Source organism: Saimiri boliviensis, chromosome 14 (genome assembly GCF_048565385.1).
Source record: "Saimiri boliviensis isolate mSaiBol1 chromosome 14, mSaiBol1.pri, whole genome shotgun sequence".
NCBI lineage: Eukaryota > Metazoa > Chordata > Mammalia > Primates > Cebidae > Saimiri > Saimiri boliviensis.
The window spans coordinates 17,124,009-17,399,822 of NC_133462.1; the positions used below are offsets into that span (position 1 = coordinate 17,124,009).

The window sequence follows — 275,814 nt, forward strand, 5'->3', positions numbered from 1 at the left end:
TACAGCCAAGGGCAAGAGTAGGGGACCTGCCGTCCCACTTCCAAAGGGGTCCCCAGCCCTTCTCACCTGCAGGTCCCTGGAGCTGCAGGGCCAGCTGTAGGGCAGGGCTATATAGTGGCATTTCTGGGCCCCTCTGGCCACACCTTGGGCCACGTGCCAGGCAGGTGATGCCAACTTCCTGGAGGCCAGATGACACAGGGAACTGTGAAGGCCTGGGAAGAGGGTGAGTCTGGATGCCTGGGCTCCAACAAGGGAGTGAGGACGGCTGGTGGCCACTCCCTGGAAGCTTTCTGGGAAGTTTGGTCCTAGAAGGGTGGGGTCCCTGAGGGAGACAGCTGGGGAGCAGGGAGCTGAGTACCTGAGTCCCTGGGCAGAGGTGGGGTTGGGTGGGGTGGGGGTGTGGACGGCGAGGGCAGGAAGTGGCATATGGCCGTATTTGCTGGCTTAGCAGCTATATTCCTTCCTTTGTCTCCCGCCAGAAATAACAGTGAGAGACCCATATCCGGGTCCTGGTTCCTCCTCAGTCCCCACAACCTGAGGAGTCCCTGGCCACCCACATCCTGCTTCCAGACACCAGTGGGAGCAGGTGTCTGGGGTGGGCAGAGTCTGAGGGTATGGAGCGGGACACAAGACCGCCACCGCAGGCCAGCGCGGCCTCTGGGGTTCTCATCTACAAAATGGGAACCCCAAAACCAGCCTCTCTGGGCATCTTTACATCCCAGAGACATAAAGAAGTTCTCGAGGACTGTAGAGCTGGGAGGCAGCCTCTTCTGGTGCAGACCCAGGCAGGGATGCAGGAGGCCATCGGGCTGAAGGGACAATGGCTTCTGCTTCCCAGCCCCACACAGACACCTGGATTCTACTTCTGACTCCAGACACCTGCCCCTCAATGGTGCTGGAAACAGGATACGGGTGTCCAAGGACTCCCCAGCCTGGGGGGCTGACGAAGAGCCAGGACCTATTGGTTTTGGAGAAACTGAGGTTTTTTGTTTTGGGTTTTTTTGTTTGTTTTTGTTTTTCTGTAGGCAGGGTTTGCTCTTAGCAGGGGCTAGCTGAGCAGCGTTAGGGAACTCTGTGCCTCGCCATCACTCCAGAATTTGTCTGAGATGGGAGGTGGAGGTCTAGGTTGCACACAGGAGTAGAATGAGCCAAAAGCTGGGCTTTCTCAGATGGAGTCAGTTCCTCCGAGGGGCTGGCCTGATCCATGCCCAGCTTGCCTTCTCCCTGACCTGGGATTTCATTGTTTGCTGGGGAGTCACCCCTGGGGCCAGCAGCTGCAAAGCCTGGGTGTTGGACCAACACCCTAGCAGCTGCTGGCCCTGGGGCTCCTCCTCTCTTATCACAGGGGCCTGCGCCTCTGGGTGGCCAGAGTGGGTGGCTGGGTGGAGGCATCTCTCTCCCTGGGGCTCTGATCCATCCCCACACCCACCCAAGGCATAAGATAAAGGCTCAGAGTTGACTGGAACATAAAGTCAACCAGGAAAATGGAGTGAATATAAATAGGAGGCTGGCTAAAAGCCAGAGATAACGAGCAACAAGCAGGCCGTGGGGGACCCACAGGAAGTGGAAGCTTTGGGAAAAGGGTGCGTGGGTCCCTGGGGGGATCTAAAGGTTGATGGAAGGGGCTGCTGGGTCCCTGAGAGAGATAAGGACTTGGAAGAGGAGATACCAGGATTCCCAGGAGGAAACAGCAATTGCAAAGCAAGCTGTGAAGATTCTCTGTGTGAGGCCAGGCACAGTGGCTCAGTTTAAAATTCCAGCACTTGGCTGGGCGCAGTGGCTCAAGCTTGTAATCCCAGCACTTTGGGAGGCCAAGGCGGGTGGATCATGAAGTCGAGAGATCGAGACCATCCTGGTCAACATGGTGAAACCCCGTCTCTACTAAAAATACAAAAAATTAGCTGGGCATGGTGGTGCGTGCCTGTAATCCCAGCTACTCAGGAGGCTGAGGCAGGAGAATTGCCTGAACCCAGGAGGCGGAGGTTGCGGTGAGCCGAGATCGCGCCATTGCACTCCAGCCTCGGTAACAAGAGCGAAACTCCGTCTCAAAAAAATAAATAAATAAATAAAAAATTCCAGCACTTTGGGAGGCTGAGGCAGGAGGATTACTTAAGGCCAGCAGTTTGAGACCAGACTGGTTGAAGACCAACATATTGAGACCCTGTCTCTACAAAAAATACAAAAATTAGCCAGGCACGGTGGTATACACTTGTAGTCCCAGCTACTTGGGAGGCTGAGGCAGAAGGATCACTTGAGGCCACGAGGTCAAGACCAGCCCGGGAAACATAGTGAGACCTTTTCTCTACAAAAAATACAAAAATAAACTGAGTGTGGGGGCGTGCACCTGTAGTCTCAGCCATTCAGGAGGCTAAGGTGGGAGGATTGCTTGCTCTGTCAACAGGCTACAGTGCAGTGGCATGATCTCGGCTCACTGCAACCTCCACCTCCTGAGCTCAAGTGATTCTCCTGCCTCAGCCTCCCGAGTAGCTCAGATTACAGGATTGCGCCACCATGCCCAGCTATTCTTTTTTTTGGTTTTTTGTATTTTCAGTAGAGATGGGGTTTAACCATCTTGGCCAGGATGGTCTCGAAATCCTGACTTCATGATCCACCAACCTCAGTCTCCCAAAATGCTGGGATTATAGGCGTCAGCCACCACGCCCAGCCATCCCTCTTGCAGTTTGAGACACTCAGAGACAAATGAGAAGTGAAGGGGAAAAAGGGGAAGGTGAGCTGCATGGGTGTTTCTGGCCCTCAAGTCTCTGCAAGCCTTGGGGTTTCCCCTGGTTGACCACAGAGAGAAGCTTCTTGCCTTCAAAATTCACCATCACTCTCCACAGCCAGAGTCCCCAGAAATGGGGTGGTTGCGGTGGGAGATCTCACAAATTAATACTCTATATTTGACAATCCCCTGAGATCTTCTTTCTCACTCCTTTTAGGGCCCAAGGGGTGCTTGTGTGTTTATGTTAGGACACACCCCTGTGCCTTACCCCATATTATATCAATTATCAGGAACCCCGCTGGTGACCCAGGAAATAAACTCTGCGGACACTTCCTTATGGTCCGAGAAACTGCATCCATCCCTCTATTGGCAGTCTTGCTCTGAACCCATTTGTGTGTCTGAGCCTTTCGGCCTCTCCCCACTTATCTGCCTCTACCTCCCTAAAGTATTTGCGCCCGCCATGCCACCCCAGAGCCCTGAGCCCCTCTGACTTGTATCAGCTTTATAGACTGGAGCACAATGGGAGAGAATTTGCTCTCTCCACCTACATTCAGGCTTGTGAGCAACTTCTAACTTTATTCCTTTACGCTCTGGATCCCACAGTCTGACTTCCATACGCACTGAAAGTTCCTGCTCAACTCTCCAATTACCGATTATTTGCCACTTGACTCTAGTTCCTTTCCTGTAACATTTGACATTCACACTTCCTTTCCAAAGTTGTCTAATGCCGATCCAACACCTATGACACCTATTCAACAAGATAGACCATATTTTGGATAATAAAGCAAACCAGAGGCCAGCACAGTGGCTCACACCTGCAATCCTAGCACTTTGAGAGACCAAGGCGGGCGGATCACCTGAGGTTGGAAGTTCGAGACCAGCCTGACCAACATGGAGAAATCCCATCTCTATTAAAAGTACAAAATTAGCTAGGCGTGGTGGCACATGCCTGTAATCCCAGCTACTTGGGAGGCTGAGGCAGGAGAATCACTCGAACCCGGGAGGTGGAGGTTGCGGTGAGCCAAGATCATGCCATTGCACTCCAACCTGGGCAACAAGAGCAAAACTCCATCTCAAAATAAAATAATAAAATAAAATAAAGCAAACCAGAATAAAATCAAAATAATTGAAATTCTATGGGAGATGTTCTCTGAGCATAATGGAATAAGCTTGAAATCAATAACTAAAAAACAGGAAAATCTCCACTCACAAGTGAGAGAATAAAACCTTTTGGGTCAATTTGGAACTTTTTGGAAACTCTAGCATGGAAAAAGGTCGATACAGGTACTTCAGCCACATCGGGAGGCTGTGTTCAAAGTATCCGTTACCTGTTCAACCACATTCCAATATTGCTGGCAAGATCGATAGAAACTAGGAAGCCACCACCAGAAAGAGAAAATTCCATGACTCATTGCCACAGGACTAGGGGAAAACTCCTTGGCAACTCAAAAGGAAAAATGAAGTGACTCGTGGTCACAAGCCCTCTCCCCACACAGGACTAGGGGGCGAACACTCAGCAACTCAAAATTACTTGGGGATAGAAGCCCAGGCAGCCCTAATCAACAGCGGCAGCCCTCTCCGGTCCCCTTCCACCCTTCCATGCTGTGGAAGCTTTTACTTTCGCTTGCTCAATAAACTGCATTGCTGCTCACGCACTCTCGGTCCGCAAACGCTTGTTTAAAGCTCGGACACTCACTGTGGGGGTAAGGCTCTCTGCTCAATTCTTCGAGCAAGGAAAGCCAAAAACCTAAGCCCGAAGCCCACGCTGGGCACGGGAGAGGCCCTCCTCAAAGCCACCTGTAAACCCTACAACAACAAATCTGGTTATACAAGGATATGAAGCAACTCCCTTCTGAATAATCCATGGGCCAAAGAGAAGGTCTCAAAAATACAGAGGATCAAATGAAAATGAAAAGAACACGTTTCAAAATACGTGGGATATAGCTAAAGGGAAATTTGTCGCATTAAATATTTACATCAGGAAAGAGGAAAATTCTCACACCGATAATCTAAGCTCTTACACAAGAAAGTACTAAAAGACCAAAACAAACACAAAGCAGAAAGAAGGAAATGATAGACAGCAGAAATCAAGAAAACGGAACGTGAGGAAATCAATGAACCAAAAACGACTTTGCTGCTGTTGTTGTTGTTAACAGAGTGAGGCTTTGAATTTCCCAGCTGTATCTGTGGATCTGTCTGTCTGGATCTAAACTGCCTCCCGTCACTGGGTGAGAAATTGAGAGATGCCAGGCCACTGAGATGTTTCTCGAGTTCTAAGGCCCCTTGTCAGTTTGCCTTCTATCTTTCAGAGTCCTCTTAAGAATGTCTGTTACATTATTCCAGGATTTTTAGCAGAGGAGAGCCAGGAAAAATAAGGAGATGGGCAGGGCTGAATGAGTCTGTTCTGTATAAATTTTTCCAGAAGGGGCCATATCCCTTGTAGAGTTTCTGGCCTGAAATGGTATTTCGGCTTGCATGGGTAGGGAATGCCTGGCTGAAGCTTTATTTTGATAGTCTCATCATTGATTACCTGTCCCGGAATGTTGGTATCCCATACAGACTTCTCCACTCAAATCAACATCTTTTCTAGGACTAGGGGTAGCTTCTGATCTTAGGGAGCCGAAAGGACCAGTAAGTGGATTCCTTTCTCGGGGGGCACTGAGACTCGTATGGCATTCCCCTGGAGGGAACCTGAGGCTCCCAACTTAGGTAATAAGTCATGAACCATTAAAGGAAGGGGACACTCTGGGACATATACGAAGGAATGAGCGATAGCCTTAGATCCAATTTTACAAGTCAAAGGAAAGGTAAACTGTCTTACCTTGGGTTGACATCTGTTCCTGTCACTGTACAACTGGCACTAAACAGACATCCAACAGGGTGGGTCAGGACAGAGTAGGGAGCTCTGGTAGCCACAAGGAATTCCGTCTTCCTACCTGCCATACTGAGGTGGCCCAAGGCTCCACAGTGGTGATGGTGATGGAACTCTTCAGGTCTGGAGGCAGATGAGCATGTGGGAACCGCCCAGTCAGAGGCAGCAGCCTTTTTATTTGAGAGGAGTGGGCTGGGGAGGTCCACTCCATCCTGGCTTCCCAGAAAGGAAGGGACAGTCCTTTCTCCAGTAAGCACACTGGCTGCACCCCATTTCCACTGACACTGAGTGAGGTTTCATTGATGCCCCTATCCAGGGTTCTCTGTTGCCTGGGGTCCCCTTAAGGTGGGCCTGTGATCACGGCAGCCAAAATGTGTGCCTTCCTTTTTATTCTCTCACTTTTCTCTGCCTTCTCTGCCTGGTCCCAATTGTTAAAAACGTTGAAGACCTCTGCTACCAATGTTGCTTGAGGGGGTCTAAGGGTCAGCTTCCAGCTTTTGAAGCTTTTTCCAAATGTCTGGCACAGTGTGGGTACATTTCCAAACGCATGGCCAGAAATGTTAGACCTTCGTCAGTCTTTGGGCCTATGTTACTATACGTTCTGAAAGCCTGGGAGAGCCTATTAAGGTACACAGCTGGATTTTCATCCACCTCCTGAGCAATTCTTTTACTTTATTATACTTTACTGGTTTTGTCTAACACCTCCTTATTTCCTCTGATATGCAATTAAGGAAGTGATTGATCCTTAACCAGTCCTTGTCATCCATATCCAGGCGTCCCCAGACTACGGGCCCGCAGGCTGCATGCAGCCCCCTGAGGCCATTTATCCGGCCCCCCACCGCACTTCAGGAAGGGGCACCTCTTTCATTGGCGGTCAGTGAGAGGAGCACAGTATGTGGCGGCCCTCCAACGGTCTGAGGGACAGTGAACTGGCCCCCTTTGTAAAAAGTCTGGGGACGCCTGGTATAAACCCACTGGAGGTTCTGCTCTGGGACTGCCTCACCAGATGCCCAGTAAATGACATGGCCAGGATTATATCTTTGAGCCTTTTCACCAGGAGTACAACAATGAGTTAGGACTACTAGAACATCTTGTTAAGGAAAGGTTAGACTAAACGTAGTGAATTCATCACTAAACCCTATCTGGATTGTTCAAGAACTGGCCAAACCAATCCTTGCCTTATGTCTGACATTGGTAAGTGTCTATGTACCTGAGCTGCCCCCCTAGTTCCATCCATTACCTCCCAGGGGGAATGCAGCCCTGGTGTGGTGGGGAAGTGAAGGAGGGTGCTAACTTGGAGCCTAGTTGGAGCCACACTGGGGACAGCACCGAGGGTTGCTGAGGAGGAGAAGGGGAAAGCTAGATGGGGGCAGTGGCTCATGCTTGTAATCCCAGTACTTCGGGAGGCCGAGATGGGCAGATCATCTGAGGTCAGGAGTTCGAGACCAGCCTGACTCACATGGAGAAACCCCATCTCTTCCAAAAATACAAAAAAATTAGCTGAGACTTGGGGTGTGTGCCTGTAATCTCAGCTGCTCAAGAGGTGAAGAAGGAGAATTGCTTGAACCAGGTAGAAGGAGGTTGCAGTGAGCTGAGAGTGCACCATTGTACTCCAGCCTAGGCAACAAGGCAAGGCTGTTTCACAAAAAGAAGAAGAAAGAAAGAAAGAAGGAAGAAAGAAAGAAAGAAAGAAAGAAAGAGAAAGAAAGGAGGAGGAGAAGGAGGAAGGAGGAGGACGAGGAGGACGAGGAGGACGAGGAGGAGGAGGAGGAGGAGGAGGAGGAGACGACCTCCCTGACCCAGCCTGGTATGGAGGCGGCTCCAGAGAGAAGGGGAAAGAATCCACAGTAGCAGAGGGGCCTGCTTCCCATGCTGCCCTTGGAAAGGCAGTGAGAGAGCTGAGCCCTAGGGGTTAAAACCTGAGACAGGACTTGGCTCGTCCCTCAGCTGTTAGTTGAGAGATGCCATGTAGACCTGAAGGAGTCCTGGAGTTTGGGATCCTGATACAATTTCTCAAAGGCCTCCATGTATGGAATCTCAAGCTATTCATTAGAATTTTTTATGGTATATATTCAATTGGAAAATGGTGTTGTAACTGAAAGACCCAATTTTCAGGCCATTTCTCTTGGTACCCCAGGGGATACTGAGGCCAAGCAACATCACGGAGGAACACAAGCTTCTTTTTCTTTAGATTATCTCTTTTTTTTTTTTTTTTTTGAGATGGAGTCTCGCTCTGCAGCCCATGCTGGAGTGCAGTGGCATGATTTCAGCTCACTGCAACCTCTGCCTCCCGGGTCCTGGTTCAAGCAATTCTCCTGCCTCAGCCTCCCAAGGAGCTGGGATTACAGGAATGCGCCACCATGCCCAGCTAATTTTTGTATTTTTAGTAGAGATGAGGTCTCACAAAAAAAAAAAAAAAGAAAGAAAGAAAGAAAGAAAGAAAGAGATGAGGTTTCACCATGTTGGCCAGGCTGGTCTTGAACTCCTGACCTTGTGATCTGCCTGCCTTGGCCTCCCAAAGTGCTGGGATTACAGGCGTGAGCCACCACACCCGGCCTAGATTATCTCATTTTAACTAATGCCAATTACTGAGGATGCATCCAAGGGTGGAATCTTTGGGGACATCTGTAGTGTTTCCCTTGGTAGAGCTGGTGTCCTGGCTCTGACAATCTTTACAATTCTAGCACACATCCTGGTCTGACTCAGCCCAGATCCTCAAACCCCTGGCAAGAACTAAGCAAGCCAAGGAGGACACAGGGAGGGGAGAAGAACGAGGGGGACTGAGAGTCTTTAGCTCTTGGATTTCCCAGCTTCAACCCACAAAGTCTAGCAAGTAGCAGAGTTTACAACAGCTCCAAGTAGAACTTACTCTACACCCACATTTATTAACATGAACTGTAACAAGAAACAAGATGGTGTACTAGACAAACAGGAAGAGTTTTGTCTGGCCTAATGAGTAAGCCTTCCTTCCAAGAATCCTGGAGGGTGGCTTCATACATGCAACAGGGACCAGAAACAAGAACACATTTCCATTGGACAATGGACAAAACAGGTTATAAACGTCCAGGCTACACAAAGAAGAACACGTTCAAGGAAAACATCGAGTGGTTTCTGTATTTGAAACAAAAGAGAATTCCAGATTTCTGACTGGTACCTAGCCCACACATGTCTAGGGCAATCCCCTAGTCCAGTATCAGAAGAGCCAGCCAGAATCACTCCAACTGCCCACATAAGTTTCCCAGAAGCGCTAACTAGAATCACCCAGACTTCCCACCCCAGTTTCCAAAAATGAGAGAGAGAAGGAGAGACAAAATAAATAAAGAGGACCTTATAAATGTCAGACATAAGTCAAGGCAAGGATTGGTTTGGCCGGTTCTTGGAACAATCCAGATGGATTTAGTGATTAATTTATTAAGTTGCCGGGCGCGGTGGCTCAAGCCTGTAATCCCAGCACTTTGGGAGGCCAAGGCGGGTGGATCACGAGGTCAAGAAATTGAGACCATCCTGGTCAACATGGTGAAACCCCATCTCTACTAAAAATACAAAAATTAGCTGGGCATGGTGGCGCACACCTGTAATCCCAGCTACTCAGGAGGCTGAGGCAGGAGAATTGCCTGAACCCAGGAGGTGGAGGTTACGGTGAGCCGAGATCGAGCCATTGCACTCCAGCCTGGGTAACAAGAGCGAAACTCCGTCTCAAAAAAAAAGAAATTTATTAAGTTTGGTCTAACCTTTCCTTTGACTTGACAAGCTGTTCTAGTAGTCCTAACTCACTGTTGTACTCCTGGTAGAAAGGTTTGAATCTTGGAAAGGCTAAGAAATATGCAGGAGAGATGGCCAGATATAACCCTGGCCATGTTATTTACCAGGCACTTGGTAAGAGAGAGAAGGAAGACCAGACTCGCCTAAGGGTCCACACTTGACTCGCCAAAGCACCAACACCAAAGCAACGGTCCAGAGTGGCTGCCTTCGTTACCACCTGGTCAGCTGCCTCCAGGAAGTCTTGCTCACTCCTGTGGGGACCTAAAGTGAGGGTTCCATTTGGGGTGCCAGGAGATGTTACAGTCATTCTTGGGTCTTGTAATCTCCCAGGATGGAAATCAAGTGAGATGGCTGGGCGTGGTGGCTCACCCCTATAATCCTAGCACTTTGAGAAGCCAAGGCAAGTGGATTGCGTTAGCTTAGGAGCTCAAGACCAACTAGGGCAACGTGGTGAAAACCCGTCTCTACTAAAAATTTTTCTAAAAAAAAAAAACAAAACAAAAAACCAGACAGCCAGGTGTGATGGTAGGTATGTGTAATCCCAGCTACTTGGGAGGCCTGAGGCAGGAGAACTGCTTGAACCCGGGAGGCGGAGGTCGCAGTGAGCAGAGAACTCGCCACTGCACTCCAGCCTGGACGACAGAATGAGACTCAGTCTTAAAAAAAAAAAAAAAAAAAAAAAAAACAGGAGGCTGAGGCAGGAGAATTGCCTGAACCCAGGAGGCGGAGGTTGCGGTGAGCCGAGATTGCGCCATTGCACTCCAGCCTGGGTAACCAGAGCGAAACTCCGTCTCAAAAAAAAAAAAAAAAAAAAAAAAAGAAATAGAACAAGTTTATTTTAGCTTGTGCCCAAGAGAGGTCAGCACTAAAAAAAGAAGGAGGGGTGAGATGCACCCCAAAGGGAGCAGGCTGATTTGTCTTACAGGGGCCTAGCTGCTGTGACCTGCCTGTCATCGAATGTTTAGGAGGGATTTCTTTGGTAACTACACAGCGGTTCAACATGCTTTTTCACACATTGCATGTAACATTAGCATTTTAAATCTCCACCTCTGGCCATGACTTTTAGCATTAAAATAAGGAAAAGTTGAAACAAGCCTAGCTGTACCTGTGGGTCCTGAAGTCCCTGCCCGCCTAATAGAGGAACTTGTGGTTAATGGCTTCTTGGGCGTCTGATGCTGATTGGCTGGAGATGAGGTAAGCCACAGCTTGAGTAAAGGGCTTTTGTTCCTTTTCTCTGGACCACATCAAAACAGGAAGTCAGCCAGCTTGCCTGTCACAAAACCAGGAGCCAATAAATAAGATTATTTATTATTTTAATAATGTATTTGTAGGTTCTTTTGGGTTCTCTACACACACAATCGTGTTGCTTATGAATGAGTTTCATTCCTTCCATTCTCATCTTTATAACTCTTCTTTAGGCTTTCCAATAGACCACTGAATAGAAGATACGATGGGGGCGTCCTAGTCTTGCTTCTGATCACAAAGAAAATACTTTCAATTGGTTGTTGCTGCTTGAGAGGGAGTCTCGCTCTGTTACCCAGGCTGGAGTTCAGTGGCACAATCTCAGCTCACTGCAGCCTTTGCCTCCTGGGCTCAAGTGATCCTTTCACCTTCGCCTCCTGAGTAGCAGGGACTACAGGCACATGCCACCATGCCTAGCTGATTTTTTTATTTGTTGTAAAGATGGGGTTTCACCATTTTACCCAGGCTGGTCTCAAACTCCTGGCCCCAAGTGATCCACCTGCCTCATCCTCCCAAAGTGCTGGGATTGCAGGCATCAGCCACCACACCTGGCCTGTTTTCAGTATTTTAAGTATGATGATTACAGTAGCATTTTTGAAAGTATGTATTATTGTACTGAAGAAGTTTCCTTCTATTTTTAATTGTTTAATCATAGATGTTTAGCTTTATTAAATGATTTTTCTGCGTATGTCCCATGCCATTTATTGGCTAAATCTGGAAACCTGCCTAGTTCCATTATTTCCCTAGGGGTTTGCAAAATGTGGATTTTTAGTGTATCATTTTCTCTTCATTTATTAACTACAGTGCAATTATACAAAGAAGCATCCCCTCATTAATTCTCTGGTTACTCTAAATTGTAGCTGATACAGAAAAAGCAACTTAAATGCTTTAGTTTTCAGTTTTAGTACGTTCTAAAGGTAACCAAAACGTGTATGTGCGTGCGTGTGTGCGTGCGTGCGTGTGTGTGTGTGTGTATGCAATATCCTTATGAATGCATGGATTTTTAACATTTGAAGTGGTCAAACCTTAGACCAGTGGGAGCTGTCTTGATCTATGGTATATTTTGTAGGAAGTAAAAACTTCTTCTTCGAAGTTTCCCTTCTTGTTAAATAAACAATAAATGCTAGAAAAAAACAGTTTCTTTTAAAAACTAACTTCCTTCAAAGCCTTTTTTTTTTTTTTTTTTTTTTACTAAGATTCTTTGTTAAGCCCTATCCTATGTAACTGTTAGATATATAATAACGAGTACATTTTATGTCCTTGTACTTTAACCAAGATACTTGTTGTGGAAATACTCAAGTCATGTCCCAGCATGCAGCCGATGCCCCTTCCTTATTTAGGAATGTTATTACTTTTCTAAGTCCTTTAGCAAGCAACTTCCTCTTTTTCTTTATTCTCCATTGCTTTTACCTATTTAAGAATGTTTTACGCTGTTAGTCAATCAAGTTTAGCTTAGACTGTGAAGTCCAGCTCCAATCAACAGAGATAAGACACAGCAGTAAAGACCCAATGCATAATGAATAAACATTCCTGGCTTTCCTTTGTTCAGTGTGCTCCCATGGCAACATCGCTGACAAGCAGCACCCTTTCTGCAGAAAGTAAAACTGGCTTGCTAAGAAAACTTTTTGTCTGAATGCTAATTTTTTTGCAGCACCTAAGAATAAGCATTTTGTCTCTGACAATTTCCTACCTAGATCCAGAATCAGCCATTTCTAAAAAAAAAAGCCACTATGATTAACAAATTCTATTTATTTATTTGTTTTGAGACAAAGTCTTGCTCTGTTGTCCAGTCTGGAGTGCAGTGGCATGAGCATGGCTCACTACAGCCCTGACCTCTTGGGCTCAAGCAATCCTCCTGCCTCTGTCTCCCAAGCAGCTGGGACCACAGACGTGCATCACTGCACACAGCTAATTTTTAAATTTTTTTCTAGAGACAATGTCTCCCTGTGTTACCCAAGCTGCTCTCAAACTCCTGAACTCAAGTGATCCTCCTGCCTTGGCATCTCAAAGTGCTGGGATTATAGGTGTGAGCCATGTGCCTGGCCCCAAATTGAATTTAGAGACCATAATTTGAGCACTAGAGAAGGAACTGCCTTTGTTCAATATTTTTAATTTTGTAAAACATTTGCACAGTTCCAGAGCCCACACTTTACAACAAGTTATCTTCACAGATAACTTGCCATCCCTGTCCTCTCCAACATGTTTCTTCCCTTCTACTGTGAGTAACCATTTTTACAGGGTTTTCATTCATTTTTCCATTATTTCTTTTTGAAAATATATGCAAAAACATACATATATAAGTGCATATCTATGTGCATTTCCCTTTCCTTCTTTTGTAAAAGGTAGCATATTATAGCATATTATACACTGTGTTTTCTGGGGCGGGGGGGTGGTGTGTGTTTGTTGATTTGTTTTGAGATGGAGTTGCACTCGGTCACCCAGGCTGGAGCGCAGTGGCACGATCTCAGCTCACTGTAACCTCCATCTCCCAGGTTCAAGTGATTCTCCCGACTCAGCCACTCAAGTATCTGAGATTACAGGTGTGTGCCACCACGCCTGGCTAATTTTTGTATTTTTTAGTAGAGACAGGTTTCACCATGTTGGCCAGGCTGGTCTTAAACTCCTGATCTCAGATGATCCTCCCACCTCAGCCTCCCAAAGTACTAAGATTACAGGTGTGGGTCACTGTTCCTGGCCCACACCACTGTCCTTTATTTTACTATTTTGACTTGACATTTTTTTTTTTTTTTTTTTTTTTTGAGACTGAGTTTCACTGTTTTTGAACAGGCTGGAGCGCAATGGCATGATCTCAGCTCACCACAACCTCCACTTCCTGAGTTCAAGCGATTCTCCTCCCTCAGCCTCCTGAGTAGTTGGGATAACAGGCATGTGCCACCACGCCCAGCTAATTGTGTATTTTTTGTAGAGATGCGGTTTCCCTACTTGGTCAGGCTGGTCTGGAACTCCCAACCTCAGGTGATCTACCCACCTCCGCCTCCCAAAGTGCTGGAATTACAGGCACAGGACTGACTTGAAATTTTTTTTTTTTAATTTTTTTAAGAGACAGGGTCTCGCTATGTTGCCCAGGCCAGAGTGCAGTGGCTATTCACAGGCGCGATCCCACTACTGATCAGCACGGGAGTTTTGACCTGCTCCATTTCCGACCTGGGCTGGTTCACCCTTCCTTAGGCAACCTGGTGGTCCCCCGCTTCCGGGATGTCACCATATTGATGCCAAACTTAGTGCAGACACCCGATCAGCATAGTGCACTACAGCCCAGAACTCCTGGACTCATGAGTTGCCATTTTATCATAGACTCAGAACATCGCAATAGAGAGCTCCATCCCATTTGAGAGCTGCATAATCAGTCTATTACTGATGGATATTTGGGTTTAGTATTTTTCTGTTACAAAAAGTGCTATTGTAAATAGCCTTGCACATACATTGTTTGGTATTTTGGCCAGCATATCTTTGTGATAAAATCTTAGAAGTAGGGCCTGGCACGGTGGCTCACGCCTGTAATCCCAGCACTTTGGGAGGTTGAGGAGGGTGGATCATCTGAGGTCGGGAGTTTAAGACCAGCCTGAGCAACATGGTAAAACCCTGTCTCTACTAAAAATACAAAATTAGCCAGGCTTGGTGGCGCATGCCTGTAATCCCAGCTACTCGGGAGGCTGAGGCAGGACAACTGCATGAACCCGGGAGGCGGAGGTTGCGGTGAGCCGAGACTGCGGTGAGCCTGGACTTCCTCTTGCTCCAGTCTGGGCGACAAGAGCAAAACTCCACCTCCCAAAAAAAAAATCTAGTCAGGTCAGTGGTGCCTCCCTACTGTGATCTTTTTCAGAATTTTCTTAGCTATTCTTGTTTGTTTTTTTAAAAATTCTTCTATATAAGTTTTATAATAATTTCTCTAATTCTAGATGAAAACCTGATGGTATTTTTGGAGAGACTGCATTACTTCTCTCATTTATTTATTTATTTGATGGAATTTCTTTGCTCTTATTGCTCAGGCTGGAGTGTAATGGCGCAACCTTGGCTCACTGCAACCTCTGCCTCCTGGGTTCAAGCAATTCTCCTGCCTCAGCCTCTCAAGTAGCTGAGATTACAGGCATGTGCCACCACGCGTGGCTACGTTTTTGTATTTAGTACAGACGGGGATTTCACCATGTTGGTCAGGCTGGTCTCGAACACCCGAGCTGAGGTGATCCACCTGCCTCAGCCTTCCAAAGTGCTGAGAACACAGGCCTGAGCCTCCATGCCCAGCCTGCATTACATTTTTAAATTAACTTTTTGAGATAATTTATATTTTTACTATGTTAGTCTTCTATCCAAAACCATTGCCCTTCTATGTATATATATGTTCATGTTTACCTTTGTGAATAGCAGAAAAGCAGATGCTATTCACATATTTATCTTAAAAAAAAAAAATGGCCGGGCGCAGTGGCTCAAGCCTGTAATCCCAGCACTTTGGGAGGCTGAGGTGGGTGGATCACGAGGTCAAGAGATCGAGACCATCCTGATCAACATGGTGAAACCCCGTCTCTACTAAAAATACAAAAAATTAGCTGGGCATTGTGGCTCGTGCCTGTAATCCCAGCTACTCGGGAGGCTGAGGCAGGAGAATTGCCTGAACCCAGGAGGCGGAGGTTGCGGTGAGCCGAGATCACGCCATTGCACTCTAGCCTGGGTAACAAGAGCGAAACTCTGTCTCAAATAAAAAAAATAAAAAAAATAAAAAAAAAATAAAAAAAAGCTAAATAGGCCAGGTGTGGTGGCTCATGCCTGTAATCCCAGCATTTTGGGAGGCCAAGGCAGGAGAATTACTTGTCCAGGAATTTAAGACCAGCCTAGGCAACATGGTGAAACCCCATCTCTACAAAAATCAGCTAGGCATGATGGTGTGTGCCTGTAGTTCCAGCTACTCAGGAGGCTGAGGTGGGAGAATCACTTCAGCCTGGGAGGTAGCAGTTGCAGTGAGCTGAGATTGTGCCACTGCACTCCATCCCGGGCAACAGAGTGATACTCTGTCTCAAAAAAAAAAAAAAAATACAACAAAATTGATATGTATAGATTTGTGTAACCACCTCCACAATCAAGATACAGTTTCATCACCCAAAACTTCTCTCTTGCTATCACTTTGTAGTATCCCTCTTCCCCTAACCCCTGGAACCCACTAACCTCTTCTCTGTTCCTTTAATCTTGCCTTTTCAAGAATGCCATACAGACCAGGCACAGTGGTTCACACCTGTAATCCCAGCACTTTGGGAGGCCAAGGCGGGAGGATTGCCTGAAGTCAGGAGTTTGAGACCAGCCTGGCCAAGACGGTGAAACTCCCCTCTCTACTAAAAATACAAAACGCTAGCCAGGCATGGTGGCTCATGCCTGTAACCCCAGCTACTGGGGCTGAGGGGAGAAGCAAGAAGCACTTGAACCCAAGAGGCAGAGGTTGAAGCCGAGATCACGCCATTGGCACTCCAGCCTGGGCCACAGAGGGAGACTCCATCACAAAAAAAAAGAAAAAGGAAAAAAAAAAAAAAAAGCAGACAGCAGACATTAAGATTCAGTTGTTTTCCATCAAGTTGAACACTAAAGAGATGTGCAAAAATGCAAAACAATGCTACTGTTCTCTGACCATAATAGAATTAAAGAAGGAATCAGTAACAGAAAGATGTCTAGGAGATCCCCAAGTATTTGGAAATTAATCACTCGCTTCTAAATAAACCATGAGTCAAAGAAGAAGTCTTAAGAGGAAATAGAAAATATTTTTCACTTAATGAAAGTAAAATATAACAAAATGTATGTTAAGCAATTAAGGCAGTTTTTAGGGGTAAATTTATATCAGCAAACACATATGTCATGAAAGATTATCTGAAATCTAACCCTCCACATTAACATTGTAGAAAAAGAAAAGTAAGTGAAATCCAAAGCACTGAAGGAAAACAAAAAATAACGGGCAGAAATCATTGTAATTAAAAACAGAAAAAAAATCAATGAAACCAAAAATTGTCTTTATGAAGGGCCAACACAACCGATAAACCTCTAACCAGACTAACCAAGAAAAAAGTAGAAAAGAGAAAAATTACCTATATTAGGAATGATAGAAGAGCTATCACTACAGAATCTATATAAATTTTACAACTTATATGTAATGGACCAGTTCCTTGAAAGATACAAACTACCACAACTCTCCAAAGATAAACAAGATAAAGAGGTCTTACAACCATTGAAGAAATTAAATTTATAGTTACATATCTTCCCCCAAAAGTCTCCAGGCCCAGACGGTTTTATTGGAGAATGTCATCAAATATTTTTGAAAGAAATAACATGAATTTTAAAAAATTCTCTTTCAGAACTCATAAGAGGAGAAATATTTTTCAATTTGTTTTATGATGCCAGCATTACCTTGACACCAGAAGCCAAAGACATTACTGGAAAGAATGCTATAAATCAGTATCCCTCATATTAGAAAATGGATTCTAGTAATATAAAAAGGACAATTCATCATGGCCAAGTAGGGCTTATCCTGAGAATACAAAGTCTGTTCAAAATTTTCTTGACAAAAGCAAACATCTGGCCAGGCGCTGTGGCTCACGGCTGTTATCCCAGCACTTTGGGAGCCTGAGGCAGGCAGATCACCCAAGGTCAGGAGTTCGAGACCAGCCTGACTAACATGGTGAAACCCTGTCTCTACTAAAAACATAAAATTAGCTGGGCATGGTGGCAGGCGCCTGTAATCCCAGCTATTCAGGAGGCTGAGGCAGGAGAATAGCTTGAAGCTGGGAGGTGGAGTTTGCAGTGAGCTGAGATTGTACCACTCAACTCCATCCTAGGCCTCAGAGCAAGACCACATTTCAAAATAAATAAATAAATAAACATCCATTCAGGGGGAAATAAAACAAAAACAAAACAAAAAACCAACACAGCAAACTAGGAATAGAAGGAAACTTCCTTAACCTGCTAAAAGGTATTTAATGTTAGAAGTCTAAATGCTTTCCGCCAAAGACCGAGAACAAAAAAAGAATGTTTGCATTCACCGCCCCTAGTCAATATTGTTCTGAAAGTTCCGGCCAATCTAATAGGTAGGCAAAGAAAACATAAATCATGTTGATAGAAAAGGAAGAAAAAGAAAACTGTCTTTATTCACTAATGACATGATTGTAAAAAAGAAAAGCCCAAGAAATCTACAAAAACTCCTAAAACTAATAAATGATTTTTACGAGGTCACAGAACAATGTGCAAAAGTCAATCATATTTTTAAATACAAGGAACTGAAAATTAGAAATGTAAAAATTTAATAACATTTATAATATCATAAAATATGAAATACATAGGGATAATCTGACAAAAGACGTACACGACCTTTACACTGAAAACTAAACAACATTGCTGGTAGAAGTTAAGGAATGACTAAGTAAATTGAGAGATATTTCAGGTTCATGGATTAGAATATGTAATGCTGTTAGGGTGTCAATTTCCCCAAATTAATCTATAGATCTAATGTATCCCTAAATATAATCCTGTGGGGGTTTTTTTTGTTTGTTTTTGTAAACATTGTAAAGCTGATTCCAAAATTCTTTTTTTTTTTTTTTGAGACGGAGTTTCACTCTTGCTACCCAGGCTGGAGTGCAATGGCGCGATCTCGGCTCACCGCAACCTCCGCCTCCTGGGTTCAAGCAATTCTCCTGCCTCAGCCTCCTGAGTAGCTGGGATTACAGGCACGTGCCACCATGCCCAGCTAATTTTTTGTATCTTTAGTAGAGACGGGGTTTCACCATGTTGACCAGGATGGTCTCGATCTCTCGACCTCGTGATCCACCCGCCTCGGCCTCCCAAAGTGCTGGGATTACAGGCTTGAGCCACCGCGCCCGGCCTGATTCCAAAATTCTTATGGAGACGTTAAGTACCTAGAATAGTCAAAATAACTTTGAAAAAGAGTAATAAGCATGGGCATGGTGGCTCATGCCTGCAATCCCAGAACTTTAGGAGGCCAAGGTGGGCAGATCACCTGAGGTCAGCAGATCACCTTGAACCAGGCTGGTTCAAGACCAGCCTGGCCAGCACGGTGAAACCCCATCTCTACTAAAAATACAAAATTTATCTGGGCATGGTGACAGGTACCTGTAATCCCAGCTACTCAGGAGGCTGAGGCAGAGGGATCCCTTGAGCCCAGGAGGCTGAGGCTGCCATGAGCTATAATCGCACCACTGTACTCTAGACTGGGTGACGGAACAAGAGCAAGACTGTCTCTTAAAACAAAAAGCAGAGCCTGGTGACCTTGATGTGTGCCATGAACAAGCAAGAAATCTGTGATTGTGTAAGTCAGTAAGATTTGAGGGACATTTGTTATTGCAGCAAAACCCAACTGTCTTAGTTGACTCAGACTGCCATTTTTAAAATGCCATAAACTGGCTTTAACATGTATTTCTCATAGTTCTGGAAGCTGGAAGTCTACAATCACAGTGCCAACAGGTTAGGTTCTGGGGCGGGACCTCTTGCAAGTTGCAGATTGCCAACTTCTTGCATACCCATGTGGCAGCAAGGGAACCAGGTAGCTCTCTGCTTCTTTGCGGTTTTTTTGTTTGTTTGTTTGTTTCATTTTTGAGACATAGTCTTACTGTCACCCAGGCTGGAGTGCAATGGCACAATCTCAGCTCACTGCAACCTCCGCCTCCTGGGTTCAAGTGATTTTCCTGCCTCGGCCTCCTGAGTAGCTGTGATTACAGGCACCACCATCATGCCTGGCTAATTTTTGTATTTTTGTAGAGATAGGGTTTCACCATGCTGCCCGGGTTGGTCTTAAACTCCTAACCTCAGGTGATCAGCCCTCCTCGGACTCCCAAAGTGCTGGAATTATAGGCGTGAGCCACCGTCCCCGGCCTTCTTTTTTTTATATTTTGAGACAGAGCCTCGCTCTGTCACCCATGCTGGAACACACTGGCATGATCTCAACTCACTTCAACCTCTTCCTCCTGGGTTCAAGCAATTTTTGTACCTCCACCACCCAAGTAGCTGGGATTACATGTGAGTGCCACCACATGTGGCTAACTTTCATATGTTTTTGTAGAGACAGGGTTGGTTTCTCCATGTTGGCCAGGCTGGTCTCAAACTCCTGGCCTCCAGGGATCCACCCACCTCAGCCTCCCAAAGTGTTGAGATTACAGGCATGAGCCACTGCGTCCACCTCTTGCTTCTTGCACAGGTATTGATTTGGTGTGAATATTGTGTCCCTTCCAAATCTCGTGCTGAAATTACTGCCAATATTGGAGGAGGGCCTGGCAGGAGGTGTTTGAAGAAAATCCCTCATGAATGGTTCGGTCCCCTCCCCACAGTCATGAATGAGTTCTCGCTCTGTAGGTTCCCTCCAGAGCTAGTTGTTTAAAAGAGCCTAAGCCCAGTGGCTCACTCCTGTAATCCCAGAATTTTGGAAGACTAAGGCAGATCTCAGGTGATCTGCCTGTCTCAGCCTCCCAAAGTGCTGGAATTACAGGCATGAGCCACCAGGCCCAGTCTAGAGATGGGGGTTTCACCATGTTAGCCAGGATGGTCTCCCTCTCCTGACCTCATGATCCGCGCACCTCAGCCTCCCAAAGTGCTTCGATTACAGACATGAGCCATCGAGCCCAGCTGAATACTTTTTTTCTTTTTTTTAAGAGACAGGATCTTGCTCTATTTAGCCCAGGCTTTAGTGCAGTGGTTTGATCATAACTCACTGCAGCCTCAAACTCCTGAGGTCAGGCAATCCTCCTGGCCTTAGTCTCCCAGGTAAGTGGAACTACAGGTGCACCACCACGCCTGGCCAATCTTTGTTTAATTTTTCGTATAGATAGGGTCTCACTGTGTTGTCAAGCTGGTCTCCAACTCCCACCCTCAATTGATCCTCCCGCCTCAGCCACTGATCTCATTCAGTGGCTCAGTGGGACTACAGGCATGAGCCACTGCACCAAGCCATGAATTCTTTTATATTTAAAGCAGTTTGAGTGTTTCTGACCCCTGTATAAAAAGTCCTGTCTACTATACTCCTCTGGAGACAAAATCTCTTCCCCTCAGCCCCAGTAGCACATACAAAGCATTCAGCCTCGTGAGTCAAAACTGATCAAAATAACAGCCTTTATAGATGTTTCTGGAGAGATGGGGTGAGAAAAAATAGGATATAAATAACCATTATTTACAACTTGCAGCAGTAAAGTTCTCCCAGACACCCCTTCGAGATTGAACTCCACAACCTCTGGGGCGGACACTGGGCACCGCCAAGCAAATACAAAAACATCCACGCTCTGACTCCAGGTGCGGATGGAGGAGACCGGTCAGGCCTAGAAACAAAATGAGCAGGAAGCATTAGAGAGGCTGCCCCTCTGCCTCCCCTGCCTCCCAGCAGAGTAGAATCAGTGGAGAAGCTCTGGCAGAGTCCCCATCGTGACCTCTTCAAGCCCACAGCTTTCCAGAGAGAAGACGGCGGACAGCTCGAAACGAGAGAGATGCAAAATCAAATGAAACTAAGTTAGAACTGAAAAGCGGGCTTCCAACCTTCCAGAGAGACTCTACCCAATTCATGTCACAGACAGAATCGAGGCAGGGTAGGGGAAAAGCGGGCGCTGCCTCTGCCCAGCGCGCCCAGTGTGTGTAGCGGGGAAATAAGGGGCATCGATACCTCCCGAGCGTAGATAGAAGGAGCAGATAGGACGTAAATCCCTCGAGAGTCTCCATCTTCAGGACGATTCCAATCTATGGACGAGCTGTGGGAGGAAAGAAAAATCCGGACCCTTTAAATTCTCAGATCTTGTTTTCCAAAGCCTGCTAGGGGTAAGCGAGACCGACCAGGGAGACGCGTTAGTGAACTGGGACAACTGCACCACGGAGATCGGCGCAAGCAACGGACAGCGCGAGGCGTTCGTCGGCTGCGCAGCCCCTCACCTCCGGCCATCCCCGGGACCCTCCTGCGTCCTTAGGTTGTTGAGTGCATCCGGAAGTGCGTGGACTGACGGCTCCGGGGACCCCGCCAGCAAGCGAGACCCAGCATCCTGGGCTTGACCACGGCGGCGCACGTGGACCAGCAAGAGCGCGGCGCCGGCCACGCCCGCGGCCACCAGCAGTCCCAGAGCCGGAGGCAAAAGGAAGCGCTGCGGGTCCCCGGACCGCAGGCCCGGCGGCGCCGCGGGCAACGCGCCTGCGCCGTCGGGGCGCACGGGGAACTCGCACCGCGTGCCCATGTAGCCCGGCGCGCAGGCGCAGACGAGGCCGGAGAAGTGAGCGTAGCAGCGGCCGCCGTGGGCGCAGGGGCGCGCCGCGCACGGGTCTGCGCGCTCGCGGCAATCGCGGCCGCCGAAGCCCAGCGCGCAGGAGCAGCGGTGCGCGCCGCCGCCTTCCACGCACGTGCCGCCGTTGGCGCAGGCGCGGCCCGCGCAGTCGTCGAGGTCGTGCTCGCAGCGCGGACCCGCGAAGCCCGCGCGGCAGCGGCAGCGCAGGGCGTGGCCCAGGTCCAGGCAGAGTCCGCCTGCGGGGAAGGGGACATCAGAGGGCGCAGCCCGGGAGCCCCCTGTTTCCAGCCCTGTCATCGCCGCATGGGGTCCCCTTTTTCTCTCTGTCTCTTAAATCAAGGACCGGCGCCTTGGAGTGTGCCAGGAAAGCCAGCTCTCTTCCTTTCTACCTGATGAAGTTTTGGAATAATTAATTTAGCGCCACCTCTTTGGCTCTCTGTGCCCTTGTCTCTTTCTCCCTCGGCTTCGATCATACTTCAGTAGTAAACAGCTCCCAGAACTATGTGTTTGAACCCTCTGGCTTTTTTCTGCCTAGAATGCCCCTCCTCTCTTCCCTTCCTCCTTTTCTCCCATTTTCCCCCACCTTTCCTCTTCGCTAGCCCACCCCTCAGGTCTCCACTCCGATGCTCCTTCCTCCATCCCTGCCCTGATCGCTGCCCTGTGCTCCCAGATCACAGCACTGACCACACACCCTGTCTGAGGGTGTCTGTCTTCCCCTCTGGGATGGTACCCCCAGGAGGGTGTGGCCCAGAGATGTCCTGGTCCCTGCCGTGTCCCTAGTACCACACACCCCAGAGTGAACCCTCAGTGTCTGGGAAAATTATTGCATTCACTCCCAAGAAGAGACACAGCCAGCCCTTTACATTCATATCTTATTTAATCTTTTTTTTAATTCACTCTCTCACACTCTGTCGCCCAGGCTGGAGTGCAGTGGTGCGATCCCGGCTCACTGCAACCTATGCCTCCCGAGTTCAACAGATTCTCCTGCCTCAGCCTCTCGAGTAGCTGGGACTACAGGCTTGCGCCACCGCGCCCAGCCGCATTTAATCTTTTAGCACCGATCCCAGGTCTCTTCCCTGCTCAGAACCTTCCTGTGGCTCCATCTCAGGGGAAAAGTGAAGTCCCCCTTATTGTGACCCAGGGGGTCCCACGAGATTCGCCTCAGTCTTGTCTCAGTCCCTACCTCATCTCGTCTGTGACCACACTGGCTCCCCTGCTCACCCCCAGCACAGCAGGCAGCTTCCTGCCACCTCAGCCCTACCAGGGCAGGATTTTGTCTGTTTCATTCCCTACTGCATCCTCCGTGCCTAGAATCAGGCCTGGCACAGAGTGAATTCTCAGTAAATAATTGTAAGATAGGGAATGTCTCCTTGCCCATTTTACAGAACAAACAGGGTTGGGGGTGGAAGGTCAGGTCCCCAGGCCCTAGGGTTAGAAGAAGCAAAGCCTAGATCCCGGCCCAGGATTGTCTGAGCCATGCAGGCCCCCGCCCCCATCCCGGGCCGTTCTGGCCTCCAGGCCTCACCATTGCGGCATGGCTGCAGGCTGCACCGGTCCACCCTCTTCTCACAGTTGGAGCCTTGGAAACCAGGTGGGCAGTGGCAGACGTAAGCAGAGTCAGGGTCTGCGCCCCCGACACACAAGCCGCCGTTGAAGCAGGGTCCATCCGCGCATGTCACCCCGCTCACCTGACACAGCCGCCCGTAGAACCCACGTGGGCAGGTGCATTCAAAGGACCCGGGTGTCTCCTGAGCAGGGACAAGAGCACTTCGGAAGGGAGTTTCCTTGGAGAAAAATCCCATCCTCCTCCTCAGTCCTAACCAATGGGGGTTGCTCCTTGTCCAGTCCCAAGTCCCACTGTGCGGGGGCCACTCTGGGAGGTCCTCCCAACATCCCCTCAATCCACTCCATGTTTTTGTGTCTGCCCATGTGACCCCACAGGGAGGAGGCTCTGGGGGCCCAGAGTGACCCCATTCCCACCACTACACCTCTGCCTACCAAAGCCGGCCTGCCTGGTCATCCCTCCCTGCTTCTGTCCACACTGACGAGTCCTACTAGGAGGTCCTAGATCTCGGCCCACCTCCTCCAGGAAGCCTTCTCTGGATCTCTCCTTCCCCGGCCCTCCCCCTAAGTATTTGAACCCTGAGTGTATCCATGTCCAGGTGGCCCACACTGGGTCCTACTCTATCCCAGCACTCCACGACAGGCTCACTCACTGCCACCTCTGCACCCTTGCTCCCTGCGGGCCCCTCACCTGGACACCCTTCTCTAATCACCTCCCAGAAGCCCCCACCCTGGGCCATCGCCAGGAAGCCTTCTCCGATGTTTTCACCCCCTGTCCCCCAGATCCCAAATCTCCAACCTATTTGTCCCTACCACCCACTACCTTGGGCCCTAAATCATTCTCAATCCCACAGTGGGGGCAGCTGCAGCTGCCACTCATTTCCACTCCCACAACTTTCGGGGCCACCCACTGAGGCTGCTCTCCCCAGTCCCATCCCCATCACCTAATCCTACTTCAAGGCCCCAGATGCAGGCTGGATGCCGCCAGGAAGCCCTCCCTGATAGTTATTCCCAGACCTCCTCCCCAGGCTAGTGTCTCATGGAGCCCCAGAGAGCTGTGGCTTCCCGCGTAAAGTACTAAGCAGGACAGGGTGGGAAGGGGTGATACTGACACTACAGCTGCCCCCGTTGGCACACGGGTTCCCATCACAGGGCCCAGGCCCAGGGACAAGGCATCTGGTGGTGGCAGAGGACGGCCCCCTGGGACTGAGGCAGCTGCTGGTGGACACAGGGACCGTGCAGAGGGGCCCAGTCCAGCCCTCCAGGCATCGGCATTCACCAGGCCGCTCACAGAAGCCGTGCTCCGGGCTGCAGCCTGCTTGGCACTCTGCTAGGGGGGACGGAGAGGCAGAGAGAAAGGGATCACCAATGTCGGGGAGGCCAAGGGCAAGATGGAAAGCAGGGAGGTTTCTGAGCACATTCCCTGCCCCACCTTGCTTCATCCTTGTGACAGATAATCATCGGGACTAGATGGTTTTGTGGTCCTCCCCTCAGTTTACAGACAGGGAAACTGAGGCCCACAGAGGCGAGGTGACCAGCCCACCTAGGAAATGAAGGAATGAGGACGGGAACCCCGGCCACTGTGCTGGAGACTGTGCTCTTTGAAGGAGGATGGGCCAGGGCACCCTGGTCAGAACGTGCGGACAGGAGAAAGCGAGGGAACTTGGGATTGGTGGGGGGACACCTGGCCGTTCAGGGAAGATGGGAGTCTTGAATTAGGGTGGCTCTGGGAAGATCTGGATTAGCCTGGGAGTCCTAGGGGTCTTGATAGGGCTCTGAAATTAGGGGAGGGGTCTGAAGAATCCCAAGCTTTAAGAAGGCATGGGTTCTGGTCTGCAACCCCGGGGACAGAGGACGGAGGATTCCTTGGCGGGAGTGGACTGGGAGGAGTTTCCAAAGCTTCTGGGTGGGAGTCGGGAGGGCCGCAGAATTAGAAGAGCTTTGGGGTCCTAGCATCGGGACATGGTGTGAGTGTGGGTTAGCGGAGGGTGCCAGCATGGGAAATGGGTGTGGGCTTCCTAGTTGAGATGACAAGAGGGCTGGCAGAGGGAAGCGGGCTGGAGTAGCAAGGCAGAGCTGAAGAGAAGTCTAGGGTCCTGTTTCCCCGAAGGTAGCAGCTGGATGGTTAGTGGGGTTTAGGGTACATCCGCAGCAGTCAGCACGTTCCCCAGCTCCCTGGAGAGGGGTGCCTGTGGTACGTGGTGGGGGCTCTAGAGTACCCTGAAGAGGGTGACTGGGTTGTGAGAAGGGACTGGGGGCCGCGAGTGACGCTCAGGAGGGGCCGGGGTCCCGGGCTGGGACGGGGTGGGGTCGAACGCAGGACTCACTTGGCGCCTCACACTCCTCCTCCAGCTGCGCGCAAGGGCGCAGTCCCGGGCCGCACCGCGAGGGGGCGCTGCGTGGGCGGCAGAGGCGCGTGCACGCGGCCCCGACGGCGGGCGGTTCGCAGCGCGCGCGGTACGAGAAGCGCAGCTCCCAGGCGCCTGCGCGCTGAACGTCCCGGGCCCACGGGCCCCCAGCTGCCAGGCGCCGCCTGCCGGCCATGCGCGCAAGCAAGCTCCAGGCCGGCCCTGCGGGGACAGGCAAAGGAGGGGCGCTGGGGTGGGCCCGGCCGGATGCGGATGCACACCGAGCGCCCAGGCGGCACTCGTCCTGCTCCTCCCAGCGAAGCCAAAACACCCCCATGGAGCCCTGCGGTCCTTGGACCTCGCGAGGAGAATGGCAGTCACCCTCGTTACGTAGCAAGGCTGCGAACTCCCCAGTGCACCCCGGGACCTGCAATGTCGGGGTCCCCTCTATACCCTAGGTAACAGTTCTCTCGGCCAGGCGTGGTGGCTCAAACCTGTAATCCCAGCAGTTTGGGAGGCCGAGACAGGTGGATTAACTGAGGTCAGAAATTCAAGACCAGCCTGGCCAACATGGTGAAACTGTTTCTACTAAAAATAAAAAAATAAATTAGCCAGGCATGGTGGCACGCCTGTAATCCCAGCTACTCAGGACATTCATCTAAGAGGTGGAGGTTGCAGCGAGCTGAGATGGCACCATCACACTCCAGCCTGGGTGACACAGCGAGACTCCATCTCAAAAAAAAAAAAAAACAAGCCGGGCGCGGTGCCTCAAGCCTGTAATCCCAGCACTTTGGGAGGCCGAGGCGGGTGGATCACAAGGTCAAGAGATCGAGACCATCCTGGTCAACAAGGTGAAACCCCGTCTCTACTAAAAATACAAAAAATTAGCTGGGCATGGTGGCGCGTGCCTGTAATCCCAGCTACTCAGTAGGCTGAGACAGGAGAAATGCCTGAACCCAGGAGGCGGAGGTTGCGGTGAGCCGAGATCGCGCCATTGCACTCCAGCCTGGGTAACAAGAGCGAAACTGTCTTAAAAACAAAAAACAAAAAACAAAAAACAATTCTCTTATGGAGAGCGAGAACTGGCCAACATAGTGAAACCCGTCTCTACTAAAAATACAAACAAAAGTAGCTGGGCATGGGGGTGGGCACCTGTAATCCCAGCTACTCGGGAGGCCGAGGTAGGAGAATTGCTTGAACCTGGGAGGCAGAGGTTTCAGTGAGCCAAGATCACGCCACTGTACTCTAGCCTAGGTGACAAAGTGATACTCCATCGGGGGTGGGGGGGGGAGGTGGGGGGAAGCTTCACTTAGAAGAACCAGAAGTAACTCATCTTGCACCCTGAGCTCTCAACATCAGATGGTAATGAAGTAGGGCTGTGAAATGCAAAGCCCTGCTCTGGTGCCTTCGGTAGTAAGAGCATTTCCCCAACTTCATCTGATACCAGGACCACAGACTGCTACATCCAGTACCAGGACATGTCTGTGCCTGAGATACCAAGAGCCCTGGAGCAGCCAACACCACACCCCAGGAGCTGTGATGACATCATAAGACCTACAGACAACACCATCAACCCTGAGTCTCACGTGGGCCCCAGCTCCCCACCAGTCCCAAGGCAGAAGACACTCACCTCCAATCTGATCTCCTAACTCCTGTCTCCAGGTTTCAATGATGAGAGAGAAGGTGCCCTAGTTGGGTAAAGGAAGGGGGAATGAAAGACAGTGGTTAGGGTAAGTATTCAATGAAGGCCAGAGTTCAGGAGGGAAGGGTGATGGCCAGTGCCAGGAACCGAGCAAGCAAGGGACAGTCCTCAGAGGGGCCAGCCCAGCCCAAGGAGGGAATGACTTCTGTGGCTTTTTTTTTTTTTTTTTTTTTTGAGACAGTCTTGCTCTGTTGCCCAGGCTGGAGTACAGTGGCACAATCTCAGCTCACTGCAACCTCCGCCTCCCAGGTTCAAGTGATTCTCCTGTCTCAGCCTCCTGAGTAGCTGGGACTATAGGTGTGCACCACCACGCCTGGCTAATTTTTATATTTTTAGTAGAGATGGGGTTTCACAATGTTGGCCAGGCTGGTCTCGAACTCCTGACCTCGTGATTCGCCTTGGCCTCCCAAAGTGCTGGGATTACAGGCATGAACTACTGCACCTGGCTTCTTTTTTTTGAGACAGGGTCTCACTCTGTCAACCAGGCTGGAGTGCAGTGGAGCGAACTTGGCTCACTGCAACAACCTCTGGAGCTCAAGCAATCCTCCCACCTCAGCCTCCCAAGTAGCTGGGACTACACGCACATGTCACCCTGCTCCACTAATTTTATTTTATTTATCTAGTAGAGACAAGGTCTCATAGGCCAGCACTTTGGGAGGCCAAGGCAGGTGGATCACCTGAGGTCGGGAGTTCAAGACCAGCCTGACCAACATGGAGAAACCCCGTCTCTACTAAAAATACAAAATTAGCCAGGCGTGGTGGCACATGCCTGTCATCCCAGCTACTCGGGAGGCTGAGGCAGGAGAATCGTTTAAACCTGGGAGGCGGAGGTTTCGATGAGCCAAGATCCTGCCATTGCATTCCAACCTGGGCAACCAAAGGGAAACTCCGTCTCACAAAAAAAAAAAAAGAGAGAGAGAGAGAGAAGGTCTCACTATGTTACTGAGACTGGTCTCAAACTGCTGGGCTAAAGCTATACTCCTGCTTAGGCCTCCCAAAGTGCTGGAATTACAGGGTGAGCTCCTGAACATGGCTGCTTTATTGAGCACATACTATGTGGTAAGCACTTTATTCAAGAGATGTGGTTGAATTGCTCAAAAGAGACCCTTGTGAGGTACCAGGATGATCCCATTTTATAGCTTAGCAAACAGGCTGGAAACCAGGCAGTTAACTTTTCCAAAAAGACAAAGATCTAGAATTCTAATACAGGTCTGTTCATCTTTGTGCCTTTGGGGCCAGGCGCAGTGGCTCATGCCTGTAATCGCAGCACTTTGGGAGGCTGAGGTGGGTGGATCATCTGAGGTCGGGAGTTCCAGAGCAGCATGGAGAAATCCCATCTCTACTAAAAATACAAAAAAATTAGCCAGGTGTGATGGTGCATGCCTGTAATCCCAGCTACTCAGGAGGCTGAGGCAGGAGAATCACTTGAACCCAGGAGGCGGAGGTTGCAGTAAGCCAAGATCACACCATTGCACTCCAGCATGGGCAACAAGAGCAAAACTCTGCCTCAAAACAACAACAACAAAATCTTTGTGCCTTAGGGCTGTGGGGATGGGAGACGGCATTTTGGAGGTGAAAGAGTAATACAGGACCCAACTGAAAGAACTGAGGACAGAAAAAAAAGAGAAGATATTAGTGGTCCTCAAGACAAGGTGAGAGGTTTGGGGATAAAGATGAGGACCCCAGTTTTTAGGGATCCCCAAGGAGCAGAGATAGAGTTCCTTGAGTTTAGAATTTCAGAGGTTGGGTGTGAGATTCTGGGAATTTGGGGTCCCAGCATGCAGGGCTGGGGAATCAGAACATTTAGAATACCCAGTGTGCAGGGTTTAGGAGTCTGGAAATGTGAGGATCGTAGAGTTACTGGTCTGGGAATTTGGTCCACCCCCTGGGAGGCAGGGAGGCAGGATTAGGGTCTTGGAAGCTGGAGGGGAGAGGAGGTGGGGGTTTCGGTGGCAGGATTAGGCCTCCAGCAGCGGGAGTACCCCGGGGGCAGCACTCACCGGCCAGGCGTCCCGGAAGGGCACCCGCAAGAGGCCGTCGGGCAGCGGCAGATCAGGCGCGGGTGCTCCGGCCTGCTCGGTGTAGGCAGGTCCGCGCGCACTCAGCGCCGCGCCCGGGGCGCACGGGGACTCGGTGGCCTCCTCCGAGAGTCCGGGCTTCAGGCAGACTCTGAAGAAGAGGCGGCAGGGGCCCCGGGCGCTGCAGGGGGACCACGGGGCCCCCGGGCCTGGACCCGGCCCGAAAGAATGGATCTGCAGCTCGAAGACGCCAGCGGGCCGTGCCTGGGATGGAGGCGGGCGCAGAGTGAGACAGCCGGGGGACCCAGACGTCCCGTCTGCCCCGCGCCCCCTCCTGAGGACCTTCAGGTCGCACCCCCACCCCACCCCCGCATTCATCCCTTTCCACGCCATCTCCCGCCTGGCTCTGACCTGGGGGAGAAAAAAGATCGCTAGGATCACGGTCTGGGACAGAAGCTGGGACATCCGTGGGAAGACCATGGCCTTCTGGGGGGGTCTCGGGAGTCGCAGCTGCTGGCTTCCCGGCCTTATATCTGAGGGAATGGCCCCGCCCCTCAGGCAGCTACCCGGCCCCAGGGGACCAAGGGAGGGTGGTTGGTCACTGGGGAAGGGGAGCGTGCAGGAGCAACAGAGAGGTTTCGTCTGTGGTCGTGGGCACGGGCCAGGTCGTGAGTGGGTGATTCCGCGACTTTGTGTTTGGCTCGCGTGGGGCGGGGTTCGGGGCTAAGCCTGTGTGTGAGGTTGCACATGATTTTAAGATTTGGTGTGTGTGGTACGGACCAGCGCTGCTGGAGGGTGCACACGACTTTGTGACTGCGCGTCCACGTGGGACTGCGCGGCTCAGCATATGCCTGGAGTTGTCTGTGACTGACACAGTTAGGAGGTTGTAAACAATTCTGCTTCTGCACGCACCCCCGAGTGGGCAACTAGATGTGTACACGGCCTCGTGACTGTGTGGCGCTTCGAGATTCTGTGGCTGTGTGGATGCTTCTCCGTGCGTGTTTACGGGAGATCCCCTGTCGGCGCACAAACCTGTGACTTTGTGCTCTGTGCGGGTGTGGTAGAGGCTGTGCAAGGCGGGGAACGGCTGAGGACGCCTGGGTGTGAATGAGACTGGGTTTGGGAGGTCCACGGATGTAGCCACGTGTGGATACGATGAAGATACAGAGTTCTTTGTGAACCCCTGTGTGCGTTCGTTTGTGTGAATGAGACTGGGTTTGAGAGGTCCACCGGTGTAGCTGTGTGTGGATATGATGAAAATCTGAGGCTCTTTGTGGACCCCTGTGTGCGGGCGTGTGTGTGTTCCCCTTCCCCAAGACAAAGCCACCCTCCCAAACCCCGCATCGCGGACGCACCAGACGCCAGGGCGAGAAGCCCGGCCTCAGAGGGGGCTCCCAGCTGTATGTAAATGCCGCCATCTGCCGGGCGGCCGCGCCCCTCCCCCTTCGGGCCGCAGCTGGGCTGCCCGTTTGGCCTCCGGAAGGTGTGAGGAGCAAATGGGCAGGAAATTCCGTCTGCACATACAGGAACCCGCTCCCCCACCCCAGAAGAATGGGGGTAGGGGACACCAAGGCCCTTCAGAAATCCTTTAGTATTCCAGGACCTCAGCAGGAAAAGCTAATTAGGAGCAGATGTCCCAGCCCCTCTGGTCATAATTGCTCCCTGCCAGGAATGGGGCAAAGCCCTTGAGCTGGGCTTTTTTTCCCCCAAAGTAAAAGAATTTAGTGTTTAGAGATTTGTATAGGGAAAAATACAGTTTCAATTTATGTTTTCCTCCAGAGAAGTATGGCATAGCCCAGCAGAGCCAGGCATACAGTAGGTGCTCAGTTTTTGTTTTGGGTTTTGGGGTTTTGTTTTTTGTTTTTTGTTTCTTAGAAGTTTTGCTCTTGTTGCCCAGGCTGGAGTGCAATGCAAGATCTTGGCTCACTGTAACCTCCACCTCCTGGATTCAAGCGATTCTCCTGCCTCAGCCTCCAAACTGGCTAGGATTACAGGAACCTGCCACCACGCTCTGCTAATTTTTTATATTTTTAAATAGAAACAGGGTTTCACCATGTTGACCAGGCTGGTCTCGAACTCCTGACCTTCAGGGGACCCACCCACCTCGGCCTTCCAAAGTGCTGGGATTACAGGTGTGAGCCACCACGCCCGGCCCAGTTAATTTTTTAATGAATGAAAGACCAGGCTGGGCACTCATGCCTATAATCCCAGCACTTTCAGAGGCTGAGGCAGGGGACTGCTTGAGGCCAGGAGTTTGAGACCACCCTGGGCAACACAGCAAGCACCCTTCTCTACAAAAAAAAAAAAAAAAAAAAAAAAAAAAACGCCTAAAGATTCTTCTCTTAATTCTGACAACACTGGCGTTTGAGCAAGGCAGGGCCAGTGGTCAGACTGGGCAGAACATCCCAGGCTCCTTTCCACGGTTTTTGTCTTTTCCACTTTTTTAATTTTTGACAGAGTTTCACTTTTTCGCCCAGGCTGGAGTGCAGTGGCGCCATCTCTACTCACTGCAACCTGCGCCTTCCAGTTTCAAGCGATTCTCCTGCCTCAGCCTCCCGAGTACTGGGATTACAGGTGCCCACCACCACACCTGGCTAATTTTTTTTAGTAGACATGGGGTTTCACCATGTTGGCCAGGCTGCTCTCAAACTCCTGACCTCATGATCTGCCCACCTTGGCCTCCCAAAGTGCTGGGATTACAGGTGTGAGCCACTGCACCCAGCTCCACTCCCTTCTTTAAATTCCTTTTCCACCATTCAGACTTCACCTCCTCTAGACAGCACTCCCTAAACACTCCCCAGGGGCATCAAGCGCCTCCTCTGAGCTCCCACATCCCCCTGTGATTCTTTTATTCCACCTGACTTCTCTGCCTGTGCCTCCCTCAGCCATGACCACTCTGGCCCTTGAGGTCTTTAATTTTTTGAGATGGGGTCTCAGTCTGTTGCCCCAATTGGGGTGCAGTAGCACTATCCTAACTCACTGCAACCTCGACTTCCTGGGCTTAAATGATCCTCCCACCTCAGCCTCCCAAGTAGTTAGGATTACAGGCATGAGCCACCACGCCTGGCTAATTTATTGTTTTTGGTAGAGATGGGGTGTCCCTATGTTGCGCAGGCTGAACTCCTGGGCAAAACCGGTCCTCCCAACCTTGGCCTTCCAAAGTGCTCAGATTATAGGCATGAGCCACCATGCCTGGCCCTGTGGGGTTTATCTAAGCACAAATCAGACCATGTCCTTCACCTGCATTAGACTCTTCTATAGCTCCCCAGTGCCTTCTAAATATTTAAGCTTCTAAGGCCCCATCCCCCCTCCTCAGACAGGTTATGTGGCCCCAAGGAGTAAAGCCAGACCTTGTAAACCAAAGTAACCTGGAGGCAAATTAGGTCTCATGTTGGGTTTGGTGAGAGAATAAGCTTCCTGCTGGGCGCGGTGGCTCAAGCCTGTAATCCCAGCACTTTGGGAGGCCGAGGTGGGTGGATCACGAGGTCAAGAGATCGAGACCATCCTGGTCAACATGGTGAAACCCTGTCTCTACTAAAAATACAAAAAAATTAGCTGGGCATGGTGGCGTGTGCCTGTAATCCCAGCTACTCAGGAGGCTGAGGCAGGAGAATTGCCTGAACCCAGGAGGCGGAGGTTGCGGTGAGCCGAGATCGCGCCATTGCACTCCAGCCTGGGTAACAAGAGTGAAACTCCGCCTCAAAAAAAAAAAAAAAAAAAAAAAAGAGAATAAGCTTCCCATCATAGAAGACATTTTAGCAGAATTTGGACAGCCAGCTGTGGGAGGAAGCAAATACCTGCCCTGGATGATCATGGGGGGGGAACACATTCCAGGTCTCAGATAACTCATTTTCTCTTTTTTTTGAGGTAGAGTCTTGCTCTGTCACTCAGGCTGCAGAGCAGTGGCTTGATCTTGGCTCACTGCAACCTCCGCCTCCGGGGCAGAAGTCAGGAGTTCGAGACCAGCCTGGCCAACATGGTGAAACCCCGTATCTACTAAAAATACAAAAATTAGCCAGGTGTGGTGCCACATGCCTGTAGTCCTAGCTACTTGGGAGGCTGAGGCAGGAGAATCACTCAAACTCAGAAGGCAGAGGTTGCAGTGAGCCAAGATTGCACACACTGGTACTTCAGCCTGGGTGACAGAGTGAGGCTCCATCTCAAAAAAAAAAAAAAAAGGTACAGACCCCTTCCATCACTCCTGCAGACTTCCTCAAGCTGGGGAGGGCCGAGGATTTCAGGAAACATTCCACTGGCTTGCAGACAGTGCACCCCAGGGCAAGGGGTCATGGTATAAATTTTAATTCTTTGGAGAGGCCCGAGAGGCTTCAAAAAAAAAAAAAAAAAAAAAACGTGGAGTGCAGAGGTTCAGTCTGAATGCCTTTTACAGAGTTCTGAATGCCTTTTAATAATCATCACACACACCAGGAAAGGTCGGGTTGTCTTAGAATATTTAACCAGCATTAGCGCTAGGCGCAGGCTAGAGTAGAACCGGGACAGTGGGGGGCAAAGGGGGCAGGGCAAGGGAGATAAAGTCAAAGTGGTTAAGATGCTTCTTTTTTTTGAGACTGAATTTGGTTCTTGTTGCCCGGGCTGGAGTGCAATGGTGCAGTCTCAGCTCACTGTAACTTCTGCTTCCTGGGTTCAAGTGATTCTCCTGCCTCAGCTTCCTGAGTAGCTGGGATTACAGGCATGAGCCACCATGCCCGACTGTTTTTCATATTTTTTTTTAGTAGAGATGGGTTTCACCATGCTGGCCAGGCTGGTCTCCAAATCCTGACCTCAGGTGATCCACCCGCCTGGGCCTCTGAAAGTGCTGGGATTATAGGTGTGAGTCACCACACCCAATCAAGATATTTCAATCTGTGAGTAACCCATATGGCCTGGTAACAGCAAACCCTTGGGAATATATATATGTAACCCTCATACAGACCGCCCCGTTCACTCCTCACAACCACTATGCTAACATACTACCATCACTTAGCCTTAGCCTTGCCTAAGGTTCACACAGTTACCATTTGAATGCCTACATGGGAGTGCCTCATTTAGTTCCCAAAGCTAGCCTATGAAACAAGAACCTTTGCAATTCTCCTGCCTCAGCCTCCTGAGTAGCTGGGATTACAGGCACACACCACCATGCCCAGCTAATTTTTTGTATTTTTTAGTAGAGACAGGGTTTCACCATGTTGACCAGGATGGTCTCGATCTCTTGACCTTGTGATCCACCTGCCTCGGCCTCCCAAAGTGCTGGGATTACAGACTTGAGCCACTGTGCCCGGCCCCTTTTTTCTTTCTTTTTTTTTTTTTTTTTGAGACAGAGTCTGGCTCTTACCCAGGCTGGAGTGCAATGGCATGATCTCAGTTCACTGCAACCTCCACCTCCTGTGTTTGAGCAATTCTCCCCTCTCAGCCTTCCGAGTAGTTGGGATTACAGGTATATGCCACCACGCCCAGCTGATTTTTTGTATTTTTAGTAGAGACGGGGTTTCACCATGTTGACCAGGATGGTCTCGATCTCTTGACCTCGTGATCCACCTGCCTCGGCCTCCCAAAGTGCTGGGATTACAGGCTTGAGCCCCCGCGCCCGGCCCCCAATTTCTTGCTTCTTTTGAATGACTCGCACATCAAGCAACTCCAGGCCCCCTTTTTCCCAGGGCCACACACAGCAGTCTGGCAGTTATGTCTTTAAAGCCAAGTGCCATCCTCTCTTCCCTTCTCCACACATGGGGAATCTGTGGTCAGAGAGGGAGATGTATTTTTTACAGATCACACAGCACACAGAAAGACACAGCTGAGGGTTTTCAGATTCTCAGACCAGGGTTAACAATCAGCTCTGATCCAACAAAGCAACCCTCTGTGCTTGACAGCCGATCAGCCATGGTGGGACGGTGACCCGAGTCCCGGACCACACCCCGATGCCCCCATCTGGAGACTGGCCAGACACAGCAGGTGTGGCGTCTGGGATGCACTTTATTGGACAAGTGGTAGCCCAAGTCTTGGTCTGGAAGCTCTGGCGCCCTGGACCCAGGCACTGAGTTTGAGGAGGCCCAGAGGTCAGGGCTGTTTGGAGCGAGGCCACAAGCGGCTGGTGAGGGAGCTGAAGAAGAGGTTCTGCTTGTTGGACTTGGAGAGCTCGGCCAGGCGCTGCTGCTCCTCCTGGAGAGATGGAGGAGAGGGTGAGCCCAGGGTGGACAGAGCCTCCTCTCAGATACCCAGGTCCCCAGGCCTCAGCACAGGGGCCACCTTCCCTTTTGACTTCTGCCAAGACCAGACCCCTTTCCCCAAACCCTGGGGTCCCAAGCACCCAGTGCAGACACCGGGAAGAGTCAGCCCTGAGCTGCAGCTGCAGTGCAGGCTTCAACGTTTGGAGGATACCAGACTCAAAAACCAGGCCCTTGAGGTATTCAGGCCTGAACTTCAGTAGCTTCTCAGGCCCCAGATTCTCACAATCCCCTTCCCCAGATCCCAGGGTCCCCTCCCTGAATCTGAGATCCTGTCCCAGACCCTGTTACCCAAGGTGAATGTTGTTGAGATCCCAGGTCCAAACCACATGGCCCTCCTCACAAGACTGCATCGTCCTGCCCCTGGGCCCCATGACCCCTGTCTGGATTGGGGGGGTCCCCAGGCCCAAATCTCTAGGGGCTTCTCTGGGCACTCAGGGGCTCCCAACTCTAGGAACCTAACTTAGAATCTGGTGAACCTCAGCCTAGACCCCCGGAAATATTACCCAAATACAATCCATACTCTTAGTCCAACTTCCAAATTACCAGGGTCCCACCAAGACCATCAGAACTCTCCCCATAGCCTTGGGCCACGTGCCCAGGATCCTCTTTGCAGAACTGATCAAAATCCACAGTCCACCTCCACAAGGTGCCCCCAGACCTACTCAAGACAATCAAGGGCAGGCCCTCTCTGACCAATCTCAAATGCTCTCCTGTCTCCTGTTCTCAGAGCAGCCAGGAGAATCAATGCATTCCCTCATTCCGGCAGCCCTACAGGACAGGCTGTGTTACACTCCCTGGTTACAGAGACTGAGGCAGAGAGGAGGTATCTGCTCATGGCCACACAGCCAAGCCAGGAGTGTGGAGACGGACTGCCCCAGGCTCCTCCTTCAGGAGCCTCAGAGCCAATCCTCCACTCTGGGCATCTGAGCACCAACCTGCTCTAGCCGGCTCTGCCGCTGTTTGAAAGCCGCCAGCGGGTCATCCTCCAGGGCGTAGTGCTCCAGCACAGTCCGCACGTCCTCCACACCGTTCAGTGCAATGGCTGTGGGACAACAGGAGGTGGTCAGCCAGGCTTCTGAAGGTCGGAGGGAGGCAGGGCCCACGAGGCGAAGGTCCCACCCTGGGGCGGCGGGGAGGTCAGTGCCACCTGGAATGCTTCTATACGCCCTGACAGGGCTCCCCTGAACACTCCCAAGTATCCCCTGAACATTCCATGAACATCCTAAGAAGCTCCTAAAGACTCCAAGGTGCTCAGGCACCTCCTGCCCCTCAGTCGCCCAAGCCAAGAATCAGGCATTTATCCTTCCTCTTCAGAGTCAGGGGGTCTGGGGTCAGCCTTACTCTTGAGAAAGGCTGACAGGTCCAATAAGACCCGGTCATCAGAGTTGCCATCCCAGGGCCGCAGGGCGACGCCGTTATAGGGCTGCAGGCGGAAGGCTTCCTTCTTACAGTCCACAACTACTACTCGAGCTGGGTCCCGATTCAAACACGAAATGTCCTGGAAGTGAGTAAGGTCAGGTCAACATCTGTGCCCCACTCTCCCCACATCGAGATGACACAAAACATGGCCGGGCGCGGTGGCTCAAGCCTGTAATCCCAGCACTTTGGGAGGCCGAGGCGGGTGGATCACGAGGTCAAGAGATCGAGACCATCTTGGTCAACATGGTGAAACCCCATCTCTACTAAAAACACAAAAAAATTAGCTGGGCGTGGTGGCACATGCCTGTAATCCCAGCTACTGAGGAGGCTGAGGCAGGAGAATTGCCTGAACCCAGGAGGCGGAGGTTGCGGTGAGCCGAGATCGCGCCATTGCACTCCAGCCTGGGTAACAAGAGCGAAACTCCGTCTCAAAAAAAAAAAAAAAAAAAAAACATACACACACAGCATCACACACACTGGGATAACCACAGCAGGGGCTCTCAAAGACCAGGCTTGGATGACGGCATCTACCGCCACAGAGGACAGGCATAGTGGCTTATGCCTGTAATCCCAGCACTTTGGGAGTCCTAGGCAGGAGAATCACTTGAACCCAGGAGTCCTAGCCCAGCCTAGGCCACAATGAGAACTCGTCTCTACAAAAAATTTAAAAATTAGGCAGGCACAGGCCAGGTGCGGTGGCTCACGACTGTAATCCCAATGCTTTGGGAGGCCGAGGCAGGCGAATCACCTGAGGTCAGGAGTTCAAGACCAGCCAGCCAACATGGTGAAACTCCATCTCTACTAAAAATACAAAAAACTAGCTGGGCATGGTGGCAGGCACCTGTAATCCCAGCTACTCGGGAGGTTGCAGTGAGCCGAGATCGTGCCATTGGACTTCAGCCTAGGCAACTAGAATGAAACTCTATCTCAAAAAAAAAAAAAAATTAGCCAGGCATAGTGGTGCATGCCGATAGGCCCAGCCACTCAGGAGGTGGGAAGATCACTTGAGCCCAGAAGGTTGAGACTGCAGTGAGCTGTGTTCACACCACTGCACTCCAGCATGGGTGACACAGCAAAACCCTGAAGCCAGAACAAAAAATAAAACAACCCCCAGGAAGTTGGGGCGCTAATCACATAGATTCCTAGACCCAGGGCCTAGCAGACACAGAGGTGATTAGGAAGTTCCTCGCAGCCACACCCAGAGAACCACACGAAGACAGGCACCCAGACACAGACCATTCAAGACCCTCAATCACAGCCCGTATGTTTCTGAATTCCCAAGAACACCACAGACTCCCCCAAGACACAAACCAAAATGCAACAGACACATGGACACTTGGAGCCAGATCCACAAGACGCCCACTCATAGATCCAGACCCCTGAATACATCACTGGTCACAGTAACAGACCCCAGGGCAAACAAACCGCGACCAGTCTCACGTGCAATTGTAAGCAAACCACCCCTGAAACACCGAGTTACAGTCACAGTGAGACAGAACCAGCTTCTAAATGCTCCGTCCTCACCACTCACCCCCAACTACCTTCTTTAGAGAGATCTCATCTCTCCCCCACTCCCACACCCAGATGCCAGGGAACAAAGAAGGGTGCAGATGGCTGGCCAAGGCTAGACGCAGTCGCACATGCTGCCAGCAGGAATTGAATCTAGGGTCAGAGCTGGGCCCTCCTTCCCTCATGCAGTGCCAACCCCGCCAAATCCCAGAGGCCAACCCGTGAACCCATAGCACCTTAACATGGTGCCCATCCATGTATCTTGTGGCGTCCCGGAATAGGCGGTAGGAGATGAAGCCGTGGGGGTCCACGCTGTCAATGAGTGGAAACGCAGTCTGAGGTGGGAAGGAGGGAGAAAAGGTCAGGCTGAGCCCTGGCCCTCCAGATCTCCACGCCTCCTGCCACACTGACCGTCCTTCCCCTGCCCCAGGGCCTCACCATGCCAGTCTCCGACGTAAAGATGACAATTTCATATAAAGGGGCAAGCTGCTGGAACAGGGTCTCGATGCCTGGGCGCTTCTTAAACCTCCAGCCAGTGGCCAGCTGGGGAGACAGTGAGGACAGTGAAACACCAAGACCCAGAGGCCCTCAGAGTCCCCAAGAGGACAAAGACCCAGCCTGGGGGATTCCCAGGGTGGAGTTCTCTCCCTCTGTCTCTGTGGCTCTTGAAGGTGAAGGAGTACATGGGCTGTAACTGAGGGTCTGGGTCCCAGGACAAGAGCAGGCTCCTCTGTGGTACTCCAGCGTGCCTGGGCACACCTGTACCACCCTACAGAGTGGGGTTAGCATGACTGCCTTCTCCCAGCTGAAGAAAGTGAGGCAACGAGAGGTGACATCTCCTCCCCAAGATCATATAGCATGCCAAGGGCCAAACGTCCACCTCATCACAACCCCACTGCCCAGGTCTGTCCCCAACCCGCTGCCTTCCCCGGGACACACCGACCACTCCGGATGCAGGAGGACGCCAGTGAGCTCCAAAACGAGTGTATAGGGCGGCTGGTAGTACGGCTCCTGCAGAGGGTCTGGGAGAAGGCAGGGGCTGGTGGGCTCGATGATCATCTGTGGGAGAGCGACAGGATGGGGGCACTCAGACAAGGAGGCCAAGGCTGGACACACAGGGACTGAGCCCAGGGCTTCTGCTCACCTGTCTGTAATCTTTGAAATATTTGTATGTCCGGCGCAACTGCTGTACCAGAATTGGATCTAGGAGAACACCAGGCACAAAGAGAATCCACAATAAGCCGCTGCTCAACCTCCCAGACAAACCGGGAGTTTCTCATCTACCAGATACAAACAGTTCTGCATACCCACCTGGTTTGAACCAACTCACTTCTAGGTCCAAAGGTAGGACGCAATGACATACCGCCAGATAGGAACAGAGATTTATTTACCTGTCCCGTTTTAAGCTGATACTTATATCTACACACTACCCCAGGTATGAAACAGAATGCTTACACACTGGCCCACTTCAAACCCACATACATATAAATCTGCTGACATTACACCAGTGCATACATACATTTTTTATATAGACAGGGTCTTGCTCTGTTGACCAGGCTGGGCTTGAATTCCTGGGCTCAAGCAGTCTTCCCACCTTGGCCTCCAAAAGTGCTAGGATTACAGGCGTGAGCCACCACACTTGATTTATGCCAGTGTATTCTGCCAACTTTGAATCAATAGGCTTCCAGATCTGCCCACATTAAGCCAGTATGCCAAATCTAAACCACAATGAATATGTAAACATATCTGTATACCGCAAACCAGTGGTTCAGAACTAGGAACGATTTTGTCTTTCTACCTACCCCTGGGAAATTTGGCAATGCCTAGAGATATATTTGATTGCCGCAATGCTGGCATCTGGTAGGCACATGCCCAGGATGCTGCGAAAATCCTTCCATGTACAGGGCAGTCCTCCACAAGAATTATCTGGTCCAAAGTGTCAATGGGGCCAAGGGTGAAAAACCCTGGTTTAGGTGAATATATATATATATATATATATTTTTTTTTTTTTTTTTTTTTTTTTGAGACGGAGTTTCGCTCTTGTTACCCAGGCTGGAGTGCAATGGCACGATCTCGGCTCACCGCAGCCTCCGCCTCCTGGGTTCAGGCAATTCTCCTGCCTCAGCCTCCTGAGTAGCTGGGATTACAGGCACGCACCACCATGCCCAGCTAATTTTTTGTATTTTTAGTAGAGACGGGGTTTCACCATGTTGACCAGGATGGTCTCGATCTCTTGACCTCGTGATCCACCCGCCTCGGCCTCCCAAAGTGCTGGGATTACAGGCTTGAGCCACCGCGCCCGGCCTTAGGTGAATATATTGACTCGTTTACTTTCTCTCTCTTTTTTTTTTTTTTGAGATGGAGTCTCCCTCTATTGCCCAGGCAGAATGCAGTGGCATGATCTCAGCTCACTGCAACCTCCACCTCCTGGTTTCAAACAATTCTCCTGCCTCAGCCTCCGAGTAGGTGGGACTACAGGCACACGCCACCACGCCTGGCTAGTTTTTTTCTATTTTTAGTAGAGATGGGGTTTCACCATATTGGCCAGGCTGTTCTTGAACTCCTGACCTTGTGATCAACCCACTTCGGCCTCCCAAAGTTCTGGGATTACAGGCGTGAGCCACTGCACCCAGCTACTTTCTCATTTTAGTTTATTTTTTTAGAGGTGGAGACTCATTCTGTCGCCCAGGCTAGAGTGCAGTGGTGAGATGACAGCTCACTGCAGCCTGTAACTCCTGGGCTCAAGTGATCCCACCTCGGCCTCCTGAGTAGCTGGGACCACAGGCTGAAAGCCACCACTCCCAGCTAATGAATCCAGTATAAAACATTAAACATGGCCGGGCGCGGTGGCTCAACCCTGTAATCCCAGCTACTCAGGAGGCTGAGGCAGGAGAATTGCCTGAACCCAGGAGGCGGAGGTTGCGGTGAGCCGAGATCGCGCCATTGCACTCCAGCCTGGGTGACAAGAGCGAAACTCCGTCTCAAAAAAAAAAAAAAAAAAAAACAGTAAACATACACAGCTGCCTACTTCAATACAGTATTTTTTTTTTTTTTTTTTGAGACGGAGTTTCGCTCTTGTCACCCAGGCTGGAGTGCAATGGCGCGATCTCGGCTCACCGCAACCTCCGCCTCCTGGGTTCAGGCAATTCTCCTGCCTCAGCCTCCTGAGTAGCTGGGATTACAGGCACGTGCCACCATGCCCAGCTAATTTTTTTTTTGTATTTTTAGTAGAGACGGGGTTTCACCATGTTGACCAGGATGGTCTCGGTCTCTTGACCTCGTGATCCACCCGCCTCGGCCTCCCAAAGTGCTGGGATTACAGGCTTGAGCCACCGCGCCCAGCCTTCAATACAGTATTTTTAATGCAATACATGGGCCCACCTCTTAAAAAAAAAAAAAAACACAATATATTGAGCCAGGAGTAGTGGGTCATACCTGTAATCTCAGCACTTTGGGAGGCTGAGGTGGACAGATCATGAGGTCAGATCAAGACCATCCTGGCTAAGAGAGTGGAACCCTGTCTCGACTAAAAATACAAAAAATTAGCTGGGCATGGTGGCAGGCACCTGTAGTCCCAGCTACTCGGGAGGCTGAGGCAGGAGAATCGCTTAAAACCAGGAGGCAGATGTTGCAGTGAGCCGAGATCACGCCACTGCACTTCAGTCCGGGCGACAGAGCAAGACTCTGCCTCAAAAAAAAAAAAAAAATTAGCTGGACATGGTGGTATGGACCTGTAGTCCCTGCTACTCAGGAGGCTGAGGCACGAAAAACGCTTGAACCTGGGAGGTGGAGGTTGCGGTGAGCCAAAATTGCGCCACTGCACTCCAGCCTGGGTGTCAGAGCAAGACTGTCAAAAAACAAAAACAAAAACAATAAAACCCCACAAAAAGCAGTTAGACGAGTAAACACATACACTTGAAACCTGCAGGTTTTCCTGCCCAATTTAAATCAGCATATTGATTTGTCGAAGCTAGCATGATTTTACATCTGCCCAGTTAAAACACTCACCTGCCCAGTTTGAAAGAGTATATTAACAGGACTGTTTGCAAACGTCCCCCACATAAACAGGTGGCTTTCTGGATCCACTAATTTCATTTTTCTCCTGGGAAGGGCCAGGTGTGACAAGACTGACAACTACTCTACTATCCAATTTGTCAGAAAGTTCAGCACCAAAAGCTGGTTAACCAGATGGGGAGGGAGGAAGGAGGCATTGTTTTGAAAATGAGACTCATGGAGTAGGGGCTTGGGGGGTTTGGGTAAAGAGTTGGGAGCTGCAGATGCTCAGTCTAAGGCACAGGAACCAATGTGTCTGGAGATAGGCCACCCTGTGTCCCCAAGCCCTCCCACCCAAGGCTCCCCTCCCCCATCTGTCCCTGACCATCTGCTCAGGGCTGAGGGGCCAGGGAAGTGGGCTTGCGCTTTGTAATGTCCCTCCCCACAAAGCTATCCAGCTGCTGGCTCCCCAACCTCCCCAATGGAAGGAGGAGGGGCCAGAGACACCAGATGGGGAAAGAGACATCCTTACAAATGACAGAGCTGAGAGGGTCAGGGACTCCAGAATCGGTGCTTGTTTACTTACCATTGTCGAATTCATCAGGAATCTGGGAGGTAGAGAGAAGAATGGAAGGTTTAGGATGTCAGAGGCAGAACCTCATCACACCCAGAAAAGGAATCTCCAGGACCCCAAGAGGAATAAGCAAAGGTCCTTAGGAAAGAAAGGCTCACTCCAGACAAGCAATGAGCCTGAACAAACCAAAGGGGACCCCTCTCACCCACAGGCTAGGACTCCTGGCAAGGCCTCAGTCTCTTTCCCCCTCACCTTGGCACCTTTTTCGTCCACAGAGTTGTTTCCTGCAAGGGAGACCAGGATGAATATGAGGAATTGGGGCCCAGTCTCCTAGGTCCTGAGGGAGGAGTGGGATAGGGGGCCTGTGGATCTGAGAGAAGAGAGTTAGAGGCACAGCCTTCTGGATTCAAGCCAGGAGGGAGCTGGGAGCCAAGATTCCTGGGTCTTTGAGAGAAAGGGGGCTGGGGCTGCATCGCTTGAGTCTGAGGGATAAAGGAACTACTGGGAAGGCTGGATTTTTGGGTGCTGAGGAAAGACAAAGTTTAGAAGCTGATCTACGCCTATCCTTCCCCATCTTCTCCTCTTTCCTGTATCCTGGTACAGGAACCAACTGGAAAGACTAGAACAGGCGTCCCCAAACTACGGCCCATGAGCCGCATGCGGCCCCCTGAGGCCATTTATCCGTCCCCCTCCCCCGGCCCCGCCGCACTTCAGGAAGGGGCACCTCTTTCATTGGTGGTCAGTGAGAGGAGCACAGATGTGGCGGCCCTCCAACGGTCTGAGGGACAGTGAACTGCCCCTGTGTAAAAAGTTTGGGGACGCCTGGACTAGAACCTTAAGAGGTAGAAGGGTGAAGAAAGACCCCTGGTTTTCAAAGGCAGGTGCCCTATTTGGCTGCCCTATTGAGGAAAGAGCCAGGGAATTGAGATGAGAGACGTTTGTAGCGGGTATGAGAGGTTCCACAGTGGGCTAGGGAGGCCAAGGAATAAAACTGGGGGCAGGGATAAGTCCCTCACCAAAGATATAGACGACGCTCACGGTCCCACCAGCTCCAAGCAGCCCAGCAAGCCAGAGAGCAACTTTTTTGGCATAGCTGGGACCCTCCGAGCCCGGCTGCTGCTGTGGCCCCTGTGCCTGAGTGCCCCCGCGGCTCCCGATCTCGGCGACCTGCGGTTGAGAAAGGGGAGGTCAACCAAGAGAGAAGAGCTGATCGTTCCAACATTCGAGTCCAAGAAGAATCAAGTTCAGGAGCCAAGAGGCAGACACCCACGGAGCCCTGGACGTTTGTGTCCCTGGAAGGGCAGTCAGGAAGTGGGGCTGCTCAGAGGGTCAAAACCAGACTGTCCGGCGCCAGGATGCCAAGAGTTTTAAGCGCCAACAGGCCAGGTGCACAGGATCCTGCAGACAACACGATTGGAGGGTCTGAAGCCCGGAAAAGCAGATCAAGGAGAATAAGGGATAGGAGGGCCTAAACACTGGGATGCGAAGGAACGGAGAGCACAAGGGGGAGGGGTCGGAGGGCGGGAAGGGGCAGACAGGACCGGGAGATACGACATTTGGCTATTTGGGGCCAAAAGGTAGCAGAGTACAGTGTAAGGGATGGGAGTCGGGGCGGCGAGAGACAATCACTTGTCTGGGGCTTGGGGAACTAGGGCACAGAAGTGATAGACTTGGAGGTCAGAATGGCTGGGTCTCTTGTCAACATGGAGGCAAGTCGAATTGGAAATTCAAACGTCTATCTCACCACCACCACCACAGTAAAAATAACTCCCAAGGCAAGACTGGGACTCCAGCATCCCACTCCCCTCCTGCTCAAGTAATCACCTGAGTGGTCACTGAGATGGGAAACAGGTAACCCCCTCCTCCTCCGGCGCCCACGTGGGTGGGAGATGAGATCTGAAGGACACACCTGGGCCCCCAGCCTCTAGGCCAGGGGAACAAGTGCTGTTCACCTAGGAGGCTGGGAAGGGGCCCAAAACGCAAGCGACGTTTTGTTCAGCACCCAGAGGTGCGGCGTCCCAGTACCTCCAAGCGGCAGCGATATGTCCGTAACTCCACGGAGGGGATCCCACATTCAGAGCGCCACCCTCGTTCCGCTCACCTGATCTGGAGCCCGTGGGGGCGGCGTCGCCAACCTCGTGCACAGTCCCCGCGAGCCTAGCCGGAGCCCGCTCCGCAAGCGCGAGAACAGCCCTGCCGAGGCCGCCATCTTGCGCTGACGCCACGCGGCCCCGCCCACTTGCTCCCTTTATTCCCGCCCTGGGCCGGAGCTACAGCCAATGGGAACGCAGAGGAGGGGGCTGGCAGACGGAAGCCCGAGAGAGACCAAAGACTTCGGGCGGATTGCCGCTGGCACGTTTGCCCCAACCATTCTGCGGGCTGCCCCTGGGGGCGCCAACTGGGATCCAAAGCTGGACCACGCCCAACTTGGGCCGTGCGGAGCGCCACCGCCCAGGCAAAGGATGCAGCAAGGGAAGTGATCACACTGATTGCTCAGAGGCAAAGCAGAGGCCATAATGAAGGGAATCAGTGGCTGCCTGATTTGTCCATAAAAAAAGTCAGGTCGCACTCCAGCCTGGGCAACAGAAGGAGGCTCTCTCAAAATAACAATAAATAAAAATTAAAATTAAGGCTGGCCCGGGGGCTCACGCCTGTAATCTCAACACTTTGGGAGGCCGAGGTGGGTGGATCACCTGAGGTAAGGAGTTCCAGACCAGCCTGGCTAACATGGTGAAACCCCATCTCTACTAAAAACACAAAAATTAACCGGGGCATAGTGGCTCACACCTGTAATCCCAGCTACTGGGGAGGCTGAAGCAGAATTGCCTGAACCTGGGAGGTGGAAGTCACAGTGAGCTGAGATCGCATCATTGCACTCCAGCCAATAGATATTATGAACCTCCCCTAAAGTGACTGGAAGAAAATCATTAGATTCTGTTTACGTAAACCTTCAAACCCAATAATACCAAGGTAGAAAAATTACAGTGCTGCTGAAGTGGGTCCTATCTAGTATATACGGTTTCCTGATCTTGGTGGTGGGGACATGAGTGTTCTTGGTATACATTCTTGAACATCTGAGATGTTTTTTGGTTTTGCTTTTTTTTTTTTTTTTTTGAGATGCAGTCTTGCTCTGTTGCCCAGGCTAGAGTGCAGTGATGCGATCTCAGCTCACTGTGATCTCCAACTCCCAGATTCAAGCGATTCTCCTGCCTTGGCCTCCCAAGTAGCTGGGACTACAGGCGCCCGCCACCACACCCGGCTAATTTTTTTGTATTTTCAGTAGAGACAGGGTTTCACCCTGTTGGTCAGTATAGTCTCAAATTCACCTCAAATAATCTGCCTCACCTCGGCCTCTCAAAGTGCTGAGTTTACAGGCATGAGCCATTGCGCCCAGCCTGAAATGTTTTGTAATGCATTTACATTTGTAAAAAGACAGGAATATCTAATGAGGAAGGCAACCAGTTCTGGGTACTAAGCTCCAGTCTCAAGACTGCACCCGCTCCTGCCCCACGTCATTGGAAAAGTGACAGCAATCCTGTTGTCACTGCTGTCAGGGTTCAAGAAAAGGAACCACTGGGCACTGTGGCTCACACGTGTAATTGCAGCACTTTGAGAGGCCAAGGCAGGAGGATCACTTGAAGCCAGGAGTTCAAGACCAGCCTAAGCAATACAATGATACACCTTTATAAAAAAATATAAAAATAAAAAAGTTATCCAGGCGTGATGGTGCATACCTGCAGTCCCAGCTACTTGGGAGGCTGAGGCAAGAGGATTGCTTGAGCCCAGGAGGTTCAGGCTGCAGTGAGCAATGACTGCACCACATAACACCAGCCTGGGCAACAGAGGGAGACCCCATCTCAAACAGAAAAGAAGGACCATCAGCTGGATGCAGTGGCTCACGCCTGTGATCCCAGAACTTTGGAAGGCTGAGGCGGGCAGATCACAAGGTCAAGAGATTGAGACCATCCTGACCAACACGGTGAAGCCCTGTCTCTATCAAAAATACAAAAAAATTAGCTGGGCGTGGTGGCATGTGCCAATTCCAGCCACTCAGAAGGCCGAGGCAGGAGAATTGCTTGAACCCGGGAGGCAGAGGTTGCAGTGAGCCAAGATTGTCCCACCACACTCAAGCCTGGTGACACAGCAAAAGACTCTGTCTCAGCTTTGCACAGTAGCAGTATTGTAGCCAAAGAGGTTTATCCGAGGCACGATTATTGCTAATTGAAAACTTTTCCCAATACTTCACCATGATGACTTAAAATATAGTCAGCATTGGCAGTTTTTGGCAGTCTCTACTGGGATTGAATTTAAAAAAGGAAAACAGACTCCATCTCAAAAAAAAAAAAGAAGAAAGAAAAAGGACCATCAAGCACTATATCCTGCACCACAGGAGGAATTTAGGTTTCCTGGAAGACACTGTGATTTTCACTTAACATAATTCATGTCTGAATAAGATATAATGTCAGCAATCACATGACAAGCTCTGCTCTGATCTCCTTCGGATGTCTTCTCACACACATTCCCAAGAGCCCTCTGGGGCGGGCACTATCACTATTATCTAGATCGGAAAACAGATTTAGGTAAGGCCCAGTTATTTGCCCAACCACAAAGTAAGGAAGTGGAGTGTGCAAATGACCCCACTTAAAAAGAAGACACCCCATTCCCACAGCACGCACACACACACACAAACACACTCCCCCCAAGACTTTTAGACCAAACAGCTTCTTTTTTATTGAAAGACAGTACAACAAAAGCAAGCTGTGGGGTGGAGGTACAAGAAGGTGGGGATCCTCCCCCAGACTCTAATCAGATTCCCATGAGCACCAGGGAGGGAGAAGATGGAAAACTAGAAAGAGAAATAAAAAGAAATCCAGAATGATCGGCCTAGCCCTGAGGCAGGACCTGGTGTCACAGCCAAGGGCCAGGGAAGGAAGGAGGATCACTCTTCATCTGCCGAAGTCCACCTGCCCTGCCTGCTTCAGGCTTCCAGGAGCTTCCCCAGGAAGCGGAGGTTGAGGATCTTGAGCTGCTCATCAAGGTCCATACGGACAATGCCATCCTCACCATCGATGCTCAGCAGGACGCCTGTGGCTTCCCGATCCTCGCCCAGGATCACTTTCACCTGGGGGTGGGGGTAATGTGGTCAGGGTCCATGGCGGTGCCCAACACCCCTCATTTCATCTCCTTGCCCCCTGCCCTTACCTTGTTGTTCTTGGTGGGGGTGATGGGCTCCAGGTGCTCACTGGAAATGCTGACGACCTTCTCACTGTCCTTCAGGTACACAGAGCACATGCCCCCCTGGAGGATGGGGACAGCCTGGTCAGCCTGTCCTGCTCCCAAGACAGGACTGAGGCCCACACTCCAGGGGACACAGGCTCAGGGCTTATTATGAAAACTCAAGGTGAAATGCGGCAGGAAAGGCCACAGCTGGGCCTGGTCCCAAGGCCTGGGGCCTGTGGTACATGTCAGCGTCGGGAGACAGGGGGGACCCAATCAGCAAGAGAAGCATCAGAATGAAGCTAACAGGCAAAAAAAAGATTGCTTCTTGACTCTTCATGTCCCAAACTGGCCTCAGCATTCTTCCCCGCACCTGTTCCTCTTCCTGGACCTCGTCTTGGGGCCCACCCCATGGTCTGCAGGCCCCACCAGAGCACTGGACTTCATCTTGGTCACCTCCCTCACCGACATGTCCCGGGCTTCGAGGCCTGGCCATTCAGCCTGTGAGGATCTCTCCTACCTGCCTCCTGCCTCTTCCCCACAGCCCTGCCCTAGTACAGCCCAACCTGCTCCTGGGCTCCTGGCCCAGTCTCCCAACCCCAATGGATCACTGATATATGGCAACATAGAGAATTCATTCCACGCCACAGATCTGCTCCCACCACTCTCCTACTTAGATTCCTCCATGGCTCTCCGGCGCCCTCTGGACAAGCCAGGTCCTTCAGGCTGGCACAGACAGCTCTCTGGCCTCATTCACCTTCCCTTCAGCTTTTTTTCTTTCTTTTTTTTTTGAGACGGAGTTTTGCTCTTGTTACCCAGGCTGGAGCGCAATGGCGCAGTCTCGGCTCACCGCAACCTCCGCCTCCTGGGTTCAAGCAATTCTCCTGCCTCAGCCTCCTGAGTAGCTGGGATTACAGGTACGTGCCACCATGCCCAGCTAATTTTTTGTATTTTTAGTAGAGACAGGGTTTCACCATGTTGACCAGGATGGTCTCGATCTCTCGACCTCGTGATCCACCCGCCTCAGCCTCCCAAAGTGCTGGGATTACAGGCTTGCGCCACCGCGCCCGGCTCTTTTTTTTGTATTTTTAGTAGAGACAGGTTCTCACCATTTTGACCAGGCTGGTCTCAGGTGATCTGCCCGCCTCAGCCTCCCAGAGTGCTGAGATTACAGGCATGAGCTACCGCCCAGCTCCCTTCGGCTCTTTATGTCACAGCCACAACAAACACTTCAGCTCCCGGAACGTGCCCGGGTCCCCTCACCTCCAGCCCTCTGCACATGTGGTTCTCTCCATTTGGAACATTCTCAACCCAGTCATTTTTCTTAGCTTACTCCTAATTCATTCTTTAGATCTTGGCTCAAATGTCTCCTTCCCCAAGCAGCCCTCCCCAGTTCCCCACTAAATGGTGTAAGGTGCCTCCTCCGGGTTCACACAGCTCCCTTTGCCCTCTGGGCTTCCTCCATCCCAGCTCTGCCCACTCTGGGCTGTCACCGTCTGGGGACACGTCTGTCTCCCATAGTGGAATGTGAGGTCTTTGAGGACAGGGCCTGGAGCTGCACTGGTCTCTGGTGTTTAATTTGATTAATATTTATAGAGAGCCAACAAGGTGCCAGTCCTTCACCTAGGAAGTGGGGCTTCTGAGGAAACAAATACAGGCTTTGTCATCAAAGAACTGCACCAGGGCAAGCTTTAAGCTTTCAGGCAGGCCGGGCGCAGTGGCTCACGCCTGTAATCCCAGCACTTTGGGAGGCCGAGGCGGGTGGATCACGAGGTCAAGAGATCAAGACCATCCTGGTCAACACAGTGAAACCCCATCTCTACTAAAAATACAAAAAATTAGTTGGGCATGGTGGCGCGTGCCTGTAATCCCAGCTACTCAGGAGGCTGAGGCAGGAGAATTGCCTGAACCCAGGAGGCGGAGGTTGCAGTGAGCCAAGATCGCACCATTGCACTCCAGCCTGGGTAACAAGCGAAACTCCATCTTAAACAAACAAACAAAAAAGTTTTCAGGCAACAGGGAGGTTAACATGAAGAATTACACAGGCCTGCCAGAGACAGACCCAAGATAGCCCAGGTACTTCCCTCAAGGGACTCTGTCTCTAGACAAACAATGGGACCAGACACAGTGGCTCACACCTGTAATCCCAGCACTTTGGGAGGCTGAGACAGATGGATCACGAGGTCAGGAGTTCGAGACCAGCCTGGCCAATATGGTGAAACCCCATCTCTACTAAAATACAGAAGGAAAATCAGTCGGGCATGGTGGCATGCACCTGTGGTCCCAGCTACTTGGGAGGCCGAAGTGGAGGGATCACTTGAGCCTGGGAGATGGAGGCTGCAATGAGCTGTGATCACACCACTGCACTACAGCCTGGGTAATAAAGTGAGACTCTGTCTCAGAACAAAACAAACAAAACAAGTCCCTGCCCTTGTGGAGTTATTAAATACATTCCAATCTTTTCTACATCTGTTTTTTTCAGCTATAAATGGAGACTTGCTCAAGTCTGTAATGCCAGTACTTTGGAAGGCCGATGAGGGTGGATCACCTGAGGTCAGGAGTTTGAGACCAGCCTGACCAACATGGTGAAATCCCGTCTCTACTAAAAATACAAAACTCAGCCAGGCGTGGTGGCAGGCGCCTGTAATCCTAGCTACCCAGTAGACTGAGGCAGGAGAACTGCTTGAACCTGGAAGGCAGAGGTTGCAGTAAGCCAACATCACACCACTGCGCTCCACCTGGGCAACAGAAAGCAAGTCCATTTCAAAAAAAAAAGAGAGACTTGAACATGCAGTTAGACACTTAAAAAAGAAAGTAATCACAGTTTAGGGGGCACCAAGGCGAGGATGCCTGCCCACCCAGCACCCTGGGCCCCACGTACCGTGACACTGCGGATGACACCCGTCTGTCCCACCACCTGTGTGTCCAGGTAGGTGTCCCGCACCTTCACCTGAATGTCAGTGGTTACCCAGTCGCTGGAGTTCTGCTCGATGCCTGAGCCTGGTGTGTGAGGGTTGTAGCCACCAGGGGAGGGAGCTCCAGGTGTCATAGGACTGTAGCCAACAGGGCTCGGGCTGGGGCTAGCCTGCAGGGAAAAGAGGAGTATTGTTGGGAATGGTCACTTGGCCTGGCCGACCCTACAGGGCTGAGGCCACCCCAGCCCACCACCCTCAAGGGCAGGCAGGCAGACCATTACCTGATAGGCCATGGGTGAGGGTGTAGGGTGGTAGCTGGCCGGGGAGTGGGTGTTCTGGTAGCCTGCTGGGCTTGGTGCCACCTGGTGGTAGCTCTGGGGGCTGGGGCTGGGCTGGTAGGAGCCTTGTGGGGAGGGGGCAGCATAGGGAGAGAACTGGTCTGTGTTATACCTGCAGAGACAGGAGAGAAGGGGACATTTGTTGGAGCAGGGAGGGAAAAGGAGGCAGTGGGAGGGTTTGGGCAGGGGTAGATGAGGGCAGGCCCCAGCGGACTCACATGGCCGGCGTCCCTGGCGTCTGTGGGTTGTATTGTGGGTTGACCTGTGGGGATGAGGGGTCGGGGTAGCCAGGTGTTTGGGGATTGGGAGTTCCCCCATAGGCCTGCGGGGATGGGGTAGGCTCATCATCGAAGGCATACTCATATTCTTCTTCAGCCCTGTTGAGAGAAAGGTCTGTTGAGAGCAACTGTGGTGATAATGTGGTGGATGCTTCCAGAATAGCCGCCTACACCAGACCCTGAACGGAGACAATTTCATTCTTATGAGAGCCCATCCAGAGGAGCTCCTGATGTTATTTCCCTTCCACAGCTGAAACTGTGGTACAGAGAGATGAGGGTACCCACCCAAGGGCACTCCACCCAGGATTTTTCCCCAAGCCCAGGAGTACCCACAATCACTACTGAGGCTGGGGCTGGAGAGAAGGCCGCTTTGCCCCCACCCTGCCATGCTATGCCTCCTCCTTTAAAGGCACCAGCCTGGGGCTGGGAGCAGAGAATGCTGCATGGGCCCCAGAAACCCCTCCATCCCCCAGACACCCAGTGTGACTCTTCACACACACCAACACACACCAGAACCTGGAGAACCCTGGACTCACCGTGATGGCGTGTTGGGGTTGTTGGGGTCCCAGGCCCCACTCTGCGCAGGAGTGCGGCTACCATCATGCAGGGGCGTCTGCGAGCCATAGTGTGGGGTGCGACTGCCTGGAATGTGGGAAATGAGTGTGTTTATCAGTCCTGTCCCTTCTCTAGGCACCCCGGCCCCTCCTCCCTGTCCCCTGCAGGCACTCACCATCCTGGAGGGGTGTCTGTGAACCATACATGGGCGTTCGGGAGCCAGAGCCATACATGGGCGTCTGAGAGCCATACATGGGCGTCCGCCCATAGGTCGAGGTCATGCCACCCGGGCGCCGTGAGCCCCTGTAGACACAGAGAACAAACGCGGTGAGCACGACCCTCTCACTGCCCAACAAGCCCCATCCTTGCCTTCCCTAGGCCCCGCCCGTACACCGTGGTGAGCCGCTGACGGTCCACAGAGATGGTCTGGCAGGTGGAGTGCAGCTCCACGCGGGCTGTGGACTCTGTGGCATCCTTCACCACACCAATGTAGCCTGGTAGGGGGCAGGAGGTCAGGCCGGGGAGGCTCTCCTTCACCACGCCCCTCCCCAGGCCTCCACAGGCCTCGCAGGTCACCTTTGTAGGGCCCCTGGGAGATGCGCACAGTCTGGCCAATGAGCTCGTTGTCCCTCCGGCCCCGGCCCCTGCTCATGCCGCCACTGCTGCCACCTGGGCTACCAAAGCCACCACGCTGACCTGGGGATGGGGGAGAATGTCACTGGTTCCCCATGGCTGGGCCCACAGCCAGGACACCATCCGAATGACCCCTTCACTTGCTTGACTCCTCCCTACCTGCGTTAGGAGCCTCCCTAGCCCACCCGCTATCCCTCGCCTTTTCTACGGAAGCCCTCACCATTCTGGGCCGTCACTGCGGGGTCTACCCTCCTGAGGGTGGTGAATCCCCTAATAGCAGGGCCCAGCCCAGTGAAGGCACTCACTGTGGGCTGAACAACCAAGTTCCTCCCAGCTCTCTCTACCCCGCACATTCCCGTACCCTGAAGCCCTCTCACCTCCAGCACTGGGGTGCATGGGGCTGCTGATCCGGGGACTCATAGGCGCAAAGCCACCCACGGTGAAGTTGGTCACATCACGTGGCTAGCAGAGAAGCAAGGAGTGAACTGCTGTGCAGGGGATGGGGGTGGGAGAGCCTGGGTGACAGCCCCCAGTCCCCAGACCACACTGAATGCCTCCACGTGGGAACAGCTCCTGCAAAGATCTGCCTTGTCACCACCCCTGCCTCCTTCTGGTGACAATGCCTCAAAAATTTGCTTTGGGGAAACTGCCACTCCTCTGCCATTGTAAGCCCGTCAATCAAGACGCCTGGGCTTCCACTGGCCAAGGAGCAAGACTAAAACGTGGCTAATTAGGAATTTAAGCCCTTAGCGACACAAAAACCACAAACCAAAGGAACTCAGCATCCCATCTGCAGGACCCTGAGGAGACCACCCAGCCACCCACACCCCAGGCCTGAGTTCCTCTGTGACACCTGGTCCTGCACAACTTTCCTATGAGCCCACCTCAGGGCCTTTGCACTTGCTATTCTGCCAAAATGCTCACTCTCCATCCCTTCATTCAGGTCTCTGCTCCAATGTCGCCTCCCAAAGAGGCCTTTCTTTACCCTCCTCTAAGCAGCAGCCCTGATCGCTTCCTGCCTCCTGAGCCCGTTCTGTTTTCTTCACAGGGCTTGCCATCACCTCACACTGGACAGTTTATCTGTCCGTCCATCTCTAGAGTACCAGCTCTGGGACAGCAGAGATTTTTCTTTTCTTTTTCTTTTTTTTTTCTTCTTTTTTTTTTAAGACTCCAGCTCTGTTGCTCAAGATGGAGTGCAGTGGTGTCATCTCAGCTCAATGCAAGCTCTGCTTCCTGGGTTCAAGCGATTCTCCTGCCTCAGCCTCCCGAGTAGATGGCATTATAGGTGCACGCCACCATGCCCAGATAATTTTTGTATTTTTAGTAGAGACAGGGTCTCACTATGTTGGCCAGACTGGTGTTGAACTCCTGACCTTGTGATCCGCCCATCGTGGCCTCCCAAAGTGCTGGGATTATAGGCATGAACCACCACACCCAGCCTAGCAGAGTTGTTTTTTGTCTTGTTCACCCACTGGTTCTCCAGTGTCTGGTACCTTACAGGTGCTCAGTAAAATGAAATGAATAACTTGGTGAACAGCTCAGAATCCCAAATAAACCTTCTCACTCTTTGCCAAGGACCTGATAATGACACTTGCTCTCCTAATCCCTCACAAGCCCAATCTCATTACTTCTGAGGCCAGTGGAGGCTGGAGAGCCGAGCCAGGTACCCGATGCCCAGGATCCCACCATGCCCACCTCACCTTTGAGCCCCCAGCCAGCACCAGGTGGCGGGTCTTGCAGACAAACATGCCCCCGTTCTCCACCAGTTTCTTGCAATGTAGGAAGGCAAAGCTGCGGAAGAGATGGCGAATCTCCCCCTCTCGGCCCTAGCCGGGGAGAGAAGGGTCACTCTTTTGACCACGTCCCTCTCACCCTCGACCAACCGAATTCTTTCAGATACAGTTCAAAGGCAGGAACTTGTACTCACTGAGTGGGGGCCGTCAATGACCTTGACGATGTCTTTCACGTGGATGTTGTTCTGCTCTGAGTCCAAGGCCACAGCAAAGCGGTTGTCCTTCTTACGGGTCACAGCCTGATGCCTGACTGTTACCACCTTCCCGTACATGTTCAACACCTATGGAGGGAGAGCAGGGAGACTGTGGGGTGAGAATGGGAAGGGGAGACACGGGACAGGGGTTCCCTAAAGTGGGATGATCCGTCCTTGTGGGAGACGATCCCAAGCTCCACAGGGCATCTCAACTCCCTGGCTGCAGGAAGGGCAGGCAGGCAGGCAGGGTGCCACCCTTTAGGTACTAGGTCAACCAAAAATGTTCCCAGTCATTCTAAAATATTCTTTGCAGGGAGACTCTACTCCCTGATTGGGCAACAGGGACCTGACAGATGGAGGAAGGGGCTGATAGCAAAATCATAGCTAATTGTTCACCCATTACTCTGGGTCAGGCCCCTAAGATTTCACTGAAGCCTCAAAACTTCTTCTGAGATGGATTCTATCATGATTTCCAACTTACAAAGGGAAACTCAGGCTCAGAAAGGGTGAGTCACTAGCCCAGGGTCACACAGCACAGAAGCAACAGAGCCGAAGTGAACGTGGAGTCCAGGGTCCTAAGTACTGTGTTCCATGACTCCCACATCCGTGAGGAAGGGGCAAAAGCAGTAGGGCACATGTGGCACTCCATCCTTGAGTGAGGCCAGCCACCAGGGTAAATATCTAACTTCAGGGAATCATTCACTATGAACTGTGAACAGAGTAGACGCTGCTCTCATTTCCATTTTGTAGGCTGGGAAACAGGCACAGGGAGGATCAATGACTTGCCATGTGCCCACTATCAGCCAGTCAGATGTGAGTGACAGAGCCAGGTCTGCAACCCAGAGGAGTCTGGGGTCTCTGCCACCTCCCAGGATGAGGAGCTGAGGGACAGGAAGCCTCCTAAAAGCAAGTCCCCACCACAGAGCACAACACACACACCTGGAAGGTTTCCCGCTCTAATCGCACGATGACACCCACAGTCTGGGGGTCCAGCTGCACCAGTTCGCCCCATTCGTGCTGGCCCCCAACATCCACACCCGATGCTGTCTCTGAGCAGAGCTGCAGGTCGCGGGGGAGCACCTTCAGCTGCCGGGCATAGTGAAAGGGGTGAGGCCTGGTCCAGGTAGCTCACCTACCTGGGTCTCCTCTTGGCACATCGCCTTCCCCCGACCCTTCCATCCACCTACCTCATGCATGGTGAGGTCAGAGAACAGGATAACGAAATTCTCCTCCACCCGCACGATGAGGCCTGTGTCACCCTCGAATCGGCCAGCAATTACCTTCACGTGGTCCCCCATCTTGAAGTATTTCCGAAGTTCCTGGGCTGGGAACTCCAGCATGTCCTGGGGGATTGGGTGTGAGGACAATGGCAGGTGAGGGGAGACCACCACAACCTGAATGCCCCTCCTGTCTTCAGAATCCACTCATGTTCTCAAAAAACCACTCCAGCTCACACCACCCACCCTGGACTACCTTAGGCCACCTGGATGATCCCTCAGACTGCACCAGAAACAGCTGACCCCAGACACAGGACACCAACCTGGACAACCTTTACCCCACAAAGAGACAGCCTGCCCTCGAGACACATGATGCCTGCCTGGACCCACACAGAGAGAGCCTGCCCCTCAGACACAGAACCCCCACTGGACAGCTTCTCAGCCCCACCCAGAGACAGCCTCACCCCACACATCACATTGTACCTGCACAACCCCTCAGACATCACACACACACACACACACACACACACACACACACACACACACAAAGCAAACAAAACTAAGCACCCACCTCAGATTACTCTGTTACACTTTCAACCCAGTACTACCCAGATATCTTGCTTTTCAAACAAGATAGACCAAGTCACTCTCCAGAGACACACACAACCAGGCAGGCCTGCTGGTGATGTGGCCACAAATCAGGACACACCTCTTGGATGTCCATTTCTTCCTTATTTATTTGACAAAGTCTCACTCTATTGCCCAGGCTAGAGTGCAGTGGTACAATCTCGGCTCACTGCAACCTTTCACCTCCCTGGTTCTAGCAATTCCCCTACCTCAGCCTCCCAAGTAGCTGAAATTACAGGTGCACGCCAGCATGTTCAGATAATTTTTTATTTTCTGTAGAGACAGGGTTTCACCACATTGACCAGACTGGTCTCGAACTCCTGATCTCTGGCAATCCGCCCACCTTGGCCTCCCAAAGTGCTGGGATTACAGGCATGAGCCACTGCCCCCAGCCTCTTCCTCCTTTAAATGTCCACAAGCAGGCGCTGACACACACTGTCCTCCCTCACACTCAGGATAGAAATGTAGAACACATACTCCATACATGTGCAGCCTAGTCATCCCCAAAGATACACAACCTAGCAGTCCCCTGGGGACAGAAAGGACCTACATGCCAGGCCCCCCAAATGTAACCAGACATCCCTTTCCCCAAATCACAAAAGCAGGCCTGCTGCCCACCAACCCCAAGCTGCACTCAGAGTCTCTCAGGCACCTGAGAACACTAGAAGGGCCTCAAATTACCCTCCTGGAAACCAGGTACCACCAGGCACACCGCCACCTCGACAGCCACATACAGTCAGACGTCCCTGAATACCGGGCACCCACCTTGAGGTCTTCGTGCTTGGGCATGATGGTGATCTTGTTGCCATCCACACTGAGAATCTTGCCCTGCAGGTTGATGAGCTCACCCTCACAGACCTCTACATTGTCCCCGGGTTGGAAGTTGTGCTCCCGCTCCTTCCCTGCAGGGGCAGCAATGCAGCTGATTCAGGGGCTGCTGCCACAGGCCGCCCCTGCCCCTTGGCCCAGGTTACAGAAGGAGTCAAATACCTGTGCTCTCAGTCACCACCTCCAGGTCGATGCCCTCTGGCTGGTCCTCAAACTTCTCCAGTTCAGAGAGTGTGGGCTTCACACCCTCCGTGATCTAAGCCCCCAGGGGAGAGGGGAAGAGAAGCAAATGGCCCAAGGTCAGTGCAACAGCCCAGCTGAGTGGGCTGGAAAGATGGTTAGCGAACACTCCTAACTTGAGGAGTAGGACAGACCCAGATAACCCACCACCCAGGGCCTGGCCTGCAGAACGCTCACCCCACCTTCATTACCAGTGCCCCTCCTGTCTGGGACCCTCACCACAGCAGACATGGCGAAGCTCTTGAACAGAAAGCCCTTCCGGCTGTAACGGTTCCCCTCAAAGATGAGGAAGTCACCATCAGAGGCAACATCGCCCCCCAGGGACCTGGGATTTTATGGGGGAGAGAAGATTAGAAGGGAGGGTCAAGAAGAGAATCTTACTGTATCTCAGTCTTCTCAGTTGGCAACAGCGGGAGAGGACCACAGGTGGACTGACCCATCCCATCCCAGCACACACCCTCTTGGCAGCAGTGACTTCTCACAAACCTCAAAGGCCCACCTCCCTGTACTGCTCCACTCATTCCCTGATTTATCTTTCACCAGAGCACTGATCCCCATCTGACAAGCTAGTGTTTGACCTGTCTCCCTAACTAGCACGTCGGCTCCAGAAGATCAGGGATGTAACAGTCACTAAATTTCACCAACAACAGTGCCTGGTATGCAGGAGGTGTGCGGTAAATATTAGCTGAACAAAGTTTAACAGCATCAGACAACGACACCAGTTAATATTCGTAGAGTACTCCAGCCTGGCCTGCACATTCAGGACCTCACAGACTCCTGCTCAAATCCGTGACATCAGTAACTGCTCATTTCCAGGTGAGGGAATGCAGGCTCAGGAAGGTCACACCAGACGCCCAAGGTTGCCAAGCCAGTCTTGACAGGATTCAAAAGCAGGCAGGTGGGATTCCCAAACCTGTGGCTCCTGGCCCTGAATGTGGAGTAGGGGCCACTTTGTGTCTATTCCATGTCTCCGGGGTGGGGAAGGAGCCTCCTCCACTCTCCAAAAGGGAAACATATGGGAGGAGCAGGTCAAGTTCCTCCTACACTCACGTAATCGCTCTCCCATGGTGAATCTGGGAGAGGGGTCAGCATGCTCTGCTGGGCACGCTGGGGTAGTTGGTCAGCTGGCTTGCTGCGGGGTGGGGAGGGGAGCATTACGGTTTGCTCTTTGCAAAGAGGTGCAGTTCAGTCAAGACCAGTGGTATAAATGGGTCCAAACTCAGGCAGGTGAAGTATTAGCAAGGCCCTTGGTGCAGACTGAGAGGTGCATTCCACAGCTCTTCTTTTTTGAGACAGAGTTTTGCTTTTGTCGCCCAGTCTGGTGTGCAATGGCACGATCTTGCCTCACTGCAACCTCTGCCTCCCAGGTTCAAGTGGTTTTCCTGCCTTAGCCTCCTGAGTAGCTGGGATTACAGGCATGTGCCATCATACCCAGCTAATTTTGTACTTTTAGTAGAGATGGGGTTTCTCCATGTGGTCAGGCTGATCTTGAACTCCTGAACTCAGGTGATCCACCCACCTCGGCCTCCCTAAGTGCTGGGATTACAGGCATGAGCAACCATGCCCAGCCACCTCTTCCTTTATCTGAAGGAAAACCTGACTGGCTGAACTACACAAATTTAGTTTCAGAATAGGACCAGAGGGAAGCGTGTCACTGGCACCTCATGTTTCTCCATCTCCTCTCCTGCCCTTCCTGCCGGAGCCCTCAGTTGGCCCCGAAATGTTGAAGTTCCTGGGCTGCTGCTCCAATTCTCTACCCAGCTGGGGGATCCGGGAGGCGTCTGAGGGAAAGGGGCTCCATATCCCCCCATCTCAAGTGAGCATAAGCAGATCAGGAAGCCTGACAAAGTAAATCCCATTTCAATATGTCACACCAGGGATCACACTTACTATGTGCCAAGTGCCTTCTGGGCATATACACATACTAATTTATTTAATTCTCACTACAATCTATAATCTGAGGAAACAGAGGCTGTTTTCCTCAATCTTTTAAAAATTTTTTTTTAACTTTTTCTTTTTATTATTTTTATTTTAAAAGATGGGATCTCACTATGTCACCCAGGCTGGTCTCCTGGCATCAAGCAAGCCTCCTGCCTTAGCCTGGCAAAGTGCTCCCTTGAACTACATCCAGCCTCATCAATCTTTTGGCTTTTTTTTGTTTGCTTGGTTTTGTTTTTTTGAGACCAACTTTCATTCTTGTTGCCTAGGCTGGAGTGCAACGGCTCAATCTGATCTTGGCTCACCGCAACCTCTGCCTCCTGGGTTCAAGTGATTCTCCTGCCTCAGCTTCCCGAATAGCTGTGATTATAGGCATGCACCAACCACACCAGCTAATTTTGTATTTTTAGTAGAAACAGGTGCTCAAGCTGGTCTTGCGCTCCTAACCTCAGGTGATCTGCCCACCTTGGCCTCCGAACGTGCTGCAATTATAGGTGTGAGCCACCGTGCCCAGCCCATCAATCTTTATAGCAGAGGAAACTGAAGCACAGCCATGTGGAGTGACTTGCCTGGGGCTACATGTCAGGCTAACCAATTCACAGACTAACCCGTGGCGGGGCCCCCGCTGTGGAGGAACCTGCAAAAGGCACATTCTGCACACCAGCCCTGGGGACCCAGCCCAGCCAGTCCCCAAGGACACCCACCTGATCTTCTCAGCATCAAACAGCCTCTGTGGAGGCCGCTTAAACTTCTTCCTTTTGGCAAACCAGTCTTTCTATGGAGGAAAGGGGTATGGGTGGTAAGGGTGAGGGAGTGGGACTTGGCCACCAGCGGGATGGAGTGCACCCCCTCCCCCAAGGCCACAGATTCCCCTGAGTACCAAGCTCATGCGGGCCTTGATGCGATCGTAGTCAATTCGTGGGACCATCTTCAGGGAGATGGTGTTCTGGCTGGGCTCCACGTAGTCCACCTGAGCAAAGCAGGCAGGGCGTTAGCAGGGCCCCACCCTCCTCCCTGACCCCAGACACAAGAAGGGCCAGGAGATGCTAGGAAGAAGGGACATAGGATGGTGGGGAAAAAACCAGGCTGCCAACAACTTCCAAAAGTCCCGCTCTAGCCCATTTTTCCCCTTAACTCTGGCACTGAGGAGCCACTGCCTACTTGATATCTCCACCTGGATGTCTAAAGGTCCCTCAAATCCAGGACAATTGCAGCCAAAGCACTGATTCCCCCACACCTGCCCCTTGTGGCCGCCTCCCACTCCATTCTTCCCTCTGCTCAGGCACCCAAGCTGGGAGCCACGCTTGACTCCTTTCTTTCTCCTACACCTACACCTGCTCTGTCAGCAAATTCCAGCAGCTCTGCCTTCAAAATACCTGACCTCTTCCCCTCCTCCACTGCAGTCTCGGCATTCCAAATCCAAAACCCAAAATGCTCAAAAATAGGAAACTTTCTGAGCATCAACATGATACTCAAAGGAAATGCTCACTCTCGGATTTTCAGATTTGGAATGCTCAACCAGTAAGCATAATGCAAATATTCCAAGGGCTGAAAACATCTGAAATCTGAAAAACACCTCTGGTCTCAAGCATTCAGGTAAGAAACACTCAATTTTATCACGGTCTTGGTCCCGTCCCAGCAGCACTGCCACCTGCGCTACAGCAGCAGCCTCCTCCCTGGTCTCTGTGCTCCTGCCCGTGGCTCCCTCCAGGCTATTTCAGGGTTTCTCAGCCTTGGCACTATTGACTTTTTGGGCCAGGTAATTCTTTGCTGTGGGCAGCCATCCTGTCCATGTTTCTAGCATTTCTGGGTTTAACCTGCTAGACACCATAACCATCAACCCCCTCCCCAGCTGACAAAACCAAAAATGTCTCCAGACATTACCCTGGGGAAACATCACCCTGACTTGAGAACCAGTGGTCTCGTCTCAACACAGTCACCAGAGAAATCTTATTAACACTCAAGTCAGCCTGTGCCCCTTAGAGCCCTCCCATCCTACTCCAGTAAAAATCAAAGCCCTCCGATGGGTCACAAGGCCTTGTGAGCTCCCTGACTCATCTCCCACCATCCCTGCTGCAGCCAGTGACCGCCCCATCCTATCTCACAGGCCGCTCCTGCTGCTCCTGCTGCCTACAACACTCTTCCCCAAGAGATCCACATGCCTCACAGCGTCTGCTCTTTCAGATCTTTACTCAACACGCCTGAGAATGTGCACAGAAGACGGCCATCTGTTTTCTGTGTGCTCACAAAACCCAGGCTCTGCTTCAGCTCATCTAAGTGGGGTTCTATTCTCTGCAGCAAAAAGAGGGTGGGAAGGACAAAAGGCAAAGGGAGAACAGAACGGTGAAACCCTGACTCCCATGCCGCCCCGCCCCCTGGCACCTGAGCAATGTCATCCTTGTAGATGCCCCGCTTGAGGCGGACCCAGGACTTTGGTTTCAGGTTGGCCACCTCTTTCACCACTTTGAGCACGTCTGTCATCTCCTTAATGGGCACCATCTGCTGGTTCCAGTAGCCAAGCCGCAGGTTGCCCACCCCCTCGATGGCCTGCTTCACATGGGTCTGCTTGTAGGCCTCTACGTAGATGTAGCCCTTCACATGCTCTGGTGCCACTACTGACTTGATCTGCAGGGGCTGCAGGTGAGCAGGTGGAAGGAGGAAACAGTGAGACATGACTGCTAACAGAAATGCCTGCCACTGATCAGCAGTCCCTCTGCTAGAATTCATCCCACAGAAACACACTGGCACAATGACATGGACACAGCATATTCCCTGCAGAATTATTTATTATAGCAAACAAACCAGACTGGAAATTTAAAATCCAAATATAGTAACTAGTTAATTTATGGCTTAACTGTGCCATGAAATACAATGTTGCTAACTGCATTGTATTAAAAAACAAAGAAACAAACAAAAAGATGAGATGAGGCTCCATGCGGTGGCTCATGCCTATAATCCCAGAACTTTGGGAGGCCAAGATGGGCAGATCATTTGAGCCCAGGAGCTGGAGACAACCCTGGGCAAAATGGTGAAACCCCATTTCTACAAAAAATTGCAAAAACTAGGCCAGACACAGTGGCTCACACCTGTAATCCCAGCACTTTAGGAGGCCAAGGTGGGTGGATCACGAGGTCAGGAGATCAAGACCATCCTGGCTTACATGGTGAAATCTTGTCTCTACTAAAACTACAAACACACACACACACACACACACACACACACACACACACACAATCTGGGCATGACAGCACGTGTCTATAGTCCCAGCTATTTGGGAGGCTGAGGCAGGAGAATTGCTTGGACCCAGGAGGGAGAGGCTGCAGTGAGCCAAGATTGCGCCACTGCACTCCAGCTTAGGCAACAGAGCAAGACTCCATTTCAAAAAACAAAAACAAAAATTTGCCGGCTATGACGGCACATGCCTGCAGTCCCACTATGCAGGAGGCTGAGGGAGGAGTCTGGGAGGTTGAGGCTGCAGTGAGCTGAGATCCCACCACTGCACTCCAACCTAGGCAACAGAGTAAAACCCTGTCTCAAAAAATTTAAAAAAAATGCCGGGCGCTGTGGCTCAAGCCTGTAATCCCAGCACTTTGGGAGGCCAAGGCGGGTGGATCACGATGTCAAGAGATCGAGACCATCCTGGTCAACATTGTGAAACCCCGTCTCTATTAAAAATACAAAAAATTAGCTGGGCATGGTGGCACGTGCCTGTAATCCCAGCTACTCAGGAGGCTGAGGCAGAATTGCCTGAACCCAGGAGGCGGAGGTTGCGGTGAGCCGAGATCGCGCCATTGCACTCCAGCCTGGGTAACAAGAGTGAAACTCCGTCTCAAAAAAAATAAAAATAAAAATAAAAATAAAAAAATAAAAAAATAAAATAAATAAAATTAGATTAACCTGCAGGTACTAATACAGAAAGATATCCAGTGTTCTGTTCAAAATCAACTAGAGCCAGGTGTGGTAGCTCCTGCCTGTAATCCCAGCACTTTGAGGCAGACGGATGATAGGTTGGAAGTTCCAGACCAGCCTGGCCAACATGGTAAAACCCTGTCTCTACTAAAAATACAAAAAATTAGCCGGTGTGCAGCACACACCTGTAGTCTCAACTACTCAGGAGGCTTAGGCAGGAGACCTGCTTGAACCTGGGAGGTAGAGGCTGCAGTGAGCTGAGACTGCACCACTGCACACCAGCCTGGGCAACAGAGCGAGACTCCATTTCAAAAAAAAAAAAAAAAAAGGCAACCAGAGCCTGGTACGGTGGCTCACGTTTATAATCCCAGTACTTTGGGAGGCTGAGATGGGCAGATCACTTGAGGTCAGAAGTTCAAGACCATCCTGACCAACACATAGAAACTCCATCTCTACTAAAAATACAAAATCAGCTGGGCATGGTGGCGTGCACCTGAAATCCCAGCTACTCAGGAGGCTGAGGCAAAAGAATCTCTTGAACCCAGGAGGCGGAAGCCGCAGTGAGCAGAGATCACGCTGTCATATTCCAGCCTGGGCAACAAGAGTGAAACTACTTCTCAAAAGCAAAGCAATTAAGGCCAGGCACCGTGGCTCACGCCTGTAATCCCAGCATTTTGGGAGACCAAGGTGGGCGGATCACCTGAGGTCAGAATTTCGAGACCAGCCTAACCAATATGGTAAAACCTCGTCTCTACTAAAAATACAAAAAACCAGGCCGGGCGCGGTGGCTCAAGCCTGTAATCCCAGCACTTTGGGAGGCCGAGGCGGGTGGATCACGAGGTCAAGAGATCGAGACCATCCTGGTCAACATGGTGAAACCCCGTCTCTACTAAAAATACAAAAAATCAGCTGGGCATGGTGGCGCGTGCCTGTAATCCCAGCTACTCAGGAGGCTGAGGCAGGAGAATTGCCTGAACCCAGGAGGCAGAGGTTGCAGTGAGCCGAGATCGCGCCATTGCACTCCAGCCTGGGTAACAAGAGCTAAACTCTGTCTCAAAAAAAAAAAAAAAAAAAAAAAAAAAAAATACAAAAAACCAGCTGGGTGTGGTGGTATGCGCCTGTAATCCCAGCTACTCAGTAGGCTGAGGCAGGAGAATCACTTAAACCCAGGAGGCAGAGGTTGCATGCAGTGAGACAAGATCGCGCCACTGCACTCCAGGCTGGGGAACAGAGCAAGACTCAGTCTCAAAATAAACAAGTAAATAAAAACAAAAATACAAAAATTAGCTGAGCATGGTGGCACATGCCCATAATCCCAGCTACCTGGGAGGCTGAGACAGAAGAATAGCTTGAACACAGGAAGTGGAGGTTGCAGTGAGTTCAGATTGCACCATTGTACTTCAGCTTGGGCAACAAAAGTGAAAGCCTGTCTCAAAAAAAAAAAAACTAGCCAGGCATGGTGGCATGTGCCTATAATCCCAGCTAACGACTCAGGAGGCTGAGGCTCAAGAATCACTTGAACCTGAGAGGCGAAGGTTGCAGTGAGCTAAAATCACACCACTGTACTCCAGTCTGGGTGATGGAGTAAGACGTGTGTGTGTGTGTGTGTGTGTGTGTGTGGTGTGTGTGTGTGTGTGTGTGTGTATGTGCATGTACACAAGCCCTGGCTAAGAGCTGGACATAAAGCCACCTAATTGTATATGTTGGGGGGGGGGGGAGTTTCACTTTGTCATCCAGGCTGGAGTGCAGTGGCACAATCTTGGCTCACTGCAACCTCTGCCTCCTTCAAGCAATTCTCCGGCCTCAGCCTCCTGAGTAGCTGGGACTATAGGCGTGTACTGCCACGCCCAGCTAACTTTTGTATTTTTAGTAAAGACGGGGTTTCACCATGTTGGCCAAACTGGTCTCCAACTCCTGACCTCAAGTGACCTACCCGCCTCAGCCTCCCAAAGAGCTAGGATAACAGGAGTAGGCCACTGCGTCGGCCAAAAGCCACGTATGATGCTGAGAGGCAAGGAAGGGGCCCAGAGAGGGGAAGTAGGTGTATCAGAGTCACACAGCTAAGTAGCAAGTGTAGGACTCAAACTGTCAATCTAAAGAAATTAGATGGGCCTGGGCCGGGCGCGGTGGCTCAAGCCTGTAATCCCAGCACTTTGGGAGGCTGAGGCGGGTGGATCACGAGGTCAAGAGATCAAGATCATCCTGGTCAACATGGTGAAACCCCGTCTCTACTAAAAATACAAAAAATCAGCTGGGCATGGTGGCGCATGGCTGTAATCCCAGCTACCCGGGAGGCTGAGGCAGGAGAATTGCCAGAACCCAGGAGGCGGAGGTTGCGGTGAGCTGAGATCACGCCACTGCACTCCAGCCTGGGTAACAAGAGCGAAACTCAGTCTCAAAAAAAAAAAAAACAGACAGACCTGGGCCAGGTATGGTGGCTCGCGCCTGTAATCTCGGCACTTTGGGAGGCCGAGGCGGGTCGATCTCCTGAGGTCAGGAGTTCAAGAGCAGCCTGGCCAATGTGGTTAAACCCTGTCTTAAATAATAAAAAAATAAAACATAAAGAAAGACCCGGGCCTTGGATGCAGCATTTGCTTCCTGGCATGTGGTAAAGAGGGTGACCCCAGACCAACAGTACTAGTTAACAAACAAACCCACTCTAACCAAGAAAAGGTAGAGGAAGCTAGCTGGCTAACTTCCAGAGGGCCAGAGGGGTGGCAGGACCCTGCCAGAAATGCAGAGAACAAAGAAAACATGTCTGTCAGGGCCCAGAGAGCCCTTCCATCTAGGCCAGGCGTCCCCAAACTGCGGCCCCCTGAGGCCATTTATCCGCCCCCTCTCCCCGCCGCCGCACTTCAGGAAGGGGCACCTCTTTCACTGGTGGTCAGTGAGAGGAGCACAGTATGTGGCGGCCCTCCAACAGTCTGAGGGACAGCGAACCGGCTCCCTGTGTAAAAAGTCTGGGAACGCCGATCTAGGCAGTGGTCTTGTTCTAGCTGAAGCAGCTCACTCAGCAGGCAGCTCTGCTCAGCACAGCGGCACCTGGTGCCCTCGAAGTTGACAACGTCCTTCCCTCTGGGTGTTGCCCATGTCTCCCCACCAAGCCGCCTCCCTACCCAACTTACCGTGTCTGTGAACTGGTAGGCAATGAACTTGCGCATCAAGGAAATGGCTGTGGCCCGTTCCTCCCCGATCTGGAAGATGAGAGGCAGATTTGAGAGAGGTGACAGAATGGAGGAAAGGACACAGGGAAGGGGCGGGGACAGCAGCAAGAAAGATAAAGTAGGACCAGGAGAGGAGAGAAAGGATGGACGGCCAGCAAGACGGAGGTGGGAGGCAGCCAGTCAGTAACAAGCAGCAGCTGATGGAAACAGAAGGACCAAGTGACTGGCAGGTCACAGAGACCCGAGACAGACAAATGGACAGTTCTCCCCAACAAACCAGCTCCCTTATTCTCCCACCTCCTCCAAGACCCAAAGTCAGAGCACATACCTTACATTTGACAGTCCACAGATTGGGATCCCTGGTCAGCAGAGGAAAAGGAAGCCCGTCAGTGAAGCTGAATCTTCAGCAACAAACAGGCAACCCCCCGGGGCCACCCTCTTCCTCTGTCTACACACCCAGGATCCCCCATATTCACTGGTTTCCCCACATTTCTACCCATGAGCAGGAGGAAAGAGCAAGTGCCACCTTGCCCTCCCTACCCCCGCCATCCACCACACTGTCTGTGTGACTCTGCCCTGACTTACTTCAGGGAGCCACCTGTTTGGGCACCATCAGCTCATACAAGATTCACACCCCAGCACCGCCCCCACCATCCCAACCTCCTTACTTGACTCCTGGGAGCAGCTGCTGCTGGGTGATGTCATCTGAGAGCTCATCAGATCCTCCATACACCCTGAAGGGAGGACAGCATACAGGAAGGAAGGAGTGAAGCTCAGACTCCCTCCCCTTCCCACTGCTCCCCACCCCCACCTGCCCCCGCCATGCCCTTACGTCTCTCCCACAGATGACTTGGCATATTTCTTCATGTAATACTCGCCCAGTTCTTCTTCTCGCTGGTCCCTGGGGGAAGCAAACAGGAATTCAAAGTTGAGAAGAGTGGGTGGGCTGTCCGCCCCCAAATCTCCCACAGGGCCAATCCCACCACGTGTCCTTCCTTGCGCACCTCCAGAGGTTTTGTAGGCGGCGAGCCCCTGAACGATCTTCATCCAGGACAACATTATCGATATTGGAGGCTAAAAAAAATTGACAGAGGTAGTGAGCAATGGCAGGTGGAGGGCAGGGGCCTGGAGAAAGTAGGGGCGTGCAGCTAAGAGGGCCAGGGTTTGGCCCTGGGTCAGGAAGATGACATCTCACAGAGAACATCCCAACCCCTCGTCCCCTACTCTGTCCTACTCAGCATCCTGCTTCTTGTCAAAAATACTGGGAATGGGGCCCAGCAGTTGGGGGGCTTCCAGCTGTTCCCATCTCACAGTCACTGTCCAGGTGCACTCTGGACTCCATCCCACCCCACCCATCACTACCACCCACAAATGCTTAGTCCTAGACAGACACATCCATGCTTTCCCAGGCCAACAACTGGGGCAGACCTGGCCCCAGAACTCCCTGACTCTGGACCCTACGTGGGTCAGAGCCCCCAGGGCCAGACCGGGGCTGGTGGGCAGGAGGTAAGGGCAGGTGCTGCAGGAAGGAGGAAATGTCAGGATATGGGAGGAAGGTCGGGGAATCACACTTTTCAGATTCTTACCTTCAATCTCTTCTACTTGGAGGAAGAGGAGGAGGTGGTGGTGGTGGTGGTGGTTGTGGTGGTGGTGGTGGTGGTGGTGGTGGGCGAGGGCAGACAAAGTATGAGCCAAATTATAGCAGCAAAATCAACCAATGGGTTGCGGGAAGGGAAGGGAGGGACACAGAAAGGTTGAAAATCAAAAGTAAAGGCCAGGCACCAGGTGGTTGGGGAGAAGCCGAAATGTATGAGGCGCACAGAACGGAAAATAACGGGGAAAGGGGGGCACTGGCCCAGGAAGTGGGGGGTATCTTGGGACAGAGTTCGCCCACCCTACAACCCCAGAAGGGATTCACTGGGCCCTGGGATCCCAGAGTCCTATCCCCACAGCATCCCCATCCCACAGCCCCACCCCCCACTCATGGGCCTAAAAGGAAAAAGCGGGGAGCTGGTCTCTCTGGGAAGGACAGAAAGAAGCGAGGTGAGGACGGTGGGGATTGGGGTGTACAGGGGATGGGGTGTGGGGGAAATGGGCTCTGAAGACCCTCTCAACCACCCCCTTTCCAGTAGTCTGGTGGAGGCAGGGCCCACACACACCTTTCTCTAGGATGTCCTCTGCTCCATCCTCCCACTGGTCCTCGTCCTCATACTCATCATCGACATCTGAAACGGAAAGGCCAAGTGGTAAGGGGCAAAGATGACCTCGTAACAGATACCAGGACACAAAGCATCTCCTCTGGGAGACAGGCACTACAAATCCCCAGTGCACAGAGCAGGGCACTAAGGCTCCGACAGGGAGGCACTCCGAGATGATACCACAGAGCTGTTGTGTGCAGCAGGGTCGGGGGCACCTGCAACTCCACCTAGCTCTGTAAATCATCCCCTCTCCTTACTCCACCCCCAAATCCCGTAAGAAAACTAAGATCAAAGTAAGCAAGAAGAAAAGTTCCCTTCCAACTATCAAAACATGATCACTACACAGTTTTTAAAAACATGGTTTGTGGTCAGTTCATTTTATGATTCTCGTACATTTATGACAGCTAACATTGAGAGCATACTAGGCACCCTGCCCTGTTCTGAGTACCTAACACAGATTCCTCATTCATCTTCCTGGCAACCCTGAGGGAGGCACTATTGCTGTATCTATTTTACAGCAAAGACTCTGAGACCCAGAGAGGTTAAGTAACTTGCCCAGAGACTCAGCTGGGATCTGAGAGGCAGTGTGGCTCCATGGTCCATGTACTTAACCTCTTCACTATGCTGCATGTACTGTTTTTTTGTTTTTGTTTTTGTTTTTGAGACAGAGTTTCGCTCTTATTACCCAGGCTGGAGTGCAATGGCGCGTCTCGGCTCACCGCAACCTCCGCCTCCTGGGTTCAGGCAATTCTCCTTCCTCAGCCTTCTGAGCAGCTGGGATTACAGGCACGTGCCACCATGCCCAGTTAATTTTTTGTATTTTTAGTAGAGACGGGGTTTCACAATGTTGACCAGGATGATCTCAATCTCCTGACCTCGTGATCCACCCGCCTCAGCCTCCCAAAGTGCTGGGATTACAGGCTTGAGCCACCACGCCCGGCCTTGCATGTACTGTTTTGCATATATCAAACATTACACTTAAATGTAATACATGCACATAATGAAAGACTCCAACGTCTATAGAGAACGTAAGCATCAAAAAAATTAAAAATTTTTAAAAAAAGAGAATGTAAGCATCAATTAAAGACTCCAACGTCTACAGAGAATGTAAGCATCAATTAAGTGCTCCTCCCTTTTCTAACCCCCAGTATCTGTCACCTTTCCCAGACAACTCCATGACTAGTTTCTTGCCTAGAGATGATCTGTGTACATACATGAAATGCATATAAGGCTGCACGTGGTGGCTTACACCTGTAATCTCAACACTACGGGAGGCTGAAGTGGGAAGATCACTTGAGCCAAGAGTTTGAAACCAGCCTGGGCAACATAGTGAGACCTCCTCTCTACAAAAAAATTTAAAATTAGTGTAGTAGGGTCTGGTGGTGCACACCTGTGATCCCAGCTACTCAGGAAGCTGAGGTAGGAGGATCACTTGAACCTGGGAGGTAGAGGCTGCAGTGAGCCATGACCGTGCCACTGCACTCCAGCCTGGGAAACAGAGTGAGATCCTACCTTAAAAAATAAAAGGGCCGGATGCAATGGCTCATGCCCGTTAATCCCAGCACTTTGGGAGGCTGAGGCGAGCGGATCACCTGAGGTCAGCAGTTTGAGACCAGCCAGGCAAACATGGTAAAACGCTGTCTTCACTAAAAATACAAAAATTAGTCAGCCCAGTGTGGTGGCTCACGCCTGTAATCTAAGCACTTTGGAGGCCAAGGTGGGCAGATCACCTGAGGTTGGGCGTTCAAGACCAGCCTGCCCAATATGGTGAAATCCCATCTTTAAAAAAAAAAAAAAAAAAAATTAGCTAGGTGCAGTGGTGTACACCTATAATCCCAGCTACTCAGGAGGCTGAGGCAGGAGAACTGCTTGAACCTGGGAGGCGGAGGTTGCAGTGAACCGAGATCTACTGCACTCCAGCCTGGGCAACAGAGCTAGACTCTGTCTCAAGAAAAAAAAAAAAAAGTAAGAAAAGAAATAGAACTAAAAGTGGAAGCTCAGCCTTCAGCCTCTGGTCTGCACTTGCCCAGCACCGTGACATACCAGCCTCATCCAGAATGAAGCCTCCGTGGCGGGGTTTCTTGGGGGGCCGGTCATCATCTTCCTCCTCCTCTTCCTCATCGTATTCCTCCTCCTCTTCCTCCTCCTCTTCCTCCTCAGGCTCTTCTTCCTTCTCACTGCCTGCTGCACTGCGCCGCTCTTCCTCTACCTACAGGGGTCAGGCAGGGTTGTGGCACCAGAATTCTACTATCCGAAAATCTCAATACCATGTTTCCCACCCCAAATCTGACCTCAGATCGGCCTGGCCAATCACAGTTCCCCTGGCTCTGCATATACCCCGGCCTCTCTGGTTACCATCCTATCTGAGCGGCAGCACTGCCATCTCCCCAGCTGCCCAATCAACCCTGGGAGTTGGCCTGGGCTTCTCCCTGCACTAGACCTCTTGCTCAACTTCCACCAAGTCTTTTTTTTAATTTTTATTTATTTATTTTCTTTATTTTATTTTATTTTTTTTTTTTTTGAGACGGAGTTTCGCTCTTGTTACCCAGGCTGGAGTGCAATGGCGCGATCTCGGCTCACCGCAACCTCCGCCTCCTGGGTTCAGGCAATTCTCCTGCCTCAGCCTCCCAGGTAGCTGGGATTACAGGCACGCGCCACCATGCCCAGCTAATTTTTTGTATTTTTAGTAGAGACGGGGTTTCACCATGTTGACCAGGATGGTCTCGATCTCTTGACCTCGTGATCCACTCGCCTCGGCCTCCCAAAGTCCTAGGATTACAGGCTTGAGCCACCGCGCCCGGCTATTTTCTTTCTTTCTTTCTTTCTTTATTTTTTTTGAGACGGAGTTTCGCTCTTATTACCCAGGCTGGAGTGCAATGGCGCGATCTCGGCTCACCGCAACCTCCGCCTCCTGGGTTCAGGCAATTCTCCTGCCTCAGCCTCCTGAGTAGCTGGGATTACACGCACGCACCACCATGCCCAGCTATTTTTTTTGTATTTTTAGTAGAGACGGGGTTTCACCATGTTGACCAGGATGGTCTCAATCTCTTGACCTTGTGATCCACCTGCCTCGGCCTCCCAAAGTGCTGGGATTACAGGCTTGAGCCACCGCGCCCGGCCTATTTTCTTTATTTTTGATAAGAACTCAGGATCATGAAATCCACTGGGTCTTTTAAGTATAATAGCTCAATGAAACTTGGTCCTTGGGCCTAATCTCTTTCCTTTTTTTTTCAGAAGTCCTACTTTGTCACCCAGGCTAGAGTGCCATGGCACAATCTCAGCTCACTGCAACTTCTACCTCTTGGGTTCAAGCAATTCTCCTGCCTCAGCCTCTTGATTAGCTGGGATTACAGACGCGCGCCACCACAACTGGCTAATTTTTGTATTTTTTTAGTGGAGATGGGGTTTCACCATGTTGATCGGGCTGGTCTCAAACTCCTGATCTCATGTGATCCACCCGCCTTGGTCTCTCAAAGTGCTAGGATTACAGGTGTGAGGCACAGTACCCAGCCCATCTCTTTCCATTCAATAAATCCCCAAGGCCATCTCGTTCTCTCCCTTGGCAGTGGAGGACATTTCTGTGACAGTGACTCCCATCTCTGTTTCTAGTCCACACTGCTCACCAAGATTACTGGCCACCCCTGTTGCTAATTCTGCCACCATTCTGTATTCCCTACTATCCCAGCAGCATCTGGCACCCCAACCACGCCTTCCCTGTAGAAATGCTCCTCCCTTGGCTTCTGCCAGATCATACTCTCCTGGTTTTTTCAGCACTCCTCTTTAAGCTCCCCTTACTCTGTTCACCCCTTCAAGGCTGACATCACTTACCAGGACTCAGTGCACGCCACTTGGCTTCTCCCTCCATGCACTCTCTCCCTAGCCATTTTACCTTCCATGACTTCAGTTCCTGTCTCTGTAGGCGACACCCTCATCTGTCTCTAGTCCCCCACTTTTTTCCAGAAATCAAGACAGCCATGCACCAGCAGTATCCTGGATGCCTCCCCATGATGTCCTCTGAGCCCTTTCATACCCACTGTGTCCCAAACTGACCTCAGTGTCTTCCCTAGATCTGTGCTGGCCTCCTCCAATTACCAACAGGCACCAAACTCTCGTCCTTTCTGCCTGAGAACATCATTTCTGCAAGCCATCCTTTCCCCAGCCCCATATATCAGAGCCTAGGCCCCGAAACTACCCTCTCACACCTGGATCCTTACCCCAGCCTCCTCCCTATTCTCCTGGCCTCTAATCCCTCTTTCCATACCAGCAACAACATTAATGGATCCACACCAAACTTCAATCTTTAACTCACTGACCTCACAACTTCTTCCATGTCATTACTACAATCCATTTACCTAATACAGGTTGAGCATTCCTAATCCAAAAGTCTGAAATCTGGCTAGGCACAGTGGCTCACTTCTGTAATCACAACACTATGGGAGTCCGAAGCGCGAGGATCACCTGAGGTCAGGAGTTCAAGACCAGCCTAGCCAACATGGTGAAACCCCGTCCATACTTAAAATACAAAAGCAGGCCGGGCGCGATGGCTCAAGCCTGTAATCCCAGCACTTTGGGAGGCCGAGGCGGGTGGATCACGAGGTCAAGAGATCGAGACCATCCCAGTCAACATAGTGAAACCCCGTCTCTACTAAAAATACAAAAAATTAGCTGGGCATGGTGGCACGTGCCTGTAATCCCAGCTACTCAGGAGGCTGAGGCAGGAGAATTGCCTGAACCCAGGAGGCGGAGGTTGCGGTGAGCGAAGATCGCGCCATTGCACTCCAGCCTGGGAAACAAGAGTGAAACTCTGTCTCAAAAAAAAAAAATACAAAAGCTACCTCAGCATGGTGGTGGGCACCTGTAATCCCAGGTACCCAGGAGGCTGAGGCAAGAGAACTGCTTTAACCTGGGAGGCAAAGGTTGCACTGAGCTGAGACTGCACCACTGCACTCCAGCCTGCCCAATGGAGCAAGATGCTGTCTCAAAAAAAAAAAAAAAAAAAAAAAAAAAAAATCTGAAATCTGAAAGCTTTCAAAATCTGAAACTTTTTCAGCACAGACATGATGCTAAAAGGTCATGCTGAGGCTGGGCACAGTGGCTCATGCCTATAATCCCAGCACTTTGGGAGGCCGAGGAGGACAGATCATGAGATCAGGAGTTCAAGACCAGCCTGGCCAACATAGTAAAACCCCATATCCACTAAAAATACAAAAAAAAATTAGCTGGAGGTGGTGGCAGGTGCCTGTAGTCCCAGCTACTTTGGAGACTGAGTTAGAATTGCCTGAACCTGGGAGGTGGAGGTTGTAGTGAGCTGAGATCGCGCCACTGCACTCCAGCCTGGGTGACACAGCAAGACTCTGTCTCAAATTTAAAAAAAAAAAAAAAAAAAAAAGTCATGCTCAAAGTAAATGTTCATTGGAAGATTAGGGAATGCTCCAACACAAATATTACCAAAAAAAAAAAAAATTTCGAGCACTTCTGGTCCCAAGCATTTTGGATAATATTCAATATGTATCTTCTTCAAATCCATTCATATTTTCACTTTAAAGAGAAACATTTCTATGTTTGGCATGTCTCAAAATTTAAAACTTTTTGAAGGTTTGTTTGTCATAAACACAAGGTAACCATAAAGATAAAAGCAAAACAATGTTATTAAGACTCAGCAAGGTACTGTTGCCTGCTGTAGACTCTCAGCCTAAGGCCTGTTCTCACGTTCAAGACACAGTAGCACTAAAATGAAACTTTCTCATGACCCAGTCAAGACAAGACAAGAAAAGAAATTATTTTCACTAAATGATTAAATGTAGTTTAAGGTCTTGTCCTCATTCTACCTAAAAGCACCTCTCATCATCCCCAACCTAGAATATATGCTACAGTCTTGCAAAACTGTGATCTAAAACATGAACCTGACCATTTGGTCCCCTGCCCAGCTCCTCAGCCAGCCCGGACTAGAAGCACATGCTCTGCCCACTGTCTTTTTCCGTTTCCCACCCCTCAGGACTGCCTCCCACAAACAGTAGGTCTCAGCTGCACTGAACTACTTGGACCATGCTTTCTCAGTGCTGCTCATCCATGCTGGTTCTCTGCATAAAGGTCCCCTCTGGGCCGGGCACTGTGGCTCATGCCTGTAATCCCAGCACTTTGGGAGGCCGGGGAGGGTGGACTGCCTGAGGTCAGGAATTCAAGACCAGCCTGGTCAACATAGAGAAACCCCATCTCTACTAAAAATAAAAATACAAAAAATCAGCTGGGCATGGTGGCAGGCGCCTGTAATCCCAGGTACTCGGGAGGCTGAGGCAGGCTTAAACCTAGGAGGCAGAAGTTGCAGAGAGCCAACATGGCACCACTGCACTCGGGCCTGGATAACATAGCGAGACTTCAACTCAAAACACACACACACGCGCGCACACACAGAGTAGCTCGTTATTTGCCATCACTACTTGTCTAGCCACAGAACCCTGTCCTTCAAGGACCGTATCACCATTTGGCTGTCTGAAAAGACCATCTAGTCCTATTGCTGGCTGTGGAGACAGGCTTCACGTTGTCCTCCTGCCTCACCTGGTAACTGAAGAGGAGCCAGCAGGGGGGCCAAGTATGGTGTAGTGTTAGGGAAATGAGACTAGTACAGTGCAAACCAGAATGTCCCAGACAGGAAATGGAACTGGGGATCTTGGTCTCATTACCACCAGACTTTAACCACCAAGCAGCTGTCTCCAAGCCATGAGTCAGAGACCAAGAACCCAGGGCTGCAGCTTGAAGGAAAGGCACTCCCTGTCACTCTCCCACTCATCCCTCCCCCACTACAGCAACCCGATTTCTCCAACTCTTCACTGGAAGCCTGGAAACCAGGCACTCCCCCAAGGGCACCACAAAGACTGGCAATCAAATGTCCACAGAGCATAAGCAGGCAACATAAATGAGTGGGACAAATCACCCAAAACACACGGCACTCTCCGTCTACTGAACGTTTTCCAGAACACAGCCATGTGCAACCTTTTCCTTTTCTTCACTCTGCCACAAGGCAAGCAAGATGATAAATGGCAACGTATATATCCTGGGAACCGGAGAAAATTCCCAGTTGTAAGTGGCACAGCCACTCATGGAGCAAAGGGCTGATCTGCAGAACAACCCTGGGTCCCAGACTTCCAGCTCCTTCCATTTTCCCAGAAAAAGCAAGAAATCTTAATCTTTATGTGAAATCTCCCTCACAAGCATTGGCAACTAATTTAAAAAGGCAACTTAAGTTTCTTTTTTTTTTGAGACAGAGTTTCGCTCTTGTTACCCAGGCTGGAGTGCAATGGCACGATCTCGGCTCACCACAACCTCCGCCTCCCAGGTTCAGGCAATTCTCCTGCCTCAGCCTCCTGAGTAGCTGGGATTACAGGCATGCACCACCATGCCCAGCTAATTTTTTGTATTTTTAGTAGAGACGGGGTTTCACCATGTTGACCAGGATGGTCTCGATCTCTTGACCTCGTGATCCACCCGCCTCGGCCTCCCAAAGTGCTGGGATTACAGGCTTGAGCCACCGCGCCCGGCCAATTTTTTTGTATTTTTATTAGAGACGGGGTTCCACCACATTGGCCAGGCTGGTCTTGAACGCCTGAACTCAAGTGATCCGCTGCCTTAGCCTCCCAAAGTGCTGAGGTTACAGGCATGAGCCAACACACCCAGTCTCAGCTAATTTTTTTTCTTTTTTTGTCTTCAGTGGTTGGCTATCAGCTAATTTTCTTATATTTCTGTAGAGACAAGTTCCCACAATATTGCCCAGATAGCCCTCGAAATTCTAGGCTCAAGTGATCCTCCCATCTAAGCCTCTCAAATCCTCGTTAATCCTTGAACAGAGCAAACACACTGCCATCTTTCCACCTGCTGGTCCCTCACTGGAACACTCCACTTCCAGCTAACCACAACCCACTCCCTCAATCATTGTTCAAATGTCACCCCTCAAACTCAGGTTGATGACCATATTTCAAGTGCAACCAGGACACTCCACTCCCCTTCTCTATTCTCCTTTTCTCCAGAGTAACTTCCAGCTTACTATATGGTGTATTTATTGGCTATGTTTATTTACATTCTCAACGGCAGAAATTTTTTAAATCTGCTTTGTTTACTGGTATACCCCAAGGGCAAAGAATTGCACCTGGTAAGGGCCGGGCGCGGTGGCTCAAGCCTTTAATCCCAGCACTTTGGGAGGCTGAGGCGGGTGGATCACAAGGTCAAGAGATTGAGACCATCCTGGTCAACATGGTGAAACCCCGTCTCTACTAAAAATACAAAAAAATTAGCTGGGCATGGTGGTGCGTGCCTGTAATTCCAGCTACTCAGGAGGCTGAGGCAGGAGAATTGCCTGAACCCAGGAGGCGGAGGTTGCAGTGAGCCGAGATCGCGCCATTGCACTCCAGCCTGGGTAACAAGAGCGAAACTCCGTCTCAAAAAAAAAAAAAAAAAAAAAAAGAATTGCACCTGGTATATAGTAGGCACTACAAATGTATTTCTGGAATGACTAGACGTAACTAAAAAAAAAAAAAATTAATGCTAAGTGCTATCTACATACACACAGAGTAAACTTTAAAAACATCACCTGTTATCTTACTGGACCTGGCTCATCTCTTCCCTCCAGAACCTGTCCCTTTGCTTGACTTCAACTTGCCTACTTCTCTGCCTCTTCCAACAATCTGGGAGCTCCCAGAAGCCAGAGCAGGCTGTGAACCCCTCGAGCCTCCCACAGGGGCCTTTCTGTCGGGAGTCCTGTCCCCAGGCGCAATGTCTCCCCCAGCGCCCCTGCCACAAACCTCGGCCTCCTCGCCGTCACTACTGCGCTCGCTGTCCTCCTCCTCGGAGAAGTTGCTGTCCTCGCTGTCCGACATCTTCCGCTGCTGCGGGAAAAGACAGCCTCAGCGTGTCCCACAATCCTGAGCTCCACCTCGAGCCTCAGTTTCCCCGCTGGTTCCCTGGGAGAAGAAAACCCCTTAGCGCACTTCCGGCAGCCTCGTTTTGGCAATCGCGAACTGGAGTGCGGACTCCCTCCTATGCCACACGTTAAACCTTCCCAGTTTCCGAATCCGCTCCCTACACCTACCGGCCCCCGGCTGCCCCCGGAACTGCCACCTCTGCACCTACACTTACCGTTCGGGCTCCACCTCCGACTTCGGTACCAGCTGCAGTTCGCACGACGCCTGGCTGGGGCAGACGGGTACTCTCGCGAGAACCCACCCATTGGCCTCGCCTAACGCGAGATTTCCGGGACTGGCCCGGGCGACTCACTTTCAAGTCGCCATCTTGAGACAGGCAGGGCTGGCTTAGCCGAGTGCGGGGCCGACATGTGCGGAGGGTCAAGAGAGGAAAAGTATTTTTAGCCTGCCGCGACTCGGCCTTTTCCAGGCTGGATCTCGTGTTTGAATTGGGTGAGCCGTTTGTTCGTTAGTCCAGGCCACTAGCGCGATATGCCAAGCCGCGAGGAGGCGGGGAATCAGCGAACAGCAAATTAGAAAAGAAACCAGGGCCGGGCGCGGTGGCTCAAGCCTGTAATCCCAGCACTTTGGGAGGCCGAGGTGGGTGGATCACGAGGTCAAGAGATCGAGACCATCCTGGTCAACATGGTGAAACCCCATCTCTACTAAAAATACAAAAAATGAGCTGGGCATGGTGGCGCGTGCCTGTAATCCCAGCTACTCAGGAGGCTGAGACAGGAGAATTGCCTGAACCCAGGAGGCGGAGGTTGCGGTGAGCCGAGATCGCGCCATTGCACTCCAGCCTGGATAACAAGAGCGAAACTCCGTCTCAAAAAAAAAAAAAAAAAAAAAACCGGCTTATATCCTAGGCCCTCTAAAGCATCCCCAGGAGTTACGTATCCCTATTTTGCAGAGAATGCTGAATGAAGCTCAGTGGAAAGCGGCAGACTGAAGCCTCCTCGCCAAGTCTGAGTGACCGTGAAGCCCTCGTTTTTTCTTTTTTCTTATTTTTTGTAGCGTTGGGGTCTCACTATGTTGCCCTGGCTGGTCTCAAACTCGTGGGCTCAAGCCATCCTCCGGCCTCGACTTCCCAAAGTGCTGAGATCACAGGCGTGACCTGCCGCGACGACCCAAGCCCCTATTTTTCTTTCCAGGCTCCCTACGTTCAGTTAAAGGAGAATTGATTAGTAATGACAGCCGACGAGTGGTGGCAGAAAGGACAGGTGTAAGGGAGAGATAAAAAATGAACCTGAAAAATCAACAGGAAGAATTTTTAACCAAAAAAAAAAAAAAGAAAAGAAAAATGAACCTTTGCCTGTAAACCCAGCGCTTTGGGAGGCTGAGGCAGGAGGATCACGAGGTCAGGAGTTAAAGACCAGCCTGGCCAAGATGGTGAAACCTCCGTCTCTACTAAAAACAAAAGTTGGCCAGGTGTGGTGTTTATTTATCCCAGCTACTGGGAAGGTGAAGCAGAGAACTGCTTGAACCCGGGAGACAGAGGTTGCCGTGAGTTGAAGTCACACCACTGCACTCCAGCTTGGGCAGAGTGAGACTCCGTCTCTAAAATAAAATAACCTCAGAAGCCTTCAGGACATAGTGGTAAAATTTCTCACATAGGTATGACACACTGGATTCAGTTTACCTAAGCCTAATATATGCCTACTTAGTTACTGGGGAATGGGGTGCAGTTATGATGGAAGCAGGCAAGGAATATACCTACAGGTTTGTGTGTCTCCCCAAAAATACTCCCCAATCCAGCAATCCCAAATTGAGTCCAAGATGGATTGGGGAGGGGCTAGGCACTCTATAAAAAGATGTTTCTTCAGTGGCTAACACTTGTAATCCCAGCACTTTGGGAGGCCAAGGCAAGCGGATCACCTGAGGTTGGGAGTTCGAGACCAGCCTGACCAACATTGAGAAACCCCATCTACTAGAAATACAAAATTAGCTGGACGTGGTTGTGCATGCCTGTAAACCCGGCTACTTGAGAGGCTGAGGCAGGAGAATCGTTTGAACCTGAGAAGCGGAGGTTGCGCCATTGCATTCCAGCCTGGGCAATGAGAGTGAAACTCCATCTCAAATAAAAAAAAAAAAAAAAGAAAGAAGAAAGGTGTTTCCCCATTTCCCCTTCCATAAGCTTGGTTCCTTTAAATACCAGCTCTTGAAAATACAGGATTCTACGGCCGGGCGCGGTGGCTCAAGCCTGTAATCCCAGCACTTTGGGAGGCCGAGGCGGGTGGATCACGAGGTCGAGAGATCGAGACCATCCTGGTCAACATGGTGAAACCCCGTCTCTACTAAAAAATACAAAAATTAGCTGGGCATGGTGGCACGTGCCTGTAATCCCAGCTACTCAGGAGGCTGAGGCAGGAGAATTGCCTGAACCCAGGAGGCGGAGGTTGCTGTGAGCCGAGATTGCGCCATTGCACTCCAGCCTGGGTAACAAGAGCGAAACTCCATCTCAAAAAAAAAAAAAAAAAAAAAAGAAAGACAGAGTTACAAAACAGCCCTAATCTGGAAACAACCCAATGTCTATCATGAGTAGAACAGATACATATTGGGCCTGGCGTGGCCCACGCCTGTAATCTCATTTGGGGAGGCTGAGCTCCACCCACCACACTTGGTTAAATCCCTACGCCCATCTCCCTCTACCCTGCCCAGATCTCATTTGGGGAGGCTGAGGCAAGCAGATAGCCTGAGGTCAGGAGTTCAACACTAGCCTGGCCAACATGATGAAACCCCATCTCTACTAAAAACACAAAAATTAGCCGCCGGGCGGGGTGGCTCACGCCTGTAATCCCAGCACTTTGGGAGGCCGAGGCGGGTGGATCACAAGGTCGAGAGATCAAGACCATCCCGGTCAACATCGTGAAACCCCGTCTCTACTAAAAATACAAAAAATTAGCTGGGCATGGTGGCGTGTGCCTGTAATCCCAGCTACTCAGGAGGCCGAGGCAGGAGAATTGCCTGAACCCAGGAGGCGGAGGTTGCGGTGAGCCGAGATTGCGCCATTGCACTCCAGCCTGGGTAGCAAGAGCAAAACTCTGTCTCAAAAAAGAATGGCTTGAACCAGGGAAGCGGAGGCTGCAGTGAGCCAAGATCACACCACTGTACTCCAGGCTGGGCTACAGAGCAAGACTCTGCCTCAAAAAAAAAATAAGTAAATAAATAAATAATAAAATAAAATTTATTTAAAAAAAAAAATTAGCCAGCCATGGTGGCACACGCCTATAATCCCAGCTACTTGGGAGGCTGAGGCAGGAGAATTGCTTGAACCTAGGAGGTGAGCTGGGTGTGGTGGCTCACGCCTATAATCCCAGCTTTTTGGGAGGCTGAGGTGGGTGGACCACCTGAGGTCAGGAGTTGGAGATCAGCTTGACCAATATGGTGAAACCCCTTCTTAAAAAAAAATGCACCTGGGAGGCAAAGGTTGCAGTGAGCGGAGATCACGCCACTGCATTTCAGCCTGGGTGACAGAGCGAGACTCCCTCTCAAAAACAAACAAAAGAAAAACCAAATTGCAGTACATCCATCCATGCAACGGAATAGTAACAACAACTGATACACAGATGAATAAATCTCCAAAACATTATGCTGGGTGAAAGAAACCAGACATCAGGAGATGTACAGCATGATTCCATTTATATGAAATTCCAGAGCAAGCAAAACCAACCTATGCACACAATGCAGATTAGTGGATGTCTGGGGCTGGCGATGGAGATGGAAATCGACTGGGAAGGGAGATAAGGAATGCTTTGGGGTGATGGAAATGTGGTCATCCAGTGCACTCCAGCCTGGGAGACAAAGGGGGACTCCGTCTCAACCAAAAAAAAAAAAAAAAAAATCAGGTGAGGTGCCTCATGTCTGTAATCCCAGCACATGGGAGGATCGCTTGAGTCCAGGTGTTCAAGATTAGCCTGGGCAATAAAAGGTAATCCCATCGCTACAAAAAAATACAAAAATTAGCTGAGCGTGGTGGCTTGCACTTAGAGCCCTAGCTGCTTGGGAGACTGAGGTGGGAAAGTCACTTGCGCCTGAGAAATCAAGTCTGCAACGAGCTGTGATCGCGCCAGTGCCCTCCAGCCTGGGTGACAGATTTGATTTAAAGGCCAAAATACAGGCCGGGCGCGGTGGCTCAATCCTGTAATCCCAGCACTTTGGGAGGCCAAGGCAGGTGGATCACGAGGTCGAGAGATCGAGACCATCCTGGTCAACATGGTGAAACCCCGTCTCTACTAAAGATACAAAAAACTAGCTGGGCGTGGTGGCGCGTGCCTGTAATCCCAGCTACTTAGGAGGCTGAGGCAGGAGGCGGAGGTTGCGATGAGCCGAGATGGCGCCATTGCACTCCAGCCTGGGTAACAAGAGCGAAACTCCGTCTCAAAAAAAAAAAGGCCAAAATACATGGACAGATGGCAAGTCCAGCCTGTGCTGCATAGTGAAACCTTGTCTCTAAATAATAATAATAGATGCTCAGGCTCCTACAGAGACCAATTATAAAATTATCTGGGCTGGGGTCTGGCCATAGTATTACTTGAAAGTTCTTCAAGTGGTAAGTATTTGTAGACAGGGATGTGAGCCACAGGACCTTCCCTGTCCTCAAGGGATAGGGATGACGTTAAAGAACACCTGTGTACTTCTCTGTACCTTCCTGGAAGAAAGAGAAGAGGGAGTATCTAAAAGAGAGTGAAAATGGGGCAGGAGGGGCAATTTATCCAACTCCCTGCCCAAGAAGTCAGAGACTTCAGATTTCACCTTACTCTCCTCCTTTCCTCTTACCCTTGGCTCCTAGGGCTCCCGGGGGATCCTCTGGACTAGAGGGAAGAGAAGGCTTGGGGCTTGGGAATTGGAGCTGGAGACTGTTTCCTCTCTCTCTACCCAGCCTCTCTGGGTGTACCTGGGAGCCCATGTCTTCCAAGGCTCATGCTGTGGTAGGGTGCCAATCACAAGCTCCCTGTAGTAACTCCAAGAATTTGCCCAGAAAGAGGGGGACAGTCTGGGGATGTTGTTTAAAGGACAAGCAAAGGCCCTGGCTGGCCACCCACAGCTGGAGGCCAGAGCATCTAGCAGGTGCTGTAGCTGGAACACAGCAGTTCCCACAGATGGTCCCTCCCCAAACCCAATCACAGACAGCTCCAGCCTGAAGCAGCCTAGAATCTCAGCAGGACACACAGTGGGGACAAGTGACCTGGTATCTATGAGCTAGGGCATGAGCCCAAGTCCCCACTCCCAAGGTTTCTTTCTTGTGGCCTGGCACAAACCCCTTCTCTTCTCTGGGTCTCAGTTTCCTCATTTGTAAATAGGGCTCTGGATAATACCTGCCTTAAGGGCTGACACTATCCCATCCTGTACTAATGTGCAAGTTAGAAAAAGACACTTGGCTGGGCACAATAGCTCACGCCTGTAATCCTAGCACTTCAGGAGGCTGAGGTGGGCAGATGACGGGTCAAGAGATCGAGACCATCCTGGCCAATGCAGTAAAACCCCATCTCTATTAAAAATAAAGAATTCAGCTCACGCCTGTAATCCAAGCACTTTGGAGGCCAAGGCGGGCAGATCACCTGAGGTTGGAAGTTCAAGGCCAGCATGACCAACATGGTGAAACCTCATCTTTAAAATAAATAAATTTTAAAAAGGAAAAATAAATAATTAAAATGTTGGTGGCTCATGCCTGTAATACCAGTACTTTGCGAGGCTGAGGCAAGTGGATCACGAGGTCAGGAGATCAAGACCGTCCTGGCCAACATGGTGAAACACCATCTCATTTTTTTTTTTTTTTTTTTTTTTTTGACACGGAGTTTCGCCCTTGTTACCCAGGCTGGAGTGCAATGGCGCGATCTCGGCTCACCGCGACCTCCGCCTCCTGGGCTCAGGCAATTCTCCTGCCTCAGCCTCCTGAGTAGCTGGGATTACAGGCACGTGCCACCATGCCCAGCTAATTTTTTGCGCTTTTAGTAGAGACGGGGTTTCACCATGTTGACCAGGATGGTCTCGATCTCTCGACCTCGTGATCCACCCGCCTCGGCCTCCCAAAGTGCTGGGATTACAGGCTTGAGCCGCCGCGCCCGGCCTCTAAGTCTTGATTTTATTAGAACAAAATACTTTACTGCCATCTGCTGGAAATTGACAAATATGCAAATCTACAATGTCTAGGATGTGAATACAGTACTGTCTTTATAGATGTGAAATCCTTGTACAGTGTACAACGTTCACATCCATACATGGAGGTCCTGTCTATCTTATATGATTGGTGCGAAGAGTAAATAAGCTAACATACTTAAAGCATTTAAACCAATACCTGGCATGGAGTAAGCATTATTTACATGTAGCTGTAGTCATCATCATCATTTGTTGTTATTATATGCCTGTCCTTATTCTTAAGGTGTTAGAAACAGCAGTGAGCATAATATATCTGTCAAGGGCTGGCGGCTGGGTCAGGAGCCAGTCTCGCTACCTCTTTCCTGCAACATATTCATATGGTCACACAGCTACCCACCCACATGGAGACCACTGAATTCTCTCTAAACCTCCAGCTGCAGAAAGAAGCAAATTCAGTACTCACCAAGAGATCATTTGTGGTGTAGAAAGTGCCATCGTTTCTGTTTCCCTACAAATCAGGGGTAAGGAGGAGAATCAGATCGTGAAGGGAAAGAGGCTGACCCTTCCTCAAACACACCCCCTATCATGCTCCATCAATTGGTCCACCCCTGTCTGCTGGCTCCACTCCCCACTCACTAGTATGTTCACGAGGTCCACAAAGAAGGAAAAAGGCTTCCTCCAGCAGAGGGGCATTCCTAGGCCCTCCCAGGGCTGCACAAGCAGGAGGATGATCCACAGAGGCAACATGGACACCTTCCTTATTCCCAAGCCTTCTCTGGTGCTTGGCCTGGGGTTCTGGAAAAGAGAGGTACAGGAAGGGGGAGCAGACTGGAAGGCTGAAGTGGATGAGGGGAACTCTCCTCTACCCCCATCCCATCCTTTGCTTGCTCCACTCAAGCCACAGGAAATTCAGGGAGTGTGCCCATAAAGGCTGGGGAAAGATGGTGACCCGAGTCAGGAGGGCTGAGGTCAGAGGGCTCCCTGACTCCCAAGCTTAGGGAAGACAGGAGACTAAGCAAGTGTGTGAAGCTCAACCTGGAGAGACTGGAGAACCTGAAGTCCCCGGCCCAACAGGCCCAAAGACAGTACCGGTTAGGCTGGGCGTGGTGGCTCACACCTGTAATCCTCCCGGGGTCAAGCAGTTCTCCTGCCTCAGCCGCCTGTGTAGCTGGGATTACAGGCACCCACCACCATGCCCAGCTAATTTTTGTATTTTTACTAGAGACAGAGTTTCACCATGTTGGCCTGGCTGGTCTCAAATCCTGGGCTAAAGTGGTCCTCTCATCTTGGCCTCCCAAAGTGCTGGGATTATAGGCATGAGCCACTGCACCTGGCCTCCATCTCGAGTATTTTGGAAACTTCGTGCCTGCGTTTCTCTCTTTTTGTCTGAGGGTTGGTCTCTCTCCCTTTAAATCTGTCACTGGGCTTGTTTATGGGGTCCGTCTCTTGGCTGTCCCGGTCTCTTCCTTTTCTCCTCCTCTTCTCCCTTGGCCCCTTTATGTCTCTCTCCTCCACATGTGCCTACATTTCTCTGGGCCACGTCTCTGTGTCTCTCCGGGTCAGCCTCTCTTCCTCCCTCCCTCCCCACAGCCTCTCCCCCTCACCCTTTTAGAGCGGGACTCTGTGCTGGATGTTCCTTCTGGCCCCAGGCCTGCCCTCCAGTGTCTTCCTGTCTCCACCCTCTTTGGCAAGGTAACCCTGTACTGCCAGAGAAACTGAGGCAACTGTGGGCTCCCTCTGGCCCTGAGAGAGGACCCTCTTGACTGGGGAGACTCCTGGTGAAGAAAGAGGCAAGGACATCTGCTGGGGAGCCTGGGGACATCCCAATCCTGAGGTTCCTCAGATGGGGTTGTGGGGCTGGGAATAGAGAATTCTGTGGGGAGGAAGCCTAGTGGAGGGTGACTTGGGGGAACAGTACGAGATGACTGGGAAATTCTAGAGAAAGAGAGTCTAGGGGCCAGGTATGGTGGCTCATGCCTGTAATCCCAGCACTTTGAGAGGCTGAGGCAAGTGGATCACTTGAGGTCAGGAGTTCGAGACCAATCTGGCCAACATGATGAAACCTTGTCTCTACTAAAAACACAAAAATAGGCCGGGCACGGTGGCTCACGCCTGTAATCCCAGCACTTTGGGAGGCCGAGGTGGGTGGATCACGAGGTCAAGAGATCGAGACCATCCTGGTCAACAATGGTGAAACCCCGTCTCTACTAAAAATACAAAAATTAGCTGGCCACGGTGGCACACGCCTGTAATCCCAGCTACTCAGGAGGCTGAGGCAGGAGAATTGCCTGAACCCAGGAGGCGGAGGTTGCGGTGAGCCGAGATCGCACCGTTGCACTCCAGCCTGGGTAACAAGAGCGAAACTCCGTCTCAAAAAAAAAAAAAATAAATAAATAATAAATAAATAAAAATAAAAAACAAAAATAAAAAAATAAAAAATAAATACAAAAATTAGCTAGGTGTGGTGGTGCATGCCACTCCCACCCATTCAGGAGGCTGAGGCAGCAGAATTGCTTGAACCCGGGAGGCAGAGGTTGCAGTGAGCAGAGATCATGCCACTGCACTCCAGCCTGGGAGACGGAGGGGGACTCCATCTCAAGAAAAAAAGAGATTCTAGGGTGGGGACCTGGAAAAGGTGAATTCTTGGGGGAAGGTCTATGAGGAGAGGGGAATTCTAAGGGGAGGAAAACTCCAGGGGAGGCAGTTGCTGGGGAGAGGAGTCTCGGAAGGGAAATAAATTCAGGAGAAAGGCAGATTTTGAGGGATGGGTCTCTGAGAGAGATTTTGTGGATTTGTGGGGCGGGCGGGGTGTTCTGGGAAAGGGGCATTTGCCGGGAAGGGAGATTCTGCAGGGAGATTCCAGAGGTACTGGGTCCTGACAAGAGGAAGATTCTGGGAAGGGTGACTGAGGGGACGAGGGCCGGGTGGAGGGAGATTAAAGGAAAGGGGGGGGGTCTCAGTTGAGGGCTCTGAAGAGGGGCATTTGGGGGTGGCCTTCTGAGAGGATTATGGGAAACATTCTGGGAAGAGGAGAGTGAAAGGAAAGAAATTTTGGTGAAAAGGAGCTTCTGGGGGGAGGGGGCCCTGAGGGGAAAGAATTCTGGAAGAAGATCCCGAAGGAGAGGGATTCTAGGGAGGACAGGATTCTGGGAATCCTAAGTCTGAGAATCCAGCCAGATTCCTTGCAGCAGATTCCAGAGGAAAGGTTCTGATGGCGGGGCATTCGGGAAGGAGGGAGTCCAGAGGAGAGAAAGATGACAGGTGGTAGGAGGGTGGGAGCTGATTTACAGAAGGACCGAAGGGAGATTATTAAAGGACCAGACGCAAAGGAGAGCTGCATCAACCCCCGACTACAGAGGACGCGAAGCACATTCCCTCTGCATTCCCCTCAGTCCACACACGACACTCCCAAGCCCCGCCTCTTCCGCCCACAGTGCTCGGCCCTTCCGCCTCACAGGGCCCGCCCCCTCAGCTGCTAAGGGCCTTCCCGCCGCAGAGTAGACGCCTCGCCCCTTAGCCGCAACGGAAGCCGTAAAGCTCTCTTCCGTCGCGACACAGCGCTCCAGGCGCCTGCGCAGACCCTGAAAACCGGCCAGGGTGGCCTCGCGCTTTCCTTTTCCGGTTGCGGCGTCGCGCGGTGAGTTTCTTTAGTCCACGTTCACAGCCATGCCGTCCAAGGGTCCGCTGCAGTCCGTGCAGGTCTTCGGACGCAAGGTGAGCCAGACGTCGGATGGGAAGGGGAGGGAAAGGAGAAGGCCGGGGTTTGGGAGAGGCCGGTGGGCAGGAAGCTAAGGGGGAACATGGGAGCTGGAGCCTGAGCTCACGCGGCCCCGCTTTCTCTTGTGTTCCACAGAAGACAGCTACAGCTGTTGCGCACTGCAAACGTGGCAATGGCCTCATCAAGGTGAACGGGCGGCCCCTGGAAATGATCGAGCCGCGTACCCTCCAATACAAGGTGCTGGGATCAGGCACGGGCGTTGAGTGGAGAGTCGAGATGTAGCTGTTGAAAACCGAGGGCTGGTATCAGCAATGGGATGTTGAAGCTGTGTTGGGCGTAGAAAAGTGGGGTATTTGGCAGTAGAGCTGGGCTTTGGTTCAGAAGATATAAAAGCTGAGATGGGGATGTTGAAGATTAAGGATTTGCCTTGAAAACTGGGATGTTTGGAACATCACCGAACTCGGGTGGACCCAAAGGGTTGGGGGGACATCGCCTTCTTAGTTGTATTTTCACAAGGATCAATATTTTGATTCTGATAAATCCGAAGTGTCTAAAGCAGGGTTTAGACATTGTAAATGCTCAGTATGTATTAAGATAGCTTGAATTTTATTTATTTTTTTGAGACGGAGTTTCGCTCTGTCGCCCAGGCTGGAGTGCAGTCACGCGCTCTGCTCATTGTAATCTCCACCTCCTGGTTTCAAGCAATTCACCTGCCTCAACCTCCCTGGTAGCTGGAAGTACGGGTGCACAGCACCACGCCCGGCTAATTTTTGTGTTTTTAGCAGAGACGGGGTTTCACTGTGTTGGCCAGGCTGGTCTAGAGCTCTTGGCCTCGGGTTATCCACCCGCCTCAGCCTCCCAAAGTGCTGGGATTACAGGCGTGAGCCACTGCGCCCGGCCAAATTTGGGTTTGTTTAAATGCTTGCTTGTGAAAGGGGTTCTTCTGCTACTTTTCCCTTCTCTGACTCTATAGAGGGGCTTGCAGTGACAGCCTGATCCCCATCCTCTAGGAGTACTTGGAGGCCAGTGGTGGCAGAAGCCACAGAAGCAAGGGGAAGCCCAGTGAGATGGCTGAGCTGCGCAACGTGTAACTTACACTCATTCCTCCTGTTCCTTTAGCTGCTGGAGCCAGTTCTGCTTCTTGGCAAGGAGCGATTTGCTGGTGTGGATATCCGGGTCCGTGTGAAGGGTGGTGGTCACGTGGCCCAGATTTATGGTGAGTCCTAGGAACTGGGTGCATGAGGTAGGTTGCTCTGGGAGGGAGGCCTTCACAAAGCTCCTGTACCCTTTCATTTTGTGTCTTCCTCACAGCTATCCGTCAGTCCATCTCCAAAGCCCTGGTGGCCTATTACCAGAAATGTGAGTGAGCATGAGCCCTTCCCATGAGGTGGGTGGGTATGTAGGGATCAAGTCAAGGACTCCGCTTATCTAAATCTTCATCCATACTCTTCTCTCTAGATGTGGATGAGGCTTCCAAGAAGGAGATCAAAGACATCCTCATCCAGTATGACCGTACCCTGCTGGTAGCTGATCCCCGGCGCTGTGAATCCAAAAAGTTTGGAGGCCCTGGTGCCCGTGCTCGCTACCAGAAATCCTACCGATAAGCGCATCCTGATGATCAAAGATCACCTTTGTAATAAAGTTCTTGAGGGATTTTACTGTTTCAAGAACTCCGTGTGGCTTTATGTGTTGGTAGTGCATGTTTAACCAGACAGAATGCAGAAAACACTCTCGACTTACTGCCAGTCTGGATTTAACCCTACCCAGAAGTGGTCACATGGGGCTTGATGTGGATGGGTGAGGCAGAAGGTAGGGGCTCTCTGTCTCTACACCTCCAGTAGAGAGTCCAATGTGCAGACACAGCTGAGGGGGCAGTGGTATGGGGCCACTGGTGGCTATAGACCTTGGTGGATATATGGGTCATCTCCATATATCACCCATATGGGTGTCTATTTTTTCAGTCCATTTACTGCATCATAATGGCATATTGGGAAAGAACAGGAAATGTGTAAGATAAATCTTTATGATGAAACAGGGTCTCATTCTTTACCCCAGGCTACAGTGCAGAGGTACAATCACTAACTGGCCTTGAATTCCTGAGCTCAAAGGATCTTCCTGCCTCAGCTGTGACTCCAGGTTTGGTTTTTGTTTTTCTGGAGACAGTCTTGCACTGTCCCCGAGGTTGGTGCGCAATGGTGCTGCTCACTGCTACCTCTGCCTCCCTGGTTCAAATGATACTCCTGCCTCAGTCTCCCAAGTAGCTGGGATTATAGGTGCCCGCCACCATGCCAGGCTAATACTATATATTTTTAGTAGAGATGGGCTTTCGCCATGGGGACCGAGGTCTGCTGGCCGGTAGAAGAGTAGCCAGGGAGGCCATGTCTGTAGTGAGTTTACGGATGCCTACTGCCTCAACTTGCTCATTTGCTCCTTTGAACACCTGTGATGGGCCATGTGCTCCTCTTGGGGCCCTGGATGACCACAGCCCTCTTCCCCCTCCCAAGGAGTCACAGATGAAGCAAGGGTTGCTGCCCATGCTGGAGGAGGAGTTGGGCTTCCAAGCACAGTGCATCCTCAGTGTCTTGTAATGGGTGCTTGGAAACGGACTTAAGCAAAACAAGCAGATCCTGGAATAACAGTCCTTAACATTGTTTAAATATTGGTTTCCTTATGCGTCCTTTCCCTTAAGGTCACAGTTTCCAAGAACCTATTGATGACGTTAAGTGAGGGCTTGTGAGGTGGCTAATGACTCATATGAAGCTAGTAAACTTAATTAAAGAATACAGTGATCTCTGCTTCCTAGTTCTCTACAGCCAATAGGGAAGCCCTGCTCTTAAATGCTGAGGATGGGGCCAGTCCCGGTGGCTCAGGCCTGTAATCCCAGCCCTTTGGGAGGCCGAGATGGGTGAATCACCTGAGGTCAGGAGTTCGAGACCAGCCTGACCAATATGGTGAAACCCCATCTCTACTAAAAATACAAATATTAGCCGAAGGTGGCAGTGTGTGCCTATAGTGCCAGCTACTCAGGAGGCTGAGACAGCAGAATTGCTCAAACCCCAGAGGCAGAGGTTTCACTGAGCCAAGATCGTACCACTGCACTCCAGCCTGGGTGACCGAGCAAGACGACTCCTCAAAAATAAATAAATAAATAAATAAAAGGAGTGGGGTTCACTGAGCATCTAGTAGGAAGTTGGTGGTGGTATCCACATCCCTGTGAAGTTGGTGACACAGGATGGGAAAGCTACCCTAGTGGCAAAATAATGTTCTACAGCTCACCAAGTTTTGCATTGCAGCCAGTTAACTCGGGTTAACTGGGTTTAGCTGGCATTAACGTAAATGTCCCGGAGAGGATATCAGGCACCACCCTTATCCTTTCAGAGCCTGATTTAGCTGCAGCTCCGAAGAGGACTGGGCTCCGAACCAAGGGAGGCCGGCAGGAAAGGTATTCCTGAGCTGGGGCCGCGAAGCAGCAGTAGGAGTTGGGCGGGAGGGAGGAATGGAATTCACAGACACCAGGAGTAGGTGCAGAGGCAGGCCTGGAGCCCATGGTTTTCTCAGGGGGTGCAGAGACCCCCTTATTGAGGCTCCTGGCTCTTTCCAAGTGGCACAGCTGGGACACATCTGGACAGGAAAGGGGGGCTCACCTCTCCTTTCCAGCTCCAGGCTTTGGAGTGGACGGGCCTCTTCTCTCTCCCTGCCTCCTCGAATACCGGGAATTCCGACGCGGCTGGGAGCCCAGGCCAGGCTGAGAACTTTCCTTCAGCTGGGAATGTGCAGCTGGGGCGGAGGAGGGGAGCGCCGGCTTCGGTCCTGACCTTGGGGAGGCTGCAGTGGAGTGGATCACTCCAGGGTGAGGAGTTCACCTCCGCCACGATGGGGGCCCCCTGGACGCAGTCCCGGCCCTGGCGGACAGTAGCCAGTCAATAAACAGTAAGTGAGCAGAAGCCAGCAGCTAGCATTTATTGAGCCAGGCCTTGCGCTGGCCACTGTACTCAGCTAATTATCAGAATCTTGGGGCATGCACAGCACCAGGCCACAAGCCTCATGAGGGCAAGGCAGTGTTCTCTCTTGCATCCCCACTGGCAAGAACAGCACCTGGCACAGGACACGCACTTTTATTTATGTATTGTATTTTTTTCAGATGGAGTTTTGCTCATTTCCTAGGCTGGAATGCAGTGGGTGATCTCCACTCACTGCAACCTCCTCCTTGGGTTCAAGTGCTTCTCCTGCCTCAGCCTCCGGAATAGCTGGGATTACAGGTGCCTGCCACCGTGCACAGCTTATATTTTGTATTTTTAGTAGAGATGGGTTTTCACCATGTTGGCCAGGCTGGTCTCAAATTCCTCACCTAAAGCGATCCACCTGCCTCGGCCTCCCAAAGTGTTGGGATTACAGGTGGAGCCACCACCTGACCAGGACAGGCAAATTTAATAGTAGACTTGAGCCAGGCTGTGTGGATTTGAGTCTCAGTGCTGTACCTTCCTAGCTGTGTGACTAGGCAAATCCCTTAGCCTCTCTGTGCCTGCCTCAGTTTCCTCACCTTTAGACTGAGGATTAAAAAACATGTTCAGCTGGGCTCGGTGGCTCACGTCTGTAATCCTAGCACTTTGGGAGGCCAAGGTGGGTGGATCACCTGAGGTCAGGAGTTCAAGACCAGCCTAGCTAACATGGTAAAACCGAGTCTGTACTAAAAATACAAAAATTAGCTGGGGGTGGGGGGGTGGGCACCTGTAAGGAAGCTGAGCAGGAGAATTGCTTGAACCTGGGATGTGGAGGTTGTAGTGAGCCAAGATCACGCCATTGCAGTCCAGCCTGGGTGAGAAGAGCTAAACTCTGTATCCCCCCCACCAAAAAAAAGAAAAAAAAATTCAGATTCCCAGTCAGGAATGAATGATGACTCACACCTGTAATCCCAGCACTTTGGGAGGCCAAGGTGGCCAGATCACTTGAGGTCAGGAGTCCGAGACTAGCCTGACCTGCATGGCAAAACCTCATCTTTACTAAAATTAGCTGGGCATGGTGGTGCACACCTGTAATCCCAGCTACGTCTGGAAGCTGAGGCATGAGAATGGCTTGAACCCAGGAGGTGGAGGTTACAATGAGCCAAGATCACGCCACTGCACTCAGCCTGGGTGAAAGAGCGAAACTCTGTCACTGCGCATGGTGGTGTGTGCCTGTAGTTCCAGCCACTCAGGAGGCTGAGGTGGGAGGATCTCTTGAGCCCAGGAGTTCTGGGCTGTAGTGCGCTATGCCAACTGGGTGTCTGCACTGAGTTCGGCATCAATATGGTGATCTCTCGGCAGTGGGGGACCACCAGGTTGTCTAAGGAGGGGTGAAGTAGCCCAGGTCGGAAACGGAACAGGTCAAAACTCCCTTGCTGATCAGTAGTGGGATCGTGCCTGTGAATACCCACTGCACTCCAGCCTGGGCAATATAGGGAGACCCTGTCTCTTAAAAAAAAAAAAAAAAAAAAAAGGCCGGGCGTGGTGGCTTACACCTGTAATCCAAGCACTTTGGAGGCCAAGGTGGGCGAATCACCTGAGGTCAGGAGTTCAAGACCAGCCTGACCAACATGGCGAAACCCCGTATTAAAAAAAAAAAAAAAAAAAAAAAGTGAAACTGTCTCAAAAAGAAAAAAAAAAAATCAGATTCTCAGGCTCCTCCTGCCCTGCGGTCCGGATTCAATAGGTTGGGACTAGATCCTGTGATTTTGAATGATGCTCCTTAGCAAGTCAGGGTTTCAAACCTATTTGGAAAGTGGGAAGATATGCTCCCTAAATCTTCTCAATAATCCCAGGAGGCAGGTACTGTTGTCATTTTGTAAATGAGAAAACTGGCTCAGAGGGAGGGTAAAGATGGCACTTGAATTAATAGCCAGGACACCAGGGTGCTTCAGAGAATCCCAAGGGAGTTTAAATAATGTGCTAAAGCACAAGAGGTGGCGGGGTGCGGTGGCTCACGCCTGTAATCCCAGTACTTTGGGAGGCCGAGGTGGGTGGATCACGAGGTCAGGAGTTCGAGACCAGCCTGGCCAACACGGTGAAACCCCATCTCTACTAAAAGTATAAAAATTAGCTGGGTATGGTGGCGGCTGCCTGTAATCCCAGTTACTCAGGGGGCTGAGACAGGAGAATCACTTGAACCCTAAACCCAGGAGGTGCAAGTTTTTGTGAGTGGAGATCATGCCACTGCACTCCAGCCTGGGAGACAGAGTGAGACTCTTGTTTCAAAAAAAAAAAAAAAAAAAAGGAAAGTAAGCAGCACAAGAGGTTAAGTATTTGATATTTGATGAAAGCAGCTAATATCACCAAAGAAATTGCTTAAATTGTGCCACTCACTGAGCATACCACTGCTGGAACAAGGGGCAGACAGAATGTCACATAAAAGCCTTTTGTCTCCATGACCTGAATTATTTTGCTGGGGGAGGGAGCATGTGGATGAATTGTAGAGGCTGCAAACTTGGGGGGAGGAGTGAAGGGATCTGATGTATGTGGGTGGACACAAGAATTGGGATATTCATGAGGAATTGGTGGGGAGGGTGCCAAGGGAAATGTTGGACAGACTTATGCCAGAGCTCTGAAATTGATCTCCCCTGTCAGGATGGAATTGTCTCCAAGTCCCAGAAGAATCCAGTGAGGGAGGGATGGGTGTGTTGATAGACTGAGAGATGGCTGGTATGTATGGATGACAAAATGAGCAGATGAATGGGCAAAGATGGAAATATGGAGGGAGAGATGGACGGATTCACGGAGAGCGCTGGACGGAGAAGATGGTTAAGTGCGGTGATGGATAAATGGATGGAGGGATGAGATGCCAAATGAAGGAAGGATGATAAAGAGATGGATGGGTGAATAGGGCAGACAGTTGGATAAGTGAGGCAGACAGGTGAGATGGATTGGAAGATGGGTAGATGGAGAGGAAGGCTAGATAAATAGCTGGATGCATAGGTGGAAAGATGGCTGGATGGCTAGGTGGGGAGAGGGCAGGGGGGGTGAGATGAATGGATGATGGTGGGAGACGTGAACTGCCTAAATTGCCAAGGGAATGGGTTTCTAGGGGTCTACTTCTTAACTTGGCTTTCCTGGATGGGCATCAAGCAGTTTATACACTCACTGAAATCACAGGCCAAATTATGTTGGGACCATTTTCTAATAATTCTCAAAGGAGTCGGAGATTCCCCAAGTGTTCCGAACCACTGATTGGTTCTGCGTCAGACCTTCCCAATCGTCGTCTTGTCACCCCGCACCACCTCCAGAATGGGAAAATGCACATCATCGCATGAAATAATCAGTATTAATGACATCCCCTTCCCATCCCTGTGGATCAAGGCAAGAAGGGCCATTCTCTGACGCAGATACCAGGAGCTGAAAAGCTGCAGCAGTTTTGAGGCCTGCGTTCAGCGTCTGGGCTTCTGGGTCAAAATCTGAGAGTCTGTGGCATGTGGCTGAAGTCCTTGCTTTTGGGAAAGCTTCATATCCTGGCTCACAGGTGGAAGGGGGCATCAGGAGCCCCCTGGGCCCTGCGAAGGCCGATAGATTCCTGTGTGGAGGTCAAGAGAGCGGGGTGGTTCAAACGGACCTGGGCCTTGGCTGGCCGCAGCCGCCCACCCCCACCCACATGGATGCTGACCGTCGTGGCATAGCTGAGTCGCCTGGCTGGGGGAGGTGGTGGCTGGGGCTGGGGGGGCGGTGAAGATGCCCGTGATGTGGGGGCAGAGGAGGACCAGGAGCCCCGGGAGGCTGCAGGGGCCTCACCCCCAGGTCCCTGCCGCCGAGCCAGGCTCTGGCTGATATATGAGGCTGCCAGGTATCTGGAGAGGGCAGCTGCGCTGGGGCCCAGGAGCCGACGGCTGGACAGTGGGGGACTATGAGGTGGGGTCAAGTCTGAAGACTCCAACCTGGCAACATGAGAGGCTGAGGGGCCTCCTGGTTTGGACAAAACCATGGTGGTCTGAACTGGGGTGGGTAACAGCCCCTGAATGTCTTGAGAGCCTCCTCTCTCAGGTATAGGGGTGGCAGCTGGAACATGGGCATCTGTGAGGCTCTTCTGCTCCAACAAAGGTGTGAGTTTTTGGACCTGTGTGTCTGTAAGGCTTGGCTCCTTAGGTAGAGGTGTAGCCACTGGAGCCTGGCTGTCTGGGAGGCCTCCCTCCTTGGGCAAAGTCGGGACACCTGGAACCCAGATGTCTGTGAGGCCTTGTGGCAGGGGCAAAGGTGGGAGAGCTGGAAGCTGAGTGTCTGGGAGGTCCTGGGACAAAGACGAAGGGGCATCGGCTGGGGTCTGATGGTCCAGGTGGCTTCCACGTGCAGGCAAAGGTGAGGTACCTGGAGTCTGAATGTCTGGGGGGTCACACGGCAAGGGTGGTGGGGTGTTCCCTGGGCGCTGGTGGTCCAGGCTGCTTCCACACAAAGGCAAAGGCTGGATGTCTTGACTGCAGACAGGATCTGGGCCCTGAACTTCCCTGGAACCTCCTTGCGTCGTTAGTGGGATATTGGCTGGGTTCCCACTGTCTAAGTGGCCTTCTTGCTTGGGCACAGGAGTGGTGGCTGAAACTGTGAAATCAGAACAAATCTCCTTGGGCAAAGTTGGAGTGGTGGGGACATGGATGTCCACGTGGGGTCCTTGCTCAGGACAAAAGGCAGTGGATGGAGCTGGTATATCCATGTGGCTTCTATGCTCAGGCAAAGGAGTGGTGGCTGGAACTTGCATTTCTGGGTGGCCTTGATCAGGGAAAGCTGTAAGAGCCGGCACCTGGAGGTGTGGAGGGACTTCTTGCTTGGGCAAAGGTGTGGCGGCTGGAGCCTGGATGTGCCGGGAACCTCCTTGCTCAGGCAAAAGGGTAGCAGCTGAAACGCGGATGCCCAGATGGTCTTGCTTAGGTGAACTGGGAACCTGTAGAACCTGGCCATTCGGGCTGCCTCCCTGCTTCGACAAAGGCGTGGCAGCCTGAACCCAGGCAGCAGGGCCCAGGGGGACAGACTCCTGGGCACACGTCAGCGGGAAGGCCAGCTCACACACCAGCACGTGTCCAAAGGCAGCCAGGGGCCCTGAATGCAAAAAGAGCATCAAGTCAGGACCACTACCCCAGCCGGGACCACCTCTGCCACCCACGTACCCGAACCTCACCTGGCTCCACCTGCTCCTGGGGCAGGCAGGGGGATGGCTGGGGTTGGGCCAGAACCCGAGGCCGGCGGCGGGGGGCGTTGGCTGATGCCCGAGTCTCCGCCCGCTGCATCTGCTGGATCCGTTCGCTGTAAAGCCGGGCCAGCTCTCGCACTCGCGACGCTGTCCTTTCCGAACTCGGGGCTCCTGCCTTCCCGCTGTCTCCACCCAGATCTGAATCTTCCAGGATCAGCAGTGGCTCTGGGAAGCCTGGCCGGGCCAGCTGCCCCTGCTCCAATGCCTGCCAGGCGCTCCGGATTTCTGAGCAAGAGCGGAATGCCAGCTCATCTGGGAATCCCTGATGTTGGGTGACATCCTGAGGCTGGAAGTCTGGGAATGATACCCCTTCTTCATCCTCCTCTGGCCCTGCCTTGCATCCTGAGGAGGGCTCTCCCAGTTTCCCAGGATTGCTTCCAGGGAACAGTCCTCTTCTGGTGGCTGGAGCCTCAGCTGGTTCCTGCAGAGGCCCCTGGAGCCAGGAGTCACAGGGGAGGGTGGGAGTGCTGGAAAGACCGGGGCTGTCGGGGACACCAGGTATGGCTGGAAGGCAGGGCATCTCAAAAACACTGGGAATGTCAGACAGACTAGGAAGGCAGGGACCTTCGGGAATTTCACGGTGGCTGGGAATTTCAGGGAGGTTGGGCACGTCAGGAATTTTGGGAAGGCCGGGAATGTTGGGCATTTCAGCTGCACTGGAACTTTCGAGCCCTTCCAGGACGTGGAGTGGGGAAGTTCCCCGTTCATCCATCTCCAGCCCTTCCTCCTCCTCCTCTTCTGAAGAGTCCCGGCTGGGCAGGGCTTGGAATGTGAGGCTTTCGCTGTCACCAGGCACCTGGGAGTCTCCAGGGAACTTGGGAATATCATGGGCTGATGGCTATAGTGGGCACAGAAGAGGCCAAATATATCAGCACGGTGGCCAGGCGCAGTGGCTCATGCCTATAATCTTAGCACTCTGGGAAGCTGAGGCAGGTAGATCACCTGAGGTCAGGAGTTTGAGACCAGTCTGACCAACGTGGAGAAACCCTGGTCTCTACTAAAAATACAAAAATTAGCTGGGTGTGGTGGCAGGCGCCTGTAGTCCCAGCTACTTGGGAGGCTGAGGCAAGAGAATCGCTTGAACCTGGGAGACAGAAGTTGCAGTGAGCTGAGATTATGCCACTGCACTCCAGCCTGGGTAACAGAGCAAGACTCCATCGCAAATAAAATTGAAAAAAAAAAAAAAAAAAAAGGTATCAGCATGGGCTGGCCTACCTGGTCCCTGGTCTGTGCACCCACATCCAGAGCCCCAAGGGCACCACAATGGGATAGCCAGCTCACCCCTGGATCTTGAAGGCCTCTCTGATTCAGCAGGTCCAGGATTTCTTCAGTGATTGAGGTCCCACAGGGGTCCAGCGTTGGGGGCCCAGCATCCTCCAGGTCCTCAGGGGATCCAGAGCCTGAAACTGGTGGCTGAGATTCTGAGGGGTAGAGCTCCCCTTCGCTGCCAGCATGCTGGGAGGAGGGAAAGCAGCGGAAGGCAAGGGCTGAGACTCTTCCCTCACAGGGAGGAACCCGAGCCCCAATTCTCTTCTTTTTATTTTGAGATGGAGTCTCGCTCTGTTGCCCAGGCTGGAGTGCAGTGGCGCAATCTCGGCTCACTGCAACTTCCGCCTCCTAGATTCAAGCAATTCTCTGCCTCAGCCTCCAGAGTAGCTGGCATTACAGGTGCCCACTACCATGCCTGGCTAATTTTTAGTAGAGACGGGGTTTCACCATCTTGGTCAGGCTGGTCTTCAACTTCTGACCTCATGATCCACCCACCTCGGACCCCCAAACTGCTGGGATTACAGGGGTGACCCACTGCACCCCTGGTCCCAATCCCCTTCTTGCGTGTGTGTGTGTGTGTGTGTGTGTGTGTGTGTGTGTGTGTGAGACTAAGTCTCACTCTGTCACCCAGCCTGGCGTGCAGTGGCACTATCTCTACTTACTGCAACTTCTGCCTCCCGGATTCGAGCGATTCTCCTGCCTCAGCCTCCCGAGTGGCTGGGACTACAGGCGCCTGCTACAAAGTGCGGCTAGTTTTTGTATTTTTAGTAGAGATGGGGTTTCTCCGTGTTGGCCAGGCTGGTCGCAAACTCCTGACCTCAAGTGATCCACCTGCCTCGGGGCCTCCCAAGTGCTGGGATTACAGACATGACCCACTGTGCCTGGCCATTTTTTTGTACTTTTTATAGAGATGGGGTTTTGCCATGTTGCCCAGGCTGGTCTCAAAGTCCTGGGCTCAAGCAATCCTCCTGCCTTGGCCTCCCAAAGTAATGAGTTTACAGGCATGAGCTACTCTGTCTGGCCCCAATCCCCTTCTCCTTCAGACCTAGGACTTTGGAACTCAAGCTCCCTTCTCTATCAGACCCTGAATTCAAGGTGTCCAGACCCTATTTCAAGATATGTCTTACCTTGAATCCAGGCTTAGCTGAGGATGGAGAGATGAGAGAGAGAAAAGCGTTAGTGAGATGGTAAGGGAAGAGCGATCCCCTGTAACTGATGAGGTGAAGCGACCACCCTTCCCCCACCCACTCTAGGCATCCTGCCAGGAGACAGACAGGGATGGAGCAGGCCGAGCCGGGGCAGTCACTGACCGTTCTGTGGGAACATGACATAAGGGTCCTTCACCGGCTTTGTGGGGAGGACACAGTGATGTCAGGAGTCCAGCTCCCACCCTGATGCCTGGATCACCTTTAGGGGTGAGTGCTCACCAGACTGCCTGCGGCCTCGGCGAATCACAGAGGGCCCAGGAGATGAAGCTGTGGGAGGGAGGGCCAGAGCCCTGTGTGAGCCCCGCTCTGAGGTCCTAGGGAAGTGGGGGCTAAGGGCCGGGACTTGGGCATCCACCTCTTTTACCTGTATTCCTTCGTCCAGGGGTGAAACTTCTAGCATCTCGAGGTCGAGGAGACCCAAGTGGGGGTGTCAGGGGCTCTGGGGTAGGCTTACTTTTGGGGGCACCTGGGGGGAGAGTTTTGGGGCTAACAGCCAACTTTTTCTTGCATGTAATTCCTCTACTTCCACACCCTCCCAACCCAAGGCCCCAACTCACAGTGCAGGCTGTTTTCAAGGAGAACTTGCTTTGCCTGAAAGACAGGAGGATGAGGGCTGAGGTGGGTTGGTCTTGGAGCAGCACAGGGAAGATGCTTTAAGCACCGTATCATGTCCATTAATGGGTGCTTTTTTTCCTTTTTGGAGATCTCACTCTACCAGCCGGGTTGGAGTGCAGTGGTGCAATCGTAGCTCATGCAGCCTCCACTTCCCGGGTTCAGGTGATCCTCCTACCTCACTCTCCTGAGTAGGTGGGATTTCAGATGTGTAACACCACATCCAACTAAGTTTTTTTTTTTTTTTTTTTAAGAGACGGGGTTGGCCGGGCGTGGTGGCTCACGCCTGTAATCCCAGCACTTTGGGAGGCCGAGGCAGGTGGATCACGAGGTCAAGAGATCGAGACCATCTTGGTCAACATGGTGAAACCCCGTCTCTACTAGAAAAATACAAAAAATTAGCTGGGCATGGTGGCACGTGCCTGTAATCCCAGCTACTCAGGAGGCTGAGGCAGGAGAATTGCCTGAACCCAGGAGGCGGAGGTTGCGGTGAGCCGAGATTGTGCCATTGCACTCCAGCCTGGGTAACAAGAGCGAAACTCCGTCTCAAAAAAAAAAAGAGACGGGGTCTCGCTATGTTGCCCAGGCTGGAGTGCAGTGGCTATTCACAGGCGCGATCCCACTACTGATCGGCATGGGAGTTTTTACCTGCTGTTTCCAACCTGGCCCAGTTCACCCCTCCTTAGGCAACCTGGTGGTCCCCCACTCCCAGGAGGTCACCATATTGATGCTGAACTTAGTGCGGACACCCGATCAGCATAGCGCACTACAGCCCGGAACTCCTGGGCTCAAGCGATCCTCCCACCTCAGCCTCCTTAGTAGCTGGGATTACAGGCACGCACCCGGCTAATTTTTTTTTTTTTTTTTTTGAGATGGAGTTTTTGCTCTTGTTGCCAAGACTAGAGGGCAAAGGCTGCAAAGGCGGGACTCGGCTCACTGGAACCTCTGTCTCCCGGGTTCAAGCGATTCTCTTGCCTCAGCCTCCTGAATAGCTGGGATTACAGGTGCTGGCTACCATCCCTGGCTAATTTTTTGTGTTTTTAGTAGAGATGGGGTTTCACCATGTTGGCCAGGCTGGTCTCGAACTGCTGACCTCAGGTGATCCATCTGCCTCAGCCTCTTGAAGTGCTGAGGTTACAGGTGTGAGCCACCATGCCCCACCCCAGCCAATTTAAAAATGTTTTTTAGAGACAGGGTCTCACTATGTTGCCCAAGCTGGTTTTTAACTCCTGGGCTCAAGTGATCCTCCCACATCACCCCCTCGAAGCACTGGGATTACAGGCATGAGCCCCCACAGCCAAACTGATGGCTGCTCCTACTGGTCAGGCCCATGACGTGGCTGGCGACCGTGAATCATCACCACAACCCTAGGATGAAGGTGTTATCATTCCTCTAGGTGAGAAGTTAAGGCTCAGAGAGGTTAAGTTACTTGCCCACGGTCAGAAAGCAGGGACATGGTAGAACTTAGATTCAAACCCAAGAAGCAGGAATTCTTCACTTTTTTTTTTTTTTTTTCTTTTTTTTATAATGGAGTTTCACTCTGGCCGCCCAGGCTGGAGTGCAGTAGCGTGAGCTCGGCTCATCACAACCTCCGCCTCCCAGGTTCAAGCGATTAACCTGCCTCAGCCTCCCGAGTAGCTAAGATGACAGGCATGCGCCACCACGCCTCGCTAATTTTGCATTTTTAGTAGAGATGGCGTTTCTCCGTGTTGGTCAGGCTGGTCTAGAACTGCTGACCTCAGGTGCTCCACCTGGCTCGGCCTCCCAAAGTGCTGGATTACAGGCATGAGCCACCACGCCCGGCTGGGATTCTGCACTTTCAGTGATCACATTATAAGAGACTGACTGCTCTGGCACTGGCTGGGTGGGGGGGGTTCTCCTAGAACCATTGGGGGAGGGGATCTCCAGCAACTCGGAGGGCCCCCGGCTGTGGCAGGAGGTGTACCTTGGCAGGGATGGAGGCGGGGTGGTTCTCAAAGAAGAGGCGCTGGAGACAGTGAATCCACAGCCTCTTCTCTTCTTGGTTCTTGGCCTGCGGGTGGGTTGGAGTAGAGTAAGGGGGCCAGGCGTGAGGTCTTCAGGCTGGGGGCATCCCTACCAGCCTGGCCTCACTACGTGCTCACCTGGAGCAGGTGTCTGTGCTTGGGAATGGTCAGATCAGACACCTTGAACCCCAGAGGGTCTCGGGGACTCTCGCTCACGCTCAGATTGCAGCACTGGAAGGAGAGAGGAGCAGCAAGCTCAGAGACCTTGGGCTCAGCGATTCCCCTTGTACAGATAGCCTTGGATGCATATCCGGATCCTACTCCCTGGGAAGATGCGTCCTACAAGGCTGTGTGGTGGGTTTCCTCTCCCTTTTGTTTGTTTGTTTGTTTGTTTGTTTTTTGAGACATTGTCACGCTCTGTTACCCAGGATGGAGTGCAGCGGCGCAATCTCAGCTCAACGCAACCTCCGCCTCCCAGGTTCAAGCAATTCTTCTGTCTCAGCCTCCCCAGTAGCTGGGAGTACAGGCACTGGCCACCATACTTGGCTAATTTTTGTATTTTTAGTAGAGATGGAGTTTCAACATGTTGCTTATGTTGGTCTCGAACTCCTGACCTCAAGTGATCCACCCATCTTGACCTCCCAAAGTGCTGGGATTACAGGTGTGAGCCACCACGCCCAGCCTTCTTCCTTTTTTTCTTAAGTGGGGCCGCTTTCATTCTATACAGTAGAAAGCAAGACTCCCTTGGATTCCATTCTCAAACACAAGAAAATGTGGCAGGGTACCCTGGCCCACGCTGTTGGGCACACGGGTACAAGTATGTGGGATATACTTTGTAGGTAGTGTTCTAGCCCCACCCCATCCCCAAACTCACAAAGATGTGGCCTTTGTAGGTGTACTCCAGCCCCCTGCGCTTGGCCACCAGCAGCATCCGAGAGAACAGGAAGAGCAGCCGCTCACCCCCTCGTAGCCGGGGGCCGCCCCCTCCACCTCCTCGGAATGAGCCCTCCAGCACCAACTCCCCAAAAGCACTGAGCTCCGGGCCGGTCCAGCCACCCAGTCGCCGCTGCACTTCCTGCCAGGACCCCGCCAGGTGCGCGGGGCACAAAGACGAGCATAGTTAGATGCCACACACACACCAAAACAGGGAAGTTAGCAACAGGGCCATGCTGTGTCTCAGCCAACTCTCTAAGGCTACCTTTGTGGCACTGATCCCCCCCACCATCCCCAAAACCCCCTTGCCCACTCCCTCTTCCAGCCAGCCCAGCCCGCCCTGGGGCCACCTGGAGGCGCGCTGCGTGCTCCTGTTTGCGCTTCATGTCATTGATGTACCAGGCAACCGCTGTCATGGACACGATAGCTTCCTCCACCATCTCTCGGCCCCCGGCTCCTGGGCCCTCCGCCCAGTGCTTCCCTAGTTCCTGCCAGGCAGCCACCAGGTACGCAGGGATAAGAGGAACAGAGAAGGAGAAAGAGAATGAGAGTAACGGGAGATGGAGCACTATAAAGGTGGGGCAAAGGCCGGGCGTGGCAGCTCAAGCCTGTCATCCCAGCACTTTGGGAGGCTGAGGCAGGCGGATCACCTGAGGCCAGGAGTTTGAGACCAGCCTGGCCAACATGGTGAAACCCCGTCTCTACTAAAAATACAAAAAAAAAAAAAAAAAAAAAAAGGCTGGGCATGGTGGTGGGAGCCTGTACTCCCAGCTACTCGGGAGGCTGAGGCTGGAGAATGGTTTGAACCAGGAATGTGGAGGTTGCAGTGAGCTGAGATTGTGCCATTGCACTCCAGCCTGGGCAAAAAGAGCGAAACTCTCTCTCAGAAAAAAAAAAAAAAAAAAAAAAATAGGTAGGGGCAGAGATGGAGAAAGACAAACAGGCAGAGAGAGGAAGTAGAATGACCTGGTGCCAGGCGCCACTGCCAGCAAGACCCCACACCAAACACTGGCCCACTTTCTTTCCTTTCTATTATTTTTTTTTGGAGACAGGGCCTTGCTCCGTCCCAGGCTGGAGTGCAGTGGCACAATCACATCTCACCACAGCCTCCAACTCCTGGGCTCAAACAATCCTCCCACCTCAGCCTCCGATTAGCTGGGACTGCAGTTGTAAGCCACCGTGCCCGGCTAATTTTGACCTTTTTTTTAATAGAGGTGAGGTTTTGCTATGTTGCCCGGCCTAGTCTTGAAATAATGGGCTCAAGTGATCTTCCCACCTCAGCCTCTCAAAATGCTGGGATTGCCGGGCGCGGTGGCTCAAGCCTGTAATCCCAGCACTTTGGGAGGCTGAGGCGGGTGGATCACGAGGTCGAGAGATCGAGACCATCCTGGTCAACATAGTGAAACCCTGTCTCTACTAAAAAAACACAAAAAATACTAGCTGGGCGTGGTGGCGCGTGCCTGTAATCCCAGCTACTCAGGAGGCTGAGGCAGGAGAATTGCCTGAGCCCAGGAGGCGGAGGTTGCGGTGAGCCGAGATTGCACCATTGCACTCCAGCCTGGGTAACAAGAGCGAAACTCCGTCTCAAGAAAAAAAAAAAAAAAAAAAAATGCTGGGATTACAGGTGTGATCCACTGCACCCGGCCCACTGGCCCAGTCTCTAGGGACTGGATCCCTGCCCAGGTGCACAGCTTGGTACAAAGTCAGAGGATACCTCAGGCCTTGCCCAACTCATGGCCGGGGGGTCCACCCTCCAGATGCACCAACAGGTGGTCAAGGGACGGGACCTCGCCCTCCCAGGCCCCCGGCTCCCCACCCTTCCCGCCCTCCCCCGGCTCTGGGGGCCCCAGCCGACCTGCAGCAGCAGATGGTACTTGAGGATTCGCTGGACGGGTTTCAGTAGGAAGCTCTGCAGGGGCAGCGAGTGGCGAAGCTGGGCCTGGCGCTCCTGCAGCCAAACGGCTGCTGGCGGAGACAAGGACAGCTCCCGGAGTAGGGCCAGGGAGCTGGGGGCACAGCACAGGTTAGTGGGGGTTGTCAGTTCCAGTGGGCGGGGCCAAGAGGGGTTGGGAGGGGCCAGGGTTTGGGAAGGGTAGGGGTCTGACAGGGGGTGGGGCAGTGAGGGAAAGGTCAGTTACTGTCACAGCCTGGCAGGGGTCGGTGCTGGATGGGTCGGGGGGTAGAGGGAGGGTGACTGGCACATCAGCTTGTGGGCACGGCCTGAGGCCCGGCAGGGGCTCCTGCCCCTCACCTCGGGTAGTTCATGCAGTACAATGTGTAGATGTCAAAATCCTCGCTCTGCGGGTGACATGGGAGTCAGGGAGACCCCAGGTCCCAGCTTCCCAGGACCCCCCTTCCAGCCTAGCCCAAGCTTGCTCTCCCCCCTCTACCAAGGCCCCCCACCCCTCCACTCACCCGCTGCACGAAGCACTGGGCAATGCCCCCGGCGCTGCTGGTGTTCTCCAAGTCCTCTAGGAGCTCACTACGGAAGACAGGGGAGGGTGAAGAACCGCCTGTCTCCATGAACCCCACCACGGGAGGCCTCCAAGGGGCCGACGCCCCAGCAGTCTGCTGAGGCTGGGGGCTTGTTGACTGCCAGCATCTCCTAAGGGGATGTCGCATCTGGAGGAAGGGTCCTCTGAGGGCTACATGGGACATGCTTAGACTTTGTCCCTGGACAGGTTCTCATTCTCCAGCTTGAACTGGTGTCACCGCTGGGATGAGCCTAGGGGTGTCATGTCATGACTCAAAGAACTAGGATGATCTTAAGATCCTGCTATAATCCTGAGACCTCATCAAGGCACTTGAAAGTGTCACGATCCTCAGACCCCAGCGTCCTCCTTACCACAGTGACCATCCTGGTTTGTCCGGGATCAAGCAGTTTCCTAGGATGAAGGCTTTCAGTACTAAAGCTGGAAAAGTCCCAGGCAAATCAGGCTTAGGGGGTCACACGCATGCTCACGCTGTCCCGGCCTTCAGGCCCCTCGTAATTCTTGGATTCATCGTGAGCTCAGACCTGACACAGCCTCAAGACCTCGTCCTGATGCTGGAACCCTGTCACAGTGTTTGGGCTTCATCTGGATCCTCTGACTCCCATCTCCTATGGCCCTCCCTCACTCTGGGTCCTCACTCCCAGTCATGATCCCTGATCCCTGCCCAATGTCACAACCCCACGTAGCAGCCTGGACAGAACATTATGAAGCTCCAAGATTTGGGTTAGGAAATAATAGACCTTCCAACCAGTCAATGCCCTCCCCCCACCTGTCCCACCTGCCCCTGACCTGCTGAACTCGTAGATGTCCTCTATGTTGGCAAACAGCGTGCCCACCTGCTCCATGCTCAGCCCCAGGACCCCGCCATCCAGCAGAGGGCCCAGATAGTCCTGCGGGAATGACTGGGGTTACCAGGGCCAAGGGGCTGGCCTGGGTACCCACTGCCCTCGCGTGTCTGCTTGCCTTACCTCCACGATGCTGCGGAGGTCCCTGACATAGGCCCGCTCTGTCTCCACGATCTCTCGGGCCACACGCTCCAGCCTTGAGGGTTTGGCTGAACCTGGGATCCCCACCGGAGAGAGATGTAGGCGGATGGGGGGCCCTGGAAGGGGCTCTGGCCTGGAGGCTGAGCAGGCTGGGGTAGGCCCCGGGGCTGGGTCTCCCTCAGAGCCCACTGTGCTCAGGGATGTGGAACTCCCAGAACCTCGGGGGGAGGCCATGGCAGGGGCTGCAGGAGCTGCTGGGGTGTGGAACAGGAGGTCAGAGGAATCTCCCCCACCCCGACACCGACTCCCACAGCCTTTCATGCATTCAGCCCCCACCCTCACCCGAATCTGGCCAACAGCACGCCCACAGGCTCCTTCCTCCCTCCGGACTGCCCTGCCTTGGTCTAGTCCCATCCTGTCCTATCAGGGTCATCTCTGGACTACTTGCCTCCATTCCTCTAATCCACCTCTATGAATCAGCCAGGTAGACCTTTATTAATTTGCCCATCTGACCGTGTCACTCCCGTGAATATAACCCCTTCATGCCCCTCGAGATAAAGTCAAACCCCTTAGATCCCCAGGGCACTGGGCAATGTGGCCAACACAAATTCCTCCAGCCAGCTCTCCTCCCACAGCCACCCCTCTTCTTACACTCTGCATCCCATTGACACTCAATTGCATGCAGCCTTTTCTTACCTCTGGGCCTTTGCACATGCTGTTCCTTGCATGTGGAATACTCTTCCTTGTCTTTGCCCAACTCCTTCCCCCTAATTTTCCATTTCTCAGTTGAGATGTTCCCACTTCCAGGACGGGAGGATCCCCCATCACAGCCCTTACCACTGCCCAGAGATGCCCACTCTGGCCCTGTCATTGCCTGGGGATGCGGCCGCCTCCCCCACCCGCCTCGGAGCTCAGTGCGAGTCGGCCTGGAGCTGTCTCGATCATTCGGCGTTGCCAGCACTGCCCAGGAATAAATGCCCCACAGGCTCCGCCCCTGCCTCTGGGCTCACCTGTCCGAGTCTCACACACGGTGGCACAGTCACACACTTCGCCTCTTCGGCCACACCCGAGGCTTGGGCTAGGTTTGGAGGTGCTCAGTCCTTGGGCTCCCTCGGGCATGGCTGAGCGGCCCAGCAGGGTCCTGTAGAAAGACCCCCTTCTTGGCTATCAGGACCCCATGGGCCTCTCCACCGACCAAACTCACAGATGGGGGCTGGGAATGAGGAGCGTGTTCTAATTCCAGGGAGGGGCTCCTGGGAATCACTAATGGGGGAGGCACAAAGTGACAGAAAGAAGGGGACAAGGAGAGAGAACCTGGAGAAAAAGATGGAAAAGCTGAGACAAAGAAGAGTGAGCGGAGCGGGAGGCGCAGACGCTGCGAGTCCCGTTTGTCTGGGGCCAGAGGCTTAGGGATCCTGGGAACGTTTGGGCTCTGGCTGGAGCCGAGGGCGAGGGGCAGGGCTGGGAAAAGCAGTGGGCGGGAGGCGGCGGGGTCCCAGGGGAGGGCGGAGGCTGGGGGACCGGATGCCAGGGTCCTGCAGACGGCTCCCTCCCCCGCCGAGGGGTGCGCGCTGGGGCGCTGGCCCGGAGCCCTCACTCCCCCTCCGGCCGGTCCCCCTCGAGCCCCGACCGCCGTCCCCACAGCCGCAGCCTCCCCAGCGCCTTCCCACACCCCTCCAGCCCCCAACTCCAGCCGGCGCCTCGGCTCGCCCCCCGCCGGCACGCCCCCTCATTGTTCCGCAGCGGCGCCGCTCCCTCCCCCAGTCCGCCTGGGCCCCTCGCCTCCCACTCACCTCCCGGGGAGCCTCCGGCCCCGGCCCGAGGCAGCCCGGCTCCTGCGCGACCCCGACGCGGTCCCGGGAGAGGTTCGGAGCAAGGACTCAGGGGCGTGAACTTCGGGCTCTCAGGCTCCAGGAACAGAATCTGGTCTCTCAGAGAGTGGGGTCCCACAGTCGGAATTTCTCGGTGTTCTAAGTGGGGGATGCTAGGAGCCTCGACTCTGGAGTCTCAGATGGGGGCGCTGGGGACCCACATTCCTGAGTCTTCTAGGTAGGGCTGTGGGGTGGGAGGTGGATTCCGGAGTTCCCCTAACTCTAGGGGCAGGGATGAAACTCCCTCTAGGTGGGAGCACAGGGGGGTTCCCAAAGTCCTGGGTCCCCTTGAAGTGATGGACGCTGCAGCCCAAAACTGGATGGGGGGCTTAGAAGTCCGAATCTCAAGTTCCTCCAACGCGGGGTCTTGGGATCGGAGCCAAGAAGGGAGTCTGCGGTCCTGGATCCTGAGTTCTTGAAACGGGGGTGCGGGGCGCTCGGCCTCCAGGGTCCCGCGAGCTGACGTCTAGGGCTCCCGGCGGCTCCAGGAGGGGGCGCTGGGCACCTGGATGGCCCAAGTCCCCCAGCCTGGGCGCCCGGGCCTGGGCTTCGGGGTCTCTCAGGATGCCGAGCAGAAATTCTGGACGCCGGGGTCCGAACCTCTGGACCCCTCGGGCTCCCAGCTGGGTGTCACAGGGCTTGAGTGACGGTGGCGGCGCCACATCTGGGGCGGGAGAGTCCGGTCCTAGCTGTGCGGCGGGGGGCGGTCGCCCGGGGCTTCCCCTCCCCCTCTGTCGCCCCGGCTCACATCCTGTTCCCGCCTGCGGGGGGGAGGGGCTGCCTTCCGGCCGGCCCGCCAGCGAAGGGTTAAGGCGCCAACCCCTTATCTGAATATTCATGAGGAGGCGTGTCCTCTGGGTAGGCGACACCTCTACATTCCAAACGCCTCGCGGACTTTTCCCTTTTACAGCAAGGGCCGCGAGGCGTGAGAATCCGGAACTGACGAAGGACTGTGTCCTATTGGTAAATCAAAAGTTTTTTTAATCTGCATATGGAATACAAGGCGGAGCCGTCCGGTGAGGTCACGTGGCCATGAATGACTGAAGGACTCCCCGGCGCAAGGGTGCGGCCAGAGCTCCAGTGGCGCAATCGGTTAGCGCGCGGTACTTATATGACAGTGCAAGCGGAGCAATGCCGAGGTTGTGAGTTCGATCCTCACCTGGAGCACTCTTTTTCTTTCGTCCCCCCCCCACCGCACTTTTAATTTTTTTCCTCATCAGTTCTTATAAACTTATACATCTTATAAACCAACCAAAACGTCTACATCACTTAGATGAATGAACATTTCCATCTTTTGAATTATTGGGCTCAAAAGACTTCTAGGCTTTTGGTTAACAGTCCCTTGTTTGCTCTGTATTGTAGGAAGGTACAGTTTCCATCCTAGCCACCAGGTGGGGGTATCCTCTCTTATTAGATCCTCTGGGCATGGAATTTAGTCTGCAAATAGTTTGACTTCTGTGGAGATGTGGGTCCTGGGTAAGCTGTATATGGCTCTGCCTCTGCATATTTCCATGTCTCTCTCTTTTTTTTTTTTTTTTTTTTTTTTTTTTGAGACGGAGTTTCGCTCTTGTTACCCAGGCTGGAGTGCAATGGCGCGATCTCGGCTCACCGCAACCTCCGCCTCCTGGGTTCAGGCAATTCTCCTGCCTCAGCCTCCTGAGTAGCTGGGATTACAGGCACGCGCCACCATGCCCAGCTGATTTTTTGTATTTTAGTACAGACGGGGTATCACCATGTTGACCAGGATGGTCTCGATCTCTTGACCTCGTGATCCACCCGCCTCGGCCTCCCAAAGTGCTGGGATTACAGGCTTGAGCCACCGTGCCCGGCTCTCTGTCTCTTTTTAATGCCTCTTTTACAGATGAACGTATTTACCGGTCTTGGAGTTTTCCACCTATGTTTCCTTTCCGGTTTTGAGTCTTGCTTTTTTTTTTTTTTTTTTTTGAGACGGAGTTTCGCTCTTGTTACCCAGGCTGGAGTGCAATGGCGCGATCTCGGCTCACCGCAACCTCCGCCTCCTGGGCTCAGGCAATTCTCCTGCCTCAGCCTCCTGAGTAGCTGGGATTACAGGCATGCGCCACCATGCCCAGCTAATTTTTTGCACTTTTAGTAGAGACGGGGTTTCACCATGTTGACTAGGATGGTCTCGATCTCTCGACCTCGTGATCCACCCGCCTCGGCCTCCCAAAGTGCTGGGATTACAGGCTTGAGCCACCGCGCCCGGCGAGTCTTGCTTTTTCAACAAATACTGAACATTCAGTGTGTGCCTGGCCCCCTTTAGTTGTGTGTAATACAGCAGTGAGTGTCACAGGGCTCGAGAAAGAGTTTTGGACACGGAAAGAACAAGAAAGAGACATCACTCGTTCTTCCTTTAGCCGGATCAGATTCTCTTGCCCTTCCCCAAAGAATCCCTCACCTAAGGAAAGTAAGGAAACGGCACCTCCCACTAGCTCCCACCTCCCGAGGGCACATCCCTGCCCCTGAGGACCGGACATTCTAGTGGGGAGGCATATTGCTGTAAACAAAAGAATTGAGAACATTTGAATGTCAGGTGACGATGATAAGTGTCATGGAAAAAGTCCAGCAAGGTAGGGAAGATGGGTAGTTGGAGGTGGGGTGTGGATTGCCAACAGCAGTGGTCAGGGAGGATCTCACAGGTCAGGCAACTTTTGAGCAGAGACCTGAAGGAGGGGAGTGAGCCATGAGAACACCAGGGGAGTGCTCAGGCAGAGGGAACAGCTAGTGCAAAGCTCCTGTGGATGAAGCAGACCAGCTAGGAGGCCAGTGTGCCTGCAGCAGAGTGGTCAAGGGGGAGGGTAAGCGATGGGTGCCAGACTGTGTGGGCTGTCTTGGGAGGACTTAGGACTTTGACGTGATCTGACTCAGGTCTCCTAACAGGCTTCCTCTGGTTGTCTCTCGGTGAAGTGGGGAAAGTGGAGACTGAGGGCAGAGGCTGGAGCAGAGACTGGGTGGGCTGCTATGAAGATGCAAATGGGAGACCTTGTTGGATAGGACCAGGGTGGGGGGCGTGGTGGGGGCAGGTGGATTGTGGATCTATTTTGCAGGTGGATCCGACAGGATCGCTGTTGGCCTGGGGTGTGGGTTTGAGAGCAAGGTATCAAGAGGTACTCCGGGGTGTCTGGCCTAAGCCCTGGTAGCTGGTGGGAGATGCCATTTTCTTACATGAGGGATTCTTTGCAGAAGGGTGAGAGAATCTGATGGGGCTAAAGGAAGGACCAGCGATGTCTCTTTTCTGTTCTTTCCGTGTCCAAGGCTCTGTTTCTGAGAATGTCTCTGCCTGCTTGCTCCTGCTCTGGTCTCTGCCCCTCCTACGCCCTTGCATGCAGGGGTTCTGACTCCCTCTCGCCTGACCCTCTTCTACTTATCAGGGCCTGAGCCCTTTCCCACAAGGGAGGCAGTTTCCTGCAAGAGGAGACCAAAGGTCAGTGGGCCAGGGGAGAAGGCCAAGGAGGCCTGAGAACAGGAGGGAGGCTTGAGGAGGGGAGAGAGAAGGGAGAGGAGGGAAGAGGCTGGAGAGGGAGAGAAGAGGAGGAGGACTAAGGCTGGGAGGAGGAGGGGGAGAGGGAAGGAAGGACGGATGAAGGGAGAGAAGGGAAAGAGGAAGGAGGAGAAAGCGGGTAACAGACGTAGGATGGGGAGGCTGAAAGTGGGAGAGTGGAGTAATGAGGGAGGAGACGAGTTGGAGGGTGGAGAGAAGAACTGAAGGCAAAGGGCGTAGGGCGGGGCAGGAGGGTGCAGAGGAGGAAGTGAGGAGGAGGAGGAGGGGTGAGCGTTGGGGAAGGAGAGAAGAGGGAAGCGGGAGGGGGAAGGAGGGGGGTCAAGGAGAGAAAAGAGGGGCAGCGGGGGGCGAAGGCTGGACGGCAGCCGCAGGCACTGACGCAGGGCAGCTTCCGGGCGCGGGGCGCTGGGCCCCGCGGCTGGTCCCGACGCCGCTGGCCTTGTATGGTCGGAAGACGCGGTTCCCCCGGGGCCCCTCCTAGACGCGCGGCCCCTACTACCCCCACGCCCTGGCCTCGCGGGGCCAACCCTGGTGGGTGTCTGAGGCCTCGAGCTTCCAAGGTTCGGAAATACCAAGATCCGGTAATTCCTGGGCTCCAGGGTCCCGGGTGGCCAGAAACCTGCAACTCCAAGCCACCAGGGCTCTAGAGTCTAAAGCGCCAGGGGACTCAACCTGAGACTCCTAAATGTTGAGATCCTAGACTCTTGAGACCCTAAAATCCGCTTCCCCACAACATCCTGAAGGCGTCGAAGCCCCCCCGGAACACAAGTCCCGAAACGAGTTCCGTTACCCCAGGCTGCCCCGCCCCGCGCCCGCGCCCGCCCCCGCCCCCGCTCGCCCTGGGCGCGCGCCCCAGCACATTCCGTCCTCTCCACCCGGCCCCTCCCGCCTCCCGCGGCCCCGTGGGGACGGAAACATCCCGTACCAGCTCGCGCGCGCCCGCCGGAGAGTTGGGTCAAGGAGCCCCAGACGCCCGGGAACTGGCTCCCCCGGTTCTCATCTGGTGACCTCACCTGGTCCCACCCTTTCAGGTGAACGGCCCGGCCCGGTGACGTCACTTCCTGCCAGGTAAGCGCCGCGGGGCTGGGAGGAGCAGAGTTGACTGGTTCCAAAGTCACCCCTTCCCTCCCCATTCTTGTCTCTAGACCGCGAAGAAGCGAAGGATCCCAGCTTACACGCAGATTCCGTTTATTTAAAAATTTCCAAAAACACAAAAATAGACTTTTAAGGTAACAATATATATTACTAAATATATTATTATAGTCTACTTATAATAATTATAACGTCGTTTCCAATATTACAAAAAAAGAGGAAGAAAAATACGAGGGAAGCACAGACGACCCAATATATATAAATACTATAAAATCATATTAGAATAAATAAAGTCGTCATAAATAAAGACCCATTGATTCATGGGTGGGGTTTGGCAACAGCTTTGGCTACTTGCTTTTGGAGGGTAATTTGAGCACCAGGATTCCCCCTCAGGGGAGGTTCCAGTCACCAGGAGACTCTGGAACCTCAGATCTCTAAAAACTGGAGGGGCAGAGAAGGCCTATTATTCACAGCACTTAAGATTCCAGGAGACAGGTGTGCGCAGGGAAGAGGTGGGGGAGAGGGTTCATTGCCTCCCTTAAATATGCTACATTTTTTTTTTTTTAAAGAACCTCAGAAGACACTCCATTCCCCACCACGAATACTGAGCTTCCACACTTGGGGACCTGCCCCAGCGTGAGGTCAGGGGAGTGGGTTAATGCATTCTGGAAAAGGGGGTTTCCTGATTGCTGTCCCCCAAGTCTCCACAGCTCTGGGTCCATGGAAAGACCACATTGCAAGAGATGTGGCTCCCCCCTTGAGATCCAGCTGATCTGGCGAGGCAGAGTCACTTGTCATTCAGAAACAGAGATGCGATTGAAAATGGGGAGTCGCCGGGGGGCTGCCGTGGGCTGGGGTGGTGGAAAAACCCCCGCCTCGAAGACTGGAGAGTCAGAGCCCCCCAAGCTGCTGCCGCTGCTGGCGTATTCATCAGGGTCAGATCCCAGGGATTGTACAGAGGGGCTTCGAACCAGGCCACCCAAGGCCCCCCCCCAGACGCTCATAGGGGTGGCCCTTCGGCAGGAGGGGCAACAGACTGGGGTGGGGTCTCTTCGAGCCACGGGGGTACCAGGGGCAGCAGAGAAGGCAGAGGGTGACAGTGGAAGGTCCCCAGGTGGTGGTGGGGAGCTGGAGGGCGAGAAGGAGCAGGACAGGGAAGGGCCGGCCAGGCCTGGCGGTGGTGGTGAGGTCCGGCGGCCGGAGGGTAGGCCAGAGAAACTGATGCTCTGGCGAAGCACAGGAGGGTGGCCCGGGGCCGCCAGGTCTTCGCTGGGGTTGTGGATGAAGTGGCAGCGAGAGCCGTAGGGGCAGCGGCCCTGGAGGTAGAACTTGTGGCAGAGTTCCGTCTTGTACTTGGGGTGGCGATTGGCTTGGCGCAGCTCGCCGAGGCCATGGGCAAACTGGCATTTGGCCCCATAGCGGCAGCGCCCACTCTCTGAGAAGGTCCGACATAGCTCAGTCTTGTAGCGGGAGGAGGTGGTGGGGGTCGCTGTGGGCGAGGTGGGTGAGGGTGACAGCTCGGGGCCCAGGTGGGGAGCCAGCGGTGCGAAGCCAGGAGGTGGGGGCACCCAGCCAAAGCTGCGGCCCTCCACCAGGCTGGTGGAGCGGCCAGGCAGGCGAGAGATGACCCCAGACGGGCTGCAGTCAGAGGGGCTCAGGCTCCAGAGTCCCGAAGAGCCCCAGCCTGGGCTGGACTCAGCCTCTCCGTGGTCGGATGGCACGGGCGCGTCAGCGTTCAGCGACAGGAGGCTCTGCGGAAATGGCTCGGTTAAGGCACCCGAAAATGCAGGGCGGCGCCCCACCCCAGCTGCAGGGATCAAGAGCTTGCCAAGCCGGTTTGTGGGCTCCCGGCCTGAGCCCCACCCGCCCGCAGAAAATCCCAGGTTCCAGATGCCAGGAACCCAGATTTGGAGATTCCGAGTTTACCCCCGACCGAGACATTATCCCGAGGGACTCTCGGAATTCCTGTTTCCCCGGCTGGACCAAGAGGGGTCCCCGAAGTCAGAGCGCACCACTATTTCCCAGTTTTGAGTCTCTGGGCCTCCCCCGATATGACCCACGCGTCGGGATCTCCAGTTTCACAACTGGAGGAACCGGGCAAAGTTGACCCAGGAGTCCGGATCGCTTTGGTTTTAGGGTTTTCAGAGAAGTACGGTCAGGGACTGGTGAGACATTGAGTCGTATCCCCCCACCCTGAGACTTCAGCCCCACAAACGCCTCCGCGCAAAAGCACGCCCTCAGCAACGACTAGGGGTGAGCCAGGTATGGGGGCCACTTCCTCCTCCAGACAGCCTCGGTGTGAGAAATGTTCTCCGACTTTCCACTTGCACGGGCCGCCCCGCCCTTGTTTGAGCCAAGACCCGGGAGACGCGAGCTCCGTTTCTACCTCCAAATCACCAAGCTGGTCTCGGGAGCAGAAGGCAGGGGCGCCGGGCTGGCGCGCTAGGGAGCCCCAGTTGGAGAGGGGAGGCAAGCGTCCACGGCTGGAGCTTGCGGCTCTAGAGAGCTGGGAGTCAGGCTTGCAGGTGCCGAGTGGCGGGGACTCACCTCGTAGATGGCGGTGAGATCCATGGTGTAGCGGTTGGCCATGAGGGAGTCGGCCAAGTGTCGGAGCGCTGAAGTCAGGCTGAGGCTGGCAGGGAGAGCCGTCTTCTTATAGAAAACGGGGCGGGGCCGGGGGCGGGGCAGGAGGGGCGCTTCCCGGACGCGCGCCCCTGGCGCAGCCTGGCTGGCTCCGGACTGGTTCCCTTCCGCCCGGCCCTGGGCCAGGACGCGCCTGAGTTTGGCCGGTGGACAGCCGCGACCGGGCGGGGAGTGCGTGGGGTAGGGGTGGGGGTCGGCGTGGGGGTGCGAATGGCGGGGCGCCTGCCGAGTTTTCAGAGCTGGAGACTGAGGCTTGTAGAAGGGAACTGGGACGGAGGTGGGGGCAGGGCTCCCAGGGCAACTGACAAGGGCAGAGGCCCGATGGGGCGTGTGCGTGCGACACAGAGGGACGGGGGTGGCGAGAGACACGCAGAGGGGCACAGACAGACAGGGAGAGAGGCAGAGAGAAAAACATCAACAGAGACGCAGAGAGGGTTGGAGAGAGTGAGGAGGGGCGGGAAGGTGGAGAGAGAGAGAGAAAGTCCCAGAAACAGATTCAGAGGGAGAAGAGAGTTGGGAGGATCACAGAAACAAACCGAAAGGGGCTGAGCGCAGTGGCTCACGCCTGTGATCACAGAACTTTTTGTGTTTTTCTTTCTTTCTTTTTGGGAGACAGGATTTCTCTGTGTTGCTCAGGCTGATCTCGGGCTCCTGAGCTCTGGTGATCCTCCCACCGCGGCCTCCCAAAGAGCTGGAATTACAGGTGTGAGCCGCCAAGCTCGGCCAATCCCGGCCAATCCCAGCAGTTTGAGAGGGTGAGGCAGGTAGATTATCTGAGATCAGGAGTTTGAAGTCAGCTTGGGCAACAGCGAGATCCCATCTCTATAAAATGTATTATTTAAAAAAAAAAAAAAAAAAAAAAAGATGGGCCGGGCGCGGTGGCTCAAGCCTGTAATCCCAGCACTTTGGGAGGCCGAGACGGGTGGATTATGAGGTCAAGAGATGGAGACTATCCTGGTCAACTTGGTGAAACCCCGTCTCTACTAAAAATACAAAAAATTAGCTGGGCATGGTAGCGCGTGCCTGTAATCCCAGCTACTCAGGAGGCTGAGGCAGGAGAATTGCCTGAACCCAGGAGGCGGAGGTTGCGGTGAGCCGAGGTCGCGCCATTGCACTCCAGCCTGGGTAACAAGAGCGAAACTCCATCTCAAAAAAAAAAAAAGATGACACCTGTTGTCATTTAGAAAAATAAAGAAAGAAAAGAAAGAAAGACTGGGCAAAAAGGAGAAAGACTGTGAGAAACAAGCACTTAAAGAACTCTGTAAAACAAAGTCCCAAGAAAGAACCAGCAGGCCTTGGAGGAGAATTCTCAGAACTGCCTGCCTTGTGTGGTCTCACTCCCAAACAGCCCAGACAGATAAGGAGGCCGGGACCGCCCTCCCGTTTACCACTTGCTGGGATTGAGTGGGTGAGAGAGTGGGTTGGGGTCCAGGATGCCCGGTGAAGCTGAAAAGGGGCCTCCTTTCCCAATTAACAGGGTGCCCCTAGCCCCTCACTTTCAGGCAGATAATTTCTTCTGGGCTGATCGTTGTTCTAAGTGCTCTAAGTATGTACAGTAATCCTAAGAAGCCAAGTGGTATGCCCATTTAATGCAGGGGGAAACCAAAGCCGAGTTACTCTTCCGTCTGGCTCACACCTGTAGCCCCAGCACTGTGGGCGTCGGAAGTGGGAGGATCACAAGGGCTCAGGAGTTAGAGACCAGCCTGGGCAACAATGAATCCCGATTTCTACAAAACATACACAAACTTAGCTGGGTGTGGTGCACACCTGTGGTCCCACTACTGGGCAGGGGGAGGGGGCAGGCTGAGGTGGGAGAATGGCTTGATCCAGGAGGTGGAGGTTGCAATGAGCCGAGACTGGGGTTTTTGTCCAGGGGGATAAAAAAGTGACTCTTCTAGTTCGAGCTAGCAAATGGCAGAGGCCTCATACCAGGGCCTGAAATTATGTTGAGGTTTACCCTCTAGGAAAACTCAAGGTGGGAAAGGTGGAGGTCTTTTATTATAATGGAGAGCTGCATTGATTGAAAACTGTTTTAAGCTTAAAAATAAAATTGGGTCATCCCCAATTGACGGCTGGATGGGCCTCTTATAGTGAGGTGTGCCTTCAGACTACATTTTCTTTTCGAGACAGAGTTTTGCTCTTGTTGCTCAGGCTGGAGTGCAATGGTAGGGTCTTGGCTCACTGCAGACTTCACCTCCCAGGTTCAAGCGATTCTCCTGCCTCAGCATCCTAGGTAGCTGGGATTACAGGCGCCTGCCACCACGCCCAGCTAATTTTTGTATTTTTAGTAGAGACGGGGTTTCACCATGTTAGACTGGTCTCAAACTCTTGACTTCGGGTGATCCACCTGCCTTGACCTCCCAAAGTGCTGGGATTGCAGGTGTGAGTCACTGCACCTAGCCCAGACTACATTTTCAAGGCTCATTTCCCACACTGGCGCATTGTTTCTTATCAAAGGGTTGCCCTAAGTGAAAACTCTCCTTAAGATCTGGGAAGACAATTTGTTTTTAAAGGGGTGTTGGAGAACTGGCTGTCCCGAGTGAAAATGCGGGGGTCGAATCATTGCCACAGTGCGCAGTTATAATGGTGGAAAGTTCATTCTTGCAGGGTGCGGGCTTGTATCAAGGTGGGGAGATTCTGCCAGGATCCACGTCGACTTGCTTCGTCGGAGAGCTGTTGGGGGGAATCCCTGGTGCGTCGCTTGCTGAGGCCGGGGGCCTTCCCGGGCCGGTCTCGTGAGCTGGGCGGGCCGAGGGCGGCTCTGGCACGGTTGTGGCCTCCTCCTCGCCAGTGACTCACTCGTAGGGGGCGGGGGAGCGGGGGCTTCCTGGAAGCCGTGACGAGGAGGTTCAGCCCGGACACTCGGGTTCCTCTCCTGTAACCAGGGCTCCTGTCTCCTGTAAACAGAGCCCCGAGGACAACGGGGGGGGGGGGGGGAAGGGGCGAGGAGGGGGACATGGGACCCGCCTCTCGGCCGAGCTCCAGATCCTTACGCAGCTTATAGGACTGAGGCGGGGAAAGAGGAGTTGGGGGCACCCTTGGGTCTTCGGAGCCCGGCTCAGCTTGGGCTGCGATCTATCCTGGAGGAGGGATTCCAGTTTCTACTCCCCAGAGACCGGGAGCATTTCCCATCCCTGAGTCAGGCTGACTCCCTCCTCTCTCCCATCTGCTGAGTCATCGGTCCCAGAGTCAGGACTTTTGGGATAGGGCCACTCTCAAAGGAGGGGGATGCTTTGCTCGCAGAAAGACTGGTCCTCCGTCTCCCTAGACCGACAGACCTGTAGACCGACCCAGAAGCCAAGGCCTCAGTCCCTCCTCGAAGTGACCCAGGGGCCTGAGTCCCCAACCCCTTCTCCCTAAGACCCAGGAGTCCAAGTCTCAGCCCCCTCCTCTCTCAGGACCTCGGAATCCGAGACCCCAGCCCCTCCTCCCTCAGACCCAGGGGTCCAGGCCCCCAGCCCCCTCCTCCCTCAGACCCACGGGTCCGGGCCCGTCCCTAAGCCCTCCTCCCTCAGACCCGGGAGACCCCCCCCAAGCCCCTCCTCCCTCAGATCCAGGAGACTAGGCCCTCGGTCCTCCCCCCATGTCTCGGGAGTCCCAGGACAGGAGGAAGTTCATGGCAGTACTCCTCCCTGTTCCCCACGTAGCCAGCGGGAAAATCCGCGGCCCCAGCAGCGGCCGGGAATCCCCTCTGGAATGACGGTGGGGAAGGGGATGGCCGGGGTCCCCCGCGGGGAGCTGGGGCCAGTCCTGGGCGGGTGGGGAGAGAAGGAAAGGGGCGGAAACCAGAAAGGCTAAAAATACAGCCAGCACTTCCGGCCTAGGGGGAGGGGAGCGGAGAGCAGAGTTTCCAGAAAAACAAGCGGGGACGGGAAATGCGGGGGTGTGAGAGCCGGCCGAGTGCGCGGGCGAGCTGGGGCCCGTGTACCCGCGGCACGTGTGCCCGCGCCCTGTGTGCGCCTGGCGTGATTGCCTGGGCCTGAGCTGGCGTGGCCGAGGGCCCGGCTGGCCGTCTGTGCCCTGGCCTGCCACTGCGTGGGCGGTGGGCCTGGGCCGGCCGGCGTGTGTGCTCCCGGGTGCAAAGGTGTGCGCCTTGGCATTTGGGGGTGCGAGGTCCGGCGTGCCTGCTGAGAGACGAGAGTGTGCCCAGTTTCCTGTGAGAAGGCTGTGTGCATACAATCCCGCGCGACTTGGCGGTGTGAATCAGTGTGTGAAACCGCCTGTGTGATTGTGCCATGTGTGCGTTGACCGTCTGTGGGTGTGGGGTGGATGCTCTGTTGTAACTGTACTGCAGTTTGTCTTTGAGGCGGCATTCGTAAGAACATGAGGTTTTCATCCCCACCTGCACATCTGTGTGTAGTTCTGAGCCACTGTGGGATCCGCAGTGACTCAGTGTGTGTAACTCTTCGCAGGTGCCTGGGTGAGGGAATGACTCTACCTTCCCCTGTGAGTGAGGCTCTGTGCACACACAACTCTGTGTGTCGTGTGTGTGTGTGTGTGTGTGTGTGCGTGTTTGTGTGTGCGCGCCTTTGAGGCAGGGTCTCGCTCTGTTGCCCAGGCTAGAGTCCAGCGGCATGATCTTGCTCACTGCAGCCTTGACCTCCCAGCTGAATCCATCCCCCTACTTCAGCCTCCCAAGTAGAGGCACGTGCCATCACACCCGACAGACACATCTGAAGCTGTGTCAGCATCCGTGTGACTCCAGCTGTGACAGTGCAACAAGGCCCTTGTGGTTCAGTGTGTGTGGTCCCCAGGTGTTCACATGTCTACGTCCTTTGGTCCTTTGTCGTGGGTGTCTAAGACTGCGTGGGCACATCACAGTAGGCCAGCATCTGAATGCTGTTCCTGTGGCCCCAGTCATAAGGCAGTGAAACGGATGAACTTTGGTTCTTGACGTCTACAGCCCGCGTGATGGGGAGAGTGGCTGGTGAGCTCCCCCTTTATGTCACTGGTTCTTGTGTCTGTCTCCGTGGGCAGAGCAGACATGCAGATGCAAGAACCTGAGAAGCTGGGGCAGTGCCGCTGAGGCTGCTGCTGATAGTGCTGGGCTAAGGACAGGGCTGAGTCAGCCCGTGATGGGCAAAGTCTGCGATGGGGTGAGAGATAGCTTATCGGGTTAAGTGGTGGTTTCGAGGGTGTTGTGTTCATACAGCTGGGTTGCTCCCTAAGAGTATTTGTTTGTGGGATTGTCAATGGAATGGGGTTCTTGGGGGGCACCGTGGTTGTAGGATGGTGCGTTAGCTCTGCAGGGGGGCAGGCATGCTGTGTTGCTGGAGTCCCTACAGTCCAATTTGTGGTGGCTGTGCGCCTCACATCCACCCCCTCCATGGAGCCTGCAGTGTGCACCAGACTGTGTAATCTCCCTCTGGGTTTAATAATCTAGCAAAGCCAAGTCCTCACCAAGGCCCTCTGTGACCTGTCTGGATTTCCTCTCCTATCCCTGCTCCCCCATTGTGCCCAAGCCTCCTTTTTATGTGTTCCATAAAGCCCAGCACATTCCTGTCCCAGGGCCTTGGCATGGGCAGTTCCCTCTGTCTGGAGCACTCTTGCCTGGATGTGTGGATGTCCCCGAGCTTATTCCCTCTCCAGGGCTGCTCTAAAATCACCTTCTCGGCTAGGCTCACGCCTATAATCCCAGCACTTTGGGAGGCCAAGGCAGGTGGATCACTAGGTCAAGAGATTGAGACCATCCTGGTCAACATGGTGAAACCCCATCTCTACTAAAAATACAAAATTAGCTGGGCATGGTGGCGCAGCCTGTAGTTCCAGCTACTCGGGAGGCTGAGGCAGGAGAATTGCCTGAACCCAGGAGGTGGAGGTTGCAGTGAGCTTAGATTGCACCATTGCACTCTAGCCTGGTGACAGAGCGAAACTTGTCTCAAAAACAACAAAAGCAGGCTCTCCGTCAACCAAGCTGGAATGCAGTGGTGTGATCACAGCTCACTGCAGCCTAGACCTCTCAAGCTAAAGGGATCCTCCCACCTCAGTCCCTGAGTACCTGGGAATCTGGGAATGCACCACCACACCTGGCTAAGTTTTGTATTTTTTTCAGATATAGGCTTTTGCTAGGTTGCCCGGACTGGCCTTGAATTCCTGGGCTCAAGACACCACCTGTCTGCGCCTCCCAAAGTGATGGGATCACAGGCCTGGGCCACTGCACCTGGCCCCAGCATTTCCACTTCTGATCTCACTTTTCAGCTTTAATTTTTCACCCCTGGTATCTTTTACTTTTATCACATGTACTGTCTCTCACTAGAATACCAGCTACAGGAATACAGGGCTTGGGCACAAGATACCCAATGTGTTTGCTGAGTGACTCCAACTTCCTGGTGCCCGCCTTTCACCCTGTGTCCCTGGTAAATGTGCATCCATCACCCGACCACCCACTCTGTGTGTCTGTGGCTTCCCTGGGTGTGGTTTTCAGCACTGGTAGGCCCTGTACCATGGGTGCTGGGCTCTCAGGCCCCCTATCTGTGTGTGATGTTGACTACCTGTGAGGGCCAGCAGTCCCTCAGTCTTCCTGTGTGTGTGTGCTCATGGACGGACATGTCTCTACCACTGCTGGTGGGCTCCGCTTGGGCGAGGGTTAGTGGTTTTCAGCTGTATTGAAGATAACTATGTCACGTTGGGCAGGACTATGACTATGTTATCCTACTTATTTGGAGATGAAGTGTGGTTAAGGAGATGTATGATGGTACCCCAGTGTCAAGGACTAGATGGTCAGTTTTTTTTTTTGAGACTGAGTCTTACTCTGTCGCCCAAGGCTGGAGTGCAATGGCACAGTCTTGGTTCACAACCTCTGCCTCCCAGGTACAAGCGATTCGCCTGCCTCAGCCTCCTGAGTAGCTGGGATTACAGTCGCGCTAAATTTTTGTATTTTTAGTAGAGAGGGTGTTTCACCATTTTGGCTAGGCTGGTCTTGAACTCCTGACCTGAGGTGATCCACCTGCCTTGGTCTTCCAGAGTGCTAGGATTACAGGCGTGAGCCACCGCATGTGGCCTAGATGGTCAGTGTTATGTGTCAACTTGGGCGGGCTTCAGTCCCAGTTATTCAATCAAACACTCATCTAGCTGCAGCTATGGAAGTGTTTTGTAGATGTGATTGAAGTCCGTATCAGTTGACTTTAGATAGGGAGATTATCCCACATCTGGGGACTGGGTAGAAAACTGATTAAGTGAGATAAATGGGCAAAACTGAGGCTTCCCTGGAGGAGAAATTCCTCCTAGGGACAGTGCTCCAGCCTTCCTCCTGCCCTGCATGCCTAGGCATTGAAGGAAGAACAAGGGGAGGAGTTTCCTGGGACACATGCGGCTGGCCATTTCTGTTTCCCCAGTGGGGACTTGGGCTCAGTGTGAATCACAGAGGTCTCCATGGTCCTGGGGTTTCCTTGCAGAGATGGCGTCCAGGACAGGAGGCCACTGGGTGGCAATGTGGGAACCATGGCACAGAAGGTATTGGGTGGGGCAGTTCTCCAACCAGGCTGAGTCACTAGAGCCTTTCACACCCCAACATCTGAGCCTGGGCTGGTAACTCCGCCCTGCACTTGCTCAGGCCTGAAGCCCGAGGCTGAGCTTCCTGAAGCTCCCAGGGAAGCAGGGAATCTGGCGGGGCACTCCCTCCTTGAAGCCCCCTCCCCAGGGCCTGCTTCCCGGAGCTGGGGCTCAGGCGCCTGGGTTCTTCCCCAGGACTGATGATTCATCCCGGCTGGGGCCTTTTCACTTCTCCTTTGGGGCTAAAAATACTGGGACCCAGGCATCCAGCTGGGCCAGCCTTGTCACAGATTGCACAACGCCCCACACTTGAGTTCCGCTGACGCAGGCTTGGGTGCGGGTGGAGGCCCGAGTTGCACCCTGCTCAGACCCATGGAGCTCAGAGCCTGGGCCCCTCCACTGCTCCTTTCCTAGGCCAAGGACCCTGGGGTCTGGGCTGACATGGGAGCCTCTGGGGTACTCTGGGCTTGGCTGTGGCCCCTGGAAATCCCTTCCGTTAGTCCCAGATAAGAGTGCTGGCCTCCTGCATAGACACAGAGTCCCAGTTAGGAGCTGGGACAGAAGACAGCTAAAGAGGACTAAGAGAGAGAGGCCAGAGAGAGAGGCATAGGACCACAGGGGCAGAGACACATTAGCCAGCGCAGAGAGACAAGGACAAAAAGAGACGGGATGAGACAGACAACTGTAATAGAGACAGAAGGGCAGACAGAGCCCACCTCCGAGCTGGAGACAGGAGGGACTGAGAGAGAGGGGACAGCCAGGGCCCCACACCCAGCCCAGGTTGGGAGAGGGCCCCTGGAAAAGAGAGGTCATCAACACACATAGTCCAAAGTCTACCTGAGGCTAGGAGCCGGAGCAGGAAGAAGGGCCGGGGAGGCAAGGGCCCCGCCTGCGTAATCCCTGTCGGCCTCTGCTGCCCCCTGCTGGCTCCAGCCGCAGTGTTCAGACAGGAAGAGTCAGAGGAGGCTGCTGGGTTTAGGCCTAGGCCACTTCATTCCCTTTGCACACCACCCACCGACCACTGCCTGCCCCCGCCTTCACAGGGTGCCCCCAGGGCCAGCAGGTGGTGCGGGCGTCTTGCCCGTGACCTTGTTGGCACAGTCCAGCAGGGCGGTGTGAATGTCCTTGGCACAAGTAATCTGGGCTTTGATGACCGCCAGGTACTGTGGGTAGGGCAGGCTGTCCGGCTGCACTGCGTCGGGCTTGGTGGCTGTGGGCACCAGTGTGGGAGAGTGCTTGGCACTGTCGCAACTCTGTGACAGGCACTCATGTGCCAGGCGCTGTGGACAGACAGGTAAGGGGGCAGCATCAGCCCCACCCCAGGTCATTCTACCCCACCCCAAGAGCTAGTTAGGGGTTATCGGTTTGGCCTCTGGATTTCCCAGGTCTGGGAGTCAGAGCCTGGCCCTGCCAATCACTTGCTGGGGAACCTGGGGCATTCGGCTGCTCTTCTCTGAGCTTCAGTTTCCTCCTTTGGAAAATGGGTTTAATAACCACCTCTTCCTACCTCATAAGGTGAGAACAGTTAGAGCAGGTGTGTGACACCCAGGCACAGGTCCTGGCACACCGTTTAAAGTGCCAAGAAATGTTAGCTACTATCCCTGTTACTGCCCCCGTCCCAGGCCTAGTGTTGGCAATGGCATCTCGGATGGCATCTGTCCCTGTTTTCTGCCTGCTTCTCTAGCTGCTCTACTTTTTATTTTTTGAGACGGAGTCTTGCTCTGTCACCAGGCTGGAGTGCAGTGGCACGAGTTCAGCTCACTGCAACCTCCACCTCCTGGGTTCAAGTGATCCTCCTGCCTCAGCTTCCCGAGTGGCCGGGACTACAGGTGTGTTCCACCGCGCTCAGCTAATTTTTTGTATTTTTTAGTAGAGACAGGGTTTCACCATATTGGCCAGGATGGTCTTGATCTCTTGACCTCATGATCCACCTGCCTCGGCTTCCCAAAGTACTGGGATTACACCATGCCTGGCCTTTTTTTTTTTTTGAGAAGGAGCTTCACTCTGTTGCCCAGGCGGCAGTGCAGTGGCATAATCTTGGCTCACCGCAACCTCCACCTCCCGGGTTCAAGCGATTATTTTGCCTCAGCCTCCCAAGTAGCTGGGACTACAGGCCTGGGCCACCACTCCCAGATAAATTTTGTATTTTTAGTAGAGATGGGGTTTCACCATGTTGGTCAGGCTGCTCTCAAACTGCTGACCTCATGATCTGCCCACCTCGGCCTCCCACAGTGCTGGGATTACAAGTGTGAGCCACCGCACCTGGTCAGCTCTAGGTGCTTCTCACACTACCTAAGACATGCGAACAGCCATTCCCAGCCCTGTCGTCTCACTGTTCAACACCTCCCAGGGCCGTCACACTCACACACACCACTCAGCTTCCACCTCTGCACTGACGGTGCCCCTATTGTCGCCACCTTCCCTGACATTCCTAGGGCACTTATACTCCCCAAAACTGCTCCTCCTAGGTCCCTGTTTCAGGGACAGCCCTCCATTCTAAACCAGAGAACTAAGCCTCATCCTAGAAACCTTCTATCCTTCTAGCACACCAGTCCTGTGGCCCGCATACAAAGCCTTGCACACAAACCTCTCAAGTTCCCATCAGTCTTCCACGTTTTCTCATGGCCCTGCCCTGGTGCAGCCTAGTCCAGGTGTACTTGGATTCTGCCATGGTTGCCTCCTTGGGCTCCTGCCTCTAGTCTCAGCCCCTTGAACCCACCCCTCATTTGCCAGTCAGAGGCATATTCCTAAGAAGCAGATAGGACGCTGGGTGCGTCGGCACACACCTGTAATTCCAGCACTTTGGTAGGCTGAGGTGGATGGATCACAAGGTCAGGAGTTCAAGACCAGCCTGGCCAAAACCATGAAACCCTGTCTCTGCTAAAAATACAAAAAAAAAAAAAAAAATTAGCTGGGCGTGATGGCACACATGTAATCCCAGCTACTCGGGAGGCTCAGCCAGATAATTGCTTGAACCCGGGAGGTGGAGGTGGCAGTGAGCCGAGATTGCGCCACTGTACTCCAGCCTGGGTGACAGAGCAAGACGCTGTCTCAAAAAAAAAAAGGAAGCCGGGCGCGGTGGCTCACGCCTGTAATCCCAGCACTTTGGGAGGCCGAGGTGGGTGGATCACGAGGTCAAGAGATCGAGACCATCCTGGTCAACATGGTGAAACCCCATCTCTACTAAAAATACAAAAAATTAGCTGGGCATGGTGGCCCGTGCCTGTAGTTCCAGCTACTCAGGAGGCTGAGGCAGGAGAATTGCCTGAACCCAGGAGGCGGAGATTGCGGCGAGCCAAGATTGCACCATTGTACTCCAGCCTGGGTAATAAGAGCGAAACTCCGTCTCAAAAAAAAAAAAAAGAAAAAAAGCAGATAGGTCCATGCCTCCCCAGTACCCTTAGGGTTGTATTTAAACTCCCAACAAGCTCCTGTGCCTACCACACTGAATTACTTGATGTTCCTAAAACAAATTTTTTTTTTTTTTTTTTTTTTTGAGACGGAGTTTCGCTCTTGTTACCCAGGCTGGAGTGCAATGGCGCAGTCTCAGCTCACTGCAACCTCCGCTTCCTGGGTTCAGGCAATTCTCCTGCCTCAGCCTCCTGAGTAGCTGGGATTACAGGCATGTGCCACCATGCCCAGCTAATTTTTTGTATTTTTAGTAGAGACGGGGTTTCACCATGTTGACCAGGATGGTCTTGATCTCTCGACCTCGTGATCCACCCGCCTCGGCCTCCCAAAGTGCTGGGATTACAGGCTTGAGCCACTGCGCCCGGGCCCCTAAAACAAATTTAAAGCAAATGTTATTCCCTCTGGCTGGAACATGGTTCTGCAACTACCAAGCTTCTCAACCTCTCAACTTTTCCTTCAAAACTCAGGCCAGGCTAGGCACAGTGGTCTGTAATCCCAGCATGTTGGGAGGCCAAGGTGGGCGAAATCAATTGAGCCCGGAGTTCAAGACTAGCCTTCAACATGGTAAAACCCTGTCTCTACAAAAAATAAAAAAATTAGCCAGGCGTGGCAGTACATGCGTGTAGTCCCAGCTTCTTGGGAGGTTGAGGTGGGAGGATCACTTCAGCCCAGGAAATAGAGGCTGCAGTGAGCTGAGATTGTGTCACTGCACTCCAGCCTGGGCGACAGAGTGAAACACTGTCTCAAAAAATAAAACAAAATAAATTAAAAAGAGCCGGGCATGGTGGCTCATGCTTGTAAACCTAGTACTTTGGGAGGCTGAGGTGGGTGGATCACCTGAGGTCAGGAGTTCAAAACCAGCCTGACCATCATGGTGAAACCCCATCTTTAAAAAATAAATAAATACTGTAATCCCAGCACTTTGGGAGGCCAAGGTGGGTGGATCACAAGGTCAAAAGATTGAGACCATCCTAGTCAACATGGTGAAACCCTGTCTCTACTAAAAAAATATAAAAAATTAGCTGGGCATGGTGGTGCGTGCCTGTAATCCCAGCTACTCAGGAGGCTGAGGCAGGAGAATTGCCTGAACCCAGGAGGTGGAGGTTGCGGTGAGCCGAGATCGCGCCATTGCACTCCAGCCTGGGTAACAAGAACGAAACTCCGTCTCAAAAAAAATAATAATAGGCCGGGCGCGGTGGCTCAAGCCTGTAATCCCAGCACTTTGGGAGGCCGAGGCGGGTGGATCACGAGGTCGAGAGATCGAGACCAACCTGGTCAACATGGTGAAACCCCGTCTCTACTAAAAATACAAAAAACTAGCTGGGCATGGTGGTGCGTGCCTATAATCCCAGCTACTCAGGAGGCTGAGGCAGGAGAATTGCCTGAACCCAGGAGGCGGAGGTTGCGGTGAGCCGAGATCGCGCCATTGCACTCCAGCCTGGGTAACAAGAGCGAAACTCCGTCTCAAAAAAAAAAAAAAAAGAAAAAATAATAATAATAATAAATAAATAAATAAAACGCCAGACGCAGTGGCTCCTGCCTATAATCCTAGCACTTTAGGAAACTGAGGCGGGCGGATCATTTAGGGCCAGGAGTTTGAGACCAGCCTGGCCAAAATAGTGAAATCCTATCTCTACTAAAAATACAAAAGCTGGCCAGTCATGGTGGTGTGCACCTGTAGTCCCAGCTACTTGGGAGGCTGAGGCATGAGAATTGCTTGAAACCAGGAGGAGGTTGCGGTGAGCTGAGACTGCACCACTGCACTCCAGCCTGGGTGACATATGCCTAGTATTATGTTAAGTAGTTTATATGCATAATATGAGTTTTCCTGGAAACTCCATTTTCCTAACGAGGAACCCAGGGCTCAGAGGTAGAGATTGATGGTACATCTGACAGCAGTGTCTGTATTCTTTTTTTCTTATTTTATATTTTATTTTATTTTTTATTTTATAATTTTATTTTATTTATTTTATTTTTTTTATTCAGTGTCTGTATTCTTAGTCACTTGCCCTCCTCTCAGCTCCTGCCCCTCCTCCCTCCTTTGTCCCAGATTTGCTGACATGTGCTCTAGCAGTAGCCTTCCCTAAGCCACTCTCTCCCTATCGCCATCCTGGGCTTCTACACCTGAGATTCCCCCATCCCAGCCCCGATCCCTGAGCCTGTGCCTCCCCAATCATAACCCTAAGCACTCTGGCCTAGGCTTCTCCCATCACAGCACTTACCACTCTGAGCTGTCCCTGTTTAGGGGTATGTTTGTTATTCCATGCAATTAAAAGCTCTGTGAGGGCACAGATCAGAGCAACCCTGTGTCCCCAGCATTGGTGGAAGCACAGGTCTGGCCCACAGGAAGTCCCCAGTTGAGTGTGAGCTGACTGACTGAGGGTTTCTGAAGACCCCGGAGAATGGAATAGAGCTGTGGTTACCCAGTGTCTAGGAGACCTCTTACCAGGCAGAGCTCCAGCTGGTCACAGAGTGCGTAGAACTCCTCCAGACACTTGTCAAAGCGCTGTATGGGTCCGTCACTGCTCTTTCTACAGACCAGGAAAAAAGGATGTCTGAAGAATTGATTTCTAATCTCTGGGACACCAGTATCTAACCAACCCACTGTCCATCAGGAAACTAGGTACGGGCCCAGGAGATCTGAAGTAGTGGCTGAAAACAGAAAGAGTTTTAAAAAAACAAAACAAACAAACAAACAAAAACAACAAAAAACAAAGGCCAGGCGAGGTGGCTCACACCTATAATCACAGCACTTTGGGAGGCCGAGACAGGTGGATCATGAGGTCAAGAGATCGAGACCATCCTGGTCAACATGGTGAAACCCCATCTCTACTAAAAATGCAAAAATTTGCTGGGCATGGTGGCACACGCCTGTAGTCCCAGCTACTCGGGAGGCTGAGGCAGAAGAATTGCTTGAACCCAGGAGACGGAGGTTGCGGTGAGCCGAGATTGCACCACTGCACTCCAGCCTGGGTAACAAGAGCGAAACTCCGTCTTAAAAAAAAAAAAAAAAGAAAAGGAAAAGGCTGGGGGTGATGGCTCATGCCTATCACCCCGGTACTTTGGGAGGCCAAGGTGGAAGGACTGTTTTGAACCCAGGAGTTTGAGACCAGCGTGGGCAACATGGTAAGACCCTGTCTCTAAAAAAAAAACCAACAAAAAAAATAAAATAAAGAATATAGCCCGGGGGCCAGGCGCGGTGGCTCAAGCCTGTAATCCCAGCACTTTGGGAGGCCGAGGCGGGTGGATCACGAGGTCAAGAGATCGAGACCATCCTGGTCAACATGGTGAAACCCTGTCTTTACTAAAAATACAAAAAATGAGCTGGGCATGGTGGCGCGTGCCTGTAATCCCAGCTACTCAGGAGGCTGAGGCAGGAGAATTGCCTGAACCCAGGAGGCGGAGGTTGCAGTGAGCCAAGATCGCGCCATTGCACTCCAGCCTGGGTAACAAGAGCGAAACTCCGTCTCAAAAAAAAAAAAAAAAAAAAAAAAAAAAAGAATATAGCCCGGACCTGGTAGCTCATGTCTGTAATCCCAGCACTTGGGAGGCCAAGGTGGGCGGATCATGAGGTCAGGAGTTCGATACCAGCCTGGCCAACATATTGAAACCCTGTCTCTACTAAAAATACAAAAAAATTAGTCAGACATGGTGGCACATGCCTGTAGTCCCAGCTACTCAGGAGGATGAGGCAAGAGAATCACTTGGGAGGTGGGAGGTGGTGGAGGTTGTAGTGAGCCGAGATCGCACCCCTGTATTCCAGCCTGGGCAAAAGAGTGAGACTATGTCTCAAAAAAAAAAAGAATATAGGAGTGAATATTGAGGCTGAGAGGATTGTGTGAGGCCAGGAGTTTGAGACCAGCCTGGGCAACATAGCAAGACCTCATCTCTATAACATTTTTTTTTACAATTTAGCCACGCATGATTGGATCGTGCCTGTAGTCCTGGCTACTTGGGAGGCTGAGGCAAGAGGATCACCTGAGCTCAGAAGTTCAAGGCTACAATGAGCCAAGATCATGCCACTGTATTCCAGCCTGGGTGACAGAGGGAGACCCTGTCTCAAAAAAAAAAAAAAAAGAAAGAAATTATAGGAGGTGAGGTAGGCGGGCAGCAGGGAGAAGGGAAGATGAATTTCAAAGACTGGAGTGAAAATAGAATATACTGGGGAAGGGCTATACTCACTGTCCATTGTCGATGTTAGTGTTCTGAATCAAGTTTTGGGCTGCAACCTTCATCAAGGTCTAGTCAAAACAAAAACAAAATATGTGGGCGGTGGAAAAACAAAAGGGAGCATCTTTGGCAGATCTACACTGTTCCTTAAGATCATGCAATCTCAGGCCATCATTTCACCTGGCACCTTTTCTCCTTTCCAAAGAAATACTCATTTCCGTTCCTATAGCTGTTACCACTCCATCTTCCCAGAGGCCTGCCCTCACCTGAGCTTCTCACCAATAACCTAAGCATCTAGCAATCAAGGGCAGAATCTCTGTATAAGCCAGTCCTCTCCTCAGCCCTTAATGACCAGAGCCCAGTTTCTCCTTTAAACAACCCTTCACTCAAGCTCCAGCCAATCCCAGCCTCAACATCAGCACGGATGCCATTTCTGCCGAGCTTCGCTTAGGTCTCACATAAAACAGGTTTTGGCCGGGCAGGGTGGCTCACGCCTGTAATCCCAGCACTTTGGGAGGCTGAGGCGGGTGGATCACGAGGTCAGGAATTCGTGGTGGCGTGGCCCCTGTAATCCCAGCTACTCGAGAGGCTGAGACAGGAGAATCGCTTGAACCTGGGAGGTGGAGGTTGCAGCGAGTCGAAGATCTCGCTACTGCACTCCACCCTAGGTGAGAGCGAGACTCTGTCTTAAAAATAAATACAAGGCCGGGTGCGGTGGCTCAAGCCTGTAATCCCAGCACTTTGGGAGGCTGAGGCGGGTGGATCACGAGGTCGAGAGATCGAGACCATCCTGGTCAACATGGTGAAACCCCGTCTCTACTAAAAATACAAAAAATTAGCTGGGCATGGTGGCACGTGCCTGTAATCCCAGCTACTCAGGAGGCTGAGGCAGGAGAATTGCTTGAACCCAGGAGGCGGAGGTTGCGGTGAGCCGAGATCGCACCATTGCACTCCAGCCTGGGTAACAAGAGTGAAACTCCGTCTCAAAAAACAAAACAAAAACATAAATAAATAGGGCCGGGCGCTGTTGTTCACGCTTGTAATCCCAACACTTTGGGAGGCCGAGGTGGGCAGATCACAAGGTCAGGTGTTTCAGACCAGCCTGGCCAACATGGTGAAACCCCATCTCTACTAAAAATACAAAAATTAGCCGGGCATGGTGGCACACGCCTGTGGTCCCAGCTACTTGGGAGGCTGAGGCAGGAGAATCGCTTGAACCCGGGAGTTGGAGGCCAGCCTCGGTGACAGAGTGAGACTCCGTCTCAAAAACAAAGAAACAAATTTGTTCTTGCTTTTTTGAGACGGGATTCTCGCTGTGTTGCCCAGGCTGGAGTGCAATGGCGCGATCTCGGCTCACTGCCACCTCCTGGGTTCAAACAATTCTCCTTCCTCAGGTTCCAGAGTAGCTGGGATTACACGCGCACACCACTATGCCCGAATAATTTTTGTATTTTTAGTAGAGACGGGGTTTCACCAGGCTGGTCTTGAACTTCTGGCCTCAAGTGATCCACCCGCCTCGGCCTCCAAAAGTGCTGGGAACACAGGCGTGCGACACTGCGCCAGGAGAATACAGCAGGTACTGCTCTTCTTTCAGCTTAGCGCTCTCTCCGACTAAGCTGGCCCTTGGCCCGCCCCTCTGAAGTTAGGCTACCAAATCCCGTTTGTTTTTCGCTGCTTCCGGCCAATCACCTGTAGACTCTCTTTCAGCTGCGGGATGAGCATCTTGTAACGCTGCACAGGATCGAAGTCCTGTTGCTGTTGCTGCAGCAGGCCGCTCTGGGCAGGGCCCACCAGTTGTGCTGGCGGTTGCGGCTGCTGCTGGGGACCCGGGCCGCCAGCTGAACTGGGACCCGATACACCAGCAGCTGAAGAAGCCGCTGAAGCTTGCTGCTGGGATGCAGCCATCTTCCTCACGGACCGCCGGAAGTGCGTCACAAGTGTGTCTCTGCCGATTGCTTTTCAGCATCCCCGTCTCTAGTTTGCTAGATAGTCCCGCCTCTCAGGCAATTCAGCCAATGGAAGGGAAGGAGGTGCCCTCACGTTCCGTCACTCTCAAATCCGAGGTTAAGACTGAGATATCTTTCCACCAATCACAGAAGCATGTCTCTCCCTCGCTCCGCCCTCCACCCAGACGCTCGCCAATCCTCGTGTGGTTCCAATCCGGACTTCATTTCCCCGCAGGCGTTGCAGCCTGAGGAGACTCGTCGGGCCCTCAGCGTCTTGGCGGCAGTTGGTTGGAACAGCAGCTTCGAGTCCGTCCCCGGTGCTGCCTGAGTGTTCACCTGAGTCTCGCTGGAGCTCTTCTCGCCCGCCCACCTCATCTCAACCCGCTTTCCGCGGAGAGCGGCGCCAACCCGGGCCTGCCTGGGATCAGGCGTCCCCTGAAGTCGGCACGCCCCTCCGCGTCCCCCTTCAGCCCCGCTAGGACCCCGTCCGGGCTGCCGTCGCCTCGTCGCTATGGCGCCCACCATCCAGACCCAGGCCCAGCGGGAGGATGGCCACAGGTAGGCGCCACGCTTTCCTCTCTGTTTCATCAAGGCGGGGGATCGGGAGAGGGTTTCTGCTGAACAGCGTCACCACCCCGCAGGTCTGCCCGTGACGTCACGGAGCGCTCCCCTTTGACGAAGGGGGCGGGTTTCTTCTGAGACGCAGGTGTTGCCCCCCTCCCCTGCCGTGCAATGCAGGGATTAAGCTCTTGGAGACCTCTAGAAGGGATTCATTCCTCCAGTCGAGTGTTTGAAGATCGCTCTTCCAAAGACGATTGAGTACACGGTTCTTTATGAAAACACTTGAAGCCATCCCCTGCAAAAGGGATTGAGCACTTGGCCTTGTTCATTAAAGCTTTTGGGTGCACTTCTTCCTAAAGAAATTGAACATTCGTCACCCCTCCTACCTTTTGAAAGGTTGGAGAAGCCTTTTTCATTCTCCTGTCAATCCCGTCGTCTCCACTTACCACTGTTTCTGTCTTCTCTACTAGGCCCAATTCCCACCGGACTCTGCCTGAGAGGTGAGCCCCACTGTGCTTTCCCAGGAGCGGTGGGGCAGTAGGGCTGGGAGCAGAGGCGGGGCAGCGGGGGCCCATTTTGAGCCACTGTGTTCCTAGGTCTGGAGTGGTCTGCCGAGTCAAGTACTGCAATAGCCTCCCTGATATCCCCTTCGATCCCAAGTTCATCACCTACCCCTTCGACCAGAATAGGTGAGACTAAGGAATGGGAACACTACTCAGGTATCCGTTCCTTGAAGGCAGGGACTGCTTGTCTTGTTGGCTGCTGTCTGCTCAGGGCCTCGCACAGTACCCACCTAGCACATCGTAGTAGCTGCTCAACGTTTGTTAATGAGTGGAGCAAGCACTGTCCAAGTCCCTTCCTACTGGCGAGCCAGCTTTCACACTTCGCCATGGGGGACGCTTCATTCTGAGTTCCTCCCCAGAGAAGTTTCACCTCTGGGAAGCAGGGCTGTGAGGGCTGAAGCTGGAATCCGGACACGACAATAGGTGTTTCCCCGCCCAGGTTCGTCCAGTACAAAGCCACTTCCTTGGAGAAACAACACAAACATGACCTCCTGACTGAGCCAGACCTGGGGGTCACCATCGATCTCATCAATCCTGACACCTACCGCATCGACCCCAATGGTGTGTGGGGAAACAGGGAGGGTCTACTCTAGGTCAGCAAAGGCCCAGGCCTGGGCCTCCCTCATGGTCCTCCTGCCCCCTCGCTCTCCTCTAGTTCTTCTAGATCCAGCTGATGAGAAACTTTTGGAAGAGGAGATTCAGGCCCCTACCAGCTCCAAAAGGTGAGTGGGTGCCAAATGGGTACTGGTGACTGGCTCAGGTGGGCCCTACAAGCAGGAGGGCGGTGGGTTCCTGAGGTACCCGATTTCCTACCCCAGATCCCAGCAGCACGCGAAGGTGGTGCCATGGATGCGAAAGACAGAGTACATTTCCACTGAGTTCAACCGTTATGGCATCTCCAATGAGAAGCCTGAGGTCAAGTAAGTTGCAAATACGAAGAGGGGGAAGGTGGAGAGATCGGGTGTGTCCAGTGGCCACTAAAGGCCTTTTTCTTCACTTCTAGGATTGGGGTTTCCGTGAAGCAGCAGTTTACCGAGGAAGAAATATACAAAGACAGGGATAGCCAGATCACAGCCATTGAGAAGACTTTTGAGGATGCCCAGAAATCAGTAATTGAGGGACTGGGATGGGGAGAAGCAAGGGTGTGGCTGCAGGGCTCTTCCTCAGTCTGTTTTTGCCCCACCAGATCTCCCAGCATTATAGCAAACCCAGAGTCACACCGGTGGAGGTCATGCCTGTCTTCCCAGATTTTAAGGTCAGGCCCAAGGTGGGAGGTGGAAAGGGACAGCCTCCATTTGTGCCTGTTCCCATCTAATCCCAGTGCCTACCATCTTCCTAGATGTGGATCAATCCATGTGCTCAGGTAATCTTTGACTCAGACCCAGCCCCCAAAGACACAAGTGGCGCAGCCGCGTTGGAGATGATGTCTCAGGCCATGATTAGGTGGGTGGTCCTGCTGCCCACCTTAGCCTGCTCCTTGATGCCTTTTGTCCTCACACTTCATTGCCATTCCTTTTTCCCCAACCAGGGGCATGATGGATGAGGAAGGGAACCAGTTTGTGGCCTATTTCCTGCCTGTAGAAGAGACGCTGAAGAAACGAAAGCGTGACCAGGAGGAGGAGATGGACTATGCACCAGATGATGTGTGCGTGGGCTGGGGTTAAGTTTTGGGGATTAAGAAGTGTGTCCCCTTTTCTCCCTCATAGGGAGGAAATGGGGCTGAACCTGTGCCTTCATCCTCAGGTATGACTACAAAATTGCTCGGGAGTACAACTGGAACGTGAAGAACAAAGCTAGCAAAGGCTATGAGGAAAACTACTTCTTTATTTTCCGAGAGGGTGACGGGGTTTACTACAATGAGTTGGAAACCAGGTACTCAGCACACTCCTATCTGATTAGCCTAGATCTGTGCTTCTTAAGACCCTGAGGCATGCAAGAGCCACCTTGGAGGTCATTTGTGCCTAAGAATTTGTTGTATGCATTGATAAACAAAGAGTGGCAGATGTCTGGTCAGGCACATGTGCTGGACTAGGTTCTAACAGGAGAAGCCAGAAAGAATTTTTTTTTTTTTTTTTTTTTTTGAGACGGCGTTTCGCTCTTGTTACCCAGGCTGGAGTGCAATGGCGTGATCTCGGCTCACCGCAACCTCCGCCTCCTGGGTTCAGGCGATTCTCCTGCCTCAGCCTCCTGAGTAGCTGGGATTACAGGCACGCGCCACCATGCCCAGCTAATTTTTTGTATTTTTAGTAGAGACGGGGTTTCACCTTGTTGACCAGGATGGTCTCGATCTCTCGACCTTGTGATCCACCTGCCTCGGCCTCCCAAAGTGCTGGGATTACAGGCTTGAGCCACCGCGGCCCTTTTTTTTTTTTTTGAGACGGAGTTTCGCTCTTGTTACCCAGGCTGGAGTGCAATGGTGGGATCTCGGCTCACCGCAACCTCTGCCTCCTGGGTTCAGGCAATTCTCCTGCCTCAGCCTCCTGAATAGCTGGGATTACAGGCATGAGCCACCATGCCCGGCTAATTTTTTGTATTTTTAGTAGAGACGGGGTTTCACCATGTTGACCAGGATGGTCTCGATCTCTTGACCTTGTGATCCGCCCGCCTCGGCCTCCCAAAGTGCTGGGATCAGGCTTGAGCCACCGCACCCAACCCAGAATTTTTTTTTTTTTTTTTTTGAGACAGTCTCACTCTGTCACCCAGGCTGGAGTGTTGTGGCACAATCTCAGCTCACTGCAACCTCTGCCTCCTGGGTTCAAGTGATTTTCCTGCCTCAGCCTCCTGAGTAGCCGGGATCACAGGCATGTGCCAGCAAGGCAGCTAATTTTTTTTGCATTTGTAGTAGAGATGGGGGTTTCACTATGTTGAATGAGACTTTGTATGAGACTTATTTATATCTCTAATACAAAGGTTTGATAAAGAACTTAGGGATAAAAAAGATAGGGTTTTCTAACGTGAGGATTAAGGCTACACTTCAAATTTAAAAGGCTTATGTTGGAAAAAAAAAAAAAAAAAAAGTGAGCCACTGCACCTGGCCAGAAAGAGAATTTTAATGCGGGAGACATTTAGAGCTTTTGTGTAGGGTAGTTATTAGTAACAGACTTCACATGAAAGTAAACACTGTCAAAGTGATATGGAGTGATAAATAAAATCAGCATGAATGTTTTAAATGAAATGCTTAATACCCATGTTCAAAAATGTGACCCCAAAACTTCCCTGATAGCTGAAAGTTTACTGCTGTACCAGTGCCTCTGGTTTAGAGTTGGGAAGACTTGCGTTTCTGTTTAAAGCAGAGATCACAAGTTCTAATCCCATAGGCCAGGCAGGAAATGTAAAAGAGCAGTGGCCTGGTAGAGTCTGAGCGACTTGGAGCTCTGGGCAACCATGGAGAGCATTATTCACTTCCAGCCTACTGTGGGTATGCTGTGGGGCCAGAAATTCCTACTTTCCAAAAGACCCAAATCCAGATGATTTGCAATTTCTTGGTTTATCGGAGTGCTGGTAACTAATTCACATATACAGTCATGCACTGCATGTTTCTGTCAACAATGGTCTGCTTATGGGTGATCCCTTAAGATAGAATACCATATCTTTACTGTACCTTTTCTTTTTCCTTTTTTTTTTTCTTTTAAAAGATGGGATTTCACCATGATGGCCAGGCTGGTCTTGAACTCCTGACCTCAGGTGATCCACCCACCTTAGCCTCCCAAAGTATTAGGATTACAGGCGTGAGCACCATGCCCGGCCTTTGCTGTTCCTTTTCTAAGTTTAGGTACATAAATAATTACCATTGTAACTGCCTGCAGTATTCAGTACAGTCACATGCTGTACAGCTTTGTAGCCTAGGAGCAACAGGCTACACCATTACAGCCTAGGTGTGTAGTTGGTTGTACTATGTTTGTACAAGTGCATTGTATTCTGTTCACATGATGTATTACCAGAATGTGTCCCTAAGTGGCCTGTACCTGTATTTACGTAAATAGACCATATAACAAACCCCCGACACACGAGGTGTAGGGCAACCAAACTGGTGCCATGGGAGCCATCCTTCCTCTCCCCTGCCCTCACTACTTTGAGCTTAGTTGCCCTTACTCAATAAATTGTATTTATTCTCATTTGCTCTGAGCCAAGTACGATGGGGAACCAAGTCAGACCGGACTCTTCACAGGGAGGCAGTGGAGGGGAGTGGGAGGTATGTCTTTAACTGCATCTTCCACTTCTCTCCCCCAAATTCACCTGCAGGGTCCGCCTTAGTAAGCGCCGGGCCAAGGCTGGGGTTCAGTCAGGCACCAACGCCCTGCTTGTGGTCAAACATCGGGACATGAACGAGAAGGAATTGGAAGCCCAGGTAACAAGCACCACTGGCTCAGGGCATACATGACAGGGAGGGCAGTGGTTGTAGGTGAGGTGGGGGAGAAAAACCCAACAGAACACCCTCCTTCCCCTCATTCCAACCTTGCTGCTTCCAGGAGGCACGGAAGGCCCAGCTAGAAAACCACGAACCAGAGGAGGAAGAGGAAGAGGAGATGGAGACAGAAGAGAAAGAAGCTGGGGGCTCAGGTAAATCTGGACAGGTCAGACCGTGGGAGCCCTGGGAGGGTGGAAAAGTGGGTCTCACCTCTCTCCATTCCCTTCCAGATGAGGAGCAGGAGAAGGGCAGCAGCAGTGAGAAGGAAGGCAGTGAGGACGAGCGCTCGGGCAGCGAGAGTGAACGGGAGGAAGGTGACAGGGATGAGGCCAGTGACAAGAGTGGCAGTGGCGAGGACGAGAGCAGTGAGGATGAGGCCCGGGCTGCCCGTGACAAGGAAGAGATCTTTGGCAGTGATGCTGATTCAGAGGATGATGCCGACTCTGATGATGAGGACAGAGGACAGGCCCAAGGTGGCAGTGACAATGATTCGGACAGCGGCAGCGATGGGGGTGGCCAGCGGAGCCGCAGCCGCAGCGCCAGTCCCTTCCCCAGCGGCAGTGAACACTCAGCCCAGGAGGACGGCAGTGAAGCTGCAGCTTCTGATTCCAGTGAAGCCGACAGTGACAGTGACTGAGTCCCAGGGCATTCAGGGCTGGTTCAGACACCACTGTTATGAGCAGGAAGGCACTTTTCTAGTGGTCTGTTTGTGAGCCTTTCACTTGTTTGTCCCCCACCCCCAAACTTTTGCTGTTAATAAAGCCAATTTCTCTTTACTTCCCTCCCTCCCCCTACCTCGTCCTTCAGCCCAGCGCACACCTCCCCTAACCCCCAGGTGCGCAAAGACCTCAGCTTGAGGCTTAGAAACACAGGCCAGAGGCAGGACCGATGGTTTCCCACAAAATGTAGCACAACAAAGGTCGGAATTCGTTTTTTTTTTTTTTTTTTTTTTTTTTCCAAAATAAGCCCAGACCATTGAACAAGTGAAACTCCAACAAATAAGTCTTCTCCAACAGCGAGAAAAACTGTACAGTTACTCAAAGCTGATTCTGCCAGTGGGGCTGGGGACATAAGTGGGTAGGGAGGACGAAATCATGGAGTAGGGCCTGGGGAGGGAGCTGGAGTGGGAGAGGGTCAGTCCTGCCCATCAGAGTGGGGCCGCCTGCGTCCTGCACACTCTGCTGTCAGGTGGGGTGGGGGGCAGCTCTTGCCTCCCTGTGTGTGTGAGATGGTGTCCCTCACCACCTCCCAGTGCCAGGCACAGTCAGCTCACCCTGATGGAGAGTGAACAAGACAGGACAGGCTGGGGAGAGGGGAGGGTCCCATGAGAGGGACACCCTGCTGATTCCATCCCACTTCCTGCAGCTAGTGGGAGGGGGACTGGAGAAGCCCTGGGAGATTGAGGGGATGAGCAAAGGCACAGAAACATGGAGGGCCGGGGTGGGGGACTTGCATAGGTTGATGAGTGTGCAAGAGGTACATAAATAAACCTGACACCCCACCCAGCCCGGCACTGGGAGAGGAAGTGGGGACCCAGAGGCAGGTTCCCAGGGCCACCCTACCCCCTGGCTTCTTCCCCCTCCCTGGGCTCAGAGCAGAGGGAGGTCCACAGACCAGGAGGGAGGGGGCAAGAAGGTCTGGGGAATGGGGTGGTAGTGCAGGGAGGGTGGTGGTTCTAAAATTTTTTTTTTTGGTTTTTTTGTTTTTTTCCCAACATTTTGTATCTTTAATAACATACACAATGGTTACCAGCCATATTCATAACAAAAGTTATTCATAAAATGTATCTAAAAATAACATTTTTTTTCCTTTTCGGTGTGAAAAGCTTGAGAATGTCCCAGTGGGGAGGGTGGGTTGAGAGGGAGGAGGGCGTTGAAGAGGGAGACCCTGGCTTCCCCGCAGTCTGAACCCCCAAATCCCCTCCCTCCACCTGGGCCCCAACACAACCCCTCATTAGGAATAGGGACCAGACGGTCTGTCAGACTCTGGGACTGGGACGAATCTCTGGGTTATGATATAGTGTTTCACTTAAGTGAGGTCATGACATAATGGGGGAGGAGGAAAGGCTGAAAGAAAAGGGAGGGGCTTGGGGAAAAACTCAAAAACCAAACAATCCCCTTTCCCTTATTCCTGACTCCCGAGTCTCACCAACCAGACCTGGGAGCGGAGAAGGGTGTGTATTCATGGGGAAGGGGACGTTAAGGCAACAGACTTCCTGGCCTCACTGGCCACCCTGGCTGCCCACCTCCAACCTCTTTATCTGGGAAGCCAGGGCTGGAGGAAAACGGGTTAGAGCTTGGGGGTCTGGAGGAGGGGGCTCTGCCCTCTCCCCTCATAAAGTTTAGGCTCCCCCTGCCACTGTCTTGGCTCAGAGAGAAGCCAGGGGATTCTAAAAATGAGAGGGAATGATCAGAGAAAAACCGTTAAGAACTATATAAATATGTATCTTAAATAGGCCTAAGAAATTAATCATAGAGAACCTCTGGTGAACAGGGCCAGGGGAGGTGAGAGAGGAAGGTGGCTCCTGTCCTGGGAGAATGTGGGGAATGGTGAAAGGGAAGAAGGTGGAGACAAGAGAGGGCTTCCTCTCCTTGCTCCCCTTCCTTCTCCCCAGCTCCTCTAAGTAACATTCTGGAGGGCAGGTTCTCTGCCCTGCTCATGTCACCCCAAATGTCAAATGTTTCAGAGCAGGCTCCACAAGGTAGTGGTTCAGTCTGTCTCTGGGGAGTCTGCTCCCTTGGGGAGAGGCAGGTGGTCAGCAGTCTGGAGGAGGCAGGGGTGGGATGGGGCCAGGTGGGGATGAGGAAGGGAAGGAGAGAGGCAGGCAGTCTGGCCAGTCCCTGCCCCCTTTATCCTGACTGCCCCCAACTCCCCGGGCCTCAGCAAAGATCCCTCGACGGGCCTGGGAGTGAGCAAGGCATGTGCCAATGTTAAACAAAAGTTAAAAGGGTGAGAGAGTAGAAAAATATTAGAATAGATAGCTGAGCCAGCCCACCCTCTCGCTGTTGCGGAGAAGCCCGTTGGGGGTTGGCCCCCGCCCGCCGCCCAGGGAGCCTATGGGTGCGCTGGGCTGTGGGTCCTGTCAGATGGTGGAGGTTTTGTCTGTCCCATCTGTGGTAAGAAAGGGAGGAAGGGAGGAAGATCAGGAGCTGGAGGGAGGCCCAAGAAAAGGCACTCAGGTAGCCTGTCATCCCGGTCAGGCCCTCCCTGGAGTCTGGCCTCCCTGGGGACCCCTCAGGATGACTCTGAGTTGCTCAGTTCAGAGGCAGAGACGCTGGGTAGGTGGGAGCTGGGTCAGGGATAGAGGAAATGCTCACCACCCAAGGCGTGTTCTGTCATGCTCAGACACAGAGACTCCAGAGTGGGATTGATCTCCAGGTCAGGCCCAGGGACCGGGCAGTCTGGGTGGGAGAGAGGAGAATGGAGGTGGTGAGGACAGACTGGACTTGGGTGAAGAAGAGAGTTGGGATGACAAAGGATGCTGGTATGGGAAGGGAGAAAGAGAGATGGAGGGGAGAGAAAAGAGATGGAGAGGGAGAGAGATGGAGGGGGAGAAAGAGAGATTGAGCGGAAAAAGGAAGAGGCAGAGGTGGACAGAGAGAAGGGTGAGTGTGTCACACAGCAGGCAGAGGAGACAATGGCAATGGCAGAGGCTTGGTGACAAAGAAAAAGCCTGACTTGCAGACAGCAGAAGTGAAACTGAAGGAGCTCCTGGAGGCCACACACAGCCTGCTGTGACTACTTTAGACACAGACTGCACACTGCCTTGGGCACAATCTGGGCATCTGCCCTGGACAGTGGGCAGCCCCCTGAAGCTCCCTGACTGAAGACTTGCTCTGTACTTGGTGCAAAAGCTAAATTAAAATCCTTCCTGTCCCCACTTGGACATGCTCCTCTGGGCAGGATTTGATCCAGGCAGGCCAGGCAGGTGGGGCAAAGCAGGACAACCATGGGACTTGTCCTCAAACCACACTTGGCAAAAGGGCCTCCTATTCTGGCATCTGGGAAACTACCCACCTCCCTAGGCAGACCTGATCCCACCCCACACTGCTTAAACCCTTCCCTGACTCCTCACTGCCACGAGGACAAAGTCTGAGCTGTTTACCCGGGCTTAGAAGACTCAGCTCCCATCTCCACTCTCACCTCTCATCACCATCCCCTCCGAACCTTGAGCTCATGTCGTATCAGATCACCCAATTACCTCTCCTTAAAAAAAAAATTTTTTTTGAACTTGGGCAAGACGTTTCTGTCTCATACAGCTGGGAGGATTCACAGCGCAGGAGAGTTGTCTGAAAGCCTGGCACTGGTAAAGAGAATGGTTCTTGTTCATTCCTGCAGTTCATCCACCTGCTTGTTTAACATCATTTACAGATGCCTACTGTGGACCAAGTCCTGTGCTAGGATGAACATGATGGATAGGTTCCTGTGGCCTCAACAGATGGCTGCCCACAAAACCTCATTAAGTAAGACTCCCAACTGACCTGGCAGTTTATAGCATGAATTCTGCAAATCCAGGCTGTCTCCAGAGTCAGCCCATTCCAGACCAGCCTTATCTGTCTGTGTAGCCCCAGTGCCCAGCACTGGGTGGAGGAGTCAACCCCTCACTTGTTGAGCAGGGCAGGGACCTGTGGCTAGCAAATCTCTATCTTCCTTTCACCCACTTGGCCCAGCTTCTTTTAATTTTGAGATGGGGCCTCACTGTCGCCCAGGCTGGCTGTGGTTCAGTGACACGATCTCTGCTCACTGCAGCCTTGACCTCCTGGGCTCAAGTAATCCTCTTGCCTCAGCCTCTCAAGTAGGCTACAGGTATGCACCACCACGCTCAGATAATTTGTTTTTTTTTTTTGTTTGTTTGTTTTCTTTGCAGCGATGGGGTTTTGCCACGTTGTCCAGGCTGGTCTCAAACCGCTCTACTTGCCTCAGCCTCCGAAAAGTGCTGAGATTACAGGCGTGAGTTACTGCGCCCGAACTTGGCCCAACTTCTCATCTCCCATCTCTAGGATGGTCTGTGAGCAGAGGTCAAACAGCCCTCTCACTTCAAACACCGTTTGTGTAGAACCTCATCTAAGAGATGAAGTCCACTGGTTCCCGTGTGGTCACCTGGCGTCTGAAAGAATGCCAGTAGGCTGATGGGCAGGACTCCCCTCCACAGAAATTTCACACTTTTGACTGTCCCATCCCCTCAACCCCTTCTAAGTTGAGGATTCAATGATTCTGTAAAGAAAGAGATGATGACAGAGACCAACACAGACACTAAGATTATGACATAGGGTGAGAAACATGGGATGGGATGGGTGTAAGGGGTGAGAGATGATTCAGAGGGGTGGGGGCAAGACCTGAGAGAGAAAATTGAAGCAGAGGAGGAAAACCACCCCTCACAATTGGGGGAGATGGGGAAGAGTGGTGCCAGGTATGGGGAAAGGTTCCCAAGCAGTCTGTAAGGAACAGTGGATATGAGACCCAGGAGAGAAGGGAAAAGTCAGCTGAGAGTGTTGGCCAGGCAGAGTCCCAAGGGTGGGGCACCTCACCTGGAGGGAACATGAGAATGGCCTGGGGTGACGAGTGGACCGGGAGCGAGTGGGTGCGCTGCACAGAGCTGCGGCTCTGACTGGGCATGCTGTTGCTGCCTCCAGGGTTGGCAAACCACAGGTTCTGCACAGGTCCCAGGAAGAGAAAAAGTAGTGAGTGGGGAAGAGGCCCAGACCCAAGAGTGGTGGAGTTGGTACAGGCCTTCTCCCACTCCCACCCCCGCCACCTCTAAGCTGGGCCCAGACGCAGAGGTACAGACATACACATCCCAGGTACTGCCACCCCAGCCCCAAGAGGCCAGGGCCCCTGCTTCCAGGCAGCTCACCTGTCGGCCCTGGCCTCCAAGGCTGGGGCTGGTGAGGGCATGTCGAGGGGAGACACCCCCAATGCCTGAGGGGCTCAGGAGGCCCATCCGGCCGGGTGGGAGGGCCCGGGGAGGCATTGGGAACTGCCGCTGGGTACGCCGGGCCACTCCCATCCCCACAGAACCAGCTATGGGGAGCGAGTTGGAGCCGAAAGCCCAGCTGTGAGAGAGCAGAGGCAGGGTGTTAACTTAGGGAGATGGGGTCCATCTGACCACCCCTTCCTCACCTTCCCCAAGCGGTAGAAGAGAACATAAACCTCCATCATACATTCTGTCCCCATCTGCCCCAAGGGTACCCCTGGAAGGAGATGGGAAGAAGACGAGTTTCCTCACTGTCCACTCATAATAGTTCTCTAAACTTCAATTCTCAAGGGAGATATTTCTGTTATTTGTCTGGTGTAAGAAAGGACTTCTTGCCCTTTGCATACAGGTGAGGAGCAAGACACAGATGAGGGGCCTGCCCATGGGACATGTGTTTCTTAGCTCAGCATCCTACTCTAGTGGGAAATTTTCTTCTGGGAAAGTCCCCCCCGTGACTGAATAAGTAAAAATTGGATTATCAGCCCAGAACATAATCACCCCATTAAGGACTGATCTGCTAACCAGCAAAGGCCTGTGAGGGCAGGTCCCTGTACCCTGGCCACCTGCCTACCCTTTCTGCTGCCGGTAGTTCTGCATCTCTAGTGCGGCTTTGCGCGGGAATGTCCGGAGGAGCTTCAGCACTTGCTGTTTCCAGGATAGCAGCCGTTTCTTCTGCGTCTCCGTGAAAGCCTAGAATTGGCAGGGCATGGGTGAAGCAGAGAGGGTGGTGCCTCTTTCAGACCTTCCTTCCAGCCCTCCATTCATTTGTTTATTTATCGCCTGGTCGGGCGTTTGCCTAAATTCCCAGCACTTCAGGAGGCTGACGAGGGTAGATCATGCCTGTATTTCCTGTACTTTGGGAGGCTGAGGTGGGTGGATCACTTGAGGTCAGGAGTTTGAGATCAGCCTGGCCAACATGGTGAAACATTGCCTCTATTAAAAACGCAAAAATTAGCAGAATGTGGTGATGCACGCCTGTAATCCCAGCTGATTACAGTATTTCCTGTACTTTGGGAGGCTGAGGCAGGAGAATTCCTTGAACCCAGGAGGCGGAGGTTGCAGTGAGCCGAGATCACACCACTGTGCTCTAGTCTGGGCAACAGAGCAAGAATGCCTCAAAAGAAAAGATTTATTGCTCATCTACTCTGTGCCTGTACCAGGCAATTCTGGGATGCAGAGGGGATCATACCCACAGAGCTTACAGTTTGGTTCTGAGGGAACGATACACACATAATGATAACTGTGATAAATTATCCCACCCTGAGGGAGAATAGAAAGCAAAAGAAACCTAAATAAGAATGAGGGGTTGGTAAAGGTGTCCCCGAGGTACAAACGTCTTTTTTTTTGATACAGAGTCTCACTCTGTTGCCAGGCTGGAGTGCAGTGGCATGATCTCAGCTCACTGCAACCTCTGCCTCCTAGGTTCAAGTGATTCTCCTGCCTCAGCCACCAGAGTAGCTGGGAGGACAGGCATGCGCCACTATGCCTGGCTAATTTTTGTATTTTTAGTAGACGGGTTTTCAGCATGTTGGGCCAGGATGGTCTCAATCTCCTGATCTCGTGATCCACCCGCCTCAGCCTCCCAAAGTGTTGGGATTACAGGCGTGAGCCACTGTGCCTGGCCTCACAAACGTTTGAATTGACAGTTGAAGGGTGAGTAGGAGGAAGGGGTACTATTCCTGACAAAGAGTCTATGCAGGCTGGGCATAGTTGCTCATCCCTATAATCCCAGTACTCTGGGAGGCTAAGGCAGGGGGATCTCTTTCACCAGGCTGGAGAGTTCAAGACCAGACTAGGCAATAAAAAAGAAAATCCATTTCTAAAAAAGAAAATTATCATGCTTGTAATCTCAGCACTTTGGGAGGCTGAGGTGGGAGCATTTGAGGTCAGTTCAAAACCAGCTGGGCCAACACGTGAGACTTTGTCTCTATTAAAAAAAAAAAAAAAAAAAAAAGGCCGGGCGTGGTGGCTCAAGCCTGTAATCCCAGCACTTTGGGAGGCCGAGGCAGGTGGATCACGCGGTCGAGAGATCGAGACCATCCTGGTCAACATGGTGAAACCCCGTCTCTACTAAAAATATAAAAAATTAGCTGGGCATGGTGGCGCGTGCCTGTAATCCCAGCTACTCAGGAGGCTGAGGCAGGAGAATGGCCTGAGCCCAGGAGGTGGAGGTTGCGGTGAGCCGAGATCACGCCATTGCACTCCAGCCTGGGTAACAAGAGCGAATCTCCATCTCAAAAAAAAAAAAAAAAAAAAAAAAAAAAGGTCAGGCACAGTGGCTATGCGTGTAATCCCTGCACTTTGGGAGGCTAAGGTGGGTGGACTATGAGGTCAAGAGATCAAGACCATCCTGGCCAACATGGTGAAACTCTGTCTTTACTGAAAATACAAAAATTAGGCCAGGCATTGTGGCTCACGCCTGTAACCCCAGCACTTTGGGAAGCCAAGGTCGGTGGATTACCTGAGGTTGGAAGTTCAAGACTACCCTGAACAACATGGAAAAACCCCATCTCTACTAAAAATACAAAATTAGCTGGGCATGGTGGTGCATGCCTGTAATCCTAGCTACTTGGGAGGCTGAGACAGAAGAATTGCTTGGACCTGAGAGGTGGAGGTTGTGGTGAGCTGAGATTGCACCATTACACTCCAGCCTGGGCAACAAGAACGAAACTCCATCTCAAAAAAAAAAAAAAAAAACAAAAATTAGTTGGGCGTGGTGGCACGTGCCTCTAATCCCAGTTACTTGGGAGGCTGAAGCAGGAGGACTGCTTGAACCCAGGAGACGGAGGTTACAGTGAGATGAGATCACACCACTGTACTCTCCAGCCTGGTGAAAGAGTGAGACTCCATCTCAAAAAAAAAAAAAAAAAAAAAAGAGGGAGATAGAGAGGAGTGTATACAAGGGCTCTGAGAAGAACCCTCTAAAGCCAACACTGGTAAGATGCAAGACTGGAAGGGCTGGCAGGTGCCAGGTCAGGCAAGGCCCTATGGGCCACATATGACACAATGGTCCTGAGAATGATAGGGCAGCCTTTGCCTTTTCAAGTATGTTAGGGAAGGCCTTACCTCATGAGTCAGGCACTTTTCGATGAGCTGGAGGTAACTGGTGATGTTCTCTTCGTCTGGTCGGGACACCAGCAGCTGGGTGCACACTGTGGGACATGAGAAAGGGCAGGTTAGCCCCTAGTGTGCTCTCTGCCATGTTCCAGCCTCCAGCTGGCTCATGCACAAGAAGAAACAGGAGATTCAGGCTGGATCAGTACCAACTATTAAGTGCTAGCCATGGTACTTGGGTTATCCTGAGGATATTTAACACAGTTCCTGACACAATCTTCACTACAGACATTTTTAGCTGAGAAACCTAAATCTCAGTTGAGTCACTTGCCCCAGGTCCAGATCCAGATTGATCTGGATCCAAGTGTAAAGTCTGCTATGTCATGCTGCTTTAGAAAACGCTGAAGCTGTGATGAATTTCACCATCCCCACCCCCTGGACGTGGGTCCCCTCCGAGAAAAATCAATGGACCCCCTCAACTACTTACCCTTTACTACATGCAATTTCTTCTGACACACTGCCCCATCTTCTGCTCAGCCTGGAGATGCTTTGAGGGGAAGGGCTGTTATCCACCATCAGCCCAGATGTGCCCAAGGGCAAGAGGCCTTGTAACCCTGTCTTGGCTACTGTCTGTAGTGTTCCAGTGTCCCCCAAGCTTTACAAAGCCCTGCTCCCACCATCTAACTTGGATTTGATCCCTGGTGCCTGAGTTCACTTGGCTTTCTGCCTCAGGATTTTCTGCTAGGCCATGGGTGGTCTCACCTTTGCCCATCACCCGTGTAAACTGGCTGGGGATGTCTCCGTCGGCGACGGGAGCCGGAGCAGGCTCACTGCCATCAGTGGGAGCTGGAGCTGGTAGAGGTGGGTAGTTCTCCGCAGGTGGAGGGTCCTTGGCCTCAGTGCCCTTGTCTGTGACGGAGTGGGCTAAAGGAGGCTCAGCACCTGGCAGCAGTGGCTCCCCTGGGGTCCCATCCTTGGTAGTAGGGGTGGTAGCGGCAGCAGCCACGGTGGCCTGGAGGACACTGTAGGCCTTGATAGGAGTGATGATGATCTGCTGCAGCTCCTGCAGAGCGTTTCGTAGGTTCCCACCTTCCAGCACATCCTGGATGGGAGGACACAGGCTGGGGTCACATGCAGACCCTACAATGAGGGACAGAGGATATCTACACAGAGAGTCAGACAGGGCTTGCAGAAGACTGGGCAGGACCCTGGGTTCCAGCACATAGAGAAGGCAGGTAAGGGCACCGCAAGCCCACAAACATAGGCACACATTTCCTCTTTCTCATCAATGTGAAACTCACGAAAAGGCAGTCTAATGTTGGAGTCTCAGGGACCCACCAAGGACAAAATCAGAGATTCAGACCCAGACTCTGAGTGGGGAAGAATACAAACAGAAGGCAGTGGCAAGGAAAGGGAAGGAGGAATGCAAATCAGTTAGATCAAATCAAATCAGATATGGAAGGAAAATGAGTTTAGAAACAATCAAATGGAAAGAAAAGAGAGATCATGCACACAAAGACACTCTCCTCTACCAGAAAGACCAGTAAGAAATGGAAAAGAAAAAAGGGAGAGAAGGTATAGAGTCAAAAGACAGAGAATCCGGAACCACAAACCAGAAGAGACAGGGAAGGGAGCCTCTTAGCCACCAGCAAGTGAGCCCTTTGATGCTGGCTTGTACGTGGTCCCTGGAGTCTAGCTCCCTAGGACTGGGGCTACTGAGGCCAGACCTGAGGGAGGCCAACTCAGGGCCTTTGGTGTACTGATACCACCAGGTGGCTGGGTGGCCTTGAAGATGCAGATACCAGATCCTCACCTTCTCTAGGGACTTGAGGACGCTCTGTCTCTCACGTAGTTTCTGGATGCTCAGGGCTATCTTGTGGCGGGCACCTTTGGTGACGTTCTGTGATAAGGGACGAAGGTGACAAGAAGCTGGAGATGGGAGGCTGAGATACTTGGGTGTGCCCAAATAGAGATCAAGGAGACAAAGGAGGCTTGGGCTGTAAGCCAAACTAGTGCTGCCCCCAGAACCTCCCTGATGGTCCCCTTGGCTTCACCTGAGACTCCAGGTGCTGCTCAGTCAGTGTCATCATCTCCTCGTAGCTCATCTGTGAGAAGAGGGCTGCATACTTGTGCAAGCGGAGGCTCTTGAGCCATGAGGGCACATCTTTGGAAAAGGAGGGAGGGCGAAAGGTCAGGAGTTTGGCCCTGATGACCAAGGTAAAGGAAGGGTTGTGGGGATAAACCCACAGGAAGCCACAAAAATGCAAAAAATTGGAAGGGGGTTGCGAGGAGCTAAGGTTCCATCAGCTCCTTCTTTATCTGCCTGGCCAGACTCTCTCAGGCAGCCTTCCCTGGGGAGGACATCTGACCCTTCTGAGCTGCTCAGCTGGATGTATTAGGATGACCTCATTGATTGCTTCAAAACTCTTCCAGGAACCTCTGTTCCATCAGTTACCTGTGTCCTGGCTTCCTCGTCAGACTGGGGTGTGTGAAGACAGGGGGCTCCTCCCCAGTCAGACCAGAACCTGTTAGGGTAGATGTGGGGTCTCTCTGCTTAGTCTTGAGCCTTAAGAGCAGGGACTATCTATTCCCCTCAGACATGTCCCCTCCTCAGAGGCGTAGGCAGGTGTCAGCTACAAGCTCATTTCTGCTCTCTCAACTCTGCAGAAGCCCCTAGAAATGGAGAAATGGGTCCTGGTGCTGCTGTCCCCATTGTACCTTTCATGCCACTTCCATCCTCCTGGAAAGTGTTCCGGCTGGAGCCCTGCTCCTCTGTCTGCTCACTGCCAGAGGAGGCCACGCTGCTCTGGGGCGAGAGGGGTGCGTGATCGGGCGTGGTAAAAGCAGCCCGGGCCCCAAGCTCCTCTGGACTCGGCCACTCACCAGGGGCCTGGGGGCTTGTAGGGATGAGTGACATGGAGCGCTTCAGTGGGCTAGGGTGGATTTGGCAGGGGAGACCTGGCCAAAGCGGGAGAAAAGCAGAAGATTAGGCTTGGAGATCCAACCACAGGAGACCATCCCCCTGCCGTCAGTGCCAGGATGGCAATTTGGCCCCATAATGTGCCAAAGCAAGGGACCTGGGGTCTAAGGGGAACCATCTACCAGATATACCTCATTCCCTCACCCCCAACACCCAATCCATCAGCAAGCTGTCAGCCATTTCCCTGAACTTCTCCAGTTCCACTGGCTCAAGCCACCAGCACCCCTGGAGGGAATTACTGCCATACCCTCCTCACTGGTTTCCTGCCTTCACTCTCGCCTCCTGAAGTCCACAGCCCTCACCACGGCCATAAAGATCCTTCTAAAAATGGAAATCCGACCAAGTTGGACTCCTGCTTAAATCCATGTGACTTCCTTTCATAGTGGAAACAAAATTCAAATGCTTCCACGTGCCTAAAAGGCCACACAGGACCTGGCCCCTGCTCCTCTCTAACTCTCCTCTCCCACAAACCGCCACTTGGTTCATGCCTATCCTCAGCCTCCTCCCACATGTCTCTTTGTTCCTGAAACACTCAAGCTTGTTTCAGTCTTAGGACTTCTGGACTTGCTTCTTACCTTCCTGATCTTAGCGGTTGGCTCCCTCAAGTCTCATCTCAAGTGTTAACTTCTGAGGCCTACTCTAAACCCTTAATCTGAAGTCATGCCCTACTCTGCTGCCCCAACCCCAGTTACTCATCACATTACTCTCTCTTTTCTTTTCTTTTCTTTTTTTTTTTTTTTTTGAGACGGAGTTTCGCTCGTTACCCAGGCTGGAGTGCAATGGCGCGATCTCGGCTCACCGCAACCTCCGCCTCCTGGGTTCAGGCAATTCTCCTGCCTCAGCCTCCTGAGTAGCTGGGATTACAGGCACACGCCACCATGCCCAGCTGATTTTTTGTATTTTTAGTAGAGATGGGGTTTCACCATGTCGACCAGGATGGTCTCGAACTCTCGACCTCGTGATCCACCCGCCTCAGCCTCCCAAAGTGCTGGGATTACAGGCTTGAGCCACCGCGCCCGGCTCTTTCCTTTTTTTTTTTTTTTTGAGACAGAGTTTTGCTCTTGTTACCCAGGCTGGAGTGCAATGGCGCGATCTCGGCTCACCACAACCTCCGCCTCCTGGGTTCAGGCAATTCTCCTGCCTCTCAGCCTCCTGAGTAGCTGGGATTACAGGCACGCGCCACCATGCCCAGCTAATTTTTTGTATTTTTAGTAGAGACGGGGTTTCACCATGTTGACCGAGATGGTCTCGATCTCTTGACCTCGTGATCCACCCGCCTTGGCCTCCCAAAGTGCTGGAATTACAGGCTTGAGCCACTGCGCCCGGCCTCTCTTGTCTTTCTTACAGCACCTATCACAACCTGGAATTATCAAGTTATTTGTTTATTTATTTATTTATTGAGATGGAGTCTTGCTCTGTCGCAGGGCTGGAGTGCAGTGGCACTATCTTGGCTCACTGCAACCTCTGCCTCCCGGGTTCAAGGGATTCTCCTGCCTCAGCCTCCTGAGTAGCTGGGATTACAGGCGTGCACCACCACCCATCTTTATATTTTTAGTAAAGACAAGGTTTCACCTTGTTGGCCAGGATGGTCTCCATCTCTTGACCTTGTGATCCGCCTGCTTTGGCCTCCCAAAGTGCTAGGATTATAGGCGTGAGCCACTGTGCCTGGCCTGGTTTACTTAATAACTGTACCCCCTGCTAGAATAGAAGACTTGTGATATCAGGAACCTGTCCCATCTTAAACATTACATATTGTAATGAATGAAGTATGTAAGCTGCTTCTTGAACCTCATTATGGAGCCTCACAATCTCCATTTTTTTCTGCAATGAGCCCAAACTGGCCACTCATGGGGCCGGGCCTCGTGGCTCAGGGTGATCCCAGGCCCTCTTCTGCAGGATGCTCCACACCCTCTGTCCATCCCATGTCTGAGATTGACAAACGAATCCAAGTTTTTATTTTTTTTTTAAAGGCGGGGTTTCACCATGTTGGTCAGGCTGGTCTTGAACTCCCAACCTCAGGTGATCTGCTTGGAGGTGATCACTTTGGAGGCCAAGCTTTGGCCTTTAAAGTGCTTGGATTACAGGCGTGAGCCACCACGCTTGGCCGACTAATCCAACTTAATTTTTTTTTTTTTTTTGAGATGGGGTTTCGCTCTGTCAGCTAGGCTGGAGTATAGTGGTGTGATCTTGGCTCATTGCAACCTCTGCCTCCCAGGTTCAAGCAATTCTCCCTGCCTCAGACTCTAAGTAGCTGGGACTACAGGCACCCACCACCATGCTGGCTAATTTTTTGAATTTTTAGTAGAGATGGAGTTTCACCATGTTAGCCAGGCTGGTCTTGATCTCCTGACCTCAGGTGATCCGCCCGTCTCGGCCTCCCAAAGTGCTAGGATTACAGGCGTGAGCCACCACACCTGGCCTCCAACTTGATTTTGAACCACTCTCAAGACAGGGCAGGCTCCCATGAGCTTCCAGACCTTTATCTGTCCTTTTCTCTCTGCCTAGCTCACCTCTCCAACCCTTCTCCATCAGCCACTTCTCCCTTTGTGCCTTGCTAACATACCCCTCTGCTGCTGCCTCAGGCACAGTGCTTGTTCCCTTCTCACTATCCTCCCTCTTGCACTGGACTGTGGGCTCATGGAGGATGGCAGCTCAGCCCAATTACTTCTACAACTCCATGATCAGGCACCGAGCAGGACACACAGAAGTCTTTCCAATGAAGTTTCATAAAAGACAAAGGGGTGCTAAGAGGGCCTCTGAGCTCCGCTGATCTCATCCAAAAGTACCCCAAGTCAGCCTAGACAAAAAGAAATTTAAAAAAGCCAAAAAGCCTCACCCTGGGTAGGTGAGAACATCAAGGCCTGTATCGCTGAAGCCCTTTGCCCCAGTTCCCACGGGGAGTTGACAGGCTGAGACACAGCCCAAGCCTTGTTTCTGATGGAAGGGCTGGGGTTCCTGCCAGTGCTCTACTGACATCCAGCCCAGGAAGGAGGGCTAGCCTGATGCAGGCCCTAGAGCATCTTCCCTCAGCTGTGACAATACTGATGCTCCTTGCTAGGAAATCACCTAAGGGAGAAGGCAAGGCAGTGGTCCACCCCAATACCAGTTTCTGCTCTACCCTAGAGTGTCCGAGGTCCTCTTCCCAGGGCTTCTTCAGCCTCTAGACTCCCTCGGCCTGGGCTTCTGTCCCCATTCAGGACTCCTGAGTGGCTGGGGAATCCTCAAGACAGGCCTTTTGGCCTGTTTTGGTGTTTCTGGCCTCCTTCTTCCTCCCTTCTCAGCCAAGAAGGGGGCAGGCGAGGCTGAGAGGGCAGGAAATTACCCTGACTGGAATGATCGTGCAGTTCCTGAGGAGCCCTGCTTGGCTCCGTGCTGGGGTGGAGGCTGGCCACAGAATGAGAATGACAAAAACAAGAATGCCGGCTGGAGATCCAGGGCCTTTCACTCTCCAAGAAATCCTGATCTGTCCTTGGCAGCACCCCAAACCCACGCTGGCTGCCCTCAAAGGCCAATCCTTGCTCCCCACTCAAAAATATTTTAATGATTTCCTGTCTCTTGCAACTGCCTGGAATCCAAAAGCTTCTCCTGTCCTTCAAGGCCTCCCAGAATGTGGTCTTCACACACTGAGATCTGAGGGTAAAAACAGACCTGAGTTCAAATCCTGACTCTGACTCTGTCGCCTGTGTGTGATCTTGGGCAAGTCACTTCATTTGCCCCTCTGCCTCCATTGCCACATGAAGTCCTTAGCTGAGGGATACGCACATGGTAAGCACAAGTCTCTGCTACTGCTGTTACTCATTCAAATCCACTCCAGCCTGACCTGTCTGTATCCTGTCCCCTCTAATTTTCCACCCCTGCGCTTATTTCATACTGTGCTCTCTACTTGGAATGTCCAATTCCTTTTTCTCTTTTGGTCCAAACCCCTATCAACATTGTTGAATCTTGGTCCTTTAATAGCTGCTGGGGTCCCCATGATGGGGAGCACAGAAGGTATCAGAAGAAAGAAATTTATAGGCACCCTGCATGGGTTATACCTCCCCTTGGTGAGGGCTGAGCATCTCCAGGAGGGGTACTTTTTGATGGAGGTAGTGTAGCGTAGTAGTTCAGAGTATGAGCTCTGCAGCAAGACTGCTTGGCTTTAAATCCTGGCTATACCACCTTGACCAGGTGAGACTTAGCCAGTGAGTTTATATGTATAAAGTTCTTAGAATAGCTCCCCGTAAAGACTGAACACTCAACAGTTTTTTTTTCTTTTTTTTTTTTGAGATGAAGTCTTGCTCTGTTGCCGGAGCTGGAGTGCAATGACGTGATCTTGGTTCACTGCAACTTCCACCTGCTGGGTTCAAGCAATTCTCCTGTCTCAGCCTCCCAAGTAGCTGGAATTACAGGCACGTGCCACCACACCTGACTAGTTTTTTTTTTTTTTTTTTTTTTGAGACGGAGTTTCGCTCTTGTTACCCAGGCTGGAGTGCAATGGCGCGATCTTGGCTCACCGCAACCTCCGCCTCCTGGGTTCAGGCAATTCTCCTGCCTCAGCCTCCTGAGTAGCTGGGATTACAGGCACGTGCCACCATGCCCAGCTAATGTTTTTGTATTTTTAGTAGAGACGGGGTTTCACCATGTTGACCAGGATGGTCTCGATCTCTCGACCTCGTGATCCACCCGCCTCGGCCTCCCAAAGTGCTGGGATTACAAGCTTGAGCCACCGCGCCCGGCCTTAGTTTTTTTTTTTGAGATGGAGTCTTGCTCTGTCACCAGGCTGGCTAGAGTGCAGCGGCATGATCTTGGCTTACTACAACCTCCACCTCCCGGGTTCAAGTGATTCTCCTGCCTCAGTCTCCCAAGTAGCTGAAGCTACAGGTATGTACCACCAAGCCCAGCTAATTTTTGTATTTTTAGTAGAGATGGTGTTTCACCATGTTGGCCAGAATGGTCTCAATCTCCTGACCTCATGATCTGCCCACCTCAGCCTCCCAAGTGCTGGGAATACAGGTGTGAGCCACCATGCCCGGCCTAATTTTTATATTTTTAGTAGAGAGGGGGTTTCACCATATTTCTCAAGACCTGGAAAACAGGTCTTGCTGAACTCCTGACCTCAAATGATCCACTCACCTCAGCCTCCCAAAGTGCTGGGATTATAGGCTTAGCACTCAATATTTTTCGGCTAGAATGATCATTATTAATACATCCTCCCATCCTGGAACTGTGATGCTCCATGACTGGAAAATGAGGTCTAAGGTGCCTCAGGTTGCTGTTTCCTGAAACTGCCCTTCTATCCCTTTATCTTCCCAGGTTCTCACCAGCAACTGGGAGGGAGGCAGGTGCACTAGAATATCCTCATTAAGTGGGGAAAAAACTGGCTCAAAGGTAACTGACGAGCACCAGGTACCAGACAGCGGGGAATTTGGGATCTGAGGTTACCCCCACGCGCTGGCACACATGACATTTCACTGCCATTCTCTCCTGTCTTGCTTTAAACCAGTGCCTGCTGAAGGGTACTAGCCACTCTGAGGTTAAATCATCAACCAACCCCTCACCCTGAGTCAGGTCATGCCGCCTTACCATAGCTTGGAAAAGCCACCCTTCCTTATCCTGCATATTTCAACTAACATTTCATAAAGTCACTGGGATACCAATTCTTCCTGCTCACCCTAGCCTGTAGGGCTTTCACTAAGAGAGCTCTTTCAAACCTGCTTAGTTGGCAGGACAATGTAGTGGTCAGAGGCAGGCTCTGGCATCAGACTGGTTGGGACTGTTCTACCACTTGTTCTACGTATAACCTTGAACACATGACTTCACCTCTGAGTCCCAGTGTCCTCATCTGTTGAATAGGGCTAATGATATGGTTGTGATGCTGCTTGAGATCATATCTACAAAGCGTCTATAAAAGAGTACCTAGCATAGTCAATGCTGAAAAATGTTACCTACTATTATAAACACCTTGCAGCACGAGTTTTGTCTTATACAGACAGTGCTCTCAGAAACAAAGCTGTAAATTGAGGCTAGATACAAAAGTTCATAACGACTGAACTGGAAGGGACCTCATATGACAGGATCCACACTTCCATCAAGCATCATAGCCTACTGTCCTTAGAGGCCAGGTATATATCAGAAATGCCCAAAGCGGAGTTGGTGGGAGCAGAGGCAGACTGGGGTGTGTGTGCAGAGTCTAAAGGGCTCAACATTAAGCTCTAAATTATTGTTGCCACTGGGAAAACAGGTCTTGCTGAGTTGCTAGATCTTCTGACTTCTCGAGAGAGGCTGGAAATCTCATTTCTAGGGAAGCACCCACATTTATTTAAAAACCCAACACAACAAAACCAAACCAAAGTATGGGTTCAATAAGACATGTCTGTAGGTCAGATTCACCTTTGGGAAAGCCAGTTCATAGCTCTGCATTGCCTCAAAAAGCTGAGGCCTAGAGCTTATGTGACTTGTCTAATGCCACAGAGTGAGGGAGCTCTCACCAGTCCAACCTTTTTCAAGTAGACATGGCCTTCTGGGACACCGCCCCCACTTACCTGTGTTTGTGTTGCTCCCAATACTGTTGATGGCTGGCGGCACTGAGCTGGACGGGTGGAAGGGCACATGTCCATTTTCCCGGGGTGGCTTGTCCTGCCAGCCTGGCCCTGCCTCCCCAGGGCCCAGCTCTGCAGGGCCCCCCCACTCATCTGAGCCTTGGCGCGAATGGTAGGAGGGCTCTGGCCGGGAGCGGAAGCCACTAGCCAGCCGCTCTTCCAGGTGGCTCAGCCAGAGGGCCAGTGCGTTGCGGTCCTCCAGGGTGGTGGCTGGGTGGATGAGGGCATAGGAAAGCAGCTGGCGGCTCTCCTCGATGAAGGCATTGCTCTCGATTGAGTAGGCCAGCACTTTCTGCAGTAGCCTCATGTACTCTGACTTGGCCTCTGTGTTGCCTGGCTGAAGCAGGGGAAGGTGGCTCAGCAGGAGGGATACCACCTTCTCTTTGGACTCCTGCTGCCACTGGCTGACGATGGCTACAGAAGGGATAAGAAGAAATGTCAGGAGAGCCAGGGTGGGGTACTTCTATTCACCTGAGAGCACTGCCTATGGCCTATTCCCTCATATTCCCTCAGCTCCAATCTACTTTCATAACAATCTCCTTTCCATTAACTCTCAACCTTATCCCTCACATAGGTGAGATCAAACATATTGACCCTGCTTCTAGCATTTTATCCTTATTTTTTTTTTAAGAGACAGGGTCTCATTATGTTGCCCAGTCTGCAGTGCAGTGGCTATTCGCAAGTGCAATCCCACTACTGATCAGCATGGGAATTTTGACCTGCTCCATTTCCAAACTGGGCCAGTTTACCCCTTCTCAGGCAACCTGGTGGTCCCTCGCTCCTGGGAGGTCACCATATTGGTGCCACACTTAGTGCAGACACCCAATCGGCATAGCACAACACAGCCCAGCCTCCCAAGCACCTAGTACTACAAGCACACGCCACCGTGCCCAGTGTAATTTTTCTTGGTTCTGTAACTCCTAATCTCAATAACCTGCAGTGCCTTCCAATCAGCCAAACTTGCTACTCTGAAATCTGAACTCCTCCTGTCCTCAGACCTGCTCTCATGCTTTATCTCCATGACCCTTTACTCCATTCTTCATGGCCTTTATGTTATTTCGCCTGTCAAAAAGCAGTCTCCTTCCTGAATAGAGAAGGCAGTGGTATATGGTAGTTAAAAGCTTGGGCTCTGGAATCAGGTGGTCTAGACACCCAAGCTTATTAGCTGGATCTTAAGAAGCCACCTTGAACCTCACTGACACTAAATTATCTGTAAAATTTTGGCGATAATTACAGTACCCAATTCACAGTGTTGCTTTGAGATTCAATAAGCTAGCAAAGAATGGAAAGTGGTTTGGCATTTAGGACACAGTAAATGCTTGCTATTGTTTTCTCTCTGCTTCTAGATTCTCCCCTCCCAATCCATTCCATACATCTAGATGCATTTATCTTCCTAAATCACAACAGGATGTCATGTTCCTGACCAGGAGTTTACAACGGCAATCAGCAAGCACCAACAGACTCAAGTCCAAGAACTCCTAGCCTAACATCACCTTCATTTCCAGGGCATTCTCCATCTCCCATTCCTCCAGATAAAGCCTCAGCTCAGGGTATCTCCCCATCTTCCCTGGGGTTCTCTCCACAGTATATATTCATCCAAGTTCCACACTTGGCTAAGATTCAGGGTTTTGGCCTGCAACAACCTCCTTCCTCCTACACAAATTCTTTGGTAGATGGCCTAACTTACTGCCCTCCTCCAGGAAACATCCCCTGGCTGTTCCATACTATGGTCATCTTGACCTCTCCTTTCTATCCTACTGTGTGAGGACCTGAGTCTGCCCTGTGGAGACGAGTCCGATTTCCCCTTTCAACCCAGAAAGGAGGTCCCTAAGAATATGGCCCCAGGCTGGCTACATCAAGGAAGGCTTGGGGAGGAACTGTTACAAGTCTGACTCTCCCCATCAAAAACCTTGTTAGCTCTGGGTGTGGTGGCTCACGCCTGTAATCCCAGCACTTTGGGAAGCTGAGGCAGGTGTTCAAGGCCAGCCTGGCTGATATGGTGAAAGCCTGGCTTTACTAAAAATACAGAAATTAGCCAGACACAGTGGTGGATGCCTGTAATTCCAGCTACCTAGGAGGCTGAGGTGGGAGAATTGCTTGAACCCAGGAGCTGGAAGTTGCAGTGAGCTGAGATCATGCCAGTGCCCTCCAGCCTGGGTGACAAAGTGAGATGCTGTCTTAAAAAAAAAAAAAAAAAAAAGATAAAACCTTGTTAGCTAAACGGGATGGAAGATGGAGATAATGCTGACAGGACAAGGAGAGGGATAAAGAATAGCAATACTAGAGAAAAGAGACAAATATTTAGGGCTGAGGCCAACCATGCTCTCACCCGTGGGCAACTGAGCTCACACCTGTAGCCAAGGTAATGATTTACAAATATCTCACAATAAAGGAGTTCTGAGAGGTGTGCTAATTGTGAGGTCTTGGAAATGGGCAAAGGACCTGGCTCTAACCAGATAGAACTAGGACCTCAAAGGAGTGGGTGATGAAAAGGAACAGGCAGAGATAGGGCATATGTCCCCTAACTACCACTTACTGGCTATGTGACTTTGGGCAAGTATGATTACTTCACTGAGCTCTATTTTCTCTATCCGTAAAGTGAAGCCCAGAATTATTCCTACCTGGCATGGCTATGAATTACGTAAGGCCATAGCATAGAATAGGTCTTCAGTAAACACTAGCTGCTTTTCCTAGTATCATGTTATCCTATCTCACTCTATCTCCCTCCTTTCAAATACACACAGAGATTCTAAAGATACAAGCCAACCTCCTGGCCCAGGAAACCAAGAGGCTGGGAATAAACACCTATAAGGAAAGTCTTGGAAACCTAGATATCTGAGGGTCTTTCAACCCAAGTTTCTTAGACCTTTAAGATTCCAATGACATCTAGCATGCTTCAGGATTGGCTTAAAAAAGGAAGTTCTGGCCAGGCACGGTGGCTCACGCCTGTAATCCCAGCACTCTGGGAGGCTGAGATGGGTGGATTATGATGTCAGGAGATCGAGACTATCCTGACTAACATGGTGCAACCTTGTCTCTACTAAAAATACAAAAAATTAGCTGGGTATGGTGGCATGCGCCTGTAGTCGCAGCTGCTTGGGAGGCTGAGGCAGGAGAATCACTTGAACCTGGGAGGCCGAGGTTGCAGTGAGCTGAGGTCATGCCACTGTACTCCAGCCTGGGTGAGAGTGAGGTTCCGTCTCAAAGAAAAAAAAAAAAGTTTAGCCGGGCGCGGTGGCTCAAGCCTGTAATCCCAGCACTTTGGGAGGCCAAGGCGGGTGGATCACGAGGTCGAGAGATCGAGACCATCCTCGTCAACATGGTGAAACCCCGTCTCTACTAAAAGTGCAAAAAATTAGCTGGGCATGGTGGCGCGTGCCTATAATCCCAGCTACTCAGGAGGCTGAGGCAGGAGAATTGCCTGAGCCCAGGAGGCGGAGGTTGCGGTGAGCCGAGATCGCGCCATTGCGCTCCAGCCTGGGTAACAAGAGCGAAACTCCATCTCAAAAAAAAAAAGAGAAAAAAAGTTCCGTGGACCTCTGGTCTCCTCTACCCACACTAAAGGATGGACACCTGGCCTTGCATCAAAAACTCAAGAAATGCCCTTTCCGTAGCCCTATTTTTTTTTTTTTTTTTTTTTGAGACGGAGTTTCGCTCTTGTTACCCAGACTGGAGTGCAATGGCGCGTTCTCGGCTCACTGCAACCTCCGCCTCCTGGGTTCAGGCAATTCTCCTGCCTCAGCCTCCTGAGTAGCTGGGATTACAGGCATGCACCACCACGCCCAGCTAGTTTTTTGTATTTTTAGTAGAGACGGGGTTTCACCATGTTGACCAGGATGGTCTCGATCTTTCGACCTCGTGATCCACCCGCCTCGGCCTCCCAAAGTGCTGGGATTACAGGCTTGAGCCACCGCGCCCGGCCAGCCCTATTTCTCTGAATGATCTGCTTAGAACTCTGTGGCCTAGAATTCACTCCTGATTCTGCTTAAATCTGTAGCCCTAGGAAAATGAATCTCACACAATTCCTAACTTCTGGCTATAAAATAGACTGTGGATTTTCTTGGCCTGGGGCTCTCAGCTCTAAGCTTCTTAGAGAGAACACCTGTTAGTTTTTGTTTTTTGAGATGGGGTCTCGCTCTGTTGCTCAGGCTGGAATGCAGTGGCTAGATCTCAGCTCACTGCAACCTCCGCCTCCTGGGTTCAAATGATTCTCCTGCCTTGGCCTCCCGAGTAGCTGGGATTACAAGCATACACCACCATGCCCAGCTATTTATTTTTGAGGGAGTCTCACTCTGTTGCCCAGGCTGGAGTGCAGAAGCATGATCTCAGCTCACTGCAACCTCCACCTCTGGGGTTCAAGGATTCTTCTGCCTCAGCCTCCCAAGTAGCTGGGATTACAGGCACATACTACGACACATGGCTGATTTGTATATTTTTAGAGGAAGGGGGCGTATCATCACGTTGGCCAGGCTGATCTGGAACTCCCGATCTCAGGTGATCTGCCCACCTAGGCCTCCCAAAATGCTGGGTAACACTGCGTCCTGCCTGCTACTTTTTTTTTTTTGCTATGTTGGCCAAGCTGGTCTTGAATTCCTGATCTCAAGTTATTTGCCCACCTCGGCCTCCCAAAGTGCTAGGATTACAGGCATGATGCACCATGCCCAGTCAAGAAAACACCTGTTAAATCTATTGATTCAAAGTCATCAACTCATACGATGTCCACAGCATTGCTTACAATAGTAGAACCAATACCATTCCTGCTGCTGCTACTATTACTGACAATGGCAATAACATATGGCACTTTTTTTTTTTTTTGAGATGGAGTCTTACTCTGTCACCAGGCTGCAGTGCACTGGTGTGATATCAGCTCATTGCAACTTCTGCCTCCTGGGTTCTAGCAATTCCCCTGACTCAGCCTCCCGGGTAGCTGGGACTATAGGTGCACGCCACCACGCCCAGCTAGTTATTTGTATTTTAGTAGAGATGGTGTTTCACCATGCTGTACAGGATGGTCTTGATCTCCTGATCTCAGGATCTGCAGCCTCGGCCTCCCAAAGTGCTGGGATTACAGGTATGAGCCACGCAACCGGCCGGCACTTTCATTCAGAATGGATACTGTTTATTGAGCATTTACTATGTGCCATACACTATACTACGAATATGATTGTTTTTCATCCCTGTTTCAAACCTGTTTTAGCATGCACATCTTGCAGATAAGAAAACAGATTTGGAAAGGTGAAGTCACATACCCTAAGTGACAGAGCCAGTAAGCGACACAGCTGAGATCTGAACCCAGGCTCTGTGGACCTCCAGAATTAAGAGGAACTTTTTTTTTTTTTTTTTTCTGAGACGGAGGCTTGCTCTATTGTGCAGGCTGGAGTGCAATGGTGTGATCTTGGCTCACTGCAACCTCCACCTCCTGGTTTCAAGTGATTCAGCCCCCACCAGTAGCTGGGATTACAGGTGCGTGCCACCACACCTGGCTAATTTTTGTTTGTTTGTTTGTTTTGAGACAGAGTTTCTCTCTGTTGCCAGGTGCCAGGCTGGACTGCAGTGGTGCGATCTTGGCTCACTGCAACCTCCGCCTCCTGGGTTCAAGCAATTCTCCTGCCTCAGCCTCCCGAGTAGCTGGGACTACAGGCATGCGCCAGCACGCCCAGCTGATTTTTGTAATTTTTTAGTAGAGATGGGGTTTCATCATGTTGGCCAGGATGGTCTCAATCTTTTGACCTCGTGATCCGCCTGTCTTGGCCTCCCAAAGTGCTAGGATTATAGGCATGAGCCACCGCACCTGGCCAATTTTTGTATTCTTATTAGAGACAGGGTTTCGCCATGTTGGCCAGGCTGGTCTCAAACTCCTGACCTCAGGTGATCCAACCACCTCAGCCTCCCAAAATGCTGGGATTAGAGGTGTGAGCCACGGTGCCTGGCCAGGAGAAAGTTTACCCACAACCTTTTATGTCACCAATGCCAAGTCTCTCTTCTTCCCCAGCTTTCCAAATCCCCTTTAGTATCTGCCACTCAAAGCTAGGAAACCTCATTCCCTTGTCTGTCTTCATTTGAACCAGCTGCCAAGATTACGAGGCTGGTCTTTCAGGCCATCTCCATATCTAAAGATCGTTTTCCAAGGCAGATCTGGCCTTCCTGAAGTCAAGAACTTTTATCTTTCCTGCTCTCCCATCTTCACCACCTGGCACTCGATCAAATAGTAAGAACTCTGTGGTACCCTCTTTTCATAACTTAGTCCTAGAGTTTTCAGTTCTTGATGAGAAAGAAGAAAGATAGTGATTCCCATTAGGGACAGAAAGTCAAGAATGAAAATAAACAAAAATAAAAATAAAGAAGTTGAGGATATGCATCCCAGTAAAAAAAAAAAACAAAAAAAAAAACAGTTGCCTAGGCAGTATGCTTCCTCCTGTGTAAAGTAAGGATTATAAAAAGCTGCTGAGAAGATGCAGGGAGATGATGCATGTAAAGCATCTGAGAGTGTACCCATAGTAAGCATTCCGTCTGTGGCTCAATGATGGGTGTTTTCCTCTCTTCTCCAGTAGAGTCCAGTCAGCCTGCTCCTCCAGCCCTACCCTGACATTTTCAATCGCTGTTGTTTAGGCCTTGCAGGGTAGCCAGAGGCATCTGGGACAGAGAGAAGCCTTGTCTAGTCCCTCCCCCACTCCAGAGTACTGCCAGGACCCCAGGGCTAAGGGGACACAGCTTCTCCTCTGGTACTGCCAGGGGACATGACAGAACAGCCCCAAGGGTTGGGCTCAATGCAAGACCTTGTTCTGCTGCCGAGAAAGGAGAGTGGTTTTGGACGAATGGAGGCTGACTCTGGGGAAATGTGTGTTCATGTGTCTGTGTGGTGGTGGTGGGGAGGGCAGGCCTCCCATGACTGAGAAGCATCAGTGAGTACTGGAACTGGTCCAAGGAATTTGTGCAGCCTCAGGCCCCTTGGGGTGAGCCCAGTTGGGGCTAGAAATGACGAGTGGGGATGGAACTTCTAGTTTCCTGCCCAGATCAGAAAAGTCTGGCCCAGAGTGGAGGCACAGCAGAGGCCCAACAAATACCTGCACAATTGAACCCAGATGGTCTCCTAGAAGGTAGTGGTGTCTGTGCATATCATGTGCCTCTCTAGGATCCCCTAAGCTCAGGTCACTCTGTCTCAGGTCCTAGCAGAGTATACTGAGTTGGAGCATAAGTTCAACAGGTAAATTTGCTGGGTTCAAAATCTAGCTCTGCCTCCATGATCTAACTCAAGGTAATTATGGGCCAGTCCTTTAACTTCTCTGATCCTTGGTCTCTTCTGTGCAATGGGAACTGTAAAGCCTCTACCTCACAGGGTTGTTGTAAAGAATCAATGAGACAATCACGCAAAGTGCCTGGCATGTGGTAAGTGCTCAGTACATTTATCGTTGTTGCTCCTGGTTAAAATCTAGAGCCCGTGCTGTTTCAGGGCTGGTGGGAACAGTTCATGTACAAGAGCACATCTGGGCCTTGCCCTTAAGATTCCCAACAGGGGCGGGGAATTTCACACAGTTATTTACCAAAAACAGACACATCTCTGGTTCCTCGGAGCTAGATGCACAACAAGCAATGATGAAATTCTGGAGGTGGGCGGATGGGGGAAGGGGCTGGGGAATGCTATGACGCCAATAGCTGCTTCTCACCAAGCTGCAAACCTGGACTCTGCAAACATGAAGAGGCCGAGGAAGACGGTACGTATAAATGTCTTCCTTGGCTATAGCGGCAGCAGGGGAGAGCTGGCCAGGTGACCAGAGCTAAGTAGGTCATGACCCTAGGTCCTGGCAAATCAAAGGCACCAAACAAGACTTCCCTAAGAGCAAACCCATTTTAACGTTATGGGCTGATGCAACAACTGTAGTAGCCTCAGGCACCAGTCGGAGGCGCTAAGGTTTGGCTCCAAGCATGACCTTCTCTGCCTTACTCCAGCTCACACTGACACGGGGGAGGGCCGGGGGATCACATTTTTGTTTGATGAACTGTCAAGCAGAGCCTGAAATTGGAGGGTGGAGGCCAGGGCTGAGCTCTGGTGACTCACTTGCCATTGCTCCCTCCTGACCTCAGTTTCCCCACCCAGATTCAATTAGCCAGAGAGGGAGGAGTTTAAACCTGCTAGATATGGGGACTGACTCAGAGGATAGGAGGTGGGAAGAAAATGCAGGAAATATCTCCCAGTAAGCTACAGGACCATGGAGTGAAGGGGAATTCAGCTTCCCTGACCCTAGTCTCCTCTCTCCTTTCCATGGGAACAGCCTTGCGGTCCAAGTTAGCATCAGGGAAAAGGAGAGGGGCAGGGAAATTGTTCTAGCTCCAAAGAGGGAGGGAAGATAGTACTTGGAGAATGAACAGGGATTACAACAAGGGGCAACCTGGGACCTCTCCTTCCTTTTCCAGAGACCCCTGGAATATTGCTTTTCTATTCCTAGGTGTTGCCTCAGTTCCTGTTTCTGTGAAACTGATGCTGGCTGCCTGGGCTGGAAGACTTCCCTACACCTTCCCAGCTGCCTGAGAGGAAGCAATGACCACAGCTGTAAGCCCCGACTCCCCACTTCTAGTAGGTCACAAAACAGTATCCTCACCACCTTCCTAGGCCTACCCAGAATCAGTGTCAGCATCAGGACAAGTGGTTCTCCACTGGGTGCACACAAGAGTCAACCAGGGAGCTTTCATCTCCAGGGAAGGACCTGGGCATCATCCTATTTTAGAAAGGCCCTGGGGGATTCTAACACAAAGCTAGGGACACACTCACCTAGGTAAATTTCTCTGTGCTACCTGACCTATCTGAGCAGGAAAGAGACAATTGGGCAGCTCTGACCCAAACCCACATCCAAAGTCTCCCTGGAGAACTGGAGGAAGTAGTAAGCTGGGTGGAACATGGAGATACAACCCAGATAAAGCTGGGGATTTGCCTCACTGTTCAGCTCTCCAGGTTTAAAGAGACCTGAAAAGCTAAAAAAAAAAAAAAAATGGCTTGGAGACAGGCAACTCTTAACCGGGGACTAGTGAACCAACTGAACTCAAGATTTGGTTTGTTGAGTAGGTATGCATCTTTTTGGGGAGGGTAGGGAAGAAGGGAAGATTTTCTGAGTGGTCTACCCTGATAAATATTAAGAACGCTTGTTCCAGAATAATGTGTTGGGCTTCTCCCAAAAGAAAGTAGTATCCTTGGCTGTGGCTTTATCTTCTTTGGCACATTATTTCAGAGCCCAAGAAGTACCTGGAAAGTACCAGGACAACCCCCTCGTGGAGAGGTGGATGAACAACTCTTGGGTGTCTCATGTCTCAGGACAAACGAATCCGCCAGCAGGGCATCTCCTGTCATACTGCCTGGTTAGCAGAAGAACCTGGGTATTCGTTCCCAGGCCCATCCCCTCAGGATTCAGATCTTAGTAGGTCTATGGTGGGGGAGAAATCTGGTTTCTAACAATCACCTATCCTCAGTGCTTCTGATGATGATGCAAAGTCTGAGAAACACCAGGCCATAATGATCAAAGGAGAAACAAGAATATGAACAGTTCCTTCTTTGAGGCAGGTCTCCAGGCCCAGAAAGGAGCACTTTCCTTTACAAATAAGGCAGATGGGGTTCTACTTGAGGGTGGGAGTGAGATAGGAGGCACCTGTCTTCTTAGTCTTACAGCCTTTAGGTCTACTAAACAGCAGGCATTCAAAATCCTACCAGAATTTACCTCTGTGATCACTTCTCTATCAAGTCATGCTTTGCTCCAGTCCTGGCAGCCTTCCTACTGACTCTGGAACACACCATGGCCCTCCCTCATTCTAAGTTTTCCTTACCTCTCCACCCATTTAAGTACCAGCTTATTATAGTCTCACCATCTGACATTGGGCTGTGGATAAAAACCTTGATTCATATATTCTTTCATCACTCAATTCATTTCACAGTACTTCTCAACCTTGGCTAGGCATTACCTCCAATATCCCACTGCAAACCATCTGGGAATGGGCCTGAGGTTATTTGTATAAAATGCAGCATGTCTTTCAAGGGCAATGTGGTAAGAACAAATATTTTAATTGCATATACCTCTAAACTAGCGGTTCTGCAGAATCTGATGAATTCATCCTAGAGATGTTTAAAGTGTACTCATTACATCACTATTTGTAAGAGCAACACCACATGTACCATATGGAAGAGTCTATTGGTCAAGGGTGCTAAAGAGCTTTGAAGTAAAATCTGAACTCTACCGATAACCAATTGTGTGACCCATGGCAAGTCACATAATATCTCCAGACCTCAGTCTCCTCATTTGTAAAATGGAGGAGTAACAGGGCATACACTATAGAATTGTTGTGAGGTGTAAATGAATACTTAGCAACAAGATATAGAAATATGGCTGAATATGGATTGATCTTCAAATCATATTATTAAGTGGTTAATACGCATGTTTGGTCACATATATTAAGACAATTAAAACAATGACAAAGTTGGAAGGAGAGTATGTATGTGTTCATGTATGTATGGAATTTATCTCATAAAATGTAAGAAAATGAGAATGTGAAATCTGGAAGAAAAACCTCACTTTTCACCCTTTGTACTCTGATTTTAATACAAGTTCTGAGAAGAAAAGCAAAACCTAAAAATACTCAAACCACTACCAATAAGTACTATTGATGATTCTGATATACAGCTAAGAACGGTACCCAGTGGTAATCCAACTGCCTGCTCAGGATGGGGCAGTGGGGATGTGTGATGAAGCTATGTAAGATACTGGCCTGCCCCAAAGGAGCCCCCACTCTAGAGGCAGAGCCACATCACAAACAGAACTCCTGCCCTTAGTGTTAGAGTGATGGGGAGGGTGGCAAGGGTGAGAAATGGCTGAACTCTGAGCCTACTGCAGCTGAGCTGGGTTCTTATTGCTCTTTGTCTAGGACTAAGAAATTACTGCCAGACCAGGAACTCAGCTGATGTGATCCCTGGCCTGAAAAACCATCTCCCCACTACAGTCATGCTACTTCTGTGACTTCTACATAAAAACTCAGTAAAAAAAAGGGTGACTATTGCTAAGGCAAGTGGGCCTGGAAGATGAGGGAGGCCAGGCAGCTGTGTGGCTCCTCAAATCCCAATCCTAGAAGCCCATGCTTGCTTCCTCACCTGTAAAATAGGGCTAATGACAGGTACCTACCTCATAGGGTTGTTGTGAGGACTAAATGAGTTATTGACATTAAAAATAACAACTGACAGTTATTAAGTGTTCAAGCTATAGGTGTGTTAATGCACTGAATCCTCACAACTACCCTAGAAGGTAGATATAATTATCACCTTGATTTTTTTCTTTCCTTTTCTTTTTATTACTGAGATTACATACTTCTCAGGATATCATCTTGCATTTAAGATGAGGAAACTGGGCCGGGCACGGTGGATGACACCTATAATCCCAGCACTCTGGGAGTCCGAGGCGGGTGGATCACGAGGTCAAGAGATTGAGACCATCCTGGTCAACATGGTGAAACCCCATCTCTACCAAAAATACAAAAATTAGCTGGGCATGGTGGTGAGTCCCTGCAGTCCTAGCTACTTGGGAGGCTGAGGGAGGAGAATTGCTTGAACCCAGGAGGTGGAGGTTGCGGTGAGCCGAGACCATGCCATTGCACTCCAACCTGGGTAACAAGAGCGAAACTTTGTCTCAGAGAAAAAAAAAAAAAAAAGAGGAAACTGAGGCACACAGTGGTTGGTTATATGACAAGTAACAGAAATGAGATTCAAACTTAGTCTGACTTGAGAGCCACACAAGAACATGCTTTTTTTTTTTTTTGAGACATAGTTTCGCTCTTGCTGTTCAGGCTGGAATGCATTGGCATGATCTTGGCTCACTGCAACCTCTGCCTCCCGGGTTCAAGCAATTCTCTCACTTCAGCCTCCCAAGTAGCTGGGATTACAGGTGGACGCCACCATGCCCAGGTAATTTTTGTATTTTTAGTAGAGGTGGGGTTTCACCATGTTGGCTAAGCTGGTCTCAAACTCCTGACCTCCAGTAATCCACCTGCCTCAGCCTCCCAAAGTGCTGGAATTACAGGCCTGAGCCACCACACCCAGCCAAGAACACTGCTTTTAAAAGTTAATATACAAGTAAAGATAGTATTTGGCTTATTGTAAGGGCTCAATATGAACTATTATTATAAAGAAGAAGGTGAAAACAGTTAGGGTGACTAATTTGGACAAACTGGATGGAGCCCCTTGATTTCCCTACCCAGCTAGTTTTCAGGTATCCACTACCCTCCCTCTTCTCTGGCTTCCACCTCTCCCATCTGTCACTGGAGCCAATAGCTCTCCATTCAGCTCTGTGGAGGCCCAAACAGCCAGGGCAGCTTCAGCAATAGCCTCTGACTCCTGTCTACAACTGGGGCTTGAGAAAGAGACAGGTCCTAGAGAAGCCTGGCTCACCCATGCCAATGCCAAACTCACAGGACACGGAGTGTCTCTCTAATAAGTACTTGGGGAACTGACAGGATGAACTGTATCTAAATTCTAAATTCTCTGGAAGCTGCTTATGCTTTAAATCCAACCTACCTTTGAGGGTAAAGAATAGTATAAGATGACATGAATTTTGGAAGAGTTCCAAAATTCCCTCCTAGCCCTGATATCCTGAAGCTTAAGAAATTAATTACTGGCCAGGCGCGGTGGATCATGTCTGTAATCCCAACACTTTGGGAGGCAGAGGCGGGCAGATCACAAGGTCAAGAGATCGAGACCATCCTGGTCAACACAGTGAAACCCTGTCTCTACTAAAAAAATACAAAAATTAGCTGGGCGTGGTGGTGCATGCCTATAGTCCCAGCTAGAGGCTGAGGCAGGAGAATTGCTTGAACCCAGGAGGCGGAGGCTGCAGTGAGTCGAGATTGCGCCACTGCACTCCAGCCTGGCGTCTGGCAACAGAGCGAGACTGTCTCAAAAAAAAAAAGAAATTGATTACTGCTCACCTTCTATCCCCCTTTCATTATTACTTTATTCTGTTCCTTTCAGCAGCCCACATAAGCCACTCTAAATGATCTTCCTGTTAGGGGAAGTTTCCAGTTGGCGGTGCATTCTCCCATGAGTCCACTATTCCATGCCTGAGGATTTATGGCAACACAGTCCCAGAAGACCCATGATGACGACTTGGGAGGTAAGGGATTCCCCACCTACCAAGCCTAGAACCCATAGTTTTTAGCCCCACTGTTGGTTTGGCCTTCTTAGCCACGTGACATCTATTCTAGGTCTCCCTCCTACGGTATTCCCACCTCTAAGGGTGGAGACTCACCAGCACTGTTGGCCTCTGACTCCAGCAGGTGGATGTCATTGCAGTCCGCCAGTGAGTGCTCTAGGCAGAGCTGCAGGAAGCGGGCCTGGGTACGGGTGACCCGTTTCAGAAGTGACAGCAGGGCCACTGTCTGCTCACACTCATTCCAGCCCTTGAACCAGCCAGCGAGGATGCCCACCTGGTCTCGGAACATCATGGTGCCGGGCCTGGGGCCAGGGTGGGGGGACGGCGGTGGCAAAGGCCAGCGCCGTCACATGGTCCCGGCTCTGGCCTCCTGTTACCTTTCCCCTGAGGGCCAGGGCTTAAGGACGTTTCTGGGCGTGGTGGCAACAGTTGTTGGGGGAGGAGGAAGCCTGCTCACATGGGGGGAGGTCTTGGTCCAGCCACACCTCTTCAGTCTCCTGAAAAAGGAAGCAAAGGAGTCAAACAGAAATAAGGGGCTGAAACTTGCCTGATGAGTGTGGGTTGGGGAGACATGAAAGCCTCATGCGTTTCTCTTTCAGGGTACTTGCTCTGCTGAGCTCCTAGAAGAAAGATGAAGCCAATACCAGATATTAAATCAACTTTCACTCAAATCTCCAACTCCAGAGAAAAGGCTTGTTGGGACTTAGATGCCGATCCCAGAGACCAAGGAAATGCTGACCCTCACACTTGGCTATTATAGTGTCAAAGGAAGTGGATTTAACGTAGAAAATAAATTGGAAAGATTTTTCAGAAATGGGAAATAGGAGGCTGCAAATTATGAGAAAAGATATGAATTGATGGCAATCTGGCCCAAGGTGACATGACTAAGCAGAGCATATCTCTGACCTTGCTGGTTTCTGGCCACCTTCTTTGAGAGCTGGACACTGTGACTGCTAACCTACTGATAGAACTCCAAGCGCTCTCTCGCTCTCTCTCTCTCTTTTTTTTTTTTTTTGGAAATGGAGTCTTGCTCTGTTGCCCAGGCTAGAGTGCAGTGATGCAATCTCAGCTCACTGCAACCTCTGCCCCCAGGGTTCAAGTGATTCTCCTGCCTCAGCCTCCTGAGTAAGTAGCTGGGATCACAGGCACGTGCCATTATGCCCAGCTAATTTTTGTATTTTTAGTAGAGATGGGGTTTCACCATGTTAGTCAGGCTAGTCTCGAACTCCTGACCTCATGATTCGCCTGCCTCGGCCTCCCAAAGTACTGGGATTAGGTGTGAGCCACTGCGCCTGGCCAAGGGCTCTTTAAATTACTTCAAGCTAGACCCAAAATGCTGAGTAGAGGATGGATGGTGGGGTAGTGACCCTGGTGGAGATCTCAGGTATGCAGCCGGCCATCTGATCAGTAACTGGCTGGGATCTATCAGGTATGGGCATGGTCAGAGGCCTTTTCAAATATCACCAACAGGCTGAGGGAATCTCACCCTCTCGAACCCAGCTTCCTTACTCTGGAAAAGGTACAGCTCTGATTTTTCAGATTTTACCTATCTCTACTCTGAGGTGAATCACTCCCTGCCCTCTTAATTTCCCCGAAGGCTGCTCCAAACCCAAACTTTCTGGTTGGGAAGTCCCCTTGACTTTTAGAGACGCCAGCCTGTCTCAGACTCCTCCTGGGAGCCAAGAAAATACCAACCTGAGGGGAAGGGGACAGACCAAAGTAAAAAACTCACCAGCTAGGAAGTATCCAAATTCCTCTCTTAGACAGGAACTACAGAGAAGTTACTTCAACTGGGCAAACAACAGATCTATTTTTCAGTTTGCTGGTTTCTGGACACCACTCTGAAGGCTTTTTCTAAGTGTCTTGAGCTCCAGGTCTCCACTCAACATTTCCTCCATCTGTCTCTCTTGCAACCAGTGCCCTTGGCTCTATCCTCAAACCACATTCAGCTCCATCCCCCTTTGGCTGCCAAAGGACTAAGGCTCCTTGGACTGAGAACTTCATACAAAGACCCATTGAACCTAGGTCTAAGGGAGCTACTTATTACTCTCCGAACTTCTGTGCGCTTGCTGAAGAGAACTGTGGGATGCATAAGGCAATAGCTGTGACTTGCCTCACGGATCCCCTGTGAAACCCCTAAACAGAGCGAACTGGCCTGGTTGCCAATCCCTTTGGATATAAGAAGCAGGAAAGGTATGAGGGAAAATGAAATCTTGCTCTAAGTTAAACAAGCATCCAACAATTTTTTTTTTTTTTTTTTTTTTAGACGGAGTTTTTTGCTCTTGTTGTCCAGGCTGCAGTGCAATGGCACGATCTCAGCTCACCACAATCTTGTAACCACTGCTTCCTGGGTTCAAGTGATTCTCCTGCCTCAGCCTCCCGAGTAGCTGGGACTACAGGCATGTGCCACCACACCTGGCTAATTTTGTATTTTTAGTAGAGATGGAGTTTCTCCATGTTGGTCAGGCTGGTGTTGAACTCCTGACCTCAGATGATCTACCCACCTCAGCCTCCCAAAGCGCTGGGATTACAGGCGTGAGCCACTGTGCCTGGCCCAGCAATTTCTTTCAAAGGGGAAATCAGATGTCACCTTGCTGACCTAAAATTCTCCAATGACTTCCAATTGCACTTAAGTAAAATCTAAACAAGGTCAGGTGTGGTGGCTCCCGCCTGTAATCCCAACACTTTGGGAGGCCAAGGCGGGTGGATCACTTGAGGTCAGGAGTTTGAGACCAGCCTGGCCAAAGTGGTGTAACTCTATCTCTACTAAAAATACAAAAATTGGGCCGGGCGCAGTGGCTCAAGCCTGTAATCCCAGCACTTTGGGAGGCCGAGGCGAGTGGATCACGAGGTCAAGAGATCGAGACCATCCTGGTGTACATGGTGAAACCCCGTCTCTACTAAAAAATACAAAAAATAAGCTGGGCATGGTGGCGCGTGCCTGTAATCCCAACTACTCGGGAGGCTGAGGCAGGAGAATTGCCTGAACCCAGGAGGCGGAGGTTGTGGTGAGCTGAGATCGCGCCATTGCATTCCAGCCTGGGTAACAAGAGCGAAACTCCATCTCGGAAAAAAAACAAAACAAAAAAAATACAAAAATTGGCCGGGCATGCTAGCGTATGCCTGTAATCATAGCGACTTGCGGGGGCTGAGGCACGAGAATTGCTTGAAGCTGGGGGGCAGAGGGTGCAGTGAGCCAAGACTGCACCCTGCACTCCAGCCTGGGTGACAGAGCAAGACTCTGTCTCAAAAAAAAAACCTAAATGAATTCCAAACTTCTTAACTTGGCCTACAGAGCCCTATAGGACTCCTGTGGCTTCTCCAAGCTCATCTTGTACCAAATTCTTTCTTGTCAGTGGAATACTCTTTTGCTAGAGACTGGCTCCTACTTGTCATTCAGGTCTCAGCACACTGTCATTTCCTCAGAGAGAGCTTCCCTGACCATCCAATCTCAGGTGTTTCTCCTCCAATTATATTAACACTATTTCATTCCTTTTATGTAATTTGACACCCTCAGGTATCATCTTATTTATGCTTCTCTTGTCCGACCAAAATGCAAGCTATACAATCAGCCAGTGCCTACAACAGTGCCTGATACATAGAAAAATGCTCAATATTTATTTAGTGAATAAATAAATAGCTACAAAAGATGAATGTGGAAGCCACACTTGGGAAAGTGTGGGGGGAAAGAAGATAGTCCTGGGGGGAAAGAAGATAGAAGGAACAGCCCACAGGATGGCAAAGGCTTTGGAAACCTTGAGGAAAAAAAAAAAAAAAATTGAAGGCACTGAGGAGATTCCCCCTGGGGAAGAGAAGACTCAAGAGGAATGGCATAAATGACTTTGAATATCTGAAGAGGTAGCACACAGAAGAGGAACTATATTTGTTCTTTTGCTCTAGAGGAGAAAAGCAGGGTAGATGACTCTAAGGGAGTCACAACATGGGATATGGGAAATGCTGAAAGTCAAGAAAATTCAGTTCTAGTCCTGCCCCAAGTCATGGATTCACTTTGATCTTGGGGCTAGTCTGTTCTCTTCTCTAGAGTGTGGGATAAGGAGCTGGACTGGGTGTAACACGACTAATAGGTTTTACCTTACACTAACTCCAACTGATTGGCAGTGGCTGCCTGGTGCACCGTGATGAGAAGAATCCTGAAGAAATTAATGGGAATATCCATCAATGGGGAACTATTAACAAACTGGGGCAGATCCCACAGTGTACGATATAACATATCTACTAAAAACATGCCTAATGTGGCCAGGCAAGGTGGCTCACTCCTGTAATCCTAGCACTTTGGGAGGCTGAGGCAGGTGGATCACTTGAGGTCAGGAGTTGGAGACCCACGTGGCCAACATGGTAAAACTCCATCTCTACTAAAAACACAAAAATTAGCTGGGTGTGGTGGCTAGCGCCTGTAGTCCCAGCTGCTTGGGAAGCTGAGGCAGGAGAATCACTTGAACCCAGGAGGCAGAGGTTGCAGTGAGCTGTGATTAAACCACTGTACTCTAGCCTGGGTGACAGAGCAAGACTCCATCTTAAAGAAAGAAAAAGAAAACAAAAAAAACAAAACAAAAAAAACCCAAGCTATATACAATGTTTCATCTGTAACTACTTAGAGGGATGTCCATAAGCTACATAGTAACAGGTACGTAGTAACATGTACAATATAATGTCTTTTTTTTTGAGATGGAGTTTCACTCTTATTGCCCTGGCTGGAGCACAATGGTGCGATGTTGGCTCACCTGAACCTCAGCCTCCCAAGTTCAAGTGATTCTCCTGCCTCAGCCTCCTGGGTAGCTGGGATTACAGGCATGTGTCACCCTGCCCGGCTAATTTTATATTTTTAGTAGAGATGGGTTTTCTCCATGTTGGTCAGACTGGTTCAGGTGATCCACCCGCCTCAGCCTCCCAAAGTACTGGGATTACAGGCGTGAGCCACTGCACCTGGCCAATATAATGCCATTTTCGTGATTTCAAAAAGCCACCTACAAAACCCCTTATGTATTTTATATATGAATATCTATGTTTGTATGTGTATAAATGTATAGAAGAATACACCCCAGGCTGCTAACACTATCTTGGAGAAACAGGGGAATTATTAACACGATCTTTATATAACTTTGTACTATTTCACTAGTTGCAAATGAATACATATTACTTTTGTAATTTTTGAGAACAAATTTAATTAAAAACAATTTTAAGGCAGCATACTTCCTGACTCAGGGAGAAACAGTGCTGTGATTAATTATCAATGTTTGCCCTGGATGCAGGGTGGATGAGTGGTAGCTCACGCGCCTAAAAAAATCAGTTTTCCTTCCCAGCTCCAGCATTTTGTGGCTTGAGGAGGCAGTCCCAAGGAGGCAGCAGCTGCCTCAACATAAGGAAGAATTTTAAAATAACGCATCTGTCCAAGAATGGAACTGGCTGCCATGTGGGGAGGTAATGAGCTCCCTGGCTGCTGGAAGTGGTCAAGCGGAGGCTGGATGAACATCCCTTGGGAGTGGGAGGGATTCCTTCACTGGGTGGCAACTCATAAGATAGAAGGACATGTTACTATTTCAGAGGGAACATTTGTGACGGGAGGTTTGATATGCCAACAGCATTTACAGCAAAAAAACGACCAAATCCACAAACAGACCAAAGTTGTGCACACTCTTTCCCATAAATTCTTTTACTGGGTTGTTACAGCACTGTACCCCGCCAATCCTGCCCAAATGAGCTGCTGACTAAACATTAATCCAGCTTTCCCCCCCAGGCCAAATGCAAGAAGCAAAGCTTTACTGGGACTATGGTGAGCTAGAAAGTCCACACCCGGTCTAAAGGGAGAAGTCACTATCTAGCTCTCATCAGCTTACTATGAAGGAATGTGGGTCTAGTATTGTTAGGTCTTAGTATTTTCTTTTTCCCTAAAGAGGAGCTAGATATTTGGATTTTAAAGTAAATTCCCCCCCTTTTTTAAATATGGGAAATGAACCACATTAAAACAACAGTGAACTACGACACAGAACAACATACACCTGTGGTCCTTGGAACAGCTAAGCACAAGCTAGAAAAAGACCAGAAGTCTGCTAACTATTCCTCCCTTGGGCTTGTTTTTTTTTTTCCTTTGAGACGAAGTTTCACTCTTGTTGTCCAGGCTGGAGTGCAATGGCGCAATCTTGGCTCATCGCAACCACTGCCTCCCAGGTTCAACTGATTCTCCTGCCTTACCTCCCAAGTAGCTGGGCTTACAGGCATGTGCCACCACACCCGGCTAATTTTTTGTATTTTCAGTAGAGATGGGGGTTTCCTCATGTTGGTCAGGCTGGTCTTGAACTCCTGACCTCAGGTGATCTGTCCGCCGTGGCCTCCCAAAATGCAGGGATTACAGGTGTGAGCCACAGCGCCCGGCCTAGGGCCTCTCTGGTTTATACCTTCAAGCCACCCCAATGCTCAGGGAACATGACCTGTGGAGAAGATCTAGTGATGGAGGATGATTTTGACAGTCCTCAGTAAACACCGGAGGCTTTAGTGAAACAGTTACTTTGAAGATTTCATTGCTAAAAAAAAAGTCATCCCTGAAGGAAGGGTTCCTATGCCCTCTGGATGAGAGAAGGATGCTTTGTGTTTGGTCTGGATGTTAACTGGAGAGGACTGGATGGCCTTCTTCCATTAAAGGGCCAGAAGCTCCCTGCTATCATCTATTCCATTTGCTTGGCTGCGGTGAGACAGGGAGACCTGGGTGAGGCATCTCACTATGGCAGCATCTAACTGTAAAGGGCCAGAGGCTCCCTGCTATCATCTATTCCATTTGCTTGGCTGCGGTGAGAGAGGGAGACCTGGGTGAGACATCTCACTATGGCAGCATCTAACTAATGAATTCTGGTAGATTTGCCTGCCAAATATCCATTTCTATCTTCTAGTATCAACACCCTGGGTTCCCCCTGGAGAAGGAACTGTCTTTCTTGGCTCCAGAAGTGGACACAGGGTTAACCCTGGCCAAGGATAGTCCTCTCTGGATTTTTGCTGGAATTCCTAAGGAGAATAAGTTCTTGGTTAGGGTTGCTCAGATTATACATCATTTCATGATGTTACTGGTTGCCACCTCTTCTATTTTATGGTGGAAGCCTGCTTCAGAATGAAACTAACAGATGACAGCAGAGTCAAGAGATCGGGAAGAAGGAAGGGTAGATCTGTTCACTTGATCTGAAACCTAGATCCAGCTAGCCTGAAGCCTCCCCCTTGTGGCCCACTCTTTTCAGTTACACAGATGAATAAATTCCTTTTTGGCTTAGGCCGGTTTGAGTTGAGTTTCAGTTAAAACTGAAAGAGACTTGATAATTCCCATGCAAGAGAGAATTCACCAATGGTCTGGTCTCTGCCCTCCTATGATCAAAAATGACTCCCTAGCTTTAATGAAAGACACAAGAGGGGAACCTCTAGCACAAAAGTCTCTCTGACAGCCCAGCAATATTGCTGCCATACTTGAAGCAGCAGCCCCTACCAACACCAGAGGTGGGAAATGAAGCTAACAAAATAGCTAAGGGGGCTGGGCGCAATGGCTCACACCTGTAATCCCAGGACTTTGGGAGGCCCGGGCGGGCAGATTGCTTGAGCTCAGGAGTTTTGAGACCAGCCTAGGCAAGACAGTGAAACCCTGTCTCTACGAAAATACAAAAAAGTTAGCTGGACATGGTGGTATGCACCTGTAATCCCACCTACTTGGGAGGCGGAGGCAGAAGAATCGCTTGAGACTAGGAGGCAGAGGTTGCAGTCAGCCAAGATCGTGCCACTGCACTCCAGCCTGGGCAACAGAGTAAAACCCTACCTCAATTAAAAAAACAAAACAAAACAAAACAAAACAAAAAACTAAAGTTTCTAAACCAGCTTGGGTAACATGGCAAAATCCCATCTCTACAAAAAAAACCCACAAATTCCAAAAATTAGCTGGGCATGGTGGTGTGCACCTGTAGTCCCAGCTACTCAGGAGGCTGAGGTGGGAGGATCACTTGTTTTGGAGGTCAAGGCTGCAGTGAGCTGAGATCCCTGCACTCCCACTTGGGTGACAGACAGACCCTCCCGAAAAAAGAAAAAAGAAAGGGGGAAAAAAAATAAAGAGCTAACATGTTCCAGGTCAAACTACCCTCTGGGCTTCTTCCCTGGTCCCAAAAAGTGAGAAAAGGCCCATTTGCTCATAAACAGCACCTCTGGAGGCCAGCTCTCTTCATCCAGAAGCAGCATAGTGGAGTCAGTCAGACCTGGCTTAAATCCTGGCTCTCCTGCTATACTTAATTTGCTTTATTGACTTTTGGCAAGTAACTCTGTTTCTTCCTCAGTGAAGCTGGCTATAAGAATTAAATGAAACAATGTTTTTAAGAATACCTAGCATGAGGCTCAACTCCCATACTTCATTACAATAGCAAGCATGATGCTTAGCATGTCTTCATACATCATAAATTGTCAGGCCCTTTGCTAACAGTTTTCCATGGATAAGCACATTTGATCCCAAAAACTCTATTTGAAAAATATATTGCACACACATGATATGTGATCATCCTCATTTTACAGATGGAGAAACTGAAGTACAGAGAACATAAGTCACTTTGCCCAAGACTGTACACTAAGCTGAGATTTTCAAGGCCAGGCAGTCTGGCTTCAGAGGTCTTGCTTGCTCTTAATAATGCAACAAGGCTGGGCATGGTGGCTCACACCTGTAATCCCAGCACTTTGGGAGGCTGAGGTGGGCAGATCACTTGAGCCCAGGAGTTTGAGACCAGTCTGGGCAATATGGTGGAAGTTGGGCCTAAGGCCCTTGAATATAATAAGGGCCCAGCATCTCTGGATAAATAAGTGGATCCCGTCTGCCTTCTTACCCACTCCTAGTTCTTTCACAACATGACCTAGGCCTTTGAGGAACTCATACTTCATTAGCAAGATAATAGCCTAGTTACCTAGGGTTAACTCACCATCCTAATCTGAGAAGAGACTGTCAGAAGCCAAGGGAGCCCAACTTCTCTTATAAAAACCGTTACTTCCAGAAACGCCTGAAATATGTACACAAAATATATATACTACTGCATTAGCAAAGAATGAGCTTTTTGTATGAATGGTCCTGGGGAAGGGAGGAAGATGGGGGGAGAAGCCAGGCAGGGCCTCCTGGAAGATACACACAGTACAGGGAGCTCTGGGAAACTCTGGAATAGAGGGAAAGCTAGTGTTCTTTCTCCCACTCCTAGATGTGTTGACACTCCTTCCCCCTGAAAAGTTTATCCTCTGCTCCTTTTCCCTTCTTTACATTTTCCTCTCACTTAGGAATGTAATCAACTCCTGTAGATTCAATTATCACCTCTCTGTGGACAACTGAGACATTTTTTGAGTCATCTTTGACTTCTTCCATTTCCCAAAGACCCAGTCATCAGATCTTGATACTTCTTTTATAAAAAATGTCAGCTAAACATGCCTTCCTTACCGTTCCTCAAAACCAAGTGGCTCTAGAACCAGACTGCCGGGTTGGAAACATAAGCCTGCCACTTACTACCTGTGTAATTTTGGGCAAGTGATTTCACCTGGTTGTGCCTGTTTTGTCATCTGTAACGTGGATTTAATATCAGCACCTACTGAGGAGGACGACAAAAAATAATAGTGCCTACTCTCATAGAGTTGTAAGGCATAAATGACTTGGCTATTATCATTATCCTAGATTTCTCTCTTTCTCTAATCCCATCATCAAGTTCTGTTTTCTCTACACCCAAAATATACCTGCTTCTCTCCATCTTCACTACCACCAGCCTCACATTCACGTTGCCATTTCTCATCTGGACAAATGGACTGCCTCCTAACTTGCCTCCCTGATTCCTCTCCTGACCCTCTGTTTTCCTCCCAGAAACCAAAGTGAGCTTTCTAAAAAAAAATTAATCTGATCATGTTGCTGTCTTGCTTTTAAAAACTCCTTTCTAATGGTTTCCCAATCCCCTTAAAAGAAAATGGAAACTCCAGCAGGGCGCGGTAGCTCATGCCTGTAATTCCAGCACTTTGGGAGGTCGAGGCTGGTGGATCACAAGGTCAGTTATTCCAGACCAGTCTGACCAACATGGTGAAACCCCATCTTCACTAAAAATACAAAAATTAGCTGGACGTGGTGGCACGTGCCTGCAATCCCAGCTACTCAGGAGGCTGAGGCAGAAGAATAGCTTGACCTAGGAAGCAGGGGTTGCAGTGAGCCGAGATCGTGCCATTGCACTCCACCCTGGGCGACAGAGCAAGACTCTGTCTCAAACAAAACAAAACAAAAAAAGAAAATGGAAACTCCTTACTATGGCCCTTAGGCCCCAACTGATCTGGCTTCTGTCAAGCTTTCCAACCCCTTGCCTCTCTCCCTCTCTTAGGCTTTAGCCACACTGGTCCTTGCTATTCCCTGAACACATCTCAGGGCTTTTGCACCTGCTGACCTCCCTGCCTGAACTGCTCTTACCCAGATCATCACAAGGTTGGTTCCTGCTCATCCAACAGATCTGTGCTCACCTGGGCCCCATTCTGCCTCATTTCCCCAGTAGGAAGGAGTCTGCGATATCATCATCAAGAGACGTTTCTTCAAAGGCTGCAGCTCTTCCAAAAACATCTAGACTGTAAGATCCACAAGAAGGGAAGACTGTAGCTATATTATGCTACATCTCCAATTCCTAGCATATCACCTGGTATATAACAGGCCCTCAATAAATATCCGTGATAAATTTCCCCACCTTGCAAGCAGTCCTTTTTCTGCAAGTAACAATGCTTAGATTAGAATGTTCCACTCCCAGATCTTCCCACAACAGGTGCCCTCTCATCTTTCTGGTTATCAGGCTCAACTGTCACCTCCCAAAAGAGGTCTCTTCTGATCCCCGTGTCTACAGTGGTCACTCCCACCCTCTCTTTGACACTGTTTTATTTCCTTCATAGCATGAATCACACTCTGATTTCTTTGTGTTTCCTCCCTCCATCAGAATATAAATTCCATGAATTTCAGGACCTTGACTGTTTTATTCACTGTTCTATCTCCAGCACCTAGAACAGTGCCTCCACACATTGTTTAATGAATGAGTGCCGGCTGGAGACATTTGAGACCTGCATACTCCATACACTGTGGTTCTGTAACTCACCCTTAACCAGCTTCTATTCAACAAGTTTACACTAAAACAAAACAAAACTCCACTCACAGCAACCCTACTTAACTCTCTTCCAAAGTTGTGTGTCTTGGAAACCTAAAGCTGAGGTGAGGGTATTAGCCAGTAGTCCTGGATTCTGCTGCCCTGAGGCCACCACCAAGCGAGGCTGATCACCTCATAACACCTGTGACATCCCAAAGTAAAGTGTAGTTGGGTCAGACCAGCCATAAACTCTCTCTAGACCCAAGAATCACAGAGCAGAGAATGATTGGGGCTGGGGGACAGTGAGGAGGGAGACTGCCATCAAGGCTCAGAAAGTTCATGGGATAGAATCACAGGCCTATTTGGCTCAGCAAGCCAGAGACTGAGTTGCAGGGTACAGAACCCAAAATATGTCTCTAAGGATCTTCTGGCATAATCTCACATCTATTCAGGGATGAAACTATTTTCAAACTGGGACTCTCAAGAAAGAGTTCTTTCCACTAAGGCTTTCCAAGGAGATAGGGTTAAAACCCGGGGCTGCTAAGGACCATTTTTGTCACCCAAAGCAGAAGCTTGTTGAGGCTAAAGCTAACTCAGTGGAGAAATGGGAGGAGATGACTAAGAAAATTATTTGAACACCTGGATGCAGCTAGGTCTGAAGCCAACGCAGCTCTGTACTTTTCAGTAGCAAGAGCCAATTAATTCCCCGCTTTTCTGATTAAAGCACTTTGAGCTAAGGTTCTATCACTTTATGATATGATATATTAAGGTTCTATCACTTTATGAGTTCTGGCTGATATGAGGTCTTTTTGGTTGCTGTTGTTAACATTGCACTTATGGGCAAGGCATTGTTCTAAGTACTTTACGTGTATTAACTTACTTAATTCTCCTAACAATTCTATGACTCTAAGTAGAGTAACATTATTTCCTTCATTTTTTTAGCTGTGGAAACTAAAAGACCAGAGAGGTTAAGCCTCCTGTCCTAGGGCACAAAACTGGTGAGTGATAATGTGGGATGCAAATCCTGTCCAGAACCAGGGTCCGCATACCTAACTACTACTGCCCCATTGCAGCCAAACCTAACTTAACTAAAAATCCAACTTTTTGACCCAAGGCATTACCATCTTAGAATGGACAGTGCCCACAGACCTATTAATTTTACCTGTCCTTAATCTCATCATATACAAAATAAGGATAATGGTAGTTTACCTACCTCATAGGGTTCCTATGAATACATGTAAAGCGCTTAAGCAGTGCCTGGCAGTTAGGAAGCATTCAAAAGCCAGTTGTCGTTATTATTATTCTCTGCAGGCCACTAAAGCACAGGTGGCAAATACAATGCAAATGGAGGAAAGCTGTCTTCTTTCATCTCTATCTTTTGGGTGAAGAGACGGGATACCATGGGTGACAGATGAGGCGGCTTTCTTGTCTTTGACCCATTGCTTAAGCTGTTTCCTCTACCTGGGAGGCACCATCATTGTCCCAATGCCTGTGGAACACTACCCAGCCCAACTACCACCTTTTCTGTGAAGTCCTTCCAAATAAAAGGCTCCCTCTCACTGCTGAATTTCTACAGCATATAATTTGTACCTTGTTTTCTGCTCTGTACATGCCCAAGCCCCCTAACTGGTATTGTGAGCTCCCTGAAGGCAGGCTCCAGTGTTTACCCTGGGGCCTCTGTTTCCCCTTGTGGGCCCTAGAGAGAAACAGAATCCCTTGAAAAAAGTTGAGAGCTCTGTGGAGGTCCCACACTTATCAGCTAAGAGGGGGTTCTAAGAGAAGCCAACCAGGATGGGGTGAGGCAGGTCACCAGGCAAAGGACTTGGGGTAGCTCAGAATCAGGAAACAGCACAAAGAAAAGTCCCAAAGACAGGAGCAGGGGGAACAGGAGGAAAGGCAAAGGGTGCTGCGTGGAGAAAAGAAGGGAGCTGAGAGGAGAGGAGGGGGCAGGGAAGGTGTGCTAAACCTGCACGGGGAGTAAGATCTGAGGAACTTGGAGATTTCTGGCCAAATGCAGAAGGCAGAGCTGCTTATTCTCCAGTGATTTTCAGAGCCCACCTTGCGAGATTCAGAGAACAAGACATATCCCGTACTTTCAGAGTTCCCAGTCCAGTGAGGGTGAGTGGACAAGTAAGTATATGAAAAACTACAAGGCTGAAGGTGAGTGGTGTTCTAAGAAGTACAATGGCGGTGGAGGGGTCTTGGCAGTAAGACACAAAATGAAAAGACCTCCTGAGGGTGCCTATGTGGAGAGACGGATGGACAAGAAGAGATGGGTATGTGTGTTCAAAGAGGCAGCAATTTAAAGCAGAAGCACCAGAGGCTGGGGGGTGGGCTGGAGGAGTAGCCAGAAAGATAAAGCACTGAGGAACCTCTGAAAAGACACCATTCAAAGGTAGAATCTGAAATAACTGCTCAGAGGATGGAGTAACCTTGTGGAGAAGCCAAGACCCTTTCTAGGTAGGTAAGAAATCTTTCTGGAGGATAGGTACTTTCTAAAGGGGATTCCTAGGAAACAGGAAACTAGCAGTGGGCTGTAGCACAGAGGCATACCCTGAGGCAACTTTCAGGGAGTTTTTTGTGGGAAAAAGAGAATCCTCCTAGAGGGCACAGGTTCTCAAACTTGAGTGTGCATCAGAATTACCTCAAAATTACCAGGAGGGTTTGTTAAAACTCAGATTGCTGGGCCCTGCTCCCAGGTTTTCTAGTTCAGTAGATCTGAGTGGGACTCAATAATGTGTATTTCTAACAAATGCTGCTGCTGCTGCTGGGCCAGGAACCACACTTTGAGAACCACAGCTACAGGGGAAGGGATTCTTTGGTGAGGAGGCCCTCAAAGGGGAAAAGGAAGAAGGCTTCTGAAAGGCAAACAGGGAGACTCTTGTCTCTAACGAGGGTGTTAAGGGTCTCTCGATCACCGAAGGGAAGAGGGGTCTATGAGGATGGGACCTAAGAAAAATGGTCTGAAGAAGAAATCTTGGAGCATTGGGATTTCAAGGGGGTGGGGAAGATGTCTCTCAAGAATCTTTACAAGGAGACGTAGAGGTTCTGGGAGAACAAGTCTGGAGAATGTTGTGGGCCTCTGAAGGGATAATGGGGAAAGGGGGCCCCCTGAGAAAGGTCTCTGAGTTGACTTCAGAGGAAAGAGAATGGGGAAATGAGGGTGTAAATAGGAATTCTTAACTTAGCGGGTAAATCTGATAGGGTCCTCAATGTTCTTGGGGATGTCAGAAGTGGAATCTGAGGCAAAGTTCTGAGAAGTCTCAGGAAGTGCTGGGAGTGGGTGGCTGATGGAGGGCAATTTTGGGGGAAAATTCTCTAGAGTATGTGAAGGTGTGGTCTTCTGAGACTGGTCCTGGGTGTCCTGGAGCGGGATGACAAAGGGATTTTTTAAGGAAAAACTCTTCAGAGATCTCAGGTAAGGAGAAACCTGAGTAAAGTCTCCAGAAGAGTATATTCTGAGAGAGTGTCAGAGGCGAGGGTTTTTCAGAAAGAATTCTAGGACTTGCTCTGAGAGTTATTTTGGGGGAAATTTAGGTGTGTGAGAGGGTCTTCTACAGGGGATTCTAGAGGATTTAGGGGACCCGTGTGGGCAAGTTCAGGGAGGGAAATCTCTATCTGGAGTCAAGGGTTTTGGGGTGTCAGGAAGGTCTCCGGGAGAGATTTCAAGAACATATGTCAGGAGGGCTCCAGGGGATTGCTGGGGTCTCTAAGCTGTGTGTGTGCTGCGGGAGGGGGCGAGTCCTGAAAACCTGCATCTCCGAGGGGTCACCAAGAGAATGTTAGCGTCTTACAGGGGTCGTGAGGAGGACCTTTAGAAAATTCCCCTAAAACCGATCTGCAAGGGGGGATTCTGAGGTGTTAGCGAAGGGCAGTTTGAGGGGATCTGAAAGAGAAACCACGAGAAAACTTTTCAGCATCCTTAAACAATGTTTGGAGCGTGTGATGTGGAGGACTGGAAAAGATGTGGGGTATGTAAAAGGGGTTTTGGAAGAGCCTTTTGGAATGAGGTTGAGAGTCCTCTGGAGATTTCGGGCAATAGCTGAGAGTTTTAGAATGAGAGGGGGTGGGGAAGGGGGTTCTGGGGAAGATCGTTGGGCTACATGAGAGTGATCTCTAGGGCATTTCAGGGTGTTTAAGCGGGGGGAGGGTTGGGGGGGACAGGAGGCCTCTGTGAGAGACTTTTGGGATCTGTGGAAAGGTCTAGAAGAATACGTGAAGGAGGAGTGTGTACGAGGAATGGTTGAAACATGGTGGGGAGTGGAATGAGGTCTTCCAGGTAAGTTTTTGGGATTTGGGGGCATTTCAGAAAGTCTGCGAGGAAGATTTATTTTGAGGATATGGGAAGGAGATCTTCAGGGAAGACGATGGAGGGGGGGGGGGCATTCTGAAGGATTTCTGGGAGGGGGACCCAGAAATGCATGGAGTATGAGGGAAAAATCTCCAAGGAGGGTTCTGGAACTGGGTAAGCGGGAGAGAAAATTCTTAGGATCCGGGAGGGGGAAATCGGGGCGAGCCTGCGGGGTTGAGAGAGAGGGAGGGCGCCGGGGGGGGAGTTCTGGAATGGACGGGGGTCCGGAGGGGGCTTTGGGGAGGTGTGCAGGGCTCGTGAGGGAGGCTCCGGGAGCAGCCAGGAGAGCCACGCCGTGGAAGGGACGAGGGGTGGCCTCCGCGGACTATCTCTGGAGACAGGAGGAGGACGGGGGCTTCGGGGCCAAAGGGCGGGGGTCTGCGACGAAGGCTGCTGGGACCCACGAAGGGCTCGGGGAGGCCGCTCCGCGAAAGGGCTGGGCTCTGCGGGGGCCATGTGGGGCGCACACGGGGGCTCCGCAGGGTTTCCGGGGCTCTCCGAGGGGGATGTGCGGGGGGTTCTGAGGAGGGGCACCTGGCCCCTCGGTGATCCCGAGGGCGTGAGGAGGATTTCGGAGGGAAGCTTCTGCCGGGGCCCAGGAGGGAGACTGGGGACGGGCGCGGGGCTTCTCCCGTGGGCCCGGCCCCCTGAGGCCCGCGCTCCGCACCCGGCCGCCGCCGCCGCCCGCGGCTCGGGGTCCCTGAGGGGGCGGGGCCGCCCGCGCGGCCTGGGTCGCCCTGAGGGGAGCCCTGCGCGCCCTGACCCGCCGCCGCCACGCGCCGGCCCGGCTTGAGACTCACCGCCTCGGCCTTCGCCTCCGCCTCCGCCTCCGCCGCTCGGGCCTCCTCAGGCCACCGCCGCCGCCGTCGCCCCCTCTCCTGCCAGCGAGCTCCCTCCCTCCTCCCGCACCGACAGCCGCCGCCGCCGCCGCCGCCGCCGCCGCCGCCGTCGCGCTGCGTCACCGCGCCGTGCGTCACCGCCCCTGGCCCCGCCCCGACGGGGGCCGCCGCGCGCCGGCATTAGCTCACGCCCGGGTGACGAATGGCGCGCCAGCCAACGGGCGGGGAGGGCAGCCCGAAGGGCGGGAGGTGTGCGCCGAGAAAGGCGGGGTCCCGGCGAGGAGGGGAGCGACGGGGGTGGAACGGGGCCCAAGAGGCCCGCCCTCTCCTCAGCGGGATTGGTCGGACGTGGGGGTGACGGGCAGTCGGCCAGGCCTGGGGTTCGGGGCTGGGGGGGCGGGGCAGGGGCGGGGCGCGCGCGGCGTTGCCCAGGGCGACGGGTCCGGTGGCGCCTGGGATTGGGCCTCCAGGCCCGCAGGGGGCAGGCTCGCGCGCGTCCACCCCCAGCGTCCTAGAGCGAAGTCACAGTTCCTGATTCTGGCGTTCCAGGCTTCCTTTTCCCCGCCCCTCGGGTGGCCTTCCCCACCCAGAGCTGTCCTCGGTGGGCGTCTGCACTCGGGCTGCTGGGGATTCGGCTTTCTCGTTGCGGTGTTCTGAGTCGGCCGCTTCCTCTCTCGGATGGGAATGACGAGGCGAGATCTAGCCTTTAGGGTGGGAAGAGAAGGCACCGAAAGCGCTCGGGATGGAGGAGGCCGTCAATAAACGGGAGTCGTTGCTATGACTTTGGTTGTGATCTGCGCGTTCCACAAACTGTCCTGGGTCCGGATGAACTAATTAGAGGGGCCTGCGTTCAGAAGGCTCTCGGTGACAGAGACCTGGCTTCTTACAGGCACTCAGGGAGGCAGTCGGGGTGGACGGTTGGGTTGAAGACAGGGAGGGGTGAGGAACGGGCAGAGGCCAGTTGTTTGACCACTGGAGGGAGTTTGGACTTGTCCAGAGGGCACTAGGGAGCCGCGAAGGGCTTCAAGCCGGGGAGGATCATGGTGAGTCGGGGATTTTGGAGAGATGTCTCTCTGGTTTATACATGGACAGCGGATTGGAGGGAACGAAACTGAGGGGTAGGCAGCTGGGGGCGGGGGTGGGGACGAAAGAGGGGGCTTTGCACGAGGAAGGGGAGGTAGAGCGAACGGGCCCTGAGACTGGCTGGCCATGGAGTGGAAGGCGGAGAAAAGTTCAGGACCAGGCCCTCCGGCCGGGAGATTGGGTCCCAAAGGAGAAGCAGGTTGGGAAGATACTACGCCCAGTGTGGATGCCCAGCAGAGAGGTCCAGGAGGTGCACAAACCCCGGTCTGGAGTTTAAGAGAGAAATTGAGGCTGGAGAGCAAGATTTAAGGATAGTCCAAGATGGTCACTGAGGGTGTGGGAGTTAGGGGTCTAGCCCAGGAAGGATATGAAGAATCATTGGAGACAGGGACTGACTAGAACCCTGAAATGGGAAGGCAGGATTTGAGCAAAGGAGTTCACACTGTCGATGAATATTGAGAAGGGCAGCTAGAGAGAGGAAAACCAGGAGAGTGTGGCATTACAGGTGCTTTGAGGAAAGGCCATTTCACCAGGGTGGGGCTATGTCACAAACCCCATCCACTACCTCCTGCATTTAAGCAACAGCTTTCACACTGTATAGAATCATAGATGCTGGTTCATTCATTTATTCAATAATATTTCTTGAGTATCTAATATGTACCAGGCTCTGCTTAAGGTACTAGAAATACAACAGACTGAGGCGGTGGCTCATGCCCGTAATCCCAGCACTTTGGGAGGCTGAGGTGGATGGATCACTTGAGGTCAGGAGTTGGAGACCAGCCTGACCAACATGGTGAAACCCTGTTTCTGCTAAAAATATAAAATTAGCGGGGCGTGGTGTCGCATGCATGCCTGTAGTCCCAGCTACATGGGAGGCTGAGGAAAATCGCTTGAACCCTGGTGGTGAAGGTTGCAGTAAGCCAAAATGGCGCCATTGCACTCCAGCCTGGGCAACAACAGCAAAACTTCATCTCAGAAGAAAGAAAGAAAGAAAGAAAGACAACCATTAACAAGGCAGACAATCCCTACCTCTTTAAAACTTACATTCCAGTTCGTGGGGACGCAAACAATAAGGAAATACAGTGTAACTTGGTGATAAGTACTACGAAGGAAAAGAAAGCAGTGGCTGGGCATGGTGACTCACACCTGTAATCTCAGCATTTTAGGAGGCCGAGGCCAGTGGATCACTTGAGGCCAGGAGTTTGAAACCAGCCTGGGCCACATAACGAGATCCTCTTTTTTTTTTTCGAGATGGAGTCTTGCTCTGTCACCCAGGCTGGAGTGCAGTGGCACGATCTTGGCTTACTGCAACCTCTGCCTCCCAGGTTCAAGTGATTCTCCTGCCTGTCTCCCGAGTAGCTGGGACTATAGGTGAGTGCCACCACGCCTGGCTAATTTTTTGTATTTTTAGTAGAGACGGGCTTTCACAGTGTTAGCCAGGATGGTCTCGATCTCCTGACCTCGTGATCCGCCTGCCTTGGCCTCCCAAAGTGTTGGGATTACAGGCGTGAGCCACCGCCTCCGACGATCCTGTCTCCATAAAAATAAAAAATGAAATTGGCCAGGAATGGAGGTGGGTGCCTATAGTCCCAGCTACCTAGGAGGCCAAGGTGGGAAGATGGCTTGAGCCCAGGAGCTGCAGGCTTCGGTGAGCTATGATTGCACCACCTGCACTGCAGCCTGGGTGACAGAATGAGACCCTGCCGCAAAAGAAAAGAAAAAGGAGAGGCATTAAGATAGAAGACATAACACTGCATGGAGGCTAAGGAGAAAGATCCAGGAGGCATGGGGATGTTGGTGGGACAGGAGTGGGAGGGAGGACAGCTGCAGAGATGTAGGGTGAAGGGGGTAGAGTCCAGTGCAGGGTCTGGGGTTTGCCCACCACGGAAGGAGGTGGCCAGTCACAGTGCGTCTAGGACTCTGAAAATTCTCTTTTGTTTGCTTTTATTTTCTCACTGAGATACATATGGTTTTTGTGTGAACTACTTTCCTTTTATTTCTTCTTTATATGACAGTCAGGACATCATATTGATTTTTTTTTTTTGAATTTATGTGTGTAAGTAGGTTATATTATCTAGGAATTTTATTTCGGGATGGGAAAAGGGGGCAGGGCAAAAACACTCAATAGAAAAAGATGGCTGGGCACGGTGGCTCACACCTGCAAGCCCAGCATTTTGGGAGGCCGAGGTGGGTGGCTCATTTGAGCCCCTCCCAGGAGCTTGAGACCAGCCTGTCCAACAGGGTGAAACCGTCCCCCGCACCCACCGCCTCTACTAAAAATACAAAAGTTAGCTGGGTGTAATGGCACGTGCCTGTAGTCCCAGCTACTCTGGAGGCTGAGGCCGGAGAAACCCTTGAACCTGGGAAGCGGAGGTTGCAGTCAGCTGACATCGCACCACTGCACTCCAGCCTGACGACAGAGTGAGATCCTGTCTCAAAAAAAAAAAGTGGGTACTAGTTTGACAGGATTGAACTCCCTTGTTACTTGTTTCAGGGCCTCATAGGCCATTGCAAGGCTAGTGAGGTTAAAAAAAAATGCAGAAAAAAATCACCATTACCCAGGTAGTTTGGGGTTGCCCCTCTGGTCCCCATTTTGCCATTGGCATAATGGGCGTCAGTCTAACCAGCAAAAGACTAAACTCCCATTTCCAGCTCTGCAATTCAAATATCTCAGATGAGGCCAAATCCAGGAAGGCTGACTGCAGGAGGGGAGGAGCAAAAGAGTTCATTTTTCGTATCTATTGCGTCTGCCATGCTGGCAGCTGTGTGAAGGTATTTATTTATTTTTATTTACTTTGATTGAGACAGAGTCTCATTCTGCTGCCCAGGCTATAGTGCAGTGGTTCGATCTCAGCTTACTGCAACCTCTGCTGCTTGGATTCAAGCGATTCTCATGCCTCAGCCTCCCCAGTAGTGGGACTACAGGCTCGCACCACCATGCTTGGATGATATTTTGTATTTTTAGTAGAGACAGGGTTTAGCCATATTGACCAGGCTGGTCTCCAACTCCTGACCTCAGGTGATCCACTTGCCTCGGCCTCCCTAAGTGCTGGCATTACAGGTGTGAACCACTACGCCTGGCCTATGTGAAGCTATTTATATCCTCACCACAATCTCAAATCAGAGAGGTGAAGTTACTTAGCTAGGGTCACATAGCAAGGCAGCTTTCGAACCCCTGGTCTGAGCAATTTCCTGACAGGTCCTGGCAGATGAGAGGAAGGAAGGAGGGGGAGGAGCCCTTGGTGACAGTTGTCCCAGCAAGGGCATAAACAGGATGTGGTGTTGGATGCAACCTTCCTCCTCCTGCACAGCCCGCTCCCCACAGCCCCGGGCCCCACCCCTACAAGACAGCGGAACTGAGAAAAGAAGAGGCCTGTGGACAGAAAAACCATGGTCAGGGGCTAGGGGTCTTGTGGGGAGTGCTGGGGCTGGGGTTGGGGTTGGGGCTTGGAGGACACCTGGGCGAAGGTCAGGCTAGGGGACCCAACTGTGGCGAACAGCCTGGCTGGGGGAAGAGAGAGATGGCGGCTTCGGGTTGAGGACCAGGAAGTGGCTCTCTTCGTTTCCTTGAGTGTCACTCAAGGTCCCCATGGAGAGGGCGGGAACCCAGCCCCTGCTCTGTACCCCAAGCTGAGTGTCCTGGTGAGGGGTACCTACTCTGAAAGGGCACCTTTTCCCGATGTTCACAAACGCATCAGATGGGCTGGCGTAATGCTCCTCTTCTTTAGTGGATGGAGCAACTGAGGTCTGGGGAAGGGGTGTGGGCCAAGGCCAGGCCATTTCAGCTCTTCCTGGGTCCCTCCGGCAGTCTGACTCCCTGGTGGTGTGCGAGGTAGACCCAGAGCTAAGAGAAAGGCTGAGGAAATTCCGCTTCCGAAAAGAGACAGACAACGCGGCCATCATAAGTGAGTGACAGCATCCCCCTTGGAAGGACGGGAGGGCAGTGGTGGGGGCAAGTTGGGAAGACTGGGCTCGTGACCCCCATGGATCGGAGAGGGGCGTGTCTAACCCCTGTGTGCCACCCCTCCCCAGTGAAGGTGGACAAAGACCGGCAGATGGTGGTGCTGGAGGAAGAATTTCAGGTGAGGGGGGCGGTGGTTGGGACTGGGTTTGTCCAGGCTGGAGTGCTATGGCCCCATTTTGGCTCACTGCGACCTCTGCCTCCTGGGATTCCAAGCAATGCTCCTGCGTCAGCCTCCCGAGTAGCTGGGATTATAGGTTCATGCCACTTCCGGCTAATTTTGTATTTTTAGTACAGACTGGGTTTCACTATGTTGGCCAGGCTGGTCTCGAACTCCTGACCTCAGGTGACCTGCCTGCCTCGGCCTCCCAAAGTGCTGGGATTACAGGTATGAGCCGCCGCACCTGGCCTCATTCTTTTTCTTTTCCCCTGTTTTCTTGCCTCAGAACATTTCCCCAGACGAGCTCAAAATGGAGTTGCCGGAGAGACAGCCCAGGTATCCTGGGGGAAGAAACGGTTGGATCAGGCCATGAGGGGAGGGGTGATGTTGGAGGAGCAGGCTGAGGAACTGCCTGAGTTCCAGCCCTATTCATGAATTTAGAATCTCTGTGTTTGGCCGGGTGAGGTGGCTCACGGCTATAATCCCAACACTTTGGGAGGCCAAGACGGGTGGATCACTTGAGGTCAGGAGTTCAAGACCAGCCTGACAACATGGTGAAACCCTGTCTCTACCAAAAATACAAAAATTAGGCTGGCATGGTGGTGTGCAACTGTAATCCCAGCTACTTGGGAGGCTGAGGCAGGAGAATGGCTTGAACCCAGGAGGCGGAGGCTGCAGTGAGCTGAGATTGGACCATTGCACTCTAGACTGGTGACATAGCAAGACTCCATCTCAACAAAAAGAATCTCTGTGTTTGAGGACGAGAGTTCATACCCTAGAACTTTTTGTTCGTACAGCAATATTTTATTGCAGAATTTTACACTGATAATTTATATATGATACTGGTTTAGAGTCTGCTTTTTTTTCTTTTTGTAAAAATTTTGTGGGGTTTTTGTCTCAACATTACACTGGCTTCATTTTGTTTTTTGAGATAGAGTCTTCCTCTGTTGCCCAGGCTGGAATGAAGTGGCCTGATCTCGGCTCACTGCAACCTCCGCCTCCTGGGTTCAAGTGATTCTCCTGCCTCAGCCTCCCAAGTCGCTGGGACTACAGGAGTGCGCCACCACATCCAGCTGAGTTTTATATTTTTAGTAGAGATGGGGTTTCGCCATGTTAGCCAGGCTGGTCTCGGACTCCTGACCTCAAGTGGTCTGCCTGCCTTGGCCTCCCAAAGTGCTGGGATTACAGGTGTGAACCACCATGCCTGGCCGAGGACCTTGTCTCTATTAAAAGGGGAAAAAATGAGTCAGGCATGGTGGCATGTGCCTGTGGTTTCAACTTCTTGGGGAGGCTGATGTGGGAGGATCACTTGAGTTCAGGAAGTAGAGGCTGCAAGTGAGCCAGGAAAGCAGTCCTGCACTCTAGCCTGGGTGATAGAGCAAGACCCTGTCTCAAAAAAACCAAAAAATTTTCCTTCATTTTCAATGTTTGGGAATACTTTAGGTAGCAAGTGAATTATTGTTATTATTATTATTGTTATTTTATTTAATAAAATTTTTAGAGGCAGGGTCTCGCTGTGTCACCCAGGCTATTGGGCAGTGCTGTGATCCATGCTCACTGCAGCCTCCAACTCCTGGGCTCAACCCGTCCTCCTGCCTCAGCCTCCCAAGTCACTGGGACTGAGGCGGCGCCACCGCCCCCTGCTAAAGGCACGACTTGGCTTTTAATGATAGGTAGAATCCTGGGCGAAGTCACATGAGCCTGGTGCTTTTTTTGGTGGAAGAGCTCTTGGACTATTTCTGTGAAAACGGGTCTTTTAAGATCATCTTGACTGAATTCATTTTGGGTGTCTAGGATTTTGATCCTCAATCCCAGACTGCAGGACTCGGCCAGGATCAGCTTTGTGGACATGTGATAATTACGCAGGGCCCCCAACCCAGAAGGGGGCCTCACACGTGGGAGTTAATGGTCACACTCTTTATAGTTTTATCTTTGAATTTCTGTTTTGTATGAAGTCAAATGGGACAATGGGCTTCACATAGATGTGCTGGGGTTTGGAGCTAGGTTCACAAGCAGCCCGCCACCCACTCTCTGCACCCACCCACCCAGTGATCACCACTGTCTTTCGGCTTCCTGTTGGTGTGGGGAGGGTCAGGGTCCAGTAGGCACCCCTTGCCTGACAAGTTACAGGGCGTTCCTGTGAGCATCTGCTCTGTCTCCTCATGCCCAAGGAGCACCACTTTAAATAGCAAATTAAAAAGGACTGGCTGAGTGCAGTGGCTCACACTTGTAATCTCAGCATTTTGGGAGGCCAAGGTGGGAGGATTGCTTGAGGCCAGGAGTTCAAGACCAGCCTGGGCAACATAACAAGACCCACCCCCCACAACCCATTTCTACTAAAATTTTTTTGTTAAAAGGCCAGGTGCACAAGTGGCTCATACCTGTAATCCCAGCACTATGGGAGGCCAAGGTGAGCAGATCATTTGAGCTTAGGAGTTCGAGGCCAGCCTGGCCAACATGGTGAAACCCCGTCTCTGCAAAAAATACAGAAAACATTAGCTGGGTGTGGTGGCATGTGCCTATAGTCCCAGCTACTTGGGGGCTGAGGCAGTAGGATCCCCTGAGCCTGGGAGGGTTGAGGCTGCAATGAGCTGAGACTACGTCACTGTATTCTAGCCTGGGTGACAAAGTGAGACCCTGTCTCAAAAAAAAAAAAAAAAAAAAAAAAATTAACTGGACATGGTGGTGTGCACCTATAGTCCCAGCTAGTCTGGAGGCTGAGATAGGAGGATCACTTGAGCCCAAGAGTTCAAGACTGCAGTGAGCTGGGATCATACCACTGCACTCCAGCCTGGGCAACAGAGTGAGGCCCTGTCTCTAATAAACAACAACAAAAGACCGTTATCAGTCTAGAGAGAGACTACAAAACAAAGGAAAACAATTTTCCTGCTTTTTGAACACGAAGCCCCACATTTTCATTTTGCAGCAGGCTTGGCAGATGATGTAGCTGTCCCTGATCACTACACTGAGGTTCTAGTGCACTGGACGGTGTCGCATAGTGGTCGAGCACCAACACTCTGGCACTGACTTTCCCAGGTTCAAATCTCTCCCCTATCCATAGAACCCGGGGCAAGTGACTTTGGGTCTCAGTTTTCCCATCTATATGATGGGGATATTAATAGCACCTATAATATAAAGTTATTGTGAGTCAAATGAGCATGATTATTGTTATTATTATTATTTAAGATGGAGTTTTGCTCTTGTTGCCCAGGCTGGAGTGCAATGGTGCGATCTCGGCTCACTGCAACCTCTGCCTCCCGATTTCAAGCAATTCTCCTGCCTCAGCCTCCTGAGTAGCTGGGATTACAGGGGCCCACCATCACACTCAGCTAATTTTTGTATTTTTAGTAGAGAAGGGGTTTCACCATGTTGGCCGGGATGGTCTCAAACTCGTGACCTCAGGTAATCCACCCGCTTCAGCCTCCCAAGGTGCCGGGATTACAGCTGTGAGCCCCGTGCCTGGCCCTATCATTATTTTTAATCATTTGTTGTGTTTGAAGTCAGTACCCTGGCTCCCAGACATCAATCCTGGGTTCTCAGACTCAGCCAACATTTCAAGGCTGTGGACTCAGGTAATGGCTGTTGAGCCTGGGCTGCAGGCCAGAGTCCTGATTGTCAATTCCCTTTCATGGTAGGTTCGTGGTTTACAGCTACAAGTATGTGCACGAGGATGGCCGAGTGTCCTACCCTTTGTGTTTCATCTTCTCCAGCCCTGTGGGTGAGACACAGCTCTATTCTCCTCAGGAGAGGGTCTTTGATTCTCTGTGGTGTGTTGTGTGTGTGTGTGAGTGCATGTGTGTGCATGTGGGTTGTGTGTGTGTTACTGTGCAAATGTGTGCAGGCACCTGTGTTAGGGTGTGAGGATGTGACAGCCTGTATGTGCCTGTGTGAGGGTATGTGTGTAATGCATGCGTGATGGGTGAGGGCACAGAAGTGGAGGTGGGGGCTCAGATTCACCAAGAGCCCACCTGTCCTCAGTCCTGGGGCCTAAGCCAACCCACCTTTTCCTTTTACCTAGAAATCCCCATCTGGCCCCTAAACCATCGCCAGAGACCCTCAGAATAACTTGACATCCCCAAGCTAACCTAGGAACTGAGTACCGTGCAGGGACCTCCTTAGAAGAGCTCCTAGGACCCCTGGAAAACAGCAGGGCCTTCAGGGCATTACTAGAGCTTTAGAGGACATGCCTGGGTCCCCACTCATTGCCCTTCTCTCTTCCACACAGGCTGCAAGCCGGAACAACAGATGATGTATGCAGGGAGTAAAAACAGGCTGGTGCAGACAGCAGAGCTCACAAAGGTTCAGCCTGGGGCGGGGCTCCACCGTGTTAGGGAGGGGTGGTCTGGGGTCCTGGGTGTGAGGGAGGAGGGGTCTGAGGGAGGACAGGCCACAGTCCTCACTGTCTCAGTTTTGTTTTTGTTTTTCCAAGTCGGAGTCTCACTCTGTCACCCAGTCTGGAGTGCAGTGGTGTGATCTCGGCTCACTGCACCCTTCACCTCCTGGGTTCAAGCGATTCTTCTGCCTCAGCCTCCCAAATAGCTGGGACTACAGGCCTGTGCCACCATGCTTGGCTAAATTTTGTATTTTTAATAGAGATGGGGTTTCTCCATATTGCCTTTTTTTGTTGTTGTTCTTTTTTCTTTCTTTTTTTTTTTGAAAAGAACTGGGTCGGCTGGGTGAAGTGGCTCAAGGCTGTAATCCCAGCACTTTGGGAGGCCAAGGTGGGCGGATCACGAGGTCAGGAGATTGAGACCATGTGGCTAACATGGTCAAACCCTGTCTCTATTTAAACAACAAGAAAAAAATGCAGGCCGGGCGCGGTGGCTCAAGCCTGTAATCCCAGCACTTTGGGAGGCCGAGGCGGGTGGATCACGAGGTTAAGAGATCGAGACCATCCTGGTCAACATGGTGAAACCCCGTCTCTATTAAAAATACAAAAAATTAGCTGGACATGGTGGCGCGTGCCTGTAATCCCAGCTACTCAGGAGGCTGAGGCAGGAGAATTGCTTGAACCCAGGAGGCGGAGGTTGCGGTGAGCCGAGATCGTGCCATTGCACTCCAGCCTGGGTAACAAGAGCGAAACTCCGTCTCAAAAAAAAAAAAAAAAAAAAAAATGCAAAAAATCAGCCGCGCATGGAGGCACATGCCTGTAGTCCCACTACTTGGGAGGCTGAGGCAGGAGAATCGCTTGAACCCAGGAGGCGGAGGTTCCACTGGGCCGAGATCATGTCACTGCACTCCAGCCTGGGTGACAGAGTGAGACTCCCTCTCAAAAATAAAGAAAAGGAACTGGGTTTCACATGGTCACCCAGGCTGGAGTGCAGTGGCACAACCTCAGCTCACTGCAACATCCCTCCCGGGTTCAAGGGATTCTCCTGCCTCAGCCACCTAAGTAGTGGGACTACAGGTGTCGACCACCACACCCGGCTAATTTTTGTATTTTTATTAGGGTCAGGGTTTCAACATGTTGGCCAGGCTGGTTTTGAACTCCTAACATCAGATGATCTACCTGCTTTGGCTTCCCAAAGTGCTAGGATTGCAGGCGTGAGCCACTGTGCCTGGCCACTGTTTCAGTTCTTGAGTGGATCATAATGTTGAGACCTCTTTCTGCCCAGGTGTTTGAAATCCGCACCACTGATGACCTCACAGAGGCCTGGCTCCAAGAAAAGTTGTCTTTCTTTCGTTGATCTCTGGGCTGAGACCTGAATTCCTGATGGCTGAGTCCTCAAGGTGATTGGGGACTTGGATTCCTAGGACCTGAACAAGGAAGACTTTAAATAAATTTAAAAAAGCAAAAACTCAGAGCTCCTCAGTTCCGACTCAGTTTCTGCCTCTCAACTGGGCTCTAGCCGACGGTTCCTGCAGTACCAGCCTTCGGCCAGCAGGGGGCGGGCTGACCTAGTGGAATGAGAGCTGGGTCCCGGGAGGGAAGGAGACCTGTTTCTTGGAAAGGGGAGGGCCTGTAGGATTTTCTTGGTGGGTGGAGGGATGGATGGGCGAGGCCTGGGTCTCCTGGAGGTATTGGGGGGAATATCTGGATCTACGGAGTGGTCACTCCCAAGGGGAACAAGTACCCCTGAGAATAAAGGAGGCAAACTGCCCCTTTTCCCTCCCCTCCCCGCCTCTGGGGGGTAGCAGGCATCACTAAATGCGACTTTTCTCCACTGAGCCCCTAGGTAGGAAGAATTGAAATGCCAAAGAGGTTTGAACGTAAATGCTTCAAGATCTCAGGAGCTGCTGGGGTGGATGGTTTGTATGGTTGGGTAGGCCTGAGGGGCCAGAGCTGGGGAAGGTGAAGTCCAGTCTGGGCCCTCAGTGGACCCCTAGGGGTGTGAGATTGAGGAGACAGGGAAGGGACACCTGCCCCCATATGAAGATTCTTCTTTTCTTTCTTCTGGCATCTCTGGACATCGAACTTTCTCAGGCTTTCTATGCCTGTCTCTGAGGGACATTGATTAAGCACCCACAGTGTACCGAGCTCTGAGAATTCTGAGATGGGTAGGTCTTCACACAGATGAATCACATCCTTTCTGTCTCTCTGCTTCTCTTCCATGTTTCTGATTGCTCCCCTCTCTGTCCCCGGTTTCAGGGACGTGGGAACTCCCTCCTCACCACCCCTTTTCAGGTTCCCGGTAGAGAGGTGGCTGTTGCCATGGCAACAGTGACACAATGACCTTGGGCCTGGGCTGCCCGTTCCCCAACCTTGGCGTTCCCGCGGGTAGGGTCCAAAAAGCCCAGCTCCAAGCCCTCCCAGCCTTAACACAGCATCCCCTTACCACCCCACTCCACCCTATCTCCTGCCCATTCACCCTCAATCAGGGCAAGTCCTTTGCATGAGGGATTCCGGATACAATCACTGGACACTGGTCCATAAGGAAATTCACCCTGGTCTAAATTCTCTGGAAGGTTGGGTTGAGTTCCTCTGCTTTTCACTAGTGCCCTTTTCCTATCCCCATCTCTCTGACCCTTCCTCTAATCACAGGCCCAGTCCCTGAGGGCAGAAGATGGAGGAGGAGGAGAGCTGGAGACAAGAGGGGATCATTCAATTAAATGGACAAGGAACTCCTGGCCTGCAGAGGTCAGAGAGGCAGAGGGACACTCATGCAATTACATGATCAAATGAATACTAATAGCTGACCCTCCTCTTGAGGCCTTCCTATGTACCAGGTTCTTCTCTAAGCATTTATAAGCATTAGCTGATTTAATTCTCGGAATACTTCATTAAAAAGGTACTATTATTCTTCCCAACTTAAGGATGAAAACTGAGGCACAGAAGCCAAAGGCATCCGTGGTTTGTACAGTTAGAACTCTAACCCCAGGCTATCTTGGGCTCAATGGCCACACCCTCTCTTAGGCAAGAGATTTAGGGAATCATCTCTTCCTCCTCCTCCTCCTCCTCCTCCTCCTCCTCCTCCTCCTCTTCCGTGGTACTCCCACCCTCCATAGTGCCACTTATGTTCCCCCCAGGCTTGTGATTACAAACGATCCAATCAGAAAGAGCCATGCACAAGGACTTGCCCGATCAGGAGCAAAGGATGGGAAATAAGGGGCCAATCAGAGAAGGTGGCTCACAGGCGCAGTCCAATAGAGAGTGAGTATGGCTAGGGATTGTGGAAGGACCAATCAGAGAGGCCAGAACAGATTGCACCATCCAACGAGGAGTCAGTACAATGGGGCGTGTCTTCAGATTTGGAGCGACTCTCAGGAGAGGCAGCATAAACTGGGGACCGCCTCCTCTAGATCCACCAACCTATCCTCTAAGCGCCCACAGATCCAAGCTCCCTGACGTTGGAGTCTGGGCCCTATACCTGGGGGACTTCCTAACTTTGACTGTGAGCAGGGCTCCTGTTGGAGAGGTGGAGCCTGGTCTTTAGGACAGAGCTGAGAGGGCTGGACCTAGCTTAGGCATCAGGGACCCAATATAGGCAGAGAGGTGGGATGCTTTCCAGGAGGAGCAAGGTGCACGGGTGGGGCCCAGGCTGAGGGTGTGTGTGTGGCAAGGGGCTAGGCTGAGGAGTTCTGAATATTTTATACCTGGGGTGGTCTCTGTCTTAGAGACATAGGGCTCTACCGGAATGGGCACTGCTTAGCTTAAAAAGGGCTGGAGTGTTTTGATTGGGGTCGGGGGCCAAATAGTCTAGGGGTGGGGCAGGGCCTGAAGAATGGGATTGGTAGAGGGTCTGTATTAGGTTTGGGGCAGGAATTAGGGCTCCAGGGAAAGAATTAAGATATTTACTTCAACCTGTTGCCCTTTTTTCAGACCAACTCCCACGTTCCCTGACCTCATGAAACATTCTCTAGCTGCTGCGCATACCCTTTTCTTCTAGGGAACCTGGACTAGGAGGTCGTATTTATTCTTTCCTGGGGTCCCTGAAGTGAGTCTGGAGCCAGCCTAGCTTTTCCCAAGATGCATTCAAGAACATATGTTGAGCCAGGCTGGTCTCGAACTCCTGACCTGCAATCCCAGCACTTTGGAGGGCGAGGCAGGAGGATCACCTGAATTCAGGAGTTCGAGACCAGCCTGGTCAACACGGTGAAACCCTATCTCTACTGAAAATACAAAAAATAGCTGGGTGTGGTGGTGCATGCCTTTAATCTGAGCTACTCGGGAGGCTGAGGCAGGAGAATCGCTTGAGCCCAGGAGGCAGAGGTTGCGGTGAGCCGAGATCATGCCATTGCACTTCAGCCTGGGCAACAAGAGTGAAACTCTGTCTCAACAACAACAACAGCAACAAAAAGTGCACATGTTGGCAGTTTATATTTAAGGCGCAATGGCTCACACCTTGTAATCCCTACACTTTGTGGGGGCCGAGGATGGAAATCTTAGAGGCCAGGAGTGTGCAATCAGCCTGGACAACATAATGAGACCCTGTCTCTACAAAAAATAAAAAATTAGTTGGATGCGGGGGTGTGTGCCTGTAGTTGGGACGCTGAGGTGGGAGGATCACCTGAGCCTGGGGAGGTCGAGGCTGCAGTAAGCCGTGATGGAGCCACTGCACTCCAGTCTGGGTAACAGAGGGAGACCCTGTCTTAAAAAAGAACACATGTTTACTGAGTTCCTGGGTAGCAGTCACTGTTCTGGGCACTGGAGGATGTTGGTGTCCCTGACAACATGGACAGCTCGGGAGGCTTACATTTCAATGACTAGACAGTAAATAAATAATTAACAATTAATAGGTCAACAAATAAACAAAATCCTTAAGAGGGTGACAAAGGACAGACGAAGTGATTCATGCCTGTAATCCCAGCACTTTGGGAGGCCAAGGAGGGAGGATAGCTTGAGCCCAGGAGTTCGAGACCAGCCTGGATGACATAGCAAGACCTCGTCTTTTTTTCTTTTTAAAATACATTTTTTTAAAAAATAAAAAAGAGTGATAAGTACAATAAGGGAAATTAATAAGGTGATGTGCTAAACAGAAATGGTGACGGGGCTGTTTTTTGCCACTGGAAGAGTCCTGCTTCTCCACTCCCCAACATTTACTGTGAAACATTTCAAACATGCAGCCAAGTTGAAAGAACTATTTATGTGTTTGTTTATATATAAATTAAAGTTTATTAGAGATGGGGTCTTGCTATGTTGCCCGGCTGGTCTTGAACTCCTGGCCTCAAGTGATCCTCCCACTTTGGCCTCCCAAAATGCTGAGATAGCAGATATGAGCCACCACGCCCAGCCTGAGTTGAAATAATTTTTAAAAATTGTATTTATATATATTTATATTTATTTATTTATTTAATAAAGATGGGGTTTCACCATGTTGGTCAGGCTGGTCTTGAACTCCCGACCTCAGGTGATCCGCCCGCCTTGGCCTTCAAAGTATTTGGATTACAGGTGTGAGCCACCACGCCCGGCCAATTTTTTTTTTTTTTTTTTGAGACAAAGTCTTTGCTCTGTCACCCAGGCTGGAGTGCAATGGCATGATCACTGCTCACCACAACCTCTGCCTTCTGGGTTCAAGTGATTCTCCTGCCTCAGCCTCCAGAGCAGGTGGGATTACAGGCACGCACCACCACGCCCGTTACGTTTTTGTATTTTTGGTAGAGACGGGGTTTCACCATGTTGGCCAGGCTGGTCTTGAACTCCTGACCTCGTGATCTGCCTGTCTTGGCCTCCCAAAATGCTAGGATTACAGGTGTGAGCCAACGCGCCTGGCCAAGTTGAAATAATTTTATGGTGAACGCTCATATACCCATCACCTAGATGCCACCACTGACGTGTTACTGTATTACTTTATTATAGGTCCATCCAACTATCCATCCAGCAACCCCCTCCTCCTCCTCTTTCTTCTTCTTTTTAATGTATTTCAAAGTAACATCAGAAGACTGGTTGGGGGCCCATGTAGGAATGGTGTGTGTAAATTAGGGATGGAAAAGAAAGTTCCTTCTGAAGGAATTACATTTAAGACCTCCACGAAAAGAAAAAACCAGCCATGGAAAGGGGAGAAGAGTGTTTATGGTCAGGAGCTGCTATGGGCTGGTGTGTTGGAGGAATAGAAAAGTCATCATAGAAGCTGAACAAGGGGCCGGGCATGGTGGCTCACACCTATAATCCCAGCACTTTGGGAGACCGAGGCGGGTGGATCGCTTGAGGCCAGGAGTTCAAGACCAGCTTGGTCAACATGACAAAACTCCATCTCTACTAAAAATACAAAAATTAGCCAGGCATGGTGATGGGCGCCTGTGGTCCCAGTTACTCAGGCTGAGCCTGGGAGGCGGAGGTTGTAGTGAGCCGAGATCATGCCATTGCACTCCAGCCTGGGTGACAGAGTGAGGCCCTGTCTCAAAAAAGAAAAGAAAAGTCATCGTTAAAACTGAAAGAGGGGCCGGGAGTGGTGGTGCACGCCTGTAAACCCAGCACTTTGGGAGGCTGAGGCAGGAGGATCACTTGGGCCCAGGAGTCCAGGACCAGCCTGGGCAACATGGTGAGACCCCCATTTCTACAAAAACCACCACCACCACCAAAAAACCAAGAAGGTGGAAGAGGAGAGTGGTTGGTTGGTTGGGTGGTTGGAAGAAGAAAGAGGCTGAAATTCCCTCGGGAGTTCAGCCTCTTTCTTCTTCCATCTCTGTCTCTCTTATTATTATCTTTTTTTCTCTCTCTCTCCCTTTTCTAGTCCTGTCCAGCCCAGGCCTGCCCTCACCCTCTTTCCCCTTCACCCCTACCCTGTCCTGCCACATACTATCTGTGTGACCTTGGGCAAGTGACCCAACCTCTCTGTGACTCGATTTCCCTTATCCATAAAATGGGGATAGTGATAGGACAGCCTCATTTGGCTGTTATGAAGATTGAATGAAGTGATGGATGTGAAACCCTTAGAATCATTTCTGGCACATAAATAGTGCTGTATATGTGTTCACTTGTGTTGTTGTTGTTATTCTTACCCCCACGCTCCAGCAGGGAGCACTAGCAACCATGGTGGGAGGTAGGGATGTTGCCTGGGTGGTGGTGATGAAGGAATCTGGAGGCTAGGGGGACTGTGAGTATCCCCAGGGACATCTCAGAGTTGTGAGTGGGGTCAGGGTTCACTAGAAGGAGTTATCTGCAGAGCTGAGCTTGATCTGGAGGATAGGGTGGGCTTCATGTCAATAACTTAGGCCAGGCACAGTGGCTCATGACCACCATGGTCAGGAGTTCAAGACCAGCCTGGGCAACATAGTGGGAGTCCATTTCTAACAAAAACAAAACTAAAAACAAAACAGTTACAAAGGAGACTGAGATGGGAGGATCGCTTGAGCCCAGGCGGTCAAGGCTGCAGTGAACTCTGATCATGTCAGTGCACTCTTGCTTTGGTGACGGAGGGAGGCTCTGACTCAGAAACAAACAAACAAGACAAATTAGACCAGGTGCGGTGGCTCATGCCTGTAATCCCAGCACTTTGGGAGGCTGTGGCCCGAGGATCACTTGAGACCAAGAGTTTGAGACCAGCCTGGCCAACATGGTGAAAACCCATATCCACTAAAAATACAAATATTAGCCAGGCCTGATGAGGCACGCCTATAGTCCCAGCTACTTGGGAGACTGAGGCAGGAGAATCGCTTGAACCTGGGAGGCAGAGGTGGTGGCAGTGAGTGGGGTTCATGTCAGTGCACTCCAGCCTGACAAAACAAGACTGTTTCAAAAAACAAAAAAAAGAAAAGAAAAATTAGCTGGGCATGGTGGCACACGCCTGGTTAATCCCAACCACTCAGAAGGCCGAGGCAGGAGAATCGCTTGAACCTGGGAGGTGGAGGTTGCAATGAGTCAAGATTGCACCACTGCACTCCAGCCTGGGTGACAGAGTGAGACCTTGTCTTAAAAAAAAAAATTTTTTTTTTTGGAAAGAGGTTCAGTGGGATCCAAAATGAGAAGGGGTTTGAGACCTTAGGAATCTGGGGCATTGCATGCAACAGCACAGTTTTTAGAGGAGAGCTTGCTGGGTTTCAGGACCCTGTGAATATCTCAGAAAGAGAGTGGCCTGAGACACTCAGTGGGGTTTGAGGAAAGGGCTGGGGGTCAGCTATGGGACACAGGATGGGCAAAGGGGTCTGAACTAGGAGGGAGCAAGGCATTCTGGGCTCCATGGAAGTCACAGGGAAGGGGGACCTTCAGGGTCCAAGAGAAAGAATCAGAGCAGGAAGGAGGCAGGGTCCTCAAGGGGGCAGGACTAGTAGGGGGGTGGGAAAAAATTGGGGCTAATTGGGGGGTTTGGGGAACCAAAGGATGCCTTGAAGGGGAAGGAGAGAGAAAGATCTAAGGTCACCAAAGGGGTTGAGGATGGTTTGGGGTCTAATGGGGTTAATGGGGAAAGTTTAAGGGTCTCTTACGGGATAAGAGACATTATAGGGCCCCCTAAAAGTTAGGCATGGTTTGGAGTTCATATTGGGGGTAAGGGAATGGGTTAGGGTCTTTGAGGGTAGAAAGCCATGGCTGGGGGGTCCCCGAGAAGGAGTGGAATCTGTTTTGTGGTTCTGGGTGGCTATAGAATGTGATTTGGGTCCCCAAAGGAAGTCAGGCACCATCTGGGATTTCTCTGGAGGCTGACATATGGTCTGAAGTCTCCCTGGATGTTGGTGTATGATCTGGGGTCCCCGAGGGAAGGGATGTGGTCTGAGGGTCCATCTGAATGTTGGGATATCATTTAGGGTTGCTGGTGGGGTGGTCTGGATCCCCTTGGATGCTGAGATATGAGATATGATCTGGGATTCTTCTCGATTTGGGGGCATGGTCTGGGGTCCCCGACAGTGTGTGGGGCGTAGTCTGAGGTCAAGCAGGAGAGCAGGGCATGATTTACGGTCCTGGGTAGCTCTAGAACATCGCCTGGGTTCTAGAAAAAGAGGTGAGGCCTGATCCGAGGCCCCCCTGGGTACTGGGACGTGATCCGAGGTCTCTGTAGGGAGATCCGTGGTCCCCAGGCCAGTTGGGGCGTGGTCTGGGGGGGGTCTCGGGGGAGGCCGGCGGGGCTGGGGGTGGGGCTGGGGAGGGGTCGGGGGCGGGCCCGCGGCGGCTCCGCAATGGAGAGGGGTCTGCGGAGGGTTCCGGGCGGGGATCCCGGGTGTGCGACCGCCCCGCCCGGCCGCCCCCACCGGCCGGCGCCCCCTCCCCCCTTGCGGCGGCGGCGGCGGCGGGCGGCGCGGAGGGCGGAGCTCGGCGGCGGCTCGGGAGGGAGGGCGGGAGGCGGGAGGGAGGCGGCCCCGCGGCACCGCGCCCCCTCCCCCGGCCCTCCCCCCACCATGGCGCGGAGCGAGGCGGCGGCGGCGGGACCGGGCCCGGGGCCCCCCCGGGCTGGGTGAGCGCGGCCCGCAGCGGCCCGGGAGCGGCGGGCGGGGGCGCGGGTGTGTGCGCGGGTGTGAGCGTGCGAGCGTGCGAGTGTGTGTCCGCGGCGCTGCGGCGGGCCCGGCGTGCGCCCGCGCGGCCCTGTGTGTGCCCGGCGCCGGCGTGTGCGGCGCCCTGCCGGTGTGGCCATCGGGTGTGCGCGGGTGTCGAGCCCGGCCGGCGTGTCCGGCTGTGCGCGCGTGTCGCCCCGAGCGGCCGCCCCTCCGGCTGTGTGTCTGGGGGCTGTCGCGCGCCCATCGGAGGGGCTGTGTGCAGGTGTGTGTGTGCGCGTGGGTTGTGTGCCCAGGTGTGGGTCCCCCCCAGCCCGGGTGCGTGCGCGGCTGGCTGCGCTGGGTGTTTGTGTCCGGGTTGGATGTCCATCCCCGGGTCTGTGGAGCCGGGTGTGCCCGCTCGGGTGTCCATTTGTGTGTGTGTATATGTGTGTCCATTTGTGTGTGTGTGTGTGTGTGTGTGTGTGTGTCTGCGGGTTGTATGTCTCCGAGGGTGTGTATCTGTGAGTCCACGGCAGGTTGCCGGCTTGGGGACTGAGGCTCGGCGCCTTGTGGGTCCAGGCCTCGGTGTGGATTTGGGGGAGGGGAGTTTGCCGCTCCCTCGGTCCATGTCAACTGGGGGGTCCTTAGCGGTCCTGGGGGAAGCAGCCATGTCTTCCCCTTCCCGGTGGTTGGGGGGGGGATGGGCAGCCAGGAGGTGGACAGATGGAGGGGGGATGAGAGGCCGAGAAATGGACAGATGGGCCCCGAGGTGGGGGTTGGGGGGGCGAAGACCGGGCCCTTCCCCACCCACCCCACCCTAATTCCCCCACCGGCCAGACAACTGCAGATGGAGCCAGAGTTACCTCCATCCTGATGGCCAGGCTGGGGACCTCTGGGGCTGCTGGTGGGAGGATCTCCTTGAAACGGTGATCTAGGACTCAAACCCCCAAATCCTTTGAGTTTCCACCTGCTGAACTCTGACCTCTGGGCTGGCTCGTGCCCTGGTTTTTTGCGGGCCTTGGAGGCAGGATGCCAATGTGCTGGAGGGATGTTAGGATTTCTTGGGCCTGGGAAGTAAGTAGGTGGGGTGGTGGGGAGATGCCTCAGGGCTGGGAGGGATGTGTGTCCAAGACTGTGTGAGTGTGACTCTGAGCATTGACTAGGCTACTGTGGTTCAGTATTGTGTGTGCATTTGTAAGTGTGTAAATCACAGGACTGTTTCGTGAGTATGTGTCTGTTATGAGTGAACATCTTGGAATGTCTGCAAAGGTGGTAATTTTCGTGTCTGTGTGCATGTTCCAGTGTGGATCAGCCTCATATCTGTGTGCTTGTGGTTGTGTGTGTGTGTGTGTGTGAGGTGTGTATCTGTTGATATGGTGCTGTATCAACTTTGCAACATGGGGATGTGTGAAGTTGTATGAGTGTGTCTGGGCATTTAAGAGTGTGCACCTGTGTATCTGTGCAGGTGTGTGTTTGTGAGACATGTGTGCCTCTGTGTGCTGGTGAGTGTGCAAGGTATATCTGTTGTAGATGCATGGACCTGCCTGTCTGTTAGGGGGCACATGAGTTACTCTGTTGCATCTGTGCATGTATGTGTGTGAACGTGCAGGGGAGAGTCAGTGTTGTACGTGTGTTGTTGTATGCAGGTGTGCCAACCTTGAGGGTATGTAACCATCTATGTTGTGAGTCTGTTTGTGTTTCAGTGTTGGTCTCTGGGGTGTGGGTTTGTCTATGTTCAAACATGTATGTGAAGGACAGATGTGCTTGTGCCCTGGCACAAGGCTATCCCTCCTTCTGGCCCAGTGAACCCCCATGGCCCAGTGAGGCCCATGTGGCATGACCTGTGGTGGAACACTGGGGTCCCACCTGGGGTCCCTGGACACAGTGTGTCCATATGCCAGGCCAAGTGCCCATAGAGGGTGGGGAGCACACAGATCCTGTTGCTATGTTCATGGAAATCCGGATGTAGAGACTGGGGTTGCGGGCCTGTGTGGGTTTTGACATGGCCACGCATGTTGGTGTGGGCAATGGTATCATGGCAAGGATGGGAAAGGATGGGAAACTCTGGCCCTTCCCCAGCTCTTGGTACCATTCAAGACTTTGAAGTTGAGGGGTTGGGATGTGAACTCTTGGGTTCTAAAGGTGGGCCAGGGGTCTGGTCTAGACTCTTGGGTCTGAGGGAGGAGGGGGCTGGGGTTCTTGGCTCCTGAAACCCCAGAGGACAAAGGGCCAAAGCCCTGGTCTCCTGGACTTTGGAGGGTGAACAGCCCTGAGGCCTATCTCCTAGGAGTCCAGAGAGGACTTCGGGGTTCCTCTGAGACGATGCAAAGCCTGCAGCAGGAGGACTGAGAGAGTGATGACACCAGGGACTTCCTTGGCCAGGACGGTCTCTGAGGCGGGATCTGGTACCCAGAGAAGAGCCAGAACGATGCTAACAAGGCGGGTCTGTTCCTTTGCAGGTGCTGGCCCAGGCCCTGACTTCCCGAAGAGAGGTGAGTAGAGCCATGAGGCTTCAAGGGAGAGAGATGTGGGGAGATGGGGCTTGCTGTCAGTCATCCGGGGGCCTGGAACCCTGCCTAGCGTGGATTTCAGTGCAGGGGAGGACAGTTCCCTGAAGGGCCAAATGCCCACCACTCTGCCAAAGGCTGGGGAGTGGTGACAAGGTCAGGAACATCATAGTTGGGTGAGGGCTTGCGGTGACCAGGAGGCTGTGGGGCGCAGGTGGGGGTTTCAGGCCAGGAGACATTCAATCTCAGGATGGTTAAGGTGGTTGGGAAAGCAGGGTTTTCTCATGGTATCAGTAAAGGATACAGGAATATGTCAAGACATGAAATGACCCCTGCATTTAGAGAGTTGAATGAATATGTTTTCCCATTGTGTGTGTGTGTGTGTGTGTGTGTGTGTGTGTGTGTGTGTGTGTGTGCATGCATGCGGGAAGATCTCCTGATAGCCTGGCCTGCTGGTACCTAAGAAAGCTGGAGAAAATAATAAATTAATACCAATAATAGTAATAATAATAATAGCAGCTCACATGTATGTAGTGTTTACTTTGTCAGGAAATAGTCTAAGCATGTCATAAAATATCATCTCATTGAATCCTCATAGCAACCCTATGAGGGAGATGCCATCATTATTCCCATTTGACAGATGAGCACACCGAGGCACAGAGAGGGGAAGTCCCTTGATTAAAGTCACACAGTGGAGAGGTGAGGTCTGAACCCAGGCGGTGGGGGGGGATCTGTCCTGCAGTGCTGTACTGTTCATAAATGTTAGCCATTGCCGTTGCTATTATCATTCCCTCCATTGGAGCCCCACCCCAGCTGTAGGAGGCGAGGCTCTGGAATTCTGTTTCATAGACTGGGGTTCTGACCCCTGGAGACCCCACACCAAACAGGTGCAGAGCCGGGCCTCCTAATTCTGGACTCCCCGCTTCTAGGCCAGGGTTTCCAGTACATTGTAGAGCAGCGATCTAGAGGAAGCGAAGGACAGATTTGGGGTGAACTCAGAGATGGCAGGACACCCCGATCGGGCCTCTTTTTCTGCCTTCAGCCTGGTCATTGTCTTCCTTAGTCGCTGTCTCTTTCCTCCTCTGTCTTCGTCTCCCTAATATTGTGTCTCTTTCTCTCCATCTGTGTCTCTGTCTCTCTTTTCCGTGTCTCATTCTTCACCCCCAGTTTTCTGTCTGCTCACTTTCCTTTCAGCCTCATTCTCCTTTTGTCTCTCTGTCTCTCTCTGAATCTGTCTCTCTCTCTTTGCCAGTCCACTCCTCCCTCCCCCTGCTTTCTCCCTGTCTCTCTTCACTTCTCTCTATGACTTTCTGGGTCTCAGTCCTAGGCGGCCTCCCCACGGGCAGGAAGATCAAGGCCACCTAAGGCCATAGCCCCAAACACAGATTCCCGGGAGGTGGGCCAGCAGGGGTTAGGGTACAGGACAGGGTGGGGTGAAAACAGTTTCAGGGACGCCCCCTTCCCATCCTTTCCTCTTTACCCCCCACCCACCCTGTGTTGTGATGGGAACTGACATGTCGTGGGCTGGAGCTGCCGCAGGGGGAATCCCCGCTGGAAGGTTTTGCCTGGAGCAGAGACATAACGTGAGTGTGCGAGTGTGTGAGTGTGTGAGTGTGTGAGTGTGTGTGTTGTGTGTATCCAAAGATGTGAGCATAATAGTCTGCCCTGCTTGGGAGCTCAGCTGAGCCCAGGATGAAACCAGACCTCAGAGAAGGACTTCTTGAGGCTGAACTAGAAGACTCTGATATGTTTTTCTCAGTCCCTCCCACTTTCACACTCTCTCTGCCAATGCCAGAGAAGGGAGGGGGGAAACCCTTAACATTTATTGAGTACTTACTGTATGCCAGGCATGTTCAGTGGTACATGAATGAAGAGGGTTGGATTATTATCCCAATTTACAAATCAAGAAATTACAGCCTAGTTAGGGGAAATCTTTGATTTGAGGGGTCACAGAGCTAGCAAAGGGGGAACCAGGATTTGAACTTGTGTCTGTTTGATTTCAAAGTACTTCCTCTCAGTAATAGGGCACAGTTCTATGCCTGGTGCATATTAAGCACTTGATGATGATGAAGACTGCTAACATGTAATAAGCATATTTTATGTGCCAGGCACTAAGTATGCCATGTTCACCAATCCATTTAATCCTCACAGAAGTAAGGCCCGTTTCTATCTCCCTTTTACAGATGAAGAAACCGAGAATCAGAGAGGTTCAGACACTTGCTGGAGGTCACACAGCTAGTGAGTATCAGAGCTGGGATTTGGAGCCAGGGAGTATGGCTTGAACAGCCAGGGCCCTAAACCATAGTTAACAGTGATTTTTAGAATATTTAGCGGGTACTGGAGGCCCCAGGCTGGGCCAGGTGTTACCCCTCTGGTTGGGAGATCATGAGAGATTTGGCAGCTACTACGGGAGGGGCAGAGGTGAGAGTGGGACACGCAAGGTAGGGGCAGGGGCAATCTATCAATCAGCATAGAAATATTTTTATTTTTATTTTTAAGATGGAGTCTTGTTCCTGTCACACAGACTGGAGTGGCTCACTGCAACCCACACCTCCCTGGTTCAAGTGATTCTCCTGCTTCAGCCTCCCCAGTGGGTGGGATTACAGGTGCCCGCCACCATGCCCGGCTAATTTTTGCATTTTTATTAGACATGGGGTTTCACCATGTTGGTCAGGCTGGTCTCCAAATCCTGACCTCAGGTGATCTGCCCACCTCAGCTTCCCAAAGTGTTGGGGGTTACAGGAGTGAGCTACTGTGCCCAGCATGGAAATATTGTAATAGCTGATAACAGCTGATAGCGGGGCCTCTGGCCATCCTGTGGAATCCAGTTGTAGGCGGTAGGGGAGGGATCCAGGTCTGACTTGCAGCAGGACGTCCCCTGTGGCCAAGCCCCACGCCTGGGTAACCAGCTCCTTCCCCGGCAGGTCTCACCTCCCACCTCTCCGGCCTTCCCACTGCACCATGGCTCCAGGACCCTTCTCCTCCGCCCTCTTCTCGCCGCCGCCTGCTGCCCTGCCCTTTCTGCTGCTGCTCTGGGCAGGGGCATCTCGTGGCCAGCCCTGCCCCGGCCGCTGCATCTGCCAGAACGTGGCGCCCACACTGACCATGCTGTGTGCCAAGACCGGCTTGCTCTTTGTGCCGCCCGCCATTGACCGGCGCGTGGTGGAGCTGCGGCTCACCGACAACTTCATCGCGGCCGTGCGCCGCCGAGACTTCGCCAACATGACCAGCCTGGTGCACCTCACCCTCTCCCGGAACACCATCGGTCAAGTGGCGGCCGGTGCCTTCGCCGACCTGCGCGCGCTCCGCGCCCTGCACCTGGACAGCAACCGCCTGGCAGAGGTGCGTGGCGACCAGCTCCGTGGCCTGGGCAACCTGCGCCACCTGATCCTTGGCAACAACCAGATCCGCCGGGTGGAGTCGGCGGCCTTCGACGCTTTCCTGTCCACCGTGGAGGACCTGGACCTGTCCTACAACAACCTGGAGGCCCTGCCGTGGGAGGCGGTGGGCCAGATGGTGAACCTGAACACCCTCACGCTGGACCACAACCTCATCGACCACATCGCGGAGGGGACCTTCGTGCAGCTTCACAAGCTGGTCCGCCTGGACATGACCTCCAACCGCCTGCATAAACTCCCGCCCGACGGGCTCTTTCTGAGGTCGCAGGGCACCGGGCCCAAGCCGCCTACGCCGCTGACCGTCAGCTTCGGCGGCAACCCGCTGCACTGCAACTGCGAGCTGCTCTGGCTGCGGCGGCTGACCCGCGAGGACGACCTGGAGACGTGCGCCACGCCCGAGCACCTCACCGACCGCTACTTCTGGTCCATCCCCGAGGAGGAGTTCCTGTGTGAGCCCCCGCTGATCACGCGGCAGGCGGGGGGCCGGGCCCTGGTGGTGGAGGGCCAGGCGGTGAGCCTGCGCTGCCGAGCGGTGGGGGACCCCGAGCCGGTGGTGCACTGGGTGGCGCCTGATGGGCGGCTGCTGGGGAACTCCAGCCGGACCCGGGTCCGGGGGGACGGGACGCTGGATGTGACCATCACCACCTTGCGGGACAGTGGCACCTTCACTTGCATCGCCTCCAATGCCGCTGGGGAAGCCACGGCGCCGGTGGAGGTGTGCGTGGTGCCTCTGCCTCTGATGGCGCCCCCGCCGGCTGCCCCGCCGCCTCTCACTGAGCCTGGCTCCTCTGACATCGCCACGCCTGGCCGACCGGGTGCCAACGATTCCACGGCTGAGCGTCGGCTTGTGGCAGCCGAGCTCACCTCGAACTCAGTGCTTATCCGCTGGCCAGCCCAGAGGCCGGTGCCTGGAATCCGCATGTACCAGGTTCAGTACAACAGCTCCGTGGATGACTCCCTCGTCTACAGGTGGGTGCGGGTGCTGCCGTCCCAGGGCCTCCTCCCAAGCCCAGGGGGACCCTCCCTCCCACCTGCCCATTCCCTTGGCCTCCTTGCTCAGCCAGGGTTCTAGATGGCTATGAGAGTTGTTCCCGCCCTCCTTTGCCCTCTCTCCTCTTTCCTCTATTTCTCGCTGTCTTTGTTTTTCATGCTTACAGAAAATATTCGCTGAGCACCTACATGAGCCAGGCCAGGGCTGGGCACTGGAGCCCTAACAATCACCAGCCCACCATGAACCCTACCCTCATGGGGCTCATAGTCAATATCACTGCTCCCCAGAGCAATCTGATTGGGCACTTCTTCAGTTAAACATTGTGGAGTGTGAAATACACACACGTTTACAGTGACTTTTTTTTTTTGAGACTGAGCCTCACTCTGTCACCCAGGCTGGAGTGCAGTGGCATGATCTCGGCTCACTGCAACCCTCTGACTCCCGGGTTCAAGTGATTCTCCTGCCTCAGCCTCTCAAGTAGCTGGAATTACAGGTGTCCATCAACACACCCAACTAATTTTTGTATTTTTAATAGAGACGGGATTTCACCATGTTGGCCAGGCTGGTCTCAAACTCCTGACCTCAAGTGATCTGCCTGCCTTGGCCTCCTAAAGTGCTGGGATTACAGGCATGAGCCACCCTGCGTGACCTACAGTGACGCTTATAAATTATTTATCAGTATTACTGTACCAACACTTTGGGTACATTACAGAAACAGAAAACAAACAATATGAGAAAAATATGTTATTTCCAACCTCCCTTGGGTTTGAAGCCATTGCTCTGGTGTGGACAGGCAGTATGGTGTCACAGATATTTAAAGAAAAGAGTTACTCTCTCCCATCACCTTCTTACTCTCTTGCTTTCACCTCTCTGTCTCTACCTTTTCTGCCCTCATTATTCATAGAGCCCCTGCTTTGTGCAAACTCCTGAACTGGGTGCTGGGGACCCAGGGAAACCAAGAGACCCAGTCCCCGCCCTCGCGGAGCTCACAGTTCATGGGACTCCACAGTAGGCGGTGTCCTTGGCCTGGCCATGTCTCTCCGTCTCAGCTTTTTTTTTTTTTTTTTGAGGCAGGGTCTTGCTCTGTCACCCCAGGCTGGAGTGCAGTGATTTGATCATAGCTCACTGCAACCTCAAACTTTTGGGCTCCAAGCAATCCTCCCACCTCCTCAGAGTAGCTGGGACTATAGGTTTGTAAAAATTTTTAGTAGAGATGAGGTCTTGGTATACTGACCAGCCAGATCTGGAACTCCTGGGCAAAAGTGATCCTCCTGCCTCGGCCTCCCAAAGTGCTGGGATTATAGGTGTGAGATGCTGTGCCTGGCGCATCTTGGTGGTTTTTTAGTATGGCTCTCTGCCACAGAACTGGCACACAGTGGGCACTTGATAAATGGTTGTTTGGCACATGGACGTCTCTCCTATCTCTGCCTCCCTCACGCACATTGTAGAGCACCTGCTGGATGCTTCAGTCCTGTGCTTGGCTTCACTTGGAGATGCCAGAGGGGTTGGAGTGATTTCCCTACCTGTGGGGAGCCCCAGCTGCTGGCTGTCAGAGCTGAGAAACCTGCCTCTTGGCCTCCATCTCCACCTTCCCAGTGTTCTCTTGGCCATGGGCTTGGCACATAGTAGGTGCTTTCCCAGTGTTGGTTGAATGAAAAAATGCCTCTTGGCCAGGCACAGTGTCTCATGCCTGTAATCCCAGCACTTTGGGAGACTGAGGTCAGCAGATCACTTGAGGTTAGGAGTTCAAGACCAGCCTGGCCAACATGGCAAAACCCTGTCTCTACTAAGTTTACAAAAAGTAGCCGGGCGTGATGGCATGCACTTGTAATCCCAGCTACTTGGGAGGCTGAGGCAGGAGAATTGCTTGAACCTGGGAGGCAGAGGTTGCAGTGAGTGGAGATCACACCATTGGACTCCAGCCTGGGCAAGAAAGAAAGACTCCCTCTCAAAAAAAAAAAAAAAAAAAAGGCCTCTCCTTTCCTTTCTCTGTCTTCCTCATTTCCCTCTCTTTTTGCTTCTGGTCACCACACCCTGAGTAGATGCCTACCGTGTGCCCATCTTGCGCTGGGCCCTGGGCCTACTGAGATAGATTAGGTCCTGGCCCAGCTTTACAAACACTGGGACGAACAAGGGAACAAAACAAAAATCTGCACAAGGAGCTTCCGAGCTTGCTACTTCATTCCGTCTTCCCAGCTCTGCTATGAAGGCGTGATGACCCCCCTCTCCATTTCACAGACAGAAAAACTGAGGTTCAGTGGGGGATGTCACTTGCCCAAGGTCACACAGAAAGTAACAAGCTGTCCTTTTTTTACACTGACACACATTTGTTGAGCACCCACTGCTGGGAGGGGAGATGGATAATATATTTCTGTAAATAATTCTTAGCTTCTGTGACTCTCCACTTCTCTGTACCTCTCTCCTTTGCTCTGACCCATGGCCACCACGTGGTGGGGTGGGGGAAATTCACAAGCCCCCAGACCCTGCCTGGATGCAGATGTGGATGGCCCCCTATCCCCAGCTGGGCAACAGATCCTGGGACTTTCCTCTTCCCTGTAGGGCCCCAGTTTCAGTTCTCCACCCCCCATTGCAGATTCCTATGCTATGGTGCTGCAGGGGTTAACTTCCTCACGCTGTCACGGGCGGAGGTGACAGCCAACCAGAAGCCTGCTTAGCTGCTTGCTTGGGTTTTGCAGCCAATTAGAGACCCAGGGGTTCAAGCTTTCTTAAGGAGTCAGCCTCTGTCCTTGAAAAGGGGTGGGGGAAGCCCCTAGCCACTGGTTATTTAGGGGAAGGAGCAAGTGGAATCCAGGGCTCTGGAGAGGAGCGATGAGGAGAGGAAGAGGAAGGATTAAAGCCAGGGCGGCCCGAGGGTGGCTGGGGTGGGTGGCAGTGGTCTCTGAAATGGCAGGCAGGGGTGGGTAGAGCGGAGTTGGAGAAGTGGGTGGACCTTTATGAAGGGGAGGGGCCCTGACTGGAAGTCTTTTGGTTGGAGGGTGGCTCTTGGTAGTGGGGGAACCTCCCGGAGGTGGGATGACAGAGGTGGAGCTTCAGGGCCAGGAGGTGGCCCTGCTGGAGGGGAAGGGGAAGCATCGCAGAGATAAGCAGGCCCATCTAGGTGGGGGTGTGGCGTGTGAGAGGGGGTGGAGCTTGTTCTGCATGGTCCTGAGAAGTGGAAGGGGTGGTCCTTGTCTCCAGGTACCCACTAAAAGCCTTTGCTGGAGAAGAGAGTTGGTGAGGTTGTATTCCAGTCATTGAAATCAATGTGGACCGGGCAGTCCTGGTTTAGCTGAGGCTGAACATGGCCCACAGTGTGGAAGGGATGTGCTCAACAGAAGGCGGCCAAGGCCTAGTGAGAATGGTCCTCCAGAGGGGTGGGTCTTAGAGATAGGAGGAATGCAGTGGGCTGGACAGTGTGAGCCACAGCAGGGTTACTGGCCAACATGGGGCAAGATACAAGCTAATGGTGCTATCATTAAGTGCCAGGCCCTGGCTATGTTAACTCATTCATTCCTCACACCATCTCTAGGATGTAGGAATTTTTATCATCCCCATTTGAGGAAAAGGAGGCACAGGGAGGTTAAGAAATTTGGAGAAGGTCTCCAGGCATGGTGGTTTATGCCTGTAATCCCAGCACTTTGGGAGGTCAAGGTGGATGGATCACCTGAGGTCAGGAGTTTGAGACCAGCCTAGACCAACATGGTGAAACCCCGTCTCTATTAAAAATACAAAAATAAGCCAGGCATGGTAGTGGGTGCTTGTAATCCCAGTTACTCGGGAGACTGAGGCAGGAGAATCGCTTGAACCTGAGAGGCAGAGGTTGCAGTAAGCCGAGATCGCGCCATTGCACTCCAGCATGGGTGATACAGCGAGATTCTGTGTCAAACAAAACAAAACGAATGAAATGAAACAACAGAGAAACTTGCCTAAGGTGACAGACCTAGCAAATGGCAGAGGAGAGATTCAAACCCAGGCAGTCCGGCCGCCAGACTTTGTCATCTTAACCACTTCTCTACACTAGCCCTCATTCGAGGGGAGAGGCCTGTAGCAAGAAAGGAGTATGACGTGTGCTTGGCTACATTTGACCCCTTTAGGGAAGAAACTTTTGGTAGCGTGATTTGGTGACTTTTGGTGGCACAGGAACATATGAAGTGGTTGCCTTTAATATCTGGACAAGGAGCAGTGCCTACAGCCCGGATGTGGCCTACACACAGTAGGGAAACCATCCCTAGTGGGCCGTTGTGGGGTGTGCCAGGAAGCCACAGTTCAATTGGTTGGGGAATGGCCTGTAGCAATATGGGGAACATGTAGTCAAGGGACTTGGAAACTGTGCCAGGACATAGACAAAGCTTTTTTTTTTTTTTTTTTTTTTTGAGACCGAGTTTCGCTCCTGTAGCCCTGGGTGGAGTGCAATGGCACAGTCCCAGCTCACTGCAACCTTTACCTCCCAGGTTCAAGCAATTCTCCTGCCTCAGTCTCTTGAGCAGCTGGGATTACAGGCATGCACCACCATGCCCAGCTAACTTTTGTATTTTTAGTAGAGATGGGGGTTTTACTATGTTGGCCAGACTGGTCTCGAACTCCTAACCTCAGGTGATCCACCTGCCTTGGCTTCCCAAAGTGCTGGGATTACAGGTGTGAGCCACCGTGTGTGGCCAAAGCTAGATGTTTTACTTAAAGGTGCTGCCTGCAGATGAGGGGGAGTGACCTGCATCACGGTTTTCCCTGAAAGGCACAAACATGTATAAAAGAGGAACTAGAAGAGCATCCATGGTTCCAGTAGGAATATGACAGGCACTGTGAGTTGACCTTAGTGTCCACCTGAGGCATGGAAGATGCAGAAAAGGGAGGTGGCCAGTAGCATTGGCTCAGTTTTGTGGTAGAAATACCTAGATGAAGGACCTTGAGTGGCGGTTGTCCTAGCAGGAGTGAGACAGAGCTAGAGGGCATGTCCCTTGAGGGCAGGGCTTAAAAGCCATATCCCCCACTGCAGGGGCCGGAATATGAAGAGGAGGGAACATGAATGGCAGATATATTGTCCCAGTGGGTGACGAGTACAGCCGGGAGGTGGGTCTGAGAGCGGGGCATACAGATGAGGGGTCCTGTAAGGGTGGGAATATGTTGATGAAGGCGGGGCTTGAATTGCTGCTGTTGTCTCAGTAGTGGGTGAGACTTTGGTAGCAGGGTTCAGTCCCCACTGCTCACCATGGGCGGGGCATAAAGTGAAGGGGCGTGGCTAGGGTGGGACTAACCCCCATCCTGACCCCGCCCCCTCCTGCAGGATGATCCCATCCACCAGTCAGACCTTCCTGGTGAATGACCTGGCGGCGGGTCGCGCCTACGACTTGTGCGTGCTGGCGGTCTACGACGACGGGGCCACCGCGCTGCCGGCCACACGAGTGGTGGGCTGCGTGCAGTTCACCACGGCTGGGGATCCGGCACCCTGCCGCCCGCTGAGGGCCCATTTCTTGGGCGGCACCATGATCATCGCCATTGGGGGCGTCATCGTCGCCTCGGTCCTCGTCTTCATCGTTCTGCTCATGATTCGCTACAAGGTGTACGGCGACGGGGAGAGCCGCCGCGTCAAGGGCTCCAGGTCGCCCCCGCGGGTCAGCCATGTGTGCTCGCAGACCAACGGCGCAGGCGCGGCGCAGGCCCCTGCCCTGCCTGCCCAGGACCGCTACGAGGCGCTGCGCGAGGTGGAGTCCCCAGCTGCCCCTACTGTCGCCGTCGAGTCCAAGGCTATGACGGCCGAGGCTGCATCCGCGGAGACGGAGGCAGTCCTTGGACGTTCTCTGGGCGGCTCGGCCACCTCGCTGTGCCTGCTGCCATCCGAGGAAACTTCCGGGGAGGAGTCTCGGGCCGCGGTGGGCCCACGAAGGAGCCGATCCGGCGCCCTGGGGCCGCCAACCTCGGCGCCCTCTACTCTAGCTCTGGTTCCTGGGGGGGCTGCGGCCCGGCCGAGGCCACAACAACGCTATTCTTTCGACGGGGACTATGGGGCGCTATTCCAGAGCCACAGTTACCCGCGCCGCGCCCGGCGGACAAAGCGCCACCGGTCCACGCCACACCTGGACGGGGCTGGAGGGGGCGCGGCCGGGGAGGATGGAGACCTGGGGCTGGGCTCCGCCAGGGCGCGCCTGGCCTTCACCAGCACCGAGTGGATGCTGGAGAGTACCGTGTGAGCGGCGGGCGGGCGCCGGGACGCCTGGGTGCCGCAGACCAAATGCCCAGCCGCACGGACGCTGGGGCGGGACTGGGAGAAAGCGCCACGCTAAGACGTCGGACCGAAGTGGAGACGCGCCCTGGCTCCCGGGAGTGGGCGGGGCGGTCTCGGGCTGCGGCTCGAGGCCACGCCCTCGTGCCCAGGGCGGGGTTCGGGGATTGGCTACCGGCCTCCCCTACCCCACGGACTCCTCGACCCCCTCCTACCCCTCCCCCCGCGCGCTCGCGGACCTCGCTGGAGCCGGTGCCTTACACAGCGAAGCGCGGGGAGGGGCAGGGACCCCCGACACTGCAGCACTGAGACACGAGCCCCCTTCCCCAGCCCAGCACCCGGGGCCGGGGCAAGGGGCCCATTTCTTGTATCTGGCTGGACTAGATCCTATTCTGTCCCGCGGCGGCCTCCAAAGCCCTCCACCCCTACCCCTCTCACATCCCTGGTCCCGTCGGGTCTGGCTTGGGGTCCCCCTTTCTCTGTTTCCCTCGTTTGTCTCTATCTGGCCCTCTTGTCGTCTGTCTGTTGTGCCTGTCCTTCCCTATTTGCCTTTCCTTTCTCTGTCCCGTCGTCTCTTCTCCCTTGGCCCTCCCTGGTTTTGTCTAGTCTCCCTGTCTCTCCTGATTTCTTCTCTTTACTCATTCTCCCGGGCAGGTCCCACTGGAAGGACCAGACTCTCCCAAATAAATCCCCACATGAACAAAATCCAAAACCAAATTCCCCTACTGGAGCCGGGACCCTCCGCCGCAACAGAATTAAACTTTTTTCTGTGTCTGAGGCCCTGCTGACCTGTGTGTGTGTGTGTGTGTGTGTGTGTGTGTGTGTGTGTGTGTGTGTGTGTGGTGTGTGTGTGGTGGGAGGGTGACCTAGATTGCAGTATAAGTTCTCGAAGTGAGACTGAAGGAAGATGACTAACTGGGGCCGGGGGGAGACTGGCAGACAGGCTTCTATCCTCTGAGAGCCTTAGAGGTGGGGAATAATCACAAAAATAAAATGATCATAATAGCTAACACTTAGTGAATACTTACTATGTACAAAGCACTTAAGTCATTTAATTCTCACTACAACACTTGGACATTGGTATTATTATCCTGTTTTCCAGATGAAGGAATTTCAGCCCAGAAAAGTTAAGTAACTGGCCCAAGATGGCAAAACTGGGATTTAAAAAGGCCGGCAGATTGACTTCTGAGGCTGTACTACAGAGGTGAAAAGACAGCTTCTCCTCCACTCTCTGAAATTTCACTGGAATGGGCTGACAATAGACAGATTAACAAGAGAAAAGGCATATGGAGGTTTTTAACATGTGCTGGGGAAAATCACAGGAAAGCGATTACCCAATAACCCAGTGAAGTTTAGATGCTTATATGCCTTTCTTCATAGGGAGAGGGGAGATGGGGAAAGCAGGCAATTTTGAGGGGTAGTAAATGATTTTTGAGAAAATGAATGGATCCAGGAGAGAGAAATTAGCTTGCAAATGTCTCTGGAATTTGAGCCTGCCAGATAATTTCTTGCGACAAAGTCCATCCAGATGTGGTTACATTTCTCTGTCTTTTTTTCTTGTTAAAGACAATGAAATGTCAGGGAGAGGAGAGAAGGCAATTGTGTTCTTTTTGGTGGGTCTGGTCTTTAGGCAGATAAGAAGAGATCAGAGGAAAGCCTCTTCCAGCATCTGCTGATCTCGAAGTGCGTTTAAGATAATCAGCAAAGCAGGGTGCCATATTTCGGGGTGACATTCCCTGAACTCCTTCAATACTCCTAAGTACAGCGCTCTACTGCTGAGCAGTTATTGAATATTCATTCCATCCTCTGAGACCTCACAACTTGGTGGGGTAGGGTAGATTTCCTTGGTCCCATTTTACAGACAAGAACCTGAACCACAGAGAGATGAAGTCCCTTGCCCAAGTCCCTCCATCCCCCACATGAATAAATAGCGGAGCTGGAAGTTTGATTGTACCCCTATACTATGCTGCCTCTGGAGTCTGTGTCCAGAGGCTGGGGAATGGCCCCCATGACCTTAGCTGAGGTTGGGTATCCATAGCCAGCCTGGTGAGCGCTGGGATAAGAGCTCTTGTGTGGCTCTGCCTGGAATCTGAGGGACCCTGGTGAAGAAGTTGGCCAAGGGCGTGGAGGATGGCATGGGAAGAGAGTTTCTCAGGTGAGGCTGAGGGCTGTGGCTGGGGAAGGAAAGCTGGCTGGAGGGGAGGAGAGGGACAGACATCCCAGCCCTTGCAGGGGCCCTGCAGTGACAACGCCTTCCTGATCCCGGGGAAGGAGGAGGAAGGATTCTTGCCAGCCAGGGGCCCCCTGAGGCCAGGGGAAGAGGAGAGAAAGACAGAAATAGAAACAGAGCAGGAGGGAGGGGGATGGATATAGGCAGACAGGGTGGGAGGCAGCTAGGACAGAGGCGCCAGAGAATCACAGGCCAGGAGGCTTCCTCAACCAGGGGCCCAGCCCTCATGCCACGGCAGTGCTCCCAAACCCTCCCTGGTGCATGGATAAAGAGCATGCAACCTGTCAGGTGCAGCGGCTCACGCCTGTAATCCCAGCACTTTGGGAGGCCGAGACCGGCAGATCACGAGGTCAGGAGTTTGAGACCAGCCTGACCAACATGATAAAACCCTGTCTCTCCTGAAAATACAAAAATTAGCTGGGCATTGTGGTGCACACCTGTAATCCCCGCTACTCGGGAGGCTGAGGCAAGAGAATTGCTTGAACCTGGGCCAAGATCGTGCCAATGTACTACAAAAAAAAAAAAAAAAAAAAAAAAAAAAAAAAAAAGGCATGCAACCCAGTGCATGGCACATAATGGTCAGGAAATAGAGTTACTCCAATAATAAGCATGATTGCATTTAAACCCTGCACAGATATATGCAGTATGTGCACACAATTTTCAAGATGAGAAAACAAGCTCAGAGACGTTAAGGAGCATGCCCAAGATCACAAAGCCGGTTAACAGCAGAGCCATGACTGGAAAGCTCTGCTTCCCGCCTGCACACGGAACCGTCAGGAACACTGTCTCTCATTCACTTGATAAAGCCTTATTGAGCCCATATTATGTATCTGGTCCTGTGTAGGGGCTATTGCAGTGAACAAAATAGATGAAACAAAACAAGAAAGCCCTGCTCCATGATGCCTACACTCCTTTCTTTTTTGAGATGGAGTTTCGCTCTTGTTGCCCAGGATGGAGTGCCATGGCGTGATCTCAGCTCACTGCAACCTCTGCCTCCCAGGTTCAAGTGATTCTCCTGGCTCAGCCTCCTGAGTAGCTGGGATTACAGGCATGCGCCACCATGCCTGGGTGATTTTGTATTTTTAGTACAGATGGGGTTTCTCCATGTTGGTCAGGCTGGTCTTGAACTCCCGACCTCAGGTGATCCGCCCACCTTAGCCTCCCAAAGTGCTGGGATTACAGGCATGAGCCACTGTGCCTATATTCTAGAGGGAGGAGAAATAAACAAATGAGCAATTAAATGAGTTCAGGTGGTTGACATTGCAATGAGCCCTGATCGCACCACTGCACTCCAGCCTGTGTGACAGAGCGAGACCCAACAAACAAACAAAAACTAGTAAGTAAACAGTGCATTCCAGTGGTAAATAAATGCTATGCCAAGAATGAAAAAAGCATGATGGCATAGAGAATCACTTCGAGGCCTACTTTAGGGGCAGGGTCAAGGAGGGTCATGTTGGAGCTAATAAATTCATTGTGAGAAAAGCAGGGAAAAGCATTTCAGGCAAAGGGAACAGCATATGCAAAGGACCTTAGGAAGTAGTGTGCTTGATGTGTTGGAGGCAGTGTGTCTGGACTGAAGTGAGGAGAGTGAGAGGAGGGAGGTGGGAAAAGCAAGCAAGTTCTACAGAACTTTGTGAGGTGTGGTCAAGAGTTAACATGTTATTCTTCGGAGCCGTGGGAAGCCAATGAAGGGTCTTCGCCAGGGGTGGTATGTGGTCTGATTTCCACGGAGACCCTAGCTTCAGGGTGAGGTATGCCTATCTTCAAAACAGTGGCTAAAACCTGTAATCCCAGCATTTTGAGAGCTCAAGATGGGAGGATCGCTGGAGTCCAGGAGTTCAAGACCAGCTTCAGAAACATAGTGAGACCCTGTCTCTAAAACAAGATTAAAGACTGGGTGCGGTGGCTTACACCTATAATCCCAGCACTTTGGGAGTCTGAGGCAGGGGGATCGCCTGAGGTCAGGAGTTTGAGACCAGGCTGGCCAATGTGGTGGAACCCCCGTCTCTACTAAAACTACAAAAATTAGCTGAGTGTGGTGGTGGACACCTGTGATGTCAGCTACTTGGGAGGCTGAAATGGGAGAACTGCTTGAACCTGGGAGGTGGAGGTTGCAGTGAGCTGAGATTACACCACTGTACTCCAGCCTAGGTGACAGAGCAAGACTGTCTCAAAAAAAAAAAAAAAAAAAAAAAAAAAAAAAAAAAAAATTAAAGAAAGTGGTTTGGGGAGTGTGCAAAGCTACAAGGAACAGGGCTTTAGAGAAAGGAACCCAGACTCAACCCCACTAAGACACCCTCCTTAGGCATCTCTCCTCTCTGCTTCTCTCAGCTCAGATTTATCCCTTTCAATTGCATGTGGTGAGGAAAATGGTCATTTACTTACAGACGCAGACTCAAATCTTTCCATAGCCTAGAGATAAAATGGCAGAATCGCTAGTCCTAAGACAAAAATCCCAGGGAAGGGCTCTGATTGGCCTGGCTGTGGTCACATGGGAACCCCTACATGGAATGCTTGATTGGGCAGGTTGGGGGTAGGTGGGTCCTATGTCCAGGTTGGGTGTCCTGGGAAGGGGAGGATTGCTAAATATTAGGTTGAACTGTATGAACTTGCGATTTTTGTAGGTCAGACATTATAGAGTATTGGCAATTACATATGGTTAAAGCTAATATCAGAAAAAGTAGGATAAGAAATATTGTTGGCTGGGCATGGTGGCTCATACCTATAATCCCAGCACTTTGGGAGGCCAAGGTGGGAGGATCACTTGAGGCGAGGAGCTGGAGGCCAGCCTGGGCAACATGGCGAGACTCTGTCTCTACAAAAATAAAAATAAAAAATAAAAAATAAAAAATTAGGCAAGTCTGGTGGCATGTACCTGTAGTCCCAGCTACTCAGGAGGCTGAGGTGGGAAGGTTCCGTGAGCCCAGGAGTTTGAGGCAGTAGTGGGCTATGATCGAGCCCCTGCCACTCCAGCCTGGATGATAGAGCAAGAACTTGTTGCTTAAAAAAACAAACAAACAAACAAGAAAATAAAGAAAGCTTGTTGCTGTTAAATGCTCAAAAAAGAAACAAAAAAATAAGAAAGCCTGTTGAGCATATAAAGCAATAGAGCCTGGGCGTGGTGGCTCATGCCTGTAATCCCGGCACTTTGGGAGGCGGAGGCAGGTGGATCACCTGAGGTCGGGAGTTTGAGACCAGCCTGGCCAATATGGCAAAACCCTTTCTCTACTGAAAGTACAAAAATTAGCTGCACATGGTGGTGGGCACCTGTAGTCCCACTGACTCTGGAGGCTGAGGCAGGAGAATTGTTTGAACCTGGGAGGCAGAGATGGCAGTGAGCCGAGATTGCACCATTGCACTCCAGCCTGGGCAACAGAACAAGACTCTGTCTCAAAAGCAAAACAAAGCAAAACAGGCCGGGCACGATGGCTCACACCTGTAATCCCAGCAATTTGGGAGGCAGAGGTGGGCAGATCAGGAGGTTAGGAGATCGAGACCATCCTGGCTAACATGGTGAAACCCCATCTCTACTACAAATACAAAAAATTACCCAGGCACCTGTAATCCCAGCTACTACACAGGAGGCTGAGGCAGGAGGCAGGAGAACCACTTGAACCCGGAGGTGGAGGTTGCAGTGAGCCCAGATTGCACCACTGCACTCCGGGCTGGGTGACAGAGCGAGACTCTGTCTCAAAATAAATAAAATAAATAAGTAAAAATAATAAACACAAGCAATAGAAATCCTAGTGTAGTATACAGAAGTTTTGGAGGAGAAGGTGATATTGTAGAAATGAGCCAGGTGAAGGCGTGGTAGGGGGAGAGTGATGGGAACCGTCCTGAGAAGAGGGAACCGCCCAAGCAAAGGCCATTGCAAGAGAGGAGGAGGGAAGGCTTGTTACTGCGCTCTGGAGATGGAGCGCTTGCTCTCATCGATCAAATTGGAGTCATGTGTCCCGCCAAATGAGGGAATGGGAAAGGAGGTCATTTCTAAAGGAAAATTGAGGGGCTGTTACCAGGAGTAATGGATGCTGGTCAGTTAAAACCAAAATATATCCAGTTCAAAATTTCTTCTCTGAGGACTTGGCATCTCCAAGAGAGATTTGCAACCTTGTTTTTTTTTTTTTTTTTTCCATTGCAACATTCATAATTGAAGAGGCTCATATACCTGGGCTGAGACATGTCCTATATGATTAAAATTTTTATGAAATATTAATTGACCACCTTCTCTAGGTTCAGTGCTGGCCATGCAGAGATGAATTTGTGGGGTTACATTTGGCCGCAAGAAACAGAAAAATCCAATTAACATGACTTAAGCAAAAAGGCACGCAGTGATGTCATCTGAGAGTAAGTCTGGAGTTAGGGGATTGTGGGGTTTGGTGCAAAGCCTTGTTAATATCAGCAAGGACCCAGTCTTCTACTCTTTTGTTCTACCTTCCTCAGAATGATAGCTTCACACCCTCAACTCGTTACCTTCTGGTCACAAAATGGCTGCCATAGCTCTGGGTCTCACATCTTCATATCAATGAACTAAGTAGGAAGGAAGGGAGCAAGGGAGAAAGAATTCTTTTCGTATCGAGGAAGAAAAATATGTTAAAGCAATAAGAGTAACAGCAGCAAACACATGTATGGGACTCACGCTTTGCCAGGCTCTGTTGCTTTTTTAGATGGAGTCTTGCTCTGTCGCCCACGCTGGAGTGCAACAGCGCGATCTCGGCTCACTGCAACTTCTGCTTGCCAGATTCAAGCTATTCTCCTGCCTCAGCCTTCCAAGTAGCTGGGACTACAGGCCCACGCCACCACACCCGGCTAATTTTTTGTATTTTTGGTAGAGACGGGGTTTCACTGTGTTAGCCAGGATGGTCTACATCTCCTGACCTCATGATCCACCCGCCTTAGCCTCCCAATGTGCTAGGATTACAGGAGTGAGCCACTGCACCTGGCATAAATTAATTAATTTAAGAAGCCCTTAGTAGGCCAGGTGTGGTGGCTCATGTCTGTAATCCCAGCACCTGTAATCTTAGCTACTCAGCAGGCTGAGGCACGAGAATCACTTGAACCCAGGAGGCGGAGGTTGAGGTGAGACGAGATCGTGCTACTGCACTCCAGCCTGGGTAACAGAGCGAGATTCCATCTCAAAAAAAAAAAAAAGAAAAAGAAAAAAGAAAGAAAAAGAAGCCCTTAGTTGCATGTCCACTCTGAGCTGTGAGGGAACCTGGGAAAGCAGGTATCAGGCAAAAGGGACAGAAATTCATGTCCCGGGCTGGGCACCATGCTGCCCCCTACCTGAACGGAGGTTCTGCTAGTCATAGACTCTATGATATAGAGGGAATGGCTGTGAGTTTGTGTGTAAAATTCTTTTTAATTTACAAATAAATTTATTTATGTTCACTTTTTTTTGTTGTTGTTAAAAATTTCAATATTCTATCCTCCTGGGACTGGGGCTACAGGCACGTGTCACCGTGCCTACCTAATTTTTAATTATTTTTGTTGAGACAAGGGTGCTGTGTTGCCTGGGCTGGTCTCTAACTCCTGCGCTCAAGCAGTCCCCCCGCCTAGGCCTCCTAAATTACTGGGATTACAGGTGTGAGCCACCGCAACCAGCCACATTTAACTTGTTTTTGGTTATCAAGAGGGGTGCTTCAGCTTTTGCCTGTGGGTTGTGTGTAATTTTTTTGTGTATGGCTGTTGTCCAGCCCTCTGATTCCTAATCAAGAAAATACTCAAGAATGCAAAGGAGGCTGGGTATGGTGGGTCATGCTGGTAATTCCAGCACTTTGGGAGGCTGAGGTGGGAGGATCACTTGAGGCCAGGAGTTTGAGACCAGCCTGGCCAACATGGTGAAATCCCATCTCTACTAAAAAGACAAAAATTAGCTGGGAGTGATGGCACGCACCTGTAGTCCCAGCTGCTCAGGAGGCTGAGGCAGGAAAATCGCTTGAACCCAGGAGGCGAAGGTTGCAGTGAGCTGAGATCTGGACATTGCACTCCAGCCTGGGCGACAAGAGCGAGACTCCGTCACAAACCATCAAACACACACAACAAAGAATGCAAAGAAGTGAGAGTCATAGAATTATAGAATGGAATTCCATTCTGAAATCTCTATCATGTGACAAAAAGTCAAGCATTCAGAAACTTCAGTGGGGCTGGTGCGTTGGCTCACGCCTGTAGTCCTAGCACTTTGGGAGGCCAACGCAGGAGGATTGCTTGAGTCCAGGAGTTTGACACCAGTCTGGGCAACATGACGAAACCCGATTTCTACAAAAAAATACAAAAATTAGGCGGGCGTGGAGGCACACACCTCTAGTCCCAGCTGCTGGGAAAGCTGAGCTGGGAGGACGGTTTGAAACTGGGAGGTGGGGTTGCAGTTACCGAGACAAATCGCAGATCGCGCCATGGTGCTCCAGCCTGGGCGCCAGAGCCAGACCCTAGTCCCCTCTCCCCAACCCAAAAAAGAAACTTTGGTGGGTTACTTTTGGTAAAAAAATTTCTCATGACACACCTCACAGTGAATTGTGATGGACTGGTGGCTGTCTCACTGTCCCAATATTGCCTTATAACAAACCAAACTCAGTGGCATAAAACAAATACTGTTATGTTCACAGTTTCTGTGGGTGAGGAACTCAGTCAGGGCCCAGGTGATGGTCTCTACTCCAGCTGGGACCTAGAGTTATCTAAGTGCTTCTTCATGCACATGTCTGCTTCCTGAGCTGGGATCATTCAAAAGCTGTTCTGGGATTATCCGATGGAGTACGTATATGTGGCCTCTCTGTACGTCGAGCTCCTCACAGCATTGTGGTTAGGTGCCAGGTGGTAGCATCCTGAGAGCTTTTCTTTTTCATTTCTTTTCCTTTTCCCGCCTTCTTTCTTCCTTCCCTTCTCTTTCCTTTTTTCTTACCTTTCCTTTTCATGGTGAAACACGGGGTTTAACCATGTTGGCTAGGCTTGGTCTTGAACTCCTGACCTCAAGTGATCTGCCTGTCTTGGCCTCTCAAAGTGCTGGGATTACAGGCGTGAGCCGCCATGCCCAGCAGTACAAGCACATCCTTGCACACGTGGGCATGAGCACTCAGTTATGTACCTTCGGCTAGGCTCAAGTTCAGGCAGACACCCATGCATACAAATACACACACAGTCACAGAAGTCAGGCACACACAAATGTACACAACCAGTCACAAATTTCGCCTGCATCACACAGACACCCACACCCAGTCACGGACCCACAATCGCACACATACTCAAGGATTCACCTATCGCAGAGGGTTCCAATTCCTTGTTGTTTATTGAGGCATAGTGTATAAAAGTAAAACAATAAACTCAGCCCTAGGTCTCAGCCAGGGCTGCAGCTTCATAAATAAAGGGTGAGAGGAAATAATTTAAGGAAGGAGTAGGGCTCAGTGCATAAATAAATAAGGTGTGGGGTGTCGGGTGGACTCGGGGTGGATCGAGGTTCTCAGTCACAGGTCGCCGCTGGCGACACAATGCAGGTCCCGTATGAGGAGTCGGAAGAGGTTGAAGGTGACAGAGGCCTTGAGGCAGCCAGGGGACTCCTGCAGGGGAGGAGGATATGGGTCAGGGGCTGTCCAGGATCTCGGCTCCCAGTGGCTCCCCAGACCCCGGTCCCTCCCCTCCCGGATCATGCACCTTTTTCGGGGCCTCCTGGAGCCGGTGCAGCCAATGGTGGAGGTGGCCCCGGGGTCTGGGCCCTGCCGTGGGCTGAGGCTGGACCTGTGTGCAGAGGAGGGTGGTGTGTGAGGCAGAGCTGGGCCAGGACAGGGGAAGCGGCTGCTCAGAGCCCACAGACCTGGGTGCCCGGGACCCAGGTACTCACACAGGCCCGGAGCTGGGAGAGGACGTGGTGCAGGGTGTGAAGGGGCCGGTCCAGGACGTCACCCAGGGCCATGTCATTGTCAGCGGCGGCCTCCAGAACCTCCAGCGTCAGGGCCAGCTCAGCCTCCAAGGCCACGGGGCGCTCCCTCACCTGAGAAGAGGTGAGAAAGAGCAGGTGAAGGAAGGCTCAGTTAGCAGGGACAGGTAGGCAGTCCCAGGGAGGGTCGGTGACTCGGCGCATGTGTTGGGGACAGGTGTGGGGTCTGGGGAGAAGGAGACAGGAGGGAGAAGACATGAGGAAGGAAACAGGTGAGGCAGGAAGGCCAAGGAGGCAGGTGAGGGGTAAGTGAAATGGAGACAGATGAAAGGAGACTTAGGGGGGCTGCTGGGACTGGTGCAGAGAAAACAGGTTTGGAGCACAGTGAGAGGGACAAGCTGCATGCTCAGAGAAGTCGGGTGGGGCCGGTCCCGGTGGCTCACGTCTGTAATCCCAGCACTTTGGGAGGCTGAGGCAGGTGAATCACCTGAGCTCAGGAGTTTGAGACCAGCCTGGCCAACATGGTGAAACTCCATCTCTACTAAAAATACAAAAGTTAGTTGGGTGTGGCAGCGCCTGTAATCCCAGCTACTCGGGAAGCTCAGACAGGGGCATCGCTTGAACCTAAGAGGCAGAGGTTGTGGTGAGACGAGATTGTGCCCATTGCACTCCAGCCTGGGCACCAAGAAGGAAACTCTGTATCAGAAAAAGAGAGAGAGAGAGAGAGAGAAGGGTGGATGAAGGGGGAGCATCATGAGCTGGATGAATGGCAGGGAGAGATGATGAGGGACAGGTGAGAGGGAGAGAGAGTCAGCACTGAGGACAGACAGGGAGAAGTGGCGCAAGATGAAAGGTACAGGCTGGGGAGAGACTGAGGACATTTGGGGGAGAAATAAAGAGTGAGAGTGGAAGCGACAGGGACAGGTGAGACAGCAAGGGAAATGGCGCTGACAGGAGATGATAAAAGGACCCAGGGGAAGGACAGAGTCAAGACAGCAGTTGAGAAGTGGCAGGGCCACAGGACAGGTGAGGACAGGTCCAAGAGAGGGAAGGACACGGGATATGAAGAAGGCCGAGGGGCCACTTAAGGAGATAGGGGAGAGGGTCAAGGTAAGGGTGAAGGTGGCCTGACTTCCAGCTCACCTGGAGCAGCCGCAGGTCCCAATTCCTGGGGAAGACAGGAGAGGTGCAATTCCAGTCTTTCAGCTTGAATGACTCTTCCTAGAGAGCAAGGGTAGTGGTTAGCCCACAGCAGGAGGGCTGGAAGCTAGCTCATAGCAGCAAGGATGAAGTTGGCCTGACAGCATGGGTTTAACCCAGTGCGGAAGATAGAAGTTTGCCATAGTTGGAAGGCTAGAGGTTAGCCCACAGTAGCAGGGCAGAGGTTAGCCCACAGCAGGAGGGTTGGAAGCTAGCTCATAGCAGCAAGGATGAAGTTGGTCTGACAGCATGAGTTTAACCCAGTGCAGGAAGGATAGAGGTTCGCCATAGTTGGAAGGCTAGAGGCTAGCCCACATTCGCAGACACTGTAGTGGAGGTTAGCCCATAGCAACAGGCACTTACCAAGGCATCCCTGGCCTTCTTGAAGCTCTCTAGCTCCTGCGGTGGCAGAGATTTGTACCTGTCAATGTTGCAGCCCTTCCCAGTAGTGATGGGCTTGGAAATGGGGACAGAGCCTGCCACAGCCAAACCTAACACCAAAATCACCAGCATGACGATCCAAACTGCAGCCATGGCTAAATCGCAACTGCTTCCCCAGCAGCATGGCTCTGCTTTTTAGCCGGGAAATGAGGAATGCCCAAGATGAGCAATCCAGGATGATGTATGTAAAGTGAAAAGGTAATTGGAAATGAGAATTTCCACTTTGACTTTAAAGGCATGAGTGGGTGGGGCCAGTCTGGGAACCTGGTGAGGGAACAGGTGTGGGTGGGGGCAAACGAGCTGGGAGCTGCATCAAAAGGGAAAGAGAAAGTAAATTTCTTACTCCCGGGGTGGCTCTCAGGCAACTGGCCTCAGGAAGTCCCTGAGGGAGGCTGAGGTTATGGATAAGGCTACTTAAGTGGCAGGGAGAAAACTTTTTTTATTTTAAATTAGCCAGGTGTGGTGGCCTGCACCTGTGATCCCAGCTACTCAGGAGGCTCACTTGAACCTGGGAGGCGGAGGTTGCAGTGAGACAAGATTGTGCCACTGCACTCCAGCCTGGGCAACAGAGTGAGATCCCATTTCAAAAAAAAAAAAAAAAAAGCTTCTTTTAAAATTGTATTATTATTATTATTTTTGAGACGTCTTGCTCTGTCACTAGGCGGGAGTGCAGTGGTGCAATATCGCCTCACTGCAACCTCTGCCTCCTGGGTTCAGACTAATCTGTCTCAGCCTCCTGAGTAGCTGGAATTATAGGCACGTGCCACCACGCCCAGCTAATTTTTGTATTTTCAGTTGAGACAGGGTTTCACCATGTTTGCCAGGATCGTTTTGATCTCCTGACCTCGTGATCAACCTGCCTTGGTCTACCAAAGTGCTGAGATTACAGGTGTGAGCCACCACGCCCAGCTATCATTATTATTTTTTGAAGATGGAGTTTCACTCCTGTTGACCAGGCTGGAGTGCAATGGCGCAATCTTGGCTCACTGTAACTTCTGCCTCCTGGATTCAAGCGATTTTCCTGTCTCAGCCTCCTAAGTAGCTGGGATTATAGGTGTGTGCCACCATGCTTGGCTAATTTTTGTATTTTTAGTAGAGACAGGCTTTCACCATGTTGGCCAGGCTGGTCTCGAACTCCTGACCTCAGGTGATTCACCCGCCTTAGCCTCCCAAAGTGCTGGGATTACAGGTGTGAGACACCACCTTATTTTATTATTTATTATTTATTTATTTTTGTAGAGGTGCGGGGTCTCACTGTGTTGCCCAGGCTGGTCTTGAACTCCTGGCCTCAAGCCATCCTCCTGCTTCAGCCTTCCAAAGTGCTAGGATTAGAGGCACGAGCCACTGCTCCTGGCCAAGAGGGGGCTTCTGCCACTGGTTTAAGATTGTCCCATTAACTAACTCAGTTCATGCTCCTAATGTTTCTATGAGTAGTTATTTTTGTGATTATGATGGTTAATTTTAGGTGTCACCTTGGCTGGTTAAGTTTACCAGATAGCTGGTGACACGTTAATTCTGGGTATGACTCTGAGGTGCTTCCGGAAGAGACTGGCGTTTGACTCAGTGGACTGAGTAAGGAAGACCCGTTGTTACTGAATGTAGTGGGCACCATCCAATCGGCTGAGGACCTGAATAGAACCAAAAGGTGGAGGAAAGGTGAATTTTCTCTTACGAGTTGGGACACACTGCATCTGTCCTTGAACATCGGAACTCCAGGCTCTCTGGCCTTTGATTGCTGGGACTTGCAGCTGGGCACGCCTGTAATCCCAGCACTCTGGGAGGCCAAGGCAGCAGATCACTTGGGATCAGAAGTTTGAGACCAGCCTGGTCAACATGGTGAAACCCCGTCTCTACTAAAAGCACAAAAATTAGCCAGATGTGGTGGCACATGCCTGTAGTCCCAGCTATTCGGGAGGCTGAGGCAGGAGAATCACTTGAACTCTGGAGGCGGAGGCTGCAGTGAGCTGAGATCATGCCACTGCACTCCAGCCTGGGTGACAGAGCAACACTGCATCTCATAAATAAATAAATATATAAGGCCGGGCACGGTGGCTCAAGCCTGTAATCCCAGCACTTTGGGAGGCCGAGGCGGGTGGATCACGAGGTCAAGAGATCAAGACCATCCTGGTCAACATGGTGAAACCCCGTCTCTACTAAAGATACAAAAAATTAGCTGGGCATGGTGGCACGTGCCTGTAATCCCAGCTACTCAGGAGGCTGAGGTAGGAGAATTGCTTGAATCCAGGAGGCGGAGGTGGCGGTGAGCCGAGATCGCGCCATTGCACTCCAGCCTGGGTAACAAGAGTGAAACTCCGTCTCAAATAAATAAATAAATAAATAAATATATATAAAATGCTGGGACTCACACCAGCTGTCTCCCAAGTCGAGGCTTCTGTTCTTGGACTGAACTGCACTACAGTCTTCCCTGGTTCTCCAGCTTGCAGATGGCCTGTTGGGGAACATCTTAGCCTCCATAATTGTCTCTGACAGCATGGGTTTAACCCAGTGCGGAAAAGATAGAAGTTCGCCATAGTTGGAAGGCTAGAGGTTAGCCCACAGTAGCAGGGCAGAGGTTAGCCCACAGCAGGAGGGCTGGAAGCTAGCTCATAGCAACAAAGATGAAGTTGGTATCTTCTATGTATCTGTATCTATCTAATCTGTCAATCTGTATCTAGTCTATCTCTAGTATCTAGTCTAGTATCTATCTCTAGTATCTAGTCTAGTATCTATCTCTAGTATCTGTCAATCTGTATCTAGTCTATCTCAATGTATCTAGTCTATCTCTCTAGATACCTAGTCTATTTATGTATCATTTATCTATCATCTAACAATCTATATTATTTTTTGAGATGGAGTTTCACTATTGTTGCTCAGGCTGGAGTGCAATGGCGAGATCTCAGCTCACTGCAACCTCTGTCTCTTAGGTTCAAGTGATTCTCCTGTCTCAGCCTCCTGAGTATTGGGATTACAGGCACGTGCCACCGTGCCTGGCCAGTTTTTTATAGTTTCAGCAGAGACGGGTTTCGCCATGTTGGCCAGGCTGGTCTCGAACTCCTGGCCTCCAGTGATCCATACACCTCGGCCTCCCAAAGTGCTGTGATTACAGGCGTGAGCCACTGTGCCCAGCCATCTTTATCTGTTATTTTGTTTTTTTTTTTTTTGAGACACAATTTTGCTCTGGTGCCCAGACTAGACTGCAGTGGCACAATCTTGGCTAACTGCAACCTCTGCCTCCAGGGTTCAAGTGGTTCTCTGCCTCCGCTTCCCAAGTAGCTGGGATTACAGGTGCCCACCACCACACCTGGCTAATTTTTGTAGAGGTGGGATTTCGCCATGTTGGCCAGGCCAGACTTGAACTCTTGACCTCAAGTGATCCACCTGCCTTGGCCTCCCAAAGCGCTGGGATTACAGATGTGAGCCACTGTATCCAGCTATTATCTATCTATCTATCTATCTATCTATCTATCTGTCTGTCTGATCTATCTATCATCTATTTATTCATCCATCCACCCATCCTATTGGTTCTGTCTCTCTGGAGAACCCTGACTAATACAATAATCATGCCCATTTTACTGGTGAGATAACAGGCATAGGAAAGCAGTGACTTGCCTAAGGTCCCACAGCTGGCTAGTGGCAGAGACGGGGTAGGATCAGCGTCCTGTGCACTTCCTTCCTATGCCATATGCAGCCCAGTAGAAGATGAGAATCTCTGAGGGTAACAGGCCCACTTCTCCTTTCTGTCTCCTTTCATGGGTAGCGTGAAAGGGGAAGGAAGCTTCTGATTTGCTGGGGGCAAGTGCATTTCCCGGGGACTGGAGGGGCTGTGTGGAGAGAAGGTGGGCGGTGAGTCTGGTTGCCTTGCTGTTATCATCCCTGCAGTAATAATAATTGTGTAGCAGGTAAGAAACTGCTCTGATGTGCAGGCATTTCATATTTTCCACTCTTTTATTTTTTTTCTTAGCCCTTTGGTACAGAAAGTTATTAATCATACTCTTCAGATCATAACACAGGATCACAATTGGCCCATGAAAGACCCTCCGAGGCTTTTACTCCCCCATTGCCAATTCCCACTCCCACCGCACCCCCACAGACACCCACTGTAATGCACTTGATAAATAGCTGCAAAGATGTATCTTTATAATTTGTGGTTTTGTGTGTGTATGTGTTTCCAATTTACATAAGCAGGATTGTGTTATAAATCTACTTCTTTCTTTTTTTTTTTTTCAACTTAACACTGCTTCTGAGATCTCTTCACACAGCTGTGTACATCAAGTTTCCTGTTTATGACTGCTGTACCGTATTTCATGGTGTACACAATCGCAGCACTTTTACTTATCTACTCCCTCAGTGATGGACACTTAGGTTGCCTCTAGCTCACACCTGTCCTCTGTGTGGGAAGCTTTTTGGAATATATGGTAGCACACCAGCTGATGCCTCTACTGCATCCCCCTGACTTGTGTTTACTGTGGTCAGTTGCCACAGGCTGACAGTTTCCCACCTCATGTGCTTGGATCTTTCGCTTCTCTGCCAGAGACCGAGGTCTTTCTACTCTTTGAATGCAGAATGGACTGGAAGTAGCAGGATCAATTCCCCCAGTAGCAATCCTCAACCAGTGAGGGCTGAAAGCAATTGAATAAATACTGCAGCTACCCTTTTCCTTGGGGGGTCAATTCTAGGTGACTTCTACATGATTCCTCGATCTTCTCAGGGTTCCCAGAACAAATGATCTCTAGCTGCTCTGCTCATAGCAATAGCCTTTTTGGGGCTGGAAGTAGGGTGGGTCAAATTAGGGGACCAGGGTCAAAATTTAAGGAGGGGTCAGGTGTGGTGGCTCACGCCTGTAATCCCAGCACTTTGGGAGGCCAATGTGGGCAGATCATCTGAGGTCAGGAGTCCAAGACCACCAGCCTGGCCAACATGGTGAAACCCTGTCTCTACTAAAAATACAGAAAATTAGCCAGGCGTGGTGGCGTTACTCGGGAGGCAGAGGAACAAGAATTGCTTGAACCCGGGAGGTGGAGGTTGTAGTAAGCCAAGATCATGCCACTGCACTCTGGGTGACAGAGCGAGACTCTGTCTCAAACAAACCAGCAAAATAAAACAACAACAACAACAAAACACAAGCATGCAGCATGCGCCTGTGGTCCCAGCTACTTAGGAGGCTGAGGCAGGAGGATCTCTTGAGCCCAAGAACTTGAGGCTGCAGTGCCACTGCACTTTAGCCTGAGTGCCAGAGTGAGACCCGCAAAAAAAAAAAGACGAGCCGGGCGCGGTGGCTCAAGCCTGTAATCCCAGCACTTTGGGAGGCCGAGGCGGGTGGATCACGAGGTCAAGAGATCGAGACCATCCTGGTCAACATGGTGAAACCCCGTCTCTACTAATGGTGCAAAAAATTAGCTGAGCATGGTGGCGCGTGCCTGTAATCCCAGCTACTCTGGAGGCTGAGGCAGGAGAATTGCCTGAACCCAGGAGGCGGAGGTTGCAGTGAGCTGAGATCGCGCCATTGCACTCCAGCCTGGGTAACAAGGGTGAAACTCCGTCTCAAAAAAAAAAAAAAAAAAAAAAAAAAAAAAAAAAAAAAAAAAAAGACAAAAACCCAAAACAAAAAAAAAAAATATGTTTTCAAAGTCTGACTCCCCATTGAGAAGTGAGTTTATCCCCTTCCTTTGAGTCTGGGCTGGCCCTAGTGGCTCACGTGTAACCACGGGTGCTTCATAACCTCTGAGGCGAAGTCAAAGAAGGATAAGAATCTTTCACTTGGTTCTCTGGGGGAGGCTGGGTACCATGCTAGAGGGCTCTGAAAACACTGTGCTTCCACTTCCATTGGACATCAACTGCCAACCGTGTGACTGAGCCATCTTGGATGTTACTAAACTTTGGATGTTTGTCCCTTCCAAATCTCATGTTGAAGTTTAATCCTGGCTAGGTGCGGCGGTTCACACCTGTAATCCCAGCACTTTGGGAGACCAAGGCGGGCAGATAACTTAAGGTCAGGAGTTCAAGACCAGCCTGGTCAACATGGTGAAACCCTGTCTCCATTAAAAATACAAAAAAAATTAGCCAGGCATAGTGGCACATGCCTGTAGTCTCAGCTACTTAGGAAGCTGAAGCAGAAAATCACTTGAACCCAGGAGGTGGCGGCTGCAGTGAGCTGAGATCATGCCACTGCACTCCAGCCAGGGTGACAGAGTGCGACTCTGTCTCAAAAACAACAACAACAACAACAACAACAACAACAACAACAAAAAACAACTTTAATCCCCAGTGTGGCAATGTTGGGAGGTGGAGCTTAGCGGGAGGTGTTTGGGTCATGGGGGGTGCAGATCCTCTGTGAATGGTTTGGTGCCATCCTTGAGGTGATGTGTGAGTCCTCACTCTGTTAGGTTCCACAAGAGCTGCTTGTTAAAACAAGCCTGGCACCTCTCATCTCTCTTGCTTCCTCTCTTGCCACATGGTCTCCGCATGTGCAGCTCCCCTTTGCCTACCATCCTGAGTGGAAGCTCAACGCCCTCACCAGGAGGAGACGTCAGTGCCATACATCTCATGCAGCCAGTAGAGCTGTGAGCCAAATAAGCCTCTTTGCATTACAAATTGCCCAGCCTCAGGTATTTCTTGATAGCAGCACAAATGCACTAAGACAGATGTACAGCCCAGCTTTCAGGTCACCTAAACTATGGTGGAGGCTCTATCCACTCTAATTCTCACAGCCATTTTGACTCTACTGTGGTCCTGGGGCCCAAGGAGCAAAGGAATTACACCTGTACACGGAGACAATTTCTTCTTTTATGTGCAAATGGGCTTGTGTGTGTGTGTGTGCGTGTGCATCTGGTTACAATTACTATGTAACAAATTACCCCAAACTTGTGATTTGGTCACTGTGTAAGGTAACTAACATCAGGAATGTGTGAACAGAGCTCTGATGATTGCCTCAGCAATGACAAGATTAAAAAAGAAACCAGCATTTCATTATATAATGTCTCAAAATCCAGGATACAAGAGAATACAACTCATACTCATCATCTCAAGAACCAGGCAAATCCCAAGCAGAATGGGAAAAGCCAATCAATAGATGCCAACACTAAAATGAAACAAATATTGAAATTATTGGGCAATATGTATTTTAAAATTTTTTATTTATTTGCTTTTTAAAAGAGATGGGTGAAATCTCACTCTGTTGCTCAGGTTGGCCTCAAACTCCTGGCTTCAAATAATCTTCCCTCTTTGGTTTTCTTTTATATATATATATATATATATATATACATATGCAAATATATAAATATATACATATATATATATTTGCAACCACCGTGTTGGATGACCCTCTTTGGCTTTCTGAGTAGCTAGGATTACAGGTGTGAGACACTATGCCTGACTCTCTGACAATAATTTTAAAGTAATTGTCATAAAAACGCTTCAACAAACAATCATAAATACGTTTGAAACAAAAGTTTTTAATAGACAGTTTCATCAAAGAAATAGAAGATATAAAGAATTCAGTGGAAATTTTAGAACTAAAAAATACAAGAACTGAAGTAAAACTCACTGAAAGGGCCAAATAGTCGAAAGGAGATGACAGAAGAAAGAATCAGTAAACTTGAAGCTAGGTCAACAGAAATCCCTCATTCTGAACAGCAGAGAGTAAGTAGTAAATAGATTGAAGTCTGAACATAAGATAGAAAGTAGATGTTTGAAAGTGAAAAGAGCTCTAGGGAGGTGGAGGTTGCAGCGAGCCAAGATTGCGCCACCGCATTCCAGCCTGGAGGACAATGTGAGATCCTGACTCAAAAAAAAAAAAAAAAAAAAGAAAAGAAAAGAAAAAAAGAGAGAAAAGAAAAGAGCTCCAGGGACCCTTACTACATAAAGTTTTAACACATCACTGAAGTTTCAGAAGAACAGAAAGAAGGTGGGGACCGGCATGGTGGCTCACGCCTGTAATGCCAACACTTTGGGAGGCCAAGATGGGTGGATTGCTTGAGCTCAGGAATTTGAGACCAGCCTGGGAAACATGGCAAAACCCTACCTATCTACCAAAAATACAAAAATCAGCTGGGCATAGTGGCACGTGCATTTGGTCCCATGGTTCCAGCTACTTGGGAGGCTGAGGTGGGAGGATCACCTGAGACAGGGAGGTGAGGCTGTGGTGAGCTGTGATTGCACTCCAACCAGGGTGACGGAGTGAGACTTTGTTCCCTCCTGCAAAATACAGGTATCTATATATTTATAAATCAGGGAGGATAAAGGGACCTAAATTGTAATGTTCAAATTTCATTTGAAGTGATAAAATATTAACACTATTACATCATGATGTTATATACTATAATTCCAGAGCAACCACTAAAAACCTATATAAAGAGATATACTAAGAAGACCCTACAGATAAAGTAAAATGAGGGCAAGGCACGATTTCTCACGCCTGTAATCCCAGCACTTTGGAAGGATGAGGCAGGTGGATCACAAGGTCGGGAATTCAAGACCAGCCTTGCCATCATGATGAAACCCCATCTCTACTAAAAACACAATTAGCTGGGGTGGTGGCAGGTGCCTGTAATCTCAGCTACTCAGGAGGCTGAGGTAGGAGGATCACTTGAACCCAGGAGGTGGAGGTTGTGGTGAGTCAAGATCACACCATTGCACTCCAGCCTAGGCAACAAGAGCGAAACTCTATCTCAAAATAAATAAATAATAGATAAAAAAGTGAAATGAAACACTAAAAAAAATGCTTAGTAATCCACAGGAGAGACTTAAATTCTAATAGATCTGTAATTGTATTAAATGAAAATGGTTTATATACAGAGATTGGCAGAATATATTTTTTAAAACTCTATGCTGTCGGCAGGAAACTCACTTCGAATATAATGACATAGGTAGGTTAAAAGTAAATTGATGGAGGCCAGGCATGGTGGCGCACGCCTGTAATCCCAGCTCTTTGGGAGGCTGAGGTGGGCGGATCACTTGAGATCAGGAGTTTGAGAGCAGCCTGGCCAATATGGCGAAATCTCATCTCTACTAAAAATACAAAAATTAGGTCAGGTGTGATGGCTCACACCTGTAATCCCAGCACTTTGGGAGGCCGAGGAGGGTGGATCGCCTGAGGTCAGGCATTTGGGACCACCTTGGCCAACATGATGAAACCCTGTCTCTATTCAGCAATGAATAGGATTCAACTATTGAAACACAACCTGGATGGATTTTAAGCACATTTTGCTGAGTGGGGGAAAAAGCCAGTCTCAAAAAGTGACATGTTGGCTGGGCATGTTGGCTCACACCTGTAATCCCAGCACTTTGGGAGACTGAGGTGAGTGGATTGTAAAGTCAGGAGTTTGCGACCAGCCTGGCCAACATGAAGCCCCATCTCTACTAAAAATACAAAAAATTAGCCAGGCGTGGCTGGTGCATGCCTGTAAGCCCAGCTACTTGAGAGGCTGAGGCAGGAGAATTGCTTGAACTCGGGAGGGAGAGGTTGCAGTGAGCGGAGATCACACCATTGCACTCCAGCCTGGGCGACAGAGCAAGACTCCATCTCGAGGGAAAAAAAAGTGACATACTATCTGACTTCATTTATAGAACATCCTTGAAATGACAAAATTACAAATCTGGAGAACAGATTAGTGGTTGTCAAGGGTAAGGGAAGGAGAGGGAGGATGTGACTGCAAAGGTGTGACTTGTGCATTTCTTTGTAGTAAAGAAGGAATTCTGTATTTTGATTGTGGAATTTATACCTGTGATCAAGTGTCACTGAATTATATACAAAGACATACAAAAAAGAAATGAGTGCATGCAAAAACTGGTGAAATCCCAGTAAAGTCTGTAGTTGAGTGAATAGTATTATGACAATGTCAGTTCCCTAGTTTTGATTATGTACTATAGTTATGCAAGATGTTACAATTAGGAAAAGCTGGGTGAGGGATATGGGGAATGCCTCTGTGGTATTTTTGCTACTGCGTGTACGTCTGTAATATATTTTTTTAACCTTCCCAGGGTGGGTGCTCCCTGGGAAGAGCTCACTGATGTGTTAAGGTCTGTAATATTTTTTTTTTTGAGACTTGCTCTATTGCCCAAACTGGAGTGCAGTGGTGCGATGATGGCTCACTGCATCCTCGACTTCCCGGCTCAAGTGATTCTCCTGCTTCAGCCTCTCAGGTAGCTGGGACCACAGGCATGCCTGGCTATTGTTACTATTCTTTCTTTCTTTCTTTCTTTCTTTTTTTTTTTTTTTGAGATGGAGTCTCACTCTGTCACCCAGGCTGGAGTGCAATGGCATAATCTCAGTTCACTGCAACCTCTGCTTCTTAAGTTCAAGCAATTCTCCTGCCTCAGCCTCCTGAGTAGCTGGAATTACAGGCATCTGCCACTGCACTCAGCTAATTTTTGTATTTTCAGTAGGCACGGGGTTTCACCATATTGGCCAGGATGGTCTCGATCTCCTGACCTTGTGATCCACCTGTCTTGGCCTCTCAAAGTGCTGGGGATTACAGGCATAAGCCACTGCAACCGCCCTATTATGATTATTAATTCTTTTTTTATAGAGATGGGGTCTGGCTACATTGCCCATGGGCAACCAAGCCCAGCTGGATGCACCATGTTGATGCTCTGGGTCCTCAGCTGTAAAATGGGACTAATTGTAAGACCTGCATCATAAGGTGGTAGCAAGGATTAAATGAATTAACTTAATTCATTTAATTCCTTGCCTAGGAGGTGCACAAATAAACCTTTGCTATTTTGTTATGATAATATTATTTATCATTATTAGAATGCGCCATACGCAGAGGTGAAAGGAGTGTACAGAGAAGGCTGTGTGGGAAATGGAGGTTCCAGTGGGGTTGGGGTCTGGCTGTGGGATCTGAGGTTCTGCGGGGCAAGCCGGCAGGGCCACTCCACCTGGTCTGCCCCCAGCTGCGCAGCAGTCAGAGATTGAACCCAGTGCTGCTTCAACTTTCACATGGGTGGAACTACCTGGAAATATTGTTAAAGTGCACTTTACTTTTTTTTTTTTTTTTTTTTTTTTTTTTTGAGACGGAGTTTCGCTCTTGTTACCCAGGCTGGAGTGCAATGGCGCGATCTCGGCTCACCGCAACCTCCGCCTTCTGGGTTCAGGCAATTCTCCTGCCTCAGCCTCCTGAGTAGCTGGGACTACAGGCGTGCACCACCATGCCCAGCTAATTTTTTGTATTTTTAGTAGAGACGGGGTTTCACCATGTTGACCAGGATGGTCTCGATCTCTCGACCTCGTGATCCACCCGCCTCGGCCTCCCAAAGTGCTGGGATTACAGGCTTGAGCCACCGCGCCCGGCTTTTTTTTTTTTTTTTTTAAGACAGGGTTTCACTCTGTCACCCAGGCTGGAGTACAGTGGCACCATCACTGCTTACTTCAGACTCAGCATTCCTGGGCTCAGGTGATCCTCCTGCCTCAGCCTCCCAAGTAACTGGGATCACAGACGCACGCCACCACACATGGTTAATTTCTTCCTTTCTTCCTTCCCTTCCTTCCTTCCTTCCTTCTCTTTCTCTCTCTCTCTCTCTCTCTTACTTTTGGGTTTTACCATGTTGCCCAGGCTGGTGGTCTCAAACTCCTGAACTCAAGCAATCTGCACGGCCTCCCAAAGTGCTGGGATTACAGGTGTGAGCCACTGTGCCAGTCTAAACTGCATATTTCTGATTCAGTGTGTCTGGGCTAGGGCCTGAGATTCAGCATTTCTAACACTCTGCCAAGGTGGTGCCAGTGCCATTGGTTCTATGGCTTAGCAGGACTCTAGCTGATTCCGATGTGGCTTAAAGTTTAGGAATCACTGAGAGAATGTGATGATTAAGACAATCACATCTCTGGGACTGCAGGCTAGACATCTTTTGAGTTCCCCGGGTGCTTATGAAATAAGCAAGGGCCATGAGCCACTGGATTGGCCAATCCCAGCTGATGAAAGAAAAGCAAACACACTGCCTGAAATTGGAATGTGCCGCCAGGGCAGGGCGGGGGAAGCTCAGGTAGGCGGTGCTCAGGAGATGACAGATGACAGACTGAATGTGAAACAGAAACAGAAGGGAAGTTGGAGCGGAGAACCTGGAATTCTTCAAGAAAGAGATCCCTGATTGGAAAACCGTCAGAACCCATAGAGTGGTGGAAGGAGAGGACATCACCCTGTGTCACCCCTATTTCCTGGCGGTGGTAAAAGCACAAATGAGGTGGGGACAGATGTTTTTGAAGCGATTGGGGCATGGTGGAGGTCTTCCTCACAATCTCAGGGGACACATGTACAGTTTTGCGGGGAAGAGAGATGATGGGTTTGGTTGACTTGTCTCAAATACACCCACTGGGCCGGGCATGGCAGCTCCTGCTTGTAATCCCAGCACTTTGGGAGGCTGATGCAGGTGGATCATTTGAGCCCAGGAGGTCGAGACCAGCCTGGCCAACATGGTGAAACCCCATCTCTACCAGAAATACAAAAATTATCTGGGCATGGTGGTGCATGCCTGTAATCCCAGCTACTCGGGAGGCTGAGGCAGGAGAATCGCTTGAACCCAGAAGGTGGAGGTTGCGGTGAGCCGAGATTGTGCCACTGCACTCCAGCCTGGGGAACAGAGCAAGACTCCGTTTTAAAAGACAACAACAGGCTGGGTGCAGTGGCTCACACCTGTAATCCCAGCACTTTGGGAGGCCGAGGCAAGTGGATCACAAGGTCAGGAGATCAAGACCATCCTGGCCAACATGGTGAAACCCCATCTCTACTAAAAATACAAAAATTAGCCAGGCATGGTGGTGGGTGCCTGTAATCCCAGCTACTCAAGAGGCTGAGGCAGGAGAATCACTTGAACCGGGGAGGCAGAGATTGCAGTTAGCCGAGATCACGCCACTGCACTCCAGCCTGGCGACAGAGCAAGACTCCGTCTCAAAACAACAATCAAAAAAACCAAAAAACCACCACCACCACCACCACCTCCAACAACAAACGCACCCATGGGAGACTAAAGTAACTCCGTCTTGGTGCTAATCTGCCATCTTGACTTCTTTTTGATTTGTTTTTTTCCGGCAGGGTCTTGCTCTGTCACCCCGGTGGCTGGAGTGCAGTGGCAGGATCGTGGCTCACTGCATCTTGACCTCCCAGCCTCCAGCAATCCTCCCACCTCAGCCTCCTGAGTAGCTGGGACTGCAGGAGTGCACCACTACATCCAGCTAATTTTTACATTTTTTTGTAGGGATGGGGTCTATGTTGCCAGGCTGGTCTTGTACTCCTGGGTCAAATGGTCCTCCATCCTCGGCCTCTCAAAGTGCTCAGGTGTAGGCCCATGTTGACTTCGGATTAACCCCAGTTCTGGTAAATCCAATCTGGTAAATCTTAGAATGCCTCTAAGATTTCTGCTTTCATGTACTTATCAAAAACCCTGCCCTCAATCAAAAGAACCTTTATATGATCATAAACACATAATTACCATAAATCCTGCCTTGAGGAAAATTTCCTATAGTGCATAAGCCCCGCATTTGTGGGGTAACAGTATGGGGAATCCACTCTCTTCCTGGGGCCGCCTGAGATATGGCTTCGGTTTGTGAATTTGTTGGCCAGGAACAGTGGCTCACGCCTCTAATCCCAGTACTTAGGGAGGCGAAGGCAGGTGGGTCACCTGAGGTCAGGAGTTTGAGACCAGCCTGGCCAACATGGGAAAACTTCATCTCTACTAAAAATACGAAAATCAGCTGGATGTCGTGGTGGGCACCTGTAATCCCAGCTACTCGGGATGCTGAGGAAGGAGAATCACTTGAATCCAGGAGGCAGAGTGAGCCAAGATCATGCCACTGTACCCCAGCCTGGGTGACAGAAGGAGTCTCTGTCTCAAAAAAGAAGAAAAGTAAAAAAGAAACTGGATTTATCAGCCTCTTCCTCTCTTGGACTTTGGGGGTATGTTTGCGCAGACATGTTCACCTTAGAACCCATCCCATAATGAATAATAATGACAGTGACTATATTTCATGAAATGTGCTCAGTGCTTTACACCCACAATTGTATAGATTTCCCACCACAAGCCTCAGCAGTGAGTACTGTTCCTTTCCATTGATGAAATGGAGGCTTCCTTGTAACCATCAGGCCATCTTTCTCTCTCACGCCTGCACGCACATGTGCACACACACGTACACAATAAACACACCATTTTCAATTCATCAGTAAGTCCCGCTGGCTGTACTTTCAAAGCGTTTCCAAATTCACCCTCTTCTCACCCTCCCCACACATCTCGTCGACCTGTCTACTGTCCCCTCCTGCCTGGATGATCACAGCAGCTTCCTTTCGGTCACTCCCCACCCTGACACCCTCTTTCCCACCTACAGTCAGCGATTACATCCCCTCTCTATTCAAAACTCTCTTGTGGCTCCCATTCTGCTCAGAAAAAAATATCCAACCCCCTGCTTTCCTTTACAAAGCTCTTTGAGGTCTGGACCCTCCCCCTCACACCTCTACCACACTGACCTCATTGCTGATTGCTGTTTTTCTTTCTTTCTTTCTTTTTTTTTTTTTTTTTTTATTGAGACAGAGTCTTGCTCTGTTGCCTGGCTGGAGTGCAGTGGCACAATCTCGGCTCACTGCAACCTCTACCTCCCGGGTTCAAGTGATTCTCCTGCCTCAGCCTTCTGAGTAGCTGGGACTACAGGCACGCACCACCATGCCTGGCTAATTTTTGTATTTTTAGTAGAGATGTTGGGCAGGATGGTCTCAATCTCTTGACCTCGTGATCCGCCCTCCCTCTTTCTTTCTCTTTCTGAGACAGGGTCTTGTTCTGTTGCCCAGGCTGGAGTGTAGTGACATGACCATGGCTCACTGCAGGCTTAGCTCCTAGGCTCAAGCAAGGCTTCATTCTCCAGCTTCCTGAGTAGCTAGGACGACAGCTGGGTGCCACCATGCCTGGCTAATTTTAAAAAATGTTTATTTATATTTTTTTGTAAAGATGAGGTCTCAGTATGTTGCCCAGGCTGGTCTTGAACTCCTGGGCTCAAGTGATCCTTCTGCCTCGGCCTCCCAAAGTGCCGGGATTGCAGGCGTGAGCCACTGTGCTTGACCTGCATTGCTGTTTCATGAATGAAGAGCCCATTCCTGGCTGCATAGTTCAGGGATCTTAGTGGCTAACAGCAGAGTCCACACTGGCTAATTTGAGCAGTCAGGGGAATGGGGAAGTTCACAGATTATCAGCGAGGGCAGAGAGGCAGATTATGAAGCTGTTAAAGTAAACTAAATATGACCTGAGAAGGACTCCGCACTATTATATTTGAATCCTCGTGGATGAACTGTAACCTAGCTTATTAGGAAGACAAGATTCAAAACCTCATTTAGGAGTATGTTCTTGTAACAACAGCTGAGTGTTGGCCAATCCCTGCGGCCATGCTTCAACCACTCATAGACTGCTAAGTGTTCGAACTGTTTTCAAATAAGGCAAACGCCAACCTGCAGCCAATCCAGCAGTTTCTGCACCAAACTTCCGATTTCTGTATGTCACTTCTCTTTTTCTGTCTATGCATTTGTTCTGATCACAAGACATCGCTGGGGTCTCCGAATCTGCTGTGATTCTCGGGGCTGCCTGATTCACAAATCATTCATTGCTCAATTGCTCAATTGAACTTCTTTAAATTTAATTCGTCTGAACTTTTTATTTTTATTTATTTACTTTTTTTGAGATGGAGCCTTGTTCTGTCACCCAGGCTGGAGTTCAGTGGTGTGATCTTGGCTCACTATAGCCTCCACCTCCCAGGTTCAAGAGCTTTTCCTGCCTCAGCCTCCTGAGCAATTGGAATTACAGTCACCTGTTACCACATCTGGCTAATTTTTGTATTTTCAGTAGAGATGGGATTTCATCATGTTGGCTGGACTGGTCTTGAACTTCTGGCCTCAAGTGATCTGCCTACCTCAGTCTCCCAAAGTGTTGGGATTACAGGCGTTAGCCACCATGCCCGACCAGGTTTCTGTGAATTTCTTCTACAAATTTACCTATTCTGAATAGTTCACATAAATTGAATCATATAATGTGTGGTCTTTTGCATCTGGCTTCTTTCACTTGGCATAGTGTTTTTTTTTTCTTTTTTCTTTTTTGAGATGGCGTCTCACTCTGTCACCCAGACTGGAGTGCAGTGGCATGATCTTGGAGGCTCGGAGGCTCACTGCAGCCTCTGCCACCTGGCTTCCAGTGATTCTCCTGCCTCAGCCTCCCAGGTAACTGGGATCACAGACATGCGCCACCATGCCTGGCTACTTTTTGTGTTTTTAGTAGAGACAGGGTTTCACCATGTTGGCCAGGCTGGTCTTGAACTCCTGACCTCAGGTGATCTGCCCATCTCAGCCTCCCAAAGTGCTACGATTATAGGTGTGAGCCACTGCACCCAGCCTTACTCGCTCTTTTTTTCTACCCCCCAAATCAGATGTTAGGTATAGTGTTTTCAAGGTTTACCTATGTTGTAACATGCATTAATATTTTGTTTCTTTTTGTTTATTTTAGAGTTAGGGTCTCATTCTGTTGCCCAGGCTGGACTGCAGTGGCACAATCATAGCTCACTGCAGCCTGGAATGCCTGGGCTCAAGTGATCCTCCCACATCAGCATCTTTAGCAGCTGGGACTACAGGCGTGCACCACCCCTGGCTAATTTTTATTTTTGATAGAGACAGAGTCTCACTATGTTGCCCAGGCTGGTCTCAAACTCCTGGGTTTGAGCGATCCTCCCATCTCAGCCTCAGAAGTAGCTGAGATTACTGGTGTGAGCCACCGCACCTGGACCTGTATGAGTTTTATTTATTTTTATGATTTTTAAAATTTTAGATGAAGTCTTTCTGTGTCACCCAGGCTGGAGTGCAGGGGCACTATCTTGGCTCACTGCAACCTCTGCTTCCCAGGTTCAAGTGATCCTCCTGATCAGCCTCCTGAGTAGCTGGGATTACAGGTGCCCACCAACATGCCCAGCTAATTTTTGTATGTTCAGTAGAGAGAGGGTGTCACCATGTTGGTCAGGCTGGTCTCGACTCCTGACCTCAAGTGATCTACCTACCTCGGCTTCCTGAAGTGCTGGGATTATAGGCTTGAGCCACCGTGCCTGGCCCGGCTGGCTAGTTATTGAACTGATGACCCACTCTTTGTCCCATACACCTGTCCTGGAGCTGCTTTGGCTCAAGTGGAACAAAGAAGTGAGACCTTGTTTCAAAAAACTAAAAGAAACCCTGAAAAGAACAAAACAATGTCTACCCACCTCCCCCTGCTCCTGATCACCAGTGACATAACTTCTCAAGATTCTCAACTGGCAGGTGGTTCTACTGGTGTCTCCTAGCCCACTCATGAGGCTTAAGGCATCAGCAGGGCTGGCTCCTTGTAGAAGCTGCAGGGGGATCCCTTTCCTTGCCGTTTTCAGCTTCTGGAGGTGTCCAGCATCCGGTGGCCCCAATTCTCTTCCTGACATCACTCCAACCTCCTGCTTCTGTGGTCACATCTCCCTCTTTTGTGACGATGTTGGGTCCCAGCGGACAACCCAGGATAACGTCCCTGCCCCGAACCCTGAACTTACTCCTATCTGCAAAGTCCCTCGTGCCATGGAACATAACATATTCCCAGGTCCACGGACCAGGAGCATCTCTGGGGACCACTTTTCCATCCAGCACACATCCATTACAAATGCAGCAACACACCACAACAGTGTTAGCAGAACTTGTGACTTTGTCACCAAAAGAAATCACAGACATTTCCTGTCACGTTACCTTCCAGCAGGCGCCTTGAAATATCATTTATGCTCAGCTCTGCTTCTAAGTCACAGTGGTTATTAAAGCTGCCACGGGTGATTTTTTTGCTTAATGCATTAATGAAGCAGCACATGAATTGCTATATTACAGCGAGAAAAAATATTTTGATCACTGTATTATACTAAGAGTTGGATTCCTTTGTCCTGCATATGTTCTTTCATTATAAGAAGGGTGCATAGGTTTTTTAAGGCTGTGGTGAGGTCCAGTGGGTGAAGATGGTAAAGAAGCCCTGCCTCGCCGGGCGTGGTGGCTCAAGCCTGTAATCCCAGCACTTTGGGAGGCCAAGGCGGGTGGATCACGAGGTCGAGAGATCGAGACCATCCTGGTCAACATGGTGAAACCCTGTCTCTACTAAAAATACAAAAAAAAACTAGCTGGGCGTGGTGGCGCGTGCCTGTAATCCCAGCTACTCAGGAGGCTGAGGCAGGAGAATTGCCTGAGCCCAGGAGGCAGAGGTTGTGGTGAGCCGAGATCGTGCCATTGCACTCCAGCCTGGATAACAAGAGCGAAACTCCGTCTCAAAAAAAAAAAAAAAAAAAAAAAAAAAAACAGAAGCCCTGCCTCAGGGTCTGTGGAACGCAGAACTGCCAGGAACCAGGGTCCCTGGATGACTGGGTGGGGCCATCCTGCCAGCGGCAGCGCTCACCTTGGGAGGAGGAGCTGGGGTGGAGAATGACGCTCTGTGGTTTGTAATCCACGGTCACTGTATTTGGGGGGCTCTTTGTTACAGCAGCTCAGCTGACTCTACTCGGCAGGAGTCCCTGATTCAAGTTGTCCTGCTCACTTGTGGGGGCCGATCCAGGGTTAGCGAGACCTCATGTTTGCTTACAGTTCAGGGGTTTCTTGGAAAGAGAATGGACTGGACCCAGTGGCTCAGGCCTGTAATCCCAGTTCAGGGAGGGGCTGGGGTGGATGGAGGATGGTGCTGAGGAGGGAAGATCGCTTGAGCCCAGGAGTCTGAAGCTGCACTGAGCTGAGATCACACAAGACACAGGATCTTGCTATGTTGCTAAGGCTGGTGGTAAACTCCTGGCCACAGTCAATCCTCCTATCTCAGCTCCCTCCAGTAGCTGGGATTACAGGCTTGTGCCACCAGGCCCAGCCAATTCTTTAATTTTTTTGTATAGTTGGGATCTTGCAATGTTGACCAGGCAGGTCTGGGCTCAAGTGATCCGCCCACCTCAGCCACCTAACGCGCTGTGATTACAGGCTTAAGCAACCAGATCCAGGCTCCAAATTAATTTTAAAGATGCTTCATTTCACCCAATACATCCAAAGTGCTATCATTTCAACATCTAATGAATGTATAAATTATAATCGAGCTGTTTTACATTATTTTTTCCCCAGAGTAAATCTTCGAATTCTGGGGTTTTACACTCACTGCACAAATCAGGTTGCACCACCTACATTCCAGGTGTTAGATAGTGACACATGGCCTGGGAGCCCCCGCGGATAGCACAGCCTACATGAAGCTGCTGCTCTAGACCTCTCACCATGGATGCTGATGAACGTTCTTACTACCAAGGCATTTCTAGCTCCTGTTATTTTACTTACAGCACAATGCAATTTGAGACATTTATTTATGTAAACATACAAAAATTAGCCAATTGGGTGGCACGTGCCTGTAATTCCAGCTACTCAGGAGGCTTAGGCAGAAGAACTGTCTGAATCTGGGAGGTGGAGGTTGCAGTGAGTCGAGATTGTACCACCGTACTCCAGCCTCGGTGACAGAGCCAGACCTTGTCTCAAAAAACAAAATAAAACAAATTCCAGAAGTTGTCCCTGGAGTGTACTTTCCAGGCTTCTGTCACCTCTCCCCAATCTTTCCTGGCATCCCCCATTTCAGCTGGGGATCTAAATGATTAAACCCTCTCCCCCATCCCTGGGATGGGGTCTGTAACCTGGATGTAGCCATTTCCATCAGTTTGTCTTCTTAGCCACAGTGATTGGGTTTGTTATGGGCATATGACCTAACTCAGTTCAATCAGAATGATCCTCAGTCCTGAACATCTTGGGAAAAAGATGCTGGTTTTCTTCCTACTGGAGAAAAATGAAGGCTGAAGCCTGAAGCCTGGGATGCTGCTAGATCTGTCTTGGATTTACAAGAGTAAACAGGCTATCTCATCAGCAGAAGGGAGGCCTGAAATATTAAAAACAAAAAACCAAAAAACGTAAGGCCAGGCGGGCTTACGCCTGTAATCCCAGCACTTTGGGAGGCCAAGGCTGAAGAATCACTTGAACCTGAAAGGCGGATGTTGCAGTGAGCTGAGATCATGCAATTGCACTCCAGCCTGCATGACAGAGCAAGAGTCCATCTCAAAAAAAAAAAAAAAACAAAAACAAAAAACCAACTAAGAGGTTACTGATGTCTTAAGCTGCTAGATCAAACTTAACCTGAAGCCTCACCACTAACCCTAGACTTGTCAGTTTTGTAAGCCCATAAATTCTCCATTGTTCAAGCTAGCATGAGTTGAGTGTTTGGTTATTTACCACCAAAAGTGTCCGATAGATACCATGAGGCTGAAATAAAATTATATGTCTCCAATGACTGAAGAACTAGAAGGAAAATTAGTAATGGCAGGAAGAATGGAGTGCCATGGATTGGCTGGAGGAAAGTGCCAGATGCAGATTATTGACAATCAGTGATTCAGCTCTGAGCGCCACAATGCAGATTACTGAACTTGAGTTATGTGCAATAAAAAATTAAATTTAATGCTGTCCCAGTAGAAAGGTGTCTTGTGACCCACTGCTTGAGACCCCTAGTCTGTTACAAATACTACTTCAGGAATTTAAGAAATAACAAAAAGCTTTGGAGAACATATTTGTGAGTATAAGTCAAACATGATCTAGGAACTCGATCACTCATACACTCCTGGTGGGAATGGAAAAAGGGAGCAGCCATTCTGAAATACAGTTCGGCTGTTTCCTGTAAAACAAAATATGCAATTCCTAGTCAGCCCAGAAAGGTATGCCTGAATATTTATTCCAGAGCAAAAGAAAAAAAAATTAAAATATTGATAAATTTAAATATTCCAATGATCTTCTCCTCAGTTCCCATGCTCTCTCCAGTGACGACGAACTCACTATTAATCAGTTTGGGACACATCCTTGCACACTGTTTTATACATTTTTAAACATTTTATATATTACCCATGTTTTATATATTTGCATAATACATGTATAGCTCCCAAGGAAATCTGTCTGTGTGACTGTTTTAATTAGAGTTTTTACTTTGACATAATTGTGGATTCACATGCAATTGTGAGAGATAACGCAAAGAGATGGGCGTGGGTCCTGGCGGTCGTGGGGTGGGCGGCTTTGGGTCTGTCGGAGGGGGCAAGCGTGCAGTGGTCCCGGCAGCGACCTGTTGTTCCACAGCTTCTTCGGGGGTGAGGTTTTCCAGAATCACTTTGAGCCAGGCGTCTGTGCGTGCCAAGTGTGGCCACGAGCTGATCTCCAGCCTCTCATAGTACACACACTCATTCCCCTGGTGGGTGTTCACCAAGACCGTCCACTCTGACAGCGTGGCCAAGTGCCTGGAGCACAGTCATCCCGAAGCCTTGAAGGTGTCCTGTGTCAAGTGTGGCAATGTGTTGAGCCTCGAGTTCCTGAACGTGGCCCCAAGCTGTGGCCATCGGGATTCTGAGTGAATATTCAGCAGCTCACTGAAGTTTGTCCCGAAAGGCAAAGAAACTTTTGCCTCCAAGGGCCACCTTGTGGGCAGCCCACATCAACCCTAGATGGCCATGGCTCTACGGCCACACACTGGCCATTCTACCACGGATTTAGAGCCCTGGGCGTTGAGACAGGAAGGCAGGGCATGGTGGCTGAAACATCAAGGAGGCTCCCAAGGCCCCAGCTCTGAACAAGATCTTGTTTCCTGGAAAAGTCACTTATTTTTTTATTTTATTTTTTTTTTTTTTTGAGACGGAGTTTCGCTCTTGTTACCCAGGCTGGAGTGCAATGGCGCGATCTCGGCTCACCGCAACCTCTGCCTCCTGGGTTCAGGCAATTCTCCTGCCTCAGCCTCCTGAGTAGCTGGGATTACAGGCATGCCCCACCATGCCCAGCTAATTTTTTGTATTTTTAGTAGAGACGGGGTTTCACCATGTTGACCAGGATGGTCTTGATCTCTTGACCTTGTGATCCACCCGCCTCGGCCTCCCAAAGTGCTGGGATTACAGGCTTGAGCCACCGCGCCCGGCAAAAGTCACTTATTTGCTAATCGTTCTGCCTTCTGTCAGGACAGGCCTGGACTGTGTGGCCACGCTGTCAGCTGACTTAGCCCCTGCTCATTTGATAAGACGTCTCAGGAGGTGTGCCCTGGGCGCAGCTGGTCTTTGAATGATGTTACCACCTGACCTTCTCTTCCTGGCCCTGCCTCTGGACTCACCCCTGTGGGTCCCAATTCCAAGACAGACTTTCATACTCACCAAAGCTTAGGTCCACATCTCCCAGGCTGCTTATGAGACAGAATGGAAATGGAGGCTGCCCCTGACAGCCCTGGTCGCCACATGATCCGCTGTGGCTAAACCCTTCCAGGCCAGCCAGGTGGTGATGGTCCGTGAGCCACTAGAAAAGCAGGCTGACAGGGCAGACCCTTGGCCTCTCGTCTAAGAGGAGAGAAACCTAAAGCCTGTTTTACAATCTATGCGGAAGTAGCTTGGCCCACTCTGGCTTAGGCAAGTGGCTGTCACTTCGTTATTTTAACGAGCACAAGGCTGGGGCCCTGCAGTTCACCTGCAGACAGGTCCCCAAGATGTGACTGTGTCTTACTGTTCATGCTCAGAGGTCTTTTGTCACAGGGGAAAGCAGGTGATGCTGAAATCACCCCCCCCATCTTAAGCATCTTAAGTAATTACTTTCTGGAGTAATCAGGTGGAAGTCAACAAGCAGATGAAATGTGAAAAGAAAAAAAGAGAGAAAGAGGAAGGAGGGAGGGAGGGAGGGAGGGAGGGAGGGAGTCAGACACTGGGTACCCTTTACCCAGTTTCCCCTAAGTATAACATCTTGCAAAAACTATGGTACTATATCACATCCAGAATATTGACATTATGTATTAGTCCGTTCTCACACTGCTATAAAGATGCTACCTGAGACTGGGTAATTTATAAAGGAAAGAGGTTTAATTGACTCGCAGTTCTGCATGGTTGGGGAGGCCTCAGGAAATGTACAGTCATGACAGAAAGGAAAGCAGTCACCTCTTACATGGCGGCAGGAGAGAGAGAGAGAGGGAAAGAAGACAGAGGAACTTCCAAATACCTAAAAAACCATCAGATCTTGTGAGAACTCACTATCATGAGATTAGCATGGGGGAACCGCCCCCTCCCCAGTCCAGTCCAATCACTTCCCAGCAGGTCTCTTCCTCAACACCTGGGGATTACAATTCAAGATGAGATTTGGGTGGGGACACAAAGCCTAGCCAGATCAGACTGATACAGACAAGACACAAAACACTCCACCATACCGCAAGATCCCTCATGTTGCCCTTTCAATAGCCACATTCACTCCTCTCCCTTCCTTCACCTCTGACAACCCCTAATCTATCTATTTCTATAATTTCTTCATTTCAAGAAGGTTGAAATGGAAACACGCCAGCCTGGGTAACAAAGTGAGACGGGCTCTCTGGGGAAAAAAAAGAAAATTAGCCGGGCCTGGTGGCACGCACCTATGACAGGTCGCTGTCATACCAGCTACTTGGGAGGCTGAGTGGGAGGACGGCTTGAGCCCGCGAGATGGAGGCTGCGGTGAGGGGCGATTTTGCCACTGCTACGCTCTGGCTTGGGTTACAGAGTGAGACCACGTCCAAAGAAACGGAAACAAAAAGAGACCTCTGCTCTGCAAAAGGCGCTGTTGAGAGAATGAAAAATCTACCCTCTAGCAATCAGGGGTTGGTTCCTGAATCATCCCGCTGGAATGGAAGCTCTAACAGTGGTGTGGCGGTGGGGCGTGTCTTCCATTTGTCCCTCCTTATCTACCGTCCCTGCTTCTCCGCCCTGCTCTGGGCCCCAGGTAGAGGGGAGAGGGTTTGTTCCCCAGGGCTCCTCCCTGTGAGGGGGCCACTACAATTTGGCTATTGCCTCCACGAATCTAAGTGACTCCTCCCCAAGTCAGGTGACCACATGCACACCCTCAACCCGGTCCCCTTCCTTCAGGCCTGTGGATGAGGGCCTCTCACCCCTGCCGGCCCCGGGAGCTTGCACTAGCTCTTGTCATTTGCCTTCGCTATCCCATCGCGTTATAAAGGCTTCTGGTATCAACCCCACCTCAAATTATCCTAAATTGACGGGGCCATCTGTTTCCTGCTGGGCCCTAACTGATACACTATAATTAAAGATGTGGGAGAATGCAAATGAGAGATAATGGTAAGACGTAAAAAGCCGGCTACCAAACTGTATACAGCATGGTTCCAATTTGGGTGAAATTGCTCACAGAAAGGAAAACAAAAGGAGGAACAGTGACAAATTGTTAAAAAATATTTACCTCCAGGAGGTGAAATACGAGACTGACTTTAACTCTGCAAGTTGTATGTTTCTGTATGGATGAAATCTTTTTTTTTGAGACGGAGTTTCGCTCTTGTTACCCAGGCTGGAGTGCAATGGCGCGATCTCCGCTCACCGCAACCTCCGCCTCCTGGGTTCAGGCAATTCTCCTGCCTCAGCCTCCTGAGTAGCTGGGATGACAGGCACGCGCCACCATGCCCAGCTAATTTTTTGTATTTTTAGTAGAGACGGGGTTTCACCATGTTGACCAGGATGGTCTCGATCTCTCGACCTCGTGATCCACCCGCCTCGGCCTCCCAAAGTGCTGGGATTACAAGCTTGAGCCACCGCGCCCGGCCTGGATGAAATCTTTTCCAAGGAGCAAGTGTTACTTTGGTAGTCAGAAAACATATGCACAAACAAACAAATGGACAATTCCTATGTATTGGGACGAATTGTTCCAGAAGTGGGAGGAAGGATGAGAGGAGGATGATGAAGTTACAGGTGATTTTTTTTTCTTTTATGCTTTTGTGTATTTCTCTCTCTCTTTTTTTTTTTTTTTTTTTTTTTATAAAGATGGGGTTTCACCATGATGGCCAGGCTGGTCTTGTACTCCTGACCTCAGGTGATCCACCCACCTTGGCCTCCCAAAGTGTTAGGATTACAGGCGTGAGCCACCGCGCCCGGCCGCTTTTGTGTATTTTTCAAGCTTTATCCGCTGAACATGCGTGGCTGATTTTATCCGAAAAGCATTTAACAAAAAGAGATGGTTTGAGACAGACACAGAGACCCGGGTCAGGATGCTTGTTGGAGAAATGAATGAGAAAGATGGATGAGAAAGATGGAGTCACATAAAGCCAGAGACAGAAAGACACAGGAAGAGAGAGAGAAAGAGGGGGGGAGAGAGAGAGAACAAAAAGCAAGACGTGAGAGGAGAACCTGAGAAAAATCAGGGCAGTCATGGCATAGTGAACAAGCTTTGAAACTGGACGGTGTGCGGGTTCAAGCCCTACCTCTGCCATTTTTTAGCTGTGTATCTTTGAACAGTTCCTTTACTTTACTGGGCCTCAGTTTCCCATCTGTAAAATAAGGTAACAGAACATCCCTTTTGTTTCTTTCTTTCTTTTTTTTTTTTTTTTTTTTTTTTTGAGACAGTCTCTCACTCTGTCACCCAAGCTGGAGTGCAGCGGCACAACCAGAGCTCACGGCAGCCTCAACCTCCCAGACTCAAGGGATCCTCCCATCTCAGCCCCATGAGTAGCTGGGACAACAGGTAGGTGCCGCTGTCAGAGAGATTTGAACCCAAGTGACTCCATGTTGAGTGAGGGCTAGGGAAATGAGGCTGGGCCTTGCTGGGCTGCATTCCCAGGAAGTTAGGTATTCCTAGTCTCTAGATGTTTATGGTTAAGGGAACCAATTGATAACGTTTACTAAACAGACTCAGACTCAGGAATGTCCTGAAATCCCTATATCTTGAGAAGCATTCTTAATTTTGCTTTAAAGATAGGAATATCAGTTCTTGCAAAATACAGTAATTAAGAAATTTAATCCTTTATCACAAACCCTTGAGCAGAGCACATCTCCCCATGATTTTTTTTTGGTTATTCTATATATAAACAAGCATGGTACCCAGGGTGGCCCATTCCTTCACTTTCAGCAACACCCTTCTCTGTCTATGGAGTAGCTATTCCTTCACTACTTTTTTTTTTTTTTTTTGAGATGGAGTTTCGCCCTTGTTACCCAGGCTGGAGTGCAATGGCGCGATCTCGGCTCACCGCAACCTCCGCCTCCTGGGCTCAGGGAATTCTCCTGCCTCAGCCTCCTGAGTAGCTGGGATTACAGGCACGTGCCACCATGCCCAGCTAATTTTTTGCACTTTTAGTAGAGACGGGGTTTCACCATGTTGACCAGGATGGTCTCGATCTCTCGACCTCGTGATCCACCCGCCTCGGCCTCCCAAAGTGCTGGGATTACAGGCTTGAGCCACCGCGCCCGGCGCTCCTTCACTACTTTTTTTCTCACTCTGTCAGCCAGGCTGGAGTGCAGTGGTACTATCTTGGCTCATGGCAACCTCTGTCTCCCAGGTTAAAGCAATTCTCCTGCCTCAGCCTTATGAGTAGCTGGAACTACAGGTGTGCACCACCACACCTGGCTATTTTTTTTTTTTTTTTGTATTTTTAGTAGAGACGGGGTTTTGCCACGTTGGCCATGCTGGTATCGAACTCCTGACTTCAAGAGATCCACCTGCCTCAGTCTCCCAAAGTGCTGGGATCACAGGTGTGAGCCACCGCGCCTGGCCACCACTTTACTGTTCTAAATGAACTTGCTTTTGCTGTGCACTGTGGACTCCCCCAGATTCACTCTTGCACTAGACCGAAGAACCCTCTCTTTGGATCCGGAGTGGGACCCTTTTCCAGTAACACCACTATGCCTATCTCATTTTTTAATTCCTTATTTTTTGTAGAGACAGGGTCTCACTGTGTTACCCAGGCTGGTCTTAAACTCCTGGCCTCAAGCAATCCTTCCTCCTCGGCCTCCCAAAGAGCTGGATTACAGGCCTGCGCCACTGTGTCCAGTCTTAGGTCATTTTTGACAATGAAATTGTCACCTGTAAACAGAATTATTTCCCTACTCTGCATTGGTTGCAAAGAACACCCAATTGGAAACAAAAAGGCAAGCAGGTGTTATTCCTGACTAGGATGGGGAAGGGGAGAACTCTTGCTCCAAAGACACCTTATCGCCAGGCATGGTGGCTCACGCCTGTAATCCCAGCACTCTAGGAGGCCAAGGTGGGTGGACCACCTGAGGTCAGGAGTTAGACACCAGCCTGATCAACATAGTGAAACTGCATCTCAACTAAAAATATAAAAATTAGCTGGGGGTGGTGGCATATGCCTGTAATCCCAGCTACCTGGGAGGCTGAGGCAGGAGACTCACTTAAACCCGGGAGGCGGAGATTGCAGTGAGCCAAGATGGTGCCACTGCACTCCAGCTTGGGCCACAGAGGGAGACTCAACAAGAGCAAAACTCCATCTAAAAAAAAAAAAAAAAAAAAAAAAAAAAAAAAAAAATCACCCTATAAATAAATAAAAAGCAAAGATGCCTTATCACCCAGCTGTGGAGAGCTGGGAAATGTTAAGGAGTTAGATGTGGGCTGGGGAGGTATGTAAGCATGAGCAGGGAGTAACTCCAGATGCAGGTGCAGATCATAAACACCCCTCTTCACATGATGTATGTTCATGCAATTGTCGAGTGTATTTTCCTCCATGGGGGATGTGGTTAGCATTATTACATGTTAATGATCTAAAGGTAACCATGGGTCACCGTGTCTGGTTTGCCCATTTTTGCCCAGCCTTATTTTCCTCGTGTAATGGGCAAAGGAAGTGGCCTGAACCTTCTGTGGCCTTTCGGGCCATCTGCAGTTCTTTTAGGCAATGCACCTATAAATACAGAGACTAGAAAGGAAAAACGGTTTAAGAAAATAATGAGGCCAGGCGCAGTGGCTCAGGCCTGTAATCCAAGCATTGTGGGAAGCTGAGGAGGGCGGATGGCTGGAGTTCCAGAGTTACGAACAGCCTGGGCAATGGGGCAAAACCAGGTGTCTACAAAAAATGGTGGCAGCACCCACCGGTAGTCCCAGTTACTTTGGGAGACTGAGGTGTGAGGACTGCCTGAACCTGGGAGGTTGAGGCTGCAGTGAGCTGCGACTGTGCCACTACTACAATTCAGGCAACAAAGCAAGACCCTGTCTCTAAAGTGAAATAAAAGCAGTTTTCTCGTTCTCAGCTACACCTGCAGGGCTGCCCTGGTTATATATATATATATATGTATATATGTACATGATGATATGTCTGTGTCAATTACACAGAAGAGGGCCTGATGCACAGTCAACACTATACAAGGGCTGGTTATGGTGGCAGAACAAAGATAAGGACAACCAGGATGAAGCAAAGCAAGAGGAAACAGACAGTAGAAACAGGGACAGAGACGATTTAGAAACCGAGTGTTGGAAGCCAGCCCTCCCTGGCACAGGCCAACCTTGGGTTGAAGTCCTCACACCCGACTGGGATCCCAAAGGCCTGCGGCCAGCAGTGACATTCTGAAAGCTTGCCAGGGACGGGACGGGGAAGCCCAGCGGCAAACTCTTTCTCAGCCCTGCACATAAAAGCCAGTATGGGCCGTCGAAGCTCTGCTGCCCAGGTGGAGACTGCTCTGGACGCCTCCCAGGGAACAGCGGACGGCAACACTTGCCGCAGCTCGAGGCACAGAGGGTGCACTACAGGTAGGAGTGGGGCAGAGGCCGAGGCGAGGAGGGGACCGCCCCAGCCGTTTCTCCCCTGCGTGTGCTGCGCCTTCGCGCTCGGAGCATCGCCTCCCCTTGCGAGCCTGACCCAAGGCGGGGGCTGGACGCGTGGGCCCCTCTCTTTGGCCTCCCTGACGTCCCTGGCCTCCTGCAGGAGCAGAGATGCGGCCAAGTGTCGCGGCCGCGGTGGCCGCGGGGCTGTGGGTCCTGTGCACGGTGGGTGCGGCGGCCCCCCCGCGCTGCCTGCTCTCACACTACCGCTCGCTGGAGCCCCGGACGCTGGCGGCGGCCAAGGCGCTGAGGGACCGCTACGTGAGTGACCGCCCAGCCCCTGCGCCCCCGGGACACTGGCCCCGACGGGTTCCCACACGTCCGTCCCTGTCCCGAGGGGTCGTACATCCTAGAGCCTCTCGTATGTCACAGCCCACAATTCCCAACACCAGATCCCCGCAGGCCCCGTCGGCAGCGCGAACGCAGGCTCAGGGTCAGTCACACAGAAGGGCGCCCTGCCCGGCGGACTCGGCTCCAAGTCGGGGCGCAGGGCTTTGCTGGGGGAGCGCGGGGCGCAATCCAGCCCGGGTTCACGCCCTCGGGGAGCTCGTGGTTCAGCGTACGACACGCACAACCGTACGCGGCCAGTGCCCATCCACGTCTAGGAATCCCAGACAGCACAGCGGTTAGGGGCCCTGGCGAGGGGGCCCATTCGGACGCGATACCTGCCGCTTGTCCCGCAGGAGGAAGAGGTGCTGAGCTGGGGGCGGCGCAACTGCTCCTTCCACCCCAGGAGGGATCCTCCGCGGCCGTCGGTGAGGCCCGGGACGGGAGGCGGGGGAGGCACGGCCCGATCGCGGCCCCCTCTAACGCCCGCGCGTCCCCGCAGTCCTGCGCGTGGCTCCGACACGTGGCCCGAGGCATCGCGGACGCCCAGGCGGTGCTCAGCCGCCTGCACCGCCCGGAGCTGCTCCCTGGCGCCGGCCGGATCCTGGAGCTGCTGGCGGCCGCGGGGAGGGACGTGGCGGCCTGTGTGAGTGACCGCCGCGCCCCGCCGCCCCTCGCCCCTGCCGGCTTCCCTGTGTCCTCAGGCGGACGGCGAGCCCAGCGCTTTGCGAGTCTGTCCCGCTTAGCGGAGAAACCCGGGTCCAGACCCGGGTCGGGTCCTCTGGGTGTCCACGAAGCCGGGCTCGGGTCTGCGGCTGGGGGGCCACGGGCAGATGCAGAGGGGGTGGGGGGCTCCGTCCTTCGCCTTCTCCATTTGCCCCGTGTGCCCCCTCCAGCTCGAGCTGGTCCGGCCGGGCTCCTCCAGGAAGGTCCCCGCGGCCCCGAGGAGGCGTCGCAAGCCGCAGAGAGCTGTGAGTGCAGCCGGCGGGACACGCTTGCCCTGCAGGGAGGAGCGGGCGAGGCGGACAAGGCCGGGACTGAGCAGGGCTGGGAGCGGCGGGACTGGAGGGGTCTCCTCGGGAGGGAAGAGCCTGGCTCAGCCCCGCTGCGCTCCGCCCCCCGGGCTCCAGGTCTCGCCTCGGTGCCGCGAAGCCCGCGTGGTCTTCAACCTCCTGCGCCTGCTCACGTGGGAGCTCCGGCTGGCGGCGCGCTCGGGGCCTTGCCTCTGACCCCGCCCCTTCCGCCAGCTCCGAAACCTCCACGCCATTGGCTGCCGAAAGTGGCCCCTTTCGCCCATTGGCCCGACCAGGTGAGGCTCTCAGCCAATAGGCACTGAGGCACAGGAACTTCTCTGCAGCCTTGGGCCTGACTTGGATCCTCTGTCTCGGACACGAGAGGCGTGGGTCCTTCCTCCAGGGAACAGAGCGCCGTTCCCCAGGAAGCAGCGATGTTTCCTCGGGGTGCATTGTGCGATCCTCCAAGGGCTGCTGTAGCAGGAAGAGACTTGTGCTCTAGAAACTGTGGTTGACTCCAGGCACGGCACCAGTTCCTCCTTGTGTGGTTACCAGGACACCGCCAAACCCGGGGCCCAACCCTGGATTTGTAGCCCCACAGCCAGCTTTGGGATTCTGTGAATCTGTGACTCTTGGATCCAGCATCTGGGGAGTAGCATTCCCTGAGGAATTTGGTAGTGAAATCCAAGAGTCCTTACTTGACCGTAGTTCTTTAGATTCCCTGACCTCTGTTGTTTGTATTTGTGAAATTCCTGTGTATTTGCTGTTCCGTCTCCTGGTTTATTAAAGTTATTAAAGAGTGTTTTGATTGCATTGGTTGTTTTCCGTAGGATGGTTCTGAGGTGCACCTTACAGCAAAAATAGAGGCTGAGCCAGGGACTCAGGTGGCCTGAGTTTCAGTTCTCACCTGCCAGTTAATTACAGTGCACGACAGGACAAATTGCTTTCTGAGCCCGTGTTTCCTCACCTGTAGGATGGGTTAGTGTACTTGCCTTGTGGAGGAGTAGTGTACGTTGAGATCACGTTTTAAACTCTCCAGCTGAGGTCCTGGTATGGTCTTAATGAGTGGGTCCCATTAAATCATCACTCACATAAACACACAAACAGTTGTGTTTTTAATTTTTTCTCCAAATCTGTGCATCAGCAATCTGTGTTGCTGAATGCACGGCTCCTTGCCAAGGTCACACAGCTAGTGAGGGTCAGAACTAGATTTGAACCCTAGACCCTTCAGCTCCAGGACTCATGCTCTTCATCACTGCCTGAAGTTCCCTAAGAAGAACAGCACCCGCGTGGTGTCCGAGTCCTTGGTCACATCTCAGTTCTTGAGCAGAGCCTCATATTCCTGAGTCCTTACTTGCCTGGGCCATTAAGAAATGTTGGCCTCTGGGCATGGTGGATCACACCTGCAATCCCAGCGATTTGGGAGGCCGAGGCAGAGAGATCAGTTGATGTCAGGAGTTTCAGACCAGCATGGTCCAATATGGTGAAATACTGTCTCTACTAAAAATATATAATTTAGCTGGTAATGGTGGCATGTGCCTGTTATGCCTGCTACTTGGGAGGCTGAGGCAAGAGAATTGCTTACACCCAGGAGACGGCGGTTGCACTGAGTCACTGCACTGCAGCCCAGGTGACCGAATGAGACCCTGTCTCAAAATATGTATATATTGGCCAGGAGTAGTGGCTCAGGCCTATATTCCCAGCACTTTATAGGCTGGATGAGGAGGATTGCTTGAGCCCAGGAGTTTGAGGCTGCAGTGAGCTATGATCATGCCATTACACTCTGGTGACAGGGTAAGACTCTATCTTAAACAACAACAAACCCAGAGCAGGCAGAATCCTCTTGGCAATACACTTTCCTGTAGGTCAGGCGTCCCCAAACTTTTTACACAGGGGGCCAGTTCACTGTCCCTCAGACCGTTGGAGGGCCACCACATACTGTGCTCCTCTCACTGACCACCAATGAAAGAGGTGCCCCTTCCTGAAGTGCGGCGGGGGGCCGGATAAATGGCCTCCGGGGCCCGCATGTGGCCCGGTCCGTGGGCCCGGGCCGTAGTTTGGGGACGCCTGCTGTAGGTGATCCCTGAGTCTGCATCAGTTTCTCTTTCCCCCAGCTGCTCACCTGGCTCACCGGCCCCGCCCTGCCCTGGGCTTTCCCAGCCTGGAGCTCCCCTGGTGGCCGGTTTCTTACCTAAAGGCTGTGTTTTCACTTTTCCTACATCAGCTGGGGCTGCCCTTCTGTCCGGGATAAAAGCTGCCCCATGGAGCTCAGGCAGCAATCACATCCCAGACAGAGCTCAAAATTGACAGAAAGAGTCGAGGCCGGGACACAGGCTGAGATCTGGAAGAGGAGACTGAAAAGAACAGAGACTCCAAACAAGACCCAGAGAGACCCCGGGTGACAGCCTCAGAGTGGGGTCCTTCTGCTGACGAAGACCAGAGATCAGAAATGAAACGAGGTGAGCCCACATCTCTGTCTGAGACGCTGAGCTCCTGCAGCTCTGCCCTCAGGGGGCAGCCGCTCCATCCCCTCAGCTCCCTTTCTTTCTGTGACACAGGCATGAGCAGGGGCTGCATGGCAGTGCTGGTGCTGATGGCCACAGTGCTGACTGTCACTGGAGCAGTTCCTGTCACCAGGCCCCCCAGGGCCCTCCCGGATGCAAGGGGCTGCCACATAGCCCAGTTCAAGTCTCTGTCCCCACAGGAGCTGCAAGCCTTTAAGAGAGCCAAAGATGCCTTAGTGAGTCTCCCCCTGCCCTCCTGCCTCCGGCTAGCCTCCACCCCCAACTCCAAGGATCACCATGCTTTCCCTCTCAGCTTCCTTCACTGGGGTAGCCTCTTCCTTTCCTACAGTGGGCTATCTCATGCTCCTACTGCAGGGGGCTAATTCATGTTTCCTGGCCGTGCAGGGTCCTCTACCGTCCTCCCAGCAGTTCACCTCCCCTATCCTGTTGTCAGCCCTCCTGCCAATCCCCCCAGGGTGGTCTAACCTCCACCTCTCTTGCTGGGGCTAACCTGTGCCTTTGCTGTCTAGGAAGAGTCGCTTCTGCTGAAGGACTGCAGGTGCCGCTCCCGCCTCTTCCCCAGGACCTGGGACCTGAGGCAGCTGCAGGTGAGAGGGGGAGTCAGGCCACCCACACCCTCACAGCCCCGCTCCCCAGGCTCTGCTCTCCCCTTCCCCTTCTCCTTCTCCCTTGTCCCTCTCTCCTCTCCCCACATCTGCTCCCCCTCCCCTCTGCTCCCACCTGACCCCACTGGCTGTGCCCTCTCCCCTGTGCCTGTCACCTTCACTGGTTCCTCTCTGTTCTCTCCCCCCGACCTGTTCCCCTCACCTGCTCTTTCTCACCTCTTCTCAGGTGAGGGAGCGCCCCGTGGCCTTGGAGGCTGAGCTGGCCCTGACGCTGGAGGTTCTGGAGGCCACCGCTGACAATGACATGGCCCTGGGTGACGTCCTGGACCGGCCCCTTCACACCCTGCACCACGTCCTCTCCCAGCTCCGGGCCTGTGTGAGTACCTGGGTCCCGGGCACCCAGGTCTGTGGGTTCTGAGCAGCCGCTTCCCCTGTCCTGGCCCAGCTCTGCCTCACACACCACCCTCCTCTGCACACAGGTCCAGCCTCAGCCCACGGCAGGGCCCAGGCCCTGGGGTCGCCTCCACCACTGGCTGCACCGGCTCCAGGAGGCCCCAAAAAAGGTGAGTGACCCAGAAGGGGAGGGACCGGGGTCTGGGGAGCCACTGGGAGCCGAGATCCTGGACAGCCCCTGACCCATCCCCTCCTCCCCTGCAGGAGTCCTCTGGCTGCCTGGAGGCCTCTGTCACCTTCAACCTCTTCCGCCTCCTCACGCGGGACCTGAAATGCGTCGCCAGCGGGGACCTGTGTGCCTGACCTTCCCACCTCCCTGCCACCCATCATGCAATCTGAGATTTTATTTATACATCAACCACTTGTCTTAATTTATTGCCACCCAATCGCTATTTATGTATTTGTGTATGTAAACCCAACTCACCTCCGGGAAAATGTTTATTTTTCTACTTTTTACAAGGCTTGTTGAAATAAAGAGTGAGGAAAAGACACGGATGACGCGGGCCCGCGTGTGCATTGCTGTGCGTTTCCTTTGCGTCGCTGCCGTAACAAATCACCCCAAAGGCGGCATCTTCCAAAGACACAGTTGATGAGCTGGGGGTCTGATGTCAGAGGCTCGCTGGCCCCGGCGGTTTCCCTCTTGTGGGGCTCACAGGCTGGAATCCAAGCGTTGCGGCTGGGTTCTTAATGGGGGCTCTGGGAAAAAGCTTGTTTCAGTGTCGCTCACATTGTTGGCAGATCACGGTTCGTCGCTGCTGTAGGACGGAGGTTCCTGCCCTCCTTCTGACTGTGGGTCCATCCTGAGCTGGCTCTGCTGAAAGAGACCTCCACTCCTCTCGCTGGGCTAACCTCCGCCCTCCCTGCAGTGGGCTATCTCCTGCTCCTACTGCAGGGGCTGATTGGTGTCCTCCTGCAGCGGAGGGTCCTCTCACATCCTCTCGGAAGTTAACTTCCCCTATCCTGTTGTCAGTCATCTTCTAATCCCACTGGGGTGGTCTAACCTCCATCCCTTCTGCTGCGGGCTCACCTGTGCCCTTGCTCTCTAGGAAGAGTTGCTGATGGACCGCAGGTGCCACTCCTGCCTCTTCCCCAGGACCTGAGATCAGAGGCAAAACACAGAATGTATCCTATTCCCCGTGACAGTGGAGGACAGAATGATTTCACTCCCTGACAACTCACTGCTCTTCACCACCCATGCTTCTCCCGCTCTCCACGGTCCCTGCCCATCGGACCCTCCGTCTCAGAGCCAGCAACACTGCCCCAAACCTTCTCATGCTTGGAACCTCTCTGACCTCTCCTGCCACGCTGCTCTTGTGCTTCCAGCCAGAGAACGTCTTCTATGTTTCAGGGCTCGGATGATGAGACTGGCATCCAGGAAGATTTCCCCAGTGACAGTCCACATGTCATAATCACATCTGCAGAGCTCCTTTGCCGAGTGACCTAAGATACACACCGGGTCCAGGGATGAGGTGCTGGGCACCTTTGGGGTGGCATCTCTGGCTTCCTACAGTGTGTGTGTGATTGTGTTTCCGATTGTGTGTCATTGTAGTTGTGGGATTGTGTGTGTGTCCTCTCCACCTCAGCATGTGTGAGGGGTCATTTAGAATGCATTGTGCTAGGCCGGGTGCAGTGGCTCACGCCTGTAATCCCGGCACTTTGGGAGGCCAAGGTGGGTGGATCACCTGAGGTCAGGAGTTTGGACCAGCCTGGCCAACATGGTGAAACTCGGTGTCTACTAAAAATACAAAGTTAGCCGGGCATAGTGGTTTATCCCTATAATTCCAGCTACTCGGGAGGTTGAGGCAGGAGAAATGCTTGAACCTGGGAGGTGGAGGTTGCAGTGAGCTGAGATTGCGCCACTGCACTCCAGCCTGGGCAACAAGAGTGAAACAAACTGTGTCTCAATAAAAAAAAATTAGCCAGGTATGATGGGGCACACCTGTAATTTCAGCTGCTCAGGAGGCTTAGGCAGGAGAATCACTTGAACCTTTGAACCTAGGAGGTGAAGATTGCAGTGAGGTGAGATCACACCACTGCACTACAGTCTGGGTGACTAAGTGAGACTGTCTCAAAAAAAAAAAATAATAATAATCAAAACCATCATTCATGTCACTAAACACACTGAGCCATTTCCATGTGCCTGAAATAACCTCAGCCCACTATACTTTTTGCTTATGTAAGCCACACAACAATCCCACAAAAAAGTGTAAAGCCTTAAATACAAATGTGGGAAAAGGAAAGAGGCTGAAAATAAGCCAGCAAACCATCTAGTTTAAATGCGTGGAAAAGAACAGCACACAAACTCAAAGAAATGGGCCATGAGCAGTGGCTCACCCTGTAATCCCAGCACTCTGGGTGGCCAAGGCAGGCGGATCATCTGAGTTCAGGGGTTCGAGACCAGCCTGGCCAACAAGGTGAAACCCCGTCTCTACTTAAAATAGAAAAAATTAGCCAGGCATGGTGGTGGACGCCTGTAATTCCAGCCACTTGGGAGACTGAAGCAGGAGAATCTCTTGAAGCCGGGAGGTTGCAGTGAGCTGAGATCGTGCCATTGTATTCCAGCCTGGGCAACAAGAGTGAAACTGCATCTCAAAACAAAAACACACACACACAAAAAAAAAAAAAAAAAGAAAGAAAAAAAGAAAGAAAGAAAAAAATAAGGGAGTTTCTGAGCCTACTCTGGCTCGGAGACTGCCTGATAAAAAATAGTAACAGTTTAAAAAATAAGAGAGAGAGAGTGTGTGTATCAATGACCAGTATTAAGCAATAAGAAACAGTAAACCTCTCTACAAATCTCAAAACTCCAAGAACCTGTAAGCAGTTTTTGTGTTTGTATTGTGTCCACTTCACACTTGAGGAAAACTAAAGCTTAGAGAGGTTGAGTAACTTGCTGAAGCCCACACAGCACGTTACAGGCAGAGACAGGATTTGAACCTGGGGTAGGGGGGGTCCTAGACCCGCTCAATCTCTGGGCTATGGCACCACCTCCCGAGCGTTTCTGGGCTCCCCCTTCCCGGGCTCTGTGACCGGCGAAACCCCACCTCCTAGCCGGGCTTGACTTAGGGTTTTCACCGTCCACCCGCAGGGGCTCCTGGACTAACGCTATTGCAGCCCTTGAGTTTCAGATCCAGCTTTCCTCACCTGCTTCCTTCTGAATTTCATCTGGGTTTCCATCTCCACCGCTTCCCTGAGTTCCCCTGGCCTGGCTTCCCTCTGTCTTTTTGCCACCTCCTCCTGGTGGCAGGTTCCAAATTTGGGCTGTATTCTTGCATTATCTGTCTCAGCTGAGGCTGTCAGTTTGCAGCGAGCCTCTCTACTCAAACAATGACCCTCAGCAGCCTAGCATCCTCTGGGAATTTGTAGGACATTCAGACCTAAACCCAGCCAGGTGCAGCGGTTCATGCCTATAATCCCAGCACTTTGGGAGGCTGAGGCCGGTGGATCACTTCAGATCAAGAGTTGGGGACTAGCCTGGCCAATATGGTGAAACCCTGTCTCTACTAAAAATACAAAAATTAGCCGGGAGTACTGGCACATGCCTGTAATCCCAGCCACTCAGGAGGTTTAGGCAGGAGAATGTCTTGAACCTGGGAGGTGCAAATTGTAGTGAGCTGAGATTGCGCTAGTGGACTCCAGCAGCCTGGGTGACGGTGAGACTTTGTCTCAAAAAAACAAAAAACAAAAAACAAAAAACAAAACCTCAGAACCTCAACCCAATCCCAAGCTTGTTAAAGCAGAATCTGCAGCTGAAGACCTTTCCCGTCCCACTCTCCCTCTCCCTCTCCCTCTAGGAGGTTGGCAGCCCCTTAAAGATTGAGTAGTTCTGGCCTAGACCAGAAAGGGGACTGTGGAACCCAGGAAACCTTTAACACGAGGCACCTCACCTGCGGCAGCTGTGTCTGAGAAAATGGAGGTCAGCTGTGTCCTGAGGTTAGCTGACGACTGATCTTTTGTTTGAGTTGAGGGAGACTCAAGTTCAGTCTGGGCATTTGGAGTTTTCTAATTGCTAATGACAGTTCTTTTCTGGAATCCTAACATGAAATACACTTTTAAAGGATCTGAACAAATTAAAGTAGCAAAACAGAAAATTCTAGACGTAGGCTGGGCGTGGTGGCTCACGCCTATAATCCGGCACTTTGGGAGGCCAAGGCAGGCCGATCGCTTGAGGTCAGGAGTTCAAGACTAGCCGGTCTCTATTAAAAACACAAAAATGAGCTGAGTGTGGTGGCGCACAGCTGTAATCCCAGCTACTTGGGAGGCTGAGGCAGGAGAATTGCCTGAACCTGCGAGGCAGAGGTTGCACTGAGCCAAGATCGCGCCATTGCACTCCAGCCTGTGTGACAGAGCAAGACTCCATCTCAAAAAAAGAAAATGCTAGATGTAATAAACCATCCATGACACAGGAAGCCTCAGACCAAAGCCCTAGCCTTCAGTTCTCAAACTTGAGTGGGCACTGGAGTCACCAGGAGGGCTTGTGAAAACCCAGAGTGGGGCTGGGGTGGGAGTGAGAATTTAAACTTTAGCAAGTTCTGAGAGGCTGCTGAGGCTGCTGGTCCAGGGAACAGCCTTTGAGAACCACTGTTTCCAAGCCACGCAGTTATGGCTGCTTTGGGATTATACCATCCCTTAAGTATATAATACTGGTTAAATAATCTGGTTGGGTGCAATGGCTCATGCCTGTAACCCCAACACACTGGGAGGCCAAAGTGGAAGGATCGCTTGGGCCTAGGAGTTAGAGGCCAGCCTGGGCAATATATCAAGGCCTCACCTCTAAAAAAATTTTTATGGCCGGGCGTGGTGGCTCACGCCTGTAATCCCAGTACTTTGGAAAGCTGAGGCAGGTGGATCACAAAGTCGGGAGTTTGAGACCAGCCTGACCAACGTGGTGAAACCCCATCTCTACTAAAAATACAAAAATTATTATTATTATTATTTTTGAGATGGAGTTTCGCTCTTGTTACCCAGGCTGAAGTGCAATGGCGCGATCTCGGCTCACCGCAACCTCCGCCTCCTGGGTTCAGGCAATTCTCCTGCCTCAGCCTCCTGAGTAGCTGGGATTACAGCCACGTGCCACCATGCCCAGCTACTTTTTGTATTTTTAGTAGAGATGGGGTTTCACCATGTTGACCAGGATGGTCTCGATCTCTTGACCTCGTGATCCACCCGCCTCGGTCTCCCAAAGTGCTGGGAATACAGGCTTGAGCCACCGCGCCCGGCCAGGCGTCGTGGTGCGCACCTGTAATCCCAGCTACTCAGGAGGCTGAGTCAGGAGAATCACTTGAACCTGGGAGGCAGAGGTTGCCGTGAGCCAAGATCACACCATTGCACTCCAGCCTGTGACAGAGCAAGACTCCGTCTCAAAAAAATTTTTTTAAAAATTAGCTGGGCATGGTGGTGTGTACCTGTAGTCCCAGCTAATCAGGAGGTTGAGGCAGGAAGATTGCTTGAGGCCAGGAGTTTGAGGATACAGTAAGCTATGACCACACCACACCACTCCAACCTGGGCAACAGAGCAAGACCCTGTCTCAAAAAAAAGAAAGAAAATGTCATTCAGTATTTTATGTTTGCAAAATTGTAATGCATTCTGATGACCCAATATGAGCTTACGTGCTCATCTGAATATTTTCCTGTATTTATGCAACACACATCATTTTCATTTAAATTATGTACAACCTATAAAGTTTATTGTTTATGTTCAAGTACCACCCTGATGGAGACAAATACTTTCCTTTTTCTTCTAGTGGCAATTTCACATGTATAGCAATCTAGAAATCTCCTTTTTGATGCTCTGCTGAAAAATGTCCAATCGAGGTTGTAAGATCCGAAGAGGATATATTATTATACTAATCAAAATATCCCAGTGGATATGAAACCAACCAACCAACCAACCTGCCATTCTTCCCACTGCGTTCCTTCGAAATGGCCCTGTTCTAACTCTTTTCACATGGTGTTCAAATTATTGATTTATTTACTGTCTGACATTCTCAAGGGCTCATAGGTTCCTCAAGGGCAGGACAGTCTTCTATTTTTAAAAAAAATTGTGTAATAAGGAGATGTTTGCTTTTCTACTATTTGTCTAGTTTGTGTTAATAAATACTGAGGTAGTTGTTTCTGGGTGAGAGCACTGTGCACATGTGGGCGTGTGTGTATGTGTGTGTGTGATGTGTGCTTATGTGAACATGTCAGATACCTGTGTGTGAGATTTCATATGATACGAGGTGGTTCATGCCTATAACCCTAGCATTTTGGGAGGTTGAGGTGGGAGGATTGCTTAAGGCCAAGAATTTGAGATCATTCTGGCCAACATACCGAGACCCCGTCTTTAGTAAAAAAATAAAATAAAAAAATAAAAAATAAAAAAAAAAAGAGGCTGGGTTGGGTGACTCACACCTGTAATCTCAGCACTTTGGAAGGCTGAGGTGGGTGGATTACCTGAGGTCAGGAGTTTGAGACCAGCCTGGCAAACATGGCAAAACCCAGTCTCTACTAAAAATACAAAAAAAAATTAGCTGAGTGTGGTGGCGGGCACCTGTAATCCCAGCTACTAGGGAGGCTGAGGCTGAGGGAGGTGGAAGTTGTGGTGAGCTGAGATCGAGCCATTGAACTCTACCAGCCTGAGCAACGAGAGTGAAACTCTGGAAAAAAAAAAAAAAAAAGATTTCACAAGTGTGAGATTTGTAGGGTGTAGGGCACGAGTGGAGGAAGACTGAAGGCTTGTCCGTGACAATGGCTGTGTGGTTCCGTTGCGGGACGGGGTGTGTGTAACTGTCTGTTGCTCCAGAGCTGTGCATGTGTCTACCCTGGAATTCACCAGTAAGAATCCAGGACCATCGGTAGCTGGCTTGTGACGCGTGTCCCTACGACCCACCCATGTGTGTGAGGTGGGAATGAAAATGTGGTGCCCATGCCCTGGGTCTCGGTGGGCTCTGTCAGAGGCGGGCTGTGTGCTGGGCCTCGGTGGGTTCCGTGTTCCTTCCTGTGTCTGGGTCTGTCTCCCCGTCAGGGTCTCCCTGGCCATGTCGCTCTCTGTGTCTGAAGCTCATGGCCCTCCAGGGTGGGTGGGTCTCTAGGTGATTCCGATACACCCTCCATTCCTGTGTCTGGGGTGGTGCAGAGCCAAAGGGTGGGTATTCTCTGTTCCTGGGGCCAAGGAGGCTCTCTGGGAAGTTAGCAGCTGGAGATTAGATTTCAAGGGATCACGAAAGAAAAGGAGAAAGGATCCCTGGGCAGGGCCAGGCCAAGGACCAGGGTCTCAGAGCTGTTAGAACAGTCATAACAGCTTCCACGTACTGAGTACCTATTATGTGCTGGACACCGTGCTTTATGCTTTCATGCTTTATGGTTTTGCATTTACACTATTATGTTAATGCAATATTGTATATTAAGTATATTACATATATATGTATATATACATTTTTTTTTTTTTTTTGAGATGGAATCTCTGTCACCCAGGCTGGAGTACAGTGGTGCGATCTCAGCTCACTGCAACCTCAGCCTCCCAGGATCAAGTGATTCTCCTGCCTCAGCCTTCAGAGTAGCTGGGATTATAGGCATGTGCCACCACGCCCAGCTAATTTTTGTATGTTTTTTAGTAGAGACAGGGTTTCACCATGTTGGCCAGGCTGGTCTCGAACTCTTGACCTCAAAAGATCCTCTCGCCTCAGCCTCCCAGAGTGCCAGCATTACAGGCATGAGCCACCGTGCCTGGCCTATATTATACTTATAAAATAACAATTATATGGGCTGAGCGTGGTGGCTCACACCTATAATCTCAGCATTTTGGGAGGCCGAGGCTGGCGGATCACCTGAGGTCAGGAATTCAAGACCAGCCTGATCAACATGGCGAAACCCATCTCTACTAAAAATGCAAGATTAGCCAGTCGTGGTGGTGCATGCCTGTAATCCCAGCTAGTTGGGAGGCTGAAGCAGGAGAATCACTTGAACCCAGGAGGCAGCGGTAGTAGTGAGCTGAGATCGCTCAAAGAAGAAAACAAAACAAAACAAAACAAAACAAAACAAAACAAAAAAAAGAAAAGAAAACACACTTATATGGATTGTTCATAATGTTTTATATCAGTTGTAAATTACCTTATGGAGAGACCTCTTTTTTTTTTTTTTTTTTTTTAGGAACAGGGTTTCCCTCTGTTACTGAGGCTGGAGCACAGTGGTGCAATCACAGCTTAATGCAGCCTTGACCTCCTGGACTCAAATGATCCTCCTGCCTCAGCCTCCCAAGTAACTGGGACTATGGGCATGTGCAATTGTGCCTGGCTCATGAGACCTCATTTTCTATTATCCCATTGAAGGTAGGGGGAAATGGAAGCTCAGAGAGGTAAGTTCATTTTCCCAAGGTTGCTCAGCAAGCAGGTGGCAGAGTCAACATCTGAACCCACTTCCAAGTGTCTCCAGTGTTTGCCTCTTAATAACGGCCCTCCTCTGTCTGGGGTGGAAGCCACAGAGCCTGAGGAGGACCAGCAGGGCGTAGGTCTAGCTGAGTGACCATGGATGACAGCAAACTGGTGGCGTTATGTTGTTGCGATGGTTTGCCTTTATTGAGTCCTATGTGCCAGGCACTGCACATAGGATAATTAGATAATAATAATGATCCACCATGTGCAGTGGCTCATACCTATAATCCCAGCACTGTGGGATGTGGGAGGACTTACTGAGCCCGAGAGTTCAAGATCAGCCTGGGCAACGTGGCGAAACCCCATCTCCACAAAAAATTAGCAGGGTGTGGCGGCACGTGCCTGTGGTGGCATGTTCCCTACTCAGGAGGCTCAAATGATCCACCTGCCTCCGTCTCCAAAAGTGTTGGGATTCCAGGTGTGACCCACCTGTGTGCACTCTATATATTATAGCTTGTAATGCTATGCTGTTTGAAATATTGCAAATATCTCCTCAAGCCTTTGTACATTGTCTTGCAAACGGTTTTTAACGTGTTATGCAAATACTGCTATCTGGTACTTCACAGATTCTGGATTGCCAGCCGTGGTTAGGAAGATTGCCCAGTCTGAGTCTGGTGGGGGTGGGGGGGCTCCTCCCCATCTTCTCTACCTGCCCCCACCCCACCAGGGCCGCTCTCCTTATCTCCAGCTTCTCCTTTCCCAAGGTCCTGCGTCCCAAGGAGGGAGCCTGCCCAGCCAGGAGGCCCCAGCTTCCCCCTCCTGCCTTCCCCTTCCAGACTTTCCTTATTTAGAATAAGGGTTGTTCCATTTCTTTCTTTCCTTTTTTTATTTTCTGGCTCTGTTGCCCAGGCTGGAGTGCAGTGAAACGATCTCGGCTCACTGTAGCCTCGAACTCCTGGACTCAAGCTATCCTCCCACCGCAGCTTTCTGAATAGCTTCGACTATAGGCCACACCACCGTGCTGAGCCAATTTTATTTTTCAGTAGAGATGGGATCTTGCCTAGACTGGACTCAAACTCCTGGGCTCAAGCAATCTACCTGTCTAGGCCTCCCAAAGTGCTGAGATAACAGGTGTGAGCCACCAGCAAGCCCCTTGTCAATTTTTTTTTTTTTTTTTGAGACGGAGTCTCACTCTGTCACCCAGGCTGGAGTGCAGTGGTGCGATCCTGGCTCACTGCAACCTCTGCCTCCCTAGTTCAAGTGATTCTCCTGCCTCAGCATCCTGAGTAGCTAGGATTACAGGCTCGTCCCACCATGCCTGGTTAATTTTTGTATTTTTAGTCGAGATGGGGTTTCCCATGTTGGTCAGGCTGGCCTCGAACTCCTGACCTCGTCATCTATCCTCCTCAGCTTCCCCAAGTGCTGGAATTACAGGCGTGAGCCACTGCACTGGGCCCCCTTGTCAATGTTTAAGAGCTCTTCCCATTTCTTTTAACCTGTGCCACCCTCTGTGTTGCAAATGACTCTTCCTCAAGTCCTGTCTATTGTCTCTCTTTATAATGTTTGTCACCTAACATCTTAAGGTGCTAGGTTGTATACACAGCGTCCACCTTGTCAGCTTCCGACCTAAGTTAGTCAGGTCTCCGGGCTCCAAGGGGAGGGGCGCCCTCCCCCTCCCTCGCTGATTCAAAATCTCGCAGCTTGTACCTTCCCACGGGTCGGGCGCATAAAAGCGCGCGGGGCCGCGGCGGGGCACTGCCACCATGTCCCCGTTGCGCCCGCTGCTGCTGGCCCTGGTCTTGGCCGTCATGCCCTGCGCCCGGGGCGCCTGCCCGGTGCCCGCCGACCTCAAGCACTCGGACGGGACGCGCACGTGCGCCAAGCTCTACGACAAGAGCGACCCCTACTATGAGAACTGCTGCGGGGGCGCCGAGCTGTCGCTGGAGCCGGGCGCCGACCTGCCCTACCTGCCCTCCAACTGGGCCAACACCGCCTCCTCGCTCGTGGTGGCCCCGCGCTGCGAGCTCACCGTGTGGTCTCTGAAAGGCAAGGCGGGCAAGACGCACAAGTTCTCCACCGGCACCTACCCGCGCCTGGAGGAGTACCGCCGGGGCATCTTCGGAGACTGGTCCAACGCTATCTCCGCGCTCTACTGCAGGTGCCCGGCCGCCCACCCCAGGCCCCGGCCCCAGCTCCGCACAACCCCCCCCCACACCCACCACCCAAGCCCTGAGGCTGCTCCGCACCCCTGAGCTCCCCAGTGAGCCTTCATGCTCCCCACTCCCCTAGACCCTCTATACCAGCCTCAGCCCCTAAAACCAGTTCCACAGCCCACCCCCAGACCCAACCCTGGAGGCCCCTCAACCCACCTTGTGCTCACAGACGGGGCACCTAGATCCAGTGGTGACACCTTCCCAAGCCGTCCCCAGCCACTCCTGTCCTCCGGGAACTCCAAGAGCCCCCAGCTCCAAACTTCCAGTCTAGGATCCCTGGTTCCTGAACTTGGAACCTCAGACCCAGATGCCCCAGCCCCCACCCGGCCTCAGGCTTCTGGAACTCCCCAGACCCTGGGTCTCTGAGAGCCCTGGAAGTAATTCTTGATTACATTTCAGGTGCAGCTGATGCTTTGCTGCTCTCTCAGCTGCAGCTTCCACAGAGTGCTAAGCCCCTCACTCGGCCTGTCCCTGGGCTCTGCTCCAGGGCCCCAAGACCCAGAAGGAGGAGCGTTCTGCCTGCCCCCTCCCACCTCCCCTGCAATACAGCCGTTTCCTATAGTTGCTTCATACAGTCTGTCATCTGCTTGTCCCTGGGACCCAAGTCCTCACCAGACTGGGTGGGATGCAGGTGAGAGCAGGGCGGTGGGGCCTGGGTCAGCCCATAACCAGGACAATGCCTTGGATGAGGATATGCCATAGATTCCGACATGGTTTTAGGTGTGTTTAAAGACACGTCCCCACAGAAGGACATATGAGTGAATCACAGGGGCACCTGGACTGATGTTAATGTGAAATGTGCCCCACCCTTTTCGGTAAATAGCCCTTCCTTAGCCAGGCGAGGTGACTCAGGCCTACAATCCTAGCATTTTGGGAGGCTGAGGTAGGTGGATAACTTGAGGTTAGGAGTTCGAGACCAGCCTGGCCAACACGGTGAAACCCCATCTCTACTAAAAATACAAACATTAGCTGGAAATCGCTTGAACCTGGGAAGCAAAGGCTGCAGTGAGCCGAGATCGTGCCGCTGCACTCCAGCCTGGGCAACAGAGCGAGACTCTGTCTCAAAAAAAAAAAAAAAAAAAGCCCTTTCTTGAGCCGTTTCTGGCCTCCCAGAGGCCTCTGGACTCCCTCCATGGTTCCTGCAGGGGACAGCAGGGGGCCTTCTAGGACCCCGCCCAGGGTTAGGACTAGGATCTGCAAGTGATCACTTAGAGGTTGTCAAATACTTTTAATCCCCACATCCCATATTTCCGTTCTGATCGCAGTCTGTGTCCCCACCTCTCCCATGAATGAAGGACTTTGATGGATGCCTGGGTTTGGGGGCTCTGCGGTGGCTGGAGAGGATACGCAAAGGGTCCTTGGAGGAGAGGGTGGGAGGAGAGCTCTGAGAGGACGACAACTGCAGACAGCAGGAGGGAGCTCAGGGAGAGTCTGAGACCTCAGAGATAGGAAGGCCAGGCCATGTGGCTCACGCCTGTAA

General features: G+C 51.5%; 16 protein-coding genes, 3 non-coding genes and 1 pseudogene across 32 annotated transcripts in view; 10 read left to right on the plus strand and 10 right to left on the minus strand.

The window, feature by feature from the left end:
* Window positions 1–17,090: 17,090 nt before the first annotated feature.
* Window positions 17,091–29,970, minus strand: DLL3 (delta like canonical Notch ligand 3). Of its 2 annotated transcripts, XM_074386370.1 has the most exons (9): window positions 29,896–29,970; window positions 29,467–29,748; window positions 27,395–27,452; window positions 25,744–25,986; window positions 24,529–24,743; window positions 23,379–23,601; window positions 21,510–22,089; window positions 21,247–21,331; window positions 17,091–20,908 (listed from the first exon to the last, which is right to left on the minus strand). In XM_074386370.1, the coding sequence occupies exons 1-9, from the start codon at window positions 29,962–29,964 to the stop codon at window positions 20,903–20,905; spliced, it is 1,761 nt and encodes a 586-aa protein (XP_074242471.1). In that variant the 5' UTR covers window positions 29,965–29,970; the 3' UTR covers window positions 17,091–20,902. The 2 variants fall into 2 exon arrangements, with proteins under 2 accessions (XP_074242471.1, XP_074242470.1); XM_074386369.1 differs by lacking the exon at window positions 17,091–20,908 and having other exon boundaries at window positions 20,915–21,331.
* A 5,252-nt stretch (window positions 29,971–35,222) lies between these two features.
* TIMM50 (translocase of inner mitochondrial membrane 50) lies at window positions 35,223–45,718 on the minus strand. Its single transcript, XM_003943142.4, is given in 13 exon segments — window positions 35,223–35,640; window positions 36,644–36,750; window positions 37,050–37,206; window positions 38,873–38,971; window positions 39,075–39,179; window positions 39,576–39,695; window positions 39,781–39,839; window positions 43,216–43,237; window positions 43,456–43,487; window positions 44,220–44,370; window positions 45,305–45,490; window positions 45,492–45,568; window positions 45,571–45,718. Coding segments are annotated over 13 exon segments (1,365 nt in total). The 3' UTR covers window positions 35,223–35,538.
* Window positions 45,719–47,363: 1,645 nt separating this feature from the next.
* LOC120362935 (U4 spliceosomal RNA) lies at window positions 47,364–47,504 on the plus strand. The gene has a single exon (XR_005578720.1). It is a non-coding gene; the product is annotated as a U4 spliceosomal RNA (small nuclear RNA).
* A 405-nt stretch (window positions 47,505–47,909) lies between these two features.
* On the minus strand, window positions 47,910–78,482 carry SUPT5H (SPT5 homolog, DSIF elongation factor subunit). Of its 4 annotated transcripts, none has more exons than XM_003943139.3 (30): window positions 78,374–78,482; window positions 78,040–78,198; window positions 71,291–71,456; window positions 69,209–69,274; window positions 68,636–68,647; window positions 68,054–68,123; window positions 67,882–67,950; window positions 67,718–67,783; window positions 67,378–67,408; window positions 67,011–67,079; window positions 62,359–62,610; window positions 60,857–60,946; window positions 60,681–60,751; window positions 58,258–58,363; window positions 57,961–58,054; window positions 57,736–57,872; window positions 56,314–56,469; window positions 56,066–56,212; window positions 55,067–55,213; window positions 54,840–54,965; window positions 53,517–53,601; window positions 53,083–53,202; window positions 52,898–53,000; window positions 52,682–52,809; window positions 52,488–52,593; window positions 51,892–52,050; window positions 51,617–51,785; window positions 51,302–51,505; window positions 48,406–48,501; window positions 47,910–48,325 (listed from the first exon to the last, which is right to left on the minus strand). In XM_003943139.3, the coding sequence occupies exons 2-30, from the start codon at window positions 78,112–78,114 to the stop codon at window positions 48,182–48,184; spliced, it is 3,264 nt and encodes a 1,087-aa protein (XP_003943188.1). In that variant the 5' UTR covers window positions 78,115–78,198; window positions 78,374–78,482; the 3' UTR covers window positions 47,910–48,181. The 4 variants fall into 4 exon arrangements, with proteins under 4 accessions (XP_003943188.1, XP_003943190.1, XP_003943189.1 ...); XM_003943141.3 differs by having other exon boundaries at window positions 78,040–78,123; window positions 78,374–78,456; XM_003943140.3 differs by lacking the exon at window positions 68,636–68,647.
* LOC141581366 (small nucleolar RNA ZL116) lies at window positions 58,827–58,895 on the minus strand. The gene has a single exon (XR_012513958.1). It is a non-coding gene; the product is annotated as a small nucleolar RNA ZL116 (small nucleolar RNA).
* Window positions 78,483–87,844: 9,362 nt separating the features above from the next.
* Window positions 87,845–89,685, plus strand: RPS16 (ribosomal protein S16). The gene is made up of 5 exons (XM_003943137.4): window positions 87,845–88,011; window positions 88,151–88,252; window positions 89,135–89,231; window positions 89,327–89,374; window positions 89,474–89,685. Exons 1-5 carry the CDS (start codon window positions 87,964–87,966, stop codon window positions 89,617–89,619), a joined length of 441 nt encoding a protein of 146 aa, XP_003943186.1. The 5' UTR covers window positions 87,845–87,963; the 3' UTR covers window positions 89,620–89,685.
* Window positions 89,686–94,246: 4,561 nt separating this feature from the next.
* On the minus strand, window positions 94,247–112,982 carry PLEKHG2 (pleckstrin homology and RhoGEF domain containing G2). Of its 5 annotated transcripts, XM_074386373.1 has the most exons (19): window positions 108,492–112,982; window positions 107,709–107,839; window positions 106,681–106,949; window positions 106,502–106,602; window positions 105,636–105,702; window positions 105,472–105,518; window positions 105,076–105,226; window positions 103,571–103,708; window positions 103,162–103,362; window positions 102,426–102,518; window positions 102,248–102,334; window positions 100,248–100,281; window positions 100,055–100,156; window positions 99,910–99,957; window positions 99,793–99,831; window positions 99,610–99,626; window positions 98,495–98,668; window positions 97,142–98,051; window positions 95,411–97,062 (listed from the first exon to the last, which is right to left on the minus strand). In XM_074386373.1, exons 2-19 carry the CDS (start codon window positions 107,815–107,817, stop codon window positions 95,498–95,500), a joined length of 4,152 nt encoding a protein of 1,383 aa, XP_074242474.1. In that variant the 5' UTR covers window positions 107,818–107,839; window positions 108,492–112,982; the 3' UTR covers window positions 95,411–95,497. The 5 variants fall into 5 exon arrangements, with proteins under 5 accessions (XP_074242473.1, XP_010329274.2, XP_010329272.2 ...); XM_074386372.1 differs by lacking the exon at window positions 99,793–99,831 and having other exon boundaries at window positions 94,247–97,062; window positions 106,681–106,772; XM_010330972.3 differs by lacking the exon at window positions 99,793–99,831 and having other exon boundaries at window positions 94,247–97,062.
* On the plus strand, window positions 109,644–109,736 carry TRNAI-UAU (transfer RNA isoleucine (anticodon UAU)). Its single transcript is given in 2 exon segments — window positions 109,644–109,681; window positions 109,701–109,736. It is a non-coding gene; the product is annotated as a tRNA-Ile (tRNA).
* A 69-nt stretch (window positions 112,983–113,051) lies between the features above and the next one.
* Window positions 113,052–139,150, plus strand: PAF1 (PAF1 homolog, Paf1/RNA polymerase II complex component). Of its 2 annotated transcripts, XM_003943134.4 has the most exons (15): window positions 113,052–113,157; window positions 133,078–133,400; window positions 133,874–133,903; window positions 134,000–134,092; window positions 134,406–134,527; window positions 134,622–134,688; window positions 134,785–134,886; window positions 134,970–135,075; window positions 135,153–135,221; window positions 135,306–135,409; window positions 135,495–135,611; window positions 135,710–135,838; window positions 138,209–138,314; window positions 138,436–138,526; window positions 138,605–139,150. In XM_003943134.4, the coding sequence occupies exons 2-15, from the start codon at window positions 133,354–133,356 to the stop codon at window positions 139,009–139,011; spliced, it is 1,590 nt and encodes a 529-aa protein (XP_003943183.1). In that variant the 5' UTR covers window positions 113,052–113,157; window positions 133,078–133,353; the 3' UTR covers window positions 139,012–139,150. The 2 variants fall into 2 exon arrangements, with proteins under 2 accessions (XP_003943183.1, XP_074242476.1); XM_074386375.1 differs by lacking the exon at window positions 113,052–113,157 and having other exon boundaries at window positions 132,948–133,400.
* Window positions 113,261–115,833, minus strand: ZFP36 (ZFP36 ring finger protein). Its single transcript, XM_003943138.4, has 2 exons — window positions 115,729–115,833; window positions 113,261–114,932 (listed from the first exon to the last, which is right to left on the minus strand). The coding sequence occupies exons 1-2, from the start codon at window positions 115,768–115,770 to the stop codon at window positions 113,976–113,978; spliced, it is 999 nt and encodes a 332-aa protein (XP_003943187.1). The 5' UTR covers window positions 115,771–115,833; the 3' UTR covers window positions 113,261–113,975.
* On the minus strand, window positions 123,986–132,846 carry MED29 (mediator complex subunit 29). Of its 2 annotated transcripts, none has more exons than XM_039466471.2 (4): window positions 132,586–132,846; window positions 130,909–130,967; window positions 129,173–129,257; window positions 123,986–124,525 (listed from the first exon to the last, which is right to left on the minus strand). In XM_039466471.2, exons 1-4 carry the CDS (start codon window positions 132,799–132,801, stop codon window positions 124,307–124,309), a joined length of 579 nt encoding a protein of 192 aa, XP_039322405.1. In that variant the 5' UTR covers window positions 132,802–132,846; the 3' UTR covers window positions 123,986–124,306. The 2 variants fall into 2 exon arrangements, with proteins under 2 accessions (XP_039322405.1, XP_003943185.1); XM_003943136.4 differs by having other exon boundaries at window positions 123,986–124,595; window positions 132,586–132,844.
* SAMD4B (sterile alpha motif domain containing 4B) lies at window positions 136,966–186,561 on the minus strand. Of its 2 annotated transcripts, XM_074386374.1 has the most exons (14): window positions 186,392–186,549; window positions 180,636–180,737; window positions 170,232–170,632; window positions 156,904–157,374; window positions 150,121–150,360; window positions 149,457–149,566; window positions 149,216–149,302; window positions 148,165–148,504; window positions 147,415–147,500; window positions 144,920–145,038; window positions 144,229–144,427; window positions 143,903–144,026; window positions 141,692–141,775; window positions 136,966–141,485 (listed from the first exon to the last, which is right to left on the minus strand). In XM_074386374.1, exons 3-14 carry the CDS (start codon window positions 170,425–170,427, stop codon window positions 141,457–141,459), a joined length of 2,085 nt encoding a protein of 694 aa, XP_074242475.1. In that variant the 5' UTR covers window positions 170,428–170,632; window positions 180,636–180,737; window positions 186,392–186,549; the 3' UTR covers window positions 136,966–141,456. The 2 variants fall into 2 exon arrangements, with proteins under 2 accessions (XP_074242475.1, XP_039322404.1); XM_039466470.2 differs by lacking the exon at window positions 180,636–180,737 and having other exon boundaries at window positions 186,392–186,561.
* Window positions 186,562–186,981: 420 nt separating this feature from the next.
* On the plus strand, window positions 186,982–197,438 carry GMFG (glia maturation factor gamma). 2 transcript variants are annotated; one of them, XM_010330967.3, is made up of 7 exons: window positions 186,982–187,473; window positions 191,322–191,418; window positions 191,546–191,595; window positions 191,921–191,970; window positions 195,270–195,352; window positions 195,860–195,933; window positions 197,250–197,438. In XM_010330967.3, exons 1-7 carry the CDS (start codon window positions 187,471–187,473, stop codon window positions 197,319–197,321), a joined length of 429 nt encoding a protein of 142 aa, XP_010329269.1. In that variant the 5' UTR covers window positions 186,982–187,470; the 3' UTR covers window positions 197,322–197,438. The 2 variants fall into 2 exon arrangements, with proteins under 2 accessions (XP_010329269.1, XP_003943182.1); XM_003943133.4 differs by lacking the exon at window positions 186,982–187,473 and adding an exon at window positions 190,777–190,906.
* A 7,848-nt stretch (window positions 197,439–205,286) lies between these two features.
* On the plus strand, window positions 205,287–219,306 carry LRFN1 (leucine rich repeat and fibronectin type III domain containing 1). 2 transcript variants are annotated; one of them, XM_039466164.2, is made up of 5 exons: window positions 205,287–205,397; window positions 207,876–207,908; window positions 210,107–210,161; window positions 210,848–212,290; window positions 217,594–219,306. In XM_039466164.2, exons 4-5 carry the CDS (start codon window positions 210,885–210,887, stop codon window positions 218,495–218,497), a joined length of 2,310 nt encoding a protein of 769 aa, XP_039322098.1. In that variant the 5' UTR covers window positions 205,287–205,397; window positions 207,876–207,908; window positions 210,107–210,161; window positions 210,848–210,884; the 3' UTR covers window positions 218,498–219,306. The 2 variants fall into 2 exon arrangements, with proteins under 2 accessions (XP_039322098.1, XP_010329268.2); XM_010330966.3 differs by lacking the exon at window positions 205,287–205,397 and adding an exon at window positions 205,429–205,699.
* An 8,891-nt stretch (window positions 219,307–228,197) lies between these two features.
* On the minus strand, window positions 228,198–230,357 carry IFNL1 (interferon lambda 1). Its single transcript, XM_003943132.4, has 5 exons — window positions 230,187–230,357; window positions 229,767–229,844; window positions 228,588–228,737; window positions 228,401–228,484; window positions 228,198–228,306 (listed from the first exon to the last, which is right to left on the minus strand). The coding sequence occupies exons 1-5, from the start codon at window positions 230,355–230,357 to the stop codon at window positions 228,214–228,216; spliced, it is 576 nt and encodes a 191-aa protein (XP_003943181.3). The 3' UTR covers window positions 228,198–228,213.
* A 6,369-nt stretch (window positions 230,358–236,726) lies between these two features.
* LOC101035131 (methionine-R-sulfoxide reductase B1 pseudogene) lies at window positions 236,727–251,754 on the plus strand (annotated as a pseudogene).
* A 6,935-nt stretch (window positions 251,755–258,689) lies between these two features.
* On the plus strand, window positions 258,690–261,216 carry LOC104649870 (interferon lambda-4). Its single transcript, XM_010330965.3, has 5 exons — window positions 258,690–259,111; window positions 259,534–259,605; window positions 259,680–259,823; window positions 260,074–260,148; window positions 260,308–261,216. Exons 1-5 carry the CDS (start codon window positions 258,962–258,964, stop codon window positions 260,404–260,406), a joined length of 540 nt encoding a protein of 179 aa, XP_010329267.2. The 5' UTR covers window positions 258,690–258,961; the 3' UTR covers window positions 260,407–261,216.
* A 1,248-nt stretch (window positions 261,217–262,464) lies between these two features.
* Window positions 262,465–264,264, plus strand: IFNL3 (interferon lambda 3). The gene is made up of 6 exons (XM_010330964.2): window positions 262,465–262,649; window positions 262,749–262,930; window positions 263,225–263,302; window positions 263,547–263,696; window positions 263,800–263,883; window positions 263,978–264,264. Exons 1-6 carry the CDS (start codon window positions 262,640–262,642, stop codon window positions 264,074–264,076), a joined length of 603 nt encoding a protein of 200 aa, XP_010329266.1. The 5' UTR covers window positions 262,465–262,639; the 3' UTR covers window positions 264,077–264,264.
* Window positions 264,265–273,884: 9,620 nt separating this feature from the next.
* SYCN (syncollin) lies at window positions 273,885–274,373 on the plus strand. Its single transcript, XM_039466934.2, has one exon. The coding sequence runs from the start codon at window positions 273,885–273,887 to the stop codon at window positions 274,371–274,373; it is 489 nt and encodes a 162-aa protein (XP_039322868.2).
* Window positions 274,374–275,542: 1,169 nt separating this feature from the next.
* The window catches only part of NCCRP1 (NCCRP1, F-box associated domain containing), a 4,873-nt gene continuing 4,601 nt past the window's right edge, over window positions 275,543–275,814 (minus strand). Inside the window, exon 6 of the mRNA XM_003943131.4 lies at window positions 275,543–275,814. This exon is cut by the window's right edge and continues 984 nt beyond it. The gene's annotated coding sequence lies outside the window, so the exon portion shown is untranslated.

Bases quoted from the DNA above. Each gene is read 5' to 3' on its own strand.
- DLL3 (XM_074386369.1), bottom strand. From the start codon at position 29,964: ATGGTCTTCCCACGGATGTCCCAGCTTCTGTCCCAGACCGTGATCCTA. The intron at 25,987-27,394 runs GTGAGTGTCTTC...CTGTCCCCGCAG, and splicing joins GTTAGGAGATCAGATTGGAG to GGCCGGCCTGGAGCTTGCTT. The intron at 23,602-24,528 runs GTCAGTATCACC...GTCCCTGCTCAG, and splicing joins CCAACGGGGGCAGCTGTAGT to GAGACACCCGGGTCCTTTGA.
- SUPT5H (XM_003943139.3), bottom strand. From the start codon at position 78,114: ATGTCGGACAGCGAGGACAGCAACTTCTCCGAGGAGGAGGACAGCGAG. The intron at 52,594-52,681 runs GTGAGTGCCTGC...CCCACATTCCAG, and splicing joins ACAGACACCCCTCCAGGATG to GCAGTCGCACCCCACACTAT. The intron at 51,506-51,616 runs GTAATGGTCTGC...TTTTCCCTGCAG, and splicing joins CCTCACCCATGGCCTATCAG to GCTAGCCCCAGCCCGAGCCC.
- RPS16 (XM_003943137.4), top strand. From the start codon at position 87,964: ATGCCGTCCAAGGGTCCGCTGCAGTCCGTGCAGGTCTTCGGACGCAAG. The intron at 88,012-88,150 runs GTGAGCCAGACG...TGTGTTCCACAG, and splicing joins TGCAGGTCTTCGGACGCAAG to AAGACAGCTACAGCTGTTGC. The intron at 89,375-89,473 runs GTGAGTGAGCAT...TCTTCTCTCTAG, and splicing joins GGTGGCCTATTACCAGAAAT to ATGTGGATGAGGCTTCCAAG.
- PLEKHG2 (XM_074386373.1), bottom strand. From the start codon at position 107,817: ATGCCCGAGGGAGCCCAAGGACTGAGCACCTCCAAACCTAGCCCAAGC. The intron at 106,950-107,708 runs GTGAGCCCAGAG...ACACCCCAGCAG, and splicing joins CGTGTGTGAGACTCGGACAG to CTCCTGCAGCCCCTGCCATG. The intron at 99,832-99,909 runs GTGAGCACTCAC...TCCTCCCCACAA, and splicing joins CCGAGGCCGCAGGCAGTCTG to AGCCGGTGAAGGACCCTTAT.
- ZFP36 (XM_003943138.4), bottom strand. From the start codon at position 115,770: ATGGCCAACCGCTACACCATGGATCTCACCGCCATCTACGAG. The intron at 114,933-115,728 runs GTGAGTCCCCGC...CCATTTCCGCAG, and splicing joins ATCTCACCGCCATCTACGAG to AGCCTCCTGTCGCTGAACGC.
- MED29 (XM_003943136.4), bottom strand. From the start codon at position 132,801: ATGGCTGCATCCCAGCAGCAAGCTTCAGCGGCTTCTTCAGCTGCTGGT. The intron at 129,258-130,908 runs GTGAGTATAGCC...CCTGGTCTGTAG, and splicing joins ACTAACATCGACAATGGACA to AAAGAGCAGTGACGGACCCA. The intron at 124,596-129,172 runs GTAAGAGGTCTC...GTCTGTCCACAG, and splicing joins ACCAGCTGGAGCTCTGCCTG to CGCCTGGCACATGAGTGCCT.
- PAF1 (XM_003943134.4), top strand. From the start codon at position 133,354: ATGGCGCCCACCATCCAGACCCAGGCCCAGCGGGAGGATGGCCACAG. The intron at 134,528-134,621 runs GTGTGTGGGGAA...GCTCTCCTCTAG, and splicing joins CTACCGCATCGACCCCAATG to TTCTTCTAGATCCAGCTGAT. The intron at 138,315-138,435 runs GTAACAAGCACC...TGCTGCTTCCAG, and splicing joins AGAAGGAATTGGAAGCCCAG to GAGGCACGGAAGGCCCAGCT.
- SAMD4B (XM_039466470.2), bottom strand. From the start codon at position 170,427: ATGATGTTCCGAGACCAGGTGGGCATCCTCGCTGGCTGGTTCAAGGGC. The intron at 145,039-147,414 runs GTAAGGCCTTCC...TGCCAATTCTAG, and splicing joins AAAAGTGCCTGACTCATGAG to GCTTTCACGGAGACGCAGAA. The intron at 141,776-143,902 runs GTGAGGTGCCCC...TCTCCCACCCAG, and splicing joins CATTCTCATGTTCCCTCCAG to ACTGCCCGGTCCCTGGGCCT.
- GMFG (XM_010330967.3), top strand. The intron at 191,419-191,545 runs GTGAGTGACAGC...ACCCCTCCCCAG, and splicing joins AGACAACGCGGCCATCATAA to TGAAGGTGGACAAAGACCGG. The intron at 191,971-195,269 runs GTATCCTGGGGG...CTTTCATGGTAG, and splicing joins TTGCCGGAGAGACAGCCCAG to GTTCGTGGTTTACAGCTACA.
- LRFN1 (XM_039466164.2), top strand. From the start codon at position 210,885: ATGGCTCCAGGACCCTTCTCCTCCGCCCTCTTCTCGCCGCCGCCTGCT. The intron at 212,291-217,593 runs GTGGGTGCGGGT...CCCCTCCTGCAG, and splicing joins GATGACTCCCTCGTCTACAG to GATGATCCCATCCACCAGTC.
- IFNL1 (XM_003943132.4), bottom strand. From the start codon at position 230,357: ATGGCTGCAGTTTGGATCGTCATGCTGGTGATTTTGGTGTTAGGTTTG. The intron at 228,738-229,766 runs GTGAGCTGGAAG...ACCTCTTCTCAG, and splicing joins GGGACCTGCGGCTGCTCCAG to GTGAGGGAGCGCCCCGTGGC. The intron at 228,485-228,587 runs GTGAGTACCTGG...CTCTGCACACAG, and splicing joins TCTCCCAGCTCCGGGCCTGT to GTCCAGCCTCAGCCCACGGC.
- LOC104649870 (XM_010330965.3), top strand. From the start codon at position 258,962: ATGCGGCCAAGTGTCGCGGCCGCGGTGGCCGCGGGGCTGTGGGTCCTG. The intron at 259,606-259,679 runs GTGAGGCCCGGG...GCGTCCCCGCAG, and splicing joins GGGATCCTCCGCGGCCGTCG to TCCTGCGCGTGGCTCCGACA. The intron at 259,824-260,073 runs GTGAGTGACCGC...TGCCCCCTCCAG, and splicing joins GGAGGGACGTGGCGGCCTGT to CTCGAGCTGGTCCGGCCGGG.
- IFNL3 (XM_010330964.2), top strand. The intron at 262,931-263,224 runs GTGAGTCTCCCC...TTTGCTGTCTAG, and splicing joins AGAGAGCCAAAGATGCCTTA to GAAGAGTCGCTTCTGCTGAA. The intron at 263,697-263,799 runs GTGAGTACCTGG...CTCTGCACACAG, and splicing joins TCTCCCAGCTCCGGGCCTGT to GTCCAGCCTCAGCCCACGGC.
- SYCN (XM_039466934.2), top strand. From the start codon at position 273,885: ATGTCCCCGTTGCGCCCGCTGCTGCTGGCCCTGGTCTTGGCCGTCATG.